Source organism: Notothenia rossii, assembly GCF_949606895.1.
Source record: "Notothenia rossii genome assembly, chromosome: 11".
In the NCBI taxonomy this organism is placed as follows: Eukaryota; Metazoa; Chordata; class Actinopteri; order Perciformes; family Nototheniidae; genus Notothenia; species Notothenia rossii.
This window is the reverse complement of record NC_136910.1, coordinates 9342151-9606340: the sequence shown is the minus strand read 5'-3', so window position 1 is coordinate 9606340 and position 264190 is coordinate 9342151. Positions and strand designations below refer to the sequence as shown.

The 264190-nt window shown below is 40.4% G+C and overlaps 20 protein-coding genes and 3 long non-coding RNA genes across 44 annotated transcripts; 10 read left to right on the top strand and 13 right to left on the bottom strand.

The window, feature by feature from the left end:
- Positions 1-2194: 2194 nt before the first annotated feature.
- Positions 2195-15625, bottom strand: LOC307023924 (uncharacterized protein). Its single transcript, XM_079657615.1, has 17 exons — positions 15504-15625; positions 14978-15032; positions 13884-13916; positions 13635-13811; positions 13353-13504; positions 13155-13244; positions 12428-12494; positions 11793-11956; positions 8873-8975; positions 8761-8790; positions 8497-8673; positions 7955-8100; positions 7774-7863; positions 7156-7203; positions 6988-7051; positions 6741-6904; positions 2195-2840 (listed from the first exon to the last, which is right to left on the bottom strand). The coding sequence occupies exons 2-17, from the start codon at positions 15030-15032 to the stop codon at positions 2676-2678; spliced, it is 1725 nt and encodes a 574-aa protein (XP_079513741.1). The 5' UTR covers positions 15504-15625; the 3' UTR covers positions 2195-2675.
- Positions 15626-24465: 8840 nt separating this feature from the next.
- On the bottom strand, positions 24466-29601 carry LOC307023672 (uncharacterized protein). The gene is made up of 7 exons (XM_079657117.1): positions 28924-29601; positions 28536-28875; positions 25878-25978; positions 25712-25783; positions 25568-25622; positions 25444-25480; positions 24466-25352 (listed from the first exon to the last, which is right to left on the bottom strand). The coding sequence occupies exons 1-7, from the start codon at positions 29314-29316 to the stop codon at positions 25331-25333; spliced, it is 1020 nt and encodes a 339-aa protein (XP_079513243.1). The 5' UTR covers positions 29317-29601; the 3' UTR covers positions 24466-25330.
- Positions 29602-31279: 1678 nt separating this feature from the next.
- Positions 31280-48987, bottom strand: LOC307023661 (transient receptor potential cation channel subfamily M member 4-like). The gene is made up of 28 exons (XM_079657089.1): positions 48673-48987; positions 46655-46716; positions 46366-46543; positions 45845-46025; positions 44089-44258; positions 43615-43789; positions 42699-42763; positions 42353-42586; positions 41228-41330; positions 41009-41130; positions 40249-40542; positions 40062-40163; positions 39828-39956; positions 39455-39584; positions 38508-38653; positions 38035-38147; positions 37830-37946; positions 37508-37557; positions 37185-37423; positions 36501-36619; positions 35565-35697; positions 35303-35477; positions 34958-35123; positions 34693-34874; positions 34142-34274; positions 33944-34016; positions 31821-31914; positions 31280-31723 (listed from the first exon to the last, which is right to left on the bottom strand). The coding sequence occupies exons 1-28, from the start codon at positions 48730-48732 to the stop codon at positions 31692-31694; spliced, it is 3777 nt and encodes a 1258-aa protein (XP_079513215.1). The 5' UTR covers positions 48733-48987; the 3' UTR covers positions 31280-31691.
- A 1210-nt stretch (positions 48988-50197) lies between these two features.
- Positions 50198-51741, bottom strand: LOC307023677 (uncharacterized protein). Its single transcript, XM_079657131.1, has 4 exons — positions 51623-51741; positions 51347-51428; positions 50957-51109; positions 50198-50688 (listed from the first exon to the last, which is right to left on the bottom strand). The coding sequence occupies exons 1-4, from the start codon at positions 51666-51668 to the stop codon at positions 50532-50534; spliced, it is 438 nt and encodes a 145-aa protein (XP_079513257.1). The 5' UTR covers positions 51669-51741; the 3' UTR covers positions 50198-50531.
- On the top strand, positions 51014-62053 carry LOC307023665 (chaperone Ric-8A). Its single transcript, XM_079657105.1, has 14 exons — positions 51014-51130; positions 55120-55215; positions 55303-55350; positions 56068-56085; positions 56201-56284; positions 56372-56889; positions 57627-57762; positions 58353-58541; positions 58636-58730; positions 59143-59293; positions 59725-59820; positions 59902-60046; positions 60678-60957; positions 61633-62053. Exons 2-14 carry the CDS (start codon positions 55126-55128, stop codon positions 61772-61774), a joined length of 1992 nt encoding a protein of 663 aa, XP_079513231.1. The 5' UTR covers positions 51014-51130; positions 55120-55125; the 3' UTR covers positions 61775-62053.
- A 127-nt stretch (positions 62054-62180) lies between these two features.
- Positions 62181-68119, bottom strand: irf3 (interferon regulatory factor 3). Of its 2 annotated transcripts, none has more exons than XM_079657109.1 (11): positions 67900-68119; positions 66700-66860; positions 66335-66506; positions 65756-65829; positions 65596-65656; positions 65437-65505; positions 65103-65339; positions 64621-64711; positions 63760-64049; positions 63093-63211; positions 62181-62627 (listed from the first exon to the last, which is right to left on the bottom strand). In XM_079657109.1, the coding sequence occupies exons 1-11, from the start codon at positions 67946-67948 to the stop codon at positions 62514-62516; spliced, it is 1437 nt and encodes a 478-aa protein (XP_079513235.1). In that variant the 5' UTR covers positions 67949-68119; the 3' UTR covers positions 62181-62513. The 2 variants fall into 2 exon arrangements, with proteins under 2 accessions (XP_079513235.1, XP_079513236.1); XM_079657110.1 differs by having other exon boundaries at positions 65437-65502.
- Positions 68120-68866: 747 nt separating this feature from the next.
- Positions 68867-86432, bottom strand: LOC307023657 (proline-rich protein 12-like). The gene is made up of 15 exons (XM_079657075.1): positions 85316-86432; positions 83358-83515; positions 82782-82943; positions 77974-82532; positions 77121-77348; positions 76320-77007; positions 75609-76114; positions 75291-75407; positions 75067-75200; positions 74106-74560; positions 73894-74013; positions 72969-73066; positions 72278-72409; positions 71833-71928; positions 68867-70203 (listed from the first exon to the last, which is right to left on the bottom strand). Exons 1-15 carry the CDS (start codon positions 85396-85398, stop codon positions 70069-70071), a joined length of 7671 nt encoding a protein of 2556 aa, XP_079513201.1. The 5' UTR covers positions 85399-86432; the 3' UTR covers positions 68867-70068.
- A 384-nt stretch (positions 86433-86816) lies between these two features.
- LOC307023680 lies at positions 86817-89430 on the top strand. Of its 2 annotated transcripts, XR_013803754.1 has the most exons (4): positions 86817-87324; positions 87746-87852; positions 88636-88748; positions 89183-89430. It is a non-coding gene; the product is annotated as an uncharacterized lncRNA (long non-coding RNA). The 2 variants fall into 2 exon arrangements; XR_013803755.1 differs by lacking the exon at positions 86817-87324 and having other exon boundaries at positions 87344-87852.
- Positions 89431-91405: 1975 nt separating this feature from the next.
- Positions 91406-106703, top strand: brsk1a (BR serine/threonine kinase 1a). Of its 10 annotated transcripts, none has more exons than XM_079657092.1 (20): positions 91408-91889; positions 91932-92627; positions 92737-92831; positions 93007-93092; positions 93555-93695; positions 94009-94125; positions 94345-94378; positions 94559-94627; positions 94775-94921; positions 95870-95901; positions 96216-96380; positions 97086-97183; positions 98281-98434; positions 98534-98594; positions 100021-100651; positions 103393-103441; positions 103558-103681; positions 103996-104200; positions 104654-104743; positions 105436-106703. In XM_079657092.1, exons 2-20 carry the CDS (start codon positions 92543-92545, stop codon positions 105645-105647), a joined length of 2595 nt encoding a protein of 864 aa, XP_079513218.1. In that variant the 5' UTR covers positions 91408-91889; positions 91932-92542; the 3' UTR covers positions 105648-106703. The 10 variants fall into 10 exon arrangements, with proteins under 10 accessions (XP_079513219.1, XP_079513220.1, XP_079513218.1 ...); XM_079657096.1 differs by adding an exon at positions 102754-102804 and having other exon boundaries at positions 91410-92627; positions 98284-98434; positions 100375-100651; XM_079657095.1 differs by adding an exon at positions 102754-102804 and having other exon boundaries at positions 91411-92627; positions 100375-100651.
- Positions 106704-111158: 4455 nt separating this feature from the next.
- On the top strand, positions 111159-156706 carry LOC307023663 (carnitine O-palmitoyltransferase 1, liver isoform). 4 transcript variants are annotated; one of them, XM_079657103.1, is made up of 19 exons: positions 111172-111377; positions 114583-114728; positions 115297-115436; positions 116351-116522; positions 117037-117138; positions 117494-117631; positions 117854-117931; positions 118606-118713; positions 119618-119702; positions 120115-120310; positions 120392-120577; positions 120672-120777; positions 120858-120974; positions 121703-121867; positions 121956-122084; positions 122256-122411; positions 122490-122600; positions 123080-123172; positions 123686-124214. In XM_079657103.1, the coding sequence occupies exons 2-19, from the start codon at positions 114588-114590 to the stop codon at positions 123809-123811; spliced, it is 2349 nt and encodes a 782-aa protein (XP_079513229.1). In that variant the 5' UTR covers positions 111172-111377; positions 114583-114587; the 3' UTR covers positions 123812-124214. The 4 variants fall into 4 exon arrangements, with proteins under 4 accessions (XP_079513226.1, XP_079513227.1, XP_079513229.1 ...); XM_079657102.1 differs by lacking the exon at positions 119618-119702 and adding an exon at positions 119122-119209; XM_079657100.1 differs by lacking the exons at positions 119618-119702; positions 122490-122600; positions 123080-123172; positions 123686-124214 and adding exons at positions 119122-119209; positions 154994-155104; positions 155568-156706 and having other exon boundaries at positions 111159-111377.
- Positions 132631-150432, top strand: LOC307024344 (receptor-type tyrosine-protein phosphatase H-like). The gene is made up of 19 exons (XM_079658405.1): positions 132631-134211; positions 135123-135240; positions 135385-135657; positions 135834-136082; positions 136328-136582; positions 136828-137082; positions 137594-137893; positions 138013-138246; positions 138803-139066; positions 139265-139358; positions 139452-139502; positions 139732-139813; positions 139952-140042; positions 140179-140255; positions 140449-140583; positions 147820-147942; positions 148159-148319; positions 148622-148757; positions 149196-150432. Exons 1-19 carry the CDS (start codon positions 134143-134145, stop codon positions 149388-149390), a joined length of 3162 nt encoding a protein of 1053 aa, XP_079514531.1. The 5' UTR covers positions 132631-134142; the 3' UTR covers positions 149391-150432.
- Positions 156707-157750: 1044 nt separating the features above from the next.
- On the bottom strand, positions 157751-160322 carry LOC307023673 (putative C-type lectin domain family 20 member A). The gene is made up of 6 exons (XM_079657118.1): positions 160259-160322; positions 159846-159889; positions 159391-159759; positions 158550-158885; positions 158318-158418; positions 157751-158227 (listed from the first exon to the last, which is right to left on the bottom strand). Exons 2-6 carry the CDS (start codon positions 159877-159879, stop codon positions 158117-158119), a joined length of 951 nt encoding a protein of 316 aa, XP_079513244.1. The 5' UTR covers positions 159880-159889; positions 160259-160322; the 3' UTR covers positions 157751-158116.
- Positions 160323-164236: 3914 nt separating this feature from the next.
- LOC307023674 (troponin T, slow skeletal muscle-like) lies at positions 164237-167083 on the top strand. Of its 3 annotated transcripts, none has more exons than XM_079657121.1 (10): positions 164237-164489; positions 164917-164932; positions 165025-165082; positions 165192-165308; positions 165446-165523; positions 165659-165772; positions 165858-165967; positions 166234-166324; positions 166403-166443; positions 166722-167083. In XM_079657121.1, exons 4-10 carry the CDS (start codon positions 165210-165212, stop codon positions 166765-166767), a joined length of 579 nt encoding a protein of 192 aa, XP_079513247.1. In that variant the 5' UTR covers positions 164237-164489; positions 164917-164932; positions 165025-165082; positions 165192-165209; the 3' UTR covers positions 166768-167083. The 3 variants fall into 3 exon arrangements, with proteins under 3 accessions (XP_079513247.1, XP_079513246.1, XP_079513245.1); XM_079657120.1 differs by having other exon boundaries at positions 165025-165097; XM_079657119.1 differs by lacking the exon at positions 164237-164489 and having other exon boundaries at positions 164912-164932; positions 165025-165097.
- Positions 166796-170696, bottom strand: dnaaf3l (dynein axonemal assembly factor 3 like). Its single transcript, XM_079657114.1, has 12 exons — positions 170566-170696; positions 170156-170238; positions 169432-169538; positions 169240-169333; positions 168998-169152; positions 168715-168915; positions 168507-168629; positions 168298-168420; positions 168042-168183; positions 167619-167733; positions 167402-167476; positions 166796-167222 (listed from the first exon to the last, which is right to left on the bottom strand). Exons 2-12 carry the CDS (start codon positions 170235-170237, stop codon positions 167081-167083), a joined length of 1359 nt encoding a protein of 452 aa, XP_079513240.1. The 5' UTR covers position 170238; positions 170566-170696; the 3' UTR covers positions 166796-167080.
- A 399-nt stretch (positions 170697-171095) lies between these two features.
- Positions 171096-194219, bottom strand: syt5b (synaptotagmin Vb). Of its 3 annotated transcripts, none has more exons than XM_079657111.1 (9): positions 194065-194219; positions 174516-174755; positions 173361-173536; positions 173178-173276; positions 172879-173046; positions 172360-172527; positions 172123-172240; positions 171874-172007; positions 171096-171775 (listed from the first exon to the last, which is right to left on the bottom strand). In XM_079657111.1, the coding sequence occupies exons 1-9, from the start codon at positions 194117-194119 to the stop codon at positions 171566-171568; spliced, it is 1368 nt and encodes a 455-aa protein (XP_079513237.1). In that variant the 5' UTR covers positions 194120-194219; the 3' UTR covers positions 171096-171565. The 3 variants fall into 3 exon arrangements, with proteins under 3 accessions (XP_079513237.1, XP_079513238.1, XP_079513239.1); XM_079657112.1 differs by having other exon boundaries at positions 173178-173273; XM_079657113.1 differs by lacking the exon at positions 194065-194219 and adding an exon at positions 175613-175852.
- On the bottom strand, positions 177401-181180 carry LOC307023676 (ferritin, middle subunit). 2 transcript variants are annotated; one of them, XM_079657130.1, is made up of 5 exons: positions 181022-181180; positions 180299-180402; positions 178427-178573; positions 178199-178324; positions 177401-177956 (listed from the first exon to the last, which is right to left on the bottom strand). In XM_079657130.1, exons 2-5 carry the CDS (start codon positions 180398-180400, stop codon positions 177807-177809), a joined length of 525 nt encoding a protein of 174 aa, XP_079513256.1. In that variant the 5' UTR covers positions 180401-180402; positions 181022-181180; the 3' UTR covers positions 177401-177806. The 2 variants fall into 2 exon arrangements, with proteins under 2 accessions (XP_079513256.1, XP_079513255.1); XM_079657129.1 differs by lacking the exon at positions 181022-181180 and adding an exon at positions 180543-180743.
- On the top strand, positions 182703-195157 carry LOC307023658 (receptor-type tyrosine-protein phosphatase H-like). 3 transcript variants are annotated; one of them, XM_079657077.1, is made up of 22 exons: positions 182703-183062; positions 183962-184145; positions 184381-184641; positions 184879-185139; positions 185384-185638; positions 185883-186137; positions 186384-186638; positions 186885-187139; positions 187372-187623; positions 190210-190467; positions 190587-190820; positions 191361-191624; positions 191817-191910; positions 192007-192054; positions 192284-192365; positions 192504-192594; positions 192731-192807; positions 192985-193119; positions 193289-193411; positions 193628-193788; positions 194090-194225; positions 194651-195157. In XM_079657077.1, exons 1-22 carry the CDS (start codon positions 182994-182996, stop codon positions 194855-194857), a joined length of 3957 nt encoding a protein of 1318 aa, XP_079513203.1. In that variant the 5' UTR covers positions 182703-182993; the 3' UTR covers positions 194858-195157. The 3 variants fall into 3 exon arrangements, with proteins under 3 accessions (XP_079513203.1, XP_079513202.1, XP_079513204.1); XM_079657076.1 differs by having other exon boundaries at positions 182704-183062; positions 192004-192054; XM_079657078.1 differs by lacking the exon at positions 186384-186638 and having other exon boundaries at positions 182704-183062; positions 192004-192054.
- A 136-nt stretch (positions 195158-195293) lies between these two features.
- On the bottom strand, positions 195294-197500 carry LOC307023671 (putative nuclease HARBI1). The gene is made up of 2 exons (XM_079657116.1): positions 196685-197500; positions 195294-195750 (listed from the first exon to the last, which is right to left on the bottom strand). The coding sequence occupies exons 1-2, from the start codon at positions 197358-197360 to the stop codon at positions 195335-195337; spliced, it is 1092 nt and encodes a 363-aa protein (XP_079513242.1). The 5' UTR covers positions 197361-197500; the 3' UTR covers positions 195294-195334.
- Positions 197501-200343: 2843 nt separating this feature from the next.
- pigp (phosphatidylinositol glycan anchor biosynthesis, class P) lies at positions 200344-202273 on the bottom strand. The gene is made up of 5 exons (XM_079657132.1): positions 202043-202273; positions 201869-201953; positions 201471-201543; positions 201244-201362; positions 200344-200961 (listed from the first exon to the last, which is right to left on the bottom strand). The coding sequence occupies exons 2-5, from the start codon at positions 201948-201950 to the stop codon at positions 200846-200848; spliced, it is 390 nt and encodes a 129-aa protein (XP_079513258.1). The 5' UTR covers positions 201951-201953; positions 202043-202273; the 3' UTR covers positions 200344-200845.
- A 246-nt stretch (positions 202274-202519) lies between these two features.
- rexo4 (REX4 homolog, 3'-5' exonuclease) lies at positions 202520-205934 on the top strand. Its single transcript, XM_079657115.1, has 8 exons — positions 202520-203001; positions 203114-203442; positions 203524-203670; positions 204325-204518; positions 204620-204708; positions 204803-204877; positions 204962-205036; positions 205194-205934. The coding sequence occupies exons 1-8, from the start codon at positions 202780-202782 to the stop codon at positions 205362-205364; spliced, it is 1302 nt and encodes a 433-aa protein (XP_079513241.1). The 5' UTR covers positions 202520-202779; the 3' UTR covers positions 205365-205934.
- A 4035-nt stretch (positions 205935-209969) lies between these two features.
- On the bottom strand, positions 209970-220747 carry LOC307023681. The gene is made up of 2 exons (XR_013803756.1): positions 217879-220747; positions 209970-211576 (listed from the first exon to the last, which is right to left on the bottom strand). It is a non-coding gene; the product is annotated as an uncharacterized lncRNA (long non-coding RNA).
- On the top strand, positions 211572-253462 carry LOC307023664 (voltage-gated potassium channel KCNC1-like). Its single transcript, XM_079657104.1, is given in 6 exon segments — positions 211572-212371; positions 220756-220809; positions 220811-221443; positions 242051-243032; positions 244366-244560; positions 253249-253462. Coding segments are annotated over 6 exon segments (2061 nt in total). The 5' UTR covers positions 211572-212323; the 3' UTR covers positions 253398-253462.
- A 971-nt stretch (positions 253463-254433) lies between these two features.
- On the top strand, positions 254434-263856 carry LOC307023682. Its single transcript, XR_013803757.1, has 2 exons — positions 254434-258663; positions 258906-263856. It is a non-coding gene; the product is annotated as an uncharacterized lncRNA (long non-coding RNA).
- The last annotated feature ends 334 nt before the right edge of the window (positions 263857-264190 follow it).

Sequence of the window (264190 nt, the reverse complement as noted above, 5' to 3'; positions counted from 1 at the left end):
CCGACACTGAATGCTACACATGCGGAAAGATGGGGCATATGGCTAGGACATGCCCTAACGAGATCCAAGCGAGGCGAGAGGAGCGACAGTGGGACACGCTACACCGAGGCCGAGGCAGAGGGCTGGGCCATGATCAGGTGAAGAAGGTAGACGGAGACACGGAGGATGATACCGGTGCATCATTATTTTTCAAAATAAGTGACTGTCAAAATCAAGTGGGAAATAAGAGAGGTCTTATGGTCGACTGTGGTGCCACGACACACATGATTAATGACCCGGCAAAGCTTTAGACCCGAGGACCATGTGATAGAGCTGGCAGATGGAACGAAAACGACCGGGATGGCGAAGATGAGAGGAGAAGCCGAAGTTGTTCTGCTCGACAGCGAGGGACGGCAAGTGAAAACGAGGCTCAAACGAGCGCTTTACATTCCATCTTCTCCACAGGACATTTTCTCCGTGAAAGCAGCGACAGCCAGCGGAGCTGAGGTCCGCTTCAAGGGCGGTGATGATGATCAAAATCGTACGAAGTTTAAAATGGATGTGTATGGTAGGCTATATTACCTTAGCACAGTAGAGGATGAAAATACTGATGATGTTTGTAATGGTTGTCATGACATCCAGACATGGCATAGAATACTTGGTCATTGTAATTTTGAGGATGTGTCTAAACTTGAGAAAGTGGTTAAAGGTATGTCGATCAAAGGGAAACATGACATGTCTAACCATAACTGTGAGATATGTACTCAGGGAAAATGTACTCAAAGCAGAAACAGGCAGGCAGATGCAAAAGCTAAGACAGTACTAGAGCTATTACATACAGACCTATGCGGTCCAATAGAACCAGCAGATGTGTTTTTTCTGTCCGTTAGCATACTTACAAGCTACTTTGGTTGACTGCAAACGTGCAGACTTCTGCTGAATATAATGTCTCACGCAACATATATATATATATATATATAAACTATTATCGCTTTGTGACCCAGGTGAAGAAATAATTTATATCTGTCCAAAGAAATGTACTTAAAAAGGTTTGGCTTACTTAAAATGGTGGAGTTATGTATCCTCAGTTGGTTGCACTTTTCAAATGTTTGCTGTTTTTGGTCTCCATCAACTCCTGCAGAATATAAATATATGGCTCATTGGCTGATAATTGCTTCACTATTCCCAGCTAACTTTGCTCTGGCTGCCATGCTGAGCAGGTATTGTACGTTGTTCAAAGAGATTATTTTAATCATAGTGCTGCTGGCCTCCAAAAACAACAACGCTATCAGAGTTGGGGGAGTGAACTAAAACTGGAAAGTGGTGAGTCAGAAAACGACAAGAGCTGAACTCTAAATGCACTGCACCTGATGTAAAAATCTATAAAATGGCCTATTGATTTCTGGTTTACTTTCCTTTGGTTTCATAGTTTCTTTTTGGTGATTATATCATGCTTATTATATGATGTATGTTTTCAAAAGATTATAGGTTGTATGATAAGACATATCAGCAAGGCGCTGACACACAAATACAGAAGTCTTTTCAAATGTGTTTACCTTCACTATAGTGTGAATCTGATTTCAGTTTGTTTAATGTTGGCTAACATGGCTTGTTTTATACATCGAGCAAACTTTAAGCGAACCACATATTTATTCAGCTAACAACCTGATGAGTGTGTAAAGCCAATATTTCCTATGTTCTCCTTAACATAGATTCCTAGTTATTTACTTTGTACCTATAGCAGCTTTACAGAGCACTCACTTGATTACTGTACTTAAGTACAATTCTGAGATAATTGTATTTTCTATTTCCATATCCTTCTGCTTTATACTTCTACACCATTACACTACAAAAGCAAATGTTATTATTTTTACTCCAATATAGCCAGCTAATAACTTTAAGATTCAAAGAATAAAATGTGATCAGCAAATCTTTTTTTGATCCCTTGAAATCAATTCACAAGGTGCTGTGCTCTTGATCAGCTTGCATTGATTAAAAGTCTTAACGTTTGACAAATATACTGTTTAAAATCTTCACTATCACCTAAAAATAATTACATTTACAAATCTATTGTATTTGCTAATGCACTGCTTAACAACACATTATGTGGGTAGCTTAATTCACATGAGATACTGTATTTACTCTTATCCTGTGTGACATAAATCCGCATAACAGTATGTGAAACAATTCAAGAAAGGATTTCACGCTCAAATAGTAGCATTGCTAATTGATTCCTTTTTATTGCTTGACATTAATTATTCTTAAATTAATAATACAGTTCATTCATAACTGATCAAAGCAACAAAACAAACTCACACTAATATAATATAATATTAATAATAATGATTTTTATATTTATGAATATTCTGTAAGGTTATATAAGTTGTTTAGGATAATCAAGAAAAGTCTTAGATTACTACCCAAGGCTGAATTATCATTGCGTTTAATAAATGATGTCATGTTTTGACAAAACATATGGTGATTATTAAATCAAGTACTACCCAGGTCATGTACTTATCTAGAGAGGCTTATTTTTTTGTATTCTTGATTAAAAGATGATATAATTGCACTGTATACAAATCACTGATTGAACACTATTTTAGGTGTTTGGCTAACAATTATTAAAAGGACAATCTGAAGGGACTGATAATCATTACCATATTTGGCTCTACAGAAGCTCCAATTAGTAAAACTGATCAGAAATGTAATCTAAAGTGAAAGGCGCAGAGACACGCGAGCAGCAGTGAGATGGAGACGGGGGCTCTGGCTACGGCTGCCGTGGTGTAGACGGTCCTGCCGTGAAGACTTTGCGCACTCCGAAACACGTTGTGATATCCTGTCTCAGTCGGAAACATCATCATCTGGTGAGGGAAAGGAAAGTGTTAGCTTTGGTTTAGCTACTGTAACGGCCCGTCCACACAGCAGCTTTGAAAACATCTTGAAAATCTTGGAGGTGGACGTGTCGGAAAGCTTGGGGATTTTTTGCGAGCAACGCGACCAACAACCAATCACATGAATCTCCCGCTCCGACATACAAAGCAATAGCAATGTTATAGCACTTGTTGGCTGCTTTTCATTCACTCTGTGGTCCAACTGATCCCAAACCATCTTAATTGGGTTCAGGTTGGGTGATTGAGGATGCCAGGTCCTCTGATGCAGCACTTAGTCAAATAGCCCTCACATAGCCTGGAGGTCTGAGGTCATTGTCTTGTTGAAAAACAAATGATTGTCCCAGTAGGCGCAAACTAGATGGGATGGCATGCTGCTGTAGAATGCTGTGGTAGCCATGCAAAGCTCCCCCACATCATCACACTTCCTCCTCCAGGCTTCACGGTGAGAACCACTCATGCAGAAACCATTCAAGGTTCAAGGCTTTTGTTGGTCATACGTACATAGCTACAGTGTAGTTATGACAATGAAAATCTTAGGTCACAGGAGGCTCCTCCAACATTGCAACACAATAAAACAGAACAAATAGTGTAAGTAAATTGATTACCCTCTCTGCGTCTCACAAATATATTTGGACTCATCAGACCAAAGTACAGATTTCCACTGTCTAATGTCCAATCCTTGTGTTTCTTGGATCAAAAAATTCTCTTCTTCTTGTTGTTCATCCTCAGTAGTGGCTTCTTTGCAGGAATTGGACCATAAAGGCCTGATTCACGCAGTCTCCTCTGAACAGTGGATGTTGAGATTATCTGCTATCTCTGATAATTGATGTGGGCTCTAATCTGAGGTGCTTTAATTTGAGGTTTCTGAGGCTGGTAACTCTTTTATCCTCTGCAGCAGAGATGTCTCTTGGTCTTCGTTTCCCGGGGCGGTCCTCATGAGAGCCAGTTTCATCATAGCGTTTGATGGTTTTTTGCGACTGCACTTGAGGATACATTCAAAGTTCTTGAAATTATCCGGATCGACTGACCTCAATTTGTTAACGTGATGATGGACGGTCGTTTCTCTTTACTGAGTTGAGTGCTTCTTGCCATAATATGGATAACAGTAGTCAAATAGGGCTATCCACTGTGCACTAACCTCTGCCTCTGTCCAACACAACTGATGGTCTGAGACACATAAAGAAGGCAAGTAATTCACAAATGGACTCTTGACAAGGCACACGTGTTAATTGAAAACTATTCCGGGTGTCGACCTCATGAAGCTGACTGAGAGAAGCCAAGAGTGTGCAAAGCTGTCATCAAGGCAAAAGGGGGCTACTTTGAAGAGTCTAAAAATAAAAATCCTATTCTGGATTGTTTAACACTTTTTTTGTTTACTAGATGATTCCATCTGTTATTTTATAGTTGTGATGTCTTCAGTATTAATCTACAAAGTAGAAACAACTTTAAATAAACAAAAACCATTGAATGAGAAGGTGTGTCCAAACTTTTGACTGGTACTGTACAAAGAATACTAATATGTTATTGTAATGTTGTAGCTTTGATTTCACACCATTGGATTTCAAATCAAACACTGACTGGCCTTTGAGTGATGGCATTCAGAACTGTTTGGGTAAAGAGTGTCAGAATCCCTCCCTGTTATGCATAACCTCACATGTTGAATATAAAAACACGAGGTCTTTGCAGGAGCGGAATTGAATGTTCTTATGCGACCTTGATCAAAATCTAAACACCAAACTGAACACCAAAAGTCTGCGACACAAACAGGAAATGAAGATAGCACAGATGAAGAAGATACCAAGTGACTCATTGACATCTGCAGCAAACGACTGCAAAGGATAAACAAATGTGAGGACTTCAAACGATAAGTGTGTGTCCTATTTCCTATTTTCAACAAATCCAACAATAAATTGATATTACAGTTTTTTTTGAGTATCTTAAAAGGGATTTGTTGACAATAAGAACATAGAGCACCTCAAGCCTTATTTTTGTGAGAAATAAATAACAAATAGTCAACTAAACCTAAACTACATCTGAGTTTTAAACTATTTAATCAGTGTTTGTTTAGTTTCCATTCATGTTACAATGTGCGTAACAGATGCGACAATTTGATTAGCTTTTTTGTCACATCAAAGAATCCTCACAAGAATGCATTTCCTTATTATCTACATCCCGAAAGAACATTAGTCATTATTTTCTTGTGACGTTGAGGAACCCCACTGACATTACAGAAACTATTTGAATCTCATTTTATACTTCTGCTAAATGTTAATGGTGTTAAAAAGCCTGTTGATACATAAAAACGGTCCATATATAAATCTTATGATTCATTTTTTGTTTTGGGGATAAGAATTATGGTTGAGTACTGTCTCATGGATTATTGCTATTATGTTTTTATGCAAAGTTATATTCCACCACATATTCCCAGCGGTGGGAGAAGTAGTCAGAACTTGTACTTAAGTAGAAGTAGAAGTACAAGAGTGTAGGCATACTCGGTTACAAGTAAAAGTCCAGCATTCAAAGGGTTACTCAACTAAAAGTGAAAAAGTATCAGCAGCAAAATATACTTAATGTACCAAAAGTAAAAGTAGTCATAATGCAGATTGGTCCATTTTAGAATATTATATATGATATGTTTTGATTATAGATATTGATGCAAGTGTTATCAAAGCTACACTGAACAAAAATATAAATGCAACACTTTTGTTTTTGCTCCCATTTTTCATGAGATGAACTCAAAGATCTAAAACATTTTCTACATACACAAAATAACCATTTCTCTCAAATATTGTTCACAAATCTGAAAAAATCTGTGATAGTGAGCACTTCTCCTTTGCCGAGATAATCCATCCCCCCTCACAGGTGTGGCATATCAAGATGCTGATTAGACAGCATGATTATTGCACAGGTGTGCCTTAGGCTGGCCACAATAAAAGGCCACTCTGAAACGTGCAGTTTTGCTTTATTGGGGGAGTCTGGGGGGGTCCGAAAACCAGTCAGGTTTAACCCTAACCCTAACATGTCACCCATCTCCTTCGCATAGAGTTGATCAGGTTGTTGATTGTGGCCTGTGGAATGTCGGTCCACTCCTCTTCAATGGCTGTGCGAAGTTGCTGGATATTGGCAGGAACTGGAACACGCTGTCGTATACGCCGATCCAGAGCATCCCAAACATGCTCAATGGGTGACATGTTAGGGTTAGGGTTAGGGTTTAACCCTAGGGTTTTCGGACCCCCCCAGACCCCCCCCAATAAAGCAAAACTGCACGTTTCAGAGTGGCCTTTTATTGTAGCCAGGCTAAGGCACACCTGTGCAATAATCATGCTGTCTAATCAGCATCTTGATATGCCACACCTGTGAGGTGGGATGGATTATCTCGGCAAAGGAGAAGTGCTCACTATCACAGATTTGTTCAGATTTGTGAACAATATTTGAGAGAAATGGTTATTTTGTGTATGTAGAAAATGTTTTAGATCTTTGAGTTCATCTCATGAAAAATGGGAGCAAAAACAAAAGTGTTGCATTTATATTTTTGTTCAGTGTAGTAAAGACGTAGCTAGTTTTAATCACTTTGTGCAGCCTAGCTTGTGAATTTACTCCAGTTGTAACTAAAGTCTGATTTAAGTGTTGGTTATATTTCACATCATTATTCCAAATATGCAGTAACTAAGAGTGCTAAATAAATGTAAAAGTACAAGATTTACCTCTGAATTGTAGTGTGGTAGAAGTACAAAGTAGCATAAAATGGAAAAACACTCAAGTAAAGTACCTCAAAATTGCACTTAAGTACAGTACTTGAGTGAATGTACTTAGTTACTTTACACCACTGCATATACCCTTTATATTCAGCTGATGTTGAGTAGCACGTACCAGGGTTTCGTCCACTTTGATGGACTCTTTAAACACGGTCCAGACCACAGCTTGGTTACATGAAGGCGTGGTCAAGGAGCCGTTGTAGCGATAGTATGACTCTCTGTTCACGCTGCCAAGCAAGTCGTCAATGGAGATCTCTTCGGTGACGTTAACTTCTGAACCTGCATTGAAAACCAAAGGGCCCAAGATGTAGTGCCACTTGTATTTTACGTAATGTATGCCAACAAAACAGGTGTGCACTCACTGATGTTTTTAATATCTGAAAGATAGCTGGTGAGTTTTTTCCAGGCGTCCATATCAGAGGAGGACTGTGTTTGCAGAGAAAAACATGGTGAATAAATAAGGAAAATGTCATCAGAAGTAGCTAATTGGACAACAATAGCACAATCTGCTGAAAGCTTCCATCTCTTACCGCGCCTTGTTCTGAACTGCTGCGGCTTTTTTCCTTTGCGCCTGTGGCCTGGAAACAAGCAGGTTAGTCTGTTGTGTAACTGGCTTTTCTCAATGTCAAATGTAGACACAAGAGAAAATAAAGCATTACTCCCAACGATAACATGAACTGGGAACCACAACACAAAGTAGATTTATTTTGCAGTTCAGATTGACACAAATAAGGGTTTGGTTTTGTATTTGTATAGGCAGGGTGTGGATCATGACATCTGTGAAGGTATACGCTTTAAATGCGAGCAGGTAGAGATGGTGACATTCTTGTATGAGATGCGGATATGTTTCAGTTAGTGAAATAACTTTTGATTGACAGCTCATTTAGCACAGCGTCCTTGCGCTCTCTTTTGTTTTCTAAAGGATTCTTATCCCGATCAAATATTTCTCACCCACATTTCCGTAGTGCATCACATTGTTGGAGGCTGTTTATAAATGGCGTCAGACCATAAAACTGTTTCTCTTTTGTATGAATAGTATGCATGACTTTGAGTATAGTTTTGTTAATTTTCCATTATGAAAATACTAGCAGATACAGAGTTTGTAAAGTATGGATTTGGACATAAGAAGTGTAATGCAATTAAGTTACCTCAATAAAGAACCCAAGCACAGCCAGACCATCAGTAGTTTGTAGTGCCTGTTCGAGAGTTAAATCCTTCCTCTTGTTGACTATGTGCATCTGGATAAAGACACAATTCATCAATAGAAAACAGGCAAAAGCTCAATCTATGAGAACACACTACAATGCAGTAACGTTTTAAAAGCCTGACCTCCATTGGGTATCTCTTTGAATCCACTGTGTGCTCAGAGCCTTCAGAGTCATGCGCACCCCAATGGAAGTGAAACTGAAGGGTGGAGAAGACGTGTCCCAAACCTCCACCTGAGACCTCCACCCCCTCCTTCAGTACGCACTTCACTGGGAGTCAAGTGAGAACACAGGTAGAAAGTGTTACATGTTTTCACAGACTTAAATGTGTTTTTCCTATTTAAATTAACCATTTTTGGAATTGTTTGTATTCTTGACACTATTTTGTCAACTAATGAAATTATTTCAAGACAGGCAAAGGGACTTGATTTGTTAGGTGTAGTGAAATGGTAAAAATAGCACCTTAAAGTTGCCCCATTATCCTCTTTATTTATAAAACCATTAACCAGTAATCTAAATGGTTGTATTTTTGATAAATGCTTGTATTAATGGTTGCAGCTATAACCCTCATGAGATAGAGGTAACTAAAGCTTTAGATACGTCCTTCTTTTGGGTCTAGATTCCATAGATGTCCACAGAAACAGCCAATAATAAGGATGAACAAACCTGTGTGGCCTGTGTTAATGATTTTCTCGATGACATGTTTGTCGTCAAACTTTTCAAAGTGGAATGCACCGAGTTTCTCCTCCTTCACAGCGCTGCTTTTCGTAATGTTGATAGGTGACTGGCTTTCCCCGGCGCAGTAGGCGTTGGGCAGGCGGCTCCACTCAGACTGCGTGTATTCTGAAATTCAAGGGGAACAAGTTCTGTAACATCATTATGAATGTAAAGCTGTCCACTCATCACATTTTTACATTTGCCCCTACATACCACAGTGATCATGATAGCACCATGGATGACCTGAAGAATAGAAGAACAGTCATGTTGAATATGTCAGTCTTAGATATTATGGGTCTTATATGTGTTTAATTTTACCACTCACTGGGTAAAGGAGTTGCAGGGGAAGCCAACACCTGTCGTCCATTAAGAGCTTGTGTAGGTCGATAAACATTTCTGAACCCTGCATTTTCGGGGAACTTCTGAATCTAACAACAGCACAAAAGAAACATAAATAAAGAGACTGCATGTAGGGTGAGCCAGCAGACCAGCCCCAAACCAATGATGGTTAGGTGAAACATCAATTATGTCATTCTCTTTACCTTCCAGCGAATTCAAAAGGCGTCGTAAGTAATTGCAAAGACAACCTGAGGGTGTAATCAAAGTTTAAACACTCCCTCGGATCTTATCATGACAGCCTTGTCTTTGTTGACACTGGTATTTGGCTGTTTCTTCTCACGCCATCTTGCACTAATCATGTGATTTTACTTGTTTGTTCCTTATTCAAATAAGATGGTTTAAAATGAAACTAATTTATATTCTGTCTTATCAAAACCTGGTGCCTTAATTACCCAATTCAGTTTCTCCACCAAAGGTTTTGGTCAGAAACTCGAGGCTAAAGTGCCCGAGCCTGCTCGCCTCAAGCAGAGATGACGAGCAGATTATGTAAGATCATATCCTTTTAAATCTACACCCCAAAATTGTGTCATTGTTAAACATGGTTTCAACCCTGGATGCCACATCAAGTCATTTCCCCTGAGGTGATTTACGAGGCGTTGCAAGTGCTCTGCCCTGGAGCCACAAACCGTTTCATCCATTCCAATCCAATCCACTTTATTTATATAGCACATATTAAACACAGAGGGTTTACCAAAGTGCTTCACAGCAAACATAACATTATAAGTTTATCCAATGTAAAAGTACTGTCGATTTTGACGCCCAGATTTGTGACCATGGGTTTTGCATACGGTTGCAGGGAACTGAGGTCAATGGAAGGGACATCACCATTTGGTCCAAATACAATGACCTCCATTTTGCTCTCATTTATGTTTAAAAGGTTTAGCGCCATCCAGGCCTTTATGACATTAAGACAGTCAACCAGGGGCATCAGGGTGGTGGTTGCGAAGTCGATAGGGACTTGACTTGGCAACTGGAAGGTCACCAGTTCAAGTGCCGGCAAGACCAAGTGCTACCGAGGTGTCCCTGAGCAAGGCACCGTTCCCTACACTGCTCCCCGGGCGCCGTTCAAAATGGCAGCACACTGCTCCTAACACTAGGATGGGTCAAATGCAGAGAAACAATTTCCCCACGGGGATTAATAAAGTATATAAAAAAATCCAAAATCAGAGAGCTGGTGTGTTTTTTTAGGGGTAGGTATATTTGGGAGTCGTCCGCATAAAGGTGGTAGGAAACGCCATGTTTTCTAAAAATTAGTCCACGGGGGAGAAGGTATAAAGAGAATAAAATGGGCCCCAAAATAGATATTATCATAACTATTTATTAGGTAGTTCTCCCTATCACCTGTAAACAGAAGATTATACATTATACATAATGCTGCATCCACAAAAGAACATAGATAAATGATGATTAAAGTAATTCAACGTTATATCTATAGAGCGTTTCAAAACCTGATTTATAATATACGTAAAAGGATGGAAATGTTTTGCACTTGAAGGCTATTTAGTTCCACTTCATAAATATACATGTTGTTACATTTTAGACTACACCTTTAAATTATAAGGCAGTAAACAGTGTTAAAATGAATACTTTTATGAAGGATATAAATCTGATTTGTTGTTAAAAAGAATGGTTGCACTTCACGCGATCTTTGAGATTATTTTTGCCAAACATCATGTCCCCAAAACAGACTGGTATGCGTGAAACTTGGGTCAAAGAGTCACGCACCTGACGTGCCACCTGACAATGTGACATGCGCACCTGTTTATCTGCAGAGGGCCTGTCAGGTAGATATATTGAAAAGAAAGATTGTGTGTCATTCTGAACATGTGACTCAACAATCTGTTTTTCTGTCACGCAGTCTGCACAGCTATTTACTCAGAGTTAGACCAAACTGATTATCTCACATGATTATCAAAACAGGACTCTCACGTTTACCTGTATGTCCCGGCACCATGCAGTCTGGTGACATTTCCCCGCATATATGGGTGGCCAATGATGTAACAGGTTGCATGTGACTCCACTTGCAATAGGTCACTTTTTTTAAATTAAATGTTGTTCGTATCCAGAACACAGAAATGAAACCCTTCCCATTCAGGATTTCTTACACTACTCAGAAGACAGCTGACGTTTTAGGGTAGAAACTGTGAGGCAGCAAGGAACCTGCTGACATCTTCCACACCCACTTTTGACATTGTATTACTTCTGTTTATCGCTCTCCTCAGTTGGCACTTTCGAGCTAACTCTTAATGGGCCTTTCAGATTTAGGCTGTAATAGACATTCATGTACAACAATTTTCTTCCAGGATACAGTTCATGTCTCCCCGCACTATTTATTTATACTGTGCTGTCTACAAGATATTGTCCACACTTAATGTGCTATATAAATTAAATACACGGTTGGTCTTTTTTGACAAACATCAGTTAAATGTCAGATGGAGACACAAGGAAAACCCACAAAGGATTACATGCTTTTTCTCTCCAACTGATTTGCAGGTTCACCTATTTGACACAGCACCATCTTTGTAAAGTGTCCATTCAGTGCATCATCAAACACAGGCTGTTTTAAAGGGCACCTTAGAAGGCACTTTATCATGTTTGATCTACAATAGGGGTATCCCAGATAACCCCTTTGCTGAGTTATTTTCTAACTACGGGTGCACCAAGAAGGGTATTTGAGCCTAAAGCTACAGTAGCCATTTTCGTCCACTTGGTGGCAGTATAAAAAAGTTATGAACGCGGCAATGACAACATTGTTTGGCTTCTGTAACACTGGAAGTACATAATAGGCCCTTACGTCCCTCTCTCTGCTGACAGGGGCATGTGTTGACTAAACATGGCCAACTCACCAGAGTTTTGTGGATGAGGATTGGCTCATGAAAGACTGTCCACACGACCGCTTCGCTGCAGTTTGGGGTGGTCAGCGAGCCCATGTACCGGTAGAACTTTGTGAGGTCCACATCTTTAATCAGGTCATCGATAGAGATGTTAGGTTTCTTATCACACTTGGGGTCTGGGGAAAGATGTTAGAAACAAAAAAGGCTGTCATGTGGATTGAAATGCTCCAACAGCGTCCTTGGTGTGGTGCCATAAAATGATATTTATAATTTTTTAAAAAAAAGGCATTATCTGACGATGGAACAACAAAGAGGAATGGTTTTAAAAACAACTCTAACTTGACCTTACAATTGTAAAGTACAGTTCAAGGACAACACCAACCAGTTCAAGTGCAACACTAAAGCATGATTATTTATTTTTGTATCAGTACAATACCAAAGACGACATTAAAGATAGTTGTGAAACTTTCATTTGCAGGATTTGTTCCTTAAAATATTTCAAGCAGGGTTGACAATTATTTGAATGGTTGTTTAAAAAAAGCACAAACCTTGAAATGTCACCTGTCTATGCCAAGGTTTATACATTCAGACCATGCCAGGGATGTAGAGAAACCACAATATTCTCAACAAAAGGGAAGAACATTTACCCATGACATTTTTCAGGCAGGATACGAGGTTACTCCATGTTGGCGACACATCTCCATCTTCTGTTGCCTTTAGGTGGAGGACATTTATTACACATGAAATGTTAGCTCTTTTTGTAGTCTAGTTATCTGGCCTATAGGGGTTGTCAGTGTTAGAGTTGATGCATGAATTGAACATTAAAAAAGGTCAAAGTTCCCATAGCACAACCCATTCACTGCCTAAAAGAAGTTGAGTATAACCGAAGAATGAACAAGACCATTTTAGGCGACCAAAGCACTGTAATACATTTTCAATGGTGAAAGATCTCTGACGAAAACACGGAAAAAAACTTAAACCGGAAAATGTGGAAGCGTCCTGGTATTTCCAAGGTAGCCCTAACGTGAAGTGTAATCTTAATCAGTTAACATTTTAGGGTAATTTTGGTATTTTCTCGTAGACTTTTATACAATCTGACAACAATCTGAGTTGCTCTCTGCTGGCCATTGGAAAGAATGCAGGTTTAACGCACTTCAAATGTGGCTTCACTAGTTTAGACCATAGACTGTGTATATATATATATATATATACCTTGGTTTAGACCAAGAGGTTTTCTGCTTTGTGCAATTGGGATTGAGCAACCTGAAATCCTGCAATAAAAGTTTATCATTTTTGTGGCGTTTTTAAAGCATAATGTGATTTCAACAGTTAGGAAATATACCACTTTACGATAACTTAACGTGTAGGACATACCTTTATGAAAAACGACATCGCTGCAATTCCCTCTGATTCCTCCGTGGCCTGCTGAATAGTTAGACCTTTCTTAATACTGACTATGTGCATCTGCAAAAGATTAGAAGGGTGTGAAGTCAAAAGAAAAGTCACAAAGTGCGCGCAGTTTAAAAAACAAGAAGATGCATGTTTTCTATGGTGAATGCCGAACAATACTACCTCCATTGGATATCTTTGTCCGTCAATCTTGTGCTCTGAACCTGGGTGATGTTCTGTGTCGCCCCAGTGAAAGTGAAGCTGAATTGTTGAATATGTATCATTTAGTCCACCTCCGCTCACCTCAACTTTACCATCGTGCAATTTCAATTTCACTAAAGATAAAGGATGTGTTAATGCATATACTGAAGTTACGCACATTTTAAAGATCATGTAAAAATTCCAGACCTCTGTCCCAAACAATGAGTGTAGTATAGAAAAGCCCTTCAGTCTCAGTTTGTGTACCTGTGTGTCCGTTGTTTGTTATGGACTTGATGACATGCTTAGAAGAGAAGTTGACAAAGTTAAAGTTAAGCAGGTGGGGGTCCGCATGAACATGGTTGGTGTCTATATCTATCGGAGACTGCCTTTTTCCTCCACAGGAAGCCCCTTGGAGGTATTCCCATGTGGATGGGGTGTCATCTGAAAGTTAGAGGCGGTCTTAATATCACAAACTAATAGTAAATCAATAGGAGAGACATTTTTCATACTTACCGCAGTTGGTATAGCACCAATCGCTTCCAGTAGCTGAAACAGAAATAATATGTGCTGCGAAAACTGTAGAAGCGAGCTGACAGAAAAGGCTTTGTAAGCATTTTCTAATCAAACATTGCTGAGTTATATTGTAACTTGGACCTGAACACAGTGGTGGCTTTAAACTATGCAATTACACATTATTTTTGGACTATTATTATTGCTTTAAATTACATTGAGGATATGAGGTCGATCCCCCACTCAAAATATGATCACATGGATAAGATATTGACTACATTTGTCGCTTTTTATATAGTAACCTTTGTCCATTACTTTCTATTTGGGTAGTAGATTGGTCTAATGTAGAGACTTTTAATTCATTATTTACATTTAATATAGTTTGTTCTTTGGATAGTCGAATATTTTTGTATTTTCTAATTCAATTGTCGGCTGGGCTAAGCCTCCGATCTTAGTAGATCCAAGCAACGCCCCTTGTATAATTTAATATATATATATTTAATGCACAGCCCTCTTCTTCTCTGGATGTATGCTTGCCCTTTCAAATCAATCAAAATCAATAAATAAATTTAAAGAGCAGGTTCAGAAAACGTTTAAACAATTATTACGTAATTATATTTAATCATCATAATAATAATAATTCCTAACACCAGACCTTCATGCATCCTTTTATGCAATTTTATGCTTATTTACACTTAACGCTTCAGAGGGTAAATGTATATTTTACAGTTACTATACATTTTAAGTCCAACAAGAAAAAAAGGGTAACAATTATTTTTTAAATAAAATTAAATGGAGATTCCGGATCCACTTTTTCCCAACAAATCTAGGCCAAGGCACCTTGTGTAGGTCATGCAGTATGTATGATAGACAGCTTAAGATAATACTCTTTATTCACAATCTTGGATGCATGTAAGATTGCTCTACATATGTCTCCAAATCTCTGCTTAGAATTAAAAAAAAGGTCCTTGACATCTAAATTATATTGCGTCCTGCACTGTAATCCTCATTAAAGATGATACCACATGAAGTACAAATGGACAAAGCTCTTAAACAGAAATATTTACATTTAGTAGAAATGTAAGCTTTTTACTCACCACATTTGACCAAAGCCTCCAAACTCAGGCACAGCAGAAGGGCGGACAAATGCATCTTCAGGAGGAAAGGTAACTGGTTATCAACCACAAGGTCTGCATGGGTTTCATAGCCATTTCACAATGTCTATGAACTGCATGAAGTAAACACGTTTTGAGACAAAACTACGTCTGTACTAACCTCAGTGATGTCTAGCTATGATGAAGCCCTACTGTATGCTAAATGTATCAAAATATATTTTGCAGCAGCTAGACATTGAAACATCAACATACGTCATACAACATACATTACTGAAAACATGTTGAATGTGTTGAAGCAAGTCCTACTCAAAGAGTCTCGTGAAATCCAATTTAAATGAACTAAGACATGGTATAAACTCAAGTCTTCCCACTGCATCCCAAAGGCAGGCATCAGGAGGTTTGTGATGCCAACTGGAAACATCATCTTATCATATAATGTGGAATCAAAGAATAAATCCTGAATTCATGCTGAAAATGTAATCGTTTAAAATTTGACAAATCCTCTAACCTTGCTGTCCAAGCCTGAAGTCCCCAAGGATTAAATCAGATAGTTAGATTGAGGTGTCACAATAAAAACGTATGTCCTTCTCCAAACAAGCTCTTCATTGAGGGGAAGATGAGAGCGTCCTATAGAGTTGTAGACAATGCAATGGGAGGGGGGACAGACTGCGTAACACTAAACCAGTATAGGGGAGACGTATAATGAGTACAGGTTTGTTTTAAGGACACTGCACTCAAAATACAGGTGTATCATGAGGTGGTTGTACTCAGCAAGGTAAAACCTGAATGACCCTGCTCCTGTACCAAAGCACCTCAATGGTAATAACAGAAAGTTGACGCTAATTCAACGTTAACCTAGGAAACAAAACAAAGCCCTAGTTTAATTCAAAGCATAACTTTTAATCAGTAAATTCATTATCATAACCTTGGACCCTGTAATGCAGCATGAACTTCAAATAATCCATTTGATTCCTGTTAAAGGAACTGTTTTGATTTCTAATCCCTTACATCGAGGCAGCAAGCAACAATAAAACATTAACGTACAGAAGCCAGATAAAGGATACACATGCCATTTTACTAAACAAAGGACACAGCTGACTTTAAGCTTTTAATTCTTATGTTGTCCTGAAAACTGACACCGTAAGAAGTCAAATAAACCCTCTGTATATCTTGGATTAAGACAGACTTTAGGCCTACACAAACAATTGTAGGAATGTTTACTTTAAACTGCAGTAATGTGACGCTGTACTGTGCTGGGCCACGGCCAAATGTATAACCATCTGATTCAAATCCAGACGCTCCTCTTGTGAATTTATTTCTGATTTAGCATCCAATTTAATTCCGACAAACCACAATGACATTACCACATGAACATCATTAAGTTCATGTTTGGGTGTGTTTAGTACAACTATCTATCATCAAAAGATAAGCTAATACAAGTTATGAACAATAAGTGCATTGTGTTTGATTGAAAGGAAATGAAATTCCAATGTAGATTAAAATAAATGTTCTTATCTTACTCTGTGCCAAAAAGTGAATGATTGCATTTCCAAAATTATCAAACACTTCATATTAAATTGATATTGACTACACAGTAGCTTTTATTGACAGATGCACGCTGAGCACGAAACATTAACACTTAAGACAACCATTTTTTTCCAAACATGAAAGCAAGGTGTCTTTTTACCTGGTAATGTTTATTCTTATTATTCCTGTGTTTATACCCACACACACACACGCCACTCTTTAAATGAACCTACGCAACAGGTTTCTTTCACATCCACTCCTCACACCTCATTACTCAGAGCCCTACTGTACGTAGGTATGTATACTTTTCTAAAAAGAAAACACCCTGCCTTTTACAAAACAGCAACGACAAGTTGCCAGACAAAATGTCGATGAATTGACACATGGGTACGAAAGTATGATTGGAGATGAGTTTATAAATCAATAAATGAAGGGGCAGACTCACAAGTATGCGAAGAAGAGTCAAAATCAAGTCAATAAAGGCAGAGATCTCCTTCGATTTAGAGGCCCTATTACGCACATTTTCAGGTTCATTTTTGTATTTTGTGCCGACATTTCTCACTGTCTGCTTTAATGTTCAATACGCTCTTAATTTTTCTCATACTCCTCTTTTCACCCTCTGTCTGAAACCAGAGCTCAGTTGGTTAGCTGGCCGGCTCTGTTGTGATTGGTCAACCGCTTAGAAATGTCCCGCCCTTTAGCCTTACACATGAAAATGGTTGGAGTGCTAGCCAATTGAAGTGTGGGTGTTAGTGATGTCATTATGTTAAGGAAATAGGAAATAAACAAAGGGGTCCAATGGAGGCGTTTCGGCCAGCGGGGGGAGTGTTTGGGAGAGAAACCCCCTTTGGTGGTAGGTTATTAATTTCAACCATTTCAACAGGTCATGTTAATAATGAGAGGCATCACAAGCCTTAAAAAAAGATGAACGTTCTTCAATATTTAGTTATCAACAGGTTCATACTTACCGGACACAAAGCCCTGACTCCGTCTGTGTTGATTCAACGATACACTCAATTGATTGTTTTTCCTTTTTATTGCCAAGTTCCAACCAATAAATAAGAACTTTGTTTTCCCTTGACACATGGCTCATTGCTGATGTTGTCCTGAAAACGGACACCTTAAGAAGTAAAATAAGTCCTCTGTATATGTTGGATTAAGACAGACTTTAGCATCAATCACATGCATAAAAAGTGACAGGTGCTGTGACCCCATTGTATGCTAATGACCCCATGGTATGCTAATGACCCCGTTATGACCCCCTTTGTATGCTAATGACCCCGTTATGACCCCCTTTGTATGCTAATCACCCCGTTATGACCCCCTTTGTATGCTAATGACCCCGTTATGACCCCCTTTGTATGCTAATCACCCCGTTATGACCCCCTTTGTTTGGCTAATGACCCTTTGCGACCCCCTTTGTAACCCTAACCCTACCTTCCTCCTTCCTTTTGGAAAACACCTCCGTCTGAGGCTCTTCATAAAAAATGGAGTCAACTACAGTATATGGCGAATGAACTGCATTTCTACAATCTGAAGAATGGAGAAACGTATGAACCCTGCAGTGTTAAAGCGACGTTTTAGTTATTTTCTGCAACCAAGATACTTTTAGATACACTTTGATGTATGCAACACTTAACAAAAGGGTATAATATGAAGTACTTTGTAACAAAATGTATTTTCTTAAAAGACTGACTCTTAATGGCACTTGGGGATTTTAAGACAATCGAGTTTTCTGGCAATAACTTAAATTATTTTTGTTTTTTCTCCTACAAAGATACTTATAGTTACACTTTGATGGATGCAAAACTTTATAACTTGGTAAAATATTCACTAATTTTTAATGAATTGAGTTTTCTTAAAGAATCAAACTCTATAAATGGAAAGTTTGTGATTTTAACTCTGTTTCGATGAAACAATGAATTTTTTGATAACTTGACTTGACTAACATTACTTTTTAAGTTCCGTGAGACTCTTAACTAATGTTTAATTACTTTAGTTTATAAAGGGCTGGAGTCTCACACACACAGTGTCTGTGAAGGTGTGTGTGTGACTGTGTGAGCCTGTCCCTACCCCCTCCTCCCCCCATTCCTGCCATCTTGTCAGTACAGAGGGGAAATGGAATTTAAAAACAGTCACCTTACACTTGTATTGTCCTCTCTAAAACATAGTGTCTGTGAAGGTGTGTGTGTGTGAGACTGCATGAGCCTGTCTCCCCCCGCCTCCTGCCATCTCTCTGTTTTAGCTGTGATATCAGAATATAGAGGGGTTGGAGTTAGCTTTAAAAAAGGTACCTAAAACTTGTATTGTCCTCTCTAAAATAGATTTAGTTTTTTTTTAAATGATTGGTGTTAACTAAGGATGCTCTTTTTAAGTTTTGGGGGACTGATAACTAATATGTAATTACTTGTTTATAAAGGGCTGGAATCTCACACTGTGTGTGTGTGTGTGTGTGTGTGTGTGTGTGTGTGTGTGTGTGTGTGTGTGTGTGTGTGTGTGTGTGTGTGTGTGTGTGTGTGTGTGTGTGTGTGTGTGTGTGTGTGTGTGTGTGTGTGTGTGTGTGTGTGTGTGTGTGTGTGTGTGTGTGTGTGTGTGTGTGTGTGTGTGTGTGTGCCTGACCCTACCCCCTCCTACCCCCATTCCTGCCATCTTGTTAGTAGACAGAGGGGAGATGGAATTTAAAAACAGTCACCTTACACTTGTATTGTCCTCTCTAAAACACAGTGTCTGTAAAGTTGTGGGAGACTGTCTCCCCCCTTCCTGCCATTTCTCTGTTTTTGCTGTGATGCCAGTAGACAGGGGGTGGAATTAGTTTCAAACAGTCACCTTACCCTTTAGTTGTCCTCTCTAAATTAGATTTAAGGTTTTTAAAATGATTAGTGTTAATTAAGGCCTATTGTTATTTTGGTTTTCATTTTCATTTCAAACCTTTATTTAACGAGATTGGTCCCTTGAGATCATAATCTCTTTTTCAAGGGAGACCTGCAGCATATAGGTTCCACATGAAACATAAAACAATAAAGGACATCATACATTATATTTACAGGATGTATTTACATAGTTATAGACATTTACAAGTGCCCATAGTATCTACAAGCATTTCATTTAGCCTAGCTTTAAAAACATCCAAAGGAATGAGATTGCTCAGTTTCAATTCTTGCTGAAGATTGTTCCAAGCAAGTGGAGCTGCGCACATAAAAGCTGTCTTACCTCAGACAGTCCTCTTGGCACATCTAACAATACTACATCATGAGATCTCAGAGAATAGCTGCTTGCAACTCTCTGTGTTATCAGAGAGCAGATATAATACAGGAGTTTACCCAACAAAGCTTTATAAATAAAAGTGTACCAATGACTGAGCCTCTTTACAGAGGTGATGCCAAACCTGCCTTGGCATACAGGGTACAGTGATGAGTAAGTGCTTTACAATTTGTGACAAGTCTCAGTGCGCTGTGATAGGCGGCATCTAACTTGTTCAGGCAATGGGCAGGTGCATTCATATACAACAAATCACAGGTAAAAAGGTCACAGTGACTAGCCTTTTCCTGGCTTCAAAAGAGAAACAGGACTTGTTTCGGAAAAAGAAACCTAGCCTAACCCTCAGCTTTTTAAGCAGGTTATTGACATGACGTTTAAAAGTAAGACAATCATCAAGCCAGATACCGAGGTATTTGTAACAGGTAACCAATTCAAGTACTTTTCCTTGCATAGTAAAAATATCTAAAACAGGCTCTGGTGTCTTTTTAGCTTTTGAAAATAGCATTACCTTGATTTTATCAACATTTAAAAGAAGCTTAAGCTCAGAGAGCTGAGTCTGAATAATGTTAAAAACAGCCTGTAATTTAACACGAGCCTCCTTAATGGAGGGACCTGCACAGTACATAACGGTATCATCCGCATACAAATTTAAAGTAGCTTCATTCAAATTTTCACCTAAACTGTTGATATATATGGAGAATAAAAGTGGACCTAAAACAGAACCTTGAGGAACACCATTAGCAATGATGTTCAACCACTCAGAAGACAGCCCATCAAAATGATCACATTGGGACCTTTCAGAGAGGTAGTTCACAAAACACCCCACTGCATGGCTGGATATGCCAATACTGACCAGCCTCTGCTTCAAAATGCGATGATCAACGGTGTCAAACGCTTTGGAAAGGTCAATAAATAGAGCTGCACAACTCTGCTTATTATCTAAAATACTCGTAATGTCATTCACCACTTTAATTGTTGCAGTGATGGTGCTATGTTGCTTTCTGAAGCCTGACCGATGTCTAGACAGGATATCATTTTTACATAAAAACTCCTTTACTTGTTCACTCACTAGGCATTCGAGCACCTTCGCCAGAACTGACAATTTAGAGATGGGCCTATAATTATTTAAAATAGTTGCCTCCCCTCCTTTTAGCAAAGGCAAGACATAAGCTGACTTCCATACTTTTGGAATTGCATTTGTGTTGAGCGAGAGGTTAAAAAGAGTAGTGAGAGGAAGAGCAATAAAATCTGCAGCTATCTTTAAAAAGAAAGGTTCTACGTTGTCCGGGCCAGCCGGTTTCTTAGGATCTAACTTGGTTAATGCTTCATGGTTTATAAGGGGATAGGAGTTCAACTGTAAAAATGCACAGGATCATTCTAAGAAGAGTGAGAGGGCTAATGAGCCAGCACCATATTTCCTCTATGCGTTTTCTTGACCTGGATCTGATCTTGAAAAACTCTGGTAAGTACTTTTTATTTTACTTTATAATATCATGTAATTATTTAATGTTGCTGGGTGTGTGTTAAACAACCTCTGTGCATCTGTTGTATTTATTTTGTAACAGCACTATGACTCGTAATGGTTTAGAACAGGGGTTTTCAAAGTGTGGGTAGGTGAGCCTCCCCTCAGAGAACACAAGAACAGCCGCGCCCCCCCTCCCAATTATTATTGCTGTTATTATTATTATTATTATTATTATTATTATTATTGTTGTTGTTGCTATAATGCAGGGGTATTCAATTGCATTTCAAAGAGGTCCAGTAAGAGAACATGTAATTAAATGCTGTTTTTGCTGTCTAACTTCCGCCATTTGAAATTACTCCGACTGTTTCTCTCCTCTTGTCTCGTCTCTGTGTGTGTGTTTGAATCTATCGTGCTGACTGCACCGATTTGATTGGCTGAGTAGCGTCACCTCCTTAAAAAATTAAACAATAACTTTTTTAAACCTTTTTATTTTTATGTTTTAAACATATTGTATAAAACTCCCCCACTACTTGGACTATTCCTTGCACCCCTCTAGAATAAGCCCGAATGGTCTCAACCATATTGCATCAGTAACGTGCACTTGTTATTAGAACAATTGAGTGTTGTTCAGTTTGTGTGTTGTGGAACATGCGTGTCCGTGCATGAAAATATACCACACACCCAATTACAATTGCATGTTCAATTCACTACCCTGGAAGTTAATACAGTTGTTAAAGTTGGAACAGCCTGTGGACAGCCGTTCTTCCTTGCATGTCAGTCGCCTATACCTTCTTACAGAGGACAGGCACATCTAGCTGCAGCACGACCCGTATATTTCTCACGCCGTGTTCTCAAGACATATTTTTTTTAACATTTTCAACATGGTGGATAAATCCTTATATGCTCCCGGCAACACACTGAACGTCAACTTTGACTACTTATTACACTCAACCCTACTTTAGTGGGAACAATGAGTCTGCGTCTTTGATGCACACAGGAATAAACGCAGATCATACTCTGGCTGCAGCCTTTACCGGTACTTGCTTTTGATCAAAGTCAATGCGGAAAACCTGCACTTACACAGGTAGGTGGAGGTGAAGGGAATGAGCACTTTTACAGCCTTTTTGGCGAGGTGGGGGAACTCGGTCTCCACAGACAGCCACAAGTGGGCAAGTGTCACTTTACTCGTCTTTTTCTCGTTCTTTTGTGTCTCACGCTGCGCCTCCCCTGAAGCTCTCTGGCGCCCCCAAGGGGAGGCATGCCTCACACTTTGAAAACCGCTGGTTTAGAAGCTTGGGGAAAGTGCCCCTCTATGTACAAATAATGTGGTGTAGATTTTTAATCAAATCTTTTTTTGTGTGTGTCTCTTTTCAGGAAAGTCCGAACCAAATACGAATTGGAATATTAGCGATCAATAATATCAATACCCTATCAATAAGCTCTTAATTTTTCTCATACTCCTCTTTTAACCCTCTGTCTGAAACCAGAGCTCAGTTGGTTAGCTGGCCGGCTCTGTTGTAATTGGTCAACCGATTAGAAATGTCCCGTCCTTTAAAAATGGTTGGAGTGCTAGCCAATAGAAGTGTGGGTGTTAGTGATGTCATTATGTTAAGGAAATAAACAAAGGGGTCCAATGGAGACGTTTCGGGCAGCGGGGGGAGTGTTTGGGAGAGAAACCCCCTTTGGTGGTAGCTTATTAATTTAAACCATCTCAACAGGTCATGTTAATAATGAGAGGCATCACAGCCTTAAAAAAAGATGAACGTTCTTCAATATTTAGTTATCAACAGGTTCATACTTACCGGACACAAAGCCCTGACTCCGTCTGTGTTGATTCAACGATACACTCAATTTATTTTTTCCTCCTTTTTATTGCCAAGTTCCAACCAATAAATAAGAACTTTGTTTTCCCTTGACTCATGGCTCATGGCTGATTTGAAGAGCCCACTCACTTTTCACTTAACTTCACCTGAGCAGCAGCTGGAGCTCATTCACTCATCAGCGTGGGACTGGCTGAGCAATTCTTCTTTGTTATTTTCTAGCATATTGTGGTGATCATACATCTCTTGTGTGTGTGTGGACATGTGTGGAAATCCCTCTACGAATATAGCAACAAAGACCATGGTTGCGTTCCGATAATCCAAAAATTAGCTCCTAAATTCTAACCCTATCTCCTATTCCTTGACCTTTGAGTGAAACGTCACGGGGTTAAGGGATAGTGGATAGGAGAATTCAAAAGGACTTAGGAGAAGAGACCGCTGTACTTTAGAGAATCCGAATGCACTTTCACTATCCGACATGTTTATGATGCGCCAGCGGACGTCATGAATGTGCGTCTGCTGCTGTGGGGAAACTATGGAAACTACAGTTTTCTATAGCGGACTACAACATGGATGTATAATAAGAAGGAGGGACTACTGTAAACTCATCTAGAGACTCTGCACCGTGCTCTGATGCTGTTGTTTTATGCTTTATGAATGTGGACAACAGAGAATATTCTTCATGACCAAAGTTGGAATTTAAATAAAAAAGGAAAGTGAAACTTATGCTCATCTCCCTCTCCCTCCGGTCCACATTAATACAAACAATCCCAATACGTATGATTGTATGAACTATGAAAAGATCTTAAAATCAATACAAATGTATTTATTATAAACATTAGTCCTTAACATCTATCATTGTGTATATCACTATTCAAACATCTTTTAAAAGTTGAACAAACTCCACACAGCTCAGTAAAGACTGAAATGTTGACTTTATTTGATCATTTCAGTAAAAACTAACATTCATATTTCTCTTTTTGATTATAATACTGATGAGCGTTCAGAACAAAGCACTTTGGCAACTTACCACATACGTTTTAAAATGCTTAATAAGCACCGTAACGTTCATGATATAATTTCTCGGTCATAATTGGTTGTTTCCTTGAACGGCCGACTGTTTAGTGACGGCAAATGCTGCGGCTGCAATGCATTGTGGAGCAGCATTTTCTCCTCTCCTTTCGTCAAGGGAGGTCCAGTGGTTCCTAAGCTAAAGGAGGTTATAAAGGAAGTTTGAAACCTCCTTTCCTTTCATTTGGAGAATTGGAACGGCACTTAACATGGCTGCCACTGACGTACTTCCGGGTCATTTCACTTGGTTAGGAAGGTTCCTAAGCTAAATGGACTATTGGAACGCAACCCAGGCCTGTCAGATTATTTTTAAAAGAAGGATGAAAAGGTTAAAGGGTGAATAGAAGTAATTTATTTAGGAAACAGTCATCGATTTTGCCTTTTAATTCTATAGAGTATACTATAATAAAATACATTCAAACTATCGACCAAAAGTCACCTACTAAACCCAATTTACTCCAATTAATCATTTCACATTTCCAACAGGTAATTCCCATAAATTAGGTGGAAAACTTTAATTTATGCACAGTTCTGAGTTAAAACTGTGAGGCCCTATTAACATTGTTCAATTAGGCACTAACTGCAGTTTGAATAGTCATGAGTATATGCTAAAAAAAAAAAACTATAAATAACCAATGTGAAATAAAAAACCAAAAGTAAACATAGCAAAAACAGCTAAATGTAATATGAACTGTGCCTTTGGTGTAAATGTCGGAACCAAATTGAACAGTTAAGAGACATTAATTATCACATAAGAATTTGTTAAAATGAATAACATGTTTTTGTATCAACACGTATATGAAATTATTCTGTAACAATAAATGGACTGTCATCTTTCTGGTGCATTCATACAGCCACTAAAATAAACGTATTCACATTGTTGCTCAACTAAAACAGTTTTACAAAAAGGTTTCTACAAAATAAGATTCTCAACAAATTATATAATAGCCTTAGCAATTAATTATTACATTAGGCACTTCATTAAATAAAGAAAAGGAAAAGAGACTCTTATTTGCAGCCCAAATGACTAGTTAATTAAAAAATCTAAACAAGACTTAAAACCTTAATGTGTTTCTGTTTTTCTGTCAGCTCTCATGTTGCTGGAGAGGTTTGACCAGCCGGACAGCTCCAGGCCTGGGCGCAGTACGTCACTTTACCACAAGGTGGCGTTAGAGGGAGCAGCCTGCAGGTTGCTCAGAGTAGAGAGGAAACGCTCCTGCAAAACAAGATCATAGCATGAGTAAACTCAACTACATAATGACATAGTATATGCACAATACATGTAAATGTGTTGTGTGAAGTCTTACTGAAAGAGAGTCCCAGTGAGCTCATCAACAAGGCCACCTGAAACAATCCAACACATGCAACATTTAAGAAGTTGCTTAAAGATTGAACTATACAAGCATAATAAGAGTATTTCTCAGTGTTTACCTGGTGAGCAGATCGTGTCGCACAGTAAGGGGCAGATGTAGCAAGATGAGCAATCCTGGAACAAAAAAAATAAAGTTTATCCCAATTGTTGCCTTTAATGTGTGTTATTGAGAGTGTTTTGCACACTGCACAGTGAAGACTTACTTGGCACTGCTCACAGTGATCCGACTCATCGTCATCTTCACACGGGCATTTTTCACAGTCTGTAGAGCAGTGCTGAAAGAGGAAGGAAGACACACAACGTACAGTTATTATCTGTTTCTATTTCTCTTGAAGTTATTTCGTCATGAGATCCATTGAAGTCTCTTACCTCACAGATGGTGCACACACTGCACAGAGAGCCGGAGCGGTACTGCAGCAGGTCGGTGGCGGGCTCTTCAATCGTTTCATTTGCTGCGTCAGTGACTTCATCTGCATAGAGTCACAACAAATTAGCTGGGCCAATACATATTAGATTAAAGGTGACCTATCATGCAAAATGCACTTTTGTACGTCTTTTATACATGAATATGTGTCCCCGGTGTTCCAGGGAACTCACCAAGTGTCAGAAAACACAACCCTCTCTATGTTCCTCCATACCCAAATCTCTTAAAAAGGGGCTGCAACGGATCTGATACAGACTGATCCAGATTTGAACACTTCTCTGACGTCACAAAAGTGGCGCTACGGCTATTGGGCCAACTCCACCAATCAGGAGGAGACAGCCACGGACATTGCCGTTCGAAAGCGCTGGAACCGCTGTAGTACTTATGCCAGGCCTGTAGATGGTGCTGTTCTCACAGAATCAGCCCATGAAAAGACTGTTAAATTGAGCGAAATGAGGAATGAAAAAATGCATGATCTGTTTGGTATTTTGAAAAATAAAAAGTAGAAATATGCCTTATATAGGTATGGTCCTACACTATATTATTCAAATATAGCATGATAGGCTAGCTATAGGCTTTTGCTGTGTGTACTGTATCTCGGCCAATAAGTCAACCCTTTAAAACCCTAATAAAACTGGTGTACCCATAGAACAAAACTGCACTGCCAATATCGTTTCAAGGTCTCTAGGACATTTGGATCAGTTTAAAACATATGGTTGTGTTTAGAAATTCAATATTGTTGGTTAATATAAGCATGTTACATATGTTATGTGTGGTAGTTAACTTTCCAAGTTTAAAAAAGTCAGGGTTGTTTTTTGTTTTACACACAACACTAGTATCGGCCTCTTTCGTATGTTTGACCCCTACATCTACCCCAAACTTTCCCGTTGAAATTGATAAGAAACTTATTTGTGATAGGTCAAAGATTAAGGTAATCCAGGAGATAAATCTAATAAAGACTGCATAAGTAGCTTGCATACAGAGAGAGTTCATTCAGGTATTCATTATCCCCAGAGGATGAATTCTACCGACTTTGGTGATCCCTTTAGTTTCCATCCAGCACCACCATGAGGTTGCAATTTGAGATTTAAAAAAATTAATCTGTGATCCTAGAGAAGAAACTGTAAACACTTTGATCTCTTGACTTATCTTGTACTGTTGAATCATCATGAGGTTAATATTTAAGTTAGTCAAACACTTTGATTTATGACCAAGTACCTACAAAACTAGTGGCATTCCTATGGGCCTTGGCAGTGTGCTGATTTGTGTGGAGTGCTCTCTGGTTAATAATAGCATATTTGGACGTTCAACTGACACCGCATACATTACAAACACTATATGTTCTAAACATGAGCATGCAAGTATTAACGCTGACAGCACATTTGCATTTGGCTGGAATAGACGCACAGAACTGCTAGCATGGCTGCAGACTCTTCTTACATTGCTAAATCCTGCTTGGTGTGTATTTGTGTATCTTGGTCACAGCTCATTATGTACCATATGTAGGGGACCTGCATCAAGATTGGTGGTTATGTTATGTGTTTCTGAACGAAAAACAAACAAAACTTCAAGTATCGTTTAGCGAGCATTTCATGCATGAGCATCAGGTTGTGGATATGTCTTGTTTCCATACAGATGATATTGAATCATTATAAAAGCTCATTCGTGAGGATAAGTCTTTTGTTTAAGAGCATTTTGTAAAGCTGCTATCTATTAATACCCAAATGCTTTAGTCAATCGACAGAAACATGTCAACAACTTTTTTTTGATAATGGATTCATCTTTACAAATGTTTTTCATTTAAAAATGGCAGAACTTTTTTCATCTTTCAGCCTTTAAGATACAATGTCCTGCTTTTCTCTGTTTCATATTATGTTAACTGATTGTCTTTGGTATTGGGCTGACAAAACAATAACAACAATTATACATCACCTTGAACTAAATACACGTTTTACTATTTTTGTGAAATTTTTAAGGCCAAATTGTAAATTGATTCATTTAGAAGAATTATCATGAAATGACAAACTACTTATAACTCAAGTAAGAAATAAGGAAAACTGTTCCCATTACTAATTAGTAATACTGATGCAGGTTGGAGTTGGGGATACATATTTTGTTGTTGTAAATATTGAAGCATGAACACCGAAAGACCTTGAGACAGTCCTTCTTCTTAGTTTTTTTAAACGTACGCACTACACCAGTAATTATTTTTGCATCTTAAAATAAACACAGTGGTTCAACAAAAGGCATGAAAGGTTTGGACCCTGCTGGGTGCCAGCTACTTCACCGATAAGCGACTCTATTTTAGGGCCGTTATGTGACAGCGTTCCTACGGTGACCGCAGAAAGACTACAATGTCAAAGGGACTGTGGAGTTAGGAGGCATTAAAGGGTCCAGGAAGTACATTTACTTAAGTACTGTGAAGGATGGACTATTGTTCACACTGTAATGTTGCTACTTTCACTTAATCATAACAATAATAATGTAAGTACTTCCTTCCCCTCTGAAGTGTTATACTTTATATGAAATGACACACGTTTAGTGGTAGTATTTTGATAATCTATGAATATATTATAAAATGTAGTAAAAAAAAAGGGGAATACCGTCATCTTCCTCTACTTCAGTTGGAGCGTATTCCTCATCATCCTCATCAGCCTCCTCTTCCTCAGCCAACTCTTCCTCATCATCATCATCATCATCATCGCTGTCTTCCTCTGCCTCTTCAGATGCCTCCTCCTCCTCCTCTGCTGCATCCTCTTCGTCGTCATCTTCAGCTGCGGCCTCCACATCCTCCTCCTCCTCCTCCTCCTCATCATCATCGTCCTCCTCAGTAGCCTGTTCTTCCTCCTCTGCTTCATCTTCAGCAGTCTCCTCTTCGTCATCGTCCTCCTCATCAGCAGCCTCCTCTGCGACCTCTTCTTCCTCTTCCTCCTCCTCCTCCTCCTCCTCCTCCTCCTCCTCCTCCTCAGCAGTCTCCTCTTCCTCCTCCTCTGCCTCCTCAGCAGTCTCCTCTTCCGCCTCATCCTCTTCCTCCTCCTCCTCTTCCTCCTCCTCCTCAGCAGTCTCCTCTTCCGCCTCATCCTCTTCCTCATCTTCCTCAGCTGCCACCTCATCCTCCTCCTCCTCTTCCTCTTCCTCCTCCTCCTGTTCATCCGACTCTTCCTTGTCGTCATCTTCCGTTAGATGTTCCTCTTCATCACCCGCGCCATCATCACCCTCAGCAGTTTCTCCCTCTTCAGCTACCACCGCCTCCACATATCTGGCGTAGAGGCCTTCCCCTGCCTCCCCCACCTCATGGGCACTCACCCCCCCAGAGAGAGGGGTCTGAGACGGGCAGAGGAGGACCAGCAGGAGCCCCACCATCCAGCCTTTCACAGGAGACATTTTGGAAAAAACTCCAAAAGTTTGGAGCTACTTCTGAACAAAAAATCCACAAGTCTCCTGACCCTGTTTCCTCCACCGAAATGTACAAAAATCTGAGTTTTTAACACTTAAAAAACATTAAATCCACAGGAAAGGTGAGAGAGTTGCAGGTGGTGCGAGGATATGGTTCAGCTCAACAGACCAACAGAGCAGAGTGCCAGCCTTGTGCCTGGAACACAGTGGAAACACAACTGGGTGTGTGGTGGAGTAGCATGTGCCTGAGTGACAGGGGCACATGGGTGGGAAGAATGCTCCTGATGCCCTTAACCCAGTGTATTAGAGAGGTGGGTGTGTGCTTAGGGGAGACAGGGGGGGTTGTACCGCGGGAGGGAGGGGGGTAAGGGGTAAAAGAACATAAGAAAATGAAGCGGAAGGAGCAGATCATTTACCAATATTAAATAATCCAATTGAAGTGGATTAGGATTAGGTCTTCATTTCAAGTGCTACAGCTATTCGGGAGATAATCTTTACTTACATGTATGGTATATATGCACACTGTTATTTATTTAACTTTGAGTATAACATTTTTTTTCAGTTGTTGAAATGTACTTTCAGTCTGTCTGTAAATCCCCCAGAACAAAAGCAGTCCAATAAAGAATACATTTATAAAATATACCATAAAAAGATACTACAGTTCTATTTTATTTGTATTTACTTGCACATCTCAAAACATTCTCTTGCACTATTTCATCTGTTTTATGTCCTATATATATTCATGTTGTACTGCTGGACGAGCCTGGGACTTAAGTTTATCATTGCCATATATACCCTGTAGCTAATGTGCACATCACAATAAAACCTTGAATCTTGAAAAAATTAGACTCATGCAGGCAACAAATGGTATTTACACGCTCCAACAGCTTTGACTTTCCCTGATTATTCTCTATTAAAGCTGTGGGAGGTGTAATCAGGAGCATTCATACACTCCCTTTCTTTAATTGAATCTATAAATAAACCTGGCTGAAACTCAGGACTGCATTTGCACAAAGCTCCATTGCACAAATAGATTATTTTCAACTATGGTCTCATGAAAGTGATAACACAAATGATTGTAATATTAGTAAGTAATAATCCCTTTTCTGTTGGCTTATGGGGTTAAACTAACACCTATCAGACACAGTCTCATCAGAGAGTCGATATTTGCTTGCCTGTCCCTTAGCAGAGAACATGTCAGGATGATGTATGAAATGGATGTAAATAGACAGAAATGGATATGATGGCAAGACATTCTTTATGTTTTAAGAACAGAATGATTATTACGGGTTTTCCTTATGCAGATAAGAAACAGTAAGGATAGTTTTGTTAATTGCGTTGCAGATCGTGTGTAAAAGGAAGCATCAAATGTAGCCTACTCAGAAACTGAACCGTGACACACATGCTCACATACATGGGTTCATGTCTGCACATGAGAGGGGGGGGGGGGGGGACAGAAAGTGATGACACTGCCTCTCTCTGTGCGACCCGCTGCTGCGATTGACAGGTGGCCCAGCCGGCTATTTACAGTGAAGCCTCCTTCAATAGCCCTGCTCCACTATGTGACCTTCAATAGAGCTCCGGCAATCTGAAACTCAGCACCACGTACACCTTTCACACTTACATATCCCCTTCTATCTACAGTATATCAAACTACCTCACTCTTATGTTTAAGTCACAATTTCCCTCAGTGATTCATGGGATTATCCAGTAGTTCAATATTTGACCTTTGACCTGACGCGTCGCTCCAGAGAGTGTAGCTAAAGGAATAGTTCAGTCTGTAACTGACACTGATTAACATGTGTCTTGAGTCAGGGTAGCTGTTGCCATTTTGTTTCAAGTATTTGTGCTAAAGCTAACTGTCTATGCTAGCTCTTGAGAGTGGATGTCGTGTATGTCACAAAATGTCCCCCTAAAGAGTTAGACCGTTAGCATAGTTGACTCCTTATACCATTGTTTACAATTTATTGAACATAATAAAATAATGTTGAAATACAAAAACGTGATTTAACATTTAAGTTTTCCCGAACATAAAAGTATTAAACAGTAATGTGTCCTATTGTAGTTTTAATATTGCAGTAAAACCCCATATAAAAACCTTTGAAACAGTATTCCAGGAATAAAAACGTGATAGCATTGACAAACAAAATACAGACAATATGTCATGCTACATCTTAAATACATATAATTTACTTTGTAATTGGAATAATGTAACAAGTGCTTCTACACTCCAGTTCAGAACAATTAAACTACTTGAAGTGAGTCCAGTGATGAACATGGCAGTGGGAAGCATGGGAGCAGCCAAAGTAAAAACACTTGTCTTTTATCGACCCTGAGCAAGTGAAGGCATCACCAAGGCGGAATCAGGTAGTGTGGGAAGAGGATGGGAATGCCTCTGTGAAACAGAACACGGTAAGTTAAACATGAATGACTTAAGGCAAAAACCAACAGGAAACAATCTAAGAAGAAAAATGTATGCTGTGATTTTGTACCTCTTGTTGTAGGAGGAGGCCGAGGAGGTTTGAACGTGCTGCCTTGTGCCAAAGTATCCACAATCCAGCTGAGAGCACTCGAGCAGTACTCCATCTGAGATGAAAGATCAGAAGAAGAGATCAGAAGAGAGAAAATCTGTGTGTTGACATGCAGTACACACCTGAGGTGAGGATCTATTATTTGGGAATACCATGAAGTTATCTAAGGCTACATGTTGAAGTTTCCTGGTCATTTTGCATGTGTGTGATTTCGCCTTAATTACATACCTGCCAACCCTACCGATTTGGGCGGTAGTCTACCGCTTTTGACATGTTTCTACCGCCTACCGACTTAGCTGACTTTCCCTGCCGATTTTAAACCTTCCCAAAGTATAACAAATAAAAATGACACTCCATAGACACGGGACTCGACTTTTGGCGCACACCGTTTGCACCGTGTCTGTGATTGCATCATACAAACAGTCCTCTGTGTTTCTGAAAGAGAAACAACGTGCAGACCGGGGGTAACGCTATAGAAAAGCGTTACCCCCGGGGCTGATGGGTAATCACTCCCAAATGAGTTTAAGGGAACAGAGACGAGGCATTTGAGTCCTGCAGGGTTTCCCCGTTAATATCAGTGTCTCAAAAACACATATTGGCGACTGAAAGACATCCAGTGTTTGGTCTTTTCCTGAAGCATCCTTCACCTACAGTGTCTCAAATGAAAGAGGACCACAAACACACAAAAAATATAATCAGATTTGGGGATATAATTTGAGATTTGGGGATATTTATCTCCCATTCTTTCACTTTTTCTGACATTTTCAACTCCTAACATGTCGTTAATGTCTCTGTTTAGTGAACTACAGCAATCTGAAAGCCTGTACATTGTTTATATCACAATGCAAAAACATGCAGGAAATTACTTTTTTTTAATGCAGTATTTTCTGATTTATGGCTCAACACAAAGATATTTCGCTCTGTGCAAACCTTTAACTCCAATATGTCTACAACATGAAACAAGAATATGAACCTGGCTTTATCCAATGTTCACACAAGAGTTCTACATCCTGACACATCTACACTGTCTCTATAGAAAGAGGACCAGAAACACATAAAAAATATAATAAAATGTGGAGACTTTGGGATATTTATCTCCCATTCTTTTACTTTTCGGGCATTTTACATACAAAACATGTCACTGTTTACCAAACAGCATGAAAGTATGCAATATATGTTAAATACATGGTTTATACATGTAATTACTGGGGTTCCATTTCTTCTGATTACCTAATTTGGGCGTGCACATTTGCCTCGCGCAAACCTACCTCTTTTGGATTCGGAAAGGTTGGCATGTATGTAATTATGCAAGCAGATCATTACAAAAAAAACGAGGGTTCTAGTTGATATAATGCAGTCCCATTTTAACCTTAACTGAAAGTAATAGTTTGACATTTTGGGAAACCTCATATCAACCTTTTAAATATGAGGCTATCGCAAGCAGCCAGTTAGCTTAGCTTAGCATAAAGACTGGTAGCAAGTGGAAACAGCTAGCCTGGCTCTTTCTAAAACGGAAATCTAGAAACCAGCACCAGCTCACTAGATTTATACCTATCTTCTTTTTTTTTTAATCTGTACAGAAAACGATACAAAAAGTTCCTCAACCAACGGAGACTCAGGGAAATTATTGGTTCAAACCAAGACATACCGGGTCATAAAACCCCAAGAGAACACTGTGCATTTTTACACTAGCTGCCCTCGTAATGCTAAGCAAACCCAGTTAGTTGCAGTAGCTTCATATTTAACATACAAACAAAAGTAGAATAAATACTGTCATCTAACTCTCAGCAATTAGCAAATAAGACTATTTTCCAAATTGGCAAACTATTCCTTTAAAAAATATGTGTGATTTTCATATGAAATAATGCATATTGTGATATCAATATCAAAACATGGTGTTCTAGTTGTCGGGATGCATATCATCCTGCCCTGCTATATCTAGCTGGCTGACATTTATGTCACCTTTGTATAGGATAAGTTGACTGAGTGCAAGACATGATGTGAAAGTATCAAAAACAACACAAATGGTACAGAATAATAATCTCAGTGAGAGTCAATACTTTAAAAAGGTGCCATCATTTCACCTCATTCTCCAGAGCCCTCAGCCTGTGGTCGAAGTCTCTGCCTTCACTCATGTGTTTAAGTACACCATCCACTCTAAAAATAAAAAAAAGAAGGAAAAAAAGGACACATTCACCGTTATGTTATTACTGATTATGTATTATGGAGCATGACATAAATAATTACACTGCCATAGTGTTGGTATAGGGAGGTGTGCTCACTTGACAGACATCTGTTTGAGCCTCTCACTGTCACTGCTCTTCTGGATCTTGTTCTGGGCGGTCAGGAAGTCCTCCTTCTGAATGGTTTCCCACGTCATGAGCCTGTTGGCTGCTTTCCCTTTTAACTGCAATACTAATAGAAAATAGAAGGATGTTTTGCTTACAAGTTGAAGATGATGTTGGAGTTACAATGACACAGTCCTGTTACATGACTCTATTCGAGGAAACTGACTAAATTGGGGGGAAAAGGCAGTTTCAAATAAAACATCACATTGATAAAAGCCAACTGGGAGTCAAATGTGTTGGTGCATTTGGGAAACAATTTTTTATATTAATTAGACTCACTTGAAAGGATATTCTATATGTTTTGAAGGGATTGAATGAGGTTTATATCTATAATCAGTGTATTTTAGTAGATGGAAGGCGATGCTTTGCTTGTGAGCCTATAAGGTCTGCTTCTCCAAACTGTAGTTAATACATGGACTGGATAAGTACCTCCCTGCCTCAAAACATCTAAACTATCCCTTTAAGATTGCAGTTGAAATACCTACCAAAGTGGTAGATCTTGATGGAAGGCACCCTGCGGATTACCCTCTTGATAAAGAGATTGATGTGAGAGAGGATGATGAACGGAGGAGCCAGGGAAGGACGGGAGTGGTACTGAACGATCAGGTTGTAGCGCTGGAACTTCCAGTAGATGTCACTGTTACCCTGCACTTCAGAGAAGGTGTGGCTGGGTGGACAGAAGGAGAGCAGAGTTAAACCATGTTGTGTTTGTGGAGCTACAGAGAGACTGATGGACAGCCATCTTCTTACCTGAACATGGCGATGAGCAGGTTGATGAGCAGGATGTTGGTGACCAGTAGATAAACAATCAGCAGAATAACGACCAGCCAGTTGCTAGACGTCGTCCTGCAGGGCTCCTCGCCCATCTCAATCAATGTCACGTTGTGTGTGCAAGGCATGTCCCAGGCCTTCCCCACTGAGATTGACAAAAAAATAAAAGGAAGGTTTAAAACTACTTTTGTACCGTGAAGTTTAAAAAGCTGCAATTGATGTGGAACAAAAGTTCAGATACATACTTCCTTCTTAAACCGGTTTCAAACTTTAATATTGTAATACTTTTGATCAGCTGCATGACACACAAACAAACTCATTTACCATCCATCTCTTCCACAGGAATCTGTCCAAAGATGTGCAAGTACGGCCTGTAGAAAACCCGGCGAAAGATGCGCTCCAAGCTGGGGTCGTAGGAGTACAGCAAAGCCTGATTGGCTACTCCGTATGCCATGAGCCACACCATGAGGAAGAACAGGAAGAAGAAGATGTCCTTCATCTGAAAAAGCAAAAATAAAATGGATTTCCATCAAACATCCTGCTAAGTAAGGTTGATATGATGTCAATGTTTGGGATTGTTTCTCACCATCTTGCCAACAATGATGATCTTTGGTCCCATCTGTCTGTGAATGGCAAAGATGTGAATGAGACGCAGAGTGAAGACCATGTAGTCCACGCACAGGATGTCACGGCCTAATTCATAGGACCAGTCGAACATCCTAAAACACAATGAAGAAAATACAGTTAGGTAACAGCACCATCCAGTGGGAGAAATGTAACTGTAATGTAATGAGTGACTGCAGATTGAATTCACGAGACTCAGGACAGGAGACATGTTGTCATGTGGTTTGATTTATGTCCAGTTTGGTTAGCAACTGCATTAAGTTCCCTAATTATAACTGTAACCAACTCTAACTTTTATAAACATAAATCTCATTATTAATCAATTCAATTAATCGTATTTTAAAATCGCGATTACGATTTTGGCTGGCAACGATTACAAAAACAACTTAATCGAAATAAAACGATTATTTTTTTATTAATATTATAATTCTTTTAAATAATTTTTTTTGTTTTGGTTTTTCAGTTGAATTATACTTAAAGTTCAGGGTAATCAACTGTTAAAAACATACTGTTCAAATTTTTTTTCTCCAATAAACGGATGTTTTCAAAGTCAATGAATAATCGCATTTAATAATCGCAATTACAATTATTGACCCAAATAATCGAGATTATGATTTTTGCGAGCAGCCCTATCTCATTAGGTTAAACTGTGCATACGTCTACTCTTTGACATTGTCACATGTATCACAACACACTGCTCTGTTTTGAAGGGTCCAAGCCATTGAGAATAAGAGTCTTAAAACACAATAATTAAAACATTATTAATCTCTTTGTAATTCTGTAATATGAAAACTCATGGACAATTTTACTAATAGTGTAGAGTTCTGTCATAAATGAGATATGTATATAATGTTTAAACATTGCGTGTACTTATATAATATGTTTGAACTGTCTATACCTGAGGATTACTCCTACGATGAAGAGCACGATGGCGACGAGGTCACACTTGTTCCACACATCCTGAATGTACACTCTGATCTTCTGACGCAGAGTCTTCATTGTCCCCAAAAAGAACGTCTATGGGAGAACATCGAGCGTAGATGAAATAGGGCTGTCATCACAAAATCACCAGATAGTGCCAAATACTGAAAAGCTCTTTAGAGGTAGCGTGAGACTCTAATCCAACACACGTTGTCATATTCTGTGTGTACTGAAATCTGGTGAAAATCGACCTCTGTTAACGGTAAGTGGATCAATCTGAGCTGCTAGAGCTGTACCTAATACACTTTTTTTACAGTCAAAGCTTCAATACAAATTGAGTTTTTAAATGTAGTGAAAAGGAGAGGGGAAAACAAGGACTTGTTTCTATAAGACTGAGTGTCCTTATAGCTTTATATCTGGAAGAAAACACTAGCTTTTCTCCTTTTCTGAAAAGTTGGACACCATAAATGAAGCTTTGACCCATTCTGTACAACAACAACAACAACAACAACAACAACAAAAACAACAACAACAGTGCCACACAACACTATCCTGGTTGGGAAAAAGGCCATGGATGAATAAAGAGCAAGGCAGTGATAGCGAGAGGGGAGGTAAATCTGGAGGCGTTCATTTGGTATAACTAGGATCTGTCTGCACTCACCTCTCGGAACTCCTCACACACGATGGTGAATACCCAGAAGTACAACACATACTCAGTGATGGCTGGACCAGCGGGAGGCGGGGGGAGAAAGTCCACCAGCAGCACGTAGGAAAAGAGCAGGAGAAACAGGAAGTACATGATAACATTGCCCAAGAATGCGGTGACAGGAGCGAACCAGAACTGACGCCATCTTGACACGATGAACGGACGCTTTGGAGGTCTGCGAGTCTGGGGTATGCCTGTAGGGAAGGTCCATCAGCCATTGTTAAGTAGTTTGTCTCATTTTTATTTTGCAAGAGGCATTGCGTTAAAAGACAGCTCACCTTTGATGGTTGCGGTCCTTGGAGTGTGTGATCCTTGCGTGTCAGCTTCACTGTTACAATAACAAGACGTTTTAAAAAAATCAATAGACAAAAGGGAATTCCTCCTAGAATAAACCAAAAAGCAATGTGGTCCCTTTTCCTTAAAATGGACCTATCATGCTATATTTGAAACATATATTGTAGGGCTATACCTATATGAAACATGTCTGTGAAGTTTTTTTTTCAAAATACCAAACAGATCATGCATTTTAGCCATGCCTCATTTGCTCTTTTTTAGCCCTGTTTTCGCATGATACAATTATGAACATGTTAAGAGTTTTACATGTGCTTGATGTCTGAGAAAGAGAAGATGGTGGCGCCATAGAGGCTGTCGCTGTCCCGGCCCGGTCCGTCATCGCTAGGCTTCCCCTCGTCCTCCTGGTGCGGGTCATTCTGTTTCCTGTGAGGTAGAGCATGAAGTAAAGGATCAGTGCGGAAATCTGACAATTCTGAATGACTAACTATAATGATACTAATTTGGGTTTTACCTGAAGGGGATGAGGTTGGTGTAGCAGAGGAAGGGGCAGAAGAAGGCGAGCAGGAGCTTCCACACCTCTGTGCTCCTCTTCATGTCACCCCACCAGATCTGAGACATCAGAGACTGGAGGAGAAATGTAGAGCATTTTCACCGACTGCAATGTATTTCTCAATATAAAAAAGGGGCTGTGTTTTGTTTTTATTAAATTAAAATTCCATGATCATTATTCCTTCCTTTTCAAGTGATGTTATTTGCAATCATTTTAATAATGTTAAAGAAGAGAAGACTATTTCAATTAAATATTGTATGAAAACAAGGTTTGATCTATTTAATTATTCTCGGGAAGTGAAGTTAGCAAGTTGCAGTATCAAACGTTTAATAGCATAACAGATACCTTGTTAAACGGCTTCAATAAAGCCCTTGACTTGGTTCCAATGTCTTCTTTGATATGTTAGTCACACAGCTTTGAAAACAGTGACGTACCTGCACTCCGTCATGGCTGAAGAAAAGTCGTGCATCAGCGCCCATGCCCATCTGTAAGCAGGTGGTGCCCCCCCAAACTGGAGATTTCCTAATCAGCAGCGTGAAGGAGCGACTCTCATCGCTCCGATAGCAAGAGCTGAAGACGTCTGAGAAGAGAGAGCGCAGACAGAGCTTCATTTAGAAAAGTGAAATTCAGCAAGAAAGTTATTCTGACAAAAAGTCAATCATTATAAACAGGATGTGCATTGCTTTGTAAAAAAACGACCCATTTCCACAGGCAACAAAACAATTAATTCCTAAAAAGCAGACAGCTAAAAAATAACTATGTCTGACCATCATTGCTACACGTTTTCTCAAACATTAGTGGATTGAAGGTTCATGATAGTGTTCATTTCATTAAATAAATATGTGACTTTTTGTTTCTAATGAATTAGAGGAGACTACGACAAGGTGTCAAACAATCCCACCTCTGGCATTACCAACATGCAATATTGGGATTAAAAAAGATCAGACTGATGTGTAGTTTGAAAAAATCAAAACTAAAAAATCTGTCTTTTTCATCAATTTCCACATTTTCTCCCATCACTTTGTCACTCTCCCGTACGCTCACAATCAGACTACAGTATATTTAAGCAATAGGTCACGACAGGCCGTGGTATATGCTCATTATATCACAGCTCAGGGGCGTGGTTCGGCCCGACGCGAAGCTTTCTTGTTCCAGTCTTTCTTGTTCCAGTATGAAAAGCTTTTCAGCCCAACTGTATACTGTTTTTCTCAGACGCGGAGGGATACTGACTTGTTGTGAAAAGTAACTTACAATTCTACCCGTGGTATACGCTCAGTATATCACGGCTAAGAACCAATCAGATTGCTTGATTTGACTTGTCCGTTTTATAAATATATATATATAAATGGTTGTCCATATGAGGACTAGTTCATGCTCTCACCGTGTGCCAGGTTCTCAAACCTCTGGGCCAGCTCTTTCATGGACAGTTTGGTCTCAGCCTCGGCCTCCAGCTTGGACATTTCCCTCAGGATCTTACAGCCACTCAGAGCACTCAGCACCGACTCCCCTGCCTGAGAGAGACAGCAAGGAAACTCAGGTCATACAAAAACTTTCAATGATACAATATGTTTGCTAAGAATGGGATGTTCATGAATGTTTTTCTTCTGTATCACTCAGGTGGTTAGGAAAATGATATTTACTAATCAAGCTCTGGGTCTGATGGCACCAGAAGAATGCAGATGATTAGATTATCAAGTGCTTATTTAAAAAAGAAACAAAACACATTATTGCTTTATATGTCTTCAAAGTCTTACCATCTCCCAGAAGAATGTGGACATCTCGCTGCGGTTCTGGAGGACAGACCAGATGAAGAGCGAAGCCCAGGGGAAGAGACAGCGCTTGTCCCGATACAAGCAGTCTCCTCGCAGCACCTTACTGGCCCGCTGGGTTGGTTGAAAGGAAGCAGGTGAGGGGGTGTCAGAATAATTGCAAGTCCACGTCATTTGTTTATTAACTTTGATATCCGTCTACTTATTAAGCAAAGCTACCCTAAGAGCTCTCCTCTTGGATGAGATCTGTTCCAATCCCAAGGCTTCGTAGTAAAACGGCTGGCAGACATCACCCATCAACAGTTCCAGGACCCTTGCAACCTGAGGAGAGAACAAAAGATTAAAGTGTAAACACAAGTTCTGTTTTAATTGTTCTGGCCTGTGTCTATAATCAGAAGAAACAAACCTCAAAAAGGCTGATATCCGTCACTCTGCCACTGTATACGTTCTCTGCTGCACCTTTAGTGGAGTCCTGCAGGTTTAATGTGGGTGCAGGGGCTGCATACCCCAGCCGCTCCACTAGATGGCGCTGAAGCAGATAGTAAAGCACAGTCCCGTCGGCCACGGAGCGGTAGAGGTTCTCCAGCCGGCCATACGTCAGGTAGTCCAGAATGTTGAGGCCATTCTCCGTGAAGAGGCGCACAAACTGAGGCTTGTCGTTGACCAGGGCGTCTGTCATGGAGTCTTCCAAGTCTTCATACTAATTGATTGGGAAAAGGTTTCAATATAAGGTCAATACTTAATGCGTACCAATGTCATTGCAGAGTAGAACTTTAAATGCTGTAATTACCAAAAGGGCTTCAAAATAAGGCTGCACAAGTTAGAAAAAAATAACTAATTGTGATTACGATATGATTTACAATAGTGGAGACATTTTTACAAAATCATCATTATTGAAAGATATTTTTAAAATCCACATGGCGAGATTCCTTTAAAGGGATCTGTACCAAACAAAGATAAAATAAATTAAGTCTGAAGAATACGATGTGTAGTCTGTCTAATATTATGACTTCTGCAATTTTAAAATTACACCAACCAATTTTGCTATTTCGATTACATTTCGATTAGTTGTGCCCTAATACAGAACACACATAATACATTTTAGAGTGGTAGTATTTCTCATCTCATGTGATGCCTCCTCCCTCCCTCTCCCCCCTCCCTCTCACCCTCCATTGGATGTCTCCATTGAAGAGCTCACTCTTGGCGATGTCGACCCTGTTCCATGTCACCGCTAGCTTCAGCTCTTCATTGTAAGGACTGTCATCAACAGACGCTCGATGCTTACTGGCTGAGAAACACAGAATCACACCACAAAACATCAAAAATAAAGACCTGTTGCCACTCAAAACAGACATTTTTCATAATTTAAAACGAGTTGCCTGTACCTCCCACCAGTGCCTTGAGCAGGACAGTGTCAAATTCATTGGGGCTCTCCTGCTCTCCATGGTAGATTGTAATTAAGTGTCTGTTTTGGTAGATGCTCAGAGCCTGGAATATGGAGACAAGAAACAGGAAAAGTACACATTTGAGTTCAATAGTGATACTGAGCAAGAGACGGACATGCAGACAGTGAAGAAGAAAGATTGGGTGACAAAGGGAACTGTCAAAGCCATGATCTCGTCGAATGGACTCGCCGCTGAGTATTGGCATTTAAAGATTTTATGAGGGCATTTGGAGTCAAGCATCAACAGTAATATGTAGCCATTGATTAACAGTGGGTATCAAATAAGTCCCTAGTTAAACAGGCAGGGAGTAGACACATCTGTTATATTTATTGATTAAATAATCATGACAGCACTAATAAATGAGTCAATAACCAGCCACAGTCTTTGAATGCAGCATGGGCTGTTGATGATGAAACTGCAGCGATTAGGAGGGTGTGTTGGTAGTGGAGAGGAGCTGATGTTGATTTAAAATAGAGAGCAGCTAAGATACTTCCTGGCTTTTTACAATGCATTTTGGAAATGTCCAAACATGTACAAGAGTGATTTTGATCAGATTATGTCCTGAAGAGTTGGGAGGATCACTAAAGGCATTTTTATTTTAAACATTATTGGCTAGACAGATGCAACTAATCCTATTTCAGTCTGTTTTGTTACAGGAATAATCCTCTTATTAGTCTACAAGCTCCGTAGAGGCTCAATAATTGTTCATTAAACGCAACTATTATAAAGTGTTGGATGACATGAGCAACAAATAAATCATGTGGCTGTTTTTCTTAGAGCCTTAGCAGCTGCAGCAGAGCTTAACATGTTAGCTTTCCCTGGGGGTTATGGTACAAGAGAAAATACGTTGCCACTTGGGAGTATGTGCATGTTTATTGGAATGCTGATATATCCTGTGGGAGTAATATTGAAATCTCGACCTTATACTGTAGCATTAAAAATAAAGGTCAAGGTGTCACCAGGACGCCATGAATTAAAAAGTTAAATGTCACGGCAATCTGAGCCAGTAGCCGCTGAAAAAACAGTTCCTTCCTGAACACAATGACAACATGCTTCAGCACTTACCCGCTCGACTAGTTTCTCCGTCTCCGCTTCAGAGGGGAAGTGCTTCTTAACCCGTTCTGCCACTCTGTCTTTCAGATCCACGCTGGGCCCCGCCTCGCCGTCCCCCTCTGAGGAGGACTGGGCGGTGGGGGCAGAGGACAGGTTCTCCAGGACGTCGCTCAGGAAGTCAGCCAGCCCTCCAGAGCCAGCCAGCACCAGCCAGGGCATGGAGGTCTTCAGAGAGAGGTCCACTCTCTGGTGGAAAGTAGAAAAAGAAAACAAAAATATTGATGCAATACAAAAGCCCTAATAAAAGTAAATGGTGCTTTTGAAATGATTTATTCTATGTAAAAAGCAGCAACTGTACCTCCAGCTTGCTTGCCTCCCCTGATATCAGCATACATAGGACTGGGATGTCGATGCTGCCGCTGCCTACAGAAACACAAAAATTGTAATTCCTTCAGTGCATTGGTACATTTATTTCCAAATGTATATTTTTTTACTTTTTAACGCTATTTTATTTCAGAAATATTTTGGATTGTTTATTTCTAGTTTCTTGATTTCTCCTATGTTCATTGCTTTGTCTTTTATGCTGCTGTAACAAAAACATTTCCCAAATTGGGATCAATAAAGTACTTATCTATCTATCTAAATTCTTTGTTTATACAGGCTTCACTCTAATGCAGACATTAGATCCTGAATGCAGGACTTGGAACAAACTAAGCATATTTTCCTTGTAACGTAAGAGGCAACAACACAGAGGGAGCACGCCGTTAAATATTTTGCCTAAATCTCTGCTTGACCATACATGTTTAACAGCTGTGACTGAGATTCCTGCAGTGACATGCAAAGGATTTCCTTCTACAGATAACGAAGGATCATTTTTTCAACACATTCATGAATGAAAGATCAACACAAGAGGTGATGGATGAGCAAGGACTTGTTCATGGGTAAAAGAGCCTTTTGCCGTTTTCTTTACATACACTTTACACTACTGAAACATTAGTACAAGGACAATTAGAGGTAATAGCAGTAGAAGAAAAGCTGAAAGTCTATTTATTCAGGATTCAAGATAATCCATCATCATTCCTCATGCATGGTTCTCCAAAACCAGTTGTACCAGCAATTCAGTAGGAAGGAAATAAAACAACAGAGGAAATACAGTTTAAGGTACACTTCTTTCAGTCATTGGTGTCACATTTTAAGTGAAGAAGGGAAAAAAACGTTATTTTCTGATACTACGTATAATACCAAACATTATATTTGATCATATAATCTCTCACCCCAGATGCCTGTGCGCTGATGGGAGATGTAGTCCTCCAGTTTGGCTCTGAATCCAGTCTCATGCCTGCGCTCAACACTCCCGTCGTCCACCAGCAGGAAGGCCTGGTAGTTGTTGTCCAGGCAACAGGAGTCCCGGGACGTGTTCTGGACGTAGTACTTAGCGGGAAAGCTGCCCTGCAAGAGCAAGAAACAAGGAAGTTAGGATATAGCAAGGTGTCTTTGAATAAAGTCAATATCTGATGTGCGTTAGAGGCCCGTGTTTACTAGATTCCAACATAAGACATAGAACCACAGTAAAAGAAAACCAAGATAATGAAGAATATACGCTACAGTTCTTCTACTTTTGACACGTAAAGCTGAACAACATCTTCCCTTAATGACAAGGTCTGGTGGTAATAGAGAAAATAATTCAATCCCAAACTTGGGACCTAGTCTTTTCCTCATTTAGAATAATTAGTGCAGATTTGTAAAACCTGAGGGTTGACCAGCTGCTCTCGGTTGTGGACGAAGCCCCAGGGAGCGATACCCAGCGCCACCACCTTGTTGAGGGACACAGACGAGGCTGCGGTGGCATGATCCCTCACCGCCTCTCCAACACATCTGCCCACGCCTTCACGCAGGCCGGCCGTCAGGATCCACGCTCCTGGGAAGAGCAGACAAACAGTGAGGGGGAGAAGAAACCAGAAACTGTGTGGTAGCTGTAACTTCTTAAGAGAAAGAGAACTGTCATAAGAATTTGCTGTTTAAAGCTAACATTTGTACCTCTTGACTATCAGGTAAATGACCAAGACCTATTTACAAAAGCCTTAAATTTAATTGTAAATAAACTTACATATTCTTGATTAGGATTCATCTAATCTATTTGAGATGGACAGTCATTTATACTCAAGAAACAGACACTGTTAAGTGTTTTATCATGGAAAATGCTAAGTAACAACATCTAACCATGGGAAACTTAAAAAATAAAAGTTAACATGGAAAAGAAAACACATCAAAAGCTACTACCACGGAGATACATATATAAACAGCTTCAACACACTTTTAACATCTATGTTTACTTTGCTAAATATATATTTATTACGTAATGTTTACTACTGTTTTGATATTTTATGTCCATGTCAACAGTCCTTGTTGGTACACACACATGTACACAGTGTTGTGTATAAACAATGTGTTTGGAGACCTCTTTTTAAAGTGACCTCGGCGACAGGAGATCAGTATCGCTGTTTGCCACCTGCATCTGGCACAGGAGTGAGGAGGAAACGGCCATTGTCGTACCAAATTAGGATCCCCCCCAGGGAGTCCTAGATTGTACTGCTACTACATTTTGTAACAGCTGCGTTTTTAAAGCACCATGAGTATTTCTGTGTCATTCAAGAAAACCCATGAATAGATTGTTACTTAGAAATGTTTACACATTTTAGAGGACTTAATGTGCATCTCTCTCTATCTACATTACAAAATAATGAAATGATGCTGATTTTAATGTTTTAATCTTTGATGAAAATGTTAAGATGAAAATGTAAAAGAGGTGGGCAAAAAAAGACTTAAACAAAGTTACATACGGCTATAAAGGTTAGACATATGAAGTTAAATGCCGTTAGAAGCATTTGTTTTATAAGGGCAAAAAAAAAAATTGGGGGAAATTCAGGCGTTCTTCAAGGTTAATTTAGTTAATTTAAGACCTTTTTGAAAACCCACACACAGTATAATAGGTAAGTAAGTATTATGATGAACCAGTGAAGATGGTATGGCCCAGAATCATATATCAGGTTTCTTAAGCAATTCCCATCTGTAAAAACAATCATTCCTGCTGACATGTTGAACTATGTTAAGCAAACTGGAAAAGCAGGTAAAAATTTATGAATGAATTAACCAATGAAAGGTGGTCAATTAAGTTTAAGGCAAGGGGAAATATTAAGATTAAATGTAAGATTGTTTCAAACATGTTATGCACTATTGAGGAAACAATGCAATATTAAATGCAAGATGCAGATTTCCTGAATTTAGGGCACACCCATCAAAACAATTATTTTACATGTGAAGGGGACCAGTCTGTAAAGGATGACATCATATGCTGGCTGTAGACAAATCGCTTCCCAAGGAATTTTAAAGTCACAGTGATGAAAGTGTGTATGGGTTTAACTGGGCTGTAATCTATGACCCACCTTCATAGCAGTGTTTGCAGTTTAGCCACTTCAAAGTTCATTTGGGTTTCACAATGTTTACCTGTGCTTTGTGAGGCTTTCACCAGTCCCTGCCGGAGGACTTCTCGTACCCAAGTCTTCACCTTTGTCCTGCCTTCTCCACCCACTATAGAGACCACCAGGTTAGGAGCAGAAAGACCCCAGTGAGCCGTCATCAGGGTGTAGACCATAGACGCTTGGGTGTCCCATGACAGACGCAGGTACTGATATCCCAAAGAGAGACAAAAAACATTGAAACGGGTAGAGGATAACACCCAAATTTGACTTTAATTTAATTATAAAATGTGTGCTTGATTGTATTATAACTGTCCTATGTGGTCAAATGGTAATGCAGCTTATCAGTAAAGATATTTGATCCCTTTGTGTTCAGGTGCAGCAGTAGGTTAAAGATAAAGGGGAAATAAGTACTGATAACTACAGAGTAGGTGCATTGGAATCTTAATAGTCTTAAAACAGAATAGATTTGGTCATAAAATCTAAAAATATAGAGACAAACATTAAATGAGCCATTCAGAGAACAGAACTGAGCAAAACGCCACCCACATAGCTGTGCCTCTTGCTGGCTCCTGCAAACTGCAACTCCCCAAAGGCATCAGTGGGATGTTCAGAGGAGTGCTGGGCGCTGACCCAGCGGTTGACAATCGCTGTGCTGAAGTAGTCTCCAAGAGCCACAGAGCCGTGGTCATCTCTCGCACCCCCGCACTGACACCGCGCGCCATTACTGAGAGAGGTGAGAGGATAACACATGTGAAAAAATGATCATCCTGACGCATCGCCACAACAAATAGACATTGCTGTCACAGAGGAATGTGCTGCACAGAGTTCAAAGTACCTGAGAGAATCTTCTACAAAGGTGGTGCACACTCTCTTCTTGATGATCTTGGGGATCCAACTCTGAAAACATTTTCAAAAGGTTAACACACTGAAATGAAAAACGGGCTTTAACCATTTTAAGAACTCTATCCCTACCCTTTTATGCTTGGAAACCATGTGGCAGTAGGGCGTAGGAAAATGTTAAAGTGAGAACTTTGACTTTGGCTCAGAGATGGTGATAAGCTGGTGAGAGGTTCTGTGTCTGAACACCTGGCTGTGAATTCTGACATGGTGCTGTAGTTTCAGACCAAGTTTCTAAAGTGTGTGTAAGAGTGCGAGTGTGTGTGGTGGGCACGTAGGCCACTACTGTACACAGGTATCTTCTGTGCATCCAGGAGGCTACATTCTGCAGGGGCCCCACTGGACACGTTTTACACACTACCTGAGACCTGACACACCTAAACAGAATGCAGCTCTTTTATTATTAACACCTGTGCTTTCAAGTGAAAATATTTGTTGTGAGACCTGAGCCAAAATCCTTATATTCTGAACAGATATTTGTTTTATCGTTTGAATGTTTATCTCCCGGTATTAACAGCGGCTATGTTTGTTGGGCTTTAACTTCAAGCTATGATATGGCTTACAATACTTCTGTACTTTTACTTAATTAACATTTTAAAATGAGGACTTTTATTTGTAATGGAGTATGTAAAGACTGTGGTATTAGTACATTTACTTAAGAAAAGGATCCGAGTAATCTTACAACTAATGCTTACAAAGTTATCAAAAGGTGGCACGAGTGGTGTAAAGTAACTAAGTAGATTTACTCATGTACAGTTCTTAAGAAATGTTTTGAGATACTTGAGTACTTACTTGGAGTATTTAAATGTCTTGCTACTTTGTACTTGTACCCCACCAGAATGCATAGGTGCAGATTTTGATTAATATTTTGAAATACAAAACAACACTATACGACTTCACATCTGGAGTAACATTCCAAAGCTACCCTGCAGCTGCAAAGTTATTAAAACCAGCTGCACCTTCACCAGCTTTGATAACACTTTAATGCATCAATAATTATAATCAAAACATAATATATTATTCTGAAACGGGCCAATCTGCAGAATGTGTACTTTTACTTCTGGTACTTAAAGTACATTTTGGTGCCAAATAGGCTACTTGTGTTATTTTACTTGATTCAAATTTTGATAGCAGGACATTTACTCAGAATTGTGTTTGTTTACAACAGAAACATGCTAATTGCAACACTATTATCTAGAGATGTCACACATATAAATAATAATATATACACATAAAGGCAATTGTTCTGCACATGATTACATTTAAGTACATTTTGCTAATAATAACTTTGTAATTTTCTTAAGTAAGACTTTTACTATTAATTAAGTATTTTGACAATAATGTATTGATACTTCTTCCACTAGTTGGCTATGTACTGTAATGTTAGCTGGTGAAAGGCTGGGTAGTAAAGTACAATAAGGGGCGTACTCTTATCTTTGTATGTACAGTCAGATATAGGGTAAATAAAGTTAAAGTAACATTAAGTAGGTAAAAAGCAACCCTATGAAGCTCTTGTTTACAACTGTGAATGACTCTAACCGGCAAATTAGCCGTTAGTGTTTTACATTTTAAAATGTTAAACGGTCATTTCTCTTCCGCAACAAAGTGAGCTAGCTTAACTTCCGCCGGTTTGACAACTATCAACAGATATGAGCACACACTAGCTGCTTTTTAGGTACATTTGCGACAAAATGCGAGTCTGTTTACACAAAAACACACAGCTGCAATGCTACTTTCTGTCGTCCATGCGTCCGTCATAAACCGTGAGTTAGCTCCTGCTCGACCAGCTGATTCTGCTGTTTGCCCTTCGCGTCACTGTGACTCAGAGCCTCTCGGGGAATAACAGCCAGCCACAACTTGTATCACAACTTCCACTTAAATTCCTCTTTTATTAAACTGTAACCGTAAAAAAACGTGCATGAAATCACGTCGGGAACAGAGAGATTATGAGCCTACCTGGTCCTTCTCAGATTTGCCGATTTTATTTTCGCCTCCTCCTTCTCCTGTGTCTCTCATTGTGTTTTCCTTTCTATGTTCCCCAGTGGGAGATATAAGGAGAAGAAAGACTTCACAGTTTCGGTCTGCCCATTTTATAGTGAGTATGCTAAAATACTGGGTTGAATAAACCTGAAGCTATGGAAGAGCCATTTCCAAACATTTCTGAGCAGCCAGAGAGGAATCAAGGTGTGGAGCAGACACACCACACACAGGTGAAGGTGTGGTTTCACAAGAGGCTCACCATTTGCTATTTTCCTCAAAACTTTAAAACAGGAGGAGCCAGTCACCCCCACTGTCTGAGAGCAGCTGATTATAAACCATGAGTTAATCTCATTGTTATCATCCAGGGAGGCGAGATGAAGCCTGACGAAACTTTTAAGATTTCCTGCCAATTGGTTGGTGAAATTATTTCGTCACATGCAGAAGTGTGTTCAGACCGTTTCAGACTTTATATTATATACTTTAAATACTTTAAAAAGTGGTATAAGAGAATTAACAATTAAAAATACAATGAAAAGTATTATATCAAAAAATAAACAATATAAACAAAACAATATAAAATATTCCGGATAATTTAAATAAAAAGTACTTTTAGGCGGATATGAAATCTCAACAGTGTGATCTTTCTAGTACCGAGTTCCCAATAGAATACCTTTAAACAATGAACATAACATCTTATTTTCATGTTATCAATTTGTATCAATATTGTATTTATTCTAGTTGAATGATTTTGATTGATGAGCCTAAGGAGGCAGGTAAACATTGCAAAGAGGGATTTGTATTCCTTAATAATATTATCAAACTTAACTACGTTAGCCTCAGAAAAATAAAATAAAATGTAGCCTACTTTAATCATCTCAATTTGGGATTAATAAAGTACAAAACCAAGCAAAGCATTACATAATACCAAATAAAAAAAGTAGAAATAAACAATTCTAAAATATAAACATCATAAAACAGAAATAGAAATAAACCAGCATTACAGAGTAAGAAACATATACAGATGACCGGGAAGATAACAAATCTATAAACTGTCTGATGTATTTGTTGTTGATAAAAACAGGATAACGTAATATGATATAACACTTTTGACTATAAGTACATTTAGCGGATAATTCTGTACTTCTACTTAAGTAACATTTCACATGTAAGACTTCTACTTGTAACGGAGTATTTAAGACTATGGTATTTGTACTTTTACTCGAGTAAAGGATGTGAGTACTTTTTCCACCTCTGCTGATGACACATAGCCTATGTTGACGATACTTTAACTGGCGGGACAACTGAAGCCACGTGCATGGGCATTGAGCAGTTTGCTTCTGTCAAGGTTGCCTAAAAATATCACAGCCTGGTCAGCCTGGATTTACAGCATGGCAAGTGGGACAGATAATTCAATCTCCCATACACCTTAAAAGGCAGTATCCTTTTGCAGAATATATGACTGTGGTCATCCAGGTAAAAAACAAAAGAGAAATAAATAGGGCAATTTTAAGACTTTTTTAATCGATGCATCAATGATCTATGCAAAGTGAATTTTCCAACTTTTCTCCAGACCCTTGCAGATTATTATACACTTTTTATATTAAATATTTTTTATACAATGCATTTAAATAATGAGGAATTTATATTTTAAAAAGTAATATGATTAACCATTTCAATTTCAATACATCCACATTCTCTTTGGTTAATGAGCATACATCCTTATAAAGTACCAGTCAGTCAGAACAGAATCAGAGATATTTGGTTGTAGAGAGATTGAGAATATGTTGAGAACTCTCCATGTTATCAGTCCTTAAGTGCCGCCATTCCTCTTGGCCCTATCTGCCGAATCCCTGCGGGTCATTGGCCCTTTTCGACAAATCTTTTCCACTTGTTTTGCCGATGTGGTACAAAGTGTTAGCCAGGTTGTGAAGCTGGCATGTCCCGAGATGGCATCCTCGGGGTGCACGCCGAGGACGTAACTTCTCTGCCATTCTGTCAATGAAGAAGAGGAGAAAATTAAAATTAGGCTTTTAATTCATCCCATACAGTCACTTGACAATAACTTCTTTAAAATAAATCACCAACCTACAATTGTGGTTTGCGCTCAGCCATAATTAGTATAACTAAAATAAACACTACAGTTTTCATGGTGAATAAATCATTAGACATTTAATGTGACATGTCAGGAGAACAGAAGGGTTTAACTATTCCATGTACTGGTACTACTCATGCTATATTGTGAATGTATGCTTTTTCGTACCTGTGTTTCAGTGCCTCCAGGTCTGGATGTTGGACTTCTGAATGAAATGGGATGATCGTCAGTGCTGGAGCATGCTGCTCACCTGTGTCCTCTGACCTTTTCACCCCTGAAATCTGGACAGAGTCCCCTGTGAGGACAGTGTCTGCTTCTGACCTGTAGGACCATCAGAAAAAGGTATTATTAAAGTAGGCACGCACAAAACAACTCTGATTTGCATGACTGTAGAGATGAACATTTGTTGACAGGTTTTCCAACGTTCTTTTTTTTTTAAGGCAGAAGTTTTTTAATATTCCATTAAAGATTAACAAGCTGTGGTTGACACACCATTATGGTTACTGTCAGTCTTTCACTTCCATCATTAGCTGTATATTTACTGATGTTTTCACTGACCTGTGAGTCGGTCTAAGTGGTGAGGCAGCACTCAAAGGCACAGTCAGCAGCAGCAAAACGGCTATCTCCATACCGCACTGACCTGTGTGGCGGGAAAAAAAAGAAAGCATGAGTGATGCTGAGGTAAACATCCTGTCCTGACCAAATTGATCCCAACAAAAGTTCTGTACAACACCATGTTAGTTGTAAAAAACAGACAGAACATTTTGTGAAGGGAACTATCAAGATAGGTAACAACTATGAATTAAACAATAGTTTAAACAAGTCGAAACTTACCACCAAGAAAATCCCAGAGGCTGCTGTTTCTTTTGGAGTAAACCATTCGAAGTCTCTTGCTGATTGTTGGATGCCCAAGTCTGTCACCCCTCTCCACTTCTGGTCCTTTATAGGGTGAGGGGGTGTGTCTGAAAGGTAGTCATTACACTGTCAGACCGACTCACACACTCGGTAATTAATCAGCTCTCGTGGCAGTTTTATTCTTTATTTATAAGAACTGCGATACATAATGTAAACAATCTATACAGAACCTCAACATTGTATTTATACTTGAAGTGACCTTGTACCTTTCATGATGTTTACATTGATTACTGATGTTCACTCTTCGCCCCCCCTCCTCCTCCTCCACTTCCTCCTCCATCCCTCTCCTTCACTCCACTTGCTGCTGAGCAATTGTTCCAGAAATCGCTCTTTCATTTCCATCACCTGCAGGAAGCCCGCAGGGCCCAAAATAACCCTGATTCTCCTCCAGGCTTTTCTTTATCGGCCTATTTTTCCTGTGCCTTTTTCCCTTGAGTCACCTTCGCCTTCACCGTGTTTATTCCTGAAATGTCCTTCACTCACATACAGTGTTTCAAAAACAACTTGTTCATCATCATACATCTGGTTTTACAGATAATCTGATAAAGGTATAGATTCCAAGAACGTTTTTTTAAGCTTTGTTTATCCACTTATAAATGGTGACAGACGTAAGAGAACTTTTCAGGTTTGGCACAAGGCCACATGTTATTATCTTTCGAGGAAAGGATCCTGTAATTCATAATCTTTTTATACAGTCAATCCAGTTTCAAATTGTCCAAGCTCCTCTGTCTCTCCCAGCCTCTCTCCCTCTCTGTGAATCACAACTTCCCCTCTCGACTCCATTGTGTAGCTTTCCTGTGCACGTTGTCTTCAGAGTCTTGCACTGAGTCATCGCTGCACGCTGCACACGGCGTGCACACAAGAGCTGTGAAATGATTAAGCAGTCCTGTGATTTCCCAGACAATTAAGCACTGGAAGTGTGTGAATATGTGAACCTCTACAAAGGTTACAACTGCATGACTAAAGGCGTCCTGTGCCAAAGTCAATTGGCAACACCTGCTGCTTCCAAGCTTAGCCAAAAAAATACTATGCATACTAAAATAGAAAATAAACTGTGTCACTAATAACGTCTCAAACAATGAGTCATTGAATGGAACAGTCAATCAAAAGCAGGTTTATCTGCAACTGTTTTGATGATTTAATTATCATCATTACTACTTGTATCTGATGACATCACATTTAGTAAATTATGATTTCCTTTTTTTCCTAATGTTTCAGTTGCACTACTGTTGCAATACGAAAAAAGTTGGAACATATTTGCTGTATCCCTCTTAATTATGATATGTTCTGCTCCCTGCTGTGACATTTAGAAGGAATTAGGAATCCATCTGTGGAAAATAAAACATTTGTTTTGTTCAATTAAATCTAAAGAAAGTCTTTGAATAATAATTTGTGCTGGGTATGCTTTTTAAAATATATATTTTTAAAAACTCATTTTCATCCTTATTGAAAAATCCTCAATATCTGAATAGGCAAACAACATGTTTTCACCCCATATTCGTCCTTAATGGACATTTTTTGAATGGTTTATGACAAATAAACACAGATACATTGAAGTCGATTGACCCTTGCTCTTATGTGTCAGGGGATTTTGGTCTACATGCAGTATTTTGTGTCCCGGCCGTTATGACGGTAAAGTAATGATGTCAGTCTGTGACACGATGTTGGAGGCCTATTCCTGGATTGCACAACACACCAGCTGTTTTCTTCCACGATTTTAAAAGACTACTGGGGGTAATCACCTATTGATATCCTACATCTTAAGTGTTTAATTCATCTTGAAGGAACGTGCTTCCCTGAGAGCACTTGGTCAGGACTCCCCTGACTTTCCTCCCACTCTCGCTGACGTAATGTGCATCCTGTTGTTGTAAACCTGCAGCCACCAGCCGGCCCTGCTTCCTCTACCCACTGGGCACAAGAGTGAGCATCCTGCCAGGAAAGCCTGTCGTTCACTCGCATGTCATCTTCTCACGGAGTTCATCTTTCAAGGCCCTCAACACATTTTGTGTGTGAACCATGTTTACAGTGCATTGTGTATAACAGGGGAACATAGGTGAGCTGCATCGAGAACAACAACATTTACTAGTATCATTTGAGAGTGTAATCCTTGTTCTTGCTCTCATCCAATGCAGCTTGATTTCTGTTACATCTGATCTCATGAAGCAGCCTTTTCTAAGTTCATTTGCAATAGAAACATGTTTTAAATGAACTCATATTGTGCAATAGAGACATTATCTCATCAGACTGTATGGTTTGATTGTCTCAACCTTGAGAATAGCCCCATCTTGTGGGACTAGACACAAACAGCTTTATCCTACAGTATAAGTCACTGTACCTTTTTTATGTACATGAACTGTAACATGTTCATCTGTAAAGGTATCAGATTGACATTGTCTTTGTTGACCCTACAGATGCATTTATAAGACACATTTTCAAAGTCCAGTTTAGCAACAGTGTGGTTATGTAACAGCTAGAGAGGCGTGATAAAAAAATAAAAGATCTGGATGGTTCTTTCAGCGTGGTTCATATGCTATTAAGAGATTTGAGTGTGTTAAAGCTGGACACAGAAAGAGAAAGCGTCTGGTAAAGCTGTAGGTTAACGGGTCAACACTGCAAGATATAAGCCCAGAGTCCATTAGTGGATTATAAGCATAACCACGCCATGGCTCCTGAATCCCTCTTGGATTACAGAGAGAGGGAGAGAGATGCGTAAATACGCTGAGTGCACGAGGATAACTGGAAAGCCATTGAGTCGAGCAAATTTGAAGGCAGAGCGTTGTATACTAGTTGAGCATACGTGAACTTAAGGGGGTCTTGGCACAGCTACGGTATATTATTCTAAAATATACTTATCTCACACCTGGCTGATTAAGGGACCTGCACAAGGTAAGTTGTAACAGTGGAGTTAAAGTATTTGTTATGTGTGTGAAGAATATTTATTTGTATAACAAAGTGTCATGTAACAGGTGTAGATGCAGCTTCCAGTAGACAGGAAGCATTTATTAGTGATCAAATAAATGTGGTTGTTGCAAAGATAAGTTTGTAGGAAGTGTGTAATTTGTACTTCTTACTGTCACATTTATTGTGTTATATTCATACTTTCTCAATCCTGTACATGATGTGTTTTAATTACTATGTTTTTAATCGTGCATAACCTCCGGCACCCACGACCATCCTCGTAATGATTGTTGTTTAACTTCAATTTCTTTATGGACTGAATGTGTGTGTGTGTGTGTGTGTGTGTGTGTGTGTGTGTGTGTGTGTGTGTGTGTGTGCGTGTGTGTGTGTGCGTGTGTGTGTGTGTGTGTGTGTGTGTGTGTGTGTGTGTGTGTGTGTGTGTGTGTGTGTGTGTGTGTGTGTGTGTGTGTGTGTGTGTGTGTGTGTGTGTGTGTGTGTGTGTGTGTGTGTGTGCTCAGAAAAGCATGGACGTGGACCTGGAGGGGATTATCCAGTGTATCAAGCAGGGGGATGAGAGCGGTGTTCAGACACAGCTGGAGGAGTTCAACAAAGAGGTAACCCCCTCACATAAGCCCAAACATTGTTGTGTCTGTAAAATACACTGCTGATAGACATTCAGTCGTCGTCATTTCTCTCTACAGTATGCCCAGTGCTTCTTCTTTGATTCAGAGGAGAGGGACAAGAGAAAAGTACGTGTGTATGCTTCTGCACCTCTGAGAAAGTGAATCATCATATCCCTGGCCTAAGTCCTTAAAGCTGTCTTCACTGTCTGTGTGTGATTAGTAATTGTGCTGTATCAGTTGTCCCTGATCCTCTTTCCTTGAGTCCCTAGACAGATTGAGCCCCAGGCTTTAAATAAACAACACACTGCAATTACTGTTAATCTATTCAACCATCAGCTCTGTCTTTTACAGCCATTCAACAGCTGTATAATAATGAAATCTAAAAAACAAATCCACCAAAAAATAATGCATGTAATGTTTAGTTTTTTTAATTAAATTTGATATATTTGTAATTGTATTCGATATCTTTTGTAATGTAATCAAATGTGATAATCTTATGTATTCAGTTCCTTTTCAGTCTCTTATATTGATCCATCTAGATCCACTGACAGACCACTCCTCTCAATGACTGTAGAAATAGTTGGTAAAATATTCAAAACATGATTTCATCTATAGCAACAAGGTCTCTTTTGTTAGTACAGAAAAAGTTTATCCCAGCAGCTTTGTAAAGATCTACTAAGAATAAACTGTTGTTAGATTGTAAGATCTCCGTACGGTAACATATAGGTATGAAACGTAATGAAATATCGCCCCCTAATTCCCAACGATGACATAAAAATAAACGTATATTGTTTTTTCTCTCTTCTGCTGCGCTGCTCAATGACATCTGTCCATCTCCTAAAGCAAAAAAAACTAGAAGAGGTACAGTACTGCCGCAGTGCACAAACAATGTTCAAGTCTTTCTCTTGTTTGCACACCCTTTAAGTACTTCATGAGTTGTAGTTGATCACATTTGTTCTTTGCCCTGCTTAACCAGTTCAGGAAGAATAAAGTGAGAGATTACGCTGACTCTGACTCTGAAGAGTATGACCAGGAGGATCCAGGCCTCATCCTCAGACAGGTGACACTATCATTTACCCAGAAGTATTTACATGTATTGCTTTGTGAGGACAGTTGTTCAACTGTATGTCTGTTTTTGTGTCCTCAGAACTTAGCTCTTGTCCTGGTGAGGTACATTAGAGCAGAAGTGAAATGTCCTCTGTTGAGAATCTCTCTACGCACCCTGAGGATCCTCTCCAGAGACAAAAAGGTCCTGGGCCCCTTGGTGACCGACAGCGCTCTCCTGGCGCTCGCAAAACTAGCCGGGCTGACCCAAAGTGATGCAAGTGACGACACCAGCGACTCTGATTTCTACGACAGCATCCTGGCTTCTCTCGCTGAAGCCAAAGTGTTGCCCTGTGGCACCGAAGAGGGCGAGGGTGACATTGAAGCCAATGACCAAGACGAAGATTTCTCTGAGGATGACACCATCAACACCACGGAGGGCATCCATCCTAATGTGCTGGAGAGAGGGAAGAAGGACCGCAGAGTGAGCAAGATTGGTGGGGAGGAAGAGGAGGAGGGAGGCGAGTCAGGAGAGGAGGCTCAGAGGAAAGAGGCCATGAAGGTGTTGTGTAACGTGGTGTACAACAGCAGCTGGGCGCAGGAGAGGTTCAGTGCTCTCAGGTGGGTTTTCCTCAGAGACACACATCAATTCCAAATACCGATAAACACCGCTGCTTGCTTTGCCTTTCTGGGTATATCTGTTATTAGCTGCATGTCGTGGCTTCCTTCCTTATTTTTCTATCAAGCCACTAGACGCCTTAAACAGACAACTCTTTTTCTTTCCTTTATATTTGTGTTACTTACAGTTGAAGAGTTACTTGGCCTCCGATGGTTTGGATGATATTATGCAATGGGTTTGCTCAAAATAAGATAACAAACTTTTACACATGCAACAAAGAAAAGAGGCCTTTACAATAGTCAAAACAAAGAGTTAAAACTCAAATAAAATAACAAATAACTTAGGTATTCTTTCTTGCTTTCTTTGTTTGTTAAGGCTTATATAACTTGATAACTTAAAGGGTAATTGAATGGTTAAAAACTGCGCCTCGACGGCGTCTTTCTAACAGGTTGCCCATCACTGTCACTTTAGAGGAGGCGCCATGGGAATTGTAGTCTTTTATACTCTGGTTGACTACAGGCGTCACGATTAGGTGGCCTTTTTATAAAAACAAAATACTGCCTCTAACACTGCATTTAAATGAAGGCAGTCTTCTGTCCATTTGGAGTGAACAGGAAACACAATTCTGTGTATCTAATCTCAGTGACACTATTAATATACTTTGTCATGACTTTCTGCTGGCTTTTGTACAAATCAGAATATTTGCAGAGATCTAACCTCTTGTTTTGTTCTCCATCAGGCTCATTTGTGGCCTCACAGAGCGTCTTTCCTCCGCTGTCAGTTTATCGTCTCCCTCCAGTGTTCACTTCTATGAACTACGCCTCATGTTCCTCATGACTGCTCTGAGGCGGGAGCTCAGCACTCAGCTCCAAAAGGTAACACAAGCACACAAAATGTTATTTATAATGTACATTAGACACAAAAAGCTTAACACAGACATAGAAATGATACACCTGACCAGAGAAGGTGGAATGAAACGTTAAAAATAATTAGGATCAGCAAGCAAAAAGTAAGAAATAATAGGACGTGAAAAAAAAAAAAAAAATTAAGTACGGCTATGATTTTTAAACAGTTGACAAGAAATTAGTTAAACCTAATAAAAAAGCAGAATAAAATACAAAACACTTAAAATAAGTAAGAATACAATCAAATAATAGTTAAGAAAGCAACCAGACTATTCTTGGGCGCTGCTAAAAAGTGATCTTTTCAGTTTAATTTTAAAGGGCAATAGCGTATAGTCGATGTGCCTTGGAGCATAAAAGCTAAGGTAGTTCAAGCCAGTACCTCACTTATTACGAAGTTACCGTACTAAATGTGTAGAATGGTAACTGTTATGGTAGTTTTAATATGTGGTATATCATGTAACAACCTCTGGGGTCCTTCCACCATCAGTTTATTCTAGTATTGCTATAAACAGGTTGAAGTGTTACCCCTCTGAGCGTTATCTCCCGATGTTGCTCTGCAGGAGGGAGGTGTGTCCATCTTCACAGCCGCTCTGGAGAGCTGCCTGCAGGTCCAGTGGAAGGAGCAGTATGAGTGTGTGCTGGACCCCGCAGCACCACCCATCTCTCTGGAGGCCTCTCAGCGAATCATAGAGATCCTCAAAATCCTCTTCAACATCACCCACAGCGCCCACAGGCAGGAGCCGAGTGAGGTCAGTGCCAAGAGTCCATTATCAATCCATTAGGTCTAATGGTGGGTTAGGACAATACATATAACCTCTGTACTGTGTGTTCCTCCTCCTTCAGGATGATGCAGCTCTTTACCGTCATCTGGTGGCGATCCTGCGTCTCTGCCTGATGAAGGAGTGTTTGCTTTCAGACGACACTGATGAGCTGCAGGGGTGAGCATGAACCAAAGGCGGTTTATGGAAAACGAAATTGCAATGAAAATAATCTTCATTAATCATTATTTATAACAACAAAACTGATGCATTTAGTAATAATAAGTTGCAGGTTTCCAATTTGTATTTCATTAAATACTTTCATGCACATTTTTTTTCATTACCTCCCAGTTTAACTTTTATTATAGTTCAAATGAGCTTCAATGGTATAAATGGCCAGGTCTAAATGACATGGATACTATGGTTTATAGTCATGTTCCTAATCTTTAGGGTTACATTCTCTCTGACAATTTTTTTTTGAAAACAGTTCTTTCATAAAAAAAACTGCCAAGCCGAACCGGCTGCTTTGCCTTTGTGCTCAATTTTATAAATGTTTGCAGTCTGTTCTTTAAATCTTGTCTCCCTCCCACAGTCACACGGTGAACCTGCTGTCCGCGCTGCCTCTCCAGTGTCTGGATGTGATGCTGACGGTGCCTCTGGAGCCAGACTCCATGCAGTGCCAGGGGGTCAACATGGACTGTGTTCAGACCCTGCTGATGTTCATGGAGAAACGCCTGGAGCTGGTGAGGGAGGAAGTGATACAATTACGTTTTTGTGCCTAAAAAAGTTAACATTTTCATTTCATTTTTATTTGTTCAATTGAAGGTATGCACAACTTAATGTATAACAATTATTTACAAAACATGTCCTCGAAAAAACACCATACCTGAAAAGGAGCAGGGAGAAGAAAATATTCATATAATCCCTTTCTCAAAAAAAAAAAGAAATAGATGGTCTGTCCTTCATATTTTCTTATTCACAGCCAATCATGACAGTATCGTAGGAAAATAAGAGGAACACAAAAACGTACAAAAAAATCTGTCGTTCCCACTTGACAGTTAACGGAAAGAAACAAAACAACAACACCAAAACATCACATGAACAAGGAAGAGTGCAACACTCTTCTGAGTAAGACTGAAATAACCTGAGGTCTTCTTTATTTTTTGCTTCTCAGGGTAATAAGCTGAAAGAGAAGGTGACCCCGGTCCTCAATCTGCTGACAGAGTGCTGCAGAGCCCACAGAGAAACCCGCCATTACATCAGGAAACATGTAATACCCCCCAGAAACACCATACCTCAGAGAAAGCATTGTGCTTCTCACACTTAAACGATGTTGTATCCTCTTCATTAGATCCTTCCTCCTCTGAGGGACGCGTCACACAGGCCGGAGGAAGGCTCCACGGTGAAGAGTCGTCTGATCCGCCTCATGACCAACCTGGACACAGACCTCAAACACTGCGCTGCTGACCTCATCTTTGTCCTCTGCAAGGAAAATGGTAAGACGACACATTATTATTCCTCATATTTTCCCATTTTGGGCTCTCCACTATAGAATTTAAAACACATTTCACTGCTTTTAAGCACAACATGCATCAGAGACCCTTGGAAAAGAGGGTCAGTCTTTCTCACAAGTCTGTTTCTTATTTAAAGTACATTTTTGAAACTATTAATGTTTTGTTTTTTTGCAATTTAAATCTTTATGGTCACAATATACATGGTATTAACATGCTGGTTACCACAACATAATAATAATTTTACAAAAAGCCAGCAAGGCATTACAACATTTAAAATGAAATAAAAGGCTAGGGATATGCCTTCATGTTATTATATTCTTGATATATGTATCTATTAGCTATTGTTCCATTCAAATGTCTTTGTTTTGAGTCTTGTATAGAGTCCATTTTTCCCACTTTCTGTTGAGTTGTATTTCTTGTAATCTCAATTTATTTGTCAGTTTTTCCATCAAAAAGATTTCTTCCACAACTGTTACCTATTGGTTTTTCATTGGTGGTCCTTCCTTACCCCAATTCCTAGTGATAGCCTTCTTGCTGGATATTAGCAGAATTTTGATCAGATATCTGTCACAAACTGTTAATGGTTTGTCACCATCTTCACATCTTCTTCCAGTGGGCCGCTTTGTGAAGTACACAGGTTATGGTAACGCAGCGGGTCTCCTGGCCACCAGGGGTCTGCTGGGGGGCCAGAGCTCCAGGACCCTCAGCTCTTATGCCCAGTACTCCAGTGACTCGGACTCAGACACTGAGGAGTACCGGCAGGTCAAAGATCGCATCAACCTGGTGACAGGAAGGGTGGAGGAGGAGCAGCCTGACCCCATGGAGGGCATGACGGAGGAGGAGAAGGAGGAGGAGGCCAAGAGGCTCTTCATGCTTTTCAACAAGCTGTCTAGGTCAGTTTCAACAACCGTAACATCAAACGAAATCAATAAGAATAATGTAAATACTGATTTTTAAATGTGAATGAGGTTTTCATCCCTCATTGGCAGAGGTGGGAAGTAGTGGAGTACAAATACTTTGTTACTGTAATTAAGTACATTTATCTGGTATACTTTACTCTACTAATTATTTTTCTGACGACTTTTTACTTTTACTTCTTACATTTTGAACACAAATACCTGTACTTTTTACATTTTCAAAACAGGCTGGTTCCTTTAGTTTGAATGTGTGTTTGGTGGCGTGATCATTATTATTTAGAGTCATTGCGTGCCTATTGATTTGAACACGATCCGTGTATCCATCACTTGCTGGTCTTCTCTAAAGAAGAGGGACCAATGAAAACGTTGTCATGTTGCCGTTGTTCAGCATGGAAACATTCATTAGCTAACAATGACATTATTGTTCTATTAATATAAAGGGAGGTCAGTTAGTCTTTAAAACAGTTGGTAGTTATGGGAACTTTTTACTATAGTACAATTCAAAGCCCATACTTCTTTACTATTACTTGAGTAAATAAGTTTAGTCAGTACTTCTACTTTTACCAGAGTATTTTTAAACATGAGTATCTGTACTTCTACTTGAGTAAAGGATGTGTGTACTTTTGCCATCTCTCCTCATTTGTTCCACAGAGAAGACATTATCCAGCCGATGGGAGTGGACTCAGAGGGGAAGCTGGTCCCCATGTTTGGAATGAGAGATCTTTCCCTCCCGGAGGAGAGGAAGTCTGGCTCAGAGAGTGATGGAGAAGCAGAGGAAGGAGAGAAAAACTGAAACTCCCATTTGTTTAATTTATACATTTATTTTGTAAAAGTCCTATTGCTAAAATTGACAATGCTTGGAAACAAAGGAATGTAGTTTTCTCACCCAGACCCGTCAAATGAATGGACCCAAGATAGAATGTAAAAAGCTTTTTTTCTTTATATTCATAATAATAATATAAAGCAGCAGAAAGGTCACATTGGTTTAGGTTAAGTTTACAGTAGGTTTTAAGGAGTGAATTTCATTGTTAACATGATTATATTCTAATATTTTAATAAAGTCTTGAACGTGCATTATGTTTATTTTCAAGATTTTACTGTTAAATCAAATTATACCCCAAACTGAGATTCAAGGCAAAGATTGTACTAATGTATTTAAGCAGAGACAGATTACTTTAAAAAGAGCAGAATATACAATTAGTGAAAAGCCTGTTTAAGAGCATTTATTTATCTCAGTTTCTTTGCATCAGAGAGCAGCACATTATAGAAGAGGTGGTTTAAATTCCCAGAAACACTAACACCAAAAATAAGTATAAAATATCAAATCAGAACTCTGTGATAAGAGCATGATTATTATATGTAAAGCACATATTTATAGTAAAAACAACACCAGAGCAATTATTTACACCACTATTTTACCTGATCTATTTGGCGTAAAACGAAATGCTCGTAAAATATGTAAACATTATTATTTCTGAGATGTTCTCGGCAAGGTAAATGACACAAAAAGGGTAAACAATGAGCAAAGTGCGTCAGCACTGGTCCATCATCTCCTCCAGAGACATCTGCAGCTCCACAGACTGCAGCGAGGAGGCGCCGCCTCCAACAGCCATATTTTTCAGCTGCTCCATCGAAGTCAGGACCACCTGACACAGAAAAACAGAAGTCAAATTAGGGATGAAAGTCAGGAAGGCATATTTCAGCTTGTCAGAAGCCATGCAATTTGAGAAAGATGGAGATGGAGTAATGAGACGTGTCAAGCTGCAAAGGAACTTTTTGTATGAGCTTCTAATTTCCCAGCATGCATTCCTCTGTAGTGGTTGAAGAGCAGACACACCTTTACACCTGAGGGATCAGCTGTCACCTCCGGTATGCAGCCTTTGTTCTCTCAGAGCTATTAATCAATACTGAGAAAGAATTGCCTCTTGAAAGCCGCCGCTCACTACAGCTCTCTAGAGTGAGCAATTTAGTGGGTTTGATCACTCATGAAATTTGATAGAGGTATGTGCGGCGAGAGAGAAAAGCCTTCACTGCCAAACTGAAATACTGCTTTGAGGTCTGTGAGAGCACAACACTGTCTGTTCCCTTTAATAATTCAAAGGTACTCTCACCTCCACTGTGATGAGTTTCCTATCCCAAGGCCTGTTGTCTTTATCCGGCCACTTCTCCCCGAGGCAGAAGAACAGGGAGCTGGGAGGGGATTCCTTCCCATTTATGAAGTCCAATATACCTAGTAAAAGACAAAGTCAACTTTAATGTCAATCTTTCAGTTTGTGTGTACAGACAGAGAGATCGAAATACTATTTCCCACAATCCCGAGGAATACAAAATATAAATATATATAAAAGTATGTACAAATATAAATATGTATATACATAAATATACACAATCAACAGAGACATTTGCACATCAGAATCAGAAACAGGTTTATTACCACGTAAGTTTACACGTACGAGTAATTTGACTTGGTGTCGTGGTGCATGTAAACAAGAATTAAAAACACATGTAGAGAACTAGAAAAATATAAAAAATATAGTAAAATATAACAGTATTTACATTTCAATGGAGTGGAATAAGAAGGAATAAAATATGGAATAAAACTCGGCCTATGCACACATTAAAGACATAAATAAAAGCACAACAATCAACATATACTAAATAAAAGTAACTTCAAAAACTGTGAAAAATGACAATTGATCACTCCACCAACATGAAAGATACACCACATTTTCACAAGTACACTTACAAAAAGCCGTTATAGTTATTTCTTTCACCCACCTTGGATAAATTCCTTGAACATGTACAGTGGTTGAGGCTGCAGTTTAGAAATCTCTTGCGGCTGTCTGCTTTCGTCAAATTTGGAGCGGCTCCAAAATGCTTTGATTTCACCCCGTCGCTGGCCGTAGACCACACTGCCCGACATTCCGACGTCCAAACCCTCGCCCAGCTTGTCCAGGATGCGCTGGGTCAGGTTGGCCTGGGTTTGATCCAGCATGGCTCCAGGACTTGGCAGAGAGACGAGCGACAGGCCGGACTCGGGATCCAAAACTGTCCCTGTGAGTTGAGGCCTGATGAAAAGACAACTCATTCAATTTTAAATTGAACTGCAGGTAATTTGCCTTGGATTTATTACAGAGCGTTAGATGGGATTGATGCCACTTTCATATCAGTAAAGCATTAATTTAGCTGCAGCCATGACTGTAAACTAGCTTAGCATAAAGAATGAAAACGGGGGAAAAAGTAAACTTGTTGTTTTTTTTTACACTTCAGATTTATACAACCTGGTTAGCAGTTTGGCAAAAAATATTTTTCATATGTCATAAAAATGCCATTGTATAGTATCTCAAAAACGTTTTTAATATAGTATCTTAAAACAATAAAATTACGAGTGTCTACATACTTAAGAATATTTGCTGAAGTGCCAAGTAGGTTTTAACTGTGCAGCTTTAGAAGTGGTAGTATTTGCAAAACTGTAAAAAAGAAAGTGGTATAATGACCTAATCTAGTACTCTTAGCAAGAAAGTGAATATTGTGTTGTTTCCAAACTAACAACTTTCACTCTAACTGTGAGAGTACATTTTTAAACTTGGGACATTGTACATTTTGTTTCCTTTGATGAAAGCTTTATTTGGGTGTTACCTGTAGACCAAGCGGATTCCAACTTCATTGTCAACCAGCTGCTCCAACACCTTCACCCCTCTGTAGTACACGGATATCCCGAAATGTGTCTCTGTGGATTCAAAAAGCAGAGAAGTGTATGAGAAAAGGCATGTTTATAGACCACATTGTTTTGATGGCCTTAATCAGATTCAGAACAATGTATTCATCCCCGGAGCAGTTGCTCCATTTTAGAATAAAATTAAAATGTGCACATTGTACTAAAATATAAGAACAATGTAGACATGTGTATATGACAAACTATAAAGTGGTGTATTAGTATTACGAAAGATATGAATTCTGAAAACAGATCATTGCTTGTGTACAGTGTAAACAATAATAATCCCAAGTGATATGAGTATTGCACAGTTGAATAATAATGGCACAGGTCAGGGTATTCTATGTTAATATTTTAGATATATGTGTGTCCATTGCCTTTCTTTCAGTCATGTTTATCCACTTACTGAAATGTTCTCCATCTCTGGTGTTGTTCACAGAATGTTTGAACTGCTCAGCAAACTGCTCGTCATAAGCCCCGCCTACAGCTCCCTCTATTGGTCCTGCCGGTTGCTCAGGCAACCCAGCTTCACCCTCATACATCACTGGAAACTGCTGTTGCCCAGGCAACGCATGTCCACCAATCACAGCCGGGTTCTGGAGCTGCTGTTGCTCAGGAGGAAGCTCAAAGCCTGCAGTGCCCTCTGTGGAAAAGTTGGAGAAACTGAGAAAGTGTTTCCAGGAAAGTACCTTCAGTCTGCAGCGATGATGAGGAGGAAATGATGAGAAGAGATAGTCTACCTGTGTCCGGGCCAATGTTCAGTCCCATCAGACACTCCTGCAGAATATCATGATGGCTGGGGTGTTCTGCTGGTGAAAATTGGTTCTTAGGAAATGTTCAGAAAAGTAATTCCATGTTCTTAGCTTTCAAATTAATCAACATTTCTGGAATTTGCTTACCTGAAAACACAGTGTCTTCTGGAAGATAGAGATAGTCTTCGAAGTTTGGGACGACCTGGCTCTAAAATATCACAGATACACAAGTGTTTACATGCAATCGTAAAATTATACAGCATTTGTGATTTACCTCCCGTGTTTCTACAAACCCCCAGTCATTTACCTCTTGTGTAGGAAGGGGAAAATATTCAGACAAATCGGGATCATCTTGTTCCTGGGATCCAGCAGCAGAGTTAGCTTTGAGAGTAAAAGCAAAGAGCTTAGTTAACCTTTCTAATTATTTATTCTCCTCAGAACACATCTTTAATCCTATAATCCACTTCACGGATGGTAATGATTCTGTATTTGCATATTACCCTCACAGATCTCAACCACAGAAATGTAAATCAGGACATAATTGTATGCAACAACGTCTAGAAGGGCTGTCTGACAGAGGTTCAAATAAATACCATAGCGAACAGTTAACTGAGGACCTTATTAAAAGTGATTTGTTCACAGTAGTACTGTGACATTGCTTAGCGCCGATAAACCTCTCTTCCTTCAAACTTCGGGCTTTCAGTCCGCCATCTACTCTAGGTTATACACTGACTATGGATTTTTGCCAGGTGCCAGTACACAGAATATTGTTTTGTAAGTAGTTTAGTACAGTGCATAGAGAAAATGCCTTTTTTAGCTGGCCTGTTATCCAGTACAATTAAGTACCAAATGTTGACAGTCTACGGCCGGCTCTGTGGATCCTCACCTCCTGAAGCTGAGGCCTCCGGCCAGCGAAACACTTTGTGGGGGTTAGCACCGTCGTTCTTATTGTCTGAGATCAGCTTGAAGCCTTTTGCTCGGAGGGCACTGCGGAAGTTCCTCTTCCAGACTGAATGATCTCCGGGAGCTCGGCCATTGCCACTCGTCTCTGCCCAGGCCTACAGCGGGGACAAGGGTTAAAACACAGCACCGGCTACCTGTTTCTCTCAGAATAGTTAGAACAAATATTTTACTTGTTTTTACAGTTTTAAATGGTTTAAAGTTGATCCTTATACCTGATTTTGTTTAAACCGTAGGCCTATTGCGACTCGTGTTTTTCAACATCATCATGATTATTGTGTGTGACATTACCTTAAAGATGAGGATGTCCGTGTTGGAGGAGTCCTGTCTTAAAGCGTGTTTCCATGGGACGGAGAACTCTGTTTCTTCCGGGTTGGTCCACTGGACACCGTCATACTGGCCGCTGTTAATCTTGGTCCGCAGCCACGGTATCAGCAGCGGTTTAGACATTTCTGCAGGAGAAACAAAAAGTTAAGTTTATACTATTCAAATCGTACATACCAAATGAGTGTTGTAGCTATGCACTATCCAGAGTAGCTTGCACCAAACAGTGAACATCGACACAATGTATATGGAATAATTGTTCACATGCTTTATTTCAAAATGAAAGGATCTGAGAGGATTCATTTATAATCACTATCATTATTCATATGTTTTTATAGCTTTACACAAAAGTCAAACGTAAAAAAAAGTATGATTTTAACCTGTAGAAGGCACTATTTAGTAACTTTAAAACCGATGCATGCATACAACACCAAATAGTACTATATGTAGTAAAAAAAATGTTTATATAAAAAACAAACCTATTTTACATTTGCATGTTCAAAAACTGTTAGCTAAAAAATGTTAGTCTTGTATTTTTTTGAAAACGTATTATTTCCATTGTACCTTGTGTTGTTGATTTATCATCATAACTTATTAAACGTAATTATCACAGAGAAAGTATATGATTATCCACTTCCTTAATATTAGATTGTGATGCACTCAAAGACTATGGTGCAGCTGGAAAAATCTACCTAAATTGGCAATTTCTGTATTGCAAGAAAGAGGAAGCAGGCCAAGATTACGCCAGCTGTGTGAACACGCAATACCAAAAATATTCTGATAGGGTAATAATAAATAAATAACTAGATTTATTTTTTAAATACTCAAAAATACTAACTTATTACAGTAAATATTTAAGAAAGAAGAGTGAAACTAACTATATCTCAAAATATATATACTTTACGAATAGCCACATAGCCTACTAGTTTAATACTATAATATTAGTGTACATGTATTTCATGTTTGGAATGGTTCGACTTCGTTTAGAGTAAAAATTAACAAGGCTAAACATATCTACAGGTATGCAGTATTATACAATATTCCAATGACCGTGTGTAACAATGCAGAGCTACACAAACAACAGCTTAAGACGGAATGACTGAGTAACACATTCGTTCACTACAGATAATAACTAGACACTGACAGCAGTAATAAAACCGCTCCTACCTGCAGTGGCCTCAGCTGGTGTTGAGTTCAAGTGCAGTTGTATCTGCATCAAAGGTCAGAAATATGATGCAAGACAATGTCTGTAACTAAGAACTAAAGGCGAGTCAATCAATCCCAGCCCATACATTCCTAGAGTATCGCCAGGACTGCTTTCTCTCTGTTTTAAAGAGGTTGATCGGTGTTCTCGGGAAACTCCGAGTCGTCAGTTTCGTTTCCCAGATGTGACGTCAGCGAGAGTTTCATATCAGCGGTCCCGCGAGGTGGGGATAAACCAAACCGGATAAACACACACACACAAACATTTATATTGTCGTACTTGTGAGGACCATTTGTGGTATAAAGCACTTCCTAGCCCCTTACACCCTTAAAATGTGTTAAATACATGTTAAATGGTTCGATTTTTTTAAAAACACATTTACTCTTCCAAATCAGTAACTGTGAATATGTAAAGAAAAACGTAGGGAGATGTAATTGTTGTACTATTTTCCACCAGATTAGCTTGCCATATAGCGCCAATAGTAATTTACAGGTTTGCTGAATATCAAATAATGCAGCAAAATCTACGTGGTTGATTTTATATCATTGACCCAGGCTGTGGAAAAACCCTGATAAAAATGCAATAATGCTCTCATGGAACCAGCATTTAAAAGGCTCAAACATCTTACATTAAATAAAATGTGGTATTTATCTTCAAGTCTGAAGTTGGTCCTGCTTGGCTGTGAAGTCCATTTGAAGGGGATCAGGTTCCCACTGTGTAAATTGCATAATTAACTATAGTCATCATGCAAATAGGACTTTTTTGACGTGAAGAAAAAAACGTTCCTCCATTAGCAGATGATGAAAAGACAGCTTTTCATGTAAGAAGCAATAGTTAAAAACGTAACCCTCAGAAACAGAGCGTGGTAGTCAAAATGTCCTCACAAAGATGGACGTAAAGGAACACACACACTGTGGGGAAATGAAACAGTTTGTTCTTTGCAGATTTTATTTGTTTCTCAAATACAGGAGAGTTAATGTACAGAAGGACAAAGAATTTCATCAAGAACTGTACAATATTTACACGCCTTTTTTTTCCTTTTTTTATGGAAAATTAGATTGTTTTCAAAATAAGTCATAGTATGCACAAACATCAAAATGATAAAAATGAAATGACTATTTCCTCTTTAAATATTACTTATTTATACTCCTTCTTCCCACATGGGAAATGGATAGTTTACTTCTTTTTCTTTGCACCTGCATGACTGATGATGATTGAACTGAAGCACAACAATGTTAAGTTTCAAATAAAGTTTCCCCGTTATCTTTTTTTCTTACTTTTTTTTTCCTCATTATTTTACACCCACTGTATTTGATACAATATTTCTGTCTCGACGTCTGTTTCTTTTGTATAGAGGGGAAGACGGCTTGGATATGTGGGTTACTGACTGTATACTGATTCTGTGGAAAATAAAAAGGTTTTTAAAATGTTAGGGCAGCAACCCAGCGCTTGTGAGAGTTTAAGTTAAAAACCTCCTCATATAAATAATAAAAATGTGTTTATATATTATCACACAGCTGACTGGGGCCGCCCTTCACGTAGATGAGAGAGAGAGAGCGAGAGCGTTTATTAACACATTTCATGTTTCCATTCGCGGACGAGTCTCATGTTCACGCTGCTCCCGGCAAACTCTGCACGCAGTTTAAAAAGCATTCTCACCCGCTTCCACTCTCTTCAAAAGCCAACAGCTGATGTTAGTCTTCAAAAAAATAATTTATGTAAAAACTAAGTGGTAATAGTTTCTCTTTGAACTATTGTCTTCATGACACAAAGTTAACATCTCAGTGGCTCCTCCGGTGACTTGGCGTTTCTGCTCCTCTTCGCGGCGCTCCCTTTTTTAAGCAATTCCCTCTCGACCCCGCCGGTGACCTTTAATCCGACGGGGTCCCGCCTTCTCAACCAAGTAAGACATCTCTTTAGTCAGTGATCAACAACAAGATAAAAGAACAGAGGCCAGTGTCCGAGGTCACATGAACAGACCCATTGTGTCCGTCGAGGGTTCTTAAAAATTCATCCTCGCATCTTAGAGATTTGAAGAGGGAGGGGGGGCTGTACAGTGGGATCCATCTCTTCTCGTATCTTCATTTAGTTTTTTTTTTTTTAATCCATTCTGTCTCTCTCTTTGTGAGGACTCAGGCTTTGGTGCTGAGCGTGAGCAGCTCGATGAAGGAGCTGAAGAGGGAGTCCAGCCAGCTCTGGTTGGCCATGCACTGCTGCACCACCTCCTCCTGGCCGGGGTCCTCCGTCGCCTGCTCGATGCTGTTGGTCTGTGAGGGGGACACACACACACACACACACACACACACACACACACACACACTGTCAGTGGTGACGCCAAGACTCAGACCAGCGTAGAATACACAGAGCCAGCTTGTATATGCTTTATTTTACACTTGTTTAAATAGATTTAGGCTTTTCATACAGTCTATTTTTGGTGAGAATGTACTAGTACATGATTGTAGTAACAGCTCGATTCCAAAATGAGAAAACTATGTTGATAAACCGCTAACATGACCGGGGCTAGGGCTGAACGATATACCGTGTCATGGCGATAACCGCTATATGCGCATTATTTTTATTTTTTAGGACGTTCGATATTAAGTAGATAAATGAACTCAAACACGTCATGTTACAATTATTTTGCTACTTGCTACAAAAGGAAAACTTGCGCTCTCTCATGTCAGCGGTACTTGAGTGGAGTGACATGCAGGCTCTGAGTCTGCATGCACAGCAAACAACTATTTCAGATGCCTTTGCCGCTGTTCCACCATATGAGAAAGGTTCAAAACGGCTTAAAGGAGCTGGTGTATAGCTGTTCTTAATTTTATTTGTATAATGTTGTTTAAAAGATGTCCACTACTTTGCTGCTATTTGCACAAAAAAGGTTTTAATTGTGGAATCAAAAGTGAAATGACCTATTTGGTCACGTATGTTAATTCCCTAATGTGATAATGAAGCTTCCTATAGTTTAATGTAATACGTTTAATCTCTTGGATCCCTTCTAGACTCCACTCTTCTTCATTCACAGATGAACCCCCTTCTTTGAGGGTAAGCAACCTGCATCATGTTAGATCATGACTTAAGGTATGATGAGTCAACCAGTTAAGATCCAGACGTCTGTGACTAAAATCCTTCATCCGGTTAAATATAGTTAAAAAAAACGCAATATATATCTCAGGGGAAAAGAATATCGCAATGTGAGTTTTTTTCAATATGGTGCAGCCCTAGGGCTAAACACAAATTATAGAGAGAGATTACCAATAGAAACAAATGATACTGTTATCACATTTGTATTGCCTTATATAAAGAATTATAATCATATTCTTCGTAGTAGTGGAAGTTCATTTTGAAGTTATTATTTATTCTGTGTTACATTTTATTAATGACATTAGGAATGAACTTGGATTCAAGATTTTGAATATAAGCTTCAAAATATTCAAACCGTTAAGCTTTCTGCCGGTAATACAGTTAAAGTGATCTGAATAAACAACAGTGTGAATTCACAACTTTTAAATGTATGCTTGGTGCAACAATTTCGAAGCATGGTGTTCCTTTTAACATTATGTTCTTATCTTTAATATGTGTATACAAATAGTTCAATGACCCATAACTATCCTTAGGTTGCAAGGAGCACCGTTTTGTTGAGCAGTAAATGGGAGAATGGAGACGTGGGATCAAATTCATGGAAAAGGGACGGCACAATTGTTTGCAATTCATTCATCATTATTAGGAAATAACAATCCTACAGGAACATCTCGAAATAAACATATTCTATATATTATTGATAATATCATTCAGTTGGAATTGCGTACGTCAGTGTAGGACGATGGTGGAAATACAATCAAACCCCAGTCTGCACAAGCCTAACACCAACACTGGGGAAGCTGCTTGCTTACCTCTTTCTTGCACTGTAAGAAGGTGTGGTATTTATAGTGATGCAGGGAGTGGAAGAGACTGTAGATACGATGCGTCTCCCCTGACAGTTTAAGGTCCTAGAAAGAGAGAACAAAATGTAATCAGATAAAGATCTCTTATAAAACATTACGTAGGCAGAAAAGTAAAAAGCCACAGGGGAAAGTACTCTTTCAATTCCATGTAAGAACGAGTGAAAGTGGAGCCGGTCTAGAAACCCTCAGCAGGTGTTAAGAGGAAATGGGTACGGTTTACCCTCCGAGTCCGTAGAGATAATGAATCTGAGCTTTTTACGGTAATACGTTTATTTGTATTGATGCTTTGGTTTCAGTGTCGCCCAAACCAGAGACAAATAGTGTTCGTCCCTTTGTCAGAACAATACATCATCTGTTAAAAAGACCCACAAACACTAACTATCCTCACACCTACCTGTGGTTTAGGCAGGGTCTTTTTGACTCTGTTGAGGGTCTTGCGGTTGTAAGCATCCCCGCTGAGCCGCACCCTCACCAGCCCCGAGTCCAGGGGGTCAACCAGGATTTGGGGGTACGCATGCAGGAACTCCTGTGAGGGGAGACAGATGTTTTGATACAGGGAGAAGTACAACTACATATTCTTTCAAAAGTGTGCCACATTGTGTTTATGATTAATTTAAAAGATAGATTTATGATTTGAAAATGATAAAAGTAGTGTAGGGGTGGAGATTATCCGGCTGAACGAAACGTGCATTTATCAAACAGGTTTGTTTTCCACAGATCTTATTTTTTACAATATTCCAAAATCCTCTGGAGAAGTCCAATTGCTTTTTTGTCGAGGGAGCCCTTGCGCAGCTTACTTCCGGGTCGGCCTACAGAAATACCTCATTCCTGCACCACTCGATTACCAATTAATCTTAACTATGATTATTTCCTTTTTAACATTTCAGAACCCAAGGTGATGTCAATATAAGATATTAAATGAAAAATATCTGACAATCTGGAAAAATGATCATAAACGACCAAATTGATTAGCCGATTATCATGAAATCAACTTTTTCTTTGTTGACAAACCAGTTAATCCACTGCGTGTTTCGTTACTGCGATCCGAGGTATGAGTCACAGCAGAGCGCATCAGGACAGATTACCTGGTGCTGAGAGCTCATGCTGACTCTCCTCAACAACCGCCTCTTCTGTTCGCTGATGATGCTGTCGATCTTCCTCATCGGCGGGAGGTACAGCTCATCTGGGGGCCAATCAAGGAGAAGGAAGCGTCATTAGTCAACATTCAAGGCGCTGCCAATCACTTTAAAGACCAAGGGCAGATTCAAAGCAGCTCTTTCTGGCAGCATTCCCTTCAACCACCTTGTTTATTGGGATTTCCAAAAAGAGTCATGTCAATTTGCTGCAGAGTTTGGGACATCTCTCCAGTTTGTCCAGCTGGATGGCTTGATCGGACACCTGGCAGCTGCTGCTCGTCAGTGGTGGTTATTCAACCTGCCCAAACTACACACAGATACTTGAAAGGCATTTTGAGAAAAATATCCTCAAAATGCCTCAACACTGGGCTCTCAATGTGGACATCTAATCTGTAGGAAACATACTCCCAGACTAGCATGCGGAGTTAGATAAGAAATAAGGAAGCACAATTAGATATATAATAAGAAAATTGCAATAAGGACTAGTGCAATAACCAAATCGCGGTAGGAAACAATATTTGGTTAATGCAAAACATATGAAAATATCTTTCTGAATCCAGTACTTTGGTGCTGCAGAGAAGTCCCAGCCGGCAAACAGCATCTGACCGACTGAAAAACATTTGATGCAGATCTTCTTAAAATAACATCATTTTTAACATATTGTTTGTGAATAACTTTTCAAAAATGATCATTCCTTCTGATATTGTGAATCAAATTGCAATATTAATCATAATGATCGCAATTAGTTTTTTTTTTTTCAATTATTGCAGCCCTAGTAACAACGAGGCTTCTTCCTCTATTTCCGTCTCTTGCATGTCAGTCCATTTTTTAAAGGAGGCTTTAATTGTAAACATGCTGAGGAGGCGCTTCTCACCGTCAGTGTCCTCCAGGGCTTGGATCATGTCGGGGTCCAGCGCCGTGCTGACCAGCATCTCCACGTAGCTCCTGAACATCTCCCTCATGGCCCGGTTGTTCACTCCGCCTTTCACTGGCACTGGGAGGAGGAGGAGGCCAGAGTTAAAACCAAAGCTCATACTGCGGCATGAAAAATTATATAAAAAAAAAAAAAGACGTCACGGCACTCACTTTCATTCTCGCTGGCCGCCTCCTCCGATGAGTCCGAGTCCGATGATGAAGGTATTTCCTTCAGCCACTTCTTCCTCTTCTTGGGCGGTGGCTCCGCCTTCACTTTAGTCGGCTTGGCCTTGGGAGGTCGCTCGGCCTTTTCTTTCTCTTTCCTCTCCACCACCTTCTTCTCCTCCTTCGCTCTTCCTCGTTCTGCCACTGCACGTTTCTCCACTTTGTCCTGCTGCGGCTGGACTCTCTTCTCCCTCTCCTTCTCGGGCTCCCTCTCTTTCTCCTTGGCTTTGGGCACAGCAGCCGGAGCCTCCTTTTTCTCCCGTAGCTCTTTTGCCGCCGTGGTCCGTGTTTTCTCCCTCTGTTCGCGCTGCACCGGCGGAGTCACCCTCTCCTCTTTCTCCACTTTGGGTGGTGCCTGGGTGGCAGTAGGAGGGGACGCCATTCTGGGGAGGGGCGGGCGTCTGTGACACGAGAAATTTTTTATTTAGAGCTGGAAACCAATAAAGATCAATAGAAGGTATAGACGGAACATTTTTCAATTCAGCCAAATTCTCACAAATTTCAGCTGGAAGCCCCTCCTGTCTTTTGATTTGATCTAGGCAGAGTGATTTCATCTCAACTTCGTCGAGCAAGTCTTAATACCAAAATGTTTTTACTTGAGAGAAAAAAGATGATCATATATCAGAATGGTTGGCACCCTGGGCCCAAACACCTGTTCATGTGCGAGGCATCTTTGATGAGCAGGAAGTGCTTTATTGAACCAAGTTGATTTTGGTGAAACTGGATCTTGTTCTATGTAGAACACGTATTCTCTCTTTCTCTCTGACGGCTGCTCTACCTCGACTTTCTGCGATTTAAGGGTTTCCTGAAAGACGGAAAGCTTTACTTGTTGCTAAAGCGATGCTAAACGCTGCCGGGAACGGGAGCTCGGAGCACTGAGGGGGAGTTGATGTTTTTATTTGGGTACCTGGGAGCCGGGGTGGCTCTGCGCCAAGGTCTCCGAGAGCAGACTCGCACATAGTCCTTCTTGTTCACATTCTCCAGGAACTTGACATAGATTCGCTGGTACCGCCTCTTAGCATCTCCGAAGTAGCCAAGATACTATGCCAGAAACAGAGTGTTAAGATCAACTTGTGAATTAAGAATGTATCAATGTAAACACATGACAGCGTATACTACAAGATTTCTCACGTTGCTCGTGGCGCAGAACTGTCTCTGTCCATCTTTGATCTCCGGGCTGAACTTCTGCAGCAGGGCTTTCTGCACCCTCCAGATGGGTGGGGGCTCGCGGCCCATTTGCAGGGCCAACTGTGCACAAACACAAGACACACAAGTAAGTATAAAATGTCTTAGATTCAACTATTTTTAGCCTTTTGCGTCAGCGTTATTATTTTTGAATTCATTCAAATAATGGTTTCAGTAACTTTTTCTATTTGTGTAAAAAAAAAAAAAAAGTACTTCATGATTCCTTAACTGTCAAAAACGGAACAAACATTTACACCCAAATACCTTGAGAGTTTGAATGTCCTCCACCCGCACCACAAACTCGTCCCTCTCTCTGAAGATGCCCTCCCCTCCACTCTCAGTCTCGTCTTCCTCACTCTCTCCGGCGATGGCTGCATCTTCCTGCTTCTGCGCGAGGTGCAGGGAGGTGATTTTAGGAGTCGGGGCCTCTTCGGGAGAGGCGGGGGATTCTGGAGACGGCATGGGAGACTCCTTCTGGACTGAAGAAGGGGGAGGAGGGGAAGTGGGATGAGAAGGAAGTGAAGGAGGGGGAGGGGGAGAAGTGGCAGGCTGAGAGAGGGCAGCTTGTGGGGGAGGTGATGGGGAAGTGGGAGCAACAGGGCTCAGAGGCTGGGAGTTCTCCTGTTGTTCCTCCTCAGCTTGGGGCATGGGTGAGGGGAGTGAGAGGGGAGGTAGGGGGGAGTGAGAGGGAGAACATGAGGAGGCGGGAGAAGGAGGGATGGAGGGAGCTTCAGGAGATTCTGGCTCTGAAGGAAGCTCGGGGAGCAGCGCTGGAAGCAAAGAGGGGAAAGATTCAGATCAATTTTACACATCGATCAAAAACAGCCACAAGAATTCACTCTCCCATAAACGGACATTTGATTGGAAACACAAGCAGCTCAGCCTAAAGGGGGATCTAGTAACATCTTAAGCTGAGCTGTACAGAAATCAACACGAAGATTTAAAATGACAGGAAATCAAAAACTCCTAACTTACCATCTAGACTCGGGGCTCCCAGGGTCTCCAGCTGTGGCTCTCTCTCCTCCGTCATGTCCCTCTCTTCGTCTCCTCCCGCGCTCCTCTGCTCTCCCTCCTCTTTGTTCTCATCCATATCTCTGTCGTCTTCTAGCTGGAGGACGTCAGGCTCGTTGGACCGGGGCAGGTCGTGGGGGGTGTGCATGGCGGGCTGAGGGCTGAGCGTGGGGGGCTGCAGCGAGGGAGTGAGCGGGGACGGGGTGGCCTGGGACTGAGGCTGGGGAGGGGACGGAGGTAGAGGGCTCTGCATGTTGGAGGTCAGCTGAGGGGTGTCGTACAGAGCAGAGATGGCCGAGGAGATGCTCTTCTGGAGGTCCTGGTTCTTCCCCACGGAGTCCTCTTCGTCGGAGGAGAAGGACGGCAGCGTCTCCAGGTTCCTCTTCAGCTCGTCCTCCAAGCGCTTGGGGCTGTGGCAGTTGCCCAGAGTCAGACCCCCGTTCCCTTCACTGTCCCCAAAGGGAGGCAGCGGCGGCGGAGGAGGTCCAGGAGACAACTGGCGCAGACCTCCCGATTTAAAGGGGGACGTTTCTCCGTTGTCATGCTCCATTCCTGGGGAGATGTCCAAGCCTGGAGGTCTCTTCCCCGTCTTGAGGAAGTCCAAGAATGAAGCGACAAAGCCGGCCTTGGAATCAGAGTCCTTCTCATCACCCTGTAAGCAAAACAAAAAACAGACACTTGTTAAAACTAAAGTCAAAAATAACTGTTTAAAAATTGAACTATTTCAATGTTTTGCTCTTACAACCACAATCATGCAGCTCTTACCCTTTCCTCCAGTCCCTCATCGTCCACTCCTTCACTCATCATCTGGCTTTTCTGCTTGTTCTTGTCATGACTTCTGTTGCTTTCCGTGCTGCAGGGGGGTCCAGGACTCAAACCCAGAGAGGGAGCGGAGCCCACCGAGCCGTCCGACAGAGCGGGGTCCGTGCCGGACAGAGAGTCCGTCCTCAGCAAGGCATCGGAGGAGGACAGGGTACCAATGGGTAACTTGATCTGAAACAAGAAAGACAAAAAGGAAACGGGTAAGAATTAAAAGTATGGCTGCAAAGATTCATCAACAGATCAATTAGTTAAGAGACATACAATAAATATTTTATTTGTTGTAACCAATTCATATAATCGAAAATAGATATACAAAGGAAGTTATTTTAATTTAATCAGATGACATATCCTGCAATATTATATATTAAATATATTTGGGTTTTCTAATAACCATAACAAAGCACTTAATAGAAATCCCCTGAGAAACCTGAACAAACATTTTTCATCATATTTTATAGACCAAACAATGAGGCAGTTAAGAAAACTTGTCAGGCTTAGGAATAATGAAACGCTAATTTAAAGTAAATTTGCCTGAAGGTGCAAAAATACATACTGCGAAAAAACATTAAAGCCATGATGACGTTTTTTACTGCAATTAAAAAAATATTATGGGTTTAGCCTTCCCCCCCCCCCAAATCAGATCCTATGTAATATAAGGAAAGGACATTTTTTTTTTTCAAAGATTACCCAAGGCACTGTATATAGTTAAAATACTTAACGTTTTTAAATGTATTAGAAAAACAACTGTGCTTTCTTTGAATATTTCTAAGCCTTTTTTATCCTGAATGGCACTGACCTTCAGAGGAGGAATGGGCTCGTGCATCTGCTGCTGGAGCTGCTGCGGCTGGAGTTGTTGCTGTTGTTGCATCTGATCCTGCTCCTTCCCGCTCATTTCCATGTACATATCCTCCCTCCTCTGTCCTCTACCTCGGCTTCCGCGGCCTCTACCCCTACCTCGGCCCTCTACAGTGAATCCCGCTCCTGGAGTTGTAGGAGCCATTTCTCCCATCATCCCCCGTGGAGTGTAAGGCTCGGGCATCGGGCGGATGCGTGGCCTGCCTCTTGGTCTCGGTGGTCCATCTCTCTTGGGTCTAGTAGGCTTTCGGCCCCTCTTCTTGGGTCCTTCCTGAGGCATAAGAGAGTGTGACCCCATCGAGGAGTATCCAGAGGCGTGGTAGAAGTCGATGTCACCCATCAAAGGGCTGAGAGAGCCTCCCCCTCCTCCCTTTCTGCAGCTCGACACCAAGTCTGGCAACAGATCCGGGAGCCTCCGGCTGTTCAACCGGATGTCAGCCGGCTGGTCGGCTTTATCCTCATCGTCTTCAAACTCGTATTCTTGAGCGTAACTTTTCTTAGGCAGTGTGTTGGGGTCCCGCCGCTCCTTTAACAGATGGAAGGAGCTCGACTTGAGGAGCTTCTTGGGACGAGAGGAGCAGAAAATAGGAGATTGGAGGCCTCCGGAACCAGTGCCTTGGCTGGGTCCTCCGGGCCCAGAGGACATTTTAGCTCCAGGGTTGTTGGGACCAGCCGGGTTGGAGCCCATACCCATAGCTGGGCCCTGGGACTGTATCAACCCCAGCTGTTCCGTGTTCACAGTGGAAGGGAGCTCGTGGGTTTTAAGGGAGTCCAGATCCAGAGTCATGGTGTTGTTGCTGGGCTCTTCCAGGCCGTGACAGTAGGGTTCGTAACCCTGATCTCCACCATGGTGCCCCATCATGTCGTAGCTACCTCCGCCACTTCCACCTGCTCCACCTCCGCCTTGTCCACCTTTCATTGAATCCATTCCCTCTTGCCCGGTGTGGCTGTCGTTCATCTCCTCCTGTCCCGGCCCAGCACCTCCGGCACAGCTCGACTTGTAGTCTTCTGCACAGAACATGTCTTCCATTCCCGGGAAAAAGGAGCGGTCCTCATCCTGAAGGAGAGAGTCCGGGAAGCAGATGGAAGTGAGGGGGACGAAGCGGTTACTCTGCTGATTCTGGTCTGCCTTCTCCACTGGGCTGACGTTGTCAAACTGGTGCTGCTCGGAGCGCTGCTGGTCCAGCTGGCTCTGCTGGGGGGTGAGCTGGGAAGAGAGGGGCTGCTGGGGGTCAGACTGAGACTGGGAGTGGCCTGAGGCTGACTGTGAGGGTATATGGTGTTGAGAGTGAGGGTGGTGGGAGTGGGTTTGTTGGTGTTGGGAGCCGGGGTGCTGCTGTTGCTGCTGCGCGTGGTGCTGTGAGAGGTGGTGCATGTGAGGCGGGGTGGATAAGCCCATGTCTGGCTCGGAGAGGAAGGAGTGGAGCTCAGAGGCTGAGTGTTGCTGCGAGAGATGGTGGGACGGGTGCTGCCTCTGCTCCTGCTGCTGTCTGTGGCGATCGCTGCTCCCTCCGCTCCTTCCCCCGCCGCGTCTGTCTTCTGCAACGGCTACGTCCGTGCTTGAGGTCTGAGAAAGAGAACGCTCCAGCATGTCCAAGGAAGACACCACCGAGCTCTGTTTGACCTGGCTCGGATCGTGCTGATGTGTCGGGGGCCCGTGGTTGTAGTGAGCCGCCGCCACCTCCATGGCCTGTGACTGGAGCTGGAGCTGGAGCTGGGTGGACTGAGACTGAGCCTGGTGTTTACTCGAGCCGAGCGTCCCGCCGCCACCTTCCATCACAGCCTGCTGTTGGCTGATGGAGTGCTGCTGCTGTTGGGAATGAGAGTCCATTTTGTGGTGCTGTTGGTGTTGCCGATGCGAGTCCATCTTGTGGTGCTGCTGTTGGTGTTGTTGGTGAGAATCCATCTTGTGGTGCTGCTGCTGATGAGGCTCCAGTTTGTTGCGGGTGGTGTGGGACAGCACAGACTGGAGCAGGTGGGGCGGCTGACGGGATGGGTCGGTGGGAGAGTCCATGAGGGAGGCGGCAGCTTGGGAATGCTGTTGCTGGATTTCCGGCGTTTTCCGCGGATAAGGAATCTCAGCGCGCTCCTGCGGCTTCTTCTGGAGCTCCATCTGGGAGTGGGACGGGATCTGCGAGTGCGAGGAAACGAGCTGACTATGTGAGGAGAGTTGGGGTGCAAGGGGGTGTTGGCTGTATGGATCTCCTCGCCCGTAGTGGACTACCGAGCCTAGGTTGTCATGGTGATGGAGATGGGAGTGCACTTGTTCAGCGCTGCCCCTCCCTCCACTGTTTCTGCTGCTTCCAACAGACCTTTCGTTTCTCTGCTGCTGCTGTTGGTGATGGTGGTGTTGTTGTTGGTGTTGCTGCTGTTGTTGTTGTTCTTGTTGTTGTTTCTTTAGTGACATTTCCAGCTGGCTCTCCAGCCCTGAGATGGACCCTGCAGACCCTGCATTACCAGCAGATGTGGCACTGTGGGTACGGATGACACTCTGGGGGTGGTACCTCTCCTCAGAGCTCTTACCCATGTCGTAGGTCAGCCCTTTGCCTGAATCAGTGTCCGAGGGCCCTGACTGGGGCTGGGACTGCGTTTGTTGGGACGTCTGTTGGGGTTGTTGTTGAGGATGGTGATGCCCACCCTGGGGAGCGGGACTTGCCTGCGCCTGCAGCAGGTGCTGGATCAAGAACTCGTCGTCGTCATCCACTTCCTCTTGGGATCTCTGAGAGCCCACTCCAAGCATGGAGGTGTCTGCCTTTGTTTTGGACGAGGTGGAATGGTAGGACTGAGGTTGGGAGCTGGGGCCTCTGGTGTCGGGGTAACCCTGCGGGGAGGCGAGGAAGGTGGGGGAGAGAACTGAGGAGATGTATTTATTAGAGCCTGCGCCTCCCGGAGATTGTGTGGGACAGGTGGGCACTGGGGAGTGCAACCCTGGACGGACGATGCCTGAGTTGCCTGATGGGGAGGGGCTTGAGTCTGGAAGGTGATAAGACCCGCCAACACTGCCACCTCCACCTCTCTCATTGCTCATACTATTTCCCGCTCCTCCTCCCGAGCCAGAGTTCCCACCTCCTGTGCCACTGCTGCCTCCTCCTGCAGATGCTCCGCTGCCTGATGAACCACTTGACCTTAAAAGGGCAGGGGAGTGACCTGGGGCTCCATAGCCTAGTGATGGGCTCCCAGCTCCGCCCAGAGAGGATGGAAGAGATCCATAAGCGGAGTCAGTTCCATATATATCAGTGGGGTAAGACTGGCTTCGCCCTCCAAGACTCCCATAGCCTTTTCCGCCCGTACCAGAGCTCAGGTCTTGGGCTTGTGGCGAACTGAAGCCTCCGTAAGACTGAGCCAGGTGAGAAGGAGGGGGCTGATTAGGAGAATATGACTGTGTCTGTTGTTGGGGTGGGGTCTGACCAGTAAGAGAAGAGGTGGAAGTCTTCACTGGAGGCACGGGCGAACCGTAGCCTGAGAGGCAGGATTTGGGGAGAGACTGGGGGGCTGACGAAGATGTGGAAGGGGGCTGCTGCGGGGCTGGGGGAGGAGGAGCGGGCTGAGGTGGGGGCTGCTGCCTAGAAGGGGCTGCGCTGGAGCTGGATGCGGGGATGGAATTGGAAGGATGAGCCCCAGAGGTGGCAGAAGAAGAGGAGGAGGAAGAGGATGTAGAGGAAGCAGAGGGGGGTGTGTGGGGAGTCCTAGAGGAGGATGCTGAACTGGCAGAAGAATAACCGCTGCTGGAGCTGCTTTTGGTACCTTTCCCAGCGGAGGAAGAAGACGAAGAGGGGGAGGATGAAGAATAGGGCGGCTGGATGATTGGCCGATACTGATCAGTGCGAGGGGGGGGCTTGTGGTCAGATGAGGGGCTCTGGTCACCCAATGGGCTGCAGGAAAGGCCAGCGTGCCTGTGGTGGGGGGCAATCTGCTGGTACCCGGCGCCTCCACAGCTGAGGTAGTGCTGAAGGGAGTGGGCCGCAGAGGATGAGAGCTGGGACTGAGCCGGCGTTGGCCGCTGGTAGTGCTTGATAACGCTGTCCTGTCGGGGAACAGCCCGTTCCTGAGCCGAATTGGACTGAGGCTGCGCTGAGGAAAACACTGATGCATTGTACAGCTGGGACGACTGGTCCTGGAGCTGTGATGACAGCAGGTTGAACTGGTGTGACTGCAGGTGCCTGGCAGAGGACGCCTGGGCTGATGTGACACTCGTGGGATCCTGGCTGCCCCGATAGGCAGCTGCTGCGGCGCCCTGCGACGTCAGGAGTCTATCAAACCCCAGGCTGGACTGGGAAGGGGCCTTGATGTGTAGTAAGGGGTCGTGTGGGGAGAGCAGGCCATTGGATGTGGGACTAAATGTGGGCGTGTCCTGGAGGGAAAGGGAGCCTGGAGGGAAGGGGCGACTGGAGAAGGATGCTGGATGCTGATAGGCTGAGAGAGCTGAGGCCGAGGGGAAGGAGCCAGAGCCAGGAAGCGCTCCAGAGATGAAGAGTTCAGGAGGGGCAGGTGTGTGCATTGCTGTAAAAAAAAAAAGAGAAAGAAATGATATTGAAACATTCTTTAGTCTCCATCAACCTGTCATTTAAAATTATGAAATAATGGAAGCAATAAATTGTATTTTTAAAGTAATCTAGAGTGATAGGAGAAGGAAAATTCCCAAACAGCCTTGTCAGAATAATTAAGTAGTTTAACATGGGAGGTTCTTTAAATGTCATTTTGGGCCTGTTTGAATGTCAACACATGAGGGACGGTCTAACAAAGCCCTACCTGTCTGCCAGGATGGCGTGCGGAACTGCGAAAGAAGGGAGGAGGCGGAGGGCGGAGGCTGGGGACCCCGAGACTCCAGGGCTGAGATCAGATTCATGACGGAGGCATCGGGGGCAGAGGGGCTGGCATGGTGCAGGCCAGTGTCGAAGAGCCCTGACAGACCTTTGGGAAGGAAACAAAGAACCAAGATTGATTAATTAATAAAGAATGCAAAAATGAACAGCTAATGCAGAGATGTAGATTAAATCATGATACATAATCACAAAATCAAAAAAGGTTTATTTCTCGAGCCTGCAGTTACAACAAATGTAAATGAGTCAAAACAACGTAATTTGTTCTAAGTTTAATTATAAGCACATAAACCTCAATTTCTATAAAACCATTATTATATTGTTTAACTGTATGAGAATGAATGCTGTGTGACGAAATGCTTTAACATCTAGGGCTTCAACTCAATTGAGCCATAATGTGCACATTTTTCAATGACAATCTAACAGTGCCTGTGGAGAGAGACATAATAATTCATTGCTGGGGCCCCTTATGGTGGTGACATGGAAGGTATGACATTTATCTCACCCAAACTCCGTCCAGCTGCTCCCCAAGCTCCGCCTTGGCCGGTGCTCCCTGGGTGGTGATTGGTGGCATAGCCCTGCAGAGGGTGTGGGGTGGCGTAGGCTTGTCGGTGAAGGAGCTCAGCCTCAGGGTGGGATGATCTGGAGCTCCCATACACAAGACTATGGAGAAAGGGAAATTATTAAGTGTTATTAATATCAGATCACATTTACATAAACTTAATCTGTTCCCTAAATGTGACCCTTGAGAAAAGAAAATGTCAAAATAATCTGAAGGGCAAGTTAATTGTTCCCTAATTAAAAATCCACACCTCCAGGTATGTCAACTCCATGCTGTTTATTTGTTTGGTCTCCATGTGTGGGTTCTCCATAGTTTCTCAAATGTGAAAAACAAAATTGCTGATAAGTAATTTAAATATTAGTCTAATAGATTAATTGTTAGAACATTGGTTCAGGATCTTTCCCCCCAAAAAAGTGTAAACAGATTTACAAAACTTGGGAATTATACCAAAGTGAATTGCAGTTGATACAAATCTGTCAATGCAATGTAAATGTCATGCAAAAATAATAGGGTAGTTAATTAGCAATTATTATAATGGACACACAAAATTCAACCATTAAGTAATGTATTAATGTAGAGACTATATAACATTCTTATTCAACACTGAAAATTAGCCAGTTGCAGAACTTTGCTTTAGAAAAGAAAGCTGAAATGCGTGGCTGCCTGGCTGGCTAGATAACATGCTAACATTGTGCTACTGCTAGCACCGCCTAGCACCAATGAACAGTACAAATGCAGAGACTAGGCCCAAACTGCAAGGCCAGTCAAGTCTTTTACGTGTAAATAGACCATGTGTAACGAATATGAAGGTTGAGGTCAAGTAAAACATGTAGTTTTCTCAATATAAACCGTAGACCTATCATTAATTTGTCTGCAACCATCGATTATGTCGATGTAGCTAACAGCTGGATGCTGCAAGTCGACGCAAATACATGCTAAACTGCATGCAAGCACCAGCCACTATCAAGGTTTGTTTATCAAAAGAACACTTCTAATAGGGGCATGGTGGCTTTTTACTGTGATAAATCAGACAGGTTTGAGTCAAAATATCTCAAATATGTACAGCTAACTAAGCATAATGATGCTTGCGAGCACAGGCCTCAACTGACTTCCATGCAACATAGCGCTAGCTTGCAGGCTAACGCGAAGCTAAAAGACATAGCTATCTTGCACAGCACAGGCAATTTTCATCATCTTAAAAATTCACCGTCGCATTTTATTTTGTATTGTTTTTGCAAAACAGCAAATTGCATGTTTTGGTACTTTTGAATAGTCCACAATTTTTAATCAGGAAATTAAATAATCCATCACTGATCATCTAGATCACGCTTGGGTAAAATGCATCAGAAATCTCAATTTTATTATAAGAAAGTCACCACCTCTAATTTAAGACGTTTTATTATTTTTCTTCACAACGTCACACAGAACAATTGTTTTGTTTAATGCATCTCCCCGGGTATTATGCATCTGTTCCGATTGTTGATGTCCGTCAGGGGCTTTGCTGCGTCTGCACTCTTCGCAGTTGCTTTGAATCCAATGCATTTATCTATCAGGGTCCAGGCCTGCACACAGGGAACAATAATTCCTATGGATGCTCCAGACAGACATACCCCCACCTCCACCCCGCCAGGTCCACCTAAAACCCATGTCTGTCAATCATTTTCAATTCATATCCCCAACCTTTTCCTTTCTCCACCCCGCCCACCCCCACGACACGCACACTACTATATTCCTGTTTATAATATTATTACTATGCATCTGTTTGGATGACAATGCACTGCACATAATGGCACGGCATGCTACTATTTACGGACCCAATGGCGACAATTTGTTTACATGGGCCACACCGTGCCTTGCAAAGTACCAGTGATGCATGCACATTGTCTGAATCAAATGCATACCTTGCTTTTGCCGATCTCTCGTAACTCCATCCTGCTCCTGCGCCCAAATCACCAAACCCTGTTCCCGGGTAATTTCTATCCATTTATGAGCTGTACAATGAGTGCGATGAGGACGAAAGCAACGAGAACGTCGCACCGCAGATTACGGAAAAAAAATCCAGTCTTTCCCGTTGTCGGTTTCAGGCTATTTTCCCCGGTTTCATAAGCAAGTCCTCAGGAGTGGAAAACAGCATATTGAAAGAGAAATGGAGGGGAGGAGGAGAAAGCTGGATGAAAAAAGAGGGGGGTCTACGGGGTTATAATCCAACCACCTCCAAAAAAAGCCAGTCTTTCTCCTTTTCTGTCGCCTTTCACATTTATCAATTCCACGAATGCAGATTTAGTCCAAATTCAGTCATGGTCATGATGGAGATGCCGCGGATTTGGCCGGTGGTGGATGAATTGCTGATAAACATTTGATTTGAATGCGTCCTTTTTACCGTCTCTCCTCCCCTTTCTTTAGGCTAGTCCTTGCTACGATGCTAGCACCAGAAGAAAAAAGGATTGCAATCGACGGGGCCACGTTGGTAGCAATCACTCCCCACCGACGAGCAAAAAGAAATCCCCACAATTGCAAAATCCTTTTTCTTTTCTCCTTTGAATGCAAATCGTTCCCACCCCCCTCCGGAGCAGAGCTGTGGGTTAGCAGCAGATGCTAGCTGTCACTAACGACGCATCAAAAATAAAACAGGGCTGCCTTTATTTCCCCAAATACTCGCTCCCCTGATTTCTGCTTTCTTTACCCAATTCAAGTAAAAGCGACGACGAGTTTGCAAACACGGGGTAAAATAAAAACAAAGTGCGAAAAAACACCAATACCGAACGAGGAAGTATAAAGAAAACAGGCCGCGTTTCAATATTTTTTACTCATTTTCCTCCGGAGACGCCATTTTTGAAGGCGGCTGGCCGCTGTCCGTCCTCCCTCTCCCCCTCTGTGTCTCACCGCTGAGACTCACTCAATGTCTGCGGTGACCTCCATTCACTCTGCCAAGCAGCCCTGCATGCTATTCCAGATTTTCATCTTATTAAGAGGCCAAATATTAATTTAGACTGCATTTTACACGAACAAAAATAGTCAGCTGTCTGTCTTGATCGCTGCGATTGGCTGAGACGCGTTCGAGTGCAAAAGTATTTCCAGTGATAACCAGATTTATATGGGCCTTCAGCAACCGCTTTTCAAATTTACATCCGAAATGTGGAGCCTGTTTTGAGAGACAGAAGCATTTCCTGCCTCAAGTCCGATGCTTAAGTAGGCTGCAGTTTGCATTTAATCAGTGGAATGCAAATACTAGGGATTTTCCTTACAATTGCCAACATTCCTTAAATTGCCAAGACCTGATTTAGGGTGTTTCTTGCTCATTTTATTATTTGGAGTACCAGTCTGCCTGAGCTCATGTGCACTTGATTTGAACACCAGCAGATGGCACACTGGATTTTATGTTCATGATAAAAGAGAAGGAATCACTGGCAGCATGACAGTGATGCTTTTCTCATATTTCATTTTTTGATCAGGGTTTTCTGATGCACTGTCAGTAGCTTTACCATCATATTAACATTTCACCATATTGAATTGCATAGAAACACCAAGATACTGTAAGAAAAATGTTTTCAATACGTGAATGAACATCTAAACTAGTAAATAATGCTAAATGTAAAACGTATCTCTTTTGTTGGTAGCACTGATGCACATCTCTGGAGGCCATTTGTCCAGAAATGTAATGTGTATGAGAGTGTGTTGCCCTCTAGTGGTGAAGTGAAATCCTTGAACTAAAATACTGTAAATATTAAGTGACCACAACATTTTAGGCATTTTACCTTTTGCAATACCTTGTCATTTAAGAAAACGTGGGGGGACAAACCATCTATGTTTTGTAATATTTGCTACAACTCTCTACCTCTTAAGCTAACAAAGCAGTGTATAACAGAAACAGGCTTCCCCATCTCCTTTTAGGAGAAGACCTTCCCCTGTGGTGAGTATTTTAGATGCATTATGAGGTCTTTGTAATGCACAATGCTTGACTCAAAAGGTCAGCTATCTGCATATTCATTAGAAAGGCTGTCAAACAAAGGATGGACATGAAAGCATTTGAGATTGCCTACATTTTGTAGGTTAATGTACATAATGGCTAGAAGATACATGTAAACAAAGGGAAAGGAGCAAAGAAACTCAACTTTCCCAAACATTTTGCAAAAAGTAAAATAAAAAGCAAGACTAGAGAAACAAGTATTTCAAATCAAATTGAGCAATCTCTTGCAGATGATTAATTTCTTCTGAGTTTATTACAAATAGTTGCTGTCATACCCCTCTCTCTCTCTTTCTCTCTCTCTCTCTCCCTCCCTCCCTCCCTCCCTTCATCGCTGTAACCAATCTGTAACCATACATGAATGCAGCTCTTGTGGTAAAGCCAGAAACTCCAGATCTTCCCTGTCAAAATGCCAGACTCCAATGAAGCAGTTCCAGCATCATGCCAGGTCATCAAACAGGACTTTGACAAATGGTGAGTACTGACTGTAATTAAGGTACAATTATAGATACTAACAATGTATTTCACTTTGTACAAACATACATTACTATTTCATCAGCCAGCGTGACAGTCTTTGGTGTCTGTAATTGCCAATAGAGAGGGTCTTTGTATAACTGTGTGCCCTGAGGGGAAATGAATTAACTGTGTTTGGGTTCCAACTAAATACTTGTCACTTCAATTACATCCACATGGCCATCCTCAGTTAACACTGATTGACTTCTATGCGGGACATCCAATGTTTTCATATTCACTTCTCATCTGGGCTCAATTTGTAAGAGTGCTGTAATCCTTAAGTCTAACAGAGTTCATGTAGAATACTCGACATTTATGGAGGGCCCTTACAGTAATGCAAATGTCTTAAGAAGCAAAAATAGATCTGAGGTTTAAAATAGGTTTACACATGTATGACCTATTGCAGAGCATCGGCACATACCAGTCTGTTGGTTCGTGTTACATGAAAACACTTTGTGTGTGTGCAGGTGCAGCTGTCATTAGTGTACTTTAGTAAATGCAGAGGAGTAGAGTACTTTATTATCAGGCTATACTGTAATAATCCCTTTCATGCACATTGTTGAATACATTTAGCAGTATTATTTACGTTCCTCCACTGAGTTTTAGGTGACTTTTAATGTGTTTACTGTTTTTCTCAACATTTACATTACGTCATTTGCACAATTTTAAACTGAAACATGTTATTGTGTCAGAGAAGATAAGCTATGTACATGTGCCGGGAGTGTTAAGTGTTTTGTGTTTCAGTGTCAGAGAGAAGGGAGAGGACGCCTGCAAAGATCTGATGGACGCCTTCCAGTCCTGTTTAAAAACCCTGTCTGAGGGATCATGATACGTAAGGAAGTACATCTTCATCAAAGGTAAGTTCACACAATTGACTACAAACTATCATTTCTGATTTTTCTTTCATGTATAATCACACAACATGAACACATCACTCTACTAATTCAATGAGCAAGAATGCACTAAGTGAGTTTATTAGGAGTTACAGTATATGATAATTTTACCAGAATTTACACTCAAATGAAAAAGGTAAATTATTATGATTAGGAAAAAAGTATTGAAACTGTAAAGATAGGACATTTAAAGGGCAAATGGATACTTGAAAACAATAAGTAAGCTGCTCTAATTACAATATTACTGGCTAGCTAATGTGAAATAATGCTTTTTTATTCCATCTAAAAGATTGTCTTTTGAAGGGTGAATATACCTGTGAGATTAAATTGTATTGAATTACAATCACATATTTATATTCATAACATTTCCCATCTTTTTTTATTTATTTAAATCGCAGCTTCACTTTACCCAATCCTCCACTTTTCCCAGCATTCCCTTCACTGCTGATTGCACCGGACCGAACCATCAGAAAAACTGAAGAGGGCGGTGCTGATACTGAACGTCGTAAAATACTGTATTCTTCTGTCAATGTGAAACATTTTTTGTCATAACTGTGATAACTCCATTATGGATTAGACTCTGATAAACTCTGCACTGTAACCTTTTTTGCACAAAAAAGCAATGAATAAAAAGCTACTCTATTGACACGTTTTTATTTCAAACATTTTTGTTATGTTTTATTACATGTGCTGGCTGTTGAAATCTCTTCACTGGCCGAGCATAGGCTTTCACGTGGAATAGCTGCTCTTAATGGAATTAAGCAGAGTTTGTTAATCTCTGCTTAATCCTCACATTAGTACCTGCACTGAGCAGTCTGATGTCGCTTTCCCAGTCTGAGCTCTTGCAATGAGTTAGTGGAGATGGAAGAAAAGTCAGAGGTCCTTATTTTCAGTAGAGAAAATGTGTTTAGGAGCCGAAATGATTTATTCACAAACCGGATGTGACCAAATAGACAGGGTAGATCCGGGTGTTGGGGACGAAAAATATATATTTACAAATGTTTGCAAGATAAAGCAGACTTTATTCTGCCTTCAAAAAAATGTAAGACTGAGACTTTTGTCCTTCTTTTTTATTTCCCATCTTTGCTTCTCTCAATTCCTTTAGTATAAATACTGCTTGGTTGCAAACATAGCATCACGCATTACAATATGTCTTGTTATCACCCATTAAGATTGACTTTATCATTTGCGGCACTGATTGAGATCCACCATTTCTGTAGTACTTTGATCTAAAACAACCAGAGGGAAACAGACGATTGTAGACTGAGTGTTCCCAGTTCTATTTCTGCACCATGGTTGGAGACAAATCCTTCTGGCTGCGTGTAAATCAACCAGCTAGGCGCAGATGAAGATGGGCTTTGGGGAATTATCCGCCCACACACAACATTTCAGATTTAGAGATTTTTCAAGGCACTTTACAGATGATACATTCACATGTCCTACATACCTCCTTTTCATCCCTGTGTGATTCATTTAAATCAGCACCCAACACATATCTTTTCAGTTTCATCTCCAGATGAGGAGGTGTGATGGGTCACCCTTATTTAAGGAGATGTGATCGTCAGAAAATATTATTTTTGTCATATGGTCTATAGCTGGCATCATGAATTTCTGGAACATTTGGTGTTTTTTTATACAAAGAGAAAATGTTCTGTGATTATAAATGGGGCTGACAATGTATGAATAAGGTGACACAGAATATGTGCGTTTAATATAAGCTGTTCGTTAGTTAATTTAATGTTTTACAGTTTTGGAAAAAGCATTGGGATATTTCACTTTAGTATAGGATACTTTTTTACAAGTTACCAGTTAGTTAAAAATAATTTAAATGTGCTTAATTACCTTTATACTTCTAATACTATTTCTGTTTTTCGATGTTGTAGCTAGTCACACAATTTGAGTAATTATGTTTTTGTAATATTCCTCTAGAATTTAATTAAAATCATAATGTTCAATAAGTAGTTTTCAATAATCTAATTCAATTTACGTCACATCAATTATAGTGGAGTAGAATCAAGTGCAATAAAATACAAATATTAGAGTAAAGTTCTTATTGACTTTTGTAAAATATTTAAATAATTTTACTCTTTTGTTACTTCAAAAGTTAGTCCAGTAGTTACATTTTTAGGGATGCATTTTGTTAATTCTGTTTAATAAATGAAGTGGAGTAATTACATTATTTCCCTTTTGGAGTAAAAGTATAAAGTAGCATTACATGGAAACACTCAAGTAAAGAAGTAAAAAGTACAGTACTTCAGTAAATGTACTTAGTTACTTCCCACCTCTGCTGGAGAAGGACTATACAGTTGCATATAATGCAAATACTGAGGTTATGCAATTACCTCCTTATTGTACTTAATTAAATTATCTTTTTTTTTAATGCAACGCAATCCCCACTGCGGCCCAAAGGCTGCAGGACAGCGGTGATTCTGAGAGGCCAGAGCCGGGACAAAACACCCAAGTCCCCTCCTCACCAGCAGTCCCATCCGCTGCCTCTGGCGATGTTTACACATTTTTTTTCTTCATGAAAACAGTAAGGGAGGTGTCCGCGGTGCTGAGGTGAATGCAGAGATAAGCGTATTTTGAGGAAGAAGACCAGGAGGAGGAGGAGGAGGAGGGCGAGATGAGAGTGGATGGAGAGAGAGAGAGAGTGGGACCCGGATGCTGATGCGAGTGAGACGAAGGAAGGAAGAGGAGAGAGGAAAATATCGATTTACGGCAAGAAAACCGAAGGGAGTGTAATTTAGGGGGGCCTTTTACCCTGCGTGAACTATTATTAAAAGTGAGGTTGGGGAAATAAGGCAGTCGATAATTGTGCGACGTTATCTGCGGATATTTTTTACCTGTGTATCCGCCGGTGAGGAGGGAGGACACGCCAAAGGAGAGAGGAGAAGATGCTGTGATCTGCAGGGATGTAGAGAGACGGGGGAGAGTCAGGGAGGGGGAGGACTACACTACGCTAAAAGATGGTTGTTTTGCTAGGAATTTCACCTCGAAATATTGTGAGAATGCGGAGGCCGTGTGATAAATCTAACCGTTTGGCGTTGAACTTCCGGAGGAGTCGCTTTTTTTGACAGCAAGACGGCCGTTGGTCCAGCCGTTGAAGCTAAAGCTAGCCTCGCTGCTGTGTGGGAGAGCGGCGGCGAGGCTAAAACATAGCATGTTGTTGCACCTGTGAAAGGCCTGACAGAGAGAGTAAAACAGATTTAATTATCAGTGCTAACAACTAACTGGCGTATTTTGACATTTTGTTGGTTAGACACGACCAGCAAATGATATAAATCTTTCCAACCTACGTGGAAAAACACGTTAACGTTCCTCTAATACGATAATTTCTACGTAATATCTACTTAACGTCATTATACAAATAAGCTAATGTACAGGAGTAAAACTCTTTAATTTGTCATGTTTATCTTTAGGGTAGTGTTCAGTATTTAACGCATACAACAGCCTTGTAACTTGCTGTCATCTCAGTTTCTCTTCTTCAACGTTATACATGTTAACTGTGCTTCAGAACAACTATATTTAGCTTTGTGTATTAACCAGATTTGGATAAAGAATGTTCATGTATCACCCATATGTCAGCACCAGTTTGCAGTTTTTAAGCATTCACCAAGTCAGTGTATCAGTATTATCACTGAAATAAAATCTGCAAAATTGAGCACCATCTTGTAACTGTAATAAGCTGTATAATATCACAGTGATTGCAATAGCCACTGTGCAGCTAGAGTAGTGTGTTAGCCTCCTTCAAGAGCAGTATGAGTAAGGAACTGTCTCTGAGTCAGTCAGCTCAATATGTTGGGCCCTACCGACTGGAGAAAACACTGGGGAAGGGACAGACAGGTGAGTAAACCCGGCTGGATTTTAAACTACTAAATGTAGACATTTAAACTAGATGACACGTCTTTCAAACATGTCTGTCTTATTTTTGCCTCTACATTTTCTATTTCAGGACTGGTCAAGCTCGGGGTCCATTGTATTACGGGTCAGAAGGTAGCGGTCAAAATAGTCAACAGAGAGAAGCTGTCTGAGTCAGTCCTGATGAAGGTACAGTATGAAGCTCGTCAGGTCATTGCAGTGATCATAATGCTTTAATCAAGATGCTTTACACAAACTGCTCCATATTCTCTATATTTAACTAATGTATTCTCCTGGCTTGTGTGCTCTCTGCTTTAATATCTTCAGCTCTTTTTCTGCACATCTGTCTCTTCTCTCTAACCAGGTTGAGAGGGAGATTGCCATTCTGAAACTGATTGAGCATCCGCATGTGTTGAAGCTGCATGATGTTTACGAGAATAACAAATACCTGTGAGTTTCCTCTGCATTCCAAAGAGCCCCACAACTGCGCTCTATGCAGTCTGCATGCTTTATTCTGTGGCTGAATACTGAACTTTGGAGCAGGCTGGGTATTAATATTACTCCTATGAACTATGTTAATCTCCTATTCGTCAAATCTCCCTTTTCATTTGTTTCTGCTTCGTCTCTTGCATTAAATCTTAAATGTTTTTGATTTATCTTGAAGAAAATATTCACTAAAATGTTAAAATAAAGATCTTTCAGAATAGAGAGGTATATTAGTTTAAAGTGAAGGCATAACAAAATAAATTACAAGATTTCATATAAATATTTTAGACCAAGAATCATACATCCAAAATGCGTAGTATCAAAAACTAGAAGAGTGTCTTCAATAAATAAAAAACTATTTTATACTATTTTTGGTCCCCACTACTGTCTTTTTGAAATCACGCTGTTCTTCCTTAATGTTGAAAGGTACCTGGTGTTGGAGCATGTGTCGGGGGGGGAGCTGTTTGACTACCTGGTGAAGAAGGGCCGGCTGACTCCGAAAGAGGCCAGAAAGTTCTTCAGGCAGATCATATCTGCTTTGGATTTCTGCCACAGTCATTCCATCTGGTGGGTTTCTTTGCTGAGAGAGCAGTGGTCCTTAAATCAAACTCTTTAAACAATGAAGAATCCATGCCAAGTTAATGTGTCATGGAAGAATAAATCAGAAGCTGTCTTAGTCAGTTACATCAAAAATGAATCATAAACATCTCGTTCTAATACTGACTCAATGTTTGCAGGCACTTTTCATCCTTAAATATCATTTGGACACATTTTTGTCAGCAAATCAAGTCATACATTAGTGGATTGTGTAGCATGAACAGTTGAAAAGCGATAACCAGTACTGGAAATCTTACAGTTTCTGTTGTGTTTGTGTCAACAGTCACAGAGACCTGAAGCCTGAGAACCTGCTCCTGGATGAAAAGAACAACATCCGTATCGCTGACTTTGGCATGGCCTCCCTACAGGTGGGGGACAGTCTGTTAGAGACCAGCTGTGGGTGAGTACCAAGTGTTTGAGTGTGCTGTTAATGAGTACATCCATTTAAAAAAAAATGTGTATTTCAGAAACAGTGTATATCAATGCATAACATAATAAATTCCTCTTGATAAAGAATACATAATGTGCCACTTTTTAAAATACTAATTATTATTAGTAATTACTGCCAATTATTCCAGAATTGCACGCATAACAATTGTGCTTTTTTCTTTCATTTTAGATCACCACATTATGCTTGCCCTGAAGTCATACGGGTGGGTGTTTCTCAAATGTTGGAACCTGTAATATAAACCATGCAGATGTTAATTCGACAGTCATTTAGGAGATGTCTTAGATAAGCCCCTAATGAGCTGAAATTGAATCCGTGATTGAATCAATCAAAGTCACTCATATTGCGTTTTTAGTCAGTGTATGATTCATTCTTTCTGTCGCAGGGAGAGAAATATGACGGGCGGAGAGCAGATGTGTGGAGCTGTGGGGTCATCCTTTTTGCTCTACTGGTGGTGAGTCTTTTGCTCCGTTTTCACAACACAGTTTGGTCCTTTTGTAAAGGCACCTTTATGGTTCTGCAGACTTCCTTCCCCTTCTTCAAGTCAGGTTTATTTGTAACACTTTTTTTTGTCCTTTTCATCCCATCCTTTCTCCTACAGGGTGCCCTGCCCTTTGACCATGACAATTTACGGCAGCTCCTGGAGAAGGTGAAGAGCGGGGTGTTCCACATGCCTCACTTCATCCCCCCGGACTGTCAGTCCCTGCTGAAGGGCATGATTGAGGTCAACCCCGAAAAGAGGCTCACGGTAAGAGATTGGGCTCACATCAGGCTCAGAAACATGGGGTCTAAATGCCTTCTAAAAAACAGGAATTAAAACTATTTCTATATTTAGACTGTACCCAAAGATAATTTACTCCTGTGTTACGATACGATATACTTTATTGTCCCCTTAAGGACATTTGTTCTGGACTCTGTCCTGCAGTTCCGCATACATCTACATATACAAACATAATAAACATTAAAATACATACACATATCATCACTCATACACCGTTCGCACAAACACAATACACAGACGCACATACTGACAATGGCGACCTATTGCACAACCCTCATGGCCAACATTTAAAAGTATTCAATTGTCCTCATCAAATTGCGGTTTGCCTTTCATTCCTACTTTATGAATTTATCAGAATTGTCAATATGTTCATGGTAAATGTACATTCCTGTAGTTGTCATTGTAGAGAATGAAAAAGCCTAATCAAAAATAAAATACATGATGATCACATAAGAAAGACCATACTCCCAGAATGTTCCTATTCAATTATAAAAACGTTTCCTTTTCTTATGCAAGGGGACGTTATTCTTTATGTTAACCTAATTTTAGATGATTAAATTGATCGTTTTGCCCCAAAAATGATTGTCGCTAAATTTCTATTTTTAAAACAAATATTTGTTTCTTAAAAATAAAATGTGATTTCAAACCAAGTCATTTTAAGAGTTCCAAGCATATTTGAATGATTTATATTGATAATATCATGAATCACACCTAGAGTACTTAAAACATATCGTCCAATGCCTTAACAGAAATCAGAATAACGCATGTAATTGTGATTTTAATGTAAAATACTGATGAGGAGTTTGAAAGAAAAGTATCTGGTGTGAGGTGTTTACACAGCACAGCTCTGCGGCCATCTGGCTGCAAACAGACTGTAGGAGCTAATGGCCCCATCTGCCCTGTCACCTTTTACAGCTAGAGGCCATCCAGAAACACGCCTGGTATCTGTGAGTATACACTCTCTTTTTACATACTGGACTGTTGAATGAAATACTAATCTAAAGCGATGTGTGGTCATTTTTAATTATTCGTTATATCTGTGTCATTCGTGTGTGTGTGTGTGTGTGTGTGTGTGTGTGTGTGTGTGTGTGTGTGTGTGTGTGTGTGTGTGTGTGTGTGTGTGTGTGTGTGTGTGTGTGTGTGTGTGTGTGTGTGTGTGTGTGTGTGTGTGTGTGTGTGTGTGTGTGTGTGTGTGTGTGTGTGTGTGTGTGTGTGTGTGTGTGTGTGTGTGTGTGTGTGTGTGTGTGTGTGTGTCTCCCAGGGGTGGTCGCAATGAGCCGTGTCCCGAGCAGCCTCCTCCCAGGCGAGTGTGTGTGAAGCGAATCTCTTCCCTAACAGAGCTGGACCCAGATGTGTTGGACAGCATGCACTCGCTCGGGTGTTTCCGAGACCGAGGCAAGCTCACGCGTGATTTGCAATGTGAAGAGTAAGTATTTAACATAACTGTGTTTAACCGTGAACACCGCGTGACCTGGAAAACACTCACACTTACTTACATAATGAAGTGCAAGTGAACAGCCCTGCAGTACAACCACTACTGCTCTAATTACAATGGACGGTAATGAGGTTGTGTTATGAAACGATTTGAAACTGTTGAAAGATTATTAATATATATGTTGAGGAGAAAAAAAGTATTATGTAACTATTATGTAAGACAATACAGTACGTGAAACATCTAGTTATACTAATTGCATTTATTAAAGACTGCAGTATTTTAGTTACTATTATTCTGCTCACACATTCATGTACTTCATTTATGATTTTTTTGTACTCCTGTGTATTGTGGACAGATATTGTGAGAGCTGTGTGAAAGCAAAAAGGGGATACAGTTTCCTCTCCAAAAAGCCATGTGATACGTTAGTGAAAGAAAGCAAGATGGCGGATGAAGCTGTGTGATCCAAACCTTACAAAAATCAAAGTCATGGTGCAGTCAGGTGCTCATTGAGAAAAAAAAACAAAAAAAAAAAAAAAAAGAAATATTTAAATAATGATTTGTGTTAAAAAAAAGCCTGTGTTTTGTTGTTTTGAAGTGGAAAACGCTGGAGATCAGGCACCTCAACATTCCTCACCATAACTTATAGTAGGAGTAGGTATTTGGATCGATGTTTATTTTCTTCTGTTTGTGTCTCAGAGAAAACCAGGAGAAGATGATCTATTACCTGCTGCTGGACAGGAAAGAGCGCTACCCCAGCTATGAGGACGAGGACTTGCCACCGCGCAATGACGTAGGTCAGTCAATAGGGGGCAGGAGGGATCCACTCAACGCAGGGAGCTGCTTTTACCAGCCTAGGTTTCTGTGAAGAGATTTTACCGGAGTGTGTGAGTCTGGGGCCAAACACAGGTACCCTCAGAACTATTTACACACTATTGGGTTTTGGATAAGATATTTGTACATATAGCCATTAGACCAAGAAGTCAGTCAATGTCATCCCCACCATTAGCATCGGCCTAAAGCCTCTTCTGTCTTCAAAAATCATTTCAAATTGGACAAAACTGGGTGAAGACGGCTATTCTTTTTTTATTAAATAAAGCAAAATGTATCACAGTCACAGATGGCGTGCAGAGAGCCAGTGGGAAAATCACACTTTTGAGTACTGTAAAAGAGAAAATAAATGCATAGTGACAACGGAGTGAGATGATGAAGATGAAGCCACATTTGTTACTAACAGCAAGCAATAGGGTTTATTTAATAAAAAATAAAAAAAACACCTTACCAGTACTGATACATTTAAATAAATAATATCAAAATAATAAATACCAATAAACAAGATCAACAAATACTTTGGAGGGCACTTCCACAAGCTACTAAACATATATAAATATGATACATACAAATAAATTAGACTAAAATTAATTAGATCAATTATGTTCTAGTGCACTGTCACAACCTAGCAAACCAAAATAATCGATTAAAATACCTTTAATTGCACAGCCCTATCACACACACACACACTTTTTGTCTAACACGCTAACACAGTTCTGTACTGTTATGCTGTTATGTTCAGTCATTGTTCTTATGTTGAACATGATTACATTTACTTTGTAAGTCATTATGGGACGTATTTCTTCTTTCATAGCAATTTTCCTTCATACCGTGAAATAGGTCTTAAATTCTATTCAAAGTGGTCTTGAAAAGGTCTTAAAAAGTCTTAAATTTGAGTTGTTGAAACTGGCAGGAACCCTGACCACTTCAGGGGGAAAGAAACAAAGCATATCTTTCAGAGTGACAGTTGCCCAACATATCCTGCAATGTAAGTCAAACTTAGCCAAAAACTGCAAATAAATTTCGGTCTATCCTTTCATAACTTTATGTCGGTGCTCCACAGCAGACCCTCCTCGAAAGCGTGTTGACTCTCCGATGCTGACGCGCCACGGCCGCTGTCGCCCCGAGAGGAAAAGCCTCGAGGTGCTCAGTGTTACTGAGCAGGGGTCCCCTACCCCGCCTCGCAGGGCCCTGGACACAGCTGCACACAGCCAGAGGTACTTATAGTATGCTAACACACATGCATTACACACAGTTTCTCGTTGCTCATACTCTTTCTTTGCGGACAATCCTTTGACCTCGGCTCTGTTCCCCAGGTCTCGCTCAGTCAGCGGAGCATCAACCGGTCTCTCCTCCAGTCCTCTCAGCAGTCCCAGGGTAAGGGCCTGGTGGCCAAACCTCGACAAACTGTACACATTTAACTGTTGCATTGATTACCTGCACTGTCTTTGATCAGAATGCAAGCATGCATTATAAAATATTGAAAACCAACATTATTTTGTATTATTTAACTCCCCCAGGATAGACTCACAATAATCAGGCCATTGAACGACCCCCCCCCCCCTGCTTGATTACAGTTTGATTTGATGTAGAATTCCCTTTGTGTGACTATCCCTTGGCTGCAGCTCAGCAATGCAACACTGTCTGGGAAGCCTAATATTAGCTTAAGATAAGCTTCAGGAAGCATATTTACACAGAACAAGAACTGTCCATTTTGGCCAGTATCACTTACATTTAAATCACATTAAGAAGGGATCACTTACAGTTACTGGCAGTATGAACAGGAGGAATGATTACACGCACAGAAACTCTTCTGATGGACCCCTGGCTATTGTTTTAAGACAGTCTTCAAATAACCTATCCTTAAAGCCTTAATGTTATGTGTGTGCTTCAGTGTTGCCCAATCAGCAGAGGCCACATGGTTAGCATTTCCATCGAGCCCTAGAGTGAACATTTAGGTCATGTCATATTCTGGGAGTTTGTTCACAACAGTGCCGTTAACCAATTTGTCGTTTTGAATTTTGAAGTATTGCTGACATTAAGCTGGGACTGTAATTTAAAGTGATTTATTATGTATTCATTCGTTTTGTGACAATATTCCCATGTTATATAAACAAATGTAGATCTTAACAATGTCTAAGAATTTCATAAATACTGCTAATCATGAGTGTTTTTAACAGTAAAAGTAGTTTCAACATGTGTCTAGCTATCGATATCAGTGTGCTGTGCCTTAAACTGCTTTTATACAAATGTAACCACATTCACGACCCCCTCAAGTATCCATTTATCAAGTCTTCAGTCATTCTTACACATCATCACCAGCACACCAGTTCCTCAGATTAAATCTCACCCGACAGGAGGTTTGTGTGGCATTCTTCTTCTGTCTTCATGTCACTTATCTTCCTCATCATGCATGATCTAGTTGTGTGCACCATTCTCAAGAATATAACATTGAACCTTTAAAAAGAGGATTAATGGGGGTCTATTGGATAGTTCGCTCATGTTCTAAAACAGTCCATAGATGGTGAATAATTCATCCTTAACTGCAAGCAATAACATCTTCACTGTCTTTAGTCACGAAATGTTTAACCCAGTCACTACCACAATCACATGAAATATGAAGAGCACAAAAAGATAAATTGCAGACGTGAATGCTTCTTTAGTCACCATTGGTAGTATTGCATTTGAGACTTTCACTACTCACAAGATGCACTCTTTTGTCATGAAGCATGATATTCATCTCCATCCTTTCTCCATGTTCCATCCCCCATCCCCCCACCCCACAAATCCCCCCCCTTCCCAGTCCTATCAAAGCCCCATCTTCACTTTCAGCCAATCAGACGTCACCTCAGCCACCGCCACCCTCCTCTCAAAGGAGTCCAAACAGGGAAACGCCACCACTCCTCGCTCCGCACGGGCTCATGAAAAGCACAAAGCTCCCCCCAACCCCAAGACCCAGACCCTGCCCACCAAGGGACCGGCCGACCGACCCCACCTGCAGCCCATCAAATCCCTGCCTCTGCACAACCCATCCTCCCGCTCACCCTCCCCCTCTCCGCTCCTGTCACCCATCCCTCGTTTCTTCTTCCCCTCGTCTTCTGTCCTTAAGTCAGTGACTAAGAGCTTCTACCCAAACTCTGCCCACTCTGTGCCGCAGGTAACCCCCCAGGGCTCTCCGTTGCCCACGCCCTTGGGCACCCCTGTCCACCACCCTCACCACCCCTCCTCTACCCCGCCCTCCTCTTCCTCGTCCTCATCCTCCTCGCGGGCGGAGGGAGGGGGAGGGGTGGGCTCTCTGTCGCTGACCCCGCCCTCCAGTCCCGGGGGGGGAAGCGGCATGGCGGCCAGCAGCTCCGCCCACTGGAGGACCCGCCTCAATTCTTTCAAGAACAACCTGCTGGGCTCGCCGCGTTTCCATCGCCGCAAGATGCAGGGTGAGTTTGTAGGAAGGAATGTGGAGGTGTCGTGATTTTAAGGTCTCAACATTATCTGCACCAGAGTTAACTAAACTAACAAACTGTAGCTCATCAGCTTTAAGAAGTTTTTTCTACTTACACAATAGGACGTATTCACTATAAGATTATCATGGCCAAATCAATAACAGTGACTATATTATTGAGATAACTATTGAAATAAAACAAACAAATACTGCTTTAAGTCATATTCATCTTTCATCTTGTCATCTTGCCTTTTATTTTGTGAAATAAATTACACTTTTGTGTGCGTGGGGTCTTTGGGGAGGGAGACAAAGCGAGAAAGAAAAAAGCAGAAATGATTAAGGAGGCGCTGGATTATTTACACATGTTTCACAGAGGTTCGGAAACCTTTCAGAACACATACCAAATCAAATTTCCCAAGCACCACTTCCCGCTGCTGAAACAATGAAAGAGCCACTTTAGCTATACAGTATACAGCCTTTGCTGTTCCTCTGGCCCTGTTAATCCTAGAACCGCGGTAAAGTTTGTTTGAGGTTGGATACATTCACTCCGCTCTTAATACTCAGTTGCACAGACTGCCAGCATTTGAAGCTCATATCTAATCCAGCCCTTATTCTTTACCACAGGGCGTCCCTTAGGGACCATTAACAAATCACTGTATGAACGACACAAAGCCAATGTTATCGCCGCCGTGCTAACTGAACCATATTAGTGACATAATGCTTAAAACTTGTAGACAATTAATTAGTATGATGTGACATGAATAATTGATTCCAAATCAATGCAGCATTGTATTACTACACTGGCCAAGTAGCACACACTTTTCTTTATTGGATTTTAGTCAACTTCCTTTTTATATTAATATGTCCATTAAAGAAGAGGTGTGTCCTACTTGTCTAGTGAAGTAATTCAATGCCATTGGGTCACAGGAAATTGAAGCTAATGAAAATAAATCGAATTTTTCAACCAAAGAAATCTGAAATTCCACTTGAATATACATATATAAGAGAATGTGGGCTAACATCCAATAAAAAGGTGTGTCCTTCTAGTTATACAACGCTGCATCGATTCAGAGTCAGAGGGTCTTTCTCAATGTCGAGGAACGCTGCTCCAGAGCCACTATTTCAAGCATACTACGTCATCGAGTGCCGCCGAAGGACTGTTCCAATGTCCAGCATACTTGGAATTCTACCGAGGCCGGCGTACTTCGTAGCGAGAAATTTCGAGACTGCACATGTGTAGACTCCGCGGTCTTAGGGTGTTTCTCAATGTCGAGTACGCTTGCTTGGTAGCACATGTCTTCCGAGTCACTTGCTTCAGAAGCGAGGCCAGAATCCTTCCTGGCATTCGGAAAACGAAGAGTGTGCAGGTGTGCCCCGCCTTACATTTTTCGCCACAGATTTGGGGAAATTGGTCCTTGTGCAAAGCATTGTGGGGATTTTAAGACCGCGGAGTCTACACATGTGCAGCCTCGACATTTTCCGATACGAAGTACGCCGGGCTCGGTAGAATTACAAGTATGCTGGACATTGGAACAGTCCTTTGGCGGCACTCGATGACGTAGTATGGTTGAAATAGTGGCTCTGGAGCAGCTTTACTCAACATTGATAAACGGCTTTAAAATCCCCACAATGCTTTGCGCACAGACCAATTTCCAAATCTTTCGCAGAAATCGTGCTCCATTTAAGGCGGGGCTTCGCATATGACACACACCTGCATACCTGTTAGCCTGTTCCACAATTCTTCGTTTTCCGAGGCTAGGAAGGGTTCTTGCCTCGCTTCTGAAGCAAGTGACTCGGAAGACATGTGCTACCAAGGAAGCGTCCTCGACATTGAGATTATTATTATTTTGTACCACACCATACTTTTCACTTATGGGCAAACTACCACAATGGTTTTCAAATGGTAATTTATTATTGGAAAGTGAAACCCTTTGGTTTAGAGCGAGGACTGGGTCTGCTGACGGTCTGTGACACTGGGTGAGATGACCCTCTGGATCCAGGACGTTATTCCGTATATCCAACCTGAAACTAACTTCACCGCCGTAGTTCCAGATTGCTGTAGCCTAGCCTGGTAACATCTTCTCATTTTCTTTCTAGAAGTGGCGCCGCATGGCACCTCAACTGCTGACCCCTCTTCAGCAATGAAAGGTTCGTCTTTCAGGGTCGTGTTGTCAGTTGCCTCTCGACTGTATTTTTTATAGTTATTATAGTTAATCCAAAATTTAAATTTATTCTGTTTTAATCATTGACTGAAGATTTAGAATCTGACTGCGTTAAGCTAAGTTAGTTAACTTCATGCTGTGTGTCAGACATGACATCATTTCATTACTAAAACATTCAAATGATTAACAACTCATTTTTACACTTTCATTGTATTTTGATGTGTAAAAGTAAAAAATAACTCAAAAATAATTAAATGACACATTTTCGGACTCAGGCCAGTTGGAGGGCACTTTTGGGTATGGCAAGGCTCTTCTGTACCACCAGGTGAAACAAGCTGGCCAAAACAATAATATTATGTTTATTATTAGAATAATATCCATCTTTAATTTGTTTTTAGTATCATGCTATCATGATGTCGTTCTAACACTGACAAACATCCATTTTCTGTTCCAGCATACAGTGTCCTGACCTCTTTAACCGCATGGATCATATCTTTATATTTCTTTCCCTCTGGCTTCCAGTTGAAGATCATCTATTGAACTGTTAATATTAAAAGTGAGTTGTCTCTTTCAGTTCCTACATCAGAAGACATGTCCAATCTAACACCAGAATCCAGCCCTGAGTAAGTGGAGATAAACTTGTGGAGTTGTTTTAACTCTTGAAGGCTTTGTGTTTGTGAGGTTTTCTTTGGCTCTGTGTATTTGCTTCTACTGTATATTTTTTCTGTCTGGCTGCCAGGCTGGCTAAGAAGTCGTGGTTCGGGAACTTTATCGGCCTGGAGAAGGAGGAGCAGATCTTCGTCGTGATCAGAGACAAACCTCTGAGTTCGGTCAAAGCCGACATCGTCCACGCCTTCCTGTCTGTGAGTATCTGAGCTGGGCTGTCTTCATTCCTCTCACTATCAACACTTGTTTGTAGAGGCATGGCTCTCACTGGCTATAAGGACTTCACACGCACTCTCATACTGTACGCATTGCTTTCACGTTTTTTTATTATTTGAATCTTGCTCACCCGTTGCACGTTTATCTATCACTTTGCTTTCACCAATGGCTCACTCTGTCTCTCTTCTCCTCACCCTCACCCTTTGTCTCCCTATACTCACGTTTGTACCCGTACCTCTCCCGCCTCGTAAGTCTGTCGGTCTCTCTGCTTCTTCTCTCTCTCCCAACCACACAGATCCCGTCGCTCAGTCACAGCGTTCTTTCACAGACCAGCTTTCGGGCCGAGTACAAGTCCTCCGCCGGCCCTTCTGTCTTCCAGAAGCCCGTCAAATTCCAGGTGGACATTTCTTTTTCCGAAGGCGAGAGGGAGCGAGAGAGAACCGAGAGGGAGGGCAGGAGGGAGACAGGAATCTACAGCGTGACGTTCACCCTCATTTCAGGCAAGTGGACCGATCATTTCATTGGGAGTTTATTCAACTCCATTCAAATTTGAAAATAAGTTTTGGTCGTACTTATTTAAAATAAAAAAAATGACATAACTAGTTTCAAACTGAGTGAGGGGTTTATTGAGAGGATCAATAACAATTGGTTTATCTAGCCTGGCTAGCTGTTTCATCCTGTGTCCAGTCTTTATGCTAAGCTAACAGGCTGCTGTCTGCCATATACATTAATCTAACTTTGATTCAGAAAGGGAACATTTAATAAAAACATGTTCACTTATTCTCTGATCCTGATGTTTTAAGGTTGTATTTTGTATAGACATTGAGACCTAATATCTGAAACCCATGACCTATTTGACAAATAAAAAAGATATCATCTGGAAATGTTAAAGTCAAACTTTTAGTTCTTAAAACGTAAGCATAATATTTGTGCGTGACTCGATGCCTCTCCAGGTCCGAGTCGAAGGTTCAGACGAGTGGTGGAAACGATTCAAGCCCAACTTCTCAGCTCTCATGATCAACCCATGGCGCAAGCCCTATCTGGTGAGACTGCTTATTCACGCTTGTGCTCCCACCAGAGTAACAATATGACATTTTCCATGTTTGGATTTATTATTCTAGGAATGTGCAGGTTATGTGGTTATGTGTCTTTATGTGTTTTTCTTGCCTTTTTATGTTTTGAAATATATTTTATTGACCAATACTTCATTTCCTTGTGCTTGAAACGTCTCTTGTTATTTAGAGATACAGACACATATGGCCCTAAACTAACTTATTACACCATGAGCTATCTGCAAATGTATTATCTAGAATCATTAAACATTCACTTATATTGTTGTTTGTTTAATTCGATTTCAAGGATCTTTTTCTATTCAAACCATATTCTCGAATTTTCTTTGAAATTCATCGGCTGAAGTAGTGCAGTTGATCTTTCAATAAAGGAACTGAATTTAAGGCTTACCCCCCATTTCTGTAATCAAACATTCCATTTTATCCTGCCCAGACCCATAGACACTAAAGCATGTATACGGCTGTGGTGGTGTTGGGATCAGGGGAGCACAGGTTCAAACCCCACTGCAGTCAGCATGTCGTTGTGTCCCTGAGACACTTCACCACAAATTGCTCCTGTGAGGATTGCCCACAGTATTGAGTATGTAAGTCGCTTTGGATAAAAGCGTCTAACAAGGAACATGTAATGTATACGTCGAGAGTGACTTTCGTGTTCTCGTCTGCTGATCCCTTCCCAGATGAGAAGAACGGCCGGCCCCACGGGACCCCCACCCGCCAAAACTCGAGGCGCTCGGAGGGTGGGGGCGACAGGTGCGAGTGGGGTGACCGGGCGGACGGAGGAAGCATCGGAGGCAGCGGGGGGGTCCTGCAGCGCAGAGGCTCGGCGAAAGAGAGAACCCGACTGCTGTCCTCCAACGGAACCCAATCCCAACCGTAGGAGAGAAGTGAGTCAGCGCAGCGGGATGCCTGAACCACAGCGGGAAGAAGACGGTGTAACTTCATCTCCAAGTGTCCCTGCACGCCATGAGCTACTCCTTTTCTTCCTTGACTAAGTTATTGAAGGTGCAAGGGTTGAGTATTTCTCTGTCACGCTATTTCCCCCCCCCCAACTCCACATTGTTTTGATCTTCTGGATCTCCAGGATTCCTACCCCTTAAATGAGAAGTGTTAAGGAATCACCCTTTAAGGGAAAAAATATAAATGTGAATGAGCAGTTTGGTATCCCTCATAGATACAGCTTCACAGATCCAACTAGGAATTTTGAAGTGCTAATGTGCATGCCAGTTAGCAAATCAGCCTGCTAAAGGATGCTGAAATGATCAGATAGGCTAGTCTACCATATCGTCGTAATACAGTATCTGACACCAAAAAGAAGTAACAGTCTTGTGACGGTTCTCAAGATTACTCTTTAAATTAACCAGTACGCTCATATCATTATCAAGCAACATGCAGTCCATACTGAAAGAAATATAGATGTATCTCTGCAGAAGAACCCTAAGAGTTAGCAACCTGCTCCCACGTCAGTGAGGAGCTGAGCAAAAGGTCCTGATTTTCTCAGGAGAAACAACAGCCTGGAACTCCAGCGGTGTCTTCTCCTGAGCTAAAGAAAACCAACCAAGTAAGCTAAGTAAGTGAATGTGAAAATAAATATTTTTTTATTTAGTTTGTATTTATTGTTTACATATTTATTTCGAGGATGTCAGTAGCACAGTGACGGCAGTACAGACAGAAACACTCGACAGTGCCGGAGAGGGGACGTTGCTTTAAGAAGACTTTAAAGTTCAATGTTTTGATTCTTTTTGTATTTTCTTTTTACTCAGAGACAATATGAAACAATGCATCTAAGATTTTCACATTGGACCCTTGTTGCTCTGAACAAAAGTATTTTTTGATTTGAACAGAAATATGAACATAACTATATGAAGAAAAAAAAAACATTATGCGTGAATTGTTCCATGAACCTCATCCCTGCTGTTTGAGGCCAGAGTGAGAAGAGCGTTCCTGGCCTGTGGATCAAACAGACGCCACCTTTCTCGTCAAGCTTGTCTCCTATTGCCAATAGTATTTATGTACTGACTCAGAACAAAATGAAACAACAACAAAAAAAACACAAAGGAAATTCATCAATGGACATTTTCATGATGCCGGACTCTAAAGGCTTGCGATGTCAATTCCGCGTTGTGCAGGACTTTAAAATGGGAAGCAAGCAAAGAGTCTCCTCACCCCGGGATCCTCACTTCTTCAGTGTTCACCAACAAGCCAAGTAGTCCATCACTGCACCCACGCTCACCACCAGAGAGTCGCACCATCCTGCAAGCAGACGTAGCAGCTCGGACAGTCACGTATTCCTCCAGCACTCTATCAAACTAGTCGATGTTTTTCACCAGTCTTCCATACAGCACAATATGCAACAAAAGTGCAGAATGTTTTCAGAGAGACACACAGTGCTACAGTTCTGGTTATTATTTCCTTTTTTATATTTATTCACTAACGTATCCATCTATTTATTTTTTTGGTCAGGTGGTTGATTGTGTCATGTATTTGATTAGATTTAATGCCAACAAAAGCTAATACAAGTTACCTACTTCAATTCTCATTATCACTGTTTTTTGAGCATCACTGACAAGTTGCTCTCATCATACCTCTCTGATGATATTTGTTTATGTCACATCATATTTATCGCGCTTATCCCTGGTAACGTGTGTGTGTGTCTGTGTGTGTGTGTGTGTGTGTGCGACGGGTGGATGGCGGCTGAGTGAGAGTGAGATGAAAACTTTGCAGCAGATGCATTTTGAGTGTACAGAGTTTTAAACTGACCCAGGAATACTACATGAACTAACAGCCAAACGCTAACAGGCACATCATTTCTCTCATGCATTAAATGCTTGCTATTTCGCTTCATCTCTTGCTTTTTAGCCTTGTCCCCTTTGACCTGTCTGTCTGCCTCTTCACCCGTTGTGTAGCCTTCATCACGAGAGAAACTGTACAAAGTTGTTTGCCTCACTGTCCGTGCACACTCTTTGATTACGCACCATCACCACTTTCATCTTTTCTCGTCACGACGTCACCTTCACTATCATTGACCCAACTCTGGCTAAGATTGTAAACTATTCTCCATTCATAAGGGTCAGTAGAATAAGGTGTATACAAAAAAAAAGAAATGTCTGTATCATAATTTAAATATAAAAAGTGCACTATTATAACTATTGCCTGTGATAAAAAGAACAATTATGATTGAATTGATGGTCAAAATAAAGAGAGATCCACCTTATTGTTATGGTTACAATAATAAACCCTAAATTCATGTGTGTGTCTATTTAGTTTCTGGGTTAAAATGCTGTCTGTTCATTTTATGTGGCTGTTTTTTTTGGTACCACTTTACAATAAGACCACCCTTATAAAGGGTTTACGAATAGTTTGTAATTCATTTATTAATTTGGTTGTGAACACTTTATAAATCATTAATAAGCTTTTATAAGACATGAGATGAACAGGGCAACTGTGACCGGCTGCTTGCCAAATAGTGAGCCCACATTTATCTGTACTGCTAAGCCTTATTTGAAATGGTAGTAACTCATTAATTAATGGGAATGTGTTTTACACTTTACAATAAGGCTCCCTTTTGGCAACTATAAATGTTAGTAACTCATTAATAAATGGTCATAAAGAGATGCCAAGAAACATCGAGATGGAAGGGGGGGAATCAACTCAGTGAACAATAGATACCAAGGATGCTGGCTGATGAAGAAGACGAAGTAAGCTCGGTAGCCAATATAAGGCTTAGTCATCTTGCCAAATAGTGAGCCTGTGTTGATGTATGAAAACTATTTTAGAACTGGTTTATAAATGGTTCTTAATGATTGTGTGTGAAGTGTTAACAACCTAATTATAAACCCTTTATGAATCCTTTATAAGGGTAGTCTTATTGTAAACCGCTCTTAAAAAAGCAGAATCTAGAAGCTTCAGTAATGAACAATTACAGGCCCAAACCTGCCATTTCTAGGTAAAATCATTGAAAAAGTCGTTTTTCAACAGTTGAGTAATTTCTTGCATTTAAATAACTGTTTTGATGTGTTCCAGTCAGGCTTTCGTCCAAACCACAGCACTGAGACTGCTCTTGTAAAGGTCTTCAATGACATCCACTTAAACACAGACAGTGGCAGAATGTCAGTGTTAGTATTATTAGATCTCAGCGCTGCGTTTGACACTGTTGACCACAACTTATTACTAGACGGACTGGAAAACCGGGTGGGACTTTCATCAACAGTTCTAAATTGGTTTGAATCCTACTTAAAGGACAGAAACAACTTTGTTTCTATCGGTAAATACACATCTGAGTTGACAAATATGACATGCGGGGTACCTCAAGGCTCCATCTTGGGGCCTCTTCTCTTTAAGGTCTACATGCTACCACTGGCTCAGATAATGAAGAACAACAAAATAAGTTACCATAGCTATGCGGATGACACACAAATGTACATAACCATTTCACCAGGAGACTATTCTCCAATTCAAACACTGAGTAAGTGCATTGAACAAATCAATGACTGGATGTGTCAGAACTTTCTCCAATTAAACAAAGATAAAACTGAGGTAATTGTTTTTGGAGCCAAGGCAGAACGTATAAAAGTTAGCGCTGAACTTCAGTCTGCAATGTTCAAAGCAACAGATAAAGCCAGAAATCTAGGTGTCATGGACTCTGACCTGAGTTTCAACAGTCACATTAAAACAGTTACTAAATCAGCCTACTATCACCTAAAGAACATATCTAGGATTAAAAGACTAATGTCACAGCAGGATCTGGAAAAACTTGTCCATGCTTTTATCTTCAGTAGACTGGACTACTGTAATGGTGTCTTCACAGGTCTCACTAAACAATCTATTAGAAAGCTGCAGCTGATTCAGAACACCGCTGCTCGAGTCCTCACTAACACTAAGAAATTGGATCACATCACTCCTGTTCTGAAGTCTTTACACTGGCTTCCTGTGTGTCAAAGAATTGATTTCAAAATATTGCTGCTGGTTTATAAAGCTTTGAATGGTTTAGGCCCAAAATACGTTTCTGATCTCCTGCTAAATTATGAAACATCCAGATCTCTCAGGTATTCAGGGACTGGTCTGCTTTCTGTCCCCAGAGTCAGAACTAAACATGGAGAAGCAGCGTTCAGTTATTATGCTCCAAATATCTGGAACAAACTCCCAGAAACCTGCAGGTCCGCTGCAACTCTTACTACTTTTAAATCCAGGCTGAAGACTTATCTTTTTGCCGCTGCTTTTAATTGAAACTGAGCCGTTGAGTTTCGTTTTTGGTTAATGAACATTTGGGGCTAGTAACCCCAGGGAATCAGTGTCTAGGGAGTTTGTCCTGGCGGATTTTCTCTGTGTATGCTGCTCGGGAAGTATGTGCCATATTATAAGCGTACACAGCTCATGTTTGGAGAAACCTTAAAGAAAGGCATCAGTAAAGTGGAACTTCTGTGTGAACTATTCATATCTTAAACTGCACTGTAACTTTGTATTCATGTATTTTTTCTTTTATTGTTTATTCTATAATCTTTTCTTTTTAATGACTGTTTTTAAATTCCTTTGTCTGAATGTCTTTCATTTTTGTAAAGCACCTTGAATTGCATTGTGTTGAAAGGTGCTATATAAATAAACTTGCCTTGCCTTACCGTTTTTTTTTAATACTCTGCACAAAGGCTAACAAAGTAAGCTTTGAATAGTTCTATCATCTGCATGCAAACATTATTTGATCATAATTATAACTTCAATCTCAATGGGCATTAGCGTTCAAACAAGATAAACATACGCTAAAAAGTAATTATTAACCTTAGAAGAGTCATTCGGCAGAAAAATGTGCCCAAGATCTACTCACTACTTTTTCCCGGAGTTTTTTTAAATGACTTCTTATGGTTTTCCTTTGATTGACAATTGAGTTTTTCACTGTTTTCAGTGCAGAGATGGGAGTTTCTTAGTCCACTTAAACAAACGTAACATTTTTGTTCAGAAAAATGAATCAGAAAGTGACTGTAGTTAATATTCTTAGTATGAAAAAAAATGAAAATATATCAAGAAAAGCCTGTCAGTCATTTACCTTTTGTAGATGTATTTTTCTTAGAATACGACAGTAGAGAGGTAAAACATTGTAATCCATATTGAAAGACAAATTTGTCCTGCAATGGGGACATTTACAGTATTACAACCATAGACTGTGATTACAACAGAAGCATAGTGGAGATAAAGTAAAAGATGAACGAAAAAGTAGGCAAACGTTATTAATAATAAAAACACAAGAAGTAAATTAAACAAAAACTAAGTAGCAGTATATTTTTTAAAAGGTGACCATACAATTATGGAAGTAGCTGGTACTGTTCACAGATTCTAAATTAGTTGAAGGAAAATGAACTACTGGCATATGTTGACATGGGGGCTTTTCTCCTCCCCTTGAACGTAACAGCTAGACATCGAACAGCTCACCAGCACTGCGTGAATCCGACATTTCCCACAGTCTGTGAAGGTAGCAGCTGCTCCATCCAGGACATAGATCCAGGAGCATCCAGTCCAGTAGACAAGGCCGACACTCACAAACACACACTTGGACGTAGTGAGGATTTAGCAGTCGATTCCATGCTACCCTGGATCCTGGAAATATCGTAAACAACAACAGGTATGCTATCGGGGTTGTGGCAGTGTTATACTGCGTTGCAATGATGGGAAAAGCAGTCGCATCTTCCCATGAACGTGAAGCATCCGTTAGCTAATGGGCTGGACGCTCGGCTAACAAGGCTAGCTGTAGTTAGCTAGCTCAAACGCCAGATAGTGCATCAGTTGTATTGGCTTTTTGTATTATTTGTAGCATAAAAGCTAATATTACTGTGGACCTTTTAGTTATAATAACAATAAGAGGTGTATGACTCAAAACGTGAAGCTGTGACACGTTACTGTTTGTACTGCTGAATCAAATTCTACTTTTTGTTTAATTTTAATGTAATATAATACAAATGTTATAGCTAGCTAACACAAATATCATCATACTGATGGTTGTTTAGTTGAGTTGTATTCTTCAAACACATGAATCAGTTTGTAGCCTATGATCTGCTTAATGTGTACATGTTTTGTTTTATTATAATTGCCCCAAATGAACTCAAACTAAACTAAACAACAAACAGGACATTCTGGCGTTTTTAAATATTTACTTAGAGATAAATGTTGGCTTAAATAACTGTCTGCTCTTTAACTGGGACCAAAAGAGCTCAGGGTGATCTTGACTGTAAGCTATATTTGCTTAACAAACAAAACATGTTGACTTTATGGAAGTGGTCCTATCATAGGCCTCATATAATCAGAAGTACAGTGAGTGCTAATGTTTCTCTTTTAGACTGTATATATATTTTTTCTCTATAGAGTTTACACATTAGCTGCTGCAGGTCAGAGGTGTTCTGCTTGTTAAGCATTGAAACATAACCAGGCCTGCCTCATAAAACACTGTACATATATTGGGCAATGGCTTACAGTGGCTTTATAGTTGTGTACTTGGAATATCTGGATATAAATGGATGTACCCCTCAACAAAAGACTCTCCTGACATTAGCATTCCTCCACTGAAGAGAGTAACTTTAAAAATAGATTGTTATCAACAAAGATATATTGTGTTTTTCAGTAAACCAGCTTAAAGACCAGCAGATTATAATGTTTTATACAGTTTAATGAAGTGATAAAAAAGACGATGGTTATTTTGCAAGAGATGTGTATCTAGGGAGCTTCACAGTCTTTTTGTCTTTTCAAATCTTTAACGAAAGTCCTACCTGTGGACTGCCGTTACTGTAATAAGAACATCGGCGCATATTCAAAAGAAAACCAATTTAGCCCAATTCTTCAACTGGAGAACACCTGAGTGAACAACCAATCAAAAGTGTTTGCTCAAATAATGTCCAGCTAAACAAAATATAGTTTAAACAATTTCATCCAAAAAAGGGCATATGGAATATCTGGAAATCCAGAAAAAGAATCTCATATTTCGGATCATGTGTGTCACTGTCTCTTGCATTATATGATTCCCTACAGAGGTGTTCACCTTTCACCTAGTTAACACACACTGTGCCGGACCCAATTTCTCCTCTTTCTGTTCTCTCTAATATTGATCTGCTATCTTTCTGTCTGGCAGTTTAAAAAAAAAGAAGGATGCCAAGTTGTTTAGGTGTTCAGCCAAAATACACCTCAGAGAGGTGTGTCTACATTCAGCGCTGAACTGAGCAGGTTATTTGGTAGGGCTGCACAACATTGAACTGCAGTTGCAAATTGCAGTATGTAAATATCAGGAAGCACAATATTAAAAGCTAATTATGTGATAAAAGGCCCTTTTGATACAGAAAAATATCCCGGCCTGCAAATAGTATTCTACAGACTTAACAGAAGTTAGATTTGTTTTGTAAGAATCTGATTTAAAATTAACGCCATGGTTATTTGGAATATTTTTTAATGCAATGAGAATTTTGACTACAAACGGATTCTTCCCTCTTAAATCCTGAATTATACCGCAATTGTATTCAGTCAAAATGAATCGCAATGAGTAACTTTTTTCCAAATTGTGCTCCCCTATAGTTTTGGGAATAGGCACGACTGTATCTGCCAGATTCGACCTCAAGGGCAGCTCCTCAATGCAAGCAAGGGACGATGAGGGAGTTATGTTTGTGTGTGTGTGTGTTTGCTATTGTAAAACACACAGCAAGAGCAGACATGCCCTCCACAGGGCGCAGTCCAGTGTCAGAGTGACTCAACCTCAGGGCATCATCCATAGCCTATTTGTGGAGGAAAATCAATTTCCCTTTGTGGAGTGAAGCAGTTGTTGCCCTCAACAAATATACCGAATCCCATCAGCCGCCAGTCAGGGCTTTCCCCCACAACTCCATCAGTTTCTCTACATTCTAAAATGACCCATAAAGAATGTGTCTCTTTTTGAGCTTCTGTTAAAATCATGCATTGAATGAAAGTGTTTAACCCGGAGAACACACACATATTTGGCATTTAATCATCCGTGTGTCCTTTCTACCGCCTTCAGAGCTCAGTTTCCCACCAGCTGCTGCACACAGGAATCGTGATCTGAAAGCGTTAGTTAACCTATGTTGGCCTTCTTGTTTATTTTTCTTGTTGGATAGCTGCGTGCACTTCTCAGTATTGTATTCTCCCCCTGAGTATCTAAATGTCACATTTATCGCCTCATTAGAAACGTGAGGATTGTGTCTAACCACAAACCCCCAAGCTGGCAGGACTTTCACTTCACCAGCGAAAGACGGATGTTAGTGTTAAGGTTACATCTTTACTTGAGCAGTCAACCTTAGAATTATCTGCGTTGTCTGACAGAATATTTAAATAGTTTTTACAAAATATGTTGCTGGTTATCATCTCTGGATTTGAGGAGGCATGCACATCAGTGTATTTGTACATCTGGGAAGGGCTACATTTAAATGTTTGAGAATGATCACTTACAATGGGTCTTAAAGGAGTAAAAACGGAACCAAAAATCTGATTTAAAAGAAGTAGCTTGGAACTATAACATTATGTATAACTAAAGGTTGTTTGTGTACATATGCTAAAGCATGTTAAATGAATCATAATATGTCCTATGTTTCTTAATAATTTTCACAATATGAATGTGCGCAGTATTCGATACCTCTATCCTACACACATTTTAAGTCAGGGTTTTTTCAATACAGGAGATATGAAATGTACATTGTATGAAATCCGTCAACTTTAATATTGAGGTATACCGCTTTACTGATACAACACTATTTTTTTCCTCGAGTCTTTGGCTAATTGACAGTTAAAGAAAACGTTTCCTGTGTCTTCTCTTCTGTTCCTCTCACCGTGTTCAGTCATCATGGCTGAAGCCCACCAGGCCGTGGCCTTCCAGTTCACGGTCACTCGAGAGGGCATCGATCTGCGGCTGTCCCACCAGGCCTTCACTGAGATCTACCTCTCCGGTGTGCGCTCCTGGAAGAAACGCATCATTGGACTCAAGGTATCTTCACTCTGGCTGACGCACTTGTTTGTAGTACCCTAAAACTGTCTCTAATGATCACATAGTTCTCGCTGTCACCTGCAGCTCTTGTACACTAATAAAAGTTACTTGTATTTTATTTCAATAATTGAAATAAACTCAGGCTTTATAATACAGGGTTGTCTTGAAATGTTAGTTGATGGATATGTTGTGTTAGTTTTGCTTGTATGATCCTATATAAAGGGCACTTCTGAAAAAGACGGCTTACTGATAGTGATTTTTCTTTTAAGGATGCATGTGGGTATCCTCAAGTCTTTGTTTGATCACGCATTGATTTTTTGGGAGCAATGTGGATAATAATTAAAAAAAAAATTTTTATCTGTGAGCATTTCATACCAACTCCTGCTGCAATAGCTTTAAAGTCACAGTTAAATTCAAAGTGGTTAGACGTGTAAGTCAGGTTAGTGTCTGAAAATGAGCGAAATGCAGGTAAGACCTTAGTATGTAGGTACTCTTGATCATAACTGCATGTCAGTGTGCTGACTGTAAACAGGAAGAATGGCATCAATCTCTCTTCTCTTGTTTACAGAACAGCGTGGTGACGGGGGTTTACCCTGCCAGTCCTTCCTCCTGGCTGTTTGTCGTCATAGCGATTCTGGCTACTATGTACACACGCTCCGACCCCTCCATGGGACTCATAGCCAAGATACAGGAGAACCTGCCCGTCAGGTAACACGTCTCGTGACTTTATGAGATGGGTAATGATTCATCTTCAGCCGCGGACACACAATATTCCCTTTCCCTGATTGTACATTGTGTCACAGAGAGATGTACAGTATAGTGTGTGTGGTTTAAACAGGCCTCCCCGCTTCCCATTGTTAACTAATAGTCTCCTGTAATACATGTATTTGTTTATTTTTGTCTCTTGCTTACACGAGAGGGTTGTATATAGCTATACATAGGCTGGGCAATATATCTATATTGTATATATATCATGATGTGAGACTAGATATCCATTTAGATTTGTTATCATAATATAGTTAGTGCTGTATTTCCTTCTGTTTAATAGTCTGAAATACTATATAGTATTTACATTTTTGTGATGACTCTGTTAGCTCTTCTATTATTTTCCTCTTACCAATATGTCATTAAAGGGGCCCCATCATGTTCATATTTGTATTTTATGCCTATACTGTGACATGTTTACATACTTTAATGTTAAAAAAGGTCTTTATTGTTCTGATACTGCCTGTGCTGCAGCACCTCTTTTCACCCTCTGTCTGAAACCAGAGCCTAGTCTGCTCTGATTGGTTAGCTGGCTGGCTCTGTTGTGATTGGTCAACCGCTTAGAGATGGGATTTTAGCCCTTGCAGAGCATTTACATGCACAAAAACCCATATAACACATTACCGGAAAGGGAAAACCCCAAACGCAGAATTGGGCCACATTAAATCCACATTACTGATGATTATTTATCAGAAATCTCATTTTGTAAATATTTCGTAAAATGATCAATGGTCAACCATACAATATCGCCAAAATATCGATATAGAGGAATTTGATCAAAAAGGTAGATTTTTATTTTTCTGTTTAAGTTCTATTTGTATTCACTGTTCTTCTTTTGTCCCTCTGTGTATTTGCAGCCAGTCCATGAGTAACCAGTGCCAGACGTTGGTGTCAGCATTGCTCTTCAGCACCATGCTGTGGCTCCTGCTCATCTTCACCATGCGCATGTGCCTCAAGCAGCTGCTCTCCTACCACCGCTGGATGTTCGAGAAGCACGGCAAGATGTCCACCACCACCAAAGTCTGGGTGGTCAGTGCCGCTTGATACTCATTTCAATTAGTTGCTGTTGACTAATTCAGACTTTCACTACTTTCAGCCTATGCTGTTCTTAAAAATACAATAAGTATAGTGTCATGTTTCACGCTCACTGGGAACAAGGTCATGTTGTTCAAGAAATTCTTATTTCATATAATATATTTTACACTTATATAAAAAGAAGACTGTAAAACAAATCATGTAATCACCTTTATAATAGATTTTTTGATGTATTTGTAAAACAGTAATTATAAATGTTTCAACAATATTAAGACAAAATCAAGACAGCAAGAAAAAACTGTAATATACGAAAAAGAAAAAAATGTAATGTGCAAATAAAAAATAAAAACGGTAATAAATTCAAGTGCTTTCTTATGGTTTTGGGAATGTCAAAGCATATAAATATATATTATGTTTAAGATATGTAGTACCAACCATGTGTGCCCTGTGCCCTCCCTTTTTAATATTGTGTGTTTAGCCTCTCTGTATTGGTGTGTTTCTCTGCCAGGCGCTAGTGCGGATCTTCTCTGGCAGGAAGCCGCTGCTCTACAGCTACCAGGGCTCGCTGCCAAACCTTCCTGTGCCGGCCATCAAGGACACAGTGAAGAGGGTGAGGCGTCACATGAAGCAGAGGAAGTGAACACACGCTGATAACTGAACATTAAACAGATGGATCCCTCCTCACTATCAGCATCTTCTTCCTCTTTATTATCACATTTCCTTTGTTTACGTCTGGCTCCAAGCTAGTTGAGATATATTTGACAAAATAAGAGATTTTGTGTTAAATAAGCGGAATTAGATGTGTTTGTGTTGTTATAAGACTTCCACATTACCAACTGCAGGCTTTCATTTATGTATATTCATTGATTTACTAACCTTTTTCTGTTTCCATATTTGTTTTTCTTTATTTTAAGTCCTCTGAATGACACTTACTCTTGTTTTCTTTGCACATCTTCTCTGTTCAGCATTTGGAATCGGTGCGTCCTCTGATGGACGACACAGAGTTTGAACGCATGACCCAGCTGGCGTCAGAGTTTGAGAGCACGTTGGGTAACCGGCTGCAGTGGTACCTCAAACTCAAAGCCCTCTGGGCCACCAACTACGTAAGTGGACCACCGCAGTGTTTAACTGTGACCACTTCAAACGTCACTCAAATGTTCAAAGCAAAGCAGGGAAAAGGACATCTAAAATTCCATTAAAAATGTATATCTTTGTGAGGCTCTGTGGTTTAAATAATTCATCCTGTCCGAATATGTAAGTGATGTGTTTGCCCGTTGGCTGAAGGATTAGCTTTCTCACCATTTCTTCGTGTTTGAATCCTCCAGGTTAGTGACTGGTGGGAGGAATATGTCTATCTACGTGGACGAAGCCCAATAATGGTCAACAGTAACTATTACGGCATGGTAGGAAAATCGTTTTGTTTTAAGAAAATGTCTAATACAACCTGCTGTTATCCCAATGTATATTTGACTCTAATGAAATGGCTTGGTTTTAATAGTCGATTCTGATTGGTCGAGTAAAGCAGCCATACAGTTGGTTATTTTTCAATAGCAGACTGTTGCTATGTACGCAGTTCAATCTCCTGTCAAAGCAAGGGAACATTTTTTTCAGTGGAAGCATTTATAAAAAAAATTACCAATCAATAATTTGTGTCAAATTAGTGATCTCCCTGTATTAATGCGTCCTGCTTTATGACAATAATGATCAGCTCACAGTACATTGTCCCCTATTTTAATGGTGGACATGTTGACTTTAACAGCCCTAACCAGTTAATTTATTCAGTTTGATGGCATTTAAGATATTCAATAATTTATTTTGTGACTCATTTGTGTGTGTTTGTCATATGCAGAGATGTTAGTGTATATATCATTGGACTTTTCATTAAATCTATATCTTTTGGAACTATTTCCTTGATCAGTTAAACATACATGTGTTAAACATTATGTAGCTACTAATGTAAGACAGCAAACTACACCCAACTTCTCAGATGTACTTATGGATCCCTTTTGTTTCAATGAAAGTGACCCGTGTTCATCCTTCTCCTGACTTCCTGTTTCTGTGCCCTCTCTCTCTCCAGGACTTCATGTACGTGACGCCCACGCCCATCCAGGCGGCTCGGGCCGGCAACAGCCTCCACGCACACTTCCTCTACCGCCGGAAACTCAACAAAGAGGAGCTCAGACCTGTGAGTTTGACCTACAAGTCAACCATTTATAAGGAGGCGTTCATTATTCATGTCTTTTTGCTATTGTAACAGAAACAATGGGATATTTCTTAGCTAAAATATATGATTATTACAATACAGATGTTTGAGAGCATCAGTTTGTGTTTTAAATGTGTGAGTGACATCCATCCATGGCAGTTTGTGTGTATGCCTGTTAATGATAAGAAAGTGTGTGCATCTCCATTTATTTGTTTAGCTTTTGTGGAGACATTTCCCTCATGTTCTCATACCATGCTCATCTCTCCCCCCCCCCCCCTTCCTTTTGTACTCCTTTCACTCGCTTGATTTCTCTTCATCTACTTTCCTCGTTTCCTCTTTTTTCGTTCGATTCTACGTTCCCTCCTCTGCTCTCGCCTCTCCGTTTCCCAGACCCGCATACCAGGCACTGTCATTCCCCTGTGTTCAGCTCAGTGTGAGAGGCTTTTCAACAGCACACGCATTCCTGGAGAGGAGACCGGTAAAGAGACTGACACGCACATCAGACACACGCTGTGGCGACGTGACGTTTCTCGCTGTGCTGATATGTGATCCAGTCTGAACTCGTAGCTTCTGAAAAATGCCAACACACTGCTTGCCTCAGAGCGAATGAGGCGAACTGAAGGTGTCTGAGCCCTATAGGACAGTGTGTGTGTGTGACTGAGTCATAATATGTCTGCTGCAGAGGCCGACCTGTCTTCTCTCATCTGTCTCCTCTCGCCTGCTGCTCTCATTGTCTGGGTTTCTGTCTCTAACTAATATCTCTTTTCTTCTGCCCACACATTTTTTATTTTCTCACCTTTTTCTTCCTCACCCTGTTGCATCCCAACACTCCTTGTCTTTTTTTCCTTTCTTCTTGAACCGGGCCTTCCTTCTTTTCCCCGCTCAGTTGATGATGAGGTCTGCAGTTCCTTGCTGTTCCTATCAATTTGAGCAGATGTTTGCCACTTGTCGAATCCCTGGAAGACTAACAGGTAGTATTTATATTTGTACACAACTGGCCCAATCATATTTTAACCAATAATAATAACACTGGAAATGTGTTTGAGATTTTCAAGATGATCAGTCAAGTAGAGTCAGATCACACGACATCTTTCGACAAAACACAAGCACATTGTCTATGTAGTATATTTATTCTTTTCGTGTGTCATTTTATCTAAATAATGTCACCAGGACATGTTGCCGATACAGTTGTGTACTGCATTTTGAAAACAAACTGAAAACTCAAGTCAGAAAAATGCAATGCCTGTAGGACAGAGAAGATGCCCCAAAAGATAAACAAAACCTAGGCACAAGAATACAGATACATCCCTTCAGTTCATGTATTTCTATGTGTGTGACTTGCCTCAATTAACCAAATATGTGTATTTCCTTTTCTGTGCGAAGACACCGTGCAGCATTGGCAGGACAGTGACTACATCGCGGTGTACCACAACGGGCGCTACTTCCGGCTCAGGATGTACCAGGCAGGCCGGCTCCTGTCGCCCCGGGAGATCGAAACCCAAATTCAGAGGATCCTGGATGACCCCTCAGCTCCTTCAACAGGAGAGGCCAAACTGGGGGCCCTGACTGCTGGAGACAGGTCAGTTTGAGAAGCCACCGGAGATCATATCACATATCGCTCTGCAACCCTCATGTCTTACCATCATCTCCTCCCTCCCAGAATTCCATGGGCCGAAGCCAGGATGAAGTATTTCAGCAGCGGGGTGAACAAACGCTCTCTGGACTGCATAGAGAAAGCCGCCTTCTTTGTGTCCCTGGATGACGAGGAGCAGGGCGTGATCGCAGACGACCCGGCTAGTTTAGATGCATACGCCAAATCCCTGTTGCATGGGAAATGTTATGACAGGTCATTTTACGCCTCATTAATCACTGTCCTGTGAACGTGTAAGAAGTTCGGTTTTCCTTTAACGTTATGTTGTTTTACCTTCATTGACATGCAGGTGGTTTGACAAATCCTTCACAGTTATTTTCTACAAGAACGGAAAAATGGGCGTGAATGGAGAGCACTCGTGGGCCGATGCTCCGGTGTTGTCACACTTGTGGCAGGTGAGGAACATGAGAGAAAAGTCCACACCGTTTTCTTTCTGAGAGGTCATCACTTATTGTGATTTATTGTTTGTTTCCAGCAAACGTTGTCCACTGACTGCTTCCAGCTCGGTTACAATGCAGAGGGTCACTGCAAAGGAGAGGTGGACTCATCTCTCCCCCCGCCACAGAAGCTCAGCTGGGAAATCTCTCCAGAGGTGAGTCATCCAGTCACACACTTCACTTACTTCCCTTAGTTTTTAGCTTCAGAAAACAGGCTCCTGCTCCTGTGTTGGCAGCAACCCCTATTAGCTTTTTATGCATGCATCAAAAGGTCTGTCTGAAATGATAATGCTTCAATTATAAAATCAAAATCACTGCTAATGAGGTTATTCTAACAGCTGCCTAATTTACCGAAACAATAAGGCAATTTCTCATTGTTTTACCCTTATTTTGAATTTTGATCAGGTGTTTTCAAGGAATTATTTTAATGTTCAACTGCGCAATTGCTTTGAGTGTATTTTTTATTATATATCTTATGTTTTGTTGTTTATTTATGTAGTTATGCCTTTTGATATGTTGTATTTATCAGGATGCATCGGTTTAATTCTGTATTTCCGTCTGTTTAAGTGTAATTTAGTTTATTGTTTCATTTTGATAATTGGTGACTTGTGTCACGTTTTGTTTAATAAATGTTTTTTTTTTTAATGGTTTTAAACACAAAAATAAAAATGTTCTAAAACAAATATAGCACAATACTTTTTATACATATATTTCATGTTTATGACATTTTAAAAGCGGTGAAATGCTGCTAACGTTTTGAAGTAACAACATGGACATTGTCTTTGCTTATCAGGGGATACAACATTATTTTGAAAGCACACTGAGTGCAGTGGTGTCAGTATCTCCGTCCTGTTGATGTAAACTGTCTGCCTGTGTGTCTCAGTGTGAGGAGCAGATCTCACAGTCTCTGGCTGTGGCCCAGGCCCTCGCTGATGATGTCGATATTCACGTTTTTGCCTACCAAGAATTTGGCAAAGGGAGGATCAAGAAGTGCCGAGTCAGTCCAGACGCCTTCATCCAGATGGTTCTGCAGCTGGCCTACTACAGGGTGAGCCTCCCTCTGAAGCGCTGTGGACTACATTACATTTAATGTGCCACCGTCAACTTTATCTGTGAATTTTGTTTTGTCTTTCCAGGACCAGAGGAGATTCTGTCTGACGTACGAAGCCTCCATGACCCGTCTGTTTAAGGAGGGCAGGACGGAGACGGTGCGCTCCTGCTCCAACGAGAGCAGTGCCTTTGTCCGAGCGCTTGAGAATGGAGAGGTGAGACCATGGAAACCGTCTCTTTGATATCATTATTTTATACAGTGTGAGAAAAGTATTTTATAAAATGTTAAATATAGGACCTGTTTGAGTGTGAATTGCTATTTTCCTCTCATAAATCATACCGTTTCTATGCAAAGCAGTCATGCCGCTCTTGCCTTTCCCCTCCAGCCGTCGCATGTGTGCAGGCATTTGTTCCAGGAAGCGTCAGAAAAGCACCAGAATCTGTATCGCCTGGCTATGACTGGATCTGGCATCGACAGACATCTGTTCTGCCTCTACGTGGTGTCCAAATACCTCGGAGTGGAGTCTCCCTTCTTGAAAGAGGTTCATTTCTCCCCTCTGGCATTTTCATATTTATAACAAGTTCAGTTCATTATTCAATTTAATATCTACGTGTTTCAGGTGCTGTCCGAGCCCTGGCGGCTATCCACCAGTCAGTCTCCGATGCACGTGGAGATGTTTGATATCGTCAACCACCCAGAGTACGTCTCCTGTGGAGGGGGCTTTGGACCGGTCAGTGCTTCTCTCACAAAGTTACTAAACTGTTTGATGGTTGTCCTGGAAACAATAAATAAACAGGGCTGTACCAAATAGCTTCAAATGTCATCAAAATATTGACAAATGCAAATTATTTCTTTTTTTTAAAACCCTGTATTTCTGCTACACTGACCCATGTATGACCACAATAACAAAAAACAAAAATTCCAGTGATGATTGAAAGATCATAATGAGCTTTATTGAAAAACACTTGGTACAGCCCTAGAAATAAACGCACAATTGCTGTCATTTTACTGGTTTTATTTACCGTACTAGTCTTTCCCTTTTTCTTCAGTCTTGAACCTGTAAAATAAAACATGCCAACATTCTTAGTACTTATTTTCTTTCTCATATTAACAGATACAACCCAGCTACTTTTTTTGAATGAAAGTGGCTCTGTGTTCTTGTACTCATTAAGCAGCCATGAGTATAAATATAGTGTGTGTCTCTTTCAGGTGGCTGATGACGGTTACGGCGTGTCCTACTCCTTTATGGGGGATAACATATTGAACTTCCACATCTCGTGCAAGCACTCGTGTCCAGAAACTGTGAGTTCAATAAAAGGAGTAATGTAATACAATAAACAAACTGCTCTACATAAGTAACATTTAAAGGGGACCTTTAATGCAACCGAGCTGATCCGGTATGATGTAATATCGGAAATGTGGACGCACGGCCCTATCAGAAACGTTGCTATCAGAAACAATGCCCGACAGTTTTGGACGTAATATGGTCTTTGTTTACATTAGCAAGCATCGCTAACACTCATAGACATGTTTTTTTTATATATTTGTATATATCTGAGACCCATAACACATTCCTTTTTTTAAATAGCATAATAGGAGACCTTTTAAAGACTGCTTTTATTGATAAAGGAAATTTAAATATGCAGAATAGGATTTAAATACTTGAGACATGACTAATTGTTTTGAGCACAGCTCTTTTAACACCCAGGGTAGTAAGGTTTTTGAGATGTACAGATGAATACAGGTGAAATCAGATCTTATTGGATGAGGTTGTGTGAAATGCTATTTCTTATTTGCTCTATGTCTGCCCTGCAGGATGCACATAAGTTTGGCGATCAGATCAGAACAGCGCTGCAGGACCTGCTCCAGCTGCTGAGCCCCATCCGAACAGAGTGCCACAGGGCGGAGGGGGGGGGGCCCGACGTGAAGAAACACCTGTAGGCGAGACTAAGGGCAAAGGGAAGCAGAAGGAAAAATCTGCAAGCATAACATTAGGAAGTGAGGAAAGACGTGTATTTTTTTCCTCATGAATTAGGAGAATTTTATAGCCAGATGATATTCAAGGGACACTTCCATTGGGGAACTGATCAAGTGGAGGAGATGTTTTTACCCGTGTGTAAATAAGCTCTTTGATAGGTGTGTGAGGAGGAAAAAAGTCAGTAGATTAACAAATGAAGAGTACAGTATGTTCTTTTTATTTGTTATAACAACAAAACTATTAGAAGTTGTTTTTGTGACATGTTATAAAAAGGCCATTATGAATCGCACCACTAACTGTTAGGGTAGAAATCCCTAACGCATATTAATTGCAGGGAATAATTTAATATAAAGTCAAAGATTGCCACTTTTTGAGCCACTTCATTTTCTGTCGTTGAATTTGTTGCGTGTGATGCATCTCGCCGCAGTATAGACTCAGTTTCAACCGCCCGAATGCATCATCGCTGTAGCAGTGACACACACAAACATCTCGGAGGTCTGTGACTTCTCAGTGTTAACTCATTATGTAATTAATAATACTTTTTCTACAAAAACATGATTGTAATGCGTTGCTGGGAATGCCAGGTGGTGAAATAACAAATCCACAGGTTGGCATTACTGTTTGACTGGTATTATATTCAGGAAATAACTCATTTTATGTTTTCACACATTCAAAATATAAAGGTCAGTTTGCTCTCATCGCTCAGTTGGTTAAAGACTCTACTGTAACAAACTCCAGATATTTCACTGCCACCTTAAATCTGTTTTGTATTTTGTTTTTACCACTGTATTATTACGGAAGCACCATAACAGTACAAGCTATAGTTATGTACATCATATGCAGGTATTTAGTCTCGAGCAGTGCTGCAGGTCAGATGTGGATTACATCTGATTCCTCCGTCATTTTTCATCGAGTATTGCCTTTTCACTCAAGCTTGTCTCGCTGTATTACTATTGTCAGCCTTTTTAATGCAATATAACGGGGGAACATAAAGTTATTCATAAAGAAAAAAAAAGTGAAGTGTTTGTTTTTGTTGCCTTAACCCTTCTGTTGCATCCGCCCACCTAATCACCTGAATCTCCTCCTACAGCAGGGGTGTCAAACTCAATTTCATCATGGGCCACATTAGCATCATGGTTGCACTCAAAGGGTCGGTTGTAACTTTCAATCTCAGTCTCAATCTTTATTTATTTATATTGCACATTTAAAACAACCTCAGTTGACCAAAGTGCTGTACAGGGAACACATATAAAATAACACAATAGGAGTAAAATAATTAAACAAGATAAAAAGCACAATAACTAGAAACATATAAAAACAAACAAATATCAAAATGTTATGTTCAACTAGTATTAAAAGCCAGTGCTAAACTTTAAGACCATATAAATACATCTATAAATATATCAAATAATCTATCATATTACATTATTGCCTTTGCGTTGAATATTATCAGATAGGGTAACAACTTCATAATTAACTACGTCTGAAAAGCAGAAGTCTAGGGCAAGTCTCTTCAGTGTGCACGTCACAAAATTAGATGGATTGTGGGACATGCAGTTTATGGACAATGTGCTTCTGTAATGTGGCATTCAACCGTATAATAAACATATTGTATTCTTTCAGAGCTCTTGCGGGCCACAGAAAATGAAGTCACGGGCCGGATTTGTCCCCCGGGGCTTTGAGTTTGAAACCCCTGTCTAGAGCACTATTGTGTTTTTTTTTAACCAATCAGCTTTCAGAGGGGCGTGGCCAGCAGCAGCTCATTTGCATTTAAAGCTACAGACACATAATCAGCACTTTTGAAACAGGGCTGAAACAGAGGGGATTATGGGATGCTGCAACGATCTGTTTGGTATTTCGAGCCAAACACTTCAGAGACGTGTTTTGTATATCTGAGACCTATAATATATTGATGAAAAACAGTATAATAGGGGACCTTTAAAATAACTCGTATTTGCCAAATGCATCAGAAAGCACTTTTCAAAAGGAAGCATAAAGTGCATACAGAAGCTCAGGAGTAAATGTAATGTCTTGTCTGGCACTGCAGATCATTTCACAATAGCCTCTTCTTCATTAGTTTTCTTTTTCTCTTTTTCATGGAAAATCTTCCCATCTTGGACTCCACTGAAGGTCGAGCCCCTGGTACTTCAGTTTGAGCTATTTAACCTGTTAAGCCCTGAGCCTGTTTTTCAGGTCTCAGGCTCGAAAATAACATTCCCAGAACAAATGACCATATCTTCCCTTCTAAAACGATTAAATTAATAATCTTTTTTCTCAAAGTAATGATAAACCTGTGAGTTGGATGTAGCAAAGTGCAGAATCAATATAGCCTAGATGTTTTTTATTTTAAAGAAAATTCAGATTGAACATAGTAAAAAACTGTAAATTAGAGTGTCTGTCCAAAAATTATTTTTTACTTATAGTGAAAACTACCCTTGAACGATGGTAAGGTAGACTAAAAGCTTTAGGAATTCAAAGTACAACATATAATAAGTACCCTGTATCGAGATTGATGCAAAACAAGTGACATTTGACCTTTTTAGAGAGGTTTAGCAAAAAAAAACTCCACCTCTGAGGTGATTTGGGTGGAAATTAGCGTTTTTACCGTTTCTCTGGAACCCATTGGTCGATTTTGGTGATTAGCATCTCGTTCTGACCGTTAGAGCCAATAGCATCGAAGGGGAGTTTTCACATCGACACCAACATTAACACAAAAAGTTGGGGGCTTTGCGCATGTATTAGTGATGGGAATTCCGGCTCTTCTTGGTGAGCCGGATCATTCGGCTCGGCTCACCAAGAAGAGCCGGCTCTTTCGGCTCCCAAACGGATCTTCAGTTTACCACATATTATAACTTTTAATTAAATCAAATGTAGCCCTGTTTTGACTAATAAATGATGTATATGTGTACACATATATCACTTAAATTATTCAATACATCCTTTGAGTAGTAGTAGCAGTAGATCCTGCATTTTAGCCATGCCTCATTTCGCTCTATTTTCTCTTTCCAGCGCTGTTTTTGCAGGGGGCTGATTCTGTGAGCTGCAGCTGACCACGCCCCCCTGCAGGAGAGGGGAGCGTGCTCTGAGATCAGCTGCTGGGCTGTCAGAAGAGGGGGAGAAAAAGAGATCTCCCTCTTTCGTGTTTTATTCTTATAGAAGTAAGAAGAGAAGTAACGGGGCAGAAACCCTCCTTTTTACGCAGTGGTCCAGACATAGACATCAAACCTGCGACACATATTCAGTGTGCAGTTACTTTGGCATTAGGGCAGGGATATCTAGATACTTTCCAAGGTTTGACATCATGAATTGTGCTACTTTTAAAGCAAGCAACGATGTTTTCAAATCTGTAATAAAAAAGCTCCTCAAAAACACTATCGAAGCAGTTCCTGCCGTTGCTACGTTAGTTCAAACAGTAACAACGGACTATTTTTCTTAGCGGATGCATGTCAATTTAAATAAATACATACAACTATTTTTTAAATCAATAAAATCATTTTCTAAATCCATAAAAGCGTTTCAATTAATATTGGGAGTCATGTCGTTACTTTGTTGAGAATGTGGCCTTGTAATAAGCGGGATAATTTGCACATTGCACATTGTATAATGTGCCTTCATGCCGATCTAGATCCCTCCGCAAAAAAACAAAAAAAACGGCTCGTTCGCGGGCCGGCTCCCGTCGTTCACTTAAAAGGCTTGTTCGCGACCGACACATCACTATTTTGCATGAGTTAAGCTATCTCTCGCTCTGACATCTGGAAACGGAAAAGCAGGGTTTATTGCTTATGGATTATCAGAAATCATTTCAAAGGGACACATTGGAGTAACCTATGGATTCACTTCAGCAGCGTTTTTATCGTTCTTAATGCCATTGAAGACCAGTTTTGACCAGACAACGACCAAGGTAGGCCATGTTGCCGGTTTTAGCTACCTAGCACCACATGTTTTGATGTCTGTTCTTGTTATTATCTCCGCGAGTTCTTATCATGTATGTACCCATCGATTCTGAGTCCTCTCACAATGCGAATCGATGGGTTGGATGTGCAGAAAAGATAAATAATAAGGGTTTTACGAGTGAGTTTCTGTGCAGTAATCTGTTAGCATTTTTCGCTCGTTGCTAATTCAGAGGCTCAGGGTTAGCATTGTGTGTTTTTTTTTTTAAATAAATAAAAATGATCCGTTAGATGAGTTTCTTCCCGTTACATGGATATAAAACATTAGTTTATTAAATATTAAGATGCCCTCAGACGCTGTTTCCTCAGATGGCGCGTTTCCCCCGGTATCGGGGGGAAGGTGCTTAACAACAAGAGAAGATGAATACACTCCTTTATAAAGAAATAAGCTTGTCATGATGTTGTTATGACATTTTAAAGATAAAAACGTACTTCCTGTAAAATGACATTGGACACAGCTTCGTCATTGAAGTCTAAGGACGGATCTGACTTCATTTCCACCCTCACAATCTTCACATGTTTTTTTTGTAGGTCTAAAAACAAACAGGAAAAATACATCAGTAAATGTAACTTCACTACATTCCACCACGGACTTTAAGTTTGCCAATATCTAAATGCCAAAGTGATTGAAGGCTATGTACTTGATAGAATATAAGTAATGCTCACCATCATAGCAGTAGAAGGGATATTTGCCAGTACAGCTTCTGTCCCACCAGTGCTTGGAAGAGATCCTTAACGATGTATATGAATCAGAATCCGGCTGACCTGGCTCCCAGTGTCTGAACGAACTGTTACTCTGACCAGTGATAATACAATTCCACCGGCCCGGAGGGCCAGTGACATTTTACCCTTAATGTCTACCCCTGTATTTACCCATAGCTGGGACAGGGGTTGGCAGGCGCCAGGGCATGTCCACACACCGATGGGCCTGCGCGCCTTGCCTCTGGGGCCCAATGTTGCTCCGAGATCCCCTACAGTTTAGCCTGGGACCTCACGGTACCCAGTTACCGTGTGTGGCCACGAGGAGGCACTGCAGGAGTCTTGGCGGTGGAGCGGCTTTGTACCAGCAAAAGGAGACCTACACACTCGGCTCCTCTTTTCACCCTGTGGAGGGCTAGCCGGCGGCAGTAGCTGAAAGCAGAGTAGCATGCAGCATGCACTAAATACAAGCACTACTACCACAGATCTACTGCACTACGCATCACACACACAACTTTAAGTCCTAATTTTCTTCATGTGTGAATAAAATGTTTTGCTTGGCTCTTTTGCATCTTACTTTGCATTTCATGTGAAAAATGTGTATTAGGTAAGCGTGAATGTTATAACTCATTCATAAATGTATGTGTATTAAACTTAAAAACGACGCACCCTTTCAGTAGTTATAAATGGTAGTAACTCATTCATAAATGGGAATGTGTTTTACACTTTACAATAAGGCTCCCTTTTGGCAGTTATAAATGTTAGTAACTCATTCATAAATTGTCATAAGAGATGCCTAGAAACATCAAGATGGATGGGGGGAGAACCAACTCAGTGAGCAACAGATACCAAGGATGCTGGCTGATGAAGAAGACAAAGTAAGCTAGGTAGCCAATATAAGGCTTAGCAGTACAGATAAATGTGGGCTCACTATTTGGCAAGCAACCGGTCACAGTTGCCCTGTCTACCTCATGTCTTATAAAAGCTTATTAATGATTTATAAAGTGTTCACAACCTAATTAATAAACTAATTACAAACAATTCGTAAACCCTTTATGTTGTATATACATATTGCATGTTAGTTCACCAGTCCACTAGGTGGCACTGCGACATTGAAGCTGTTGCCGTTCAAATAGCATAGAAGAACAACTGTGGGCTACGTTGTTATGCTAAGTGTGTGGCGAACCTGAGTCGCAGTTCGGTTCTACCAGAAACCAATAAACTCCTCTATGCTCACAAGAAGCCTCCCGTGAGTTACTACACTTTATAAGGGTAGTCTTATTTTAAAGTGGTACCAAAAAAAACGTAGATGTAAAGCAATTACCGCATCACTAGGGCCACCAGGGTGGATGGAGGGGTCAGGAGGACGGGATTGAGCTGATAACCCAGGGGCACAGCGGAGGACCCGGAAGGGATCTCGTGCGGACGGCCCGGGGGCAAGGCAGAGACCATGGAGGGGGTCTCGGGCAGACGGCCCGGGGGCAAGGCAGAGACCATTGAGGGGGTCTCGGGCAGATGGCCCGGGGGCAAGGCAGAGACCATGGAGGGGGTCTTGGGCGGATGGCCCGGGAGCAAGGCAGAGTCCATGGAGGGGCGAAGGCCACAGTGGGCGAACTCAGGGGGCCGAGCATGAGGTCGAAGGCAGCGGCAGGAAGAGTCAGGGGGCCGGGCTCGAGGGCGAAGACCGCGGCACTCAGGGGGCCGGGCTCAAGGGCGAAGACCACAGCACTCGGGGGGCCGGGCAGGAAGCCGAAGACCGCGGCTCTCAGGGGGCTGGGCTCGAGGGCAAAGCAGGTGGCGACGGAACAACTCCGGAGGATGGGCAGGAAGGCGCCGACGGGACAGCTCCGGAGGCCGGGCAGGAACCCGAGCCGGTGGGACAGGCTTCGGCAGGATCCCCCACGGAAGAGGACCAGGAGTTGGCAGGACCCCCGGCGAGACAGGTGGCGGCTGGACCTCCAAAGGAACAAGACATGGGATTGGCAGGACTCTCAGCGGGACCCCCAACGGGACAGGACATAGGGTTGGCAGGACCCCCGGCAGAAGAGTAGTCGGCAGGACCTCCAACGGCACAGGACACAGGGTTGGCAGGAACCCCGGCAGAAGAATCGTCGGCGGGGGCTCCAACGGCACGGGACATAGGGTTGGCAGGACCCCCGGCAGAAGAGTAGTCGGTGGGGCCTCCAACGGCACGGGACATAGAGTTGGCAGGACCCCCGGCAGAAGAGTAGTCGGTGGGGCCTCCAACGGCACGGGACATAGAGTTGGCGGGACCCCCAACGTGACAGGACATGAAGTTGGTAGGACCCCCAGCAGAACCTCCAACGGCACTTCAGTAGGGACTTGAGTAGGGACTCGAGAGGGGACTCGAGAGGGAACTCGAGAGGGAACTCGAGAGGGGACTCGAGAGGGAACTCGAGAGGAGACTTGAGAGGTGACTTGAGAGGAAACTGGAGAGGGAACTTGAGAGGGGACTTGAGAGGAAACTGGAGAGGAAACTGGAGAGGGGACTCGAGAAGGGACTTAAGATGGGACTAGAGTAGGGACTAGAGAGGGGACTCGAGATGGGACTAGAGCAGGGCTCTCGACTAACTTTTTTCACCATCCTCCCGGAACCGTCCCGAAATACAATCTAAGCCGTCCCGAAATTAAAATATTAGTTTTTCTACTACTTATCATTAGTTAAAATCATTCAAAGTGACCTTTAACATAAATAAAACATCATACGAATCATTAGATGATAATTCATCAACCTTTTTATTTGAGTAAATCAGTCAATCACATGACAAAGGCCAAATATATTTAAACAAACACACAAACGAGAAAATTACTAATATTGAATCAAATCAAGTCCCATCCAATTATCAAAACAAATCCAACACTCTGTCCTGAAGACAGAACCCAGAGTAACCACTAACCAGGATGACAGTCTGTAACACAGTCAGGAGACCTTTACAAACTGCCCCGCCCCCTCGCACACAGACGGGAGAGAGAGATCTCGTCTGGATTGGAAAGCTCGAAAATACATCATAGACGCATGTTGTAGTCTTATTGCATATTAGAAACGGAGTTGGATAAACTAAAACTGCGATATAATGTTTATGTAGCAATACTACATATGACATATATTTTTTAAATGTCTCCAGTAGGCCTACCGATAAAAAGTCAGCGTCGGAGCTTAACGTTACCACTGTCTTTAATAATTCCGGGCCGGGCGGAGCCCGTTTAATACCGGGGCTCGGTACCCATCCATACATGGGAGAGGCGCAGCATATTGCTAAGGACTAAATACGATGGAGGGTTCTCATCTCAGCCTTATTAAAGTGGAGTAAGTAAATAAAGAGGCCGGCGCTCCAGGGTCTGGTTCTGCTGTGCGTTTTTGTGATGTAACGGTAAAACATTTCAGAATTCCTCCACGGGATACCATTGTCATTTTACATCACTCAACCCGCGAAATACACACACTCAGTACATAGCCTACTGTAGATAGACCCGCGAATTTGCGGGCCAGGAATTCGCGGGCACAGCCAGCTGTGCGGCTGGCTGACAGCACATGGGCACAGCCTACGTATGTATGTGTGTGTGTGTGTCTGTCTGTCTGTCTGTCTGTCTGTCTGTCTGTCTGTCTGTCTGTCTGTCTGTCTGTGTGTGTGTGTGAGTGTGTGTGTGTGTGTGTTTCGCAGGTTGCTAAATGTTTTGTGTGTTTATGTTGACAAGGAGGTTTAATAATTGTGTGATACACACAACGTGCAGTCGATTTCATTTTCATCGCCGTTTGTAGTAGAGTTAGCAGGGTATTTTTATTTTAACTCTCGTCCCAAATTCGTCCCAAAATAATTTTTTATCCTCCCTGACACTATTTTTTTCGGCCCCGGGACGACGGGACGTCCTTAAGCTCGAGCCCTGGACTAGAGGAGGGACCATGGCCGCTGGGGCCAGAACTGGGGCCGGGACCATGACTGCTGGGGCCAGAACCGGGGCAAGAACCATGGCTGCTGGGGCTAGAACTGGGTCTGGAACCATGGCTGCTGGGACCAGAACCGGGGCCGGAACCATGGCTGCTGGGACCAGAACTGGGTCTGGAACCATGGCTGCTGGGGCCAGGACTGAGGCTGGAACCATGGCTGCTGGGGCCGGAACCATGGCTCTTGGGGCTCGGGCAGCTAGCCTGGACTTGCGACTCCTTCTCTTAGGAGCCGTTTGGAGGCTCCTTAGACCTCCAAAAGCCAGACGAGTTCCAGAGAACGGCTCCTGGACAGGAGCAGGAACTGGGGCAGAAGCAAGGGTTGACTCCAGACGGAACACACCGAGGCTTATGGTGTCAGGTTGGGAATTGGGAGGCAGGGAGCTAGCATGCCTGGGGCTAGCAGGCCGGGAATCACACACCGAGAGGAAATTCAAAATCCAGCCAGGTAAGAATTTCACCAAGCCTGGTTTCTCCGTAGCCATCTGGCGCGCCTCTGCCAGAGCAGCCTCTCGCTGCTGAACCCCGGACGCTCCCCTCCATCGATCAGAGCAGTAAGCCAGAGAAAAGGAAAAATCCAATAATTCCTGCTCAAATGGATCTGCTGGGCCCATCCTTGGTTGGTTGGTTCTGTTACGGTAGAGTGAAGCAAGCAGGACCCAAATGCAGATAATACTGATAATACCTTTATTTCAAGGATAAGAATTAAACTCGGACAAACAGAACACTCCCCGGTGAACTCAGTCACCAACAAAAGACGAACCAACACTGAACACAGGAAGTGACAAGACTAAATAGAGGGAGGGGTAATCACGAGACGAGAAACAGCCGGCCAGGGCAGGAGAAACACAAGGGCAAGAGGTGAACACACTCAGACAATTAGACACACCAGGGAAACTAACGACAGGGAGGAAAAACACAGGGAGAGGGACCAGACAATACACAAGGAGGAAAACATGACAGGGAGAACCGAACAGCAAAATAAACCCAATACAAGACACACAAAACTAAAAACGTGACATAACACAAGAATCGTTACAAAAGGTCTCTGTGGTGGTACAAGGCCAAAAAGGAGAAGCAGCTATTTACTTCTCACCAATATGAAAGGGAATCAGAGATTAGAGAAGGAGGATATGGTTAAGAATTCAAAATCAACACCACTGGAATAAAGTTAATATTGGACTGCGTCAGCCAAGTGTGACGGCCCCAGAGCCTGCGGCCTGTTAGTGTGCAGGTGTGTTGCAGGTCCTGTGATGAGGGTGGAGCGGAGGAAACCAATCAGCATGAATGTGGACACCTGGCCGGAGCCCCAGGTGTTACTTAAGCCCAGCTGCCCGAAGTCACGGGGCCTTCGCGACTCTCTCCAAGACTGCTGTGGGGAAACTCTCGCCGGGATCCTTTCCCCTCGCCCATCCTCTCATTCTTTGTGTGCTTTTGGTTTTGCCACAATAAATGCACCATGGATTTTGGAACCCCTCGAACGTCTCTCTCTCTCTTTCCGTTGTGGCCTACAAGCCGGTCATAACACAAGCAACAAAGAAATTATTTGGCAACCTCAAGTGTTGTTTTTGTCAACACACTCGTGGCAGTACTGGAAATAGAAACTTGAAGTTGGTCTTGGGAAAACAAAGGAATTGTACAGGTTCATAGCATGTGTGTAGCTTAATGAACCGTGATTACGATGGAGACTTTATCTTTCAAAATCACCTCGGACCACTTTCTGCTGTGTCTCTTCCTGAGTCTGCTTTGGGTAAGTGCCTTTAAAAAAAAAAAATGTTTCTGTTCTGACAGTGATCACATGTTTCACCTTTTTCAAAGAATAGGTACCCTCAACAAAGGAAAAGCGTAAAAACCACAGCAATGGTTCAATGCATGATATGAATCTTAACCATAACGGTTAGACAGTGAAACGCATTGCCGGAAATATCCGTATATACAGAACAAAAGAGATGCACAACATAAGAATGGACTTTTTGTAGATGGTGAAATATGAGTTAATTTTGTCTTTTGTCAGTAATCCTTTTTTTCTGACTTCCTTAGAGAAAAAAGATAAATGAGGAAATAACTACGTAAATCATAAAACAAGCTATACCTCAACAAATTGTATCTTATTTATTATATATTTCAGACAAAGAAATGTAACTTGATAATCTCTTGTATTATTGTCTGTATTTGTAAGAATACTTGAATCTCATAATATTGTAGAGAATGTAGATCCGGATTTGCTTGTCATTATTTTTAGCAAGCAGTGAATGAATAATTTGCTATCTTTTTAAGTAGCATATATTTGTGATTGTAAAATGCTACAACCATTTTCTGGCCATAATTTAAATTTAAAGATCTTAAATGGTTCTTTACATTTGCTGAAGTTTCACGGAATAGATGTACGTGATGAAGGAAAGATTGTTGTATTAGGAGTAAGGAGTATTTTTTTTTTTTTTACCTTCTTGCACATTGCCGTTCACCATTGTTCATGTAATAATATAATATAGATCATAACCGCAGAAATGTAATTGCTTTGGGATACTTACATATTGCATTAGAGTTATCTCTGCTATGAGTCAGTTAAATACTTCTGGAAATGTTGGACTGTATGAAATTATACTGTTTGCGGGTTAGTCTATTCTCACTGTTTTCCAACGATTCCTTTTTTGTTTTTAGGGCATCACTGAGACGACCACTTCATCAACAACAAATACAATGAGCCCAAGAAGTGAAGCGACATCAACAAGCGCACCTCCAACCACTTCATCCACAACCCTTACAGCAACAAAGAATCGTGAGTTTGAGCCCCTGCCCTTTATCTCTGTCTGTATTGACTTGTATTATAGTGCAGACTTGTATGAAGGCCCATTGTAATGTCATTTTGTCTCACACTGAATTCTTCTGCTTCAAATAATCGGTCAACTCTTTGTTTTCTTAGCTCCTGCAAATGTTGAAAATGTGAACGTGATCTCACAAACTGAGGGCAGTATAACTCTGATATGGAAACAGGTTGAAACCACCATTTCAACATACTTCCTTGAATATGAAAACGAAGGTAATTACAAGGAGGAATTTATCAACGCAACTGCAGAAGGGACATCAGTAACACATGTAGTTACTTCTCTAAAGAATGTGAAAAAATACAATTTCACTCTCATCACTTCGCTTAACGGAATCAACAGCAGTGGATACAGATTTGAAGCTGCCACTGGTAAGCAATATTACATTTTGAATCAGCATTTGATGAAATGCACATTTAAGATAAATTGCTGTATTTATGTAAATGTAATCATAATTTTCACGCACTTTCGTATTTAGCATCAGAGCAATATCTAGAGACATGACATACTTATATTAACAAGTTTTAAAATGATCTTTACATCCCAGCTCCCCGTAATGCAGAAGGTTTCCGAACAGTTACACAAACAGAGACCAGTATAACTCTGCGGTGGGACAAAGTTGACGATATCCTCCACTATATACTCAATGGAAACGATATTAATGTCACTGCATCAGATGAAACTGAAGTGGAATACACAATCCCAGATCTCACAAATGGAACTAAATACAACTTCCAGCTCTTCACTGTGTTTGAAGATGTCAGAAGTACTGGAGTAAACCTCACTGCAGTCACAGGTAAGATGCTTTCCCTCTGATACAGGCAATTATAACATGTAAATTAAAGTGTATCATTAACTGGGGGATGTTGCTCTCTTTACATATTTGACTGTTATTGATACAATACTGGAATTGAATGCCACTTGGTATTTGAGGAAAGGAACTACACCAAATACAACGTTTTATACAGGAAATGCTGTAATTTTTGTATCCTTCTGTGTAATTTTGTGACTGTTCCTTCATCATGTTTCCTTAATTCCCAGCTCCCCGTAATGCAGAAGGTTTCAAATCATTTACACAAACGGAGACCAGTATAACTCTGCGGTGGGACAAAGTTGACGATATCCTCAACTATAGACTTGGGCTCGATGGAACGGCAACTAATATCACTGCATCAGATGAAACTGAAGTGAAACACACAATCTCAAATCTCACAAGTGGAACTAAATACAACTTCCAGCTCTTCACTGTGTTTGAATATGCCAAAAGTACTGGAGTAAATCTCACTGCAGTCACAGGTAAGATGTTTTCCCTCTGATACAGCCAATTATAACATGTAAATGAAAGTTTCTCATTAACTGGGGGGTGTTGCTCACTTTACATATTTGAGTTTTATTGATACAATACTGGAATTGAATGCAACTTGGTATTTGAGGAAAGGAACTACACCAAATACAAGATTTTATACAGGAAATGCTGTCACTCTTTTATCCTGTCGGGAAATGTTGTGACTGTTCCTTCATCATGTTTCTTTAATTCCCAGCTCCCCGTAATGCAGAAGGTTTCAAATCATTTACACAAACGGAGACCAGTATAACTCTGCGGTGGGACAAAGTTGACGATATCCTCAATTATAGACTTGGGCTCGATGGAAAGGAGTTTAATATCACTGCATCAGATGAAACTGAAGTGAAACACACAATCCCAGATCTCACAAGTGGAACTAAATACAACTTCCAGCTCTTCACTGTGTTTGAATATGCCAAAAGTACTGGAGTAAACCACACTGCAGTCACAGGTAAGATGTTTTCCCTCTGATACAGGCAATTATAAAATGTAAATTAAAGTTTCTCCTTAACTGGGGGGTGTTGCTCACTTTACATATTTGACTGTTATTGATAAAATATTGGAAAGTGAATGCAATCCTCAATTATACACTTGTGATCAATGAAAGTATGATAAACGTCTCTGCATCAGAGGGACTTGAGAAAGTGAAATATGCAATCTCAAACCTCACAAGTGGGACCAAATACAAAGTCAGTCTCCTCACTGTATTTGAAAATGTCAAAAGCACTGGAGTAAATTACTTTGCTGACACTGGTAAGATTTCTCCTCTTTGATATAGGCCTACTATAGGAACCACGACACGGTTCTATAGTAATATCTAGGATACATCTAAACAAGCATCTTACTTTTAAAGACTGTCTCTAAAAGTTGTCATAAACCATGGAATATTAAACACTTAATCCTCATGTCGGACAGAATGTTTTTAAATTCACTGCATATTTAAACCTTTGTCTCTCTGTAACCCTACATGTGTTCATGTTGTTACATGGCGTGTGTGTTTTCAGTTCCCTCAACAGTGGCTTCTGTCAATGTGACTAAACGCTCTGTGACCAACATAACCCTGATGTGGCAGAGAATGAAAAATGACTGGGACTACCGGCTCGAAATGAATGGGGAAAATAGAACAATCCTCCAAAGTAGAACCATGGATGAGGTGTCCCATTCAATCCCAAATCTCGAGCCTGGAACAGAGTATCCATTCAGAGTCATTACACTGTTCTCTGGACTCAGCAGCATTGCTTATGAAGGCTTCACAGTAACGGGTATTTGTAATAAATGAACACAGTCATGGTTCTTGCAAATGATGATTATCTTATAGAATGATGTGCTAACTGTGAAACTGAAGTTGTTTTGCCTGCAATTCTTTTCTCATTCTTTTCAGGCATAGACTGTGCAAATGGAAACTGGCTTGTAACTACCTCATCGATCCAAGGAACGGTGAGAGGTTTGTTCTCAAGTGCACAAGCCAGTAACACATCAACCCCAATTAATGGCAGTACTGGGAATAGCAGTGTGTCATTTTCTGGACTTTACCCTGGCGCGACCTATAATGTGACCCTTCAATATGAGAAAAATGACAAGACATTTGAACAATGTAGACTCACTGTGACAATCGGTAAGTACAAATCTGTCTTTCCACATGAATTGAATATTTGTCTGTGTTCCCCACAATAATGTGAAGTACTAACATAATGTTTAAAATATATATTGTAAGATTCAAGATTTCAGTATTTAAATAATTGAGTATATGAGCTGCTATTATAATGTATTAAACAATACATTTATTAATTATTATCTAAAGAATGGGAAAATTACTTTGTCTTTAAAAAGTGAAATTCTCCTCTTTTTTACAATCAACTATCCCCCAAAAAATGTAAATACCAAACAAGTAAAACAGAAAAGCAGCACATTCTTACTCTGATAAAGCATTAATGACTTGTTAAACTGGTCAAACTTGTCGTTGATAGTTAAACTCACTAGTTAAACAAATTAAATAGTATTATAGTTTTTTAGAGGATTTTCTGTAAATTGACTAATCATGTGTTACTGTATGTTGCATTGTGACTTTTATATGGGAAGTAAACAACTTTCAATGAACTTATAATAACAGCTAGACAGGTTTGTGTTGTGGTTTCTGAATTGAAATATATATTTCCACTTGTTTTTCTCAGTTCCTCCGTATTTAAGATCTTCATGTGAGTACTCTGCAGCCGGCTATTCTATGTCCATCATCTGGAATAAACCGGAAGGTATCTGGACTTCAGTAGAGGTGAACGTCACCGGGAAAACTCCTAAAAAGCTTGAACATGGGGAACAGTCTCTGGAAATGTCTGGATTCCTACCCGCCAGAAAATATGAGGTGTCTATAGCTTCAGTGTCTGGGGATGTAAGAAGTGATGAACCATTCGTTTTTTCGTGTCTTACTGATCCAAGGGGTGAGTCAAAGTTCCTGTATTAGTCTATAAAAATACAATTTCAGTGTATCCTGATGAAACAGTTTACCAATATATTCTCACTTATTATTTTGCTGTTTGGCATCTTTTAAATGACTTGCTTTTTGTGTGGTTATAATGTCTGCTGTGCTGAGTATCTGGATGTTACAAAGCATTTAATCCAGAATCATTTTCTTGTAGGAGTAATTGCTGGGTCATTCTTTGCTGTTCTGATTTTTGCGGTCCTGGTCTGTCTGGTTTTCTTTATTTTTCTAAAAAGACCGGATATTATCAGGTTGGTGCCACCTCAGTGACTATAGTTGGATTATCTTCCTGAAATTAACTTAATTCAACTAAATGAGACTCCCTCTTTGCTTATTTCCCAAAGCAGAAACAAGCTATTTATTGGTGGTTCCAGACAATCCAAAGAAAAGAGCAAGTAAGTATACGTCATCATATCTTTATATTATTTAATACACTTTCAATATATTGAAAACATAAATTATGTGTTGTATAATTTGAAAGAATAAGAGGGTTTCCACGTGTAAAGATATTTTCTATTTACAATTAACGTCAATGTTCTTTAATATTAATGTATGTCAATGGTCTTACATATCATTAACACGTGATATCAATTCAAATATTGCCATTATGTTTTTCTATTTCAGAGCTATTCCTGTGGCAAAGTTTCCAGACCATTTCTACCAATTAGGCATGGATGAAAACCGAGGTTTCAGCCTGGAATATGAGGTACATACAAATTGTGTTTTGTTCTTCCTCAGCTGTCTTCCTATTTTTGCTTATGAGGGAAAAACTTTAATGTTTTAATTTCCTTCTATTGACCTTTGTCTTAATCTCATGCCATGTCATCTGCCATCCTCCATGCAGAGCCTCATTCCTGTTGGCACCGACCAAACACAAAATGCAGCCACTCTACCCGCGAACAAACCCAGGAACCGTTTCAACAATGTTCTGCCATGTAAGCCTGTCCTCTGGACCGGGACATCATGAGCAATAGAGACTCATGAAATGGTCCAGATCCACTGACTCAACCGAAACAACTTCTATTTTGTTTTGGTGTGTTGTGGCAGTTAAACCATCTTTTCTCGTCCTAGATGACTGGTGTCGGGTGAAGCTAGATACTCCCAATCCCAATGGAAACTCTGACTACATTAATGCCAGTTACATGCCGGTAGGTAGTCCTTAATAACGGTCAAAGTGCATATTTGATAAGCTTGTATCATTTGTTATCTGGAGTGAAATTGCCACTTATGCAAGTAAATGGTTAATAAACAATGAAAACCCTGCATGAACATTCATTCTCTCTAAGTCTAGCAATTAATGCTGATTTTCTGGGATTTCATGTAATTACAATTGCTTTTCAGGGTTACAACAGCAGCAAAGACTACATTGCCTGTCAGGGTCCTCTGCCCACAACAGTCAATCATTTCTGGAGGATGATCTGGGAACAACGAGTGAGAGGCATCGTTATGGTAACCAATTGCACTGAAGGAGGAAGGGTAAGTCAACAGGGACATTTGAAAAAAGTTTTAAAGCCAGATTTTAAAGGAAGTACGAACTTCATTCAGTGAGTCACTGTTAATAATTCAACACACTCTCACTCCCTAAGCGTCCAGGAGTGATGCTTGGTCAGGGTCCTGTGGCGTCCAGTTGTGACGCGCCGAGGCTCCTTCAGCTTCATAAACGGACGCAAAGAGCTTTCAACTGATTGCAATGTATTCCCATCGGCGGTGGTATTTGACGCTTAGTGAAGCACCGCATCCATTTATGTCGGCAGCTCTTAAAGGCAATGTGAGCGTCCATTCCCATTGGATAACGGAGAATTGTACACCCGGAAGTAAGTATTCTCCTTACTGTTGATTGATTTGACAGTGATATCTCCACTACTCATCAACTCAAATACACCAGATTAACTTTGTTGACATTGATAGGTTTAAATTGTGTACAATGCTTTTGTGTTTTTCCCCTTCAATTCTGAGAAACAACTTGTTTTCTCTGAAATGTGGAGCGCCAATGAGACTACACTACCCACAATCCCAAGCTATTGTTGTGATGACGCCTGTCCGCTTTGACAAACCTCGTGATAAGTCAACAAGCTCTGTGATTGGATGAAACATAAATTCATACAAAAAAAGTGACGTAGATTTTACTCATCTATTATTCAAAACCATTCTTTTTATTCTAACGTAAATTACATGCCAGTGTTATCTTTTTATTACTTATATTTTTATACTTTATTTGCTATGAGTTATATCTGAAGCAAATTATGTTTCTGAAGATGTGTAGTCAATTCCACCCTTCAATGTAGCATAAATGTGAACTCTCATTTCGAGAACAATACCGGAAACAAACGTAGGAAAGATCCTCAGCTCGCTGATTGGATGTTTTAGCCGCAATGCTCGTTTTTAAAGATATTACTGATTTTCTTTTAATATATGAATGTAAATACTGAGTTGAGAGAATAGTCAGGGGATTTGGGTGATGGGAGACACATCTATGGAATCACAATTTCAATAGCTTACCATTAAATGACGGATATACCGTGATGTTTTACAAATCAGATATTAATGTGAAGTAAAACATGAGAAATAGTATAGCAATATCCTGTAAAATTATGTAAAAACATGAATGAAAACTAAATATCTTCAGATGTTATACATACATAAGTGTCCTACACTAATAATACAACGTTATTATTAGTATGCTGTGTGTACCTTGTGTGCACCGCCTCGTGGTTAAAGCACGTTATTGAATTATTTGTGTTGAATAATGTTATTTTTATTGAATAATGTTATTTGATGAAAAAGATATTAAGAGTACATACTTTCATAGGGGGAAAGTAGAAGGTCAATGTTAGAAATATAGAATAAAAAAAATCAAGAAGATACTGTAAGTGATCTCTACAATAAAACAGTTTAGTGCACGATGTACAAAGATATTAATATGAGGATGTGCAAAACAGACAAACTAATTAACCTTTATTAACACATTAAAGAATACTTGAGGTTAAGGTCTTCTTTCAAATAAGAAAAAAACGTTGGGGGTATCTATCTACAGATACATATTAAGCCTGACACAGTACTTAACGTCTAATATATTGCTTTCCTGCAATGTTAACTATGTTGAAGCACTTATTTTTACTGATATTATACACATTAATTATACTCTTTTTATGTATGTAGATAGTATAAGAAATGTGCAGAATATGACAGGTGGATGGTTAATGGTGGATGTACACACACATATTGATAGATGTCTTGTAATGCACTGTTGAGGAACCTGTGTCCCAAGTTTTTCATTCATTGCATAACTACTGATCCGGTTGCGTGAAGTGCGCTGCTCGGCTGCGCACCGCGTCTCAGCTGCTCCGTCCGTCTTGTGTTTTGTTTTGTTTTTGGGCTAATTATTGTCTAACGTTATTTGTCTGTTTGACACATCATTTTTGAGAGACCATGCTTTTGATCCTGTGGATTACTTTTGCTTTCTGCGGACCATGTCTGGCCATACAACTTTTCAAAACACACCTGAGCCACAACACGAACAGGTACGGCGAGGAGCCCCGGGCTCTACGCTGCTACAGCCGCGAGGCTATGCTGGAGCTACAATGCGATCGGCCTCCTACGAATACACCAAGCCACCTGTGTTCTTTGTTATTGGATGACATCCCTCGGGAGCTGCTTAGACACATCAGGAAAAAGAGACGAGGAAGGAGGGGAGGCGTTCGGAATCGCCTACGGCGGAGATTCAGCCGGCCACCACTTCCATCCATCATTCTCACAAACCTGCGCTCATTGAGCAACAAAGTGGACACACTAAGGTACTGTCATGAATTTCATGAGGCCTCTTTACTATGTTTCACGGAAAGTTGGCTACAATCTACGATGCCTGAATCTCTCCTTGAAGTACCCGGATTCACCCTTGTTCGAGCAGACAGGGATGCGAACTCGGGGAAAACTAGAGGAGGCGTTATTTGTGTGTATATTAATGATCTGTGGTGCCGATCATACTCAGTCAAATGTAAAACCTGTGATCCCAACGTAGAAATTCTCTGGGACATGAACCAATGTCGCCTTGAGACTGTTACCTGGGTTCCAACAGTATGTTAAGGACCACACCAGAAAAGACAATATCCTGGACAAATGTTTCGTAAATGTTAAAGGAGCCTATGTGACTAAATGTAGACCACCAATACTGAACTCTGATCATAATGTTGTAAATATGATATCAGTGTATAAGACCAAACTAAAGAGAAGTAAACCGGAAAAGAAAGTAATAAGGACATGGACAAATGAAAGTAGGGAACAGTTGAAAGCCTGTTTTGATTGGACAGATAGGGACATTTTTCAGGAAGGTATAGATGAAATAACTACTGTTACCAATGACTATATCAACTTCTGTATAGAACTATTTGTTCCCACTAAAGAAATACAAATCTATCCAAATAATAAATCTTATGTGACTAAGGACATTAAAACCGTTATAAATACCAGGAAAATAGCTTTCAAAAACAAAGACTATGGAGCACTTAAACAGACAGAGAAAGAACTGAAAGTCAAATTGAGGGAATCAAAACTGGCACACCAGAGAGCTTTTGGAAAATGCTTTTAAAGCCAAAAACCCCAAAAAGGTATGGGACACCATGAAAACCATGACAGGAATGTCATCCTCAGCTAAACCTATTGTGAAGAACAATGAATTTTGTTTTGCTAACGAACTAAACACGTTCTTTACCCGTTTTGTGCACTGAAATGCTCGAAACCATAATACCTGCTTCCTATGACAAAATTACCATCAGTGTCGAAGAGGTCAGAAAAACATTTCAGTGCACCAACACCAAGAAAGCGGCTGGGCCAGATGGGTGCAGCGGTTTTCTGCTGAAAAACTTTGCTACTGAGCTGGCTCCAGTGTGCCAACCCATCTTTCAGGCTTCTATTGACACGCACACCATCCCTCTGTCATGGAAAACTTCACACATCAAACCGCTGCCCAAAATTCCATGCCCAAAAGAACATAAGGACTACAGACCAATAGTCCTCACCTCAGTGATTATGAAATCACTAGAAAGAATTCTGCTCCGATTTCTTATCAGTACAACACAAGACAAACTGGATCCATATCAATTTGCCTATAAACAAGGGTGCGGCACGGAAGATGCTGTGGCCACTCTGGTTCACATCATCACTAAACATTTAGATACACGCAACACCTATGCAAGAGCCCTCTTCCTAGACTTCTCATCAGCATTCAACACAATACAAGCAGACATCTTGGTGTCAAAAATGGTCAAAATGGAAGTAAATCCATACCTGATTTACTGGTATGCTGCTTTCCTCACTAGTAGAGAGCAACTTGTGAAGGTTAACAAAACCCCGTCATCTGCCATCACAACCAATGTAGGGGCCCCCCAGGGCTGCGTGAGTTCAGCTGTGCTCTTTACTCTATACACTGATGATTGTCGTACCAACACACCAAATCAAGTCAACATTAAGTACTCTGATGATACTGCAATAATATCTCTGCTCAGTAACACAGACGACCCTGAGCTGCACCAACAGGCTGTAAATCAGTTGGTGGAGTGGACTGATAACAATGCTCTTGAGATCAACACCAAGAAAACTGAGGAAATCATTTTTGGCTCACCATCAGACTCCCATAAAGTCCCCATTGTCATCCGTACAGATGAAATCAAGCAGGGAGTTTCATATAAATACTTGGGTGTAATGATTGACCATCTGCTGTCATGGAAGGATCACATTGAATATCTGTGCAAAAGGACAAAACAAATAATTTATTTTCTCCGCCGTCCTAGGTCTTTTGGGGCGAGCAGAGAAATTCTTCTGTTGTTCTTTACATCTGTGATCATGTCTATTCTGCAGTACTGCAATACTACCTGGTACAAATGTTTGTCAGCAGCTTTAAAATCAAAACTGCTCCACCTGTTAAAAATCTGCTCAAAGATTGTTGGTCAACCCTGTCAGAGACTCTATGACTCAGCCTATCATAACAACCTAGTGAGGCTGTCCAACAACATCATCTCTGACCCAAACCATGTTCTGAACAGTGAATATGAACTACTACCATCTAATCGGAGATACAGGGTCCCACGATTCAATAAAATCAGACTGAAGCACTCCTTTGTGCATCAGTCAATCCTCACAGGAAACACAGAGCTAAATCCCAGATCAAATGCACGCTGAAGGTTCTTTGAGCATGTTTTCTCTCACTGATTGTGCTGTTATGTTAAATGTTGTTTGTGTTTCATGTATTGTGTCTGGATACTTGTCTGTTGATGTTGGACATGGAGCTGCTGTGACGCAAGTCAGATTTCAGACTTGATCTGACAAATAAAGTATTATCGTATCGTATCGTATCGTACACCGTAGTTGTGTAGATATGTCAATAAACCTTTGAAAATCTTGAAATCTTGAAAGGGATGTGCAAAATAGCAATTATATACCGTTTTTAATTAACAATTAGTAGAGAATAACGATTAATGAATATACTTCATAGAGATCTGCAGATAAATGTTTAGTCTTCTCAAGCACCAACAATCAAATATCTCTCCTGATTGAGACTTGACAATCACCTTTCCCTGAATTGTACTCAGGTGTAACTAAAGTCTGCCTTAAGGGTTGTTTATATTTCACATCATTAATCAGAATCTGCAAAGTAACTAAAATAAATGTAGTGGAGTAAAAATACCAGGTTAACCTCTGAATTGGAGTAGAATTACAAAGTAACAATGAGCTGTCATGTGGGTATATATTAATGCTGCCCATTATGGATACAAGCGATTTTCATCCATTTAGTAATTACATGTTTTAAATGTGTACACACCAATGTGTTTCCGATTGCCTAATCCTCCAGGGCTGTACACAGTTTAATACTGTCAACTTCTAATTTTGAGAAAAACAAAAACGTCTTTTAAAACTATAATGCCCAGTAGAGATGTGCCATAGAGCAGTGGTTCTCAAACTTTTTTCAATAATGTACCCCCTTTGAAAAAAAGATTCAGCGAAGTACCCCCTGAGCAGCGCAAAAAAAATTGTTAGGGAAAAAATGCCTAGAGGTACAGTGCAGCGCTGCACCATCAGTGTCTGATTTATTAAAACAAAAACCTTGTAACTGAGAAACACTTAAATGCTACATTTCAAAGGTTTACAATCCATCACTAAATTCATGGCCAACCAATTTCAACATCATGTAATAACACTAAGACGACATTAGTTGCATCGAACTGATCTTTTTAATAAGTTGTACTTAAAATTTAGTGAGAAACATGGGCTTGTGCTTCACTGAGGATCTTTGTCATTCTGACAGGAAGGCAACTGCAGTTATTACACTTATTACACGTTTTGAAATATGTGTGGCCTAACTCTGTTAATATAAAACCCACACTGCTCAAACGTCGTTACTTTTCCTAAAATTTGTATATTTATTTATTTTGGGGCGTGGGGAATAAGAGAAAAAAAGATATGAGCATTTTATGAGCATGGGATTTTGACCCCTCATATAAACATATGCATAATGCTGCGCTATACTTTGCGGCCGTTGCCAAGCAACGCTTATTGTTTAGGTCCTTTGATAAGCAGGCAGTCATATCATTAACTAGAACTAGCTAGATCTGATAGATTTGGACATAAACGCGAGTGGAGTCTAACCGGACGCGAGAGAGGGATCAGAGATCAGATCAGCTGCTGCTGACGGAGAACACGCAGCTCTGCATGATCACAGCTCCGCCACTGTGATGGACCGTTGAGCGGAGAGAGAGAGGAAAAGAGAGCACCCCGTTTATTGTTCCCATTTTATTATCCAGAATTACTGTAAACTTTTGAAGAAAGTAGTTAATCTACTATTTGTAGTTTGTTTAAATGCATTAATTACGTTTTTTTTCATTAACATAAAATAAACCTCACGTACCCCCTGCAGTACTCCAACGTACCCCTGGGGGTCCGCGTACCCCCATTTGAGAACCACTGCCATAGTGAACATGTTGCGAAACACAATAGCCAGCATGTGTAGTTCTCGGGGGGCGTTCGAGTCCAGTTTTGAATAGTCTACCGTGGTTTCGTTCCATTTAAAAGAGCTTGACGCTCAGCGTAACCTTGGCGCACTGCCACTCCAACATCCAATCCCAGAGCTTGATAATTGTCGCAAAGCGGACAGGCGTCGTCACAATAATAGCTGGGGATTGTGGGTAGTGTAGTCTCTTTGGCGCTCCACATTTCAGAGAAAACAAGTTGTTTCTCAGAATTGAAGGAGGAAAAACACAAAAGCATTGTACACAATTCAAACCTATCAATGTCGTTTAATTAACAAAGGTAATCTGGTGTTTTTGAGTTGATGAGTAGTGGAGATATCACTGTCAAATCAATCGACAGTAAGGAGAATACTTACTTCTGGGTGTACAATTCTCCGTTATCCAATGGGAATGCACCATCACATTGCCTTTAAGAGCTGCAGACATAAATGAATGCCGTGCTTCCCTAAGCGTAATATACCACCGCCGATGGGAATACATTGCAATCAGTTGAAAGCTCTTTGCGTCCGTTTATGAAGCTGAAGGAGCCTCGGCGCGTCACAACTGGACGGCAAGGGACCCTAACCAAGCTTCTCTCCTGGACGCTTAGTGAGTGAGAGTGTGTTGAATAATTAGCTAAGTGTCAAATGGTGACTTGATTGACACGTATTGCCACAACTTCAATCACTTATTTTTCTTTATGTTTTTTTCCTAGACGAAGTGTGAGCAGTATTGGCCTGCAGACAGTAAGCCTGTGCCTCACGGAGAGCTGATAGTAACCCTTAGGTCTGAACAGCAGGAGCCCGACTGGACTTTGAGGGAATTTAGAGTGAAAAATGTATGAAACCCTCTTCAATGTTTATGATGTAACTTAATAGGCTTCTTATTAATATGTTTCCAAGTCGCAAATAACTATTTCATGTTTCATAAAACAAGCTTGTTTGAGTTTGTGCACATTTGCTTTTAAAGAGGATAATGCTTGAGAACTTGAAATATATTTGCTCAACACAAATATTTACTGTATTGAGTTCCTCTATTTGCATCGTCTTCGCAGAGGAACAACTCAGAGGAGCGCACAGTTAAACATTTTCACTTCACTGCCTGGCCTAACCACGGAGTCCCTCAGGGCACAGAGGTGCTGATCCAGTTCAGAGGACTGGTGAGACGGCACATAGAGAGAGACGGGGCTGGAGCACCAACTGTGGTTCACTGCAGGTACAAGTTTTACATCAGGAGAGTAACCTATGCTATTATTTTTGGAAGTTTTGTTTAAAAAACAATTCAGTGGGACAAGAAATCAGACAAAGGTCAAAGACAGGAGCCCTGTAGTTAGGTCAAATTAATAGCTTACTGCTAAATCATATGATATAGATATGCATACACATTTTAAATAAAATAACAGCTTTTGAAACTTACTGGCTGAATTTTAAAGTCAGTATAAAGTGAATAGTTGCTCAGGTCTTATGGGACTACATGATGGTGACCATCATACCTTTTGCTGCGTGTCTCTCTTTTAGTGCTGGAGTGGGGAGGACAGGCACTATCATGGCCTTGGATGTGCTGCTTCAGCAGCTAGAGAAAGAAAGAGCGGTGGGCATCAATGGCTTTGTGCACAAGATGAGACTGAGTCGCCCACACATGGTGCAGACTGAGGTAAAACTAACCCTCTTTCTGAGCTATGACTTCTTTAGGTACCCTTTATAATCTTTAGATTTTTGGAAACAGGTGTTGAAACAGTACAAGCACTGTTCTATAGCAAGTTTAAGCTTTGCATATTTTTCCACTTGGATGTACATTTTCAACAAAGTTGTCTTTTACAGTTCCGCATTTAACCTACTAATGTAGACAATTTGACAATTGAATTACACAGTGACAATAATGTATTAATGTATGTGTCACTGCACATAGTTGTGTGTTTGCCAAATACTTTTACATTCTGTGTAATTCAAAATGTTAATAAGTCCAAACACAAAAAGCTTGGCTTACATTATTAGAAAATTATGATAAACATCTTTAAGGAAGTATCACCCAGAGCAGTGTGAGAATTAATACTTTAACCCCAAAGTTTTGCATTTGGTTTGTGTATTTCAGTCTCAGTACGTGTTCCTGCACCACTGCATCATGGACTGCCTGCAGCCTCATGAGAATACTGAAGAGAACATCTATGAGAATACTGAAGAAAACATCTATGAGAATACTATAGAGAATACTGAAGAGAACATCTATGAGAATGAAGACAAGATATACGACACTGCACTACAAGAGTTTCCTCAACAAAAAACATAAACTATACAACTTGACAGTACTGATCATCATTCTTTTATGCACTTATAATAACTAAATCTACATGCTATATTTTTGCTAAACTGTAAATATAAAAAACAGGTAAGCCTAAATATTAATATAAATTCATAGTAATCTTTAGATTTTATTTAATGTATAACATTGTGTTCATCTTATCAGCTTAAAGGTAGGGTAGGTCTGTCAGGGTTGAGCGAAGCAGGCAGGACCCAAATGCAGGTTTAACAGATAATACCTTTTATTTCAAGGCTAAACGTAACATACAGAACAGAACTCTCCCCCGTGAACAGAGTCAACAACAACAAGGATCTAACAATGACAGACAGAAAAACCAGAACTTAAATGGACACAAGACTAATCACACAAACAAGACACAGGTGAGGAGGGAGGAGAAAACACAGGGGCACAACGTCAACACAATCGGGTAATCAGGCAGGAGGGAACACAGAGCCAGAAAGCAACAGGCAAGACGGGGGGTGAACACTTTTCAAAATAAAACAGGAAACCAAAGACAGATCAAGACAAGACAAAACAACACAGACAGATCGTGTCAAGGTCATTCACTTCAGAAACACTTTTTGTTATATTCCATGGAATGCTCTTAACATCCTGATAGCAATGAATATATTAAATGCTTTGACAATAGATACATAAAGAAATGTCATCTGTGGAAGCCGTGGCGCTGTAAAAAGCACAACCAATCATCTGAGCCGGCCCGGCTAAAATAACTGGATGGCCTACCTGCCTGTCAGCCTTCCATCTCGTGCACAAACTTATCTCTTGCCCTCATTGGTCATGTGCGCGGTCGTGTGTGTTGGAGGAGGGGCTCTGTAAGGAAGTCTGAAGGAAGGGGCAGATTTGGCCCAAATCAGCTGCAAATTCTAGCGCACTCAAGCTGGTTTCTCCATTCTTACCTACCCCTATACTTTTAATATGTATATTCTTGTTGTTATTATTATCATGTGAGGGAACAATATGATGACTGAAGAATGTTTTCACATTACATTCATTAAAAATGAAATGTTGGTGGAAAACAATGACTTTCTATTTGTACAAGAAATAAAATATTTTGTATTAACAAATATATCTGAATGTGTTTACAAAGTCTTTAAATGAAATGAAAAGACAACATGTGTCACATTTTCCGTTAGTGTCAACAGTAACAAACTATTTACATTTTGCATTCTGAGCTGGGTTTTGGGTCCAGTGTTTGTCCTCGATGTATGTTGATGACAACACACCCGCTCAAGCATCCTCTTATGTGTCTTGATTCGATGTGTCCTGGCTACAGAAGCTGCTAGAGAACTTTTCATCGATGATTTCCTGTCTGGCTTTTAAGGCCTCGGGGATGATCTCGGCTGGCACTGTTTGCAACTTGCTTGGATGCAGGGGCTCATCAGACACCTGAAACGCCACTTCATGGAGTCGAGTGTTTTCCGCATTACCTTTTCTCTGATGAGTCTTTGACATACAACTGAACGCTTGACACACAGTCACACTTCACATTAATTTGTTAATCATTAGAACATTTATATCTCTGTGCCTGTAGGGAATTTCCTTACATCCGGGTGTTAAGGAAATAATTTGCCTAGGTATTCAACCTTTGACACAGTTCATCATTTTCTCCTCTCACTGTCTCCTTTCCCATGGCATAGTTCTACGGCCTTGGGTATTGCTGCGATCTCTTTTAAGGAGGGGCAGCTTGGGCGCATTGTTGTTGCCAGTCTATGACGGAGCACAAGCCGCCATGAGGTAATTTACTGCAGGGACGTAGGTTCCCTGGCGCGCATTCTTTTCTATGGACGAGAGCTCTAGTTAGATTCAGGGTCCATATTTGTTTAGTCTCACTTATGAAGAATGTTGATTATTACACTCCGAACTAGTTAAAACCTGGAGCTACAGAAGGAGTTCTTCAGAATTGGTTTGGCAACTGCTGTGTCCACTCGTGATACACCACCTTTCTTGTCAACTCTCCGGCCGAAACTCCAAATAAACAATCAATGTTTGACATCAAAGCTCCAACTCTCCTTGTGCCTCTCTGAGTCCTGACTCTCCATTGCTTCAGTAGTTTCCCTTACACTGGGGAAAACTTCTACTTGAACTAAAGGATAAACTGATAACAAGTTGGGGCTTAAAGTTCACTGGGAACATGAAGAACAAAGGCCATTTCTTTAAGGACTCATATGCTCAAAGGCCAATTTGTTTTGTTTATCTTGGTCAGATATGCATGTTGATGTGGTAGTGTAGTGTTTTTGTTTGTTTGTTTGAATCAAATACACTGTTAGATACAAAGCTACATTTCAGTTATATGTGTTTTGCTTGAGTAGATTTTATTGACAAGGAGGCAATGAAGTAGTGATGTGTGAGTGGGATGATTCTACACTATAATGTGTCACTTTGATCCAGCTTTTGAATATTTGTATCTTATCAATAACCCAAAACGGTGCATGCACTTCCTACTCCATCTCCTTCCCTTTGATGGAGGAGTACCACATGTCCTCCTCATACGTGCTGCCCGCACAACACTTCTCCACATTCAGTATGTTTCCGTCGCTGTCACATATGAGCTGGCTCGACACCGATGTAAGACCCAACGTGTTGAGGAAAAACCTGAACCTCTCCTCATATGGAGTGTTGTGTTCTTTAATTCCAGGAAAGACAAACAACTTCTAAGTTTAACTATTTATTATAAGAGAGCAAAATATATATATATATCCACTTGGCCAAGGACTCGTCATGTCATAGAAATCAAAGGCAGCAAAGCTGTAATCTGTAACCACTATTTCCGGAAAGAGCCCCGAACCTCGTGCGCCAATACATTTTATCATACAGGGCTTTGCCCATACATTTATGATTGGTTAAGACTAGATGGAAAGAAACCGTGGTTTAGACTTTGGTTCCCTCTGGTAAGTGCACAGACTTAGACAAAAGTCTCTTGGCAACACGATCTCCAATCAGCATCCTTCCCTACTCTGTCCCTCCCTACTCTGTCTCTATCCTACGTAATTTGTTCTTGCTAAAGTTTCCACACAGTATAGTTGAATCCTTCATTATGCCGGATCCCAGTCTTGCGTTGGAGAGAAGCTCACACACAACTCAAGGCCGGAGCGATGTCCTGTTCTGACTAACTCATTGTCCTCTTACGGTGTCTGCTCCTGACCTTGCTACTTTCCACCATAGGGAAAGCCCTAGCTCGGTTGTTGGCCAACAGACTCACCCCCCTGTCAGAAAGCATCCTTCCTGAGTCTCAGAGTGGATTTCGCCCAAACAGAGGCACTACAGACATGATTTTCACTACTCGCCTACTGCAGGAAAGATGCCGGGAACAAAATCAACCATTATACATGGCCTTCATAGACCTCACCAAAGCCTTAGACTCAGTGAACCGTCAGGCCCTCTGGCTGGTACTGGCAAAGATTGGCTGCCCAGAAAAATACGTCCGGGTACTGAGACTGCTGCATGACAATATGTCAGCCACGGTACTCAGTGGCAGTGGAGACAAAACTGAACCCTTCCGGGTCGACACAGGAGTCACACAGGGATGTGTCATCGCTCCAACGCTATTCTCCATCTTTGTTGCTGCTATCCTACATCTCACAAGCAAGCATCTGCCCTAGGGAGTCAACATCATGTACAGAACTGACGGCCAACTCCTTAACATCAAGCGTTTCACGGCTAAAGGTCAAACCAGCACCATATCGATCATGGAGCTGCAGTATGCGGACGACAACACCCTTGTAGCCCTCTCGGAAGAGGACCTACAGGGTATCCTATCAGCCTTTACGAAAGCATACCAACAGCTTGGTCTAGCCATCAACATAAAAAAGACCCAAATCCTCCACCAACCACCACCAAACAGCAGTACGCCTGTCCTACCCCCAAACATCTCCATTGACAACATCATACTGGAAAATGTGAATTCCTATACCTTGGCAGCCTCCTATCATCAAAAGCTGTTATTGATGATGAAATACACCATCGCCTCAGCTGTGCCAGTGGGGCTTTCTCAAGGCTAAGGAAGAGAGTCTTTGAGAACCGTGACCTCCAAGCAAAGACCAAAATCTTGGTCTATAAAGCTGTGGTGCTCCCCACTCTTCTGTATGGATCAGAAGCCTGGACCACATACAGCAGGCACTAAGGCACTTGAGGCATACCATCAGAGATCCCTCCTAAAAATCCTCAGGATTAGCTGGGAGGATCGGCGCACTAACACCAGCGTCCTGGAGGAGGCTGACATTTCCACCATCACTGCCACCATTGCCCAAAACCAGCTCAGATGGACTGGCCATATTATCCGCATGCCTGACTCTCGCCTCCCAAAAGATAACATAAAAACAAACCTAAAGAAGTGCCACATAGACCTAAAAGCTTGGGAAGACATGGCAACAGACAGGGCGACCTGGAGAAACCTTGTCCGTGAGGGTGCTGCACTATATAATGATGACCTCTGCCATGCTGCACAAGACAAGCGTAGACTCAGGAAGGAGAGAGCAACCACCAAACAGGTCCAACCCAAACCCTCCAACACTACATTACCCTGTCCACACTGCACAAGGATAATCGGATTTGGCCACTTTATGATGTCATAGCGATTTTTTGGCTTGTGTAACCATTAGCCAGTCACCAACCAAGGAAACCCCCCCCCCCTCCCCCAACCTTTATCACCTGAATCTCCTCCTAGAGCACCTTTGTGTTATTTTTAACCAAATATCTCTCAGAGGGGCGTAGGGAGTGGCTCCTTATTTTCATGTAAAGGCCCAGATACACCGGCCCGAAATCGGCAGTAAATGGGAGTCGGGCCGAACATGAGCGTGGGCACGCCCTATTCGGAGTGGTGTGCTCCGCACCGTCGGGTCTTTTCTGCCGACCTGACGCCTTTTCTTGCCGATCGGCGTCGGGGACACCACCGGAAGTCGGACAAAGGGATAACACTGATTGGCTGTTCAGCTAGCGAATCAGTGCATGAGAAGCGTTAACGGAAGTGAGGGAGGTAAACAAATGATTTAAAATGGAAGATGGAACACACACGGACGGCTATTTCACCTCATCGGTTTATAGAGCTCCTGTTCGTTCATGTTTTCAATGGACGAGAGTGAAAATTGAAAGAAAAACGCTATTTGTTGTTTGTTTCTATCACAGTCTGTTCTTCTTCTCTGTCTTCCGGTTGTTCCGGTTGTTGCTTCTTTTGAATGATGAATACACACTACCGCCACCTGCTGGTAAGGAGAGTTATTGCCACTCACGCATGCGCAGTTCATACGTGCTCGGCTCGGATTTGCGGTGTGTTCCAGTGCGCGAAGTCGGCAAATACGCAGGAGAGTATGGCGACGCAACAGTCGGTGTCGGCGTCGGCGACTTCTCAGGTGACTGGCCGGTGTATCTGGGCCTTAAAGTAACAGACAGAGAATCAGCACTTTTGAAACAGGGCTGAAACAGAGGGGATTATGGGATGCTACAATGCATGATCTGTTTGGTATTTTGAAGCAAACATTTCAGAGACGACTTGTATATATCTGAGACCTATAATATATTGATGAAAAACAGTATAATAGGGGACCTCTAAACTATTTGATATCTACGTGTTTCAGGTGCTGTCCGAGCCCTGGCGGCTGTCCACCAGTCAGTCTCCGATGCACGTGAAGATTTTTGATATCGTCAACCACCCAGAGTACGTCTCCTGTGGAGGGGGCTTTGGACCGGTCAGTGCTTCTCTCACAAAATTACTAAACTGTTTTATGGTTGTCCTGGAAACAATAAATAAACAGGGCTGTACCAAATAGCTTAAACGTCATCAAAAATATTGACAAATGCAAATTATTTCCTCTTTTTAAACCCTGTATTTCTGCAACACTGACCCATGTATGACCACAATAACAAAAGACTAAAATTCCAGTGATGATTGAAAGATCATAATAAGCTTTATTAAAAAATACTTGGTACAGCCCTAGAAATAAAGTTACAATTGCTATGCCATTTTACTGGTTTTATTTACTAGTCCTTTCCTTTTTTTTCAGTCTTGGACCTGTAAAATAAAACATGCAAACTTATTTTCTTTCTCATATTAACAGATACAACACAGCTACTTTTTTGAATGAAAGTGGCTCTGTATTCTTGTACTCATTAAACAGCCACGAGTATAAATATAGTGTGTGTCTCTTTCAGGTGGCTGATGACGGTTATGGGGTATCCTACTCCTTTATGGGGGATAACAAATTGAACTTCCACATCTCATGCAAGCACTCGTGTCCAGAGACTGTGAGTTCAATAAAAGGAGTAATGCAATACAATAAAAAGAATCTGCTGTACATATTTAAGTTGCATTTAAAGGGGACCTTTCATGCAAAAATTTACTTTTTGATGTATTTTATGCATAAACATGTGTCCCCGGTGTGTCAGTGAATTGTCAGAAAACAAAACCCTATCTCTTTTCCTCCGTACCCAAAACTCTAAAAACGGGGCTACAACGGAGCTGATCCAGATTTGCGTCCGATATGACGTAATATCGGAAAGGTGGACCCACCGCTCTATCAGAAACGTTGCTATCAGAAACAATTTCTGACGTGTTTTGGACGTAATATGGTCTTTGTTTACACTAGCAAGCATTGCTAACACTCAGAGCTAACCTGTACTGGAGAGAATATGTGTAAAAAAGCCGGATATAAAAAAAAGGAACTTGGAAAAGCATTTGAGCAAAACACATCATAGACATCTTTTTTATATATTTTGATATATCTGAGACCCATAATATATGCCTTAAAATATTGTATAATTAATACAGATGAAATCGGATCTTATTGGATGAGGTTGTGTGAAATGCTAATTCTTATTTGCTGTATGTCTGCCCTCCATGAAGCACATAATGTATTTAATAATATTTTTTCTACAAAAACATGATTGTAATGCGTTGCTGGGAATGCCAGGTGGTGAAATAACAAATCCACGGGTTGGCATTACTGTTTGACTGGTATTATATTCAGGAAATAACTCATATTTTATGTTTTCACACATTCAAAATGTACAAAATATAAAGGTCAGTTTGCTCTCATCGCTCAGTTGGTTAAAGACTCTACTGTAACAAACTCCAGATATTTCACTGCCACCTTAAATCTGTTTTGTATTTTGTTTTTACCACTGTATTATTACGGAAGCATCATAACAGTACAAGTTATATTTATGTATCATATGCAGGTATTTAGTCTCGAGCAGGTCAGATGTGGATTACATCTGATTCCTCTGTCATTTTTCATTGAGTATTGCCTTTTCACTCAAGCTTGTCTCGCTGTATTACTATTGTCAGCCTTCTTAATGCAATATAACGGGAGAACATAAAGTTATTCATAAAGAAAAAAAGTGTGAAGTGTTTGTTTTTGTTGCCTTAACCCTCCTGTTGTGTTTGTTCCAAAATTCAAACACCATTAGAACATCAACAAGAATAGTCATGTGTGTGTTTCTGGCAGCCAGGTGTGGTTCACATACAGTAGGAGGAAGGGTGTTCTTCAGTTGCCTCTTCCTCAGTGGACTCTTCCTCAGTGGACTCTTCCTCGCCATCTCAAAAGGGTCTGGATCCAAATCAGGATCGATATTGTCTTCCATTTCTGAGACATCTAACTCTATTTCGGGAGTAAAATGAGAACAAGCCAGCAACAATAAAATTATATATGACACATTGTTTAGTCTGCCAGGTGTGGTTCACGTGGGGGGATGGGCCCATAGAGAGGGAAACGCATCAAATTGTTGTGTGAGCTGTAAGTTCAGAGCTAATCTTTTTGATAAGGGTCCCCCCTTATTATCATTTTTTATATAAGGGGGGGGACCCTAATTATTTTAGTAGAGTAAAGAAATTATTATTGGGCAACACAGCAGGATAATTAAGGCTTCCCCTACAAATAACATCTAATGGAAAAGCCACAAGCCCTTAGAATCAACTGAGATATGACACATGCATAAATATTCCCTTATTGCACATGTGTCAAACTCAAGGCCCGGGGGCCAAAACAGGCCCTTGGTGGATTTAATCTCGGCCCGCAGGATAATTTAAAATTATTATTAGATCTGGCCCGCCGGTATATTGCACGCACACCTTCACTCAATCCTGAGGGTTGCCTCAGCTCAGAGCCTGAGCCCAAACGTTGATGAACTTGCAGCCAAGATGAGATGCCAAGTATCTGGCTTGAACTAGCATCACAGAGCAGCACACTGAGTTTCAATGGATGTTTCCTTCTGCACTTTTATTGTCACGACAACAGGGCATGTTTGATTTTTTCTTTGAGGTAAATTGTTTTTTTAAAGCTGTTGTTGGCCTGTGGAAAAAATGTTATCATAAGAAATGATAGAGCCATAAGAAATGAATGCAACTCATTATTTAATGTTGTTTTTATAGGCAATCATTTAAGCTTTGTTAGTTCCAGGTTTAATATGTGCAATAAGTTCATTTCAATACGTTTTGGAATACACATTGAACCAGTCCGGCCCTCGACTAGTACCCATTTCTTTATTTTGGCCCACTGTGTATTTGAGTTTGACACCCCTGCTTTATTGGCTAAACCCTAACTCCACAGGCGTTTCAAAAAGATACAGTCAAGATTGTATTTCCTTTATACACCAAACTAAAATAGTTATGAAAAAGATATGATGTGAAGTTGTATCAAAAAAGTTGAATTTTATATAAGGGGGGACCCTTATCAAAAAGAAATCTTGTTTGGAACTGCAGATCATTTCACAATAAAATCTTCTTCATTAGTTTTCTTCTTCTCTTTTTCCTGGAAAATCTTCCCATCCTGGACTCTCCACTGAAGGTCGAGCCCCTGGAACTTCTGTTTGAGCTATTTAAGCAAGAGAAGATGAATACACTCCTTTATAAAAAAAAAAGCTCTTCATGATGTTGTTATGACATTGTAAAGATAAAAACGTACTTCCTGCAAAATGGCATTGGACACAGCTTCGTCATTGAGGTCTAAGGACGGATCTGACTTCATTTCCACCTTCAAAATCTTCACATGTTTTATTTTTACGTCTAAACAAACAGAAAAAAATACATCGGTAAATGTACTTCACCACATTCCACCACTGACTTTAAGTTTGCTTTCAATCAATTGGGCATTTAGATATAGGCAATGTTTTTGATATTATATAAGTAATGCTCACCATCATAGCAGTAGAAGGGAAATGTGTGAGTACAGCTTCTGTCCCACAAACCCTTGGAAGAGGTCCCAAACAATGTGCAGTTGCCATCAATATTTGGCTGACCTGGCTCCCAGTGTCTGAAGGAACTGTTACTCTGATCCGACCATTGCCACTCATCTCTGAACAGACCGAACCACACCGAGGACAGTGATGAGCTACTCATTATTTGCTGTAATTCATCGTTTTCAGTCTCGCTCCTTGCACTGGCCAAGTCAAAATAATTCAGTCGACAGTATGTTTGGGCGTCCCTCCAATTCTTCTCTTCAAGAACGACATGCATCCTACCTGACGTCTCCCCTGTGAATATTGCAAAAATGCAATGTAAGATCAAAAGGTTCCAAGAGAATAGGAAAAACACACATGCTTATTTTTGGTTTTCAAGTTTTTGCATGCACTTACATGTAAACACATACTCGAGTCATTAGTCTTGCCCTTTCATAAAGACACAGTGTGTCCAATTATCTAGATAAAAGCAGCTGAGCTGAGGCTTAAGTTTTTGATAATTCTCCATCAAAATATGCTGTATTTCCTAACTTGGGCTTACTATGCATAATTTATCTCGTAATACAGTAATGTGAGCAACTGTACTTTCAAACAATCCCCTCCAGGGACAACAATGATCCTGTTACAGATTTTAAAAACTTCTGCAAGCGACACAAAAGTGAGATTTATGTTTTCTCAAAACTGTATTTTTCATCCAAACAACCTTTGGGCAAGGCAAGGCTAAATAAATTCATGTTTCCAGTCTTAATGCTAAGCAAATTACCAAATTCTCATCAAGAAAAACATCTCTGTTACCTACCTCCATGACACACAAAGGGAAGAATGGTATTACAGAGTCCACCGAACCATTTCCCATCACCCCCCAAGCCTCCGCAGTGGTGAGAGGAAGCAGGTGAAGAGACCCAGTTACTGTATCCGGCTGATCTGGTTTTTTCTCCAACTGACCACGACCACGTCCCCATCCCGGACTTTTTCAGACCAATCCAGACTTGTGATGGCACATTGATGACGTTTGTTGGTTTGATCAATGTCTCCATGTCCTCATGATTGCGAATGGTAACAAGGTCAGTGAAGTACTCTCTGCAGTACGTCTGGGCATCCTCCCATCCCTTTAAATCTTTCATCAAGTGATACTGTCGTACAACTTCTGAACACAAAGTGAATGAACCTGCAAAAGGACACCAAAGGACACAAGAAATAAAGCCATCGTCATTATTACAGCACTGTGTTTTTAATCTCAGCATTAACACTTACTTGAAGCAAGGAGCAAAATCACCAATTGCAGCATTTTTTTCTCCCTAGGATACAAAAGAATAAAAAGGTAAAGAAAATTAATATCTCCAATGTTTTTTGAAAAATTATTTTCTAGATCTTGTCCCTATATTTCATTTGAAAACAGTGAGTAAATACTCAGCTCAGACCAAGCTTTTTTAGAGAACCATGTTCAAAATAAATACTATATAAAATAAATATGGATATTGAAATCCATGCTATCCATAGAAGTAGGAAAAAGGAACTGATTGTTGTAAGGCTTTGAAAATCTGCAACTCAGTTTTAAATCATCAACTCTTTTTAGTTGCCACAAAACAATCACATTTGAAGATATTTAGTCCAAAATGATATTAGATTACATGAATGTTTCCTAATATCAGAATAGATCTTCTCACCTGGTGCACAGATATTTCCATGTGAGAGATAAAGGCACTCCTGCAGGTTGTCACTTAAACTCCCTCTTGCTCTCCAATAATTTGTTTTAGTCACCACATGTCCTTTATATTTGTATTTATGGAAATGCTGCTTGAGTTTCACCACTGCATGGACTTATTTGTATTTCACAAACATACCTGTAAGAAGCAAGTGTAGTAAACAGCTTATGTGTTTTACTTTCTCCGTCTATAGTTCCTTTTTTGGTAGCACTTTACAATAAGACTACCCTTATAAAGGGTTTACGAATAGTTTGTAATTCAGTTACTAATCAGGTTTTGAACACTTTATAAGCTTTTTTAAAGCTAGTGGTTTATTACCAAGCGAGAGTGTGAAGTTTCATGTTAAATACTACAGCAGAGGTTTACTTTAAAAGAGGCCCTATTATGCTATTTGGGTTTTCCCTTTCCTGTAGTGTGTTATATGGTCTGCAAATGCTGGAATCCCAATCCCAAATTCCTGCCCCCCCCCCCCCCCCCTGCCTGAAACGACTTAATTGGATTCCTTTGTTTACTTCTGTAACATAGTGGCATAACTACGTAACACTTGGGCTTCTATTGGCTGTCACTCCAAGACATTGTACGTTATCTTCTAAGGGGCGGGACATATCTAAGCGGTTGACCAATCACAACGGAGCCGGCCAACTAACCAATCAGAGCAGACTGTGATATGGTTTCAGACAGAGAATGAAAAGAGGTGCTGCAGCCCATTAAAGCATGGAAACATGTCACAGTAGAGGCACAAAATACTAATATGAACCTTAAAAGGAGCATAATATGGCCCCTTAAAAAAAAAGTAGTAATACTAAAGAGTACAGATATTGCATTCAAGAACGCAGTCAAGTAAACCTACAACACTTGAGTACATAAAGTACTCATTATGTAGTATGACCCATTTTAGAATCTCATGTATATTACATTGTTGTATTATGTAATTATGTATTCCACACTTTAATGTTCTGTCTCTTTTAATGTCCTGCCACCTGTCTCTGTGGCTTGTTTCAGCTGTGAGGTCAGCAACAAACCCCTCGCTCATTATCCGGCCATAGACTTTATTTTATGCTCCCAAAAGCTGCCAATAATCCGCACAGTCCCCTGGCCTTCTTTTCTAAGTCTTGCCTCACACACAGACACGTTTTATGCCAAGTCACCTCTCCATCATCACCCCAGAGAGCCCCTTATATAATGCTGTGTCTCCCCTCTAGTTTTACTGCCTGTATTTTTGCCACCCGGGAAACATCCTTCTATTTTGCTGTTCAGGTATGTGCTTTGAGTTTCTTCTTCTTTGATATTTGAAAAATATGTCACCATCTAGAGGCAGGGGATATTTTTCAGTAAGTCAAAAAGTGTTAGAAAAAGTCTTCAATATTTAAAATTATATTAATCTGGCAAAATCTTGAATTAGTACAAATGTACTAAGTTTTTGTACAATTTCCTGTAAACGTGCACACCATTGGATTTCATAATGTTATATTGCTTAAGAACAGCGATTTTCGTTTGAAATGTAAATAGTTGTTAGATGAATTTCAACGATGTGAAATGAATTGGTCGAATATTACATTACGTTACATGTTACTTGTTAGACGCTTTTATCCAAAGCGCCTTACATACTCAATACTGTGGACAATCCCCACAGGAGCAATTTGACGTGAAGTGTCTTGCCCAGGGACACAACGACATGCTGACTGCAGTGAGAATCAAACTTGCTATCCCCTGATTGGAAGTCCAGCACACTATCCACTGAGCCACAGCCTCCTCATATGTTTCTTTAAAAATATTATAAATATATTTTATAATAAAAATGTATCAATCAACTCTGTAATGCTAGGAGTGTTGTGCATAGTGATAAACCCTTGATAACATTTAACTTAAGATACAGTTCTTCTTAACACTACAGTGCTATTCTTCTTCTTACAGCTCTTTGTTTCGATTTTTTTGGTTTGCACATTTTAAAAAAATATAAAAAACCTGCCCGGCTAATGGAGAGACAGACGAAGTTGGCAACAGTTTTTAGCTGCTGAACAAAGTGGTGCAATAAGCAGCTTAAAAGCCAGATATTCTCCACAAGTAGAGGCCAACATCAGGGTGAAAGGAAGAAATAATATTGGATTAACATACACCAGGTGCCCGGAAAAAGCTAATTCAAATGAGTGTTATTGTTGCGTGGTTTTATGTAGATGTAAATGGCAGCTCTTTGCTTTAGTTTTCAATTATAACTTAAAATGTACTGTTTTATTAGTAGTTACAGCTCTTTCCTGCTGTGTAAAAAAAACCTGAAATTGCACTTATTACATTTAATCCATAGCAAATAAATAATTGATTGAATCAAGATGCTTTAAAATGTTTCAAACCGATTTATAATGGCTGATGACTTAGTCTAACTGTCCTTCTCATATTAGTTTTATTGTATATTGTCACATTGTTTGGATTTCCAATGAATACAAATAAAATCCAGGATGTGATTAAGCTGTATGATGTCTCTAAAATTAGGAATGATCCCTTATATAATTGTTAGTGCCCTTGGCTTGGCCTCTCTATCCGTCCGGTCGGTCAGTTTGGACAGAAACATCCAACAGTCAAGCGATGTGAGGAATTCCTCTCCCAATCCCTCATCTGCATTTGTCCATGTGCCCGTGTTTATTCAGATTCACATGCTCATGCTCTGAGATCTTGACTAAAAAAACTAACCATGAAGGGATCTGTGAGACTTGGGCGGCCTTAGAACTTGATCTACCATGTTAATTCACTCAAAGATTGACAGCGAGTCTGGTGTGTTGTGAATATTGTGCTATTGCTGGTGTGTTTACCTAGACACCCATTTTTCTGTTTTGGTTTGACTCATCAAACTGAAATACACAGATAGGCTGCTAAAATAATGGCTAGGAATATTAAAATACTCATGGGGCTAAACACACATATAAATAACCCATCAGTTCAGTCAGACTGCGACTAGTTCCAATGATAATAGAGGATTGGCTGGTGTTAATAGCAGCCAGCCGACCAGCTTAATCTCTCCATCCCACATTCTATCTTGTAAATCAAATTAAACAAAAAGGATTGGCCAGCTGATACCAAACTCTTATCCTGGGTAACAGGACACTGCTCCGGACTACAGTCACTCTGACCTCTTCTATTCCTAGACCATTAGCTACAAATGGCCGCCCCCTTTATCTTATGCTTAGAACAAAAGCACCAACCTGTTTTGAAAGTGTAATGCATCTCCACTGGCCTTCAGGACACATGAGCTTTGATAAGCACAGCCATCAAAAGTGGCAAGCAAACATATAGATTATCTGCTTTTTATATATCTTTTTTATGTGTGCTTAGTCAAAGGTTCAATTTGAATACCACATATGTTAGAGTGTAACTTTTGCCACAGAGAGAGTGGCCACATGTTACTAAACAATAGCACAATTAATGTTGAGAAACAGTAGCACAAAAACAAAAGAGACATTTAGTTCAGCCAACGGATCCAGAAAATCACAGTTACACAGCAATATCTACAGCATCTAAAGCTAGCTAACGTTAGCCACGATAAGCTACTTGTCACAACAGAACAAATAAAGCTTTAGCAGCAAAACACTTTTGTAGTTTATGAATTGAGCTTACCATTTTTAAGTAAAGGATTGTGTTTTACTTTAAAAAATCACAGTCCAGCTCTAAAGTTTGTTAAAAGTTCCCTAACTCCAGTCAACACATCACAACTTTAGCTAATGTGTGTGTTAGCAGCTAAATTGAATATGGGACAGAACCATTGCTGGTGAATGAGGAGCCAAGTTGATGACCATTTGATACATATTCTACTACAACATGTATGCAACTTTTACCTTTAAGCAGAAATAACCTTTGAAAAATCCTGGGGAAAAAAAATACATTTTGCTAATGCTTAAACAGTTATTACTTTTATTATTTTATCTCCAGCGCCACCATGTCAGACTTTGAATACCATGGGTGAGTAAATCCAGTCCTAATTTGTTATTTGCAATATTTTCCAACTTTTTTACAATCATTATATGTTGGCATCTGTTTTACAATGTATTCTTTCAATTATTGTTTATTTAGAGGCCCTCAGGAAGGTAAGGAAACTCACAAATTCATTTATTGGAAAGCAGTTTCATTTTGTCTCTCGACTCAAACGCTGTGTCACTCTTCCTTTCACCAGAAGAAGATGAGGAGCAGGGAGAAGGAGAAGGAGGTGAGACTGTGATATTGGACTGTGTTGACTTAATGTCTGAATTCAACTCAAACATAACTTATTCACATAAAGGCAACCTGTCTGTGAAAAAACAGGGGAATTTTCTAAATGTAAATATATATTTACATATTGTATCCCGCCATGCTGGGTTTACATACTGTCCATGAACTTTGAATTTATATTCAAATTGAACAGGAAACGTTAACATATAATCCTTTGTGTATCTTTTTGGCAGCACACAGGTCATAAACCCTGTACAAGTAATAAGTAATACAACTTAACTCCTATCTGCTTTATTCCACTTTGGCTTTGAGTTAAAGTTGGATTAAATTCCTCTGTTGACATATTTTGACATATAACTGCTTTTTATTAATAAAAACATTCAATTATTCTCTTTTTGTTGCCTTTTCTGGCTGCCATCTTGAAGAACGGCCAAAATACAAGTAAGATGGAATACTTAAAAAGAGTAAATGCATGGCAGAGAAGTGAAAATAATCTGATAGTACATGATGTTATGCCTTCGTGTTATTTACAGGCCGGTCACACAGCTCGCTGCCCCTAAAATCCCTGAGGGGGAGAGGGTTGACTTTGATGTATGTTCCTTCAAGGTTGTTGCTAATGGAACATTTACACGATTAAGGCATCAAATACCAGCTCTTAAATAAAATCTTGATGTGTGACGTTTCTGCTGGTCCTTTTTAGGATATCCATCGGAAAAGGATGGAGAAAGATCTCCTGGAGCTTCAGACTCTGATTGATGTGCACTTTGAGCAGAGGAAGAAAGAAGAGCAGGAGCTGATTGGACTCAAACGGAGGATTGTAATGCTTTTCCTATACTGTTTTCACAACTGTTTGTCCATTAGTTTCATATGTATTTGTCTGACAGATAGTTACGCTGATTATTCAGAATAAGTGATTTAAGAGTCATGTGTAAAAGCTGTTTTCTGCTGTTGTAGGAAAGACGTCGTGCAGAAAGGGCTGAGCAGCAGCGTGTCCGGGCTGAAAAAGAGCGCGACAGACAGACGCGGATTGCGGTAATTAATGCCTTTTACATATGTTGTCTAATCCCTTCATGACAATTATCCGCTTCGATCGCCATATTTTGATAAATATACATTATGAAACAGCAATTGAAACAGCCATAATAAGCTGAAGATGAATCTTTTCAGGTGGAGAGACAGAGGAAAGAAGACGAAGAAGCGAGGAAGAGGGCAGAGGATGAGGCCAAGAAGAAGAAAGTGCTCTCCAACATGGGGGCTCACTTTGGAGGGTTCCTGGCCAAGGTAAGAATAATAAATGTCTTAGGCAGATGTGCTACTGTAAACTCTTTAATCCTACAAGAAAGTGAGGTGTTGTTACTTCCTGCAGGTAGAGCGGAGGCGTGGCAAAAGGCAAACTGCGAGGGAAATCAAGAGGAAGACTCTGGCAGAGAGACGCAAGCCCCTGGCTATTGAGTCCATGAGAGAGGACGGCCTGAGGTCAGTTTAAGGTCCATTATGGTCCATTCCAATCATTTTTTACTTTTATATATGCACCACGACACCAAGTCAAATTCCTCGTACGTGTAATCAACCTGTTTCTTATTCTGATTACATTTTTATCCGGCTCAATTTAACTCAAGAAGGCCAGTTTACTAAGTCTGGCACATAATATTTAAAGCTGTTGAAAAAGGAAAAAGTGACCTTTTATTAAGACATAAGAAGGTATTTCAGTATTCTCAAGTTTCTCATGTGCTGTGTTTAAGAGAGAGAGCCAGGGAGATGTGGGAATGTATCTACCAGCTGGAGTCAGAGAAGTTTGACCTGACAGAGAAGACGAAGAGGCAGAAGTATGAGGTGAGCCCTTGAGTTGAGAATATACAAAACTGATATTCTAAACATGTCATTTGTGATCCGTGTTCTTTTTTCTTTTAGGTCAAAGTCCTCCTGAACAGAATCCAGCAGGCTCAGAAATTGTGAGTCCTTACTTGAAACAACATTAATTTCCCTGAAAGTAAAAGCATTCTGAAGAACTATTTTGCATCAACTATGCAAACATACCACAGATGGTTGGCAGCGGTTGAATAAACACAAGAAACACTAAACTCACAGCTCTTAAACATGCGCCACTTTATGCACACAATTCACACATCTTAGATATGAACATAAATGTATTCTCTATAGGTCACAGTGGCTTGTAATTGCTTTGAGGACTACGACTTTTTTTAACACACTTGTTCTTGTCTTCACGCAGCAAAAAGGTGCACGGTAAGGGGAAGGTCGGAGGACGCTGGAAGTGAACACACACAGAGGCAAAAAGAAGACTAGTTAAAGGACAAGATTTCCAGTGTGGGATTTATTGAAATATATATCCACTCACATTTGCAACACATTTTATATCTGTAAAATACAAACAGTAAAGTGGACATTTTCTAGCAGTGTCATTGAAATCTAAAATGAAACACTCACAGTTGCTTATTTTATAGCTGTACACATAAATCAGTTCTGTATGTGATCTTGTAAAGTGACTGTGATGATGTGAAGCAATAAAAACTTTGCTAATGCATATTGTGATAAAACTGCTGAAAATGGGAGCAAATAAACAAAACACATTTAGTTCCTCTTTGGTATGAAAACAGCATGGACGTCATCACTCTTCCCCTCACGCCACGGCTCAAATTCAGCATCCAGAGCCATGCAAACCACTTTCTCTGCAAAGCCCGCTTCTTGCTCTTTGTTTACATCCAAAATATACCTGCAATACACACAAATGCAACAGTGTCATAACAACTCTCTACCAGTCAACTTGTAGATGCAGCTGTAGCAAATAAGACACATGCAAACAAGAACATGCACTTTTGATTAACATGGCTGTGCTCCTGGTGACTGAAGTGTCACCATGGTTACAAGCCCTGTTACTATAAAAACCCTCACTTGGCCAACTCCACGACGAGCACAGCGTCTGGTGCTGCAATCTGTCTCACCGTCGGGCCCAATTTGTGCACGCAGCTTTACAGCATTGACAGTGGGGGAAACAAAAACACAGAAATTAAAAACATGCTCAGCAGATCGTATTGTAGGTTACATTTTGTATTAAACGGTTTACTAAGTGTATTTATACGTGTACACATTTGAGATAAAAAGGTCTCACCTGAAAGAGAAGTAGATGGAGTCAAAGAAGTGGGAGAATTTCTGTTTTTCTGGCAGTTTGTCAAGTGAGTCCAAAGGCAGGAAGGTCACAGAGATCCCACTCAGAGGCATCAAATCTGGAGAGGATTGAGAAAAGCGAAGCGTGTATTTCAAAGTAACTGTTTATCTGGGTACTAAATATCTAAACAGGCTTCAGAAGGCTGGGAAGTGATCTACCACTGACTGGAATCCTTAGACTCAGTAGACACATTTACATTTCTTAAATATATCAAATGTGCACCCTGAACCAAAAATGCTGCAACATAGTCATACTAAATTGTTTGCACCAGTCTAAGCTATTTAATTGTGAGTTAAACAGGTTTGTCATTGCGGTCACTGACACCCATCTAAAGCCACAGGGCTGCTAGAGCTAACAGCCATTTACCGTTGATGGTGACAGATTTTGGCTCAGACTCTGGTGGCGGCTGATCTGCGTCAGACTGAGAAGAAGTGGGGGGGCAGCCCCGTCTGCTGGACACGGAGTGGAACAAGTCCTGCACATTTGCAAAGGAGATATCCTGGGCTGTCTGTGGATGTGGGGAAAGGAAGGGACAGACATTCATATGGTCGTCGGTAGATGCACAACGTAATGCAACTGTATGATAAGAGGAAGCAGAGACAATAGCTATAATGTATTTTACCTTGATGTGTTGCCCATTCTGTGTTTTCAGCATGCTCTTGTCATCAGTCTCAATGCCAAAGGAGAGGTAAGGACTTGAAACAATGTCTCCCCAGTAGCCCCTGACAGCCACTTTGTTTCCTTTCTGTCCACACACACAAACAAAGTTCCTTCATGTCATCTTATTGCTGTGTTGTGTAGACAATATTGCGCAGAAAAACCGACAGTTACCTGACTGAACACTCTGGAAGAGAGCAAACTTGGATTGGTTATTTGGTAGACACCTTCCCTCATTTCAAACGCCAAACCTCGCTCCCTCCATCGTGCATATTGTTGTTTGTTGATGACACCGCACTGCAGATACAGAAAGATTCTATCTTCTAAATGTTGCCTGAAATAACTCAACAAACAAAGGAAAAGTACACAACAACTCAAATACCCCTCTCTCGTGCAGTTTCATTTTCAGGTCCCAGTCGAAGCAGCCTTTGTTAGAGTCGTAGCGGGTTCCAAGGTGCTGCCTGACCCGATAGTCCCAGGCTTTGGACATTAGGATAGGGGCAGCACTCTGAGATGAAGATGATGAAGACTTAGGTTGGATCCACAACTTAAAGATCCTGGCCAGCTCATCTCGCTCCTTGAACTGTGGGAATATCAAACAGTATATATAAGTCTAGTCTCTGAGCAGACATCAATGTCTGATGAAGAAACAAAGAGGATTGTACCTTGAGGAGAGTTGTGTTTAGGCAGGGGTGTGTGGCTGTTTCCAGTGTTTCAGTAACAGACAGAGAAAGCTGCGATGCTGTGTGTCTCAGAGTCTCCTCTGTCTGACTGCGGATCTCACCGTTCCCAAACACCTCCAGGAAAACCTCTGTCTTTTCTAAAACAAAGATGTCAATACTATTCAAATGTGTTTTTTTTATTTGTACTTATTTATAACCTTTTTACCTTACAAAATCCCACAAACCATTATTTCCCATGCTTTCCTTTGGCATCAGTGCCAGGTAGAGGAGCAGCAGCTGTCTAGCCACCACCTCCATGCTGCTCTCTATCACCCACAACTGCAGTAAAGACGAGAAAGTAAGTTGGCAGCTCACAGTTGAGTATATATCTTTGTTCTCAGGGATTCAAAGACAGTTTAAGTGACTGAGAGTCTCACATGAAGTCTTTCTTCCTCTTGCAATCCAGAAATAGTCTTCAAAATATGTCGTGGATCTCCACTGCCGACCAGTAAAACATTAACGTCCCCACCCCGTTTCACAGGGCCTGGCACAGAAGGAAAAAGCTTATTACAGTAGTTAAAATACAGCACACTTCTAGGGCCGGGTACTAACCTCAATGCTTAATTAAAACATATTTAAGATTCAAGATTCAAAGGTTTTATTGTCACATGCACATAAGCTACAGTGTAAATGGCAATGAAATTATTCTGACCTGAGTTAACTGTGTTTCTGTAGCACTGAGTATTAAAAGTTGGCATCTAGCCTTGTTAAATACTTTTTTATACGGATCATGAATTAGATAACTACATTATATATTTTGAGTAAATACAAAAAAAAATCATGCATTTGTAAATGTTAGACTGTATCATTTAGGCAGTAGGCCTACACATTCTGGTTTGGTTTATTAATGATTAATTGTTTATCAACAACATTTGATCTCTTTAAAAAAAGTATAAAATCATTTGTATTGTCTTATGTTTTAATGGACTTATGGTTTTATAGTAAGGCATTGAAAAAAAGTCATTAAAAAAATGAAATAAAATATATTTTTAGATTGTGATATCAATGTTATAACAGGTAACTGAAATAAAGTATGTGGACCTAATTACTGTTGATCTGATGCACCTGTGTAGAGGCTCCCCGCGGGCTCGAGACACTCACCTGTTTTCAGCAGGTCTCGCGCAGGACTGAAGCCCCACCAGGTGATGCAGCCCGCTCCTTCTGAAGCACGCCCGGCACTCATCCTGTAATGTGACCGAAAAAATAAGACACACAACAAGCCCGGACACCAGACTGTAAACTGTTCAAGGCTCAAGCTGGAAGGTAATGTTTATGATAATGTAGACACTTTCCATTGAGGTAGCTTAGTTTAGCTTCGTTTAGCATGCACTTTAACCCAAGCAAACATTAGCATAGCCTACTTGGTCAAACCATGGATGGGTCAAACAGAACATACACTGTTAGCTTATCAGTGAAGCTGTTCAAGGGGCACAACCCGTCTCTTAGGTCAATACTTTCATAAATGGAGTAGCAATTCTACCCAAATAATGTCAAGTGAAGATAAAACGTACCTCTCAGTCTGACAAAAGAGTAAAGTTTGTAGCTAACCGTCTCAGGAGAAAGTTTGGGTTCTGTTGCTGGGCAACTAGATGGGTAGAACAGGCGCCATCTACCGGTGGAAATATTATTGAATAATTATGTTATCAATAATCCTCTATTATCTTACTCGGTTCTCTAGGATATTGGATTGTTGGCTGGGTCATTTAGAATATTTAGCAAGTAAAATCAATGTGTAGGAAGAGTTTTATGTCCAAAATACTTCCCTGTCAGTCAGTGTAACAAGTAGTATAAGGAGATAACAAAAACAAATGCAAAACGCTGCAGGAACTGCGACCATTTTCCAAAACTCAACTCAGCGTTTCTTTATCAGCTTTTCAAGAGCTTCAAACCAACTCCAAACAAACAATTGATCAATTGTGATATCTAAACTTGAAGTATAAACGTATTGTACGTTGTGATAACTAAGGCTACATTATGCACGAAGAAACTGCACATCAACTAATTCTTAATTTAATCAAAGATGAGAGAAGCATTGATGTGAAACTGTCCATTGTGAGTTTATTTTGAAAAGATCCAAAGCATTACAACAAGTTTTATTTGGGACCTGCACCACATCACTACAAAAAGAGCACAACGGCTCAGTGTACATGTCGTGAGAAATAGAAGCTCCACCATGTAAACAGACTAACTTTTCAGAACACAGAGTTACTCTGATATCCTTCTTTTATGCATCCAAATGTTACTATGCCAATACATGAGCATACAATTGTTTCCAAATATACTACAAGTCATATTGGTTTACAGTAAAAGGTAAATGGAGGGATGCCAAGTTACAACCAAATATCAAAAATTGTCTGTACATCACACAGACACATACACACACATACATACACACATTTAAGTATCTTAAATGAAACGAAATCAATACAGGAACATCTACATTGGGAAAGCATCAGGATTAACAATAAGTAACATATCGGCAGGTTAGTCCCACTAAAACAAGGTGCGATTTTAACGAGGTTTCGCTGTGAGTGCCGCATCAACCTCTTCTTCTGGCAGGAGAGTGTGCCACTGGGCCACCGGACGTCTGGGATTTGCGAGCATATCTGACCAGTGGCGCAGACCGACTCCTGTAGCTCCATAACCCATGAAGGTCTTTCCAATGGGGTCATTGCTCCCAAGTTTATCATAGTCCAACACTGTGATGACCACTTGCACTTTCTGAAAGACAGAAAGATAGACATCATTCCCAATATCAACACTGTAAACTTATTACAGTTACATTTAAAAATAAATATTGATATGAAAACATAGCGTACCTGTATCTGCTCGAATGGGACTTCAAAGCTGAAACTCTCATTGAAGTAAGGGTTTAGTGTGTTCTTCTTGACTGTCGTCTTTTTCTTCTTAATCCGTTTCCCATTTTGCTGCAGAACAAGCTTTACAAAGGGATCTTAAGGAAGAGAAAGAGAGGATGATATCATTTTGTTTTGTTGGACTATTTCAATTACCCCATGAGAACGATTTTTTCAAAGAATAAAGCAATTAGATGAAGGAGACCTATTTACCTGATAAACCACCAACATCCATTTTCTTCAGATTCTTTGCCTCCATGATGTTCACGGTCAGTTTTCCAGCAGTGGGTACATAGCGTAAAGAAATGCAAATATCGCCCAGTTGCTCTTGCTGAAAAGAAAACATTATGGATTAACACCATGTTTAATCAAATTGATGAGAACATCATTTATAAAACAGATTCTGATCATCATAGATGAGCCAGGGTGTAATAACACAATCAAGCTTACCTCTTCCTTCTCACCACTCTCTACATCTCTCCATTGTTGCATCGGCTGGCCCAAATCAACGCTGTTCATGGGAATCTTTATCTCACCGATCATGTCATGCTTTGAGAAACGGTCAAAGTCGAAAACTTGCAGAATCAAAGTCTTTCCGCCCAACTCTGCATATGGGATCTACAAAGAGAGTTTAATACAGCATTAGGATGTATATTACGTAAAGGGGTAAAGTATACTGTTCTGCAAACATATGACAGCATGTGCATATCCACACAATGGAGACAGTTAAAAACATGCTACTTTGATATGTTTTGTAGGCAGGGATACCTTGACAGACGCCATTCAGGGAATGAGGGACTAAAGACGAGGGGAAGTAGAGACACAGGCCAAACTTCTGCCTCACAAGGGGTAAACAATGACATGTCATCAATAACCTGGATCACAAACAAAAGCTGAGACATAAAGACAAAGAACAAACAAGCAGACAAACATCAAGTCAACAAAGACACAACGTCAGGCATGTGGTACCTTGAAGGTGAAAGTCTCGTTGAACACTGGGCATAAGTTCTTGCGCTGAACTTTGGTCTCGTACTTCTTCTTTTTGTCTGGCAGCAAAAACAGTTTGACGTAGGGGTCTGAGGTTCCCCCCATATCCATAGCAGCAAGGTCCTGAGCCTGAAGGATGCCCACTATGAGCTACAGAGGAAAGACAGAAAGGGTCAGAATAAAAAAAAGATACACATTCCTTACTGATAGTTATTTGTTGAATCTATATATAAATCATTTCATACTTGAAACTGAAAGCTTTCTTTTCACACAGGACCTACCTGAGCATCTGTGAAGTTGTAGTCCAGCGAAAACTCCAGTTTGCCCAACTTCTCCTGTTCCTTCTCCTCTTGGTCTCCTTCCTTCTTTACATCTCCCTCCTCCCGGAAAAATAAAACACCAGTGCTTTGGATATTCATCATGAAGATTGGTAAGATTAAACAATATTTCTGGAAATGACTTACCTTCTCTCCATTCTCTCCTTCGCCCTCTTTTTCCTTCTTGCGGCGACCTGTTTTCCTCTCCCTCACTTTCTTTGGCTTTTTCTTTTTCCCACAGCATTTCTTGAACATACAGAAGATGCAGCATGCCACCAAAACCAGGACCACCACAACAATGGCTGCTATTGCCCACACGGGAACTGCAAAATAACAAGAAGGTGAAATCACTCATCAGCATTCACTTCATGCAAAAAGGGAGAATATTTATCATGGCAGAAAGTAAAGATATCTGTGACCTTCACAATTATAGCAACTACAGAAACCCCAACAAAACATATACAAAACATGTACATGAATCTGATCTGAAGTCTTGACCTTTAAACTCCACCCCCTTTGTCCAAGGCTTTGAAATAACTCTCTGAAGAGGATTTCAATCGTTCAGATCTCGGGATTACATCAAAGAAAAATCCACTTTTCGACTCATCTTGCTTCTTTGGTCAAAATCTGTCCAACTATACTGTTAAATATAAACTTATTTTTCAAAGCTTTGAAACAGAACTAAGGGGGTAATGCCACATATTCTCAAAGCAAAATATGACACTGATGAAATTCAATTTGCTGCTACTTTCTAAGGTGTTTCGGAGGGTTCTTATGAGCATTTCATGACCTCACATTTTTAAGCACTTGTTTATGCAGGGACGGTTGCTGTGTGTTGTCAGCAACACCCTTCTCCACAATCAGATAATAACACACTCTAGGCTGGGAGTGGTACAACCACCGCCCCACGCAGTGCAGCTCATCATTAAGGGCCTAACTGAGAGCCCTTCAGTAGTAGTTGTTAAGTTAAGGGAAAAACAATTGACGTGCACTTCTTCCCCATACCGTTTCATAGGTATGATGAATGTTACAATTATTTGGGAAAAAGAAAACAAGCTCACACCAACTTTACTGTTTGGGTTAGTGAAGAATTTCAAAAACTACAATAATAATTGTACAATATTGAAAACATATTGAAAAAATACACTAAACTGCTAATTTATATTACCATAAATCTGTCATGTTAGCCCTAATCATGGGTATTTTGCCTCTTCCAAATAATATCTCAAGATGTACAGTTTATTTCAACAGGTAAATTAAAGTATATTCATCATTGTTTTGTAAATTCTATAAGGGGCTTACTTGGCAGATGACCGAGTTCATTCATGAACTTCTCCTTCATGTGGTTGTATTCGTGGCCGTTGTGATGTTCTGTTTGCGAGTGCTCATGGTGTTCTGAATGGGAGTGCTCATGGTGTTCTGAATGGGAGTGCTCATGATGGACCGGCTCTGTAGCTTCTTCTGATTTTGGTTCTGGTTCTGGTTCGGACGGCTCCGCAGCCCTCCGGGCCCGGACCCCGACGCTTCCCAGCCTCATATCAGCTGTGAAAATATCAGAATCAGTGCTGTGAATGTTGGCTCCCACAGTCAGAGATAACACGACCTGCTATGTGCGCTGTGTAATCCCTATGTCCATGTGTGGCAGTACAGTTCGAGAGCATAGGACATCTCTAAGCCAGATGCTCAACATGGCTGACCCTAATCCCACTGTTACTCTCATCCACTCTTTCATCTCCCCCGCCCCATAACCCACGCCTTCACTCCCACCCCGTTGGTCCCATCCCCATTTTTCTCTCGTCACTGTCTCTGCACATAACTGGATTAAACTGTTGGTCTACAATATTAATCCAAAATCCCAGATTCCCTAAGCTAAAATAAATCGGAGTTGGTCTCCTCCCTCATTCTACTTCCCTTGGAGTTTTCTGGAATGACGACTGTTTATTAAGGCACATTTCTAAAGAAACAGTGAACTATTGGGAAATTGATGAGAAACCTCAATCTTTCTAGTTTGAATGAAAATGGAATTGTCCCATTAAAATTTAAACTAAGAAATAACATAATTTTACGAAAATATGTACTTGTTTTTGCTGGATTCATAGAACCATACCAACAGCAATTTCTCCTTTCTATAGTTATAGGTGGTTTGTACTCAACTCATATAAACTGTGTGTTGGGGTGATTCATAGGAAACTACAGGAACATCATTCACATCAAAAGAACCCATTAAAAAGTTTGCCAATCCCTAAAGTGGGTATGTTCAAAACCAAATGTGATGCTATCATTAAAAAACAAAAACAAATCTGAATAAAAAATGTTAGCTTTTTCCTCACAGGTATTATTTTTCAATGCAGAGCTCTTAATCCTTGACATGTTTAGACACTCATACTCTTGCATCTTACCTGTTGGTATGTCCCTTTAACTCCCTCTATGCCGCCACAGCTTTTGGAGCAACTTTTAGTTCGAAGTGTATTTCTTACTGCTTCCCGTTTGGCTCTTTGTATTCGTTACACACCCATCGTTCCTTCAGTATGCTGCGCAGTCTGTTTGGCAGTCTCCCTACAACCCCTTTCTACCAAAGCTAAAGCGCTGGCAAATCACTAGAGCTGCGTCGTGATTTAATCCCCCCCCCTCCTCCGGATACTAGAGCGCTGACAACACATCTGTTGCTGTATGTCTCTGAACGAAGGTGCATAGAGAGCAACAGCCACTTTTTCGTAAATTACTTAAATTGAAAACACCTTTAACCGTTTTAGGGCTTCTCCTTGTGAGCTGTGACTTTTCTTTAGACTGAGGAAACATGGCAGTGGTGGTTATGTTTATCCATTAGATTGAAGAGATTGTAATACATTAGGCCTACACTAATCCCCTCAGCATAGCTGTCCTCACTGTCAATCGGCAATCTACCAACAACTCTCACTGAGAGTGGATATTCCACCCTCCCCATCCCCTGGTTTATCGCTTTACTGTACAACCACATACCCACATTTAGAGCACTGTGAACAGTAATCCCAGGCTCGCTGCCACATGTTTGCACTGCTACATCTGGAGATCTCAGTGGCTCCAATCCAACATGCAACAGCCTCCTCTAATAGATAACTAACTAAACTGCATAGGGAAAATGTAAAAAAGAGCACAATATAATATCTATCAGAAACGGGTTTATTACCAGGTAGGTTGGCACGTACGAGGAATTTGACTAGGTGTCGTGGTGCATACATAAAACAAACATTTAAAAAAACAGATAGAGAACTATATTAAGAACACTATAATAACATTACAAAAAAATATAGACGAGGCTGTTGTACTTGGTTTGATTTTATTCCATCTGTAGTGTTTAAGAGTGTTTTGTCAACACGCCGCCTTTCGAGTCAGCTAATTAACAGGACTTTTTCAATACGATGTCACTCCCTAAGATTTCAAGTAAATGTAAGAAGGGATAACTTGCATAATGATTTAAAGGACAATCATTGATCAAGTAAAGGGTGGGAATTAATAAGGATTTGCTTCCTCCTGCTCCCTTTCGGACAAATGATTTATTATTAAGACTTTTTTTTTGTTGAATATATAAATATCATGAATGTGGATAAATACTGTATTTTAACAATACGGTATTCTGTTTTTCACATTTTTTTTTTTTTTTTAATCTGTTCAAAATAAAGAATAAAATGAAGTATACACAACAATAGTAGAGATCCTAATAGTGTTTTGTAAACACTGTTGCTCTCATTTAGTCACGTTTTTTTCTTTGGTTCTGAACTAATGCAATAGAATAATAATCAAATATGTTTTTCAAAACTGTACAACACAACACGTTCGTAGCATTTATCTTGGGTGTGTTTCAGAACTGCTGGTCTAGACCCCAACTGAAACATTAAAAGACCACACATTGCTGTGAAGAACTGTTTCAAACCCTCCTGCAACTAAATCTTATCTTTGCTGAAGCATGTAATTTACTAAGGAAGCAGCATGGTCATTTTTAACCACACGCTGGTAGCCTAATGTTACAAATGAAGCTCCCCCAGCAGTGACTAAGCAAAGTCCCAACGTTATCTTTACAATGTTCTATAGGGAGTCACTGACATGACATCGGGAAGAGTGCAGACTGTGTTTAGACTGCATGTAGGATCAGATAGTCTATCTGAACACACAGTTGTTAAACAGGTTGTAAAAAAGACTGACAACAAAGATATAGCACAATCTTTCTTTATTCAATGATTTCTGAAATCTTCAACTCTTTGACTCCAATTATTTCAAAAAAGTATCAATTTAAAAAAACATTTGTGAAGAATAAACCTCTGACACCGGAATGCATGACATGAATTCAAATGAGTATTTTTTAATAACTGAAGAAAAATGTGGTTTTAACACTACATTTTTGAGAACATTATTTTTCAAGTGTGGTTTTCATGACAAAATGAGGTATTTCTGTTTTTTAGCTTTAAGTTTCTCTTGTGCCATTGGTACAAGAATAAAGTTTGTGCTAATCTGAAAATATTGTATACTTTTCTTAACGGAGAAGAGAGAGACTTTTGCTCTCGACACTATGCATCATTTAAAAAATGTTGAGCATACTTGACTGTAACGGTTTGACCTTTACAGTGTGTGTTTATCAAAGAGGTATTCTCCCATTGGACCGTGTGTCTCAGACGCAGTGATGCGGGTCAGACTGCCAATGTAATCGCCCAGCTTCTTGATGGTGTCGTGGCTGTCTGGGAGGAAGTGCTGCTCGAGAAAGTCACACAGCTACAAAAGAAGAAAGACAGGAAAAAGTGAGTAATATGTTAAAAGTACTATACAAGGGGGTCAAAAGGTGATTTATAAAACAAGGAAACTTCATATTTAATAGAACTAACAACGGAGTGATTTTACATAATATTCAACTTGTGCAAAAAAGTATTATCCAGAGTAGCTTTTTTTACAATCTGTAAGCTTGACAATCACCTGAGAACCAGTAGCATTAATATCCATCCAACAGTGCCACTTACGTGAGGGTCAGTATGGGTGCCAGCTCTGCGGTGCACATCAAGGATACAAGTGTTGAGAACCTTCTGGTAGTCCAGGGAAAAAGACATTGCATCCAGACCACCTCTCCAATCCTCTCTACTTGGTTTCTAAAATAGAAAGTTGATACTTGGATGAATATATTTACATATTTTAAAAATAAAGGCTTGAAAATGACACTACAAAAAAAAAAAAAAAAAAACTGGACTTACAGCAATAGTCTGAAGCAAAATTTGGCCGCCTCTAATGTTCTGATATTCCAGCAGCTTCTCAGCCTGATCCCTCTCTTTCATGGAGCGCTCCAGGAAAAATGTGGAGAATTTAGGCAGGGCAACATCATCCCTGTCAAAATACATCCCCTACAAGAGATGAGATAAATAAAGCATTTAACGATTACAGTGCAGTCACAAACTTTCAAATAGGGCTAGCTCTTTTGTTTATTTCTGTGCAAACACAGGTCTTTCTGTGCACAGGCCCTGACACACCAAATAACACATCTCCTGCGTCTTGGCCAAAAATATGGAGCTAATTTCCTGCCATAACTCCACAAACAAACTAAACAGGTTTTACAAATGCCTCATGATTCACTAACAAACACAATGTGGTTTGCAAATACAAAACACCATCTACAAACTAATGCATTTAGTTTTGCAAAGAAAAAACGTATCTATCAAACAAACACATAACATATTACTGCCAAAAGTCACGTGACTTTTGGCAGTAATATTCCGCCGTGAGAAGAAAAAGTTTTGTAGTTGTAAAAACAAGTTTTGTACTTGTAAATAAATGTGTGTACTTGTAAAACCTATGCTGAATTTGTCTCTGAAACATGATTTATTAGAAAAATGTTATGCGTTTGTTTGATACGTTTTTTCTTAGCAAAACTAAATGCATTTGTTTGTAGATGGTGTTTTGTATTTGCAAACCACATTGTGTTTGTTAGTGAATCAAGAGGCATTTGTAAAACTTGTTTAGTTTGTTTGTGGAGTTATGGCAGGAAATTAGCTCCATACAAAAAGTCGCACTGGAACACACCACAAAGACTTCAGCCGATGCTAACACACTGTGCATGCGTGAGTCGCAATAACGCGGCATCCACACAGCGGCCTGCGTTGAAGCTTGCCGGCAGGCTTGTCTGAAGCTCGACCAACAAGCAAGCACATGAATCTCCCGCCCCGGACACACAAGCACGCGGTTTGATTGGCTAGAGCTTGGACTGGCATATGATTCGATTGGCTGACGCCTCCGTCGAGGCGGCAAAAGTAGAACATTGCTCTACTTTTGCAGCGAGCATCGCGAGAGGAGCTACGCTTTGCTCCCACAATGCACGCCGCCGTGTGTAGGGGCCCGCAACCATAGACTGTATGCCCGCAACTCTCCTACCAGCAGGCGTCGGTAGAGTGTATTCGTCATTCAAAAGAGGCAACCGGAAGACAGAAAGACTGCGTGATATATACAAGTAACCAATAGCTACATGCTACAGCTCGAGCCAAGTTGCACATGAACTATGACAATATTTTAACAGTATCGGTGCAGTGCCTTTTCAGCGGGGCAAGATATAGCAAATATGTGTGCCTGCCTATCCTGCCATTTGTGTTTATTCTTTTAATCACACAGCGTTAATAAAAAATGCGCCTACATAACTTTCAGTTGCAGCCCTAGCATTATTATTGGTTTAACTACTAACAGTATATATTTTTAAACATTTTAAAATGACCATCTTGAACAGCTACAACATTAAAATGGTTCTAGGCAGATTTTGGACAGTAACAAAGTACATTTACTTAAGTACTGCTCGTTTCGCTAAGCTGAACAGCCAATCAATGATTTATTTTGCCGACAGCCTCCGCTAAAGATTCAACAAGGTGAATCGGCAACGGAAGGTGTCGGCACGGCCGAAAAGACACACCAATCTGAATAGGGCGACAGGACGCTCATCGACGGCCAAAATCGGCTTGGTGTGTCAGGGCCTTTAATGAAGACCCGGACACACCAATCTGACAACAAAGCATGACAAAGGTCACAAGTCATATAAGGACTGGTGTTACTGTCGACCTTTAACTATACTCTTAAATAAATCTTACCAGAGAAAGGTAGGCGTAGGATGCATTGAGCTTCAGGTTGATGAGTTTGTTGACGTCTCCTTCAGTCTCCGCATGGAGGTTTTGTTTGACCACAGACTGCATTGCTAAAAGACAAAAACGTATTGCAATAAATGTGACTGGTATATAGGTAAACCAACTCCAGTTTGGATAAAACCACTACTAAACTTCAGACACATAACCGTGTCTGTCGTTTTGCAGCACAGAGGACAAAGGGATATCTTACCTCTCATCTCTCTTCCAGCTAAGTTGTCTACCAAATGCTTGTGTTGTTCACTCTCCCAGTGAGCTAATATAGGATGTTTGCGTATGTGCTCGTCAGCTTTTATGCACCCGGTATTTAACGGCTTCAGTAAAACATCAGCCACATTGTGGTCATGTGTTTATGAAGTAAATTGAGTTCAGGTGGGATGTGCCTATTGTCAACAAGGTTACGCGAACACTAGAACATTGTGTTCGCTGAGAAATGAAGATATCTACAGTTAGATTAAGCAAAGACATGAGCCCTACCTCAAAAGCCCAGAACTCAATAAACAGTAAATAGTGACTGAAGCTATCTTCACATTTATCACTGAAAGTTAGCCGAAGCTACAAGCTGTTAGCACTTAATTAGCATTACAATTAGTTGATGTAAACGACAAGTACGACAGTTGGCACAGTCTGTTAGTTACATTACAATGTCACATTTTGCTGTTGGTCACTCACCTGTCAGTAAAAGTAACGCTACTCCACTTCCCCAGTAGTCTGGCTGGCTTTATCTTGTTTACAAAAAAAAGGAACAGAGAACCTCCTCTGGCTAAGGTTAGCTAGTTAGGTCTTTTATGTCGGCATCCTGTGTCCATCCATCCTCTACTGCCCTCTCCTGTGTTTGGGACGAATGACATCATAGTGTTTGTTTACCAAAACCTAAACACAATGCATACACGACCAAATGTTACAGCTACTAGTTTTAATGTTTTTAATAAAAGGGACCATATACTGCTGTTTACATTTATTTCAAAGGTACAAGAACAAACACAAATGATTGCACAGTAATCATGCTGCAATCAATCCGGGAGGGTGTGCCACTCACAAGGGAACTGAAACAGCTGTGATAAGGTTCTCAACACCAGTCCAAGAGAAAAGCACTGATTTAAAGAGAAACAGATTAAGTGTAGAGGATAAGAGGAATATACATGTACAGGAATGTATACAAATGATATCAAATATATATAAGATATCACATTTTTATTATTTTGAGACAGCCAGTCACCCTGTGTGAGGCAGACCTATTTGCGCAGCGTTGCGTTCACAATACATAATTTTTTATTATTTATAAAAGAAAACAACTAAATGCCTGGGTCGCGAAATATACTTGGGCGGCCGTTAATATACCTGGACGGCCCGCCCAAGTAAAGTCTATGTGTGGGGAAACCCTGTATCTAGTTGTGTACAGATACACATGGTGCACAGTATATCCTTTCGGCCTGATTCAGACTTTGATAGATTGAAATTAAATCATACTTCAAATTACAATCGAATTTGATGTCTAAATGGATTAAGACTCACAAAACAGGAGCTCCATTTTACATTTTAAATAGTTTATTAGTTTATTAACACTGCAGATTCTAAAATGTTACATTATCCTGCAGAAGGGGACTGATATGAAATACACTACAGTAAGTTTGCTTGATGAATTCAAATGCTTTTTATTACAATTACTGGTTAAACTCAATATCTAACACGGAAGTTTTATTTATTGTGTGAGATTATGTTATACCAAGAAATAATAAAAATATGATCATTTATAAAGGTAATTTCCTCCTCATGTTTCCCCAATGAAAAACATTTGACAACATTTGATCTGATAACCCAGCACTTTTATTGCACTCTGCACCATAAAATGTGAACATAAAAACTGTCATGACTTCAGGTTCTGTTGTGATAAAATGTAGCTGGTGATGTTTTTTGCTCGTAGTTCCTTATAGATCTTAACCACAAGGAAGCTATAAATATGACATCCTTCCGAGACAGAAACTAAAAGAAAACGGACTGCTCTGGGAAACCAGCCCAACTGAAGAGACAAGACAGTTATTTAACTACTTATTACTTAGCAATAATTAAAATAATCCAAAACAAATATAATTTATCTTGAGCACCACTTTTGAAAGCTTGGCCTGTGTTCATAAAACATTTGTCAATTTTTATTTACACATCATAAAAACACACAGGCCATCACAGACATGAAGCTGGTAATGTAAAACACAGTAGATGTAAAGCAATTACCACTAATAAACATGCAATATAAAACAGGCAAATGTAATTGATTGACTTACCTTTGACAAGTAGCACATTATGACCGTTAATAAGGAAGTAGCAGGCGGGGCAAAGGTCTCTGTGGTTGTACAAGGCCAAAAAGGAGAAGCAGCTATTTACTTAGTCTCTCACCAGTATGAGAGGGGATCAGAGGTTAGAGAAGGAGGAAATGGTTAAGAATTAAAAGTCAACACCACTGGGATAAAGTTAATATTGAACTGCGTCAGCCAAGCAGCGAACAAATTCTTCGGCAACCTCAAGTGTTGTTTTTGTCAACACACCCGTGGCAGTACTGGAAATAGAAACTTGAAGTTGGTCTTGGGACAACAAAGGAATTGTACAGGTTCATAGCATGTGTGTAGCTTAATGAACCGTGATTACGATGGAGACTTTATCTTTCAAAATCACCTCGGACCACTTTCTGCTGTGTCTCTTCCTGAGTCTGCTTTGGGTAAGTGCCTTTTTAAAAATATTTCTGTTCTGACAGTGATCACACCTTTCACCTTTTTCAAAGAATAGGTACCCTCAACAAAGGAAAAGCGTAAAAACCACAGCAATGGTTCAATGCATGATATGAATCATAACCATAACGGTTAGACAGTGGAACGCATTGCCGGAAATATCCGTATATACAGAACAAAAGAGATGCACAACATAAGAATGGACTTTTTGTAGATGGTGAAATATGAGTTAATTTGGTCTTTTGTCAGTAATCGTTTTTTTCTGACTTCCTTAGAGAAAAAAGATAAATGAGGAAATAACTACGTAAATTATAAAACAAGCTATACCTCAACAAATTGTATCTTATTTATTATATATTTCAGACAAAGAAATGTAACTTAATAATCTCTTGTATTATTGTCTGTATTTGTAAGAATACTTGAATCTCATAATATTGTAGAGAATGTAGATCCGGATTTGCTTGTCATTATTTTTAGCAAGCAGTGAATGAATCATTTGCTATCTTTTTAAGTAGCATATATTTGTGATTGTAAAATGCTACAACCATTTTCTGGCCATAATTTAAATTTAAAGATCTTAAATGGTTCTTTACATTTGCTGAAGTTTCACGTAATAGATGTACGTGATGAAGGAAAGATTGTTGTATTAGGAGTATTTTTTTTTTTTTTTAACCTTCTTGCACATTGCCGTTCACCATTGTTCATGTAACAATATAATATAGATTATAACCGCAGAAATGTAATTGCTTTGGGATACTTACATATTGCATTAGTTATCTCTGCTATGAGTCAGTTAAATACTTCTGGAAATGTTGGACTGTATGAAATTATACTGTTTGCGGGTTAGTCTATTCTCACTGTTTTCCAACGATTCCTTTTTTGTTTTTAGGGCATCACTGAGACGACCACTTCATCAACAACAAATACAATGAGCCCAAGAAGTGAAGCGATATCAACAAGCGCACCTCCAACCACTTCATCAACAACAAATACAATGAACCCAAGAAGTAAAGCGGCATCAACAAGCGCACCTCCAACCACTTCATCAACAACCCTTGCAACAACAAAGAATCGTGAGTTTGAGCCCCTGCCCTTTATCACTGTCTGTATTGACTTGTATTATAGTGCAGACTTGTACGAAGGCCCATTATAATGTCATTTTGTCTCACACTGAATTCTTCTTCTTCAAATAATTGTGTATTTATGTAAATGCATTAATAATTTTCACGCACTTTCGTATATTTAGCAGCAGAGAGACATGATAATATACACACTTATACAACTATTACAATTATCTTTACATCCCAGCTCCTCGTGATGCAGAAGGTTTCAGAACAGTAACACAAACGGAGACCAGTATAACTCTGCGGTGGGACAAAGTTGACAATATCCTCAACTATGCACTTGTGTTCAATGGAACGGAGATTGTTGTCACTGCATCAGAATCAGCTGATATTGAAGTGATTCAAACAATCTCAGATCTCAAAAGTGGAACTAAATACAACTTCCAGCTCTTCACTGTATCTGAGGGTGTCAGAAGCCCTGGAGTAAACCACACTGCAGTCACAGGTAAGATGCTTGAACTCTGGTACAGGCAATTATAATGTCAATTAAAGTTTCTCATTAACTGGGGGGTGTTGCTCACTTTACATATTTGACGGTTATTGATACAATTCTGAAATTGAATGCTATTTGTTTGAGGAAAGGAACTACACCAAATACAAAGTTTTATCCAGGAAATGCTGTAATTTTTGTATCCTTCTGTGTCATTTTGTGACTTTTCCTTCATGTTTCTTTAATTCCCAGCTCCCCGTAATGCAGAAGATTTCAGATCAGTTGAACAAACGGAGACCAGTATAACTCTGCGGTGGGACAAAGTTGACAATATCCTCAACTATGCACTTGTGTTCAATGGAACGGAGCTTGTTGTCACTGCATCAGAATCAGCTGATATTGAAGTGATTCAAACAATCTCAGATCTCAAAAGTGGAACTAAATACAACTTCCAGCTCTTCACTGTATCTGAGGGTGTCAGAAGCCCTGGAGTAAACCACACTGCAGTCACAGGTAAGATGCTTGAACTCTGGTACAGGCAATTATAATGTCAATTAAAGTTTCTCATTAACTGGGGGGTGTTGCTCACTTTACATATTTGACGGTTATTGATAAAATACTGAAATTGAATGCAATTTATTTGTTTGAGGAAAGGAACTACACCAAATACAAAGTTTTATACAGGAAATGCTGTCATTTGTGTATCCTTCTGTGTCATTTTCTGACTTTTCCTTTATCATGTTTCTTTAATTCCCAGCTCCCTTTAATGCAGAAGATTTCAGATCAGTTGAACAAACGGAGACCAGTATAACTCTGGGGTGGAAAAATGTGGATGTAACCTTCAACTACACACTTGTGTTCAATGGAAACGATATTAATGTCACTGCATCAGATGAAACTGAAGTGAAACACACAATCCCAGATCTCAAAAATGGAACTAAATACAACTTCCAGCTCTTCACTGTCTTTGAAGATGTCAGAAGCTCTGGAGTAAACCTCACTGCAGTCACAGGTAAGATGCTTGAACTCTGGTACAGGCAATTATAATGTCAATTAAAGTTTCTCATTAACTGGGGGGTGTTGCTCACTTTACATATTTGACGGTTATTGATAAAATACTGAAATTGAATGCAATTTATTTGTTTGAGGAAAGGAACTACACCAAATACAAAGTTTTATACAGGAAATGCTGTCATTTGTGTATCCTTCTGTGTCATTTTGTGACTTTTCCTTTATCATGTTTCTTTAATTCCCAGCTCCCCTTAATGCAGAAGATTTCAGATCAGTTGAACAAACGGAGACCAGTATAACTCTGGGGTGGAAAAATGTGGATGTAACCTTCAACTACACACTTGTGTCCAATGGAAACGATATTAATGTCACTGCATCAGATGAAACTGAAGTGAAACACACTATCCCAGATCTCACAAATGGAACTAAATACAACTTCCAGCTCTTCACTGTGTTTGAATATGCCAAAAGCACTGGAGTAAATCTCACTGCAGTCACAGGTAAGATGCTTTCCCTCTGATACAGCCAATTATAACATGTCAATCAAAGTTTCTCATTAACTGGGGTGTGTTGCTCACTTTACATATTTGACGGTTATTGATAAAACACTGAAATTGAATGCAATTTATTTGTTTGAGGAAAGGAACTACACCAAATACAAAGTTTTATACAGGAAATGCTGTCATTTGTGTATCCTTCTGTGTCATTTTGTGACTTTTCCTTTATCATGTTTCTTTAATTCCCAGCTCCCCTTAATGCAGAAGATTTCAGATCAGTTGAACAAACGGAGACCAGTATAACTCTGGGGTGGAAAAATGTGGATGTAACCTTCAACTACACACTTGTGTTCAATGGAAACGATATTAATGTCACTGCATCAGATGAAACTGAAGTGAAACACACAATCCCAGATCTCACAAATGGAACTAAATACAACTTCCAGCTCTTCACTGTGTTTGAATATGCCAAAAGCACTGGAGTAAACCTCACTGCAGTCACAGGTAAGATTCTTTCCCTCTGATACAGGCAATTATAACATGTAAATTAAAGTGTATCATTAACTGGGGGGTGTGGCCCACTTTACATATTTGACTGTTATAGATAAAATACTGGAATTGAATGCAACTTATTTGTTTGAGGAAAGGAACTACACCAAATACAAAGTTTTATACAGGAAATGCTGTAATTTTTGTATCCTTCGGTGTAATTCTGTGACTTTTCCTTCATCATGTTTCTTTACTTCCCAGCTCCCCTTAGTGCAGGAGGTTTCCGAACAGTTACACAAAATGAGACCAGTATAACTCTGCGGTGGGACAAAGTTGATGCAATCCTCAACTATAGACTTGGGCTCGATGGAAAGGAGTTTAATGTCACTGCATCAGATGAAACGGAAGTGAAACACACAATCTCAAATCTCACAAGTGGCAATAAATACAACTTCCAGCTCTTCACTGTGTTTGAAGATGTCAGAAGCTCTGGAGTAAACCTCACTGCAGTCACAGGTAAGATGTTTTCCCTCTGATACAGAAAATTATAACATGTAAATTAAAGTTTCTCTCACTAGATGCTCACTATACAAAATTGATCTTGATAGAATACTGGAATTGATTGCAACTTGTTTTTTAGGAAAGGAACTACATAAAATACAAACAATTTTACAGGAAATGCTGTAATTTTTGTATCCTTCTCTGTAATGTTGTGACTGTTCCTTCATCATGTTTCTTTACTTCCCAGCTCCCCGTAATGCAGAAGGTTTCAAATCATTTACCCAAACGGAGACCAGTATAACTCTGCGGTGGGACAAAGTTGACGATATCCTCAACTATACACTTGGGCTCGATGGAAAGGAGTTTATTGTCACTGCATCAGATAATACTGTGAAACACACAATCTCACAACTCGATAGTGGAACTAAATACAACTTCCAGCTCTTCACTGTGTTTGTAGATGTCAAAAGCACTGGAGTAAACCTCCCTGCAGTCACAGGTAAGATGTTTTTTATGTAAAAGTTTGGACTTCAAAGTTGATTTGACTGTTGCTGATAAAATGCTGGAATGTATAGATAATTGTTTTGGGGAAAAAACCTACACACCATTATTTAAATTGATTTTTGTGGCAGTTCCTTTATTGTCTTTCTTTACATCATAGCTCCTCGTAACACAGATGAGTTCAAATCAGTTGGACAAAATGAGACCAGTATAACTCTGCAGTGGGACAATTTGAAAAAGACCTTTAATTATACACTCGTGTTTAATGAAAAGGAAATACATGTCCCTGCATCAGAGAAACTTCTATTGACACAAACAATATCAGATCTCACAAGTGGGATTAAATATGAATTGCGTCTCTTCACCGTGTTTGAAAATGTCCATAGCACTGGAGTCAACTACACAGCAGTCACAGGTAAGACCTTCTCTCTAAATTAGGCCAAGCTCTTTTATGATATGACATTTCAAGTTTCTCAAGGGGGTGTTGCTCGCTTCATATAATTGACCTATTAATAAAATGCTGACATTGAATTAAACGTATAATGGTTAGGGGGGAGCAGACTACACAAAACAAAGTTGTATCTTGGCTATCCTGTTTTATGTTTCATTTATGAAACATGAAACCCCGTAGTGCAGAAGGTTTCCAATTAATATCACAAAATGAGTCCATTATAACTATGCAGTGGCAAAAAGTGAATACAATCCTCAAGTATTCACTCATGTTCAATGAGATGTTGATAAACGTCACTGCATTAGAGGGATAAGACACATTTAAATACAACATATTAGGGCTCACAAGTGGGACTAAATACAATTTCAGTCTCTTCACTGTGTTTGAAAATGTCATAAGCATTGGAGTAAACTACACTGCAGTCACAGAGATGTTTTTATATGATATAGGCAAAGCTCTGCAATAATATATAATCTTAATTTTCTCAGTAACTGTGGTGTACCTCGCTTCATATGCTTAATTTTCATTGATAAAATACTGGAATTAAATGTAACTTATTCCTCTGGGGGGAAAAGTTCCCAAAAACCAAACGTTTTATCATCGATATCTTGCAATTTTTCCAAATGTTATGCTGTGACCAATCCTAATCGTGTTTCTTACATCCTAGCTCCTCGTAACACAGATGAGTTCAAATCAGTTGGACAAAATGAGACCAGTATAACTCTGCAGTGGGACAATTTAAAAAATACCTTTAATTATACACTAGTGTTTAATGAAAAGGAAATACATGTCCCTGCATCAGAGAAACCTCTATTGACACAAACAATATCAGATCTCACAAGTGGGATTAAATATGAATTGCGTCTCTTCACCGTTTTTGAAAATGTCAATAGCACTGGAGTCAACTACACAGCAGTAACAGGTAAGACCTTCTCTCTAAATTAGGCCAAGCTCTTTTATGATATGTCATTTCCAGTTTCTCAAGGGGGTGTGGCTCGCTTCATATAATTGACCTATTAATAAAATGCTGACATTGAATTAAACGTATAATGGTTAGGGGGGAGCAGACTACACAAAACAAAGTTGTATCTTGGCTATCCTGTTTTATGTTTCATTTATGAAACATAAAACCCCGTAGTGCAGAAGGTTTCCAATTAATATCACAAAATGAGTCCATTATAACTATGCAGTGGCAAAAAGTGAATACAATCCTCAAGTATTCACTCATGTTCAATGAGATGTTGATAAACGTCACTGCATTAGAGGGATAAGACACATTTAAATACAACATATTAGGGCTCACAAGTGGGACTAAATACAATTTCAGTCTCTTCACTGTGTTTGAAAATGTCCTAAGCATTGGAGTAAACTACACTGCAGTCACAGAGATGTTTTTATATGATATAGGCAAAGCTCTGCAATAATATATAATCTTAATGTTCTCAGTAACTGTGGTGTACCTCGCTCCATATGCTTAATTTTCATTGATAAAATACTGGAATTAAATGTAACTTATTCGTCTGGGGGGAAAAGTTCCCAAAAACCAAACGTTTTATCATCGATATCTTGCAATTTTTCCAAATGTTATGCTGTGACCAATCCTAATCGTGTTTCTTACATCATAGCTCCTCGTAACGCAGAAGAGTTAGAATCAGTTGGACAAAATGAGACCACTATAACTCTGCAGTGGCGGAAAGTGAATGCAATCCTCAATTATACACTTGTGATCGATGAAAGTATGATAAACGTCTCTGCATCAGAGGAACTTGACAAAGTGAAATATGCAATCTCAAACCTCACAAGTGGGACCAAATACAAAGTCAGTCTCCTCACTGTATTTGAACATGTCAAAAGCACTGGAGTAAATTACTTTGCTGACACTGGTAAGATTTCTCCTCTTTGATATAGGCCTACTATAGGAACCACGACACGGTTCTATAGTAATATCTAGGATACATCTAAACAAGCATCTTACTTTTAAAGACTGTCTCTAAAAGTTGTCATAAACCATGGAATATTACTCACACTTAATCCTCATGTCGGACTGAATGTTTTTAAATTCACTGCATATTTAAACCTTTGTCTCTCTGTAACCCTACATGTGTTCATGTTACATGGCGTGTGTGTTTTCAGTTCCCTCAACAGTGGCTTCTGTCACTGTGACTGAACGCTCTGTGACCAACATAACCCTGATGTGGCAGAGAATGAAAAATGACTGGGACTACCGGCTCGAAATGAATGGGGAAAATAGAACAATCCTCCAAAGTAGAACCATGGATGAGGTGTCCCATTCAATCCCAAATCTCGAGCCTGGAACAGAGTATCCATTCAGAGTCATTACACTGTTCTCTGGACTCAGCAGCATTGCTTATGCGGGCTTCACAGTAACAGGTATTTGTAATAAATGAACACAGTCATGGTTCTTGCTAATTATGATTATCTTATAGAATGATGTGCTAACTGTGAAACTGAAGTTGTTTTGCCTGCAATTCTTTTCTCATTCTTTTCAGGCATAGACTGTGCAAATGGAAACTGGCTTGTAACTACCTCATCGATCCAAGGAACGGTGAGAGGTTTGTTCTCAAGTGCACAAGCCAGTAACACATCGACCCCAATTAATGGCAGTACTGGGAATAGCAGTGTGTCATTTTCTGGACTTTACCCTGGCGCGACCTATAATGTGACCCTTCAATATGAGAAAAATGACAAGACATTTGAACAATGTAGACACACTGTGACAATCGGTAAGTACACATCTGTCTTTCCACATGAATTGAATATTTGTCTGTGTTCCCCACAATAATGTGAAGTACTAACATAATGTTTAAAATATATATTGTAAGATTCAAGATTTCAGCATTTAAATATTTGAGTATATGAGCTGCTATTATAATGTATTAAACAATACATTTATTAATTATTATCTAAAGAATGGGAAAATTACTTTCTCTTTAAAAAGTGAAATTGTCCTCTTTTTTACAATCAACTATCCCCCCAAAAATGTAAATACCAAACAGCACATTCTTCTCTGATAAAGCATTAATGACTTGTTAAACTGGTCAAACTTGTCGTTGGTACTCAAACTCAGATAAACTAATTAAATAGTATTATAGTTTTTTAGAGGATTTTCTGTAAATTGACTAATCATGTGTTACTGTATGTTGCATTGTGACTTTTATATGGGAAGTAAACAACTTTCAATGAACTTATAATAACAGCTACTGTAGACGGGTTTGTGTTGTGGTTTCTGAATTGAAATATATATTTCCACTTGTTTTTCTCAGTTCCTCCATATTTAAGATCTTCATGTGAGTACTCTGCAGCCGGCTATTCTATGTCCATCATCTGGAATAAACCGGAAGGTATCTGGACTTCAGTAGAGGTGAACGTCACCGGGAAAACTCCTAAAAAGCTTGAACATGGGGAACAGTCTCTGGAAATGTCTGGATTCCTACCCGCCAGAAAATATGAGGTGTCTATAGCTTCAGTGTCTGGGGATGTAAGAAGTGATGAACCATTCGTTTTTTCGTGTCTTACTGATCCAAGGGGTGAGTCAAAGTTCCTGTATTAGTCTATAAAAATACAATTTCAGTGTATCCTGACGAAACAGTTTACCAATATATTCTCACTTATTATTTTGCTGTTTGGCATCTTTTAAATGACTTGCGTAGTTATAATGTCTGCTGTGCTGAGTATCTGGATGTTACAAAGCATTTAATCCAGAATCATTTTTCTTGTAGGAGTAATTGCTGGGTCATTCTTTGCTGTTCTGATTTTTGCGGTCCTGGTCTGTCTGGTTTTCTTTATTTTTCTAAAAAGACCAGATATTATCAGGTTGGTGCCACCTCAGTGACTATAGTTCAATTATCTTCCTGAAATTAACTAAATTCGTCTAAATCAGACTCCCTCTTTGCTTATTTCCCAAAGCAGAAAAAAGCAATTTATTGGTGGTTCCAGACAATCCAAAGAAAAGAGCAAGTAAGTATACGTCATCATATCTTTATATTATTTAATACAGTTTCAATGTATTGAAAACATAAATTATGTGTTGTATAATTTGAAAGAATAAGAAGGTTTCCATGTGTAAAGATATTTTCTATTTACAATTAACGTCAATGTTCTTTAATATTAATGTATGTCAATGGTCTTACATATCATTAACACGTGATATCAATTCAAATATTGCCATTATGTTTTTCTATTTCAGAGCTATTCCTGTGGCAAAGTTTCCAGACCATTTCTACCAATTAGGCATGGATGAAAACCGAGGTTTCAGCCTGGAATATGAGGTACATACAAATTGTGTTTTGTTCTTCCTCAGCTGTCTTCCTATTTTTGCTTATGAGGGAAAAACTTTAATGTTTTAATTTCCTTCTATTGACCTTTGTCTTAATCTCATGCCATGTCATCTGCCATCCTCCATGCAGGGCCTCATTCCTGTTGGCACCGACCAAACAAAAAATGCAGCCACTCTACCCGAGAACAAACCCATGAACCGTTTCAACAATGTTCTGCCATGTAAGCCTGTCCTCTGGACCGGGACATCATGAGCAATAGAGACTCATGAAATGGTCCAGATCCACTGACTCATCCGGAACAACGTCTATTTTGTTGTGGTGTGTTGTGGCAGTTAAACCATCTTTTCTCGTCCTAGATGACTGGTGTCGGGTGAAGCTAGATACTCCCAATCCCAATGGAAACTCTGACTACATTAACGCCAGTTACATGCCGGTAGGTAGTGCTTAATAACGGTCAAAGTGCATATTTGATAAGCTTGTATCATTTTGTTATCTTATGCAAGTAAATGGTTAATAAACAATGAAAACCCTGCATGAACATTCATTCTCTCTAAGTCTAGCAATTAATGCTGATTCTCTGGGATTCCATGTAATTACAATTGCTTTTCAGGGTTACAACAGCAGCAAAGACTACATTGCCTGTCAGGGTCCTCTGCCCACAACAGTCAATCATTTCTGGAGGATGATCTGGGAACAACGAGTGAGAGGCATCGTTATGGTAACCAATTGCACTGAAGGAGGAAGGGTAAGTCAACAGGGACATTTGAAAAAAGTTTTAAAGCCAGATTTTAAAGGAAGTACAAACTTCCTTCAGTGAGTCACTGTTAATAATTTGCTAAGTGTCAAATGGTGACTTGATTGACACGTATTGCCACAACTTTAATAACCCATTTTTCTTTATGTTTTTTTCCTAGACGAAGTGTGAGCAGTATTGGCCTGCAGACAGTAAGCCTGTGCCTCACGGAGAGCTGATAGTAACCCTTAGGTCTGAGCGGCAGGAGCCCGACTGGACTTTGAGGGAATTTAGAGTGAAAAATGTATGAAACCCTCTTCAATGTTTATGATGTAACTTAATAGGCTTCTTATTAATACGTTTCCAAGTCGCAAATAACTATTTCATGTTTCATAAAACAAGCTTGTTTGAGTTTGTGCACATTTGCTTTTAAAGGGGATAATGCTTGAGAACTTGAAATATATTTGCTCAACACAAATATTTACTGTATTGAGTTCCTCTATTTGCATCGTCTTCACAGAGGAACAACTCAGAGGAGCGCACAGTTAAACATTTTCACTTCACTGCCTGGCCTGACCACGGAGTCCCTGAGGGCACAGAGGTGCTGATCCAGTTCAGAGGACTGGTGAGACGGCACATAGAGAGAGACGGGGCTGGAGCACCAACTGTGGTTCACTGCAGGTACAAGTTTTACGTCAGGAGAGTAACCTATGCTATTCTTTTGGCAGTTTTGTTTAAAAAACAATTCAGTGGAACAAGAAATCAGACAAAGGTCAAAGACAGGAGCCCTGTGGTTAGGTCAAATGAATAGCTTACTGCTACATCATATGATATAAATATGCATACACATTTTAAATAAAATATCAGCTTTTGAAACTTACTGGCTGAATTTTCATGTCAGTATAAAGTGAATAGTTGCTCAGGTCTTATGGGACTACATGATGGTGACCATCATACCTTTTGCTGCGTGTCTCTCTTTTAGTGCTGGAGTGGGGAGGACAGGCACTATCATGGCCTTGGATGTGCTGCTTCAGCAGCTAGAGAAAGAAAGAGTGGTGGGCATCAATGGCTTTGTGCACAAGATGAGACTGAGTCGCCCACACATGGTGCAAACTGAGGTAAAACTAACCCTCTTTCTGAGCTATGACTTCTTTAGGTACCCTTTATAATCTTTAGATTTTTGGAAACAGGTGGTGAAACAGTACAAGCACTGTTCTATAGCAAGTTTAAGCTTTGCATATTTTTCCACGTAGATGTACATTTTCAACAGTCGTCTTTTACAGTTCCGCATTTCAATTTGACAATTGAATTACACAGTGACAATATGTGTCACTGCAGATAGGTGTGTGTTTACAAAATACTTTTACATTCTGTGTAATTCAAAATGTTAATAAGTCCAAACACAAAAAGCTTGGCTTACATTATTAGAGAATTATGATAAACATCTTTAAGGAAGTATCACCCAGAGCAGTGTGAGAATTAATACTTTAACCCCAAAGTTCTGCTTTCCACATGACCCACAGATTTGGTTTGTGTATTTCAGTCTCAGTACGTGTTCCTGCACCAATGCATCATGGACCGCCTGCAGTCTCATGAGAATACTGAAGAGAACATCTATGAGAATACTGAAGAGAACATCTATGAGAATACTTTAGAGAATACTGAAGAGAACATCTATGAGAATAGAGACACGATATACGCCAACGCCACAGCACTCCGAGTGTTTCCTCAACAAAAAAACATAAACTAGACAACTTGACAGTACTGATCATCATTCTTTTATGCACTTATAATTAAATCTACATGCTATATTTTGCTAAACTGTAAATATTAAAAACATGTAAGCCTATATATTAATATAAATTCATAGTAATCTTTAGATTTTATTTAATGTATAACATTGTGTTCATCTTATCAGCTTAATGTGTATGATTCTTGTTATTATTATTATTATCATCATGTGAGGGAACAATATGATGACTGAACAATTTTTTCGCATTACATTCAGACTTTATTTGTACAAGAAATAAAAATATTTTTTATAAACAAATATATATCTGAATGTGTTTACAAAGTCTTTAAATGAAATGAAAAGCCAACATGCGTCACATTTTCCGTTAGTGTCAACAGTAACAAACTATTTACATCTTGCATTCTGAGTTGGGTTTTGGGTCCAGTGTTTGTCCTCGATGTATGTTGATGACAACACACCCGCTCAAGCATCTTCTTATGTGTCTTGATTCGATGTGTCCTGGCTACAGAAGCTGCTAGAGAACTTTTCATCGATGATTTCCTGTCTGGCTTTTAAGGCCTCGGGGCTGATCTCGGCTGGCACTGTTCGCAACTTGCTTGGATGCAGGGGCTCAATTTTACCAACTACAGGCGGGGGAGGGACGGAGAACTTCTTAGCGAGGTTATGAAGGACACAGCATGCCTTGATGATGTTGCTTTTTTTGTCCAAAGATTCATCGTTTGCAAAACCAAGTTGCATCAGACACCTGAAACGCCACTTCATGGAGCCGAGTGTATTCCGCATTACCTTTTGGATCTTTGTGTGGGCCTCGTTATAGCGGATCTCTTTTTCATTTGCAGGTTCTGCCAGAGGAGTCAGGACATGTTTGCTCAGGTTGTATCCTTTCCCACCTAAAAGAGACAGGACATTATGCAATTAAAAATATGTAGCTTTAATTGTGGAGGGTACAAACCAGACTTGCAGTGTACAGGCCTTTTTTTTGGCAGACAATTGAGAAACTGTACACTTCCCTAAAAGGAAGCTACATGATTAAACCAGAAGATAGTGGTGGATGAATTGAGAAAGCATATGTGTTTCAGAACTGACACTAAAAAGGATGTGTAACGTTCCTGCATACAATATAATAATAGTATATAATTATACTAATAACATGATATCAAGTAGTATTTGTATGACATGACAGCATTACAGGGGGTTGTTACAAAATGCTACTGACATTGTTATGATGTGATATGGTCTTTTGAAATCTTGAAGTATTAAATAAATTCTTTAGAAACCGTTTTATTTTGCTTTAAGGCCAACTTTCTGACTTGTTCCAGAGATTTCAACCACACATCTTGGTCTCCGGTGAGTCTTTGGCATACAACTGAACACTTGACACACATTCACACTTCACATTAATTTGTTAATCATTAGAAAATGTATATCTCTGTGCCTGTAGGGAATTTCCTTACATCTGGGGAAAACCTCTACTTGAACTAAAGGATAAACTGTTAACAAGTTGGGGCTTAAAGGTCACTGGGAACATGAAGAACAAAGGCCATTTCTTTAAGGACTCATATGCTCAAAGGCCAATTTGTTTTGTTTATCTTGGTCAGATATGCATGTTGATGTGGTAGTGTAGTGTTTTTGTTTGTTTTATTCTTTGAAACAAATACACTGTTAGATACAAAGCTACATTTGAGTTATATGTGTTTTGTTTGAGTAGGTTTTATTGACAGGGAGGCAATGAAGTAGTGATGTGTGAGTGGGATGATTATACACTGTAATGTAGGCTACTATAATGTGTCACTTTGATCCAGCTTTTGATCCTTTGTATCTTACCAATAACCCAAAACGGTCCATGCACTTCCTCCTCCATCTCCTTCCCTTTGATGGATGAGTACCACATGTCCTCCTCATACATGCTGCCCACACAACACTTCTCCACACTCAGTATGTTTCCGTCGCTGTCACATATGAGCTGGCTCGACACCGATGTGAAACCCAACGTGTTGAGGAAAGACCTGAACCTCTCCTTCTCATATGGAGACGCTCTGATCCTAAAGTGTGCTGGAGCCAGGACGCCCAGCGCGTTTGGGATCCCGCAGAACTTCTCAATCCTCGAGGCGACACTATTTTTGGCATTGTGGAACAGTGGGAAGGAGATGAACGCATCGGACATCCCGGCCAAGACCTCGGAGACTGTGCTGAGGATCTCGGGGCAATCCGCCTGGCTCTGTCCAGCCCTCAGTAGGAGGTCGGGGGAGGAAATTCCGTGCGCGTAATAGTTCAGAGCCACCATGACCATCTCGTCCACGCACAGTTCTCCTTTCTTCGAGTCGAATTTCTTTAAGCGGATGCGCACAGCGTCTGTGATGAACGCGATACAGGGTCTGGTGAGGTGAAACACCAGAAACAAAGCACCGTCGTCGAATTGGTCGAAACACGTCGGATCCACGTGGGTCTGCTCGAGGATCTCCTTCTGGACCGCGAGCCACACTGGCAGAGCAAAGGCCATCTGATTACTATCGTACTGAGTTTAAATTCAGATGTGACTAGAGAAAAGAACGGCTGACAAAAAGTAAACAGTAATACATTACAAGTGTCATGGAAGCTGGGTCTTCTTCTGTCATGTTAAGGCAGTCCACAAAGCTGCTCTTCATCGCCACCCAGCGGAAAGGCCTGCTGAAGTCACTTTAGTGGAAAATACTATGACTTTCCAATTAAAACATGTTGGAAATATTTATCTTTATCGTGTGATTGTTGTTATAAAGACAGAGGAACAACATTTGTTCCTTCCCTCTGTCCATTTGACTATATTTGAGTCGGATATGCAACTTTCTATAAATAGGAAAAGGGTTATTAAAGGAGACCTATCATGCTATATTTAAATGATATAGTGTATGACCATACCTATATAAGGTATATTTATACATTTTATTTTTCATAATACTAAACAGATCATTTTTTAGCCATGCCTCGTTTCGCTCATTTTCGCTCTATTCCAAGCCTGTCTTTGAAAATTCTGAGCAGCAGCTGACCACGCCCCCCTGCAGAAGAGGGGGGCATGAGCCGGCGAGAGTCACGTTACCATGTTTGCTGTGATTACGAGTGTGGAATAAACATGTCATCTCAGAGCAATGCATGTGCTCAAGCATATTATCAATTCGATCCAGAAACTGACCCTGAAGCAGCGGGGGTTTTGGTGGAGGTGCAAACATCTCGGTTGCAGCAGGACGTTTCTGAATGGTTAGTTGACAAGCTGTTGTCCCTATTTATTTTACTCTGTTTGTTACGATGCTTGCTACTTATTCCGTTCATATTTTGGCTAATTAGCAAGAATGCAATGTGTACAGTTTGTAACTTAGAGTTTGACCCAGCAATAAGTCTCTGAAAGTCGGGGGAAAGTTGTGTGGATAGAGGCAGAGCGCAGCGGCAGGCAGACTGCGTCACCTCACTTTGTAACCCAGGAAAGGAGTGTGTTAAAAGTGCATTAAATTGTTTTAATCCGACAGCCGCTGATGTGCACGGAAGTCTGTCCATTGCGTTAACATTTGAATAGCCAAATGGACGGAAACCCGTCCTACAGTATATGCGAATGAGAGGTTTGGCAAGCACGTGGCCGTGGCTCATTCCCCTGATAGGTTGACCAATAAGCGGAGCACCTCTTTGTGACGTAGAAAAGTGTTGAAATCTGCATCCGTCTTTTTCAGATCCGTTGCAGCCCCTTTTTTTTTTTTTAGAGATTTGGCTAAGGAGGAAAATAGAGAGGGTTGTGTTTTTTGACACTTGGTGAGTTTCCTGGAACACCGGGGACACATATTCATGTATAAAAGACATACAAAGATGCATTTTGCATGATAGGTCCCACTTAATGGTGTACTTGATGTGATGGTATGTTGTGTTCTATTGGACAGACACAATTGTCATATATATTATTTAGATTCAGATTATTCTTCCACGTTAGCATACATTTCAATGCTTTCATCGTTTTCTTGTTGATCCAAAGGAAAAGGAGACCTTACTCTTACCAAAATATGAGAGATGAAAAAGCTGCCAAGATTTATATTTGAAAGGAAATACACTTATTTGGAACTCTTAGGGAACTTAAAGGTCACCTATTATGCAAATTCCACTTTTTCATGTCTTTTATACATAAACATGTGTCCCCCCCCCCACCGTATCACCTGAATCTCCTCCTAGAGAACTCATCTTCTCCGTCACAAGGTCTTCTCCCTTAAAAACGTTACACAATGTCCCTGACAAAAAATGACAACGGCCAGATCCTGCCTTGGGCCATCTTCTCTGACATCTATCAAATTATCTATTAATTTAAATGTTCTTGTACTCAACAGCGATGTCCTAACCAGAGATCACATCTTTTTATATATATATTTTTTTGAATACAGAACCAGACTGTTTCCCCATTTCTATCTTCATGCTAAGAACCAAATACAGACACTTATTTCCGATTTGGCGGGGTCGAAGGGGCATCTTGTGCATGCTGGTTTACAAGTGATGCTTTGTCAGGAGATTGTTGACAAAGACAAGTGCCCTTCTTGTGCAAAACTGGAAGTGACCAAAACACAGTGAAAGGTCACCTATTATTCAAAATCTACTTTTTCATGTCTTGTATACATAAACATGTGTCCCTTCTGTGTAAAGAGATTCTGAAATGTTCAGTAAAAGAGATTCTCTCTTTTTGTTCTGATCCATTTATATAAAAACCTGTCTTAAAATGAGCTGATCAGACCTTATCACCTGAATCTCCTCCTAGAGCACCATTGTGTTCTTTTTAACCAAATATGTCTCAGAGGGCCGTGGGGAGTGGCTCCTTATTTTTCATCTAAAGTAACAGACAGAGAATCAGCACTTTGGAAACAGGGCTGAAACAGAGGGGATTATGGGATGCTACAATGATCTGTTTGGAATTTCGAGCAAAACACTTCAGAGACATGTTTTGTATATATCTGAGACCTATAATATATTGATGAAAAACCGTATAATATGGGGAAGAGAAGTGCTGATTTCCCCCTGTCTTTTTAACAGATATCCCCTTTGTGTATAGAGTTTATGAATTGACTCTAGCAGAAGCAGGAAGCCTGTACTGGAAAGAGAAAACTGCTCATCAGTTAAACATATATAGCATCTCAATAAATACAAATATGGTTTGGAAGTTAGTGAAAAAGAGGAAATGTATGTAAGACACTCAAAATAAAACATTAACATGTATACTTTGGGACTGAAGTAGATCTGAGTCGGAGGTCTAGTTGTGATCAGATGAATGCATCTTGTGCTTTAACTTTGTAAGTCAGAGTCATGGCATTTTGAAAACAATAACCCACTAAACTGCTTCAGCACTCGGGATTTTTTTGTAGCTTCACTTCTAGTATTTTAGCAGTGGACACTGAGATTACTATCTTCCCCTTGATAATCGCAATGGGACAAAAATATTATGTAAGATATCCTCTTTATGATATTTGTTACAAATATTAATCACATTTTCTTTGCATAATGTATAATTACATGTATACAAATTGATTTATTGAATATAATCATATATTACATTTTTCATCCAAGGTACAAGTTGCTCCAACAATAAGTTATTGGTGACATCACACTCAATCAACATATTACAGCTTTTCTCACACACACACACACACACACACAGTCACACACACAGTCACACACACACACACACACACACACACACACACACACACACACACACACACACACACACACACACACACACACACACACACACACACACACACACACACACACACACACACACACACACACACACACACACACACACACACACAATCATTTTGTCCAATGTAGATCCGGAACATACCACATTGTCCCCATGTTGCATTGTTCTTTGGTAAATAAACAAAGCAGAATTCTTTTTAAACAAAGATGAAAACCGTGACACCATATTAAATACCCAGCAGCCTTCCTTCTTCTTGGCCTCCAACTAAAATGTGTTTCTGTTTGTCATAGCTTAGGTGACAAATAAAACATTCTGTTGACTTCACTAATGTCAATATCTCTCAGTCTGGGTATTCCCCCTTTGTTGCAGTCTGTTGTCTTCTGACCTTTAGCGTACACATCTGTAACAAAAAGGGAAGCATTGAAATATGATGTCAAAATAACTGTATCATATATATTATCATTAGAATATAACATACAGTATGATATATTTTTAAATATGCTTTCCTATTTTCAATTATATATTTTTTGATGATTGGTGATTTTGCTTTTGGTATGTGTTGCAGAAGTCATTATACTGTAGTACTAATACTGTATGTGTATAGTTAGGTGTGTTAATGTTGCCCTACAGGTGAATTGCGACCTAAACAATAAGTCACTGTTAGCATATAGCTTGTCCTCACCTGTCATGTTGTCCAGGGAGTCCAGTGGAGCCGTGTTGTTCATGTTCACACCGAAAAGCAACACCACAATAATCACTAACGTCACCAGCAGATAGATGGGTGCAGCAAGGGCCCAATATCTGCACAAGGAAGGAAAATGTCTCAGTTAATGGATCATAAAACTTTGAATATTTATTAAGTATTTTGTTAATTGATAACTACTATCCAATCATGATCTTTATATTTACTTTTGAGGCCAGTAAGTGAGCCCTATTGAATGAAGCCACTCCTCTGGTATGAATGCCCACAGACAATACAGAACTGTGGAGAGAATAAAAGGAACGTAAATGTGTTATTGATATGGATGACACATTTGTTATGTTTGCATGCCTACTAAGACTATTTTACATTGGAGATATGCACTTTGCATGTATTTTGCACACACAACTATGGCAACACATCCTCATAATAATAACATAACAACATCCCCTTATCAAAATGCAAAAATCGCACTGGACTCCCTATGCTATTGCTATGTATTAAAACCGTAACAAACATGCTATTAAATACCCTAAATATCTATATTTCATCTAGACGTGTTAAGCATTTCAATACTGGATGAGTTAGATGAAAATATGTGACTTACAGAAGCCAAACTGAGAGCCTAGGTAAAGGACAAACCCATAGATGGCTCTCTCAGGCAGAGGAGAAGGAGAGTTTATCACCATGATCTGAAACCAGAACAAAAGAAGCAAGAAGATGAAGTGTAAATTCAAAGAATAAATAAAGATTAAAATCCATGTTTGACCCACTTACATACCTTTGAATTCTAGATGAATGCCTTTCAACGAGCTACCAGATATCTTCCTGACAACACACCTAAACTGAGCTTTAGTAATTTACCACGACGACATTGACATAAACAACATGTATCTGCGATTGTATCTGAAATGTAAATAAAACTATTTAACTATTGACTTTTATCGAAAGGTAGGATGGGCTGCTTCTTTTCCAAACTGTCAAACATCTCGCTTACGTTTTGTCCGAACTTATATTCGGTCCGATATGCAACGTTTGCCACACAACGAGTTTCCGCCTTTCGAATAAGAAGCAAAACAAATAGCAAAGTTATATATATATTAGCGTATTAACATATCACATACACTAAAGTCAATATAAGTTGAAAAATGCATGACAATGGTGTATTTATTAAAGCCTAACAAAGAACTACACATACGCATTTTACGAGCTCGTGTTTCTTCCGGACACATTTGGCTGGTGCACGTGTCGGAAATATACATTTCAGCATGGCTTTGGATCTGCTGTAGTTCACTGAGCACATTTCATTGCAGATAAGGAAAACATACATAGATTTTATCTGTTTTGGTTTCGCTAAAAGGTATTTTTACTCCGGGGTAACATGTGTTGGCGAGACCGAGTTGATGGTTGATTTTATAACGTTAAACGGTAACTAAGCGACGCAGCTCTGACGGTCCAACGTGGCTGGGGACGGTTAACAGACTTTACTTAGAAAATATTTTACCAAAAGTGGCCACAATGTCAGCGGTGAAGGAAAAGACAAAAGACTCGTCCGTTAAAAAAGGACCTGCAACTACAGAGAACAAATACACAGTTAAAAAGAAGAGGAAACAGTGGATGAAGGAGAAGTTTAAAACCATAAAGCCTCAACCCCAGAAACAGGAGAAAGCTAAAGTCCAGCAGGTGGCTCCTCCAAAGGATGGCCTGCAGTTCTCTGCTAACTGGAAGGCCTTACAAGAGGTTTGTCATTTAAATGATCTGTCTCTAACTTGTTACCATGTTTCATGTCTGTTAATTAGATGTAATCACATTCAGCTTACTGAAGTTTAACACTTTGCTAAACTTTCCACAGATATTGAAGGCCAGTCAGCCGGAGAAGAAGCAGCCTGTGACACCAAAACCTCCCAATGGTGCTCTGCTAAAGAAAGAGACGAAAGAGAAAACTACTAAAAATATTTCCAAGAACAATCCGGGGCAGAAAGACACCGGGAAAAAAGAGAAGCAAAAAGCTGTTGTTGTTGCCCCTAAGGACTCTAAGGTGAACTCAAAGGGTCCAGCTGTCTCTGAGGTAAAACAGTCTGCTGCTCCAAAAAGGAAAAAGGACAGTGGGAAGATGAACGGCGAGCAGCCAGCTAAGAAAAAGAAGATGGAGAAGATGGTGGAAGAGACAAAACCTACAGAGTAAGAAGCACTGACGTCTGCTTATATTGAGTTCAAGAGGAATTGTGTCCACTAACTTCATCTTGTTTTTTGCTATTGCAGAGCGGACCTCTGGTTTGATGATGTAGACCCGGATGACATCGAGGCGACGGTGGGAGCTGAGGCAGCAGACATAATGAGGAAGAAGCAGGGCATTCACAAGAGCAATGACACCGAGAGCTCCCTGGTCAAGGAGAAAGCCTTTGAGGGGTGAGTGAGGACAACGTTGGTGGTCTTTTGTTGCACAAATGCTTCATGTAACACTTGTACGAGTGTGACGTCCAATTGAACCAGAATGCAACATTGGCACTGGTCCATCTGCTGTGTTTGCGGTCCCTTTGCATCTTATCAATGGCCCTTATTTAGAAGAATAGTTTGGGGTAGTTTTTGAGACATTCACTTATTTTCTTTATTGCCTTTTAGATAAATTAAGAATTTATACCACTCTTCTATCTGTACAGTAAAAATAAGGTGAGTTTAAAGACTGATTAAATAGTTATGAAACTTTTTCATAACTATTTAGATTTCTGTTTGTGTTTCCCATTTGACAATGCAGCTTGTCAATACACATATACTCTTGGAGCTGGTTTTAATGAATTTAAAACACATTAAAAGTGTCAAACACTACTACATGCTACGGAGAAATGTGGCACTAAAGAGACATGGCTCAATACAGACAAACGGAGAGGAATACAAGTTGTTTTATCAAAGTCAAATTCCTTGTATGTGTACATACTTGGCAAATAAAGCTTCTGGTTAACAACATATGCAACAAAAACACAGACGCAGATCTTCCTCAGGCAGGTTGATGTCGTAGTGACCACTGTCCACTCATCACCTTGTTTACCATTCGCCCACCGTTAGCCTCACCAGAGCCGTGGCCATTGACTGCGAGATGGTGGGAGTCGGTCCTGACGGAGAGGAAAGCATCTTGGCTCGTGCGTCCCTCGTGAACCAGTTTGGAAAATGCATCTATGACAAATACGTGAAACCCACAGAGAAGGTGACAGACTACAGGACAGCTTTCAGTGGCATCAGACCAGAAGACATCATAGACGGTAAGTAGTGAGAAACTAATACAAGTTATCGTTCATTGCTTTTAAAACGTCTGCATGCTGTGTAACTCCATGACTTGACATCCATGTTTGCCTCACTGCAGGAGAGGATTTACAGACTGTGCAGAAGGAGGTTGCTGAAATCCTGCAAGGCAGAATAGTAGTCGGACATGCCATACACAATGACTTAAAGGTAGCCTGGATGGAGAATCTGAGCAGGAACTTGAATCATTTTCAAAATAAGTGTAGGCTCTTGTTAAGCTAAATATTTGTATCTGCTGTTTCAGATTTTACTCCTGGATCATCCCAAAAAGAAAATCCGGGACACTCAAAAGTACAAACCCTTTAGGAAGATTGTAAAGGTACGTTTACTTTTTGAAGTTGTGCACCCCACTTTACCAAATCTAAGAATCAGTGTTTAATGTTATGTGATTATTTATTTTTAGAGTGGTCGACCATCGCTGAAACTGCTTTGCAGAGAAATACTCAACGTTAAAGTCCAACAGGGCGAACATTCATCCGTAAGTCATCAAACACACGGCCCACTGAACAAAAAGTTTGCCAATTGTTTTCCTATTTCTCTCACATTGACTGTTTATTGCACAGTAACAAAGAATACCAGTGAGAAATGTAAAAATAAAGCATCTTGTACTGTACCCACTATCCACTGTTTACCAGGTCCAAGACGCGCAGGCCACCATGAGGCTCTACACGTTGGAGAAGAAAAAGTGGGAATCGGACATTAAAGCTAGTCATAATAACAAAGACTCAGACAAGAAGAGGGTGAGAAAGCCAAAGTCCTCCAAGAACAAGAACGTGAACGTGAACAAGAACCTCGTGGGATTCTGAATCCAAAGCCAATCTGCTAGGACACCTGTGGATGAGCAGCACATACTGAAATGATCAGAGGTTTGGAAACATGTTCATAAAAATGAGTTTTCAACGAGTGGCCCTCAGACAGGACATCTCAGGATGTGAAAGACTTGATTGTTTTTTGCACAAGACTTTCACAAAGCCAGGAGTGTTCTGCCTGAGCACCTCAGGAAGCAACTTGCACAGGATGTGAAAAACATCTGAGAGATCATTTCGTCTTTTTTTTTTTTTTAAACATAAGCCTTTCCATCTTACATGTTCAAAGACCATCATTTACTTAGATATTTCAGTCGGCGGGAAGTGGAAACATCCAGAGCTCATGAGGACTTCAGAAAAAGTTTCCACTAGCACACGATCTTATTTTTGCATAATGTTTCCAGTGTTATATAAACGGTGTGTTTAGATCCTTGTTCTTTCATAACTTTTGTTTGTAGTATTTTGGTTCCTGGTTGCCTTCATTGTTCAAAAAAAGTATGGATTAAACATGAGAAATGCTTCTATCTAGATATATTGCAATTACTGAAAAAACATAAAATACTAACCAAAGTTGTGTCTGACAGAATTTGTAACATCTAATCTTCTATTTTCACTAAAATGATCTCTCTTAAAATCAGAGGGCTGACATATGACTGATGTAAACAACTTTATTTTTAACTGATGCTCTCTTATAACCTCTTATAATGACTAAGATGTTTGGAAGCATGGTGACAATTGTGTTTAGTAGCACAGCTGCACAAGATATAGTTTCAACATCCCAACTTGCAATGGTGTCATCGCAGGAAAATGCATCGGCAAGTAAGGAATATGAAATCGAACATTATGCTACCATTACTCGTATACATGAGAAGTCTCTTGTATAACATAATTTACTCCAAGTGTTTGAGTACACAGCTTGTTTCTAGTGATTGACATGGAGGCTCTGCATGCACGGCAACATTCATTCTTGATCATTTAATCTGAAGTGAGGGAGGAACAAGAGGAAACACCTGTAGAAGAAGGATGGTGTTGACTAAGAACAAGGACGGTATCTTTATCAGGTAAAGATTATTGCATTTTAAACGCAATGACAGTTTATAATAATCCTGATTCCCTATCTTGTTCTTCGTTAACATGTTTTTTTTTTATCATAAACAGCATTTCGTTTACAACCACAAAGTTGGTGGGTTATTCCTGGCTTTGATTGCCAAAGGCTCCCATGTCAAACCACCAAACTGGTTTTTATTGAATTGAATTAACAGTGTTGACACATCACCTCCATATGGGTTGTGACCCAAAATGCATCAGCAGAAATAAATTCCTCCTTTCTACCTATTTTTGCTTTTAACTCCAGATAAATGTACTATGTTTTCAGCTTTACAATACCTAAAATGCTAGTCTCATGGCACTGATCCCGTTATCATTGGGGCTTCTCATAGCTGCCCAGTCTTCTGTAAGTGCGTGTTATTTCGCCTAACAGTGGGATTCAGGCTCCTTGTGTGCCTGCAGTTCGTCGGTATGATTAACTGTCCATGTTTGATGGAAAACTTGCCTTTTATATATTAACAATGCAATCTTGGTCAGAAGAGTCCCGATTCTAAATCAGTATGGATGAAATCTTCTTTCCTTTATCTTCCTCTTAAACGAACCCTTCAGATTTAGTGTGAAAAACGCTTACCCTAATGCTACATATATATTTTTTTGTTTGCACAAATGTGTGTTATAACTTATATGGTTGTTTTTGGTCTCCGTAACACACAGCCTTCTCCAAGTTGTTTGAGAGCACTTCTTGTTTTATCCTTACTTCTATCTATTAATTAATGCTATCAAATTCAGCATTACAGGAGTGATACAATAATGGATTCTGTTTACCCGTGTGCCAACAGTTTGGCAGTGTGATTTGCTGCCCAGCGCCTGATGCTCAAGGTGCCCTACATGGCTGATGTCTTTGGTGTCCAGGCTCTAAATTAGACTCTGTGATGCCTCTGATAAATATCTGAGTAAATGTCAATATACTTATGGATGAGGGTTTGACTAATCTGCTGATACAAACCTTTCTTTTTATATTTTATATTTCGCGCTCACGATGGGTGTTTTGGCACAGCTGTGTTGTGATTGTTGCAGGTGTAACATAAAAGCAGAGAAGACTCCTCCCTGGATTTCCCCTTCGTGCAGCCGATGACTGTTAAACTATGTAATGTCTCCCCCTAGTGGTCACATATTTAAAGACAGGAGGAGAGCCAATAGATACAGATATTATTTGATAAATGAAAAATGGTTGATTTCAAGGTTTTTATCTCATATTTATTCATCTGCATGTTTCAATGCATTGGAAACGGCTCAGATTAACCCCACTGGAAATAGGAATTTTACCAAATCTAGATACATTCTGAGAAAACAGCTATTATAATTATGGAACATATACTTAAAGAAATAATTTTGTATCAAATATTTATCTAAATAGTTTAAATATGTGCTGTTATAAAGTAACAAACAGACTGCAACATTTGTAAGAATGTATCAGAATGATGCAAGTCCATGTTCAAGGATACAAAGGCTATTATAACAAAGTATTCCTCTTGCTACCTATATATCTCCACATGGTGATGTCTCTCAGCCGAGCTGAACAATACACATTTATTGAATTATATTTTGATGCTAAATTTAATTTGAACTTCAATAAACTCCAAATATAAAATCCATCTGATCCGGTAATCTCCTTCCTTTAGTGCCTTTTTAGAATGATTTCTGGTCTGTATTTTGTGACATTATGTAATAGTCTAAACAAAAGTCCTATCCAGTTGTTTGCAATAAATTCAGTTTCATCAATGTTCACTATTATACTTGCGGTGGTATGTGCTGTACACATAAAGCCATGGTCTCAATATAAGGCCTTGGTTACATTTTCATAATACTACCGTATTTATGTCTTTTCATTCTTGAATTAATTTGGTAATTAGTACTGCTCGATCGTGCATGGCATAATGAAGCTGTAGCACATCTCTGGAGGACTGAAGAGTCTCATTGAATTGTCCTCCTAATAACTGCAGTGCTGGAAATAAAATGATAATAGGATCGCATTTTAAATAATCTTGTGATGGGTTTGGAGGCATTGCTGCTGTTGCTCAAATAGCACTTGATTCATAATTAAATAAGAGAAAACTCACTGCCTTCCATTTGTACCCCACATTGTCTTAAAAGGGATTAAACTCAATATTAACATTTGTTGTGCGGTTGGTGTTGGTTTTAAACACACAGCACAAAAAAAGCAGCCCTGCTAAGTTGAATTTGTGCGTCTTGTTGAGTTCTCGTACCAACACATCTATTAAAATCGCTTTGCAACCAGCTTCCATTGAGTGTAAAGCAGACCTGAAGACCATGTGACGTGGACACAGTTTTACAATTAGCGATGGACAGCATCAATGGAGATTATTGGACCAGCGGTTTGTCTTTGTCAATTAGTCTTTGCACCCTAAGGCCAGCAATCGTTTGTGTTGACCCTCCAGAACAGTGCTCCTTAGTACAAAGAGTAATAGTAGATTTACTGCAATTTAGGGTTAGGGTTTTCAATTGTTTTATACATACACTGTTTACCCCACATTAACATTTACTGGAAGTAACAGTGAACCGGTGAATCTGAGGACACCACAGATCTGCTTTTTTTCCCTCTCCGTCAGCGCTTCAGATTCTTCTCTTGATCGCACAATGTCTCCTCAGGTCTGCTCTCACTACTTCCTTATGCATAAGCAGCAGCATGCCGCCACCGCCAAGAGCCTGTTGATGTGTCTGTGTTGGCTAATGCTCACTCCCAGGAAGAACCCAAGCTGAGCATTCAGTATTTATGCAGGTTGATGAGGAAACACTGTCAGCTACTTTCTGTGGATGACTTCCTGCTGCATCTGTTCTAGTCTGGTGAAGGGTGAGTTCACTTTAGTTTGAATATGAAAGTATTGTTTATTCTTAGCTGGTGCGTGCTGATACAGATTCTGTGGATGGCAATGTGGATCTTTGGGTTGTTCGTTCCACCATTTCTCTCTTGGCTGAAATATCTCAAAAATAATGAGATTGATTGCTCCGTAATTGATGTTCCCCAGACGATGAACCCTAATTACTTTGGTGATGTCCTGACATTTTCTCAATGCACATCAATAGGTTGACTATTAGATTCAAGAGTGAAATGTGTAAGTAATATTGACATTTCTATGACCAGAAACCCATTTCTAATACCAGATACCCATTCCCATCAGCTTCATCTGTACTCTTTGATCAGTGGTAATTTGCAAATGTATTGGTATTGTCACCGTGAGCATTTTAGCAAGCTTATATTAGCATTAGACACTCTAAACTGTATGCTAAATATTATAAATACTGTATGAAAAACTCCTACAGTATTTGCTGAAAGGGCTCTGGCTGATGTTTTTAACAGCTTGAATTACCTCAAGAATTATTTAGCACAGCACCTGTATAAATCATGTGTTTGACCAATCCTGGACAGCGCTGTCGGGGTGAGACGGGTTGTAAATAAACTAGAAGTGACATAGTGCAGAATAGAGTTATGCATTGTTTCCGGAAAGTGCAGAAAAAAGCTCTAAACCTGACACATGGTTGAGGAAAACATACTTTATTGATGGGATTTTGTCGCTCTTTTTACACAGGTCTGAATTACACATATGCACAAACGGGACCGATACTCATGCCTTAATGGAGCGAGGTGGCTCACGCTCTCAAATGTAGCTCATACACACAGAGGGATACAAACAGGGACAGGTTGAAAATGTGTTTCCAACCAGGGCAATGATAATACAAACTTATAAGGAAGCGAACCATCGCTTGCACAAATGTAAAAAAAACATTACATTAGTAGAAAAGAAAGCCTTAAATCCAGAATATCAGACTATCCAAGCCTGTGTTGTGAGCTCCATGCTATGAATCGCCTGAGTTTGTGCTCACATTTTCTCACTTTTCAACAGCTCTTTTTTTACTTTATAAGAACACTCTTCCAGATGATATGTCAGACTTTGATGTGTCCTACTTATTTAAGGATATGGCTTTAACTACTTTATGAGCTATAAAGGCAGTGGCGATGCATTTAGCCCTGTAGAGCAGTGAGAAGCTTGACCTTTATGTTGCTTCTATTCACCTTTCGGAAAGGGTAATAACACTTATTTACAAAGCTTTATGCATTTGATAATTGTTTTTTAACTGTAACATGGTCCTCTTTATGCTAATTGCACCTTTTTTTATGAACTTACATTTCTCCTATAGTCATCCTTCTTCCTTCCCGACTTCGCTATGAGAGCATTTTGTGATCAATGGAAATGCTACAGGCACTTTAGTATGAACCTTTTGCCCTCTTACTACTATGGGCATTTTTATGAGGCTGTGTTGCACTTGACCTTGAGCTTCCAGTCGATAAGTGCATCAGCAACAATGCTGATCATGGTACCTTTACTGGATTATGGCTCAGACCAAAGAGGCCTCATGCATAAACAGTGTTGTATTTTTATATTTCTTAAAGGGGAACACCTCCTAAATAAGGAATTCAAAAATGTATTATTACATATTTACGTGGCCTATGAAGGTGCAGTCAATATTTGTGAACATGAGCTTCTCTCAGTCAGAGCCACACACCAGAGAAGTCTCACGCTTATGATGTCATCAATTATAAAGTCTGGAGATGCTCCAGAATATTAATGGGAGGCTGAATTTGTGAACTCTCATTGTGTATAGCTAAACAAAGCTTTATTATAATGTAATTTCTCTGAACCAGAAACAATATATACTTCGAACATTTTCCTGGGTTCTCTCAGTTTTGCCTATAATTTCCCCCCCAATTGTCTATGGAGACGTTCCAGACTTAAACTTGTTGACATCACCATTTTGAGATGTAGCACTCTGTCACACAGTTTTGGGATGTGTTCATGTTTGCTAATATATGTTGACTGTCTTATTATACCATAACAATTGTGACATTTTTAAAGATCCCTTCATGTTTTTTTGCACAGACAGTGCTTTACAAATAACTTCAATTAAAGCAGTATCATATCTACTTGTTATAATTAGGCATAGTATTGAACATATAAATCCACATTCCCTGTCATATTCCCACCTGCTCCTCTGCCACCACATGACTGCTGATGTCAGACAAGAGTCAAGGCTGGGAACCTGTAGACAAAATGGTGCGTCCGTCCAGCAGAGTGAGCAAGTGTGAGCTATATAGTGAGGAAAGAAGAAGGGGGGGGGGGGGGGGGGGGGGGAGAAGGGAAAAACAAACAATTAAACATATGATTAACAAGAAACACACAGCCTTTCCTCTTATAGCCCTGTTGTGTGTACTTTTACAGCATATGTATTTATGGAGTTCAGCAGCCATAGAGAAATTAGCCTCTGTATTCACCGGGGTCCTCCCACCCTCTGTCTTGTTCTCTAATCCGCCCACATGTATCGTCTGAGGAAAAAGGTGACGCTCCTCCAAACGAACAGAGAGGCACTGAGAGGGAAAGGCAATGAGAGAGGTGTCTACAGGCTCCATTGAAACATTTGCAAGAGGAAGAGCTGAATGGTAGCAACACCCTGCGCCTGGAAGCGTAGAGACACTGTAACAAAGGCTGCCAATTATCTTTTTTTTGCAATAACAAAGAGGTGGGAGAGGGGGCTTTGAAATTGAGGGAAACAGCAAAAAACATATTTCAGGGGGACTTCTGCATAATTTCACCCGAAAGATTCGTCCCTTTTGCCATCATCAGCATGCCATAAGCTATAAGTAACATACGGCAATAACGGTGCCAACACGAGATTTTTTTGCGACAGACGCGCGCAATCCTATTTTGATTTATTCTTATCGTGGGGAGAAAGAAAACAGACCAGCTGAATGCCTGCGAGAATCTGGATACTCTGTGATATCATAAGAAAAAAGCGATCTAACAAAGACAACTACATTGTGATTGATCTTAAGCTTGATGTGCGCGTCTCTGCAAGCACTCGTAACGAACCTGAACCAAAAGCAAGTGAGTATTATCCGTGTCTGTGTATATGTCTGTATTTTGGTGGCTATATTATGCGTTATCCGTCTAATAATAGAGCATTTATTGGCCAGCTCTGAAAGAAGCAAGAAAAAAGCGTCTAGCCTACATTCAACAAGTATCGTTTTATCTGCGATTAATTCTTCCTTGTAACCTGTTTGTGTTATGATCCGGAGGAAACAGAATGTTTGAAATATGTTCAAATGATATTCATAAACCTCTATACTGTGTTTGTATTGCTATTTCTAGCTGCTTTTACACAAAGAGAGCCGCACTTTTACACAGTCACATGTCATTTATCCACTCACATGACGCCAAAAAATGTCATTTTATAACATTCCCTTATTGCACAAATTGTGGGTGTTTCCCCATCTACACCACTAGATCAGAGCAGTTTGATGCCTCTGAGGTGTGTGTGTGTGTGTGTGTGTGTGTGTGTGTGTGTGTGTGTGTGTGTGTGTGTGTGTGTGTGTGTGTGTGTGTGTGTGTGTGTGTTTGTGCATTCCTCCTGGTCATCATTGTCTCTGTGTGAGCCACTGTTTCTGTCTGTGTTTATTGCTTTGTGCATTTGTGGGCATGCATTTGTTTTACTTGCATGTGCCAGCAGTGTTTGTGTTTGTGGCGTGGCAGCACTATGGTAAGTGTCAAGGCCTGAAATGGAGGTTTGATAAAGAAGCCATAAGAGGGACTGACACAAACACACACATATACACACACACACATGAGAAAATGTGTGAGGAAGAGATGAGCAGTCGAGCAGCACCACAGGAAGGACATAGTGTCCAGGAAGTCTATAGGGGGCAGTTACATGTCTAGACGGGGTCTTTCTCCCTACAACCCCCCACCACCACATCAACATCCCCCTGCATCACACAAAGTAGTTTCATAATGCCTCTTCTTCCTTCACTTTTCCAGCACATGCATTTCCTTTTTTTCCCTTCTGTCTCCAGCATGCTTTCCCCCTTATGGGAACTCTCTTCCTCCATTTGCTTTCTCTCTCCTCAATCTTGCATTATGAATCTACAGCTGGCGCTATTTTTAGATCGAGGGTAACCCAGAAAACACCCATTCGATTTCAGCAACAAAAAAAGAAGCCTCCCCAGTAGTGACAGTGGCATGCTGTCAGTGGGTGTCATTGGTAGAGTAGCGATGGGGCTTCAAAAAAGGAGGGTGCTGGTGTTGAAGCAACAGAGGGGGGAATAAATCTATTTTGAGGTTGTGATTGAATTACGCATCTGTCGTGTCCTGGGTTTGTGTGTGTTCTTGCATCTGACCCTTCCTCTCTCATTGTGCGTGCTGGTTCCTCTCCCCTCTCACGTGCTCATGCCCAGCTTTCAAACAACTTTCCCCCCTGTGTCTTTTTAACTGATCCATCACCTGATCCAGCTGACTCAGCGATTGTAATCCTTGACCTTGAAACTCACCTCAAGCTCACCTCTCGTCTCCGTTTTTCCTTGTCCTCCTCTTTTTACTTCCTCAAGTTCAAGCCCAACTTCTCTCCTAATCGGTGACTTCCCGTAGCCCTCCCCTTTGTCTAATCGCCTGTGCACAGGTCAGGAGTCAGTAAAGCTTATTCCCCCGTCCCATTTGTCTTGCCCTCGGAGCCACATCATTGCACTGCAGGATAATGACGGTCCTAATCATGCTGTGAGGGCGGCATTATTAATTAGTAGCAGGCAGGTTTAAATGATATAGAGAGTAGAGAGGTGCGGAGGTTAAAGCCATGTGCTCCTGCTGCCAATCCTCCAAGAACACTGAATACTGAGGGATAATAGCTGGGATTCATCCAGGTCCAATAATAGCCTTCCTTCCCGACATGAAACATTATATCATTGATTTTTTTTTCCTGCACTCAGTGTTGTTTTTGGATTTTCCTGACCTCTCCTAAACCAATCACTGGTCCTAGAAGGTAGCCTTGCCTCCTTCTAGGACCAGTGGAGTCTCATACAGTGGGTAAATCTATCCACATAATCTCAACACTCATTCTCCTGTTGGCAGGACTGATTGTAGTCATGGACCCTGGCTGAGCTTTCAGAGCTCTATTACAGGCTTCATTTCTGCCAGCCTATTCCTGAAAATGGCCTTATGTATTAATCATCCCCAGCCAGCTAAAAGGAGCAACCCAGGGTCACATGACTCTTTTATTTCTCCTAAAGTAGAAAAAAAGTGTTGCGAGAGGGGTGATAGCATGAGATTCTGGATGGAGATGCAGATAGGGGGGGGGGGGGGGGTGACCAATATGCACCAAACCCCCAGGGGAGTGTTGTTGCTGAAGTATGTGTGGCTTGGTCAGCCCCAGGAGATCTCCACGCTGGTGTTGCTTGGAGTAAAGGAGCTGCCATTTCCCTTTCTACTTGCTTAATTGATTGGCTACTTAATTCATGTTTTGAGAATTGGACACTTGTGAGCTTTGTTATAAGAAGAAAGTGTTTGTTCTCCTGTGTGTGCATAACCAGATTTAGGAATACTGGCTCACTGTATGACCTCACTCTCTGTTTTTCTTTGCAAAACGCACCCTTTTTGTTAGCTCCATCCATTCATGATATTCTATAAAAAAATGTGTATCATTCACTTCACACTTCACACGCCTCCTACCTCTCCCCAGCATCCTCACACACTGCACACACCAGAATCCTAGTTACACTGTGAGGCTCAATGACAATTTGAGGGGGGGGGGGGAGGACACTGTGTGGTGTGACACCGCACTAAAAGGGGAGGTGACCGCAGTGATTCCACGGCGATGCAGTGCCTCACTTTCTCCTGTTGGGGTCTCCTCGATACTGGGGATTGAGAACGAGAGAGGAGAAGAGAGGAGAGGGAAGATCAGGTAGAGATGAGGGGGAGAGGAATGAGGAAAGGAGGGTGGGAGGAAGGGGGTTGATATGGGTGGAACAGCGTGAAGCCTTGTGGTTACATCCTTTGATGAGGTAGCGGGTGGTAAAAAATGGCTGCGCACCAGAAACACATACGTAATTCTTGCTATCTCTCTTTCTCTCTTAAACACACACACACACACACACACACACACACACACACACACACACACACACACACACACACGCACACACACACACACACACACACACACACACACACACACACACACACACACACACACACACGTAATTCTTGCTATCTCTCTTTCTCTCTTAAACACACACACACACACACACACACACACACACACACACACACACACACACACACACACACACACACACACACACACACACACACACACACACACACACACACACACACACACACACATACATTACACACTTGCCTGCTAAGCCCTCCTTTTCCCCAGTGCACGTTTGCCATGTCTTTTTTCACATCCTTGTTTTCCTTCCTCTCTTTTTATCAATCCACTGTTTCCATTCCTCTTATTAGTATTGCAGACCATCTCCAGCCCCTCCTCCTCCTGCTACACCTTGACAGCCATTCAGGTGCTCTCCTGAGCCACTGCAAGGTCTTTTTTTGTCTTCTCCGTCTCCTCCCCCCACCTTTTTTTTTCTCCCCTCTTTCATTTTCCCCAGGGTTGCTCACTCTCCTCTACCTTTCCTTTCACTTTCTCTCTCTGTCTGTCTATTCTCAACCCTCATTCTCCATCTCTTCTCCCCCTTCTGTGATTGGTAAATGTTTTTTTGTTTTTTTAGCTTTTTCCACCAACTGCTGGGTCTGTTCCACATAGTCAGCACTCCTCCAAATGTCCTCCCTTGCCTTCTCCTTCTGTCTCTCCCTCTCTAGTGTGCGCTCTCCTCCCATCCCCCCGGTTACTGCTGCTGGTACCTAACAGTCAATGCATCCCATAATCCCGTGCTCCCTCCCCCTTCTTGCTGCAGTGTTTCTGCTAATATATATTAGCGTCAGTGCAGCCCTCGTGCAAATGCCACGCGCACACTCTTTCTTTCTATCTGCCCCTTTCTCTCCATCCATCCTCCACTGCAGAAATCATCTATCTCCCTAAAGGGTTCATCACCAAAGAGCCTTATCTCTGCCTTGATTTGCTTTTCTTAGGCTGTTTTGTTGCAGCCAGGTGAGTGTGTGTTTGTATGCGTCTTCCTCCCTCCCTCCCCTCCTCTTTCCCCGTGTGTGTGTGTGCAGTGGTGAGGCAGTAGTAGCAGGGTGGCGCAGGACACGGCGGCCAAGGCAGGAAATGCTGCAGGAGAGAGAAACAGAGGTGCTGCTGGAGATTGTTCCTCCTCTCCCCCTTACCTCCCCTCCCACTTTCCCCCTCAGCCTCTTCCTCATGCTTCTTCCTCCACCGCTCTGTGCTCTTTTTTAATCTCTCCGCTGGATCTCAACTTCCTTCCTCCATTTTGCAGCACCTTCTTTAGCCTCCCCCCCCCCCCCCTTCTCTCGGGTGTCTTTGTTTTTTTTCAAGCAATTGCACTCCTGACAGTGATTCAAGTGCTGAGGCTGGCTCTTAAATAGATGTGCTTACTTCCACGGTTTTAAGCTGAAACCCTCAAACTGCGCACTGAAATGCAGCTCCAAAGCACTAAACTGAAATGCAGCTCCAAAGCACTAAACTGAAATGCAGCTCCAAAGCACTAAACTGAAATGCAGCTCCAAAGCACTAAACTGAAATGCAGCTCCAAAGCACTAAACTGAAATGCCCTGAGCTAATCAGGATCAGGTCATGTTCACAACTCTCACTCAAACTTTAAAATGGATATGATATCTTCTCAGCATAGGCAAGAATATTCCATATCCAAATCAACCCCAAATGAGTTTTAAAAGTAACACTTAAGTACATTAAAAAAAAATCAATAAACTCACCCCACATGACTCAGGGGGAACACAAAGGCATTTAACCGCAGTTATAGACTTGTGGCTGTCTGCGTATAAAATATGCAGCAGTTCAACCAATAAACTACAGCTGCCCGTGAAGTAGAAATAAGAGGCACGAGGGAGTTGCAAAGTGAAGCCAAAAAAAAGTAATCCGATGTATAAAAGTTCCACGGCTGCGATCTTAGGAGTTGGTTGTGGAGAGTTAAGTGTCCTGTTAGAGTCCCAGGGAGAGAGCGCCGCTGTCCATGGTGCTGAAATATAAGCAGTCCCGGCTGGAAAGACCCACAGGATGGAGATACACTCTGCCTGCCTGACTGACTGCCAAACTGTTTTAAATCTGACCGCAAGTTATTACTTTCCTTATTCAACTAAACGAGTCCTGCTTTCTCTTGTAGTTGTAAAGATGAGACTGTGCTGCTTGAGCAGAATGATGCAGGACGACTCAAAAACTCATGAGTGCAGGTTTTTTTTGTCGAGCAAGCAGATTTGATGGTCCTGCCGCAAGCATCGCAAGCACTTTGAATATTTGATAAAAAGTAGAAGAATAAGGTTCAGTTTCCGGATTTTTTGAACCCGCAGTACATCCATTTGAGTTTTTTTCGAGAGCTGGGCATTGTATACAACGTTTTTTGCTCTGATGTTTCCAAACTCTGACTGCAGTCCCATGCAATAGCCTTGGTCTTAGTAGATCTTACCTGAGATGTTGTTAAGTCCAGGAACTTCAAAAGTGAAAAAAATATAGTTAGTACCCAAAAAAAATAGTTTGTACCAAAAAGAATCAGGAAAAAAAAATAGAAAATCTGAAAAAAAGATACTTAATGTCAACAGAAGATCTGAAGAAAAAGAGAACCGGACAACTTTTACATGAACCAAAAGTTGTTTCTTCAGATGAAATGAGCAAAACAACAGAGACAAAAACACAAGTAACATGAAAGAAACAGAAATGCTGCAGTGTCCTACATGCAGGGAGAAAAAAGTCTGGGGGGAGAGCGCTGAAGAGAGTTGACCCAAAGTGAAGGAAGCTTACTTTGGGATGGGGAAAGAGAATGGGACAGGAGGATGAGTGAAGCAAAAGAGGGGAGAAATAAAAGAAAAATGCATAAGAGCGAAATGCAGAATAGGAATGTGGAAAAAGGGGGGGGGAGGAAGAGAGGAGAAGAATGAGAGAGGGGCACTGGATGGGAATAGGACCGTGTGGTGAGAGGAGGGAGAAATGAAGCTTTGATTCCGCTCCTTCAATGAAATGTGATTCCTTTATGCGGAATATGAGAGCGAGCGAGGAAGAGAAAGTGAGGGAGAGAGAGAGAGAGAGAGTAGTAGGATGGAGAGGGGGAGGGCCAGTGAGAGCTCGCAGGGGAGGAGGGGGAAGGAGGAGGAGAGTGGTGCATTTCTTTGAATAGAAAAAAAGGTTAACAACATAGATGTGGCGCGTGTACGGGCTTGCTGTGAACGCGTGCCTGTTGTGAAGCACCGAGACCCCCCCCCCCCCACACACACACACACCCCCCGGATGGTAACACAGCTCGCGGGCGGATCATTTGACCTCACTGGGAGAAGGAGATGAGGGAGAGAGCAAATAACTCTGGCTTTTTACTGCAGCAGAATTCATTCACTTTTATAGTGCACTCTCCTTTTCTATGCTCTTCCTCCTCCCCCCTCTGCTCTCTCTCTCTTCAACCCCCTTCCTCCATCAATAGGGGAGAGACACTAGCTGCTCACTGCAGGGAGAGTGAGTGTCACTTTCTGTTCCTCCACATCTCTCACTCTTTGGATCTTTATGTCATCCAATCTTCAGGTCTTTCTCTGAGCATGCTTGTTTTCCTGATTGTCCTGTCCTTTCCGATCCTACCATTAAACATCTGATTTATGGCCTTCCTCTCTCTTTCTGTCACCCTCTACCTCTACATGTCTTTACACACACACACACACACACACACACACACACACACACACACACACACACACACACACACACACACACACACACACACACACACACACACACACACACACACACACACACACACACACACACACACACACACACACACACACACACACACACACACACACACACACACACACACACACACACACACACACACACACACACGGAGACAGTGCATAGGAGAAGTGGCAGAGAAAGCATTGCCATAATTGTGCATCGCATGAATCTCGGTGCGGTCGGAGGGGGCTGCAGCAGTGTGTGTAGCACGTACATAGGCTGATTGAGGAGATCTAACATTAGTACGGACACCACACTCTCGGGAGGCAATTAACAAACACACACACACGCTCATACTCACAAACACACACACGTTGCTGCGCCACCCTACGTCAGAGAGGCATCCTTGGGAAAAGGGGGAGGGGGGGGGAACAACCAGTGAGATGGAGACCCATGTTCCCCCTTATCCTCATCTTTCTGTCACTCTTCCTTCCTCACACACTCTTAGGCAAATGGGGGATGGTTGCAGGTGGGGAGGGATGGAGGGGAAGGGGGGGAGGCTGATCAAGTCTGAAAGTGGCCCAATTAGGGAGAGGATTTGAATGAACACTGACATGAGCATCGACCAGATCAATTCAGACATAGTTTAAGGGAAAGCATGGAATAAAGGATGGAAACATTGATTGGAGTCACTTCCAAAGCACCATTTGTAGCCCAGCATGCACAAGATGCCCCTTCGCCCCCTCCAAATCGGACAATAATTGTCTGTATTTGGTTCTTACCAAGAAGATAGAAATGGGAAAATAGTCTGGTCCTGTATTTAAAAAACAAAACAACTAAAGGATTTTTACCATTTCATGTGGCAGACTATTTCCCCCTCCAAATCAGACAACAAGCGTCTGTATTTGGTTCATTTTGGGGAAGCATGCACAATGTTTTGAACAGGGAGGGCACTTGTCGTTGTCAACCATCTCCTGACAAAGGACCATTTGTAGCATGTACAAGATGCACCTTTGTCCCCTTCAAATTTCGGGGAAACAGCAGAACGAGAGCCCCTCTCCCCGAAGGTCATGACTTCTGCTTCATGCTTTCTATTTTCTACAGTATTTAGAACTGTGATAAACACAGATGTGATCTCGGGAGAAGTCACTGTTGAGTACAAGAACATTTAAATAAATACACACACACGCGCGCATACACACACGCGTGCACACACACACACACACACACACACACACACACACACACACACACACACACACACACACACACACACACACGCACACGCACACGCACACGCACACACACACACACACACACACACTGTGGTTTCAACATCAGCCTGTCAGGGTGCTGACTCATAACTTTGTCCACCTGCTGCCATCTGTGCCACCCTAATAAATTGAGGGTATCTTTCTGCTGTGTCCAAAACTACTTTGCCACCCCTCATATTCCCCCCCCTCTCACTGCACCTGCACAATGTCGTTTTCCATCAGCTGATTATCAAGGGACTAATTGCACATACAGCTGGCATTACTGCGTGATTGTTAATGTGTATTGCAATGTTGATAATCCACGTCTATGTCTCCCTTCTGCTAACATTTCTGCCCTTTTTCTCTCCCCGCAGACTCCTCAGACTCCTCCCTCCTCCTCCCTTCGGTTTCTCTCATCCTCTCCCTCCCCCCCGGTCCTCTATGCTCAGTTCGGTGTGTGTATCCTCTTATAAAGGGCGCAAGGGTGGGAACAAGTCGTCCAACAAAGCATGTTACAGCGCAGACATGACTTGTCCGTCGGAAAGCGAGAAAATCGTGATAAACTGCGGGGGGGTGCGGCATGAGACTTACCGGAGCACCCTAAAAACGCTGCCTGGCACCCGCTTATCGTGGCTCACCGAGCCGGACGCGTTCAGCAACTTCGACTACGACCCCAAATTAGACGAGTTCTTCTTCGACCGCCACCCGTCAGTGTTTTCCTTCATCCTCAACTATTACCGCACCGGGAAGTTGCACTGTCCCAACGATGTGTGCGGTCCCTTGTTCGAGGAGGAGCTGGCTTTCTGGGGCATCGATGAGACAGATGTGGAGGCGTGTTGCTGGATGAATTACCGGCAGCACCGGGATGCGGAGGAGGCGCTGGACAGCTTCGAGAATCCAGAACCGGACGCCCCGGACGACGAGCCCGCGCTGAGCGGTCCGGACGGGGACTTGAGAAGACTGTGCATGCAGGAAGACGCGAGGAGAGCGGGCTGGTGGAAAACCTGGCAGCCCCGAATATGGGCTCTGTTTGAAGACCCGTACTCCTCCAAATATGCCAGGGTGAGTTCCCCACGTCTCTCCTGCAACTTGTTAATGTGCTGTTGCATCTTCTGCATCATCGTGTCTGCTTGGGTCATGATAAGTTTTTTAAGCTTTGTGTTTTTAAGGTGCTGTCCACATTATCATTGAAACCAGTCCTCCATAATTAATTACAGTCTGACTGTAGACATGTGTGTACTCCCTGAAGGGATAACTTGCATTAAATGGATATGGACTTACTGATATTGAATAATTAATGCTGATAGCATAAGGAAAATGGAAAATGGTATGGCAGCTATGGGAACTGTTTGATATAACTACCAGAGATGTTGTCAAACACATCACCTCCATGTCTTTTACTTGATGTATCACCTGTTTCAGAGAGCTGGCTTCACACTGAATACCGTTTTTATTGCCATCATAATTCCTATGCTTCTTGAGGTTTGATACATATCTGCCTCTGAAACGCGGCATCCGCTGCGCCTGCTGCATCCAAACGTCTTCATTAAGTCATATTTGTCCGTTTACGATGCACATCAATGCGCCGTATTTCATGGGAGTCTTATTTATTGTATCACTGCACTGAAGCTGCTCATACGACACCGATTCGTCAGTGTTGAAATGCATGTCTCTCCCCAAGTTTGCCCTTGCTATTGCTGGAGCCTGCTGGGCTGTTTTTTTGTCTTTCTCCCATTTCCCATTTGATAGCTTTTACGCTTTATTGCTCTTACGCACAACTTGATTCTATTTTGAATTACCCTGTTATTCTTTTCATGTAAATAGTAAATAATTCACCTTCCAAAAGCAGACGTTTGATGGCATTTGATCATACAGGTGTACGAGTAACAAGTACCCCTCACTGTGGTTTTGATCCGTGTTACATGAAAACAGTAACAGTGGGCTTCTGTTTTATTTTTCTAAGACCCTCTAGTTACAGGTGAATCCAGCTGCTTGATCACAACTGCTTTGATTTGTGTTTTAGTGATGTAGTTTGATCATCCCTGTCTTTCCCCCCTGTCTGTGCTTTTGTTGGTAGTGTTTTGCTGTAATTGAGGGTGTGTGAGGAGCCATAGATTGTGTAAATGCATGCAGTCTGTTGCTGCACATGCAACACCAGACAGTCAGCAGACACCTGCAGTGGCAAACTCATACCATCAGGCTGAAATTAGCTGTGGAAATGCACACTCCGCAACACTTACTGTATCTAGAATGACTGATAAAGACAATATAGCTGCACCCACAGGCTCCTTCACACACTGGCACCAGGTATAGGTCTGCATACCTGGATTCAGTTCCCTCTGAAGGAAGGGGAAAGTGACAGACAGTCTGCTGTAAGCCACCTGATCCACCTCCCTGGACTTGGGATCAGGCAGGAAGTCTTATCAAAGTGTCACTCCCTTCCCAATCAGATTAATTCTCTCACCTTCCCACCCCTCCTGCCTCATGCAACAAAACCGCCCTTAGTGTTGCCGTTCTTTGCACAATGTCCACATGTTGCGTTAGGGGGGAGACGCCTTCGGGGTCTGGATTTTGAAATCACATCAGATATAGGAAAAGTCAAGCAAAAAAAGATTCTTTATTATGTAAATATGATTGGATTGTGTGCTGAATTCTTGAATATCATGAGGTGGAAGCATTGCCATACCTCAGATTGAAGATACTGTACCTGCTGCCGGTAGCTGCTGGAACGCATTATGTAATGATGAGTTTTACATCACTGGTGGTTAAGATCTCCTGAATGGTTCATTAAGTGCTTTCAGATAGAGGTTTTTGTGACGTTGAGGTTATGCAGAGTACAGGGCAGGTAGAATGTGGGATTCATTTCAATGGCTGCACAACAGCAGCTCTATTTATGGGTTGGCACAGCCCCATTCCTCTCTGTAGGTTTCATATGCCAGTGATATACGTCAAACAGCTTTGTGACCCAGATCATTATTTTTTATCCTCCACCCTCTCTCTTTCTAAAAGTATATTGTCCTTAGTGGCAGAACCTTTTGGTCCTTTGTGTCCTGAGAGATGCAAATTATACGTGGAGAGAAAAGAGATGCAGGGAGGCTAGGACAAGGGAAACAACGAGATGCTGATGTGGAAATGCAACGAGACAGATGAGAGAGAGACAGACGGAGGAAGCAGGAGACGAGAGGAAATAAAGGGGAGACGGGAGGAGAGGCGTTTAAGGGTTTTTTGTTTGCATGGCTGTGATGTAACGCATCAGCAATCAATGTTTCGATCACAGCGTTCGACACGCATGCAGGGCTTTTTTTTTCTTCTTTCTCACACCCACCTCCTCCTTCTCCGCTCATGATCGTGTGAAGCTTCGGTCGTGGATGTGCCGTAGCAGCACAAACATGTACAAACACACACATGCTGGTGTCTGTGCTGGCTTTTCTGCTGCAGTAGACACGGGAGAGAGGAGGGAGGAAGAGGAAAGAGGTGGAATGGGGTGGGAGTGTGAGTGTGAGAGACGGAGCGAGGGAAATGGAGAAGGGGTGAGATAGTGGTGAGGAAAAGATGGGAAAGGGACTGAAGGGTAGCATATAGAGAGACACGGAGGGAGTAGGAGAAAGGCGAAGAGGGATATTGAGATGAACGGGGAGGAGGTGACAGCCACAGGAGAAAGACGATGCGTGATGGGGGTGGGGACCGTTGTCTTTGCATCTTCGATTATTTGTGAAAGCTCGAGCCATCCAATCTTCCTCACCCAGACCCCCGCCTGCCTATTGATTGATAATCAATTGATTATCTTCTCTTTCTGTCTGTTTTTTAAAGACGTTCTCCCTTTCACAATCACCTCTTAAAACCTGATATTGCTCACACCGTACTAAAGCTTTTTCCACTCAGTTCACTCAGTGTCCAAATATATGGACGTAAATGTTCCTGTTTGATGAAGTGTTATACAATACGATTTGCATCTGATTCATTTATTGATGTGTGTGTGGTTGACATAGGTCTTGCAGTGCAGCTCAGACAACATGGAGCTGTTCTATCTTGTTTGACAGATTTTGATCTTCTTACTTACTATTTTAAACTCTAATTTGCCAATTATCCTAATTGAATTCCCAAGGATCCCCCAGTATCAATAGACAATTGGTTTGGTTTTCTTTCTTAATGAACCTTAGATAATCTAATTTAATTGACTCTTGACACTCAGCAGGTTGAGTATGGTGGCAAATGAAAATGAAAAATATATTGTTTAATGATTGGATAGCCAAATAAAAGATTAAAGATGAAATTAAATGGGAGTGTTGGATGATATGGTCAAATATAGGTATAAGAGATATATTTATTTTACATTGATCAACATCGCTAATCATCAAGATGTATATTTAAAACTATTATAATAATTTTCAATTTACAGTTTTATGGCTATGGTCAGACAGCTGCCATTAAAAAACAGACAGTAATTTGAATTGTTGAAGGCTATTGTCTGATTCAGCCCTTTGCTCTCTTGAGAGGGGATCAAATCATTTAACGGTGCAGCTTTTCTAGACTTAAATGTTATAGAAGCTGTTGATCAAACTCTTTGGCGTGAAACGAGTCATTTCGCGGGGTTGTAAAGCTGAAAATGAAGTATCCACCATTTCACTATTGCAACAGTAGAGACTGGGTTATGTTACAGCTGAGTCAACGACTCATTGGCTGTTTCTTAATTGTTTTTCTACGTTTCTAGATTTTAAAGATCGTTTTATCCAGCCTTCGGTACAATTACTGTATGGAAAGCTAAGTAATTCTACTTACCGATTAGTTAACTAACAAATAAACAATTGTTGATTGTTTTGAAAATAGATTTAGGATCAAGGTTAAATAGGCAGAAAAAATTATATGCCTGTCAAATACCGATATTTTCTGATTTCCTTTGTATATAGCATATTAAACCAAATAATCATTTCATTGTAAAAAACTGGGACAAATCTACTACTTTGCAATGTCAAATCTTTTGCTGTCTATCAACGGTTTCCTATAATGTGGTCCTACTGTCCCACAGATCTAAATTGGTCACTTGTTTTGCACAAGAAGGGCACTTGTCGATGCCAACCATCCCCTGACAAAGCACCATTTGTAGCCCAGCATGCACAAGATGCACCTTTGTCCCCTTTAAATCTGAAAGCAAGTGTCTGTGGTTCATTTTGGGTACGCAGCACAATGAGAGCCCCTCTCCCCGAAGGTCATGTCTTCTACTTCATGCTTTACATTTTCTACAGTATCTAGCACTGTGATAAACACAGATGTGATCCCGGAATAGAAAATCGCTGTTGAGTACAAGAACATCGCTGTTGAGTACAAGAACATTGAAATGAATAGATCATTTGATAGATGTCAGCGAAGATGGCCCAAGGCAGGATCTGACCGTTGTTGCCCTTTTTTGTCAGGGACATTTTGTGTGACCTTTTTAAGGGAGAAGACCTCGTGACGAAGAAGATGAGTTCTGTGTGGCTTTAAAGACAAAAGTTAGATTTTTACTTCTCTACATGTTCAATTTATTTATTTACTTTATCTTTATTTATTTATTATTTATTTCTCATTGTGATTAAAATCTTTTTTTCCAAGAGAAACCTGAGACCAAGAAACATTCTCAAGGACACAAACGGGAAAACAGAAACAACATAAACCACACAGAAAACACAAGAACAACAGTTACAAGAATCATAAAAAAAACACCAGATAATACGGCTTTAAAACCCCCCAGGGGAATGCTAGATTCCCCTGGGGGTTTTTTTGTGAGATTTAGCTCACAAAACACCTTAATTGTTTTCAATAAAACTTACTATCTTTTTTATTTGATTGTGATTAGTATTAGATATATTTTTTCATATTGTAAAGAAGCTTCAATTTGTTTTGCACTTGTGCTTTTTACCCCAGAGCCACCTATATCTTCACGTCCCCATTCTGTTGGAGCTTAATGGGAACAGTGGTGAAGGTGACCCCTGTAAACACTGGCTCTACGTTGCCTTTGTCCTCTGTTACTATGCTTACCCATAATGCTCCAGGGATGGTTAACATCATAGCTGCTACAATCATTACCTATATTCTTAAAAAAAGGTGCACCCGACCCTAAAACTTCATCAATGACGTCCTTCTACTTCAAAAGTGACTACAAGTTATGTCATGAACCTACGAGCCTCACATTCAAAGCTTCCATCAAGGTTTTTGAAGAAAGCTTTGTATTGTTAATGACGTCATAACCCTAAAAATAAATAAAACATCCTTGAAACAAAGTCCTCAATCAGAATAAAGTGTTACATAAATTAAAACAATCGTGGATTGAAGCAGAACTTTTAGTTGGATAAATGTGTTTGAATTTTTTTTGGAAACAATTGAATTACATTTTTTTCAATAAATACTGCCTTTTGGAGTTTACAACGACGTATTACACATGATTTAATCTGATGGTTCCTAAACAATCCTTAGCAGCCACCACAACAATATCATTAAAATTGTGCAAGATGAAAAGAACATAATGATAAAGATTCCGATGTAAAATAAATATTCTAAAAGTATTCCATGTTGTTTTCTAATGATGAAAGTGATTGTTGTCCACATCTGACACTACATTTACTGGACTTCTTTCTGCAGATTGATATCAAAAGTCCCTTGATCCTCCTTAGCAGCGGTCTGTTAGCGACAATTAACAACCTCTGGAATGTTTAAATTGACCAATCAGAATCAAGTATTCAACTAAGCCATGTAATAAAAATAAAACAAGATAATACAAACAGAAATATCTGGTTTCAAGGATAGTTAATGGACATGCAAAAAAATTCAGAGCACATGCATTCAAATGTTAATTTTAGAATTTGAGTGTCCCAGTCTTCGCGATGATGTGAAATCAAGGTGATGGCGCTCTTTCAGGAGATGAAAAGTATTACGAAAAATGACATGTAATGTAATTAAATGCATTGAATTAAACGTTTCCGTGGAGGAGTTTTGTATTCGTGCCTCCAAGTTGTTTCCATTGAAACCCCATCCTCGCTGAAAGGCCTATTTCCCACTTCCATTCTTATGCCTCTCCCTGTGGGCTGCATCTGAAAATAGCAAAGAGAGGGAAAGGAGGGCCTTAATTTCATTCGCTGGTGGCAAATCTATTCCTCCATTACTGGTGAGAGGATGAGACTATGTACTTGTATGACCATTCAGCGCATAGGCAATACTTTAGAGAACACTAGTCTGAAAATAGCTGAAGCACTAAACCTCTTGATGGAGGGAAAAAAGGATGGAGGGTGTTCTTAAGTGCCCACCAAGTTTATTAAGGTAAACTGTTTTCCTCGAGCGGTAGCTGCTGGCAGGGGCGTGATAATTAGTCAACCTGCCTCCTGCCTGCAATTGGTAAATGTACCGTGTTCTGTTTCTATTTTCCCTGACAATGTTTTGTACCGCAGGCCTTCTCATGTTGTGATTGCATCATCGAAAGTCACAGTGCCTATGTTTGCTGCCCGGTAACCCGAGCACTGTCTGTTGGCGATACTTTACTGTATAAATGCTCAATGACCCATAACAAGGGTAGAGAAGTCTGGTAAATAAATGACAAGCATCTTAAAGGGGGTATACAAACAGAAAAAACCGGCAGTATTAAAACAAAACTAGATGTAAATGTGGTCTAATTTAAGTCTATGGTGGATTCAAATTAAGAATTTAACTTAAAAGGCTGCAGTCATAAGTATTACGGTTGAATGGATAACAGTTAAGGACGCATGCATAATTTTATGAGCTTTCATGCTGATGATTAGATAATAGGATTTATACCAATTTTACTTCTGTAAATCCTGTATAATACGTGACAGCAGCCTAATTCATCTTGGCATGAAGATAGAAATGGGAAAACAGTCTGGTTCTGTATTTAACGAAAAAAACTAAAGGAAGTTTACCATTTCATGTGGCAGACTATTTCATGGCCAGGACTAGTAACTCACTGTTGTCATCTGTTAGCCATAGCACAAGAACATCTTCGTAACATAACACACTGTATATTGTACATTTTTGCACAAGATTTTAACTGTTTAATGAGTGAGCGTTAAAGGCCATGTCAGAAGGATATTGATACCGTTGAACCAGGCAAAGCTAGCTTTTTCCAGCTAAGCTAAACAGCTGCCGGCTCCAGCTACTTATTTACTGTACAGACATGAGAGTGCTATTGATCTTCTCATCTTCACAAGAAAGCCTACTTTCCAAAACAGCAACCTTTTGCTTTAAGTATCACATTACGTTCCAGACAGAAGAATTAACATGTTTTGTGATTATGCTGCAAAAAATGCTTTCCCATCACTCCAAATAACTTTTCCTTCTTCTTCAGTTCCTGTCCTTCCCAGCCAAGGGTGTAACTTTGGTTTGAGAAGTTGGGGGGGGGGGGGGGACGGACGGACGGACGGACACAAAACAGGGGGTCCTCCGCAATGAAACATTTTCTCAATTTAATTCCATTTCCTGCCTTTCTACAAATATATTAGGGACTATAGTTTTACAAATCCAAGAAAAATGTGTAGTGTGTATAATGAGTGTGCACACTTATCTAGTATCCTATCCATGTGAACCTGTTTTATTTGTGATTACCTCACATCCTCTAGGGGGGTCCGGGGGCATGCACCCCCGGGAAGATTTGTTTCTTTAAATTGAAGTTGAATGCATCAATCTGGTGCACTTTGAGGGAAACATTAAGAGATGTATGGATACAGTTCTCAACAATCATATGAAACAGAACTGTATATATTTCAATAATCAAAAACCATTAGAATATGCTCACAACCAATAACACATCATTGATAAACTCCTCTCTCCTATCTTTTATCTTACCTAGTCTGCATTCTTTCTTTTTATTTATGCATATTTGACTAATAACTCCCCTTTCAAACTGTGTTTTTTATTTTTGTACTGACCTATAGTACACATTGGATGGATTTCTTAACTTATTTTATTTAGGCCTACAACTAATATTACATAGATGGAAATATTTGTTTTCATAGATGACCACACCGTTTGAGACCCACTGAGATAACTTAGACTAAAGTTTACATCCTAATCACTCAGGGTCCTTTACCTCCCTGAGCTGACGTTATTTCTCTCAGTCCGACCAGAGAGGACTCTCCCTCTCCTTATTGTTGAAACACCTTCTAATCTCCGTTAGCTCCCAGCTAGCACCAGATGCTAACAACAACCCACATAACTCTCTGTCTCTCTCTCTCTGTCTCTCTCTCTCTCTCTCTCTCTCTCTCTCTCTCTCTCTCTCTCTCTCTCTCTCTCTCTCTCTCTCTCTCTCTATTTCTCTCTCTCTCAGTCTCTCAAAGTCCGACAGGAAAGAGCTCTCCCTCTCCTTATTGTTGAAACAGCTACTAATCTCCGTTAGCTCCGAGCTAGCACCAAATTCCAACAACAACCGTCGTAACTCTCTCACAAGATGCGCTCGTGCCACAGACACAGACGCTCCTCCGTGACGATGACCGCTTGCGTAAAAAATAATAATAAACACATTTCAAAAGTGGGGGGGACACAAATGGGATTTTGAAAAGTGGGGGGGACATGTCCACCCTGTCCCCAGTGGAAATTACGCCCATGTAAATCCCAGCAATCTTCCTCCTCTGCCTCAGTCCATTTAGCCATGCTGGTTAAGTCCTGAATCAGCACTCCGCAAGGCTGTACTCACAGTCAATTAGTCGGACCTTGTGGTAAACCCCGGACATTTCGCCTTTATGCTCTAGAATTTGCATCATGGAGATCTCCCACGGTGCCAGAGCCGACTACAGTTGTGGGAGCCTGAATTATCTAAATGGGGCAAATCTTGTCAAATCACACGAGAGAACAGTGTATTGTGTACTATAGTCGCTCAGGCCGCCACATGCACAACCATGTGTGTAAACAAACAAGTACACAGTGTGCTCATAATAAAGCGAGAAAATAGATTTAATTGCATGCTGAATCATGAGTCCCATCGCTGCATTAAGAGAGTCAATAATTCATAAGCAATAATCAGCACAGAGTGTAACTACAGAGAGACTTACTGTGGTACAGAAACACATTTACCCACTCACAACATGCATCTCACATTTGACCCCCTTGAACACCTGGCTGAACATAAATCAGTTTCAGTGCGCTCACCTTTACACACTGGCCCATACTCTGTAAGTGTAGCCGCCCATAAAGCATTCAGCTGAGCACTCGCACTTACAGCACGCTGATAAATCACTTCATGTGACACGCCTCCGCATGTAACCCCGCAGATCGCTCTCACACAGGGCAGCGTCCCAAATACATGCCTTTAATGAAGACATAAACCAACAACGTGAGAGTTAATTAGCTGGCAGATAATATTGCAAGCAAGTTTTCCAATCCGTCATCACATTTATGGAGCAAAATGTGTACATTTAAGATATTTAATATTATTTTTTTCAGTTTTTAATACAGAAAACTAGGAAAGTTCCCTGAACCAAAGGGGATATGTTCAATTTACTTTTAATTATCATAAAAAAATAACATTTGACATTTAGAAACCAGAACATGATTGGAACTTTTCAGTAGGGCTTCACCTAATTTCCTTAAACTTCCACATATTTTCCCCAATAATTGTTTGGTCTATAAAATGAATAGTTAAAAGTGCCAGTTTCTCAATGTCCATTGTCATCTTAACAAATGTTTAATCATTCCAAAACCCAGCAATATTCAATGATTTGAAATAATAAAACAAAAAAAATTACATTAACGATTAATTGATTACTAAAATAGTTTATAGAGTATTTTTCTACTGATCTGTCGATTGGTTGACTAATCTTTGCAGCTCTATCTCTGTATTAAATGATAACAAAATATAAAAATGTCTTCAAATAATTAGGGTTACAGAAATAAGGTGGCTGAGCAGTTTGTAATCTTTTGAACTGAAAAAAATACCTAATTTGAGAGCATGTCCAACTTCTTCTAGGGCCGGGACTAAAGGGCAAGGCAAGGCAAGTTTATTTATATAGCACCTTTCAACACAAGGCAATTCAAGGTGCTTTACAAAAATGAAAGACATTAAGAAAATGGCATTTAAAAACAGTCATTAAAAAGCAAAGATAATAAAATAAACATTAAAAGAAAAAAAATACATGGATAAAAGTTACAGTGCAGTTTAAGATATGAATGGTTCAATTAAAAGCAGCGGCAAAAAGAAAAGTCTTCAGCCTGGATTTAAAAGTAGTAAGAGTTGCAGCGGACCTGCAGGTTTCTGGGAGTTTGTTCCAGATATTTGGAGCATAATAACTGAACGCTGCTTCTCCATGTTTAGTTCTGACTCTGGGGACAGACAGCTGACCCGTCCCTGAAGACCTGAGAGATCTGGATGGTTCATAATTTAGCAGGAGGCCAGAAATGTATTTTGGGCCTAAACCATTCAAAGCTTTATAAACCAGCAGCAATATTTTGAAATCTATTATTTGACACACAGGAAGCCAGTGTAAAGACTTCAGAACAGGAGTGATGTGATCCACTTTCTTAGTGTTAGTGAGGACTCGAGCAGCGGTGTTCTGAATTAGCCGCAGCTTTCTAATAGATGTTTTAGTGAGACCTGTGAAGACACCATTACAGTAGTCCAGTCTACTGAAGATAAAAGCATGGACAAGTTTTTCCAAATCCTGCTGTGACATTAGTCTTTTAATCCTAGATATGTTCTTTAGGTGATAGTAGGCTGATTTAGTAACTGTTTTAATGTGACTGTTGAAGCTCAGGTCAGAGTCCATGACTACACCTAGATTCTAAAGATAATTATTAACAGTTAATCTGCAGATTATCTTCTCAATTGATACATAAACCATAAAGTGATGTTATGAAATTGCTCATGTAATCCATCAAACACTCAAAACCAACTTGCAGTTAACAATCATAAATAAAGCATCACACCCTTATAATGAATAATCTCCATGCAGGATATTTTGCATTTATGTTTGGAAAATGATTTCCTTCTCTCTCCTGAGACAGTTTTCTTGATCAAGCGTTCAGTCGTTACCCTTTGGCACCCAAACAGTCAAAATGTATCGCTGCTCATTCCCTTGGAAAATTACATTGGAGGACGTCACTGGGACAATTCCTGTGTGACCATCTGCTTCCTCGTGATTGTCCCTCCTGTCCAAGTGGCAGTGGAGTGGAGGCAGAGCGAATGACTCCTCTAAATAGAAACATGATCGAGAGAAGTGAGTAACGGTCGGATTTGAGAGTGGATCTGGATGCAAATGTATCAGAATGTCCTATTTGTTGAGATCATTCTCTCAAACTTTCAATTTGTTTCTGTTAAACTTAATGGGCAACTCGACATTGAATGGTTGACAGTTTAATATGTGTCGTGCTCTTGTTTACCAAATAGGCCTTTGTGATTGTCTCATTTGATTTCCTTTTTTTTTATGGTGGGGCTATGAGGTAGATTACAGATTTTGACTGAAGCACAGAGAGAGAGAGGGGGAGGGGGAGGCAGTCAATCAAAACAGCTATTAGAACAAGGAAAGCTTTGTTAAACTTGCTTTGCGTGTCTCGAACGATACGAAGATTGAGAAAAACAGGTTGGAAAGGCAAGAAAAAGGGAGGATCTGCTGAAAAGGAAGGGGGGGGGATGCTGCGTCGCAAAGGACCAATGTACATAGCATGCTGCAGTAATCCGAACCGAATACAAAGCAAGTGACAGGTGTACAGTTCACTCACCTCCACACAGTGTTTGTTTGTCTTCAGAAAGGTTTGAAAGGACTGCAGCAGGAATGAAATGGAGGGTACCTGAACGCTGCAGTGCTGATACAACACTGTGACGACTGGAGAGCAGTGTATGGATTTAGTGTGTGTGTGTGTGTGTGTGTGTGTGTGTGTGTGTGTGTGTGTGTGTGTGTGTGTGTGTGTGTGTGTGTGTGTGTGTGTGTGTGTGTGTGTGTGTGTGTGTGTGTGTGTGTGTGTGTGTGTGTGTGTGTGTGTGTGTGTGTGTGTGTGTGTGTGTGTGTGTGTGTGTGTGAGAGCTCGATTCGACTGTAGCGTGTCAAGGAGTTGAGTCATTCAGGGAATGTCTGAAACAGAAGTCTGCGTGATGATTGAAATTTGACCAGGATCACTTCCAAGAGCCCTAACCTCAGAGTCAGTGTTTCTAACATTTAGAAAATAAAGTATATCCGAGGATTAACCCGAGCACAAGCTAATTATATCTCGTAGTTCAGAGCCTATACTCCTTCTAACCTCTGTCGCTTCTCCTTATTCATCTCCTGCTACATTCAGCTGTTTGATGAGCCTGATGTGTTTCGCCCATATGCAATATTGCAACACATGCAGCAACCCCGTAACGTCCCTTTACTTCTTCCAGTCCCACCCTTTCTCCACGCCTCGCCTGTCTTGCCCTTCATTATCCCGCAGCGTCCCGTGTTCAGTGACCCCTAGCAGGGGCTCACAGTCTTTTACTGCCTGTCTTGTCTCGGACACTAACGTCCTCCTCCACCAAAGTCAATTGGATTTCCCTTGAGGCGAGACGTTCCTGTAGGACAGGAATAGGGGAGGAGGACCACAAGAATGTGATCTCTCCTCTGATATTACCTTCTTTCTTTTGTGAGTCTGTTGTTATCAGCTGTCATGGATCCGCTCTTTATAATGAGCGGTCACCAGAGCATTGCACCTTGTTGATCTTCACTGTTCTGCAATGGTAGAGCAACCAGAAGCAAAATGTCTGACATGTTAATGTAGTACCAAGAGAATGCTGCTGCAGATTCATGCCAATATCCATTAGTCAAGGTATTTTCTGGTAAAATTCCCAACATTTGTTCATGACAGCTCCTTGAATTTGAAGATTTGTAAGATGTTATATCACTGTAAATGTAATGCACAACCAAGCAATGACATCATTATTAGCTTTTAAGTCAATACAACAAACACTCAGGTTAGCAAACAGCTGCCCATTTACACTCATTAAGCAACTTCATTATTTATTTGTTTGTGTCCATTTGATGAATGTAAGTCCAACATTACCTCTACTTTTTGCTCTTATTCTGGGCTCCACCTACCTTATTCTCCTACAAAAATATGAATAACATTATAGAATTTGTAGGATTAGATTCCAATCTTGACTTTCTAAAACTCTGTCAAAATCTATTGATAACAGATACATGTTATCATGCCCAAAATGTTTTTATCTTATGAAATATATTGGCTTTTAGTCCACATTTGTTTTCAAAAGCAACATTTCCCCTGCAGTCCAAATACTGTTTGTTCTGCTGTTTCACGCTCTTAAAGTGAGGCAGGTAACTTCAGTAACAGGGCGGTTTATCAGCAATATACTGCACCAGATAACATTTCTATACTAAATTTCAAAGAAATGTATCCAATATGAATCTGCTTTCACTTGGCACTCCATAAGTAAATGTTGAAGAAATAAACAGCTTGGCACCTTAAGGTTGCTGATAACGATCCAACAAAATAAAGTGCCAGTTATACTGAATTATTTTCGTCAGACATAGGTTTATTCTAAAAAAAACCTCAATACTAGCTTTGAATGTAAAAAACAAATACATTCAGTTTAGCCCTATTGCTTTCCATGTGCTAATTGTAATTAGTGGACTTCATGCGATATGACGCCCTGAACACTGTCGCTGTGATTAACACTCTTCGACACGTTTCATGGACCACGCCAGGATAACTCTAACTCACATGAGGACGCCTTGGGGTAGGGGATCATAAACGACTAAAAGCCACTAAAGTAATTCATAATTCAACACTGAGAGAAAATGCAGCAGTTAAAAGAATGAAAGACATGTTTTCTGAACCGCTCTCTCTCTCTCTGCCTTTCCACTCGGGTTTTCCGCTGGTCCGTTTCACACGCCATGTCCCGAGAGCGAACTCTTCTGACATTTTAGCTATTCTCTTTGTCTTGTTCAAGAGTGTTTTACTGCCCTGTTTCTCCGAATATAATGGCGATGCTGACAACAGGGATGATGACGATGGTAAAGCGAAGGCTATTCCCGTAAACCCACCCAAGGTTATACTCACACTGCACGCTAAGTGGCTACTTTAAACGTCTCTGAGCGATGGCCGCAGCCGTTCACCTAAGATAATAGATTAATCTTCCCCCGTGCAAGTCTAACCCAGTGCTCGGGGTGCCCTTCAGGAACACGTTCTGTATTTCAAATCGCTTAGACGTCATGCCTCATTCACGTGCCAATTTCACATCATCCTTCAATGTCTTCTTATCGTTGCTGACTCAGCAATGGTCCCCCATTAGCTTTGCCCTCATGGGAAAGACTGACGCTGATCGTCATATTAATGCTTATCAAACATCCCCATCAGAACATCAGAACCAAAGATCTGTTAATCAGAAGCACGGCCCTTTATTTGTCTCGAAATCTCTGTCAAGGTCACTCCCCCCCCCCCCCCCCCTCCAACATCTTGAATGTTAATCTTCCATCTCACAATCGCATCTCTGCTCCTCTACACTCAGCCTGTATGCCAGCTGTAGGAGCAGTATTTGGCTTAGTCCTGTCCTTGGTGCCTGAAAGCAGAGGCTAACGCAGTGGTTGTCATGGTGACAGAGAGCCAGGCAGGGCTGTGGTAATACTGTAATGATAAAGCTCTCCTGGATGCTGCCGCAGTAAACACAGCGCCACTTGGGTCCCGTTAAGGAAGAGCGCCGCCGTGCATGCAAAACGCCTGCAGGGCTGACATCGCCGCCGAGCATCTCTCCGTGGTTATATCGTTTACATTCATGCTCTCCCAACACCTCCTCCTTTCTTCTTCTCTATCTCTTTATTGCAGTCTCACTCTCTCCGGTGCCCCTGCTCTCTCCCCTTGATTGGTTCACGTCATTGTATTCTCTCCTGTGCTCGTCTTTTCATCTGCTCTACCTCCATTCCTTCACTCGCTCTTCCTCATTCATCTGTCGAAACACAATCAAACGCTCTCTATCATCAACTTCCTTTCTCTCTCTCTCTCTCCCTCTCCCTCTCTCCAGGAGCACTTTCTCATTTGCTTCTCTCTCTTTGTTTCTCTGTCTCTGACTCCGGCTCTTTTAAATTTATGTTGATGATCTTTGAAAATCTAATTTCAGAGTCTGGAGAGCGAGGGGAGACTCTATTGGACCTTGAAGGTCATTGGACTGCAGGTGTCAGGCGTTTACTGTAGGGGATTCAAACGATACACTGTGCCTCCGAATCATATATTCATACGCCCGTCCACATGCATACCTTCATGACACAGCGAGGAGAGTGATGGAGGGAGAGAACAGACACAAATTGCTCGGGGAGATAAATAAGTGTGAAGTGACAGATTGCTACTCCTCCTTTTATCATCTTCCTCTAAATTTCGCTTTGTGTCTCCACTCATCCCTCTCCATCGCCTCAATGCAGAGCTCATGTAGTTACCTCTCACTATCTGAGATCAGCAAGCGTGCGCACACACACCTCCTGTGCCCATAGGCTGTTTGTCTCACATTGTGAGTCATGTCCACACACACACACACACACACACACACACACACACACCCGCACACACACACACACACACACACACACACACACACACACGCACGCACGCACGCACGCACGCACGCACACACACACACACACACACACACACACACACACACACACACACACACACACACACACACACACACACACACACACACACACACACACACACACACACACATACACATACACATACACATACACATACACACACACACACACACACACACTTGAGCCCCGGTAATAACGCCAACACATGTGAACACAGGCACATACAGTACACACACACACACACACACACACACACACACACACACACACACACACACACACACACACACACACACACACACACACACACACACTCATCTACACCTGATGTGTGGCTTAAGGTTACATTTCTTAGCAGTGTGTGTGTGTGGGGGGGGGGGGGGGTGCTTCCTGGTCACACTGCTTGACATGCTGCTGCATATTTAAAAAGGACTGGCTGCTGTGTTGCATTGATCAATATTGATTCAATGTGTAATCAACTGTGCTCTGCCATTGTGAACTACTGCATCATTTAATTACTGAAACCATGAATGAACCTTTGTTTCATCACCGGCAGTATTGTATTGTACAGCGTGGTCAAAGTAATGGAATTATAGTACAGTACGTTAGGTTAAAGCTTCACTTAGCATGATGTTAAGCCTAGTGTTGATGTGTGCCCTTTAAGACCTGTATTTATTTCCGTTAAATAGGTACGCTGTCATTGGTGAGTCAATCTTTCAGTCTAACCGTCGTTGAGGAGTTCACTGTTTCAGTCGCAGGCTGTGAGGTTGACATACAGATGCGTGTTATTTCCTGTGTGTTAAGGATTTCCCACCAGAGTTTCCACCTGACACCAAAGTGTAATTTAGAGAACGAGGGCCGATCTGCAAATCAGAGGAGGCTTGGCGGTTTCATCACAAATCTCTCGTGTGTTCGCTCATCACACTGTACCAGCCAGACAAGAGAAGAACGCTTTCAGTGTGGGAGTATGTTCATTTAGTGAAAAATAATAGATCAGGGCTAATTGTTGTGGAACTGATCTGTGTTTATTTAAAATGATACAATGGTCTAGATGAAATATAGTCAAAGCCTTCCCCTTAGATTAATCTTTACTTTATAGATCTTTCTCATGACCCCACATTGATTTTTTGATCAGATGGCAAACATTCAAAACAGACCTGCCAAGATGTTTTGAGTTTTAGATGAGCCTTATGAACACTAGGCTGAACTACGTATGAATTTGATTTGTTTTCGAATATATTATTTTGAGCGCATCTATTTATTTTAGTCCTCTTAGGATAATATTGTGAATCGAAATGATTTTGGCCAGAATAAAGGTGACATTTTCCCACGATCCCATTCTTGTCATTAAATGGATATATTTGATATTATAGCACATCTTACTAACTGTAGCTTTGAGTCATATGTATTCATTTCAATATACTGTGGTTCTTACAATGTATTATAAGTAAGGAGAATACACAAAGTACTTCCTATACCCCTTTTGTTGACAGAAGTTACTTATAAGGCCTTTCATATCCTATTAGCCTTAAGTCTCCTGATAGTTGTTTTAGTTTGTCTCATTCTTATCAAATCAAATCAAATCAAATCAAGTTTTATTTGTATAGCACATTTATAAACTATTTTTGGTCGAGCCAAAGTGCTGTTCATATAATAAAAATAGCCTACAGTAGAGACACTTTACGGCAAATACAACAGCACAGTTTGTTCAGAATATCAGTATGAGAAAAACGACACCTTCTATCCTTAGACCCTCACATCGTACAAGGAAAAACTTCCAGAGAAAAAACCCACAGTTTGAAGGGGAACAAATGGGAGAAACCTCAGGGAGAGCAACAGAGGAGGGATTTATCCATATGTATTCTGTTGTTGCTGTCTTTGCGTGACAGCCACATCACTTTAGATAAAATCACTTTTATCAGAACGGTAATTCACCTTAGTAAAAGTTATTCTCCCTGTTTGAATTATGCTCCAGATTTAGTCTTTCGGCCCTCACCTCCTCTGACTTTCATCGCGCTCTGTCCTTTCTGGTGGATTGCTTCAACTTTTTCCTTTATGTTTCTCTACGATCCGCATCGTCTGGTGTCCCTCCCACCTGTCCACCCCCTCCTGTGTCTCCACCTGTGTAGCCTACTTAGATAAGTTAAGATGCCACTGCAGTTCTTCCACTTGTGTTTTTATCCATAGTGAAGATCTAACAAAGCATTCAAAAACTCACTTTGGGGATATTTCTCCATTTCATCACTTCGTAAGCGTGCTGCTAATCTTGAGATTAACCTTTATTAATGTGATTGTAAGGAATAAAAGCAACTGTAGGAACAATAAGTGCGTATCACTTCAGGGAAAAACTCTCCTCCATGCTCTGATTTGTACATCTGAAGGTTGTCTGAGTTTAGCGAGTGAGGGGGCATCCAGAGCAGGTCCCACTGGGGCTATCCTGCTTCCCCAGGACCGGAGGCTGGTATAGGGGTGGAAGGAGGAGGGTGATTAAGAACCTCAGTCTGTGTGTGTTCATGATACAGAGGGGAAGAGCCCTGCAGTCTGAGAAAGTAGGTCAGACACCATCTAGTGTCTACATAACGTAGACAGAGAAGGACAGGGAAAAAGGCGGGAGAGATTTGGGGTTATTGAGGGTAAAGGAAAAAACTGGAGCAACCTGATAATGTACGTTTTCAAACTGTCCAGTTTACAGAGGTAATCCTTGAAAAGATGTTGCAATTTTTGTGATTTAATTGCACCTTATATAGATACTAAAACAACCTATACGTTTATACACATTGGATATTGACTTACGCTACACACTCACTTTCCTGGAAGGTCACCTCTTTGGCTAAACGCTCGTCAACTAATCTCCTCAATAAATGCGGCGCCTCAGAGTCTTCTACTTAGTCCATTTCTGTCATGAAGGCACTTGGAGAACAAATGTGTAGACACTCATCCAATTTTCAACTCAAAGGAAAGCTGAGAGAAAGAAAAGCGAGACCTTCTTCAGAAAAATAACCTAAACTGTTTCATTTGCTTAGTTTAAGGCTTTAAGTATGTTGCGTTTGATATTGCATAAGTGCATAACGTCAAAAATACACATTGACACGCATTATACACTGAAGGCACTCAGGCTTCTTATATATGGGTGCCACTCAAGTATGAATTACCTTTCTCTTTTGCTCTTCAGGCCATGTCTGTTTTATTATTCATTTGATAAAGCTCAAAGTTATGCTTCTATAAATACACTGCAGGGCTTGTAACAGATGGAGAAACTGTGCTGTTTTCACACACACACTGGTGTTATCAAACTGCTCTCATGAGATGGCAAGTAAAGGTAGAATAATAACCTGGGAAAAGATCACACTGATGGTCAATGCTAAGGAAAATTGTCTTTAAGCGCTGAACAAGCCAACGAACCTAAAAGTAATTTTGAATACAACAGCTTATTTTGTTGAACTCTGTCCCGATGATTTACCACAGAGGAGAGGCTTTTTAAATTAGATAAGCGAACATATACAGTAGCTGTAAGACATAGTATCAAAGTGATGCCACTTCTAGAAGATTTACTAAAACCATACTCCTACTATATGGAGGGGGTTAGAGGCATCCCAATTAAAACATTGAGTCTGAAACAGGACCTTCAATATTATTTGTTTCCATTCTTCGGTTGCATTAACTGTACATTGGCGAAGGCAGCATAAGCTTTACAATTTACAACGAAGATATTTAAAAGCTTTGACACAAAATTCTTGATCTCCTAACCACATTAATGAAATGACTCCTACGATTGGAGGTGGATAGATTATTTATTTCTGCAGTTATATAGATGTTATGCCTCAATTTGTTTGGATTATTCACGACTGTCAAACATGAAACGTTGTTTAAATGTATTTTGCTAAACCCCACATTTCAGATTATCAGGAGGAAAATCAACACATTTCAGAAAATAAAATGCTACTCAGACCATCAATGAAGGGAAGGGGCAGGAGGAAAGACTGCATGTAGTGAAACGACACGTTTTTCTTAATATTCAAATAACCTGCATAGTTCAATGGCTCTTATCCAGGGTCTGACATCGTACTGTAAGACTGGAAACACATGTATGTTTTATGAATGTCTCCTACCTTCGCACAATTCCTTTTACAACATGGACCACACAATGTGCTCTGGGATTGATGTGTGGTATGTGTTTAATATACTATAGCACACACATGATCAGTTATTCATTGATCCTATCCTAACAGGTTTCTCCCCCTTGTCACCCCTCCATCTTCTCCTGTGTCCTCTCTAGCAGAGTACCACAGATAAGTTAGTAGTATCATTCTATTCATTTATAAACCCATTTTTTATTTTCTGTTTTGGATTCAGGATTAACATTCATTTATTGCGATGTTCTCTCCTTTTGTTAAGCATTTTTCTTCCTATTTCATGTTTAAAAAAATCTTTATTGCCTTAGAAATCTGAGCTGAGACCCTACATTTTTGGGTCGGACCATTTTCTTTAATAGGGGTCAGTGCTCTAATTATTAACCCAACAGTATGTGGCATGTTTATTTATATTTCCAGAGTATGCTAATATGAGAATAAGTTGATCATTTTAAAATGAAACACATAGTACTATTAATAATTGGATTGATTTATAATAATTTCACATGGCACACGATGAGACATTAGACTGACAGCACATGTATTTTCATAGCTTCGTCCTACATCACAATCATTTATGACTGTCAGATATCATTTGATCAGACTGAATTAGTCTGATTATCTTTGGACTTTGATCACAATGGGTTAAATTATGCCAAGGTCCTTTTCAGGGCAAATCTGCATGCCCTGTGGTTGGTAAAAAAAATCAAGAATGGGTTTAAAGTTTTGGGAAGACCTCAACATAGATGACCATGACAACATGAGAAATAGCAGTTTTCTGTAAATAGTATAGAATGTAGCATGTGTGCCTGTAGGAGGGTCGCACATCCACCAGTTGTTTGTCTCTGCTGTTGTCTTTAGGTATTTTTGTCTATGCTTCTCTTTCTCCTCTTTGCCTTGCCAAATGTTCTTGATTTGCAACTGACTCTTTCTCCTTCTGCTTGCTTCCCTTTTTCTGCTTTCTCTTCCTATCATTTCATTTTGTTTGCTGATTTCTTTATTTCTTCCAGTATGTGGCATTTGGCTCCCTGTTCTTCATCCTCATCTCCATCTCCACTTTCTGCATGGAGACACACGAGGCCTTCAACACCATCCTGAAGAAGACGGAGAACGTCACGGTGGGCAACATAACCACGGAGGAGATTGTATACGAGGTGGTGACCGACAGCTGGTTGACATACGTGGAGGGCGTGTGCGTCATCTGGTTCACCATTGAGGTCATTCTGCGAGTCACCTTCTGCCCAGACAAGCTTGAGTTCTTCAAGAGCAGCCTCAACATCATCGATTTCATCGCCATCCTGCCTTTCTATCTGGAGGTGGGCCTGAGCGGTCTGTCCTCCAAAGCTGCCAAGGATGTCCTGGGGTTCCTACGAGTCGTCAGGTTTGTCCGAATCCTCCGAATCTTCAAGCTGACCCGCCACTTTGTGGGTCTCCGTGTCCTGGGCCACACCCTGCGCGCCAGCACCAACGAGTTCCTCCTGCTGATCATCTTCTTGGCCCTCGGTGTCCTCATCTTCGCCACGATGATCTACTATGCTGAGCGGATTGGCGCAGACCCAGACGACCCAACCGCCTGCGCCCACACCGCCTTCAAGAACATTCCCATTGGGTTTTGGTGGGCCGTTGTGACCATGACCACGCTGGGCTATGGAGATATGTACCCGGAGACGTGGTCAGGGATGCTGGTGGGCGCCCTGTGTGCCTTGGCTGGTGTGCTGACCATTGCCATGCCTGTGCCTGTTATTGTCAACAACTTTGGCATGTACTACTCTCTGGCTATGGCAAAACAAAAGCTGCCCAAAAAGAAGAACAAACATATCCCAAGAGCACCACAACCAGGCTCCCCCAACTACTGCAAACCAGATGCCCTGGCTATGGCGACTGCATCACCGCAAAGGCTCTTGGGAAATGTCCTTGGTGGAGTGATGGGGTCTGGAGGCATGGGGGGTGACTGTCCTCTTGCCCAAGAAGAAATGATTGAGAGTAACAGAGGTGAGATATTTTTTATTTTACTTTAAGTCTTTTTATTTTAAATATCTTTTACAATGAAATCTGGCTTGCTTGTTTCAGGGGAAATACTTTACTCATGATGGTTTTAGGAATGCAGAGTGACCGTTTTAAGGGTTCAGTGAAGGATAGAGTGCAAGAGACCGAGCGAGAGTACTATCAAGAAGGGATGCATAGTTGATTTTGGATCCGCCCCAGAGGAATCACTGGCCCATCAGAACTCATGTGTTATTGATGATAAACTAGTTGGTCCAAAATGGCCTTAAGGCACCCATCTGTCAGTGAAGAACAAACACTTGAAGCAAAGTGAACTCAATTATCCATTAAAACGGCTTAATGCATCTCAATTTGGGCTGACTGCACATATTCTTTCTGGCATTAGCAGGAAAATCAGGAGGTCATTTAACGCTTTGTTTGCTCTTTACATGCTGCAGCATCAGGCGTCAGTCACATGCAACAATAATGCCCCTTTAATGCATTACTTTACCGCCTTAGTCATCAGTGAGACAGAAAATATTGGTTTCATCAGTGCTTTTACTACCTCCCGTCTGCCTGGCTTCCCTCCAGACTAAAAAGGTTTCCTGTAGGCTGTGTCAGTAGATTTTGAAAGTAGGAAGTTGTATTACTCAAAGATTTGACAACTGGCTCCAAGAGTGCTAGTAACATATTTTATAGTAAGGCCTCTGTGAACGTGTGGGTTACTACAGTTAGCATTCCCAATCATTAATGGACATTAATTACCACTAGACATGCTTGATGATTTACCGATGTGCAGCCCTACTGTAAACACATGTAGTGATTACTTAAGTTACTGTTTTGTCAATAGAACACACGCTGAATTACAGTAATAACACACCTAAAGATTCAATTTAGCGTGATGGGAAACATATACAATCAAGCGAATGTGTACATTATTGTTGCTGTTACTATTTTCCTAACAAATTATTTAGAAAATGCTCATTGATGACAGGTTAGTCCACAGTTTACACAAGACAAATACCCAATTTGCCAAATATAAGAAAATGTATTGGTTTGACATTTATTTTATTTTGATTTATTAATTTTTTTGTTTGTTTTTTGTGTGTTTTTTATTTTTCTGCATTGGGTCATTTTACATTTAATGCTTAAAGTACATTTAGCTAGATATAGTTACTTACTTTAACTCAAGCGATGACTTCAAATGCAGGACTTTCATTGGTAACAGAGTATCTTTACTGTGTGGCATCCTGTAAGACACACTATGCTCTTCTCTATGGTTTCCCCATAAAGCTCCCGTATGAGGATCCTGTGTGTCATTTTTCTTCCACCTGTCCTCTAGATGCCAAGCAGAACGGCGACGCAGCCTCGGCAGCGCTGGCTAACGAGGACTGTCCCACCATCGACCAGGTGCTGAGCCCAGACGAGAGGAGCCCCATTGGGCAAGGGCCGACCCGGGAACGCTACCAGCAGGACCGCGCCTGCTTCCTGCTCAACACCAGGGAATTCCGTGCCACAGATGGGAATGTGCGGAAAGGTACGTTTCACACCAGGAGACGGATACGAAAACATGCTAATCTTACGTAAACAGATCCACACAGCAAGATGCCAGACACCACATACTGCAAACATGTGTATAATATACATTCATAGTGCAGCTGATGCTAATACAGGCTACTGTATACAAGATGCAAACATTTAGAGAAGGTGGGTTGGAAGAAAAGCACACTTTGGATGCCTCATTTACTGATAGCTCTCCATTACAGCACACGCACACTCATGCAGTCACACAACACATACACACGTCTTCTGCTCTGCTTCTACTGTTTCCACCTCTTCACATTCATGTTGATTGTGTTTCCATCACTGCGTGGTATCATATTTTATTTCATCAGTCAGACAAGATTATCTGTCCCTTTACTTCTCTCCTTTTAGTTTCTCTTCTACTCAGTCATGTCTTCCATCTCTCCATAGTGTGTGTGTATTCTGTTCCCTTCATTCGTGCTCATTCATGAACAATCTAGATCTTTCTCTGTCTTCTGGACTCAGTAAGTTGACCATGCATTAATTTTCTCTCGTCAATTCTGTTTCTCTCTCTCTCTCCTGCCTTATTTTTCCCCAACCCTCCCCCTCTCCCTCCTTTCCTTCCCTCTCCCTCCTTTCCTTCCCCTCCCTAACCTGGTGCACATCCTCCCTCCTGAACCCCCCTACTCCTCTGCCCAATATTAAATCCCATGCCCACAATTCCCCTCCTTCTTTTCCTTTGTGCTACACCCTAACCCCTAACCTTTTTGTTTGTTTTACCCCATGTGCATTACCTTTGTGCTCATGATAAACCTGACACCTTTATTCATTTACTACTGCAATCCAATCACCACCACTGCCGCCAACCTGCACCAAAACACTCCCTCACACTCCCTCCAAACTTCCAACACCCCCTTGTTGACAACAAACTAGACTCCACAGCCCTGGCACCCAGCCCAGACTCCCCTCTGACTGACGATTGGTATAAGATGGAAGGGTCTCTGTTAACGCAGGACCTCAATGCAAACTCCACCTCCTCCTGGATCAAACCGTAGACCAGAGGTAACACTGAAGAAAAGATAAGCTTAAAAACGAGCCCGTAGCTTTGAAAACATAGGAGACTTTAAATCTGGCTCTCAAACACATACTGTAGCATGTTTTACACTTACTACTTACTACAACAGTACAGCACGCACTTCAACACAGACGTAGCTTCACACACTAAGCATGACGTCAGATCACAGATACACCACCACATCCACAGTGTTGTGTCTACATGTTCAGTGGGGTTTGAAGTGTCACCCTTGAAAAGTCTTGAGAGTGTGCTGTCAGATTTACATTTGGAGAATGTCACTAACAGTTTAACCTAATGTAAGTTAGAGCTTAAATCTGTTCGAAAAGGTTTTGGGGGAATTTGAGGGGCTCATTTTCATCCGATAAAACCTGAACACCGCTTATGTCCTACCTCAGCAACAATCCGATGAACAAAATGTGCAATATGTAAAAAAAGAAATTGAAAGAAAATGGGATTGCTCTGTGATACACCCACAACGAGAAGTGTGCGCAAACATGTGTGTCTGTGTGAGGCCGCACAACCTGCATACAAATAATAATGCAGTAATGTGTCCATGTGCAAATACACCCAGCAGCTTCAGGGAAAAGAACCTGTGTCCTGTGTCAATAACTAATAATAAAACATAACACTGAAGAAGATTGAACGGGAACAGCGGGTCACGTTGTTGTCTGATGGGCCTCTGTGTTGTTGTTGTGGTTGTTGTCTCTCTCTTCAGGTTGTGTCATATCACGCGTGTGTATGTGGGCTTTTTCATTCTTACGTGTTATACACTGTGTCTCTGTCCTCTCAATGTCGTCTGAGTGTTGTGTTTGTGTCGTGGTGTGTGGCTTAATTTTGTTTTCCCCTTCTACTGTGTGTATCCGTGTTACTCCCTACCCCACGGACCTCCACCGTGGCAAACACAAGCACTCACTGCAATTTATAAAGGTTTAGCCTTGAAAAACACACTCGTTCTACAGTGTTATATTTACATAGGTACATTGTGCAAAGGTTACTCCTCAGGTTATGGCACTTATTTATTCTGTGCTTGAGTACATTTTGTGCTTAAATGTGTGCATAGATAAATCAATTGGCGAGCCTTAATCGCTTCCCGTGCAGTGTTTTATGACAATCATATATCCAAGGCTAAAGGTCACTGGGGTCAGTGGAACATCTGGGTCAAGGGTTAGTACCTCTTGAAACATGGCACGCTTAACACAAACTTTTAAACATTTTATTTTATGAACCAAGCCAAAAACAGTGTGTTTTGAGCGTGTCATGGATCTGAGATACTATTCCCTCGAATATATATGTACTTTCAGTGCCTAGTGTAGTCCAAAGTTCGGGACCTTTTTGTATATTTATACACCTGGATAGAAATCAAAAGGATCAGACAAATGCTAAGACAGATTTGAAAATACATGCTGTCCAAGGTAAGAAAGCTTCGAGCTGTCCGACACTTACAGGTCCCTGACATTGCTTCAGTTTCAGTGATTCTTATGTATTTACTGCGATTAAAGTTCTACAAAATCCCTCTTTAAAGCAAATCAGGAGTTTAAAAATAATCAGCGCTGAAGCTGCTAGACGGAGCTTTAGGGTTGTACACTGTGATTCACTGTAATAGATCTGTAATCGATAATATTATGAGCCTTATGCATGGTGCTTACAGTAAATACCAGAGATATTTGATCTGTTTTACCACTCTGAAATCTGATTTTCTAACATTTGCCCGGTGTGTGTGTAAATGCATCTTTGGCTACTTTCATACATTTTAATGGCTCAAACTAAGAAGATTAACAATTGGTTACAACAAATCTGTAATTAAAGGGAAGCCAAACAGTTCTTAATATTTAGAAAATTAGCAAAATGGTCGACCCAAACCTTCTCCTTGTGTTTAAAGAGGGATTCTCACGCTGTCTAAAAGTAATTCTTGTGTGCTTCAATTGTGATTTATTTCGTAGACACACGCATAAGATGTCTTTGCCAGCTTAAGCTTTTAAGTTTCTTCGCTTTGATTGTTGGCCATTTGATTTCCTGAGCCAATGCAATATGCATGTCTCACTGAGGTCAAACGGTCAATCTCCCCTCTGATTGCCCACTCCCTCCTCGAGACCTTAAGGATCTCACTCTGTCTCTCTCTCCCCCTCCTCTCCTCTGTTCCTCAATATATTTGTGTACAAGTTGTTTTTTTCTTTTATTTATTGAGCTTTTGTGCTGATTTACTTCTGTTTCCAACATGTTGTGTACATCTTTTATTAAGTATTTCTGTGGAGTTTTATGTTTTTGTAGGGCTTTGTGTTGTGTGTGGTTTATCTTTTCAATGCGTCTAGGATTTAGTTATATTTATTTGTGAAATAATTATTATTTTGCTGTTTGTTTTGATATTTTATTTTTCTCTCAATGTCTTTGAGTTTTTTTACAACTGTGTTTTGTTGTTTGATGTTTTGACTTCCCCTCTGTTCTTCCTGTATTCTGCTTTGAGTTTTACCAACTATCTCACTTCTCTCAATTGGATTGATAAAGGAAATTGCCAACAATACGGTACAATTAATTAGAATAAAAATGGGACTAATCTCATATCTTTAGGACATTTCCAAGGATTATTTAGACAATATGAATGTATTTTTCTAACCAAATTCAAACCGTCTGCCTCAAGAAGGATGAACCCACATAAGTGCTCAAAATGTGCTATGTTAAGGTTTAACAAATACTAAATCTATTAATAAAATAGCTGCTATATTTAGCAAAAGCTCATTTTATCTCAATCCCATTTCCATCCCTCCATTACCCAATCCTTTCATAATAGTGATATTAATTGTGGGTGTAATTATTTTATGGGACTAACAGTTTTATAATATTTACTTATTGGTCACAACATATCGTTGTTTATGCCTTAAGCTCAGGCACAGGCATTGTGCTCGGCCACTTTCTTTTAAGACATTATTATGTGGCTCAGTGCAACAGGCTACAACTAAATAAAGCAGGCTAAGTTTAACTCCATATCCTCTTTATGTGTGAAAACAAGTCACTGTCCTCCTCTCTGTCATTGTAATTGGTTTGTACAACTCCCCTACATTGTCTTGCATGTCTTAACAACAATCTGCAAATATTCTTTTTTTCTGAGCCTGAGAAAAATCACACAATACAGAAAGTGTATACGTAGACTACATACTGTACATACATTAGGGCGGGGGTGGCGAAGTCCATAGGGACTTGGCTTGGCAACTTGAAGGTCACCAGTTCAAGTCCCGGCAAGACCAAGTGCTACCGAGGTGTCCCTGAGCAAGGCACCGTTCCCTACACTGCTCCCCGGGCGCCGTTCCAACAAACTGCTCCTGACACTAGGATGGGTCAAATGCAGAGAAACAATTTCCCCACGGGCATTAATAAAAGTATATCATATCTACATCAATATTCATATATATGCCGGAGAAGTGTATAAATAGATATGAAATATCAAGTGGATTTGAGCTTTAATGATTGCAGCAGACACATATACTGTTGGTATGTATAACCTACTAACAAGAGGATGAAGGATACAGTTGCATGTCCTCTAGTTTTCCCAAAAGACACGTCCACACTGTATGGATATGTAATATTGGATAACAGGAGACCACACCATCTTTTACAGGCAATTGATCCCACGTACGAATGAAACAGCATGGGGCGATGCCAAGAATAGCTCCTGAACACTCAGCATATCCACAGAAAGCACACGCTCATGAAACTATAGAACATGTGAATTACGTAATATGAGAAGTCAAGTAGCTCTCAGCCTTCTCCATACATACAAGATAGAAGTTCTCAGTTTATTTTACATGATCATTTCCTTGAATATTTGCAGTTCCTCCTCCCTCTGTTCCTCTGTGTCTCCATTACATTTCCCTCCTGTGATTAACACTCATTCTCCATCCCATCCCCAGGCCGCCACTGCAGTGCAAGTGTAACTAAAGAGTGACTGTAGGTAGGTACATACTGCCTCCGTAGTGTAAATGAAGTGTGACTTTGGGCAGGAATTATGTCATCACTGAAGAACAGTGACAGGCCCACTCAGTATTTCCCCCGGTGGAGGATCCCAGAGCACAAAGCCCTGTTGATGTTGTAAATACAGTACTTAGCACCGTGAGGAGGAAGCTGGTAGACCGTGACAGACTGCAGTGGCTCAGACATGATTAACTTTATCAGATTTATTATTGGCCTGCATGAAAAAAAAATCAGTCTTAAAGAATGTGTTAATTAGCCAGCTAAACGGGTCACTTGAGTACATCTTAAATTCATCAGAACCATGTTATTGTTACATTTTCATCTGTTTCACCTTCATCTGATCAACTTTTAGGGACTCTTTATTTCTCTTATGCATATTTTACTTATATCACACTTGACAAGTGTTTTAAATTCTCTGTTTTCAGACTAAAAATAGCCAATTAAATGGTTCAAATACATTTTAAAAAGTGACAGAATGAAATACTGCCAAACTGCCCACCTTATCATCTTATTTTGGTTAAAGAATATGAAAAATGTTTGTAGTCTGTTGATCGCACTTTGTCATTCCCTTCATTGTTTCTCACTTCGCCCTGCACGCTAATTTTAGCACAAAGAATATATCTAAAGGAATTTGAAAGTAAAATCAAATCCATTTGTTGTAACTTCAACAACAAATGAATACTTCCAATCTGTAGGGCACTCGTCATTATTAATCAAAGAAACACAGAGGTAAACCATAATAATTGTTTAATACTAAACCCGTTAACTTATCATTTCAGCTGAATTAAAACATATATGAGCTGTTCGGGCATCACTATAACAGTTAAATTAATAAACACCAAGTAAATAAGCATTTAAGTTGTCTATTTTATATCATAGTTATATCTTTATCCTTTGAAATGTAATATATCTAAAATGTTTTTTTTGTGAAAAAGAGCAGAAGTCTTTTTGCATTAGCAGAAAAAAGGTGTTAGTGCTTAGCTCTGACTCTGTGACATAGAGCATACAGTAAACTACATATTCAAATTAGAAGAAATTAAGATGGATTCCATGCGTACATTGCTTCCTGTGAATCCCTTCTTCGTGTGAATGCAATGTGAAGCCAGCACAGCAATGGTGAAGTGCGCCATTAACAATTAAAACTATAACATAAAGGGCTAATGACTGAATGCATGGAATAAATTCAAAGGCTATTCAAAAGAAATTCAGATCATAAATAGTATAAAAATTTGAATTAGCTTATTATTCAGTTAGGTTGTTAGGTGAAGGTTTACCAGATAATTTTAATGTCATATTTACAATAACTACCTTTACAAATAAAAAAAGAAGGTCTGCATTGAATTGCAGCATTGTTCTAGTTCTGCAATAAAAAAAACCGGGTTGGGTTTTTTCTGTCCCTCCTCGACGCTGATTCAGCATCACAACAATGGCTGCCATTTGATGCAACCTGACTATTTGTCTGGAAACATTTGGGTGGTTTGGACAAAATACTTTTGGACTGAAACTTGAGATTGAGGCCCCACCACAGATTGACCAGACAGCTTCTCAGACATCTGTGAGAAACCCGGTGAAAATGCATCATCAATATTTCACTGAGTTGCCATCAGACTAATGTGCCTGAGTTAGTCAGAATAAAAAAAGGACTTTTATTTATGGTTGGCTCAAATGATGCATAATCTAGAGTGGTGGAGTGGTAGCTACGGTGCACCACGATATACTTTTTCTTTCAGTACTGCAGGAAGGCACAAAGGGCGTCATTCTGTACCAATGGGTGTTCTCTGTTGTCTAACTGTTGCCTAGTGATGGTTGGAGTTTCACAAACATATCACTTTATCTGTAAGCAATATAGTGTAACTGCACTTTATTAAAAGTGGAGTCAGCAATTCTAATCTCATACAATTTTGGTCAAATGTGCTAATAGTTGGCCAGTAATCGTTTTTTTGTGTAAAACAAAGGTCTGGTACACATGCATGTTGCATAAAGAAAGAAGCAGTTGGAGTTAAAGGGATGGAAAATATTGTGTTCAAATGTCAACAATCCTTCTCCAGAATTGCTGACAACATAATGTAACTTGTTCCTCACAGAAACTGTAAAACTCCATCCATTTTGGGTCAGTTCGCCATTGTTAGGGCGGAGTAACTGCTTCCTACCAATGGTGCTTTTTTTAACGTCACCTGATGCAACAACACTCTGTCAGCACAACACTGTCTCCTCTGTGGACGCTTCCTACAGAGGGAGTTTAACATATGCATGCTGTGTAACGGCCCGTCCACACTAGCTTCAAAAAAAGCTTGCCGGCGGGCGTGTCTGAAGCTCGACCAACAACCAATCACATGAATCTCCCGCCCCTGACACACAATCAGCGGTTTGATTGGCTAAAGCTTGTACTGGCATATGATTTGATTGGCTGACGCTTCCACTTTTGCAGCCTGTTACGGCCCGTACACACTACAGCTTCGACAGCTTCAAAAACGGTTTCCAACGCGTCTGCCCATTCACTTTGAATGGGGTGACGTCACGTTGCCTCTCTTTTCGCCGAACTGAATTGTGGGTAGCAGAGCGGAGCTTTCCTGGCGTTTCAGGCCTCAAAAGTTGAGCAATGTTCAACTTTTGACGCTTCTGAAGCTTTCGGTGGAAGCGTCAGCCAATCTAATCATATGCCAGTACAAGCTCTAGCCAATCAAACCGCTGCTTGTGTGTCAGGGGCGGGAGATTCATGTGATTGGTTGTTGGTCGAGCTTCAGACAAGCCCGCCGGCAAGCTTTTTTTAAGGCTGTAGTGTGGACGGGCCGTTACACACCAGATATACAGCGGGAAAGGACACAATGGAAAATCTGTTATATCTTAGATACATTTATTTGTAAAATGGTGAAATTACCATGTATTTAGTGGACCGTGTGTCATTTCCCAGTGTAAACAAAATGTCTACATTACATGGTGATAAACCTACAGATAGGAAGTGTTTTTAAATGTTGCAGGGAGGACATTTTTATTTCGGCCATTTGAAGTTTAAATGAAACTAAAGCTCATACTAATCTGGCTGTTTCTGAAGCAAAATCAAAGGAAAGTGTTATTCCATTGGTGCTGTATCCTTGAGCTTTTTCCCCTTAAGCTTCATGTGGTCAACGACTACGCTGTATCAGTGATATCAGAGTATTTACTTCCCGTGTTTGTGTTTTACTCTATAACTGTGGCAAAAAACGATGTCTAAATCACCTGCACATTGCACATTATGCTTCAAGTTGTAAATGTCGGGTGCTTTATTCAACAAGCCTGTTTAAGGTGTTAAATCTGTTACTATCAAATAATATTTTGCTTTTCTGTTTTGAAAAAAAATGACATATCATAACTCGCATTTTCTTGTTTTGTCTTGTCTTGTCTGTGTGTCCTTGTCTGTCCTTTATATGTCTTTATGTTTTCATAACATTTCCTTATCCTTAATTTATTCTCTCCACTTATCTGCTTTCTTACAATTTCTTATTTTTCTTCTGATAACATCTTAAACCTCATGTTTTAATACTATGTAACCTTAAAAAAACATATATTTAAAATCTGTCAAAATGATCAAACCTTTAACCATTATTTATTGTATTTTATTTGCTTATCATTTCCAAACACAAAATATAAACTAATTAATCAATCGGTTTCTCAAAATTGCAACAGGCTACGAGAAATCTCGCAGTCTTTCTAACATATCGGGAATGGCGGGGTCTTCACTGCGGCTCGCTCCCATCACTAGCCCCCCTTTTGAAAACTACGAGGCTCCGGGACCCCTGCGCCGCTGTCGCTCCCCAATCCCCTCCATTTTGTAGCAAAAAAAAAAGGATGTTAACGATTGGATGCTAGCGGTGGATTAGCTGCTGTCTGATCGCCTCCATTTGGATTGTACACTGTGCATAAAGATAGCAATAAGAAAAGAGGAAGTTGAATGTAGAAAGAGAGACCCCTTGTATTGTGAATCTTTTGGTTTATGATGGTCAGGTTAGCTGATGGGGTCAAGTACAAATTCTAGCTTCAAGGCTACATTGATATTTTGAATTATTAGAAGATATGCTAAAATTGATATTTGGATCGGTTAGTAAGTAAAATAGTATGAGTTAAAAAAAAGAAAGAAAACGTGCACGGTTACATTTTTAAATGTAGGGTTAAATGTGTAGATGGACTCCATTTTTAAATGTTCTGGACCAAACTAAAAGCAAACACTGTCCAGAGAAATAAAAAACTTTATTTAGCCAAAGAAAAAAAAACATTTATAGATTGATGTTTAAAAGTTTTCTACTTTCTGTCTTATGTGAATATTGATGTTTGTACAGTGTAGACATCAATTTGGTAAGTCTCTCTAAAAGACAGACTCGGCTTCTACAGGTCTCAGTCATTTCATTTTCTATCTCATCATCGTAACATCACTTTATGTTGCTATTTTACACAGCAAAGCGAAATATCAAAGAGAAAAGGAAGAAAAACTGAGCTTAAATAAAAAGAAATATTGTACCATAAGAACTATCAAAATGATGTAGCCCTAAATTATAATTTATTTTTTACATTCCATATATGCAATTGCTTCCAGTGTACAGATAAAGGTCTATTCAGCCACTTCCTGCAGTTGCACGCATGTTATCTAATCCCTTTTTATATCATCATCATCTTATGCATCATATGCAATTATAACAATCATATTCCAAACTAAAAATACTTATTCCATGATATGCCCCTAAACAAATATATATGAACAATACATTACTTAAATGTTTTATTTATTTTTCTCAATAATATATAGGCGGATATATAGATGGACCACGAGTTAGGTTTAGGGTTAGGGTTAGGGTTAGGGTTAGGGTTAGTGTTAGGGTTAGGGTTAGTTGTTGGGAACGGGACAGGTTTAGTTTAATAAGGGAGGTGGGGATATCTTACAGTCAATAGAAAACACGAAAAGAAGCGTTTTCTTTGTTTATGTGCAATAGTTTTCTGACCACATAGCTTGCTTATATGCAATGCTGCTTGTTAGCAAAACCACACGACCTAACTAGCCAATAAAAGATTATCGGCCCAGTTTGTTCTTCACTGATAAAGGAAATTGAGGAGTAATAAGGCATAGTTTAGTGTGTTATTAGGGTTTGAAACTGGGGTAAATTATATATTCTGTTGCAGCTGAGGACCTCACGAGTAGAGCTGCCAGTGTCTTTGGCAAAATAGCACAATTAAGCCATCACATCCTCGGTTAACAAACTATTTAATGATAGTAAATGTCGACCCTTGAAGAAATGCTAATCAGGACACTTATGTAAATGTACTTATACTGTATGTAGGCCTACTATTTTTCAAAGAAATCTAAGTGCAATGTATTCAAAAAACTACTTATCGCAATAAATGAAGTAGAACAAATATACTTATAAAGTCATGTGCAAGTGACTACATAATTAATGATATACTCAGAACAAATACAAGCACTTTACTAACATTCAGTGTTAATTTATTAACCTCTGAAGCCTGCATGTTGGATAATACACACACCGTATAGATTTAACAAGTGAGAAATACCCGATTACACGTATATCTAATTTAAAAAAATATCTATTTTGCTTCTTCATCTGTTTTATTTTATACATTTTTTCCATTTATTTGGTTTATTTTGTCTAAAGAAAATATAAATTAAAACGCAATATGTTTGTTATATTTAAAAAATATAATCACAGTGGTTACAAAATACCATTCCCCTAAGTCTATATTTTATTAGGCAATTTATAGCTTTTATTTTTATAACTGAGCTCCACCCTCGGACTGCAAACTTCCCATGAAATAAGTTGAACTTATGTTTAAAGTTGAGCAAAAAGAAAGACATTCACTTATGCAATAAACATGCAATATTGTTTTAAAGCTGGAAACCATGCTGTGCACATACATTATGTAAATATGCAGATCTATTTTTAATCTTGCACAGACTTTAAAGGCAGTCTACTTTGATGTATCTGTTCTGAGAAGTATTACAATGACATCATGAGCCTTTTGTCTTGTTTTATTTCAAATCAATGTGGTCTTAATGGTCCTGTAAACGTTTTGATGTTGTGACTGCCATTTTTAATTGTTTACGTTTTGTAACAGTTTTATATGTTTTTCACTTGAACTGGTATTGTGTATTTCATTGTAAGGAATGAACTTTCTGTACCACTGATTGTCTAGAAAAACATTTGTCAGAAAAAGATGCAATGTTGTATTTAACTCGTTCCTTAACAAACAGAAATGTAGTAGGACTGATTTCACGAGGGGAACGAAACTTCTGCAGATGTGAAGGGAGAGGAGTTGCGTGTTTAGAGTCATAATCTATATTCCCCATTCCCATTCTGTCTAAAAATCAACGTGCTTCCAGACCCCTCAACTTTGAGAACTTAGATATGCAGTATTATGATTCAGGGTGATAGTTATGAAATCACTCGAATGTTTTGCTTGTATCTGTTGACTGGAGTTTGAGATGTTTGTAAAAGTTGTTTTGTCTCATTCACATATCGATCAGTCACTGTTAGTAGTCGGATACGGGTTTTTGAAGGCACATATTTTCAGACTCATATTGCATACAGTCATGCTTACTCTCAATACTGTTACATTTCACCATTATGATGTCGAAAAAATTCAATAATTTAGTGTCGTCTGAAGATATCTAAAACAGCATGCAGGGTCTTGTGTCTCAAGTGAATCTGAGCGTTTTTAGCTCACAAATGTATGTTGTTACCCTGAACTGAGCAAAGGTAGGGAAACTCTGGGATAGTACATTTTTAATTCATGTGAACATGTAATGACTACAAGTCGATTGACCTCGACACTCAAAGCTCATCTTAGTCCACATCAGCAAACCTGAATCTTGGTCCGTCATTATTGCTAACATCACTTCTGTCAGTGCACAAAACCTCATGAAACCTTTTAAGCGCACATGCATACTGTATAACGTTACAATTACTCCACAATGTGGATGTTGCGATACTCTGACTTATACTGGTAACACTTTATTTGGAATGTACATTTTTCTGCACTGAAGGAAAATGTATTTCCTTGTTATATATCTGCAGTTAGACGCTTTTCTTTAATGCCACAATTGACTGAGAATGGGTGAGTTAAATAACATGCACACACAACTTTAACATTTATGGATATAGATCTACTGTGTTTGTTAATATTTGCTTTGTATTGTATCAACATCTATGTGAAGAATGTCATCAATGTGGTTCTATTGAGCTTAAAGAGTCAAATCCATAGGTCAAATCACATAAATGTGGCCAATGCAAATGACATAGAAAACTCTGACATACACATTGTTTGAGTAAACAAAACAGGCAGATGTTGTAAGTGCCTCTATGAGGCCACCGTAGGCTCTGATGTCAATTTAGGAGTTCATTCAAACTAGCTAGATTTAACTAGCTAAACCTTCCAAGCAATGCTTATTAATAGGTCAGTGGTTATTATTGAATATGTACATATCTGTATCTACACATGTGAATACATTAAAGTCATACGGAATTAATATATCTATGTACATTTTGTGAGCACGATTTAAAACCTATTCTAACAGCATTGGATATCATATGAAGAGTTTGATCCTAACCTTTCTTTCTGATTATGAATACGTACTTACTAGGAGTGTATTTCAAAAAGAGAGTATGTTTGTTTATTATTTTTACTATACTGTGTCCACATGATATTTAAAGCAAGCTATTATGTAAGCTATATGTAATTATCATGGATTGTAGCAAACTAATGTAAGGCTGGAGAGATCAATCCTCAAATTGCACTGATCAGAAAAGTTCACCAAGAAGTTGGACTATTTATTTTAACCACTAGTATCATCCATCCATAAGATGTTATGATTTACAACACCAGTGAATAATATGCTGTACAAGACAAAGCTCCTTGGCACCTCTCAGGATGTGAATACTGCCAGGAAAAAAACAAAGAAAAAGTCTGGTTTGTGTCCAAACAAAGACTATTTTGAGTATCCAATAATAGCAAATGTTTTTACATTGTGACACGGAAGAAGGCAAATACAGGATTTTTTAAATTAGAGATTAAGATATGTCAACTTTTTATATTGACATATTTGGGAAATGACACACTTTTATGCATCTGACACCAGGCAAAGGTCATCTTAGAAAGATCTGCACGAAGAGCCATATCACATAACACAATTCAATACAACTACAACGTTTATGCTTTTTGGGTTAGCATCCATGTTGGATAAGCTTAATAGCTGCTGTTTTTTTTTCTGTAAGTCACGGTTGCTTGTAGTGTGTATAAGGGCTTTTACTTTCAATGAACTAAATCCCTTACATTCACTATAAGGCGAGAACATATGCACTTGTCTTGCTAACAGCTTTTCTCAGGAAAACTGCAGATATACAGAGGACATTGAAAGAGGAAGAAGGTGAAACGAAGAGCAAGTGAAGACATAATCCGTCTGCAATAAAGAATAATGTTTTACATTGGGTTGATGTTTGCTGTTGAGCCCACAACAGAAGTGTTTAATCTCTTGGTAAATAATGCATCATGCCAGCACATGTGATACAGGAATTGTTTGCCGTAAAATTGTTCAACTTCTGTTGTTGGATAACGGCTTCTTGAATTTGCACGTGTGTTTGCATGATGCATGAAGTAGATTCAGTCTAAGGGTTAAGCCTCTTGAAATTAGGTCAAACTGATGTGTAACTTTTTATTTTATTTGAAAAAGTCCTTCAATAGCATCGAGTGTCCATCTGTCAAAAATGTGTTTTCCATGAACTGTACATTGCACACACTGAGTCACACATACACATTAACCGGTTATCTTCTCCCTATCACATGATTTGATAAGTTATCTGCACTTCATTAATTCCTGTTTGGCAGAGTGGGGGGTGCTGGTCAGTTGGCTGGAAGTTTGTCTCATTCAGTGTACCGATTGTTTTTCTAACACTGTCAGTCGCCATTTCTTGAATTGTGTTTTTCAAGATGTCCAAACTTTCTGCTTCTTGACTGTTTTTGTAGCTGCATTAGAAATGTCTTAACAGTTTAAATGTGTGCACTTCATTCTGACATGCACAGTTAACCAGCAGTTTACAGGTAATGGTAATCCCTGACTATATCCCTGTTGTCTAATGTTAGTAACACCATGACATGGAAAACAATGTAATTGGCCAATTCCAAATATGTGATTGGTTTATATTCGTTGAGAACCTCTATAAACCAATACAAGTGCTTCCACGTAATGTTAGAAGTTATACATTCCCGATCATGATTAATTACAAAGTCTGTGTAATCTCTGTGCAGTTAATATTAATGGCTTTCTGTTCTTTTCTTCACAGTGATAAGTTTCTAGCATTCGCCTTCTCTCTAATGAGGAGTCAGTAACCGGTAAACACAAATTTGCGGCGGGAGCTACAGGTGTGACACGGATGGACAGTTTAAAGGAGATCTTTGGGGGGACAAGAGAGACACCAGAGGTTAATCATGAATTTAAATCACATGGTCTGCTCCTCAAGTTGTTACCAAAGCAGCCTCTTGGAACTCCGCACCACATTTTTGAAAACTGCCTGACTGACTTCTTTTTTTTCTCCTCGGCAAACTGACTGAGCATTGCACTTGGGGGAGAAAAGGACTCCTGATTACACATTCCAGATGACATTTCTCTGTCAACACTATACTCGCCATCATGTATGATGACCAACTCCGCACCGCCTACAGTGCTGAGCAACAACTGAGCAACTTTCTGAAAAAACACTTGTCTTCACAAAGGACTGAATGAACAATGTAGCATCTCTGCTAACATATTGTAGCATTTGTTGGCTGGGGAATAACTCAATCCATCAACGCTTGGAAGAGAGAGGAATTTATGCATTCAAGGGATCTTATAGATGTCATTTTTCCTCTTGGGTTCCTTTTACAGTGAAGAAAAAAAATACTAGAGTACATGAGAGACAAAAGATTGGTCATACTTGTTAAAACTTTACATTCCAAAAAAATACACTAAATACAGACAGTGCATAAGAAGTCAGTATTTACTACCACTCATACTATAACCCCTCGTTCAAGTTTAGCACTTGTATAGCTTGTTTGCCACTGAACCTATGTCTTCCATTCACTTCTATCAGACTGAAACACTGCCCTCTTCACAAGTACTGAAAGAAAACGATGGAGTTGATCAAATAAAGCACATGTAGCATTAGCTCAAACCGGCCGTGTGGCACTTACCTGAAGCATTCTCTATAAGGAAATGGTGGGAAAATACTTCTCTTTTTCTCTCATGTGCTTGCCCGAAAGTCTATATGGAAAACCAAAGGTCCTATAGCAAGCACTTGCTGAATGACCTTATGTCATGTATAGTAGAATAGGCGGAATATTCCATTGAGGATGAGCTTGTACTCGCCCTCACACTGCCCAATGCCTATGTTTATTACAAAAACATTCCTCTAAAAGTAATTTAACTGCCACTAGCATCCCATTCCTATATGCACATTTCACTATTACATGTATTTCCCCATGTCTGACTGACACAGTGAGACAGGAGGAGCAAAAAGACTGACCCAAGGAGACAAAAGTCTAAGAGACAATCTCAGTCTTTCTTCGATATCGAGGGATATTGGCTTGCCTAAATTTAAACGTAAAGGAGACCCTTGCTACAAGGACACTTTTACGTCACATAAAGCTGGACATTAGCAGGAAATTCTAATGAAAGGGACCAATCGGATACCTGCTTCTCCTTAAACAAAGGCTGACACTGCCAATAAGGCACAGCAATCTAGAGTTTAATACTGCCCCATCTCTCTCTTGCCCCTCTTGCTGCCAACGACTGCCAAGTCGATGTCAAGATAAGGATGGCCCATCAGGGGAGCCCTTAAGCAAAGGGGAAAATGAGACGAAATGGACAAAGAGTAGAGCACATGTGGAAGTGTACAAAGAGAACAAATCTATATTTTGATAAACAAATCACCTGTCCGTTGCTTCGGAGGAAGTTTCTGAGCAGAAAATGTCCAGAAAGGAAGACAAAAAAAATCAGATGCAAGTGTTAATAGAAGATTTGGCATCATGAAATGGAGTCAAAGACCTGGAAAAAAGATGGGAAGTTAATATTTTGTTATGAGGAGCGGGCAAAGTTATTTTCCCCACAAGCACCAGGAAAATGTTTTTTTCGAAAGATAATGAGCAATGAAAGACTCGCCTATGAAGACGTTGGGACGACGAAGGACGGACGCTGAGATAAACAAAACAAAAAAAAAGATAATGCATTTTTGTAACTTTGTTTACCAGCATGACTAGTTTGCATGACTGTCTTTTCTGCAAGCCCTTAGTTGAAGACAAGGGTGCTAGAGATACAAAAAAAGTATATATAAAATGAATTAAAAAAATGTTATATGCAATTAATGTTTTAAAAAAGATTATAATGAAAGAGAAGAGCTATATTTTGTTTTGAAAAGTAAAAAAAATGTGAATATTGAAAAATGTATGTTTGCAAAGTACACCCTGAACTATGTTTTGTTTGATGAAATCTCTCTGCTACTACTGCCCTACATTCCCATTCCAGTGTTTTTAACCGCTGTCACAGTTTTACTTTGTTATGCATCAAGCAGTATATTTTCTAGACCATTCACTCAACAGCGATCATTGAAGGCCTTCCCAAACTACAGCATTTGCGCAAAGGTTGTTTGTTGTTAGTCCATGTTGTCCTCCTCGAATCATTTGCACAACTACCGTAGCAGCAGCAGCAACAGCAGCAGCAGTTGTAAAACAACCGCTTCCCCATACCGCAACTTTGGCTGCTTTATTAGTACTCATAGTTTGCTTTTTTTCTTTGGCAATAATACAAGGGTTGTCACATGATTGTAGCAGGGCAAACGGAGAACCTCGAGAGTATCTTCAAAGCCTCGAGATTGGTAAAGGCCTTGGATGTTCCATGGCAGGCTTTTTCTGGGATAGGCTGTTCTGTTCCACTAGTCCTAAGTAGAAAAATTGGAATACAAGTGCGGGTTATCCGATAAAGACCAATAACAGACTATACAAGTTACTAAACTGGCAAACAATCAAGAGAGATTTCAGGTTTGAATGGAACCAACTGCCATTCCAAAGTTTGTGTGTGGTTTAAAGGACTCAGGTGTGTCGATGGTGTGTGTGGATGTAGGGTGTTTTCTTTCTAAAATAATAAATTCTAGTATATAGATAACGATAATGTGAACACCTCACCGTGATGTGTAAAAAACGCATGCATTGATTATCTCTCGAGGGGGGGGGGGGGGGCAGAGTCTTGACATATCCCCTTAGCCTCCTGTCATTGTCTGTCTTGAATCCAGTCCTGATAACTATGAACACTGTGCCGTGTCGTAGAGCAGAAACGTCTTCCTTCGAGAGGCAACTGAAAACTACTCGCACTCACAGTGTCAGCATGAGTGTGTAGAGGTAGCTCGTCGTTGTTTTTTTTTAGATGGTCAGGTCTTTGCATTCGTCTTTACCCACGGAGTTAGCGTCATCCAGCTGGCTAGTCGGCAGCTCGTTACAGCACACAACACAGTTACGTGAGCACCAATCAAAGAGACCCAGAGCTTCCAAACTGATGTCAGTGAAGTACTTTTAAGTGTTGCGAGAAATAGAGGGTGAGAGATACCAGTGTCCACCGAGAGGAGATTGATGTAAAAAAAAACATCTGATCGTTGAGTGCGCTTCAAGCACATCGTCCTTGGTTTGGTATTCGAAGTGAGTTTCAGGCCCTGCTGGTCCGGGGCTCAGCTCAGGCAGCTGAATGGTCCTCGATACATTCCCAGTACATTAGAGTTGGAGGCTCACCAGAATATCGTGTGATGTAGACTACATAGAGAATTCAAGGTTGTACAGGTTTTAGAGCTTCTGTCTGTTTGCAAACATTAAGCAACTTCGGCTTCGATGGTCAAAAAGATTGTTTATGAATATTTCAGAAGGTAAACTTCTAGCATTGGTGTGCACACTTGCAAAAATGTTGTGCCCCACCCAGTTGTATGTGTTTCCATGGCCGAGTTCTGTCTTTTTTCTTTCCTTGTGTTTCACTGTTACTTTCGCCATTTTCTTCATTCTCTCCATGGTGACTGCTCTGCCAATGCCAGGCTGACAAATATGTCTTTCCGTTTTCTATTGCTTAATACTGCCATTTGATTTAGTCATGTTGAACAGAATGAGTTACAATGTTGAGAGTGCTAAGTCTGTTTTCTTTTTTAAAGTTTCTGCAATCAATGTTCAAGATTTCCTGTGTAAACACTCACATAAACCAAAAGATCAAAAATGCTTTACATGGTTAGTAGGTGCCACTGTTAACTTAACGGCTACTTTGTGTTGTGACAATATAATGACATGTCCTCTCCAGGTGTTTGGAAGGTGTTATGTGGTCCTTGCTTGACACATCCTCTACGAAATCCATTTATATTATTTCCTTTATGTGCCTGTTTCTGTTGAATATGTTTTTTGTTTTTTTAAATTGAGTACACTGTATGCAATCTGCACCACGAATGCCACTGATAGACACTTACTGTATTCTCCCTGAGACACAGATGTTCTGTCATCAGTTCAGATGATTGCAACCACATGTGTAGTGGCGTTATGGCTGTCCATAAAGTGACTTAGCAATCACACTAATCTAAACTAATATTTTATTTTAACAAGTGATAATACCAGAGTTGTTTTAAAAGGAAATGTTATCGTACTAACTCGATTTTTTTTAACATATTGAATATATCATTTTAATGAGAAATAATGTGACTAACACCTAACAGTCATACGGACATGCATACATTTAATATAACAGGCTAGCATCATGCATTCACGTAAACATTCCAAAGATAAAAGATGTATGTTCATTTTACATGCCATCAAATTGTATAAAACAGACTTAGGTACTAGTCCATTGTACTGCGGTCTTAGTAGGAGAGTGAATGGGGAGAAGAGGTGGTCACTGGAGTATCTGGATGTGACTTCTGCCGGATTTTATTTTTGAAATGTTGGGACACAAAGAACAACTCATCAAGAACTGTATAAAGTATATTTCAATGGAATGTTCATGATCTATCTTTTTATATTTTGAAGAAAAAATAGAAACATATCAATAAAGTGTCATAATTGAACTTATTTCTACTATTGAGACTAAAGATGTATGAATGTTAATGCGATCTAATGTGAACTAATCTCCATAGCAGCTTGAATGAACAACTGATTAACAGTCATGAGATGCTTTTTCAGAGACATTTAAATTGCTTAAAAATCATTGAAATGAACTTAAAATAAATGAAAAAGTGACATCAATGGCGTGTCAGTTTTCTAACGGATGAAATGTGTGCTCCTGTGCATACTGACTTCTGTAGTGACTGTCACAGTCATCAGCCTTTCAGGAACAGGAAGCCACAATACAGTGATTGATTTAATATTGCTTGAAGTGTGTATACAGAAAAAACAAAGTATTTCAAGAAACTGAAAGATGACACGATGGCGCTTAGATGTTTAAGCGTATTGTGCTGTCGATGCAAGCAGTCAAAGTAATCTATAATTTGAAGGTCAACTATATTTGTGATATGATATTTGAGACTGATTATGCTATGTAATTTGTGGTTCCTGGCTTGATATCACATTTCTGTAACTA

Coding starts and splice junctions, on each gene's coding strand:
- LOC307023671 (XM_079657116.1), bottom strand. CDS start 197,360: ATGGCCTTTGCTCTGCCAGTGTGGCTCGCGGTCCAGAAGGAGATCCTC. Junction 195,751..196,684: donor TGGACCGTTTTGGGTTATTG/GTAAGATACAAA, acceptor TGTCTCTTTTAG/GTGGGAAAGGATACAACCTG.
- LOC307023663 (XM_079657100.1), top strand. CDS start 114,588: ATGGCTGAAGCCCACCAGGCCGTGGCCTTCCAGTTCACGGTCACTCGA. Junction 117,139..117,493: donor TCAAGGACACAGTGAAGAGG/GTGAGGCGTCAC, acceptor TTCTCTGTTCAG/CATTTGGAATCGGTGCGTCC. Junction 120,578..120,671: donor CATGGGAAATGTTATGACAG/GTCATTTTACGC, acceptor ATTGACATGCAG/GTGGTTTGACAAATCCTTCA.
- LOC307023673 (XM_079657118.1), bottom strand. CDS start 159,879: ATGCTGCAATTGGTGATTTTGCTCCTTGCTTCAA. Junction 159,760..159,845: donor GATTTTGCTCCTTGCTTCAA/GTAAGTGTTAAT, acceptor GTCCTTTTGCAG/GTTCATTCACTTTGTGTTCA. Junction 158,886..159,390: donor TCCCTTTGTGTGTCATGGAG/GTAGGTAACAGA, acceptor CAATATTCACAG/GGGAGACGTCAGGTAGGATG.
- LOC307023672 (XM_079657117.1), bottom strand. CDS start 29,316: ATGTCTCCTGTGAAAGGCTGGATGGTGGGGCTCCTGCTGGTCCTCCTC. Junction 25,979..28,535: donor TGAAGTAGAGGAAGATGACG/GTATTCCCCTTT, acceptor GACTCTATGCAG/ATGAAGTCACTGACGCAGCA. Junction 25,784..25,877: donor GTGTGTGCACCATCTGTGAG/GTAAGAGACTTC, acceptor TTCCTCTTTCAG/CACTGCTCTACAGACTGTGA.
- pigp (XM_079657132.1), bottom strand. CDS start 201,950: ATGGTGATAAACTCTCCTTCTCCTCTGCCTGAGAGAGCCATCTATGGG. Junction 201,363..201,470: donor CTCACTTACTGGCCTCAAAA/GTAAATATAAAG, acceptor TTCCTTGTGCAG/ATATTGGGCCCTTGCTGCAC. Junction 200,962..201,243: donor CTCCCTGGACAACATGACAG/GTGAGGACAAGC, acceptor TTTTTGTTACAG/ATGTGTACGCTAAAGGTCAG.
- LOC307023674 (XM_079657121.1), top strand. CDS start 165,210: ATGGAGAAAGATCTCCTGGAGCTTCAGACTCTGATTGATGTGCACTTT. Junction 165,309..165,445: donor TTGGACTCAAACGGAGGATT/GTAATGCTTTTC, acceptor CTGCTGTTGTAG/GAAAGACGTCGTGCAGAAAG. Junction 165,524..165,658: donor ACAGACAGACGCGGATTGCG/GTAATTAATGCC, acceptor GAATCTTTTCAG/GTGGAGAGACAGAGGAAAGA.
- dnaaf3l (XM_079657114.1), bottom strand. CDS start 170,237: ATGAGTGCCGGGCGTGCTTCAGAAGGAGCGGGCTGCATCACCTGGTGG. Junction 168,916..168,997: donor TAAACACAACTCTCCTCAAG/GTACAATCCTCT, acceptor ATATTCCCACAG/TTCAAGGAGCGAGATGAGCT. Junction 168,184..168,297: donor AGAATGGGCAACACATCAAG/GTAAAATACATT, acceptor CCACATCCACAG/ACAGCCCAGGATATCTCCTT.
- LOC307024344 (XM_079658405.1), top strand. CDS start 134,143: ATGGAGACTTTATCTTTCAAAATCACCTCGGACCACTTTCTGCTGTGT. Junction 135,658..135,833: donor CAGATTTGAAGCTGCCACTG/GTAAGCAATATT, acceptor TTTACATCCCAG/CTCCCCGTAATGCAGAAGGT. Junction 140,584..147,819: donor ATTGCACTGAAGGAGGAAGG/GTAAGTCAACAG, acceptor TTTTTTTCCTAG/ACGAAGTGTGAGCAGTATTG.
- rexo4 (XM_079657115.1), top strand. CDS start 202,780: ATGTCAGCGGTGAAGGAAAAGACAAAAGACTCGTCCGTTAAAAAAGGA. Junction 203,671..204,324: donor AAGGAGAAAGCCTTTGAGGG/GTGAGTGAGGAC, acceptor GCCCACCGTTAG/CCTCACCAGAGCCGTGGCCA. Junction 204,709..204,802: donor CCATACACAATGACTTAAAG/GTAGCCTGGATG, acceptor CTGCTGTTTCAG/ATTTTACTCCTGGATCATCC.
- LOC307023665 (XM_079657105.1), top strand. CDS start 55,126: ATGGACGTGGACCTGGAGGGGATTATCCAGTGTATCAAGCAGGGGGAT. Junction 55,216..55,302: donor TGGAGGAGTTCAACAAAGAG/GTAACCCCCTCA, acceptor TTCTCTCTACAG/TATGCCCAGTGCTTCTTCTT. Junction 59,294..59,724: donor TGGAGAAACGCCTGGAGCTG/GTGAGGGAGGAA, acceptor TTTGCTTCTCAG/GGTAATAAGCTGAAAGAGAA.
- LOC307023658 (XM_079657076.1), top strand. CDS start 182,994: ATGGAGACTTTATCTTTCAAAATCACCTCGGACCACTTTCTGCTGTGT. Junction 184,642..184,878: donor AAACCACACTGCAGTCACAG/GTAAGATGCTTG, acceptor TTTAATTCCCAG/CTCCCCGTAATGCAGAAGAT. Junction 191,625..191,816: donor GTGTCTTACTGATCCAAGGG/GTGAGTCAAAGT, acceptor TTTTTCTTGTAG/GAGTAATTGCTGGGTCATTC.
- LOC307023657 (XM_079657075.1), bottom strand. CDS start 85,398: ATGGATAGAAATTACCCGGGAACAGGGTTTGGTGATTTGGGCGCAGGA. Junction 74,561..75,066: donor AGAGCCACCCCGGCTCCCAG/GTACCCAAATAA, acceptor CTCGTGTCACAG/ACGCCCGCCCCTCCCCAGAA. Junction 73,067..73,893: donor AGCCCTGGAGGACACTGACG/GTGAGAAGCGCC, acceptor ATTGGCCCCCAG/ATGAGCTGTACCTCCCGCCG.
- LOC307023924 (XM_079657615.1), bottom strand. CDS start 15,032: ATGCATTTGTCCGCCCTTCTGCTGTGCCTGAGTTTGGAGGCTTTGGTC. Junction 13,245..13,352: donor GACAAAGATATCCAATGGAG/GTAGTATTGTTC, acceptor AATCTTTTGCAG/ATGCACATAGTCAGTATTAA. Junction 6,905..6,987: donor TTCAGATATTAAAAACATCA/GTGAGTGCACAC, acceptor TTTTCAATGCAG/GTTCAGAAGTTAACGTCACC.
- LOC307023677 (XM_079657131.1), bottom strand. CDS start 51,668: ATGGTTTACTCCAAAAGAAACAGCAGCCTCTGGGATTTTCTTGGTG. Junction 51,429..51,622: donor CCTCTGGGATTTTCTTGGTG/GTAAGTTTCGAC, acceptor CCCGCCACACAG/GTCAGTGCGGTATGGAGATA. Junction 50,689..50,956: donor CTGGAGGCACTGAAACACAG/GTACGAAAAAGC, acceptor CTTCATTGACAG/AATGGCAGAGAAGTTACGTC.
- syt5b (XM_079657111.1), bottom strand. CDS start 194,119: ATGATAGTGCCTGTCCTCCCCACTCCAGCACTAAAAGAGAGACACGCA. Junction 173,277..173,360: donor AAGGAGAGAATGGAGAGAAG/GTAAGTCATTTC, acceptor TTTTTCCGGGAG/GAGGGAGATGTAAAGAAGGA. Junction 172,008..172,122: donor GGATGTTGGTGGTTTATCAG/GTAAATAGGTCT, acceptor CTCTTCCTTAAG/ATCCCTTTGTAAAGCTTGTT.
- LOC307023676 (XM_079657129.1), bottom strand. Junction 178,574..180,298: donor CCTACGCCTACCTTTCTCTG/GTAAGATTTATT, acceptor CATCTCTTGTAG/GGGATGTATTTTGACAGGGA. Junction 177,957..178,198: donor GCACCCATACTGACCCTCAC/GTAAGTGGCACT, acceptor CTTCTTTTGTAG/CTGTGTGACTTTCTCGAGCA.
- LOC307023661 (XM_079657089.1), bottom strand. CDS start 48,732: ATGAGAGACACAGGAGAAGGAGGAGGCGAAAATAAAATCGGCAAATCT. Junction 34,875..34,957: donor CTGCTCATCGCCATGTTCAG/GTAAGAAGATGG, acceptor CTGTCCACCCAG/CCACACCTTCTCTGAAGTGC. Junction 34,017..34,141: donor CTCAAACAGATGTCTGTCAA/GTGAGCACACCT, acceptor TTTTATTTTTAG/AGTGGATGGTGTACTTAAAC.
- irf3 (XM_079657109.1), bottom strand. CDS start 67,948: ATGCAGATACAACTGCACTTGAACTCAACACCAGCTGAGGCCACTGCA. Junction 65,657..65,755: donor TTCCCCTTCCTACACAAGAG/GTAAATGACTGG, acceptor GTGATATTTTAG/AGCCAGGTCGTCCCAAACTT. Junction 65,340..65,436: donor GAACATTGGCCCGGACACAG/GTAGACTATCTC, acceptor ACTTTTCCACAG/AGGGCACTGCAGGCTTTGAG.
- brsk1a (XM_079657092.1), top strand. CDS start 92,543: ATGAGTAAGGAACTGTCTCTGAGTCAGTCAGCTCAATATGTTGGGCCC. Junction 94,126..94,344: donor CTGTTAGAGACCAGCTGTGG/GTGAGTACCAAG, acceptor CTTTCATTTTAG/ATCACCACATTATGCTTGCC. Junction 94,379..94,558: donor CTTGCCCTGAAGTCATACGG/GTGGGTGTTTCT, acceptor TTTCTGTCGCAG/GGAGAGAAATATGACGGGCG.